At 37.8% G+C, this 239,558-nt stretch overlaps 32 protein-coding genes and 2 pseudogenes across 51 annotated transcripts; 16 read left to right on the plus strand and 18 right to left on the minus strand.

Annotated features, from left to right (window-relative positions):
• Positions 1-1,124: 1,124 nt before the first annotated feature.
• LOC119985782 lies at positions 1,125-3,486 on the minus strand. The gene is made up of 2 exons (XM_038830163.1): positions 3,268-3,486; positions 1,125-1,462 (listed from the first exon to the last, which is right to left on the minus strand). The coding sequence occupies exons 1-2, from the start codon at positions 3,388-3,390 to the stop codon at positions 1,367-1,369; spliced, it is 219 nt and encodes a 72-aa protein (XP_038686091.1). The 5' UTR covers positions 3,391-3,486; the 3' UTR covers positions 1,125-1,366.
• A 758-nt stretch (positions 3,487-4,244) lies between these two features.
• Positions 4,245-11,818, minus strand: LOC119985780. Of its 3 annotated transcripts, none has more exons than XM_038830161.1 (16): positions 11,433-11,817; positions 10,870-10,920; positions 10,547-10,777; positions 10,333-10,431; positions 10,194-10,249; positions 9,779-9,890; positions 9,296-9,475; positions 8,740-9,009; positions 6,786-6,986; positions 6,487-6,690; positions 6,261-6,386; positions 5,842-6,135; positions 5,540-5,638; positions 4,984-5,462; positions 4,865-4,897; positions 4,245-4,485 (listed from the first exon to the last, which is right to left on the minus strand). In XM_038830161.1, coding segments are annotated over exons 1-16 (2,559 nt in total). In that variant the 5' UTR covers positions 11,556-11,817; the 3' UTR covers positions 4,245-4,484. The 3 variants fall into 3 exon arrangements, with proteins under 3 accessions (XP_038686089.1, XP_038686090.1, XP_038686088.1); XM_038830160.1 differs by lacking the exon at positions 4,245-4,485 and adding an exon at positions 4,518-4,764 and having other exon boundaries at positions 11,433-11,818; XM_038830162.1 differs by lacking the exons at positions 4,245-4,485; positions 10,870-10,920 and adding an exon at positions 4,517-4,764 and having other exon boundaries at positions 11,433-11,818.
• A 1,460-nt stretch (positions 11,819-13,278) lies between these two features.
• Positions 13,279-19,015, plus strand: LOC119985654 (CDPK-related kinase 4-like). 2 transcript variants are annotated; one of them, XM_038829952.1, is made up of 11 exons: positions 13,279-13,973; positions 14,901-15,031; positions 15,322-15,363; positions 15,455-15,563; positions 15,729-15,807; positions 16,369-16,665; positions 16,806-16,915; positions 17,176-17,280; positions 17,442-17,504; positions 18,106-18,273; positions 18,352-19,015. In XM_038829952.1, exons 1-11 carry the CDS (start codon positions 13,446-13,448, stop codon positions 18,487-18,489), a joined length of 1,770 nt encoding a protein of 589 aa, XP_038685880.1. In that variant the 5' UTR covers positions 13,279-13,445; the 3' UTR covers positions 18,490-19,015. The 2 variants fall into 2 exon arrangements, with proteins under 2 accessions (XP_038685880.1, XP_038685881.1); XM_038829953.1 differs by having other exon boundaries at positions 13,845-13,983.
• A 1,288-nt stretch (positions 19,016-20,303) lies between these two features.
• On the minus strand, positions 20,304-21,229 carry LOC119985655 (auxin-responsive protein SAUR32-like). The gene has a single exon (XM_038829954.1). It carries the CDS (start codon positions 20,870-20,872, stop codon positions 20,492-20,494), a length of 381 nt encoding a protein of 126 aa, XP_038685882.1. The 5' UTR covers positions 20,873-21,229; the 3' UTR covers positions 20,304-20,491.
• Positions 21,230-26,792: 5,563 nt separating this feature from the next.
• LOC119985630 lies at positions 26,793-30,091 on the minus strand. The gene is made up of 7 exons (XM_038829917.1): positions 29,953-30,091; positions 29,328-29,469; positions 28,810-29,175; positions 28,580-28,725; positions 28,370-28,502; positions 27,343-27,664; positions 26,793-27,217 (listed from the first exon to the last, which is right to left on the minus strand). The coding sequence occupies exons 2-7, from the start codon at positions 29,447-29,449 to the stop codon at positions 27,035-27,037; spliced, it is 1,272 nt and encodes a 423-aa protein (XP_038685845.1). The 5' UTR covers positions 29,450-29,469; positions 29,953-30,091; the 3' UTR covers positions 26,793-27,034.
• A 31,697-nt stretch (positions 30,092-61,788) lies between these two features.
• On the minus strand, positions 61,789-68,267 carry LOC119985631. 3 transcript variants are annotated; one of them, XM_038829918.1, is made up of 8 exons: positions 68,168-68,267; positions 67,982-68,054; positions 64,110-64,253; positions 63,587-63,952; positions 63,360-63,502; positions 63,152-63,284; positions 62,293-62,614; positions 61,789-62,165 (listed from the first exon to the last, which is right to left on the minus strand). In XM_038829918.1, exons 3-8 carry the CDS (start codon positions 64,244-64,246, stop codon positions 62,001-62,003), a joined length of 1,266 nt encoding a protein of 421 aa, XP_038685846.1. In that variant the 5' UTR covers positions 64,247-64,253; positions 67,982-68,054; positions 68,168-68,267; the 3' UTR covers positions 61,789-62,000. The 3 variants fall into 3 exon arrangements, with proteins under 3 accessions (XP_038685846.1, XP_038685847.1, XP_038685848.1); XM_038829919.1 differs by having other exon boundaries at positions 68,184-68,238; XM_038829920.1 differs by having other exon boundaries at positions 68,175-68,220.
• A 5,353-nt stretch (positions 68,268-73,620) lies between these two features.
• On the minus strand, positions 73,621-74,635 carry LOC119985632. The gene is made up of 2 exons (XM_038829921.1): positions 74,121-74,635; positions 73,621-73,809 (listed from the first exon to the last, which is right to left on the minus strand). The coding sequence occupies exons 1-2, from the start codon at positions 74,629-74,631 to the stop codon at positions 73,772-73,774; spliced, it is 549 nt and encodes a 182-aa protein (XP_038685849.1). The 5' UTR covers positions 74,632-74,635; the 3' UTR covers positions 73,621-73,771.
• A 5,135-nt stretch (positions 74,636-79,770) lies between these two features.
• Positions 79,771-89,966, plus strand: LOC119985634 (annotated as a pseudogene).
• A 637-nt stretch (positions 89,967-90,603) lies between these two features.
• Positions 90,604-92,358, plus strand: LOC119985612. The gene is made up of 3 exons (XM_038829899.1): positions 90,604-90,951; positions 91,189-91,413; positions 92,245-92,358. Exons 1-3 carry the CDS (start codon positions 90,604-90,606, stop codon positions 92,356-92,358), a joined length of 687 nt encoding a protein of 228 aa, XP_038685827.1.
• A 6,749-nt stretch (positions 92,359-99,107) lies between these two features.
• On the plus strand, positions 99,108-102,189 carry LOC119985629. The gene is made up of 8 exons (XM_038829916.1): positions 99,108-99,406; positions 99,560-99,640; positions 100,182-100,221; positions 100,309-100,643; positions 100,732-100,853; positions 100,952-101,117; positions 101,196-101,724; positions 101,810-102,189. The coding sequence occupies exons 3-8, from the start codon at positions 100,195-100,197 to the stop codon at positions 101,954-101,956; spliced, it is 1,326 nt and encodes a 441-aa protein (XP_038685844.1). The 5' UTR covers positions 99,108-99,406; positions 99,560-99,640; positions 100,182-100,194; the 3' UTR covers positions 101,957-102,189.
• Positions 102,190-106,687: 4,498 nt separating this feature from the next.
• LOC119985635 lies at positions 106,688-109,205 on the plus strand (annotated as a pseudogene).
• A 1,026-nt stretch (positions 109,206-110,231) lies between these two features.
• Positions 110,232-114,117, plus strand: LOC119985819 (GTPase-activating protein GYP7-like). 2 transcript variants are annotated; one of them, XM_038830230.1, is made up of 5 exons: positions 110,232-110,825; positions 111,602-111,737; positions 111,830-111,879; positions 112,228-112,281; positions 112,443-114,117. In XM_038830230.1, exons 1-5 carry the CDS (start codon positions 110,671-110,673, stop codon positions 113,707-113,709), a joined length of 1,662 nt encoding a protein of 553 aa, XP_038686158.1. In that variant the 5' UTR covers positions 110,232-110,670; the 3' UTR covers positions 113,710-114,117. The 2 variants fall into 2 exon arrangements, with proteins under 2 accessions (XP_038686158.1, XP_038686159.1); XM_038830231.1 differs by having other exon boundaries at positions 110,234-110,531.
• A 321-nt stretch (positions 114,118-114,438) lies between these two features.
• Positions 114,439-116,304, minus strand: LOC119985820 (cytochrome b5). 2 transcript variants are annotated; one of them, XM_038830232.1, is made up of 4 exons: positions 116,170-116,304; positions 115,870-115,958; positions 114,954-115,020; positions 114,439-114,849 (listed from the first exon to the last, which is right to left on the minus strand). In XM_038830232.1, the coding sequence occupies exons 2-4, from the start codon at positions 115,954-115,956 to the stop codon at positions 114,599-114,601; spliced, it is 405 nt and encodes a 134-aa protein (XP_038686160.1). In that variant the 5' UTR covers positions 115,957-115,958; positions 116,170-116,304; the 3' UTR covers positions 114,439-114,598. The 2 variants fall into 2 exon arrangements, with proteins under 2 accessions (XP_038686160.1, XP_038686161.1); XM_038830233.1 differs by having other exon boundaries at positions 115,870-115,961; positions 116,170-116,230.
• Positions 116,305-117,810: 1,506 nt separating this feature from the next.
• LOC119985818 (metal-nicotianamine transporter YSL3-like) lies at positions 117,811-121,167 on the minus strand. The gene is made up of 8 exons (XM_038830229.1): positions 121,059-121,167; positions 120,528-120,912; positions 120,249-120,421; positions 119,912-120,009; positions 119,679-119,813; positions 119,402-119,591; positions 119,152-119,287; positions 117,811-118,941 (listed from the first exon to the last, which is right to left on the minus strand). The coding sequence occupies exons 2-8, from the start codon at positions 120,895-120,897 to the stop codon at positions 118,007-118,009; spliced, it is 2,037 nt and encodes a 678-aa protein (XP_038686157.1). The 5' UTR covers positions 120,898-120,912; positions 121,059-121,167; the 3' UTR covers positions 117,811-118,006.
• A 1,709-nt stretch (positions 121,168-122,876) lies between these two features.
• Positions 122,877-126,942, plus strand: LOC119985746 (ATPase family AAA domain-containing protein 1-B). Its single transcript, XM_038830123.1, has 5 exons — positions 122,877-123,198; positions 124,350-124,650; positions 125,630-125,788; positions 125,958-126,253; positions 126,487-126,942. Exons 1-5 carry the CDS (start codon positions 123,001-123,003, stop codon positions 126,706-126,708), a joined length of 1,176 nt encoding a protein of 391 aa, XP_038686051.1. The 5' UTR covers positions 122,877-123,000; the 3' UTR covers positions 126,709-126,942.
• Positions 126,943-127,890: 948 nt separating this feature from the next.
• On the plus strand, positions 127,891-129,596 carry LOC119985745 (AAA-ATPase At2g46620-like). Its single transcript, XM_038830122.1, has one exon. The coding sequence runs from the start codon at positions 128,086-128,088 to the stop codon at positions 129,490-129,492; it is 1,407 nt and encodes a 468-aa protein (XP_038686050.1). The 5' UTR covers positions 127,891-128,085; the 3' UTR covers positions 129,493-129,596.
• A 690-nt stretch (positions 129,597-130,286) lies between these two features.
• Positions 130,287-136,060, plus strand: LOC119986311 (vacuolar protein sorting-associated protein 26A-like). The gene is made up of 12 exons (XM_038830891.1): positions 130,287-130,435; positions 130,794-130,849; positions 130,937-131,011; positions 131,143-131,217; positions 131,498-131,570; positions 132,426-132,470; positions 132,627-132,738; positions 133,580-133,646; positions 133,971-134,015; positions 134,715-134,770; positions 135,081-135,256; positions 135,682-136,060. Exons 2-12 carry the CDS (start codon positions 130,847-130,849, stop codon positions 135,858-135,860), a joined length of 906 nt encoding a protein of 301 aa, XP_038686819.1. The 5' UTR covers positions 130,287-130,435; positions 130,794-130,846; the 3' UTR covers positions 135,861-136,060.
• A 73-nt stretch (positions 136,061-136,133) lies between these two features.
• On the plus strand, positions 136,134-143,754 carry LOC119986309 (MYG1 exonuclease-like). Of its 3 annotated transcripts, XM_038830888.1 has the most exons (11): positions 136,134-136,460; positions 136,879-137,025; positions 137,619-137,717; positions 138,690-138,881; positions 139,129-139,248; positions 140,036-140,107; positions 140,414-140,664; positions 140,843-140,913; positions 142,436-142,584; positions 143,266-143,478; positions 143,585-143,754. In XM_038830888.1, the coding sequence occupies exons 1-7, from the start codon at positions 136,260-136,262 to the stop codon at positions 140,636-140,638; spliced, it is 1,056 nt and encodes a 351-aa protein (XP_038686816.1). In that variant the 5' UTR covers positions 136,134-136,259; the 3' UTR covers positions 140,639-140,664; positions 140,843-140,913; positions 142,436-142,584; positions 143,266-143,478; positions 143,585-143,754. The 3 variants fall into 3 exon arrangements, with proteins under 3 accessions (XP_038686816.1, XP_038686817.1, XP_038686818.1); XM_038830889.1 differs by lacking the exon at positions 142,436-142,584; XM_038830890.1 differs by lacking the exons at positions 142,436-142,584; positions 143,266-143,478; positions 143,585-143,754 and adding an exon at positions 140,999-141,258.
• On the minus strand, positions 141,355-143,620 carry LOC119986312 (rhodanese-like domain-containing protein 14, chloroplastic). Of its 2 annotated transcripts, none has more exons than XM_038830893.1 (6): positions 143,251-143,620; positions 143,073-143,119; positions 142,463-142,555; positions 142,151-142,289; positions 141,954-142,056; positions 141,355-141,646 (listed from the first exon to the last, which is right to left on the minus strand). In XM_038830893.1, the coding sequence occupies exons 1-6, from the start codon at positions 143,468-143,470 to the stop codon at positions 141,532-141,534; spliced, it is 717 nt and encodes a 238-aa protein (XP_038686821.1). In that variant the 5' UTR covers positions 143,471-143,620; the 3' UTR covers positions 141,355-141,531. The 2 variants fall into 2 exon arrangements, with proteins under 2 accessions (XP_038686821.1, XP_038686820.1); XM_038830892.1 differs by having other exon boundaries at positions 141,954-142,059; positions 143,251-143,598.
• Positions 143,755-144,195: 441 nt separating the features above from the next.
• Positions 144,196-148,250, plus strand: LOC119986308 (molybdate-anion transporter). Its single transcript, XM_038830887.1, has 8 exons — positions 144,196-144,493; positions 145,053-145,197; positions 145,296-145,464; positions 146,158-146,428; positions 146,593-146,858; positions 146,970-147,185; positions 147,483-147,585; positions 147,859-148,250. Exons 1-8 carry the CDS (start codon positions 144,343-144,345, stop codon positions 147,918-147,920), a joined length of 1,383 nt encoding a protein of 460 aa, XP_038686815.1. The 5' UTR covers positions 144,196-144,342; the 3' UTR covers positions 147,921-148,250.
• Positions 148,251-149,689: 1,439 nt separating this feature from the next.
• On the minus strand, positions 149,690-161,485 carry LOC119985290 (MAG2-interacting protein 2). Its single transcript, XM_038829546.1, has 12 exons — positions 161,230-161,485; positions 161,109-161,154; positions 160,548-160,721; positions 159,865-160,066; positions 159,372-159,595; positions 158,041-159,037; positions 156,539-157,515; positions 155,906-155,994; positions 154,429-154,788; positions 153,040-154,282; positions 152,617-152,882; positions 149,690-152,498 (listed from the first exon to the last, which is right to left on the minus strand). Exons 1-12 carry the CDS (start codon positions 161,329-161,331, stop codon positions 149,904-149,906), a joined length of 7,275 nt encoding a protein of 2,424 aa, XP_038685474.1. The 5' UTR covers positions 161,332-161,485; the 3' UTR covers positions 149,690-149,903.
• A 575-nt stretch (positions 161,486-162,060) lies between these two features.
• Positions 162,061-165,720, minus strand: LOC119985291 (oligopeptide transporter 9-like). Its single transcript, XM_038829547.1, has 6 exons — positions 165,238-165,720; positions 164,350-164,447; positions 163,686-164,255; positions 163,302-163,560; positions 162,996-163,178; positions 162,061-162,922 (listed from the first exon to the last, which is right to left on the minus strand). The coding sequence occupies exons 1-6, from the start codon at positions 165,718-165,720 to the stop codon at positions 162,308-162,310; spliced, it is 2,208 nt and encodes a 735-aa protein (XP_038685475.1). The 3' UTR covers positions 162,061-162,307.
• A 2,252-nt stretch (positions 165,721-167,972) lies between these two features.
• LOC119985292 (RNA-binding protein 2-like) lies at positions 167,973-173,761 on the minus strand. The gene is made up of 7 exons (XM_038829548.1): positions 173,536-173,761; positions 171,312-171,427; positions 170,988-171,225; positions 170,831-170,892; positions 170,669-170,750; positions 168,450-168,569; positions 167,973-168,328 (listed from the first exon to the last, which is right to left on the minus strand). Exons 1-6 carry the CDS (start codon positions 173,639-173,641, stop codon positions 168,466-168,468), a joined length of 708 nt encoding a protein of 235 aa, XP_038685476.1. The 5' UTR covers positions 173,642-173,761; the 3' UTR covers positions 167,973-168,328; positions 168,450-168,465.
• A 724-nt stretch (positions 173,762-174,485) lies between these two features.
• On the plus strand, positions 174,486-175,482 carry LOC119985877 (protein yippee-like At4g27740). 2 transcript variants are annotated; one of them, XM_038830327.1, is made up of 3 exons: positions 174,486-174,625; positions 174,805-174,916; positions 175,101-175,482. In XM_038830327.1, exons 2-3 carry the CDS (start codon positions 174,824-174,826, stop codon positions 175,323-175,325), a joined length of 318 nt encoding a protein of 105 aa, XP_038686255.1. In that variant the 5' UTR covers positions 174,486-174,625; positions 174,805-174,823; the 3' UTR covers positions 175,326-175,482. The 2 variants fall into 2 exon arrangements, with proteins under 2 accessions (XP_038686255.1, XP_038686254.1); XM_038830326.1 differs by lacking the exon at positions 174,486-174,625 and having other exon boundaries at positions 174,632-174,916.
• A 608-nt stretch (positions 175,483-176,090) lies between these two features.
• Positions 176,091-177,962, plus strand: LOC119986016 (protein yippee-like At4g27745). Of its 3 annotated transcripts, none has more exons than XM_038830544.1 (3): positions 176,091-176,219; positions 176,835-176,962; positions 177,522-177,962. In XM_038830544.1, exons 2-3 carry the CDS (start codon positions 176,867-176,869, stop codon positions 177,747-177,749), a joined length of 324 nt encoding a protein of 107 aa, XP_038686472.1. In that variant the 5' UTR covers positions 176,091-176,219; positions 176,835-176,866; the 3' UTR covers positions 177,750-177,962. The 3 variants fall into 3 exon arrangements, with proteins under 3 accessions (XP_038686472.1, XP_038686471.1, XP_038686473.1); XM_038830543.1 differs by lacking the exon at positions 176,091-176,219 and adding an exon at positions 176,349-176,693; XM_038830545.1 differs by lacking the exon at positions 176,091-176,219 and adding an exon at positions 176,743-176,765.
• On the minus strand, positions 177,809-181,539 carry LOC119986015 (pentatricopeptide repeat-containing protein At2g13600-like). The gene has a single exon (XM_038830542.1). It carries the CDS (start codon positions 181,418-181,420, stop codon positions 178,856-178,858), a length of 2,565 nt encoding a protein of 854 aa, XP_038686470.1. The 5' UTR covers positions 181,421-181,539; the 3' UTR covers positions 177,809-178,855.
• A 975-nt stretch (positions 181,540-182,514) lies between these two features.
• On the minus strand, positions 182,515-184,229 carry LOC119985987 (dof zinc finger protein DOF4.6-like). The gene is made up of 2 exons (XM_038830495.1): positions 184,012-184,229; positions 182,515-183,576 (listed from the first exon to the last, which is right to left on the minus strand). The coding sequence occupies exons 1-2, from the start codon at positions 184,033-184,035 to the stop codon at positions 182,725-182,727; spliced, it is 876 nt and encodes a 291-aa protein (XP_038686423.1). The 5' UTR covers positions 184,036-184,229; the 3' UTR covers positions 182,515-182,724.
• Positions 184,230-184,981: 752 nt separating this feature from the next.
• Positions 184,982-189,655, minus strand: LOC119985985 (exonuclease mut-7 homolog). Of its 3 annotated transcripts, none has more exons than XM_038830493.1 (8): positions 189,237-189,655; positions 188,728-188,859; positions 187,846-187,969; positions 187,232-187,668; positions 186,899-186,975; positions 186,682-186,817; positions 185,698-185,901; positions 184,982-185,384 (listed from the first exon to the last, which is right to left on the minus strand). In XM_038830493.1, exons 1-8 carry the CDS (start codon positions 189,630-189,632, stop codon positions 185,325-185,327), a joined length of 1,566 nt encoding a protein of 521 aa, XP_038686421.1. In that variant the 5' UTR covers positions 189,633-189,655; the 3' UTR covers positions 184,982-185,324. The 3 variants fall into 3 exon arrangements, with proteins under 3 accessions (XP_038686421.1, XP_038686422.1, XP_038686420.1); XM_038830494.1 differs by having other exon boundaries at positions 188,752-188,859; positions 189,213-189,655; XM_038830492.1 differs by having other exon boundaries at positions 189,213-189,655.
• A 309-nt stretch (positions 189,656-189,964) lies between these two features.
• On the plus strand, positions 189,965-193,157 carry LOC119986021 (histone-lysine N-methyltransferase ATXR6). The gene is made up of 6 exons (XM_038830549.1): positions 189,965-190,211; positions 190,525-190,605; positions 190,736-190,965; positions 191,853-191,953; positions 192,075-192,290; positions 192,788-193,157. The coding sequence occupies exons 1-6, from the start codon at positions 189,965-189,967 to the stop codon at positions 192,945-192,947; spliced, it is 1,035 nt and encodes a 344-aa protein (XP_038686477.1). The 3' UTR covers positions 192,948-193,157.
• Positions 193,158-199,925: 6,768 nt separating this feature from the next.
• On the plus strand, positions 199,926-204,850 carry LOC119985808. Its single transcript, XM_038830204.1, has 8 exons — positions 199,926-200,056; positions 200,526-201,766; positions 201,913-202,003; positions 202,139-202,296; positions 202,393-202,444; positions 202,747-202,826; positions 202,960-203,053; positions 203,421-204,850. Exons 2-8 carry the CDS (start codon positions 200,633-200,635, stop codon positions 203,951-203,953), a joined length of 2,142 nt encoding a protein of 713 aa, XP_038686132.1. The 5' UTR covers positions 199,926-200,056; positions 200,526-200,632; the 3' UTR covers positions 203,954-204,850.
• Positions 204,851-208,395: 3,545 nt separating this feature from the next.
• Positions 208,396-209,389, minus strand: LOC119985613 (protein IQ-DOMAIN 14-like). The gene is made up of 3 exons (XM_038829900.1): positions 209,302-209,389; positions 209,070-209,251; positions 208,396-208,989 (listed from the first exon to the last, which is right to left on the minus strand). The coding sequence occupies exons 1-3, from the start codon at positions 209,387-209,389 to the stop codon at positions 208,396-208,398; spliced, it is 864 nt and encodes a 287-aa protein (XP_038685828.1).
• Positions 209,390-220,425: 11,036 nt separating this feature from the next.
• On the plus strand, positions 220,426-221,506 carry LOC119985909 (small heat shock protein, chloroplastic). Its single transcript, XM_038830378.1, has 2 exons — positions 220,426-220,753; positions 220,955-221,506. Exons 1-2 carry the CDS (start codon positions 220,495-220,497, stop codon positions 221,386-221,388), a joined length of 693 nt encoding a protein of 230 aa, XP_038686306.1. The 5' UTR covers positions 220,426-220,494; the 3' UTR covers positions 221,389-221,506.
• An 813-nt stretch (positions 221,507-222,319) lies between these two features.
• LOC119985908 (polyadenylate-binding protein-interacting protein 12-like) lies at positions 222,320-226,913 on the minus strand. Its single transcript, XM_038830377.1, has 11 exons — positions 226,635-226,913; positions 225,949-226,531; positions 225,558-225,668; positions 225,417-225,461; positions 225,255-225,327; positions 225,047-225,159; positions 224,838-224,897; positions 224,664-224,711; positions 224,510-224,578; positions 222,733-222,794; positions 222,320-222,649 (listed from the first exon to the last, which is right to left on the minus strand). The coding sequence occupies exons 2-11, from the start codon at positions 226,459-226,461 to the stop codon at positions 222,589-222,591; spliced, it is 1,155 nt and encodes a 384-aa protein (XP_038686305.1). The 5' UTR covers positions 226,462-226,531; positions 226,635-226,913; the 3' UTR covers positions 222,320-222,588.
• A 1,730-nt stretch (positions 226,914-228,643) lies between these two features.
• LOC119985916 (serine/arginine-rich splicing factor SR34A) lies at positions 228,644-234,691 on the minus strand. 5 transcript variants are annotated; one of them, XM_038830394.1, is made up of 14 exons: positions 234,534-234,690; positions 234,243-234,303; positions 232,315-232,425; positions 231,862-231,927; positions 231,701-231,775; positions 231,491-231,611; positions 231,289-231,335; positions 231,152-231,209; positions 230,381-230,430; positions 230,201-230,257; positions 229,877-229,947; positions 229,674-229,745; positions 229,531-229,567; positions 228,644-229,023 (listed from the first exon to the last, which is right to left on the minus strand). In XM_038830394.1, the coding sequence occupies exons 3-14, from the start codon at positions 232,399-232,401 to the stop codon at positions 229,003-229,005; spliced, it is 762 nt and encodes a 253-aa protein (XP_038686322.1). In that variant the 5' UTR covers positions 232,402-232,425; positions 234,243-234,303; positions 234,534-234,690; the 3' UTR covers positions 228,644-229,002. The 5 variants fall into 5 exon arrangements, with proteins under 5 accessions (XP_038686322.1, XP_038686324.1, XP_038686323.1 ...); XM_038830396.1 differs by lacking the exon at positions 234,243-234,303 and adding an exon at positions 232,567-232,842 and having other exon boundaries at positions 234,534-234,684; XM_038830395.1 differs by having other exon boundaries at positions 234,527-234,682.
• Between the last annotated feature and the right edge of the window lie 4,867 nt (positions 234,692-239,558).

The raw sequence follows: 239,558 nt of genomic DNA on the forward strand, positions 1-239,558 counted from the left end.
TCTCATTCATATCAATGTACAAATATATTTCGGAGGGCACAATGGGTATTTCACAACTGTACTGTGTTCTTCTAGTTTCCAACCAGGAGAGGACAAAAAGAAAAGGAGACGGCGTGAGTACCGTCGTTTGGAATATCTTCGGTTGGCGAGAAAAGGCCACTCGACGTTAGTATTCGGTTGAGTAGGGCCCGTTCCAGCCACTCGTAGGGCCCAGCTTATTATGCAATAAAGTGAATTTGATTGGAATTTGGTTTTGTTTCGGGGAGCATTAGACAATGTCTTCTTGTTTGGTCAATATTTCATCCCATTTCAAGTTCTCAAGAACGATTGAGAGAGCTAATGAAATGAAAATGAGGTGGGAGCATTGTATAGTATAGTGGGACATTGACGGAGGGAGAGTAGGCCTAGAATGTGAGAGGGAAACAGCTGGGGAGATATCTCTATCAACCAAATGTCATAATGGTCTTCACTTTGCACTTGTCTGTCACCCCACATTCAACAAATATTTCTGAATTGGGGTAGTGAGACATGTCTCTTTGTAAGGGAACAGCCTAGGGAGGAAGAAGGCATGGGTCGCTTGCATGACTCGGTGATTGCACACGTTACCACCGCCAAGGAAACACCCATTTTTTAGAATTATTAATTCATTTAATTTAATTTGTTAGTTTAAAATGGCAGATGGACGACAAGTCTCCTGGTTTCTTTTCTTGCGCATGGTGTCTGCTTATTTTTGTGGACATTGTTTCTTGATAGTGATGAGGCCCACAACTAGTGATAACTTTGATCTTGAGACGTATTGGCCTATTGGGTTGACGGGTCACATGCGCACATGTCAATGGCCAGGAGTTTCCTGCTATCCGAACAACAATTTCCAAGTCAGGGCTTTAAATCTTTCAGCCACTGGTGTCTTGAACAAATCTCTCCGCAGACTTGGCAATAATTTTGGTCTCTCTTAACCTTAGTAGGGATAATTTCACTGGTTATGTACCTAAATTGCTTGGAAACTGGGGGAAAATTGGCACAATTCTACTGAATGATACGGGTTGAAGGGTTAATCCCACCTGAGCTTTTTCAGATTTAAAGCTTGATTTGGGTGACAATTCTCTCGAAGGTAATGCTCCTCCTGAGGTAAAGCCTCTCTTCCAAGCTTGAATACCTTGGACCATACAGCAATTATTTGACTGGGTAGTGGGGAGGTCCTAAGTCAAGTTTGTCAACCTCTATAGTGTAACATACAAGAAAGTCGAGTTAATTATTTTCAGAAAAGGTGGAAAGTAAGCACCTGCACTGCATAGAAACTAATTGCTTTTAGAAAATATCATATTGGATCCACAACATCAAACTACAGTAAGGTGCCCAAAGGCCCCTACTCTGTTGCTTCCGCCGGTGGTGACACTTCAGTTTGTCTCAATTTTTCCAGAGCAGAGATTTTTCTATCAAGTGACTCATTGAAGCCTTTCATCTGGAAAACACAGACGAAAAAATTGTAAGTAGTAGAACACAAGCTTTGCAACCATGTAATCTCTTAATAGTGAAGGGGGAAACCAGAGAAAGTAGCAGTCCACTACTCAGGTAACATACTAACATGCATGTTACAAAGACAAAATGAACTCGAAAAGTACATGCTAATTACTCTTTGAACAGAATTGAATACTTTTTTCAAAGTTTCCTTTCAGACATCTTCTACAAGACTACGACTTATAACAGTGACAAAAATATAGGTCTTAGTCTCAGCAAGACAAGCCGTCAATTAATTCAGTGAAGGAGGAAAAATAATACATACTAATTGCAGTTTGGAGCATGTTCCAGGTTTGTCATCATCATTCAGAACATTAACTAGGTAAATTGCATATAAACAAGAACATTTCAAGAAAGATAAAAGGGATGCAATGGTTCCAGTTGGTTATTTAAGAAGACACGTTAAGAAGTGATTGGGCATTTCAACCACATCTATCTTGGTATAATGGCAACTAAATCAAGCTTAAACCACACTGAAAGGAAGTGACAAAGCATTGAAAAGGGTCAACAAATAATGACTCGATGCTAATGCTTACATTACGGTATATAATACATGCATGCATAGTGACCGAGCAATAGAGGAATATAAGAACAAACAATGCCTCAATTGTTACCAAGACAAAGCCAATTCAAATAAATGACACATGATCTCTCTTGTGAATTTCTTTCTAATCACCATAGGAACAACGAAATCCTCCTCACACAGTCACCAGGCACTCATCATTCTTAGTCAAAACATATAGAATTTCAAGCTCTCTAGCACATCTAAATCAACATCAACTTTATGTTGGCCTTAAGCTACAAAGTTGAGTTCAGCTGTGTGTTTAATGAGGCTGAAGAAGAAAAAGGAAGTAGATGACTAAAACCATACGAGCAAGACCTATTTCAATAAACCAAGGGGGAAGCACTCAAGCTTCCAATTTAGAAGGCAGACTCATATGCGACTGAGCCAAGTAAGAGAAGAAAGTGAAGAAGAACAAATTCAACAATTTCGGAGATTTATGAGTATAATGGCACGGGACGATTAAGTGATGGTGGTAAGACAAATTTGGTAAATCGAGGCATTCGTTTAACGTTCTAGTCCAAATCCAGTATTTTTCATCTGACAAGGATTTTCCTGCTTCCTTTTGATCAACAATGGAAGATATCTAACCAGACAGATAAGTAACTCAAACAGAAACCCAAGGCTGGGTGCATCACCCGAGAAGAATCTATCAAAATAGGATCCCTGAGTGTTTAACTCACATCCATTAATTAAAATGAAATATCTGCATCTCAATTCAGCTCTGCGTTATGCTGCCCTTGGAACAAATAGAGTAAAAAACCATCCACCAGCCACAAGGTAGCCAATCAAAGCATTATACAAACAGGTATGCACCTCCTTCCACTTTCATCTATAACGCAGAGACAAGCTAACATATTGACTCATAACTATCTAATTTCTTACCCTTCATGTAAGATTTTAAGATATGCATCACAACAAACAGCAATCCAATACGACCCAGTTTCCCAACTGACTTTCAATTTCGAGAAAAAAATCAGACAAATGAAAATTGTTTGCATCCTTTTGTACAACCATGCCCAATTTCCGCTTCCAAGCAATGCGATAGCGTGAATATTAGAAATCAATAAAAGAAAATTAAATTTTCCATATGAGAACAACTGAATCGATTCTGATAAACATGGCACACTCGGATTCGCACATATTAATATCGATTGATTAGTTCATTTTTTTGAGATTTGGAGTACCTGTTGAGAGATGGCTTCATGGGCAACCTTGTAATCCTTGTAAAGGAAATAGATTCCAGTGAATGAGGCCGTTGCGGCTCCAGCGAAGAAGGACGCGAGTCTCGCCCTCAAAACGTAACCCATCTTATTTCTTCTCCTCCTTGGTCTTCTCCGCGTCTGTTCCCCCTATGTGATTGTCAGCGTGAACTAATACAGTAATACGGTTCCTCCTTGCCCTTCAAAATTTCGATTGTGTTATCTTCTTTTTTTCTTGCTTTATGAAAAATGGTAATAAAAAACCTTTTCTTTTTTTTTTTTTCTTTTCTAATAAAGTTCTTTTAGACGGGAGGGGATTCCGACGACTCAGGGAAAAGGCCACCGGGATGTGTTTGGATGGAGCAATTTGGGGTAGGAAGGAGGAGGAAAATGGAAGGTAAAATATATTTTTTTTGTACAGATAAAATAAAATTTTAATTTGTAAATACCTTAATTAACCTCTAAAATATCGTACATATCAACTTTATCATTCTATTATAATAATTTGACTATTACTTTATGCTATTTTTTTCCTCAGGAAAATTATACTAGAAGATTTTTATGCTTCATTTTTCAAATTCTGCAAGTATACGCATACCTTTCAGTGGTCAGATTTTAAGACAATGATAATTTTAAAATTAAAAGATGTTTAATCAATAATTTCACTACCCATATGATTAAGCCAATTAAAATATGCTAATACAGTCGTTGGATTTCTCTGTCCGATAGAAAATGGGTATTGATTGGGGCATTAAGCAGTTGATGGTTGATACCATGTGAGGCCTTGTAAGCCAAAAGGATATACCTACCCATTTCTTCAACACAAAATGGGACCAAGACCCCTCAGCAAGCAAACACATGCATATTCACCCCCGTGAGTGCGGTTCAACGGGAGAATCACACAAGGGCTGAAGGGAGTAAGGTCAATGATCCAAGATTCACAAAAGCAGAGAGAGATGAGAGATGCAGAAAGTTAGTTGTACTTAACTGAAACGCATGAACATGACCAAAATAATTGTTTCCCAATGGAGTACGGGGGGTGAAAGGCAAAAGAAAAGCAAAATGGATTAACTGTTAATTCCAATCATAAAATTATATGCTCCACTGCAGGCCAATCCATTCATCCAAGAAGATATTTTCACAACCTACAGCCTCAAATATGCTCCTTCTGAACACTTGACAACATTCCTGACAACCCACCTCCTGCCATAGCAAACCACAAAAATTAATTTATTACTCGCCCAAACTGGTATGAAATAAAATTGTAGAAAATCAAGCCCCAGGTACTAACGGTACTAAACCCCTGATCAGGCCTTTTGGACTTTCTAGAACACAAAAAAAGTACATGAGTCGTAGTTAGAAACACCACAACCTTTTAGATTGAACACCTATAATATAGTAATATAAGTGGTTTGATTATCTTAGCATAACAATGAATGATTGGAGTGACCTCAGGATTACTTCAAATAGTACTGGTTTCAACTTTCGAGATGCAATCATGCAACCATAGAGGAAATAATCGTAAAACATTAGGCATACAAGTCAGAGAGGCGAGTATCATAATTGCAGTTACTATACTTACTATCTTCCGGAAGAAAACCCAGCCCCATATATCCTGCAATGGCACAAACAGCAGGCACAATTAGTTCTTCAAATCTTCATTCTAATATACAAGATTTCATGTAAGGTTTTGAACCACACCTGCTCTGCTGCTTCCCAACGAAATTAGGATTAGACCTCCCATGATTTGAACCCTTGATTTGAGTAGCAATCACACTAGATCTATCAAAATCTGGTCCATTCATCTGTAGATGATCTTTTGACTTGCTCAAAATTTTAACCTTAGACACACCTTCCGAGACACCAAAACTAACACCATTAAGATGCTGATTCTGCATGACTGAAAGTTGCGAGTGATTATCAGCGGTTGTGGTGGGAGGAGGATTGACCACATATTCCTTGAAACCAGTCTTCTCCTCATTCACATGTTTGGAATCAACGGAAGGAACTTTCTTCATTCGAGGCTGTGCCATTGGAGTAACAGCCACAGAAGGCAAATATGAAGAGTAAGGAAATGCTGCCGCAGCTGCCGCAGCTACTTTGGCTACAGCAGCCGTAGCTGCTATCATTTCTTGTGCTCCTTCCCGAAGTTGAATATAGTCGCCCTCAATAAAAAATAACTGAAGTCACTTCAGATTATCAGGTTCTACATGCACATGAATATATACACATGGAATCATAATTCCAAGAAACTTACTTCAGGGTGACTGGCCAAAAAGTCATCAAGCTTTCCATGCCTTTTCTTGTAATCATGCCAATGTAAAGGTGCGAGCATCTTCCCCAACCTATTTGGGAGCTGCACTTCGCACAGGTAGCAATTACAATCAAAATACTAATTTGAAAGATCTAAAATATCAATCCAACAACTTTTTAGAGGGCGTTAGCTTAGTCTCATGGTAATTCTTCTCAGCAACTTCTTGGTGCTTTAATATAGACTTTAGAGTAAAAAAATAAATCCAGCTAAAAGACGGCCTCGGAGGTATTTACAAACTCACTAACCGTTGAACTAATCCGGACTCTACCACCAGGTGGAATTGTGCGCACAAGGCAGGCCAGAAGAGATCTTTCATCAAGAAGAGCACTCTCCAACATCTTTCCAGCATTCAGAGTATTTGCCTGCCCTGTTAAGATAACCGCTTCAGGTGCAACTGAACCGGTGCCATCATTGACCAATGCTTCATTGAGATTCCCAGATTCAACTGAAATGTCAGATGGTGATGTACTAGCGGCAGAACTTTGTTCTACAGCTAAAACATCTGCTCCATTACTAGCTGAGTCCAAAGCATTTTGCTCCTGCAGCAGTTCAGATTCAGGGTAAAGTGCATATCTTCGAAATTTACTTTCTAATACAAAGGGTAACCAGGCCAATTTAAAGGCACCAGCCAACCAAAGAATACTGGGCATGAAAAAGATCACACCTTTGTTTCGCTATTCCGTTCACGAGAATCCAATCTTAAGGCATCACGAAATTGGGAGGAAATTTGTTGTAGGCTTTGCTCAGTCTGAGGGGCAACAAGGTAACTTCTATCAATTGACTCAAGAACCTGCAAAAGAAGAGACAATATAATGCACATATAGCACACATAAACAAATGGTTAAGTGTCAATAATGGCACAAAGCATGAAAGCAACATCATTTCAGAACCTTTGGTTCACCAGTAGATGATGAGTTGACAGGGTCGGGCTGTCCTCCTTGATTCATATGGGCATCCAGATAATCCGGACGAAGTGCTTGTCCATTGGCAGACGCTTCATATTCATACTTTACATCTGGTCTCCTATGGTTTTCATCAGCCTCAGAAAGCATAAGTTGATCCTGTGCAGATATTTGTGGACTTTCAGATCCAGCCTGGAAAAAAAAAAGGATAGGGAAAAAAACTCATTTCATTAACATGCGCAATGTATAACATTCATTGACAACAGAGGATGACTGTATAATGGCACCTGCTGGTCCTGCCATTGTTGAAGGGATACATATTGAAATTGCCCGACATGAGATTGAGGAACATTTGATGGCACAGAATGGTGAACCGCTTGTTGATGCATAACATACGGATGTAGGGCAGTCACCTGTCCAGGTGGAAGGTAGGTGGGCATTCCAAGTAGAGATGATGGTGCAATTGGAACACCAGACACATGGTCGGTCTAAGCAACGAACAGGTAAAAGTTAGTGAAAAGGATTTAAATGCTTAAGACTTCAATCTTAAGGTGATCAAAATCATGATCCCAAAGGAGGGTGATATCAAATATAAACTATCAGAAAGCAAAAGAAATACATTCATAATTGATTAATTGCTTATGAATGTAGGTGGGATTCCAAGTATAGATGATGGTGCAATTGGAACACCAGACACATGGTCGGTCTAAGCACCGAACAGCTAAGAGTTAGTGAAAAGGATTTAAATGCTTAAGACTTCAATCTTAAGGTGATCAAAATCATGATCCCCAAAGGAGGGCATGATGTAGTTTTTGAAACTACCGATGTAGAATTTGTTTAGGATTAAGCAACCAAAACCCTAACCCCCGAATTAAGCCCAAAATTAAGAACCCTAGGACATAAACTCACAATTCCAGGTCTGACTCGTCTGAATCTGGAACCAAAATTCTTGAATTTTTGAATCAAACAAAAACGACCCTGAATCTCTCAGGTAGGGTTGGATAAACTTACCTTCCCCTCTCAGTCTCTCACTAAGCGTGTCTAAGGAATCTCTCCTATAACAAATTTGTATAAAAAACTCTCATTATCATTTATTCTTGACTTGCATCCATATAAATAGACTCCTAGTAATCCTAATTACATAAGAAACTTCCGTCAAATAAAACTAGGATCCCTAAAAGTAAACTAATATGACTCCAATTATAACTAGGACTTGACTTAACAAAATAACCTAATAAAAGACTCTCAAAACAAATAACTATTACTAAATTCGAAATTCCAACATATCTGGAAATTCTGACAATACCCTTGGTATGAAAACTAAAAGAAACTTACTTAAAATTAACCCAATAATAGACTAACTTATAAAAGCCTATATTAATGGTTCTCCTGCATCAAGCCAATATCAAATATAAACTATTAGAAAGCAAAAGAAATAAATTCCTAGTTGATTAATTGCTAATCTTACATTGTTTTTTGTTCTAAGATGCTCAACTGTAAAGCAAACTAGATTAACATGGAATAGTACACAATTGAGTAATTACTCAAAGCAACAACAATATGCACCAAATAAATAAGAGGTATCATGCTATGATACTTCAAATTTTTACAATTAGTCTCTCCACTGTCATGAATTTAATATTCATTTAGCAGGTTTCTCCTTTTTCCCCCAACATTATGATCATTATCATAGTACGGCTTCCTGCTTTCTGCTTCTGAACCACTGAACTCTGACATGCAAAGCCAATCTACTTTGATCAACCACCCTGACGCCTTAACACATAAACAATCAAAAGGTCTCATGAAAGTTTGCCGGCCTCACACTACTTAGTACTCGATATCAGAGTAGTTACTATCAGTATTTGAATGTTATGTTAAAAACCCTAGGTAACAATAGCAGCTACCCTTATTACTCTCATAATGAGCAGAGTGGCACTCCTCTTATGTCTGATGGCCTAAAAAACTGCAATCCACATTCATGCTTGTTTCATAGTCAACTTAAAACTGCAATCCACATTCATGCTTGTCTCATAGTCAACTTCATGCATGTAATAAACCAATAAAGGAAATGTAACAGTTTAGAACCATAATAGGCATCATCAGCAATAGAGAGAGTTTTCAGGAAAGAGTTTTCATAGAAATGATGATATTAATGAAGCTTCCAACTAATGATCAAATTATACAATGTTTTGCAGTGAAAACGTGTTCTTAATTACTAAGGCCACTGTACAGGAAGCATACCTGAGTAGACCCATTGCCAGTTGACGCAAACGATGACATATTATCCACAATTGCATTTGGAAGAGCACCCGTATTAGCATTTGATCCCCCACCACCACCATTCACATCTAGATGGTTTATATTGTTATGACTAAATTGGGAGACATCATTTGAATTTGATTGAGATACATGTGCCTCATCATTGAAGGTTCCCCTTCTTTCTCGTGCATCAGCCAACTCAAGTTGAAGCTGTTGCACTGCATGCACATGAACTCTCTCCATCTCAGCAAACTAACATGAATACACATGTGATTAGAGGGCGGGAAGACATCAATTCATATTGAGTGCAGCAATATCCATGAAACAGCAAATATGCAAGTTGATACAAGAAATTTGAGTTCACCCCTTAAGTTATTTTACAATTACTGCGAAATCAAGAAAGCAATTTGTTTAACTTGTGAAATAGTACTTTGAGCATGGAAAATGTGGCATAATTATGAGTATCTAACGTAAGCACGTATACAAAATCAACAACTAATCAAACAATGTAAAAGTGTAAACAGAGACCAACACCAACCTGTCTTTGGCAACCTAACCAAAGCTGATTATATTGCTCTGTACGGTCTCGCAGTTCCGCTTGTAGCGAGTGGTTCGTAGTCGACTGTAAGGCATCCATCTCCTGAACACGTGCAATCCAAGCTTGAGCCTCCCTCAATTGCTCATCCTTATACATAATAGTCTCTTGAGCAACCCTATGCTGAAAGATAAGATTCCCGAATCAAGCATCAAAAGGCAAGGTAAAGCTTAACCTTGGCAGAGTAAATGTTGACTCCTAGACTAACAAAATTTGATACAAAAGTTCCAAACTGAATAAAATAATTTTCTTAATGGCCAATTCTTTCCCACATTACGTGAGCAGGGAGGTATAAGCATAACTCGCATGGATGCACTGATATAGTTCAAATTGCATTTAAAAACACCAGACAACTATTAACAAAACAAGCAATCTGAAAACTCCATATAATAGTGAGACGGCATCAGAATAATGCAATGAACAGACCTGTTCCTGCAACTCAATGAACTGCCTCTCCTTTTCTTGAATATGTTCCTGAAAGTCGTGTATTTGTTGTATATGTTGTGCTCTTTCAGCTTCAGAATGATCACGCTCTCTCCTGACATGTACGAAAATAAGTAGCTCATGTGAATTCATTGAAAAGGTACAAAACCCAAACGCTAAAGGCTTCAACACAATCAATATGTATACGTAGAACACCAATGTACAGGAATTATCCATATTAGCATTATACACCTTCACTGTGATTATATCATTCAAATAGATGTCCTTGAGGTATCGTGCTTTATATTTTTATTAAACTTTTAGGCTTTCATTCAAATAAATACATGTCCTTTTTTTGTGCTCAAAATTAAATTGGAAACAAGATGGGGAAATTTGTCTCAAAGCCAAAAATACACACCTGAATGTTGCCAATTCCTTATTTTGTTCTCTAAGAAGATCTTCTTTGGCCCAAGCCTGCAGCAGAAAGCAATAAATAGTAACTCACATATAATTCAACAAAACCTTTTTCCTTGGGCACAAAAGAAAAATCAACACACCGCATCATTGTCCAACTTAATTGCATGTAGTTCCTGGTCTTTCTCATCCATTTTCCTTTCCAAGTCATGTATCATTTGTTCACGTTCATGGAGTTGTTCCTGCACAAAAAGGCACGTAAGTAATAGGTAATCATAAACAATTTGAACTCTCAAAACTCGGTGCAAATACGAAGCTGAAAGTTTTCATAATTTCAAGGGAACTATGAGTCCAAACCTGAAGCTTTGAAGTGATATTGGCATGCTCTTTAATCTGAGCGTTGAAGTTATTTTGCATTTCTATGATCTTAGACCTTGCGATCATCTGAGCTCTAAGCTCAGCCTCCATCTTCTGGAGCTCCTGCCTCTGTCTAGTAATGCCATGAAGTTGCTGCTCCATAAGGCCACCGTCTGAACTCCCATCAATTGTGATGGAACAAAAGTCAACATCAGCTGGCTCTCTTCTACTCTGCACCATAATAAACATACAAAAATCGAGTCCATCCATCACAGGCTCACAGACCTTAAACAAAATTCCTACTCTAAAACCAAAATCCTTACTTCATATATTGTTCTCTCATCTGATTGACCTAACTTTGACCGCTCAAGATCCTGTGCATCATAGATTCTCCGATTAATAACTCACAGAGAGGAAAGAAAGCAGTGAATACAAGTTCAAAAAATTCATGAAATTGGTCAAAATTCCTAGGTTCTTGCTAAAGATATCTCAAAATTAAATCAACACGTCACACTGCCTATTGCACAAATAAAAAAACAAAATAGAACAATATCTTGGAAGTCTAGTCCATCGAGGAAATGAGTGAATTTGGGAAATACCATAAGCAATAAACACAGATAAACCACTTCTTCACAGTTTCCATGAGTGCACAAAATTATTTGCATTCGAAACCCACATTATCATAGTGTAAACAACCCTATGATAAAACCGAATAAACCCGAATACTTCTCATCTACCTCAGCCCTTATAAATTTTCTTACTGCCTAATATCCAAGACTACATAAAAACCTAGGATTCCGACACATGCAATCCCTTGACATCGGCTACATTTTTTCCGCAACCAAAAATAGACCCTAATTTAACCAAACATTATAGAAAGTTTTACCACTTCGTCCCCAGCGTTTCGAGCCGAATGGTGCTCGGAGACGGCCCGCCACTCCTTCCGCGATGATGGAATAGACACCTGAGCCCCTCGCCCGCCGGTAGCAACACCGGCCGTGGCCTCCATTGAAGAATCAAAGTCTCCGATTCTACTCCAATTCCCCAACACTAAACCCTAGTTTTCCCCCAAAAAATCCAAAACCAACCCTAGAATCGCAGAAGATTACGATATATGGCACTCCGAGTGGGTATGGAGTGAAACGAGAGTGTCAGACAAAGATTCCGACTATAAATGTAGCGGTTTTCAGGGATTGAAAGGTTTTGGGGGGGATTCGAGTGAAAAATAGTGAGAAATTGAAGGCAGAGAGATAATTGGGTGCGAGAAATCTCGATTTAGCGGAGGCTCCCGCCATTTATAGTGCAAGTACAGTGGTACTGCATGGTGGCCTCACGCGTTCTGGTGGCGCGTTTATCATACTTGAAAAGAAAATGGTTTTGTTTGATCGGGCTAGAAAAAAGACAGAGAGAGATACCCATGTTGTAGGCCCAATGGACCCTACCGGCCCATTCTATAGCAATTTGAGATTTGTAGTTTTTTTTTTAATTATTTTATAATCCCAACCACATGGGCGGATTAGATTAGATTTTTTCTTAAATTGCATGTTTGTTTTTGTTTTGAATACCAACATTAATTATGTAGACGGTGTATTCAATGGTAAAAGTATTTGGAAGTGGGAAAAATGGTATTCGCATACTATTTATTCCACGCGTTTTTTAGGCACATGCATGTTGACAAGCCTGTGACCAACTATGCTCAAAGACTTCCATCATCAACAATCAACATCAACCTAATGACCCTTCCACTTTAAAAAATGATGGATCAAGCCCCTCTATTTTGTTGTGGGCTAAACAAGTCCATGTACTTTAAGAGTATAAATATTCATTTACTTTGGATAGTTGATCAATTAAGCCCTTGAAGTTTGAACATATGAGTTAAAAACCCTACTTCTTCCGTGTATCTCCATCTCCACCTCCACTAGCCACCAACCATTACCATCAATCTTTCTCTACCCCCAGGACCCTATCTCTTTGTTTTCCTGCAAAACCCCTCTTCTCCTCCTCCTCCTTCAACTTAAGATATTAAGATAACAATGTTGGAAGAGTTTGATGATGAAAAGAGTCCAAGAATATTGTGGCAGGAAATAATGAAATCAAAGAGACAAATAAATGGTCCATGTACTTTCATCCAATCATCTAGATCTGCCCCTGCTTGTGAGCACAAATATCAAAATCTCGCAAACTCTTGAATCAACGACGACGTGTCGCGTAATCAATAGTGTATGACTAAGTTAAAGAATCATAGATAACTAAAACGACAAAAAAAAAATCACAAATCAAGCGGGTAGGTTATATGTGTCATTTTGATGTAACCATTAGAGGAGGAAAAGGAGGAGATTTTGATATACGATTTCTAATTTAAGTGAATTATATATATATATATATTTTTTTTTTCAAAGTCATATCACGTATTAGAGTACACATAAGTTAAATTTCGGCTAACAAAGACCACGAAACCTCAAAGTACATGAGCTTGTTTAGCCCTAAACAAAATAGAGGGACTTGATTGATTATTTTTCAAAAAGTACAGGGGCTATTTCGAAAGTTACCCCCTTAGAACAATTTACTATTATTTGGGTGCAAACAAATTTGCAACACCAGGCTCAAAGAAAGGGAAGGCTGAAATAATTGTCAAGAAGGAGATCAAACGGCCAGAAATCAAGGATTCAGCCATTCATTTTGCCTTGCTGTCAAATTAGCACAACTCTTCAACTTTAAAATTCATACCGGAGCTGACGACGTTTTCAACAATCTCGGAATCTCCTCGGCTTCTCTCTCGTGCCCTTTTCAACCTTCAACTCCTTTTGCCGGTGTAATTCTTTCAACTGCTCCGGCTTAGCTCTTCATCGTTCGATCATCTGATTCTGGCTGATCGACGTTCAGAAATCAATCTACAGCCATGGGCCATTGCTGCAGCAAAAACTTGTCAGCCGTCGACAATCACATAGTCGGTGCCGGCGGTGGCCACCAGAAGCAGCCCACATCACCACTTCCCTCCGCAGCGCCTCAATCCACGAACTCCAACTCTTACTCGAATTCGAATTCTAATTCATTCGCAGGAAGTCCATTCCAGAGCCCACTTCCAGCTGGAATTCCACCGTCTCCGTCGCCGGCGAGGACTCCTGGGCGGAAGTTCAGGTGGCCTTTGCCGCCTCCGTCTCCAGCAAAGCCGATCATGGCGATTATGAGGTGGAAGGGGCCTGCAAAGCCGAGCATACCCGAGGACGATCACGTCGGTGGGGAAAACGGACGAGCTGTTGAAAGGCCGTTGGATAAGAACTTTGGGTATGCGAAGAACTTAGCGGCGAAGTATGAGCTGGGGAAGGAGGTAGGACGTGGACATTTTGGTCATACTTGTTGGGCTAAGGTCAAGAAGGGAGAGCTCAAGGGACAACAAGTCGCTGTCAAGATCATCTCGAAAGCTAAGGTGCGTGATGGTATGTGTTAGTTTGTATTTCTGTGTTGTTAGTGACATCTGTTTTATTGATCTAAGCATTGCCTTGTTGATATGAATTTTCGCAACTGAAATTGAAATCAAACTTGATGATTCTGATTCCATTGGAGAGTAGTGACGAGAGAGCGAGTTTATGCTGTTAAATGATGGATGAGAAAATATTAGCTGAAATTCGATTGTTAAAAACAATGTGGCATGGGATGCTTCTGGTGGTGAATCTGTATATGCACCAGATTTGGGGGAAGTGAGATGCTATGCAAGAGTGGATAGGGCATGGGATGAGCTGTTGTTTAGAGCTTGAAAATGCAACGCTTGATTTTTTCTCTTTTAGCTTTATTTTGGACGAGGTTGGATACACTTAATTGGCAGGCATGTGCTGTAGGATCATTATCTCTGCTGAACCAGCATGTCTATGGTGAGATCAACTATAGCTGGAGATTTGAACAGTTTTGTGATCAACGAAATGAGATAAGATGGTTCACTGACTGGGATGGGAATTTATTTGGTGTATGTGCTTACCATTCTTTTTCTTAATGTCATTTAGTGCAAGTGATAATGCACGCCGTTTTGGTAGCTATTTGTGGTGTACTCGTTCAGTTGCTTACCTGAGAACAGTTGTAGACAGCCAAATTATCAGCTGAGAGTTGAGTGACCAACCATTCATTCCTGGGCCGCAATTATGGGGATTATTTCTTTCAAGCTAGTGCCTCATTGCTTTACATACTAGATGTAGGAATTCTTGACCACGGTGCTCGTATTCCTATTCGTCTTCTGCTTGTGGAGAAAGAATTGTTGTTTTACAAATTCCTTTTTCCAACTATTCATAGTTGGATCTACTCGATTCACTTAGTTTTTTTAGCTTGATGAGTATAAGTAACTAAACTACTGCTATTTTCGCAGATGACAACGGCAATATCAATTGAAGATGTTCGTCGGGAGGTAAAAATGTTGAAAGCCTTGTCTGGGCATAAGCACATGATCAAATTCCATGATGCTTTTGAGGATGCCAATAACATCTACATAGTCATGGAGTATGTATAATCTTGTCATGTTTTATTTGATTTTTATTTCCTGGTTATTGTTTGATGCCGTTTGCATGCATTTTTTTGTTTGTTTCTTCCATATGGGTGTTTAAATTTTTTCGTTTGGGAAATTTGCACTTATAGCTATTGATGTGTTGAACTCTGTCTAGTTCCAAATCTTTGCTGACAACATCCATCTGATGAGATATTTTTGTGCATGGATTAGTACTTCATAACTCACTTGTAGTCATTAAACTATATAGTTTGTTTCCATTTTCTTATGACTTTTCTGATATCAGGTTGTGTGAAGGAGGAGAATTACTTGATAAGATCTTAGCAAGGTAATAAAGGAATACCTTCCTTCTCTAATGTTGATATGTTTTGCCTTTCCACTTCTATTCTTAGCCATTCCATGTCATTTCTTCACTGCAGAGGAGGAAGATACACTGAGGAAGATGCTAAAACTATTGTCGTACAAATTCTTAGCGTAGTTGCCTATTGTCATCTTCAAGGGGTTGTCCACCGTGATCTAAAGCCAGAGGTATGGTAATGTGAACACAATGTTTTTTTCCTCCTATTTAACCCACTTTTCTCATCTGGAATATCAAGGCGGTAATTGGTTGTTAGTGTAACTGTTGATGTAGTTATATATTCTGCCATTAGCTTTGTGGTGATTAATAACCATTAATTTGCAACTGCTTGGCAGAATTTTCTTTTTACCACAAGGGATGAGAATGCTCCAATGAAGATAATTGATTTTGGTCTATCTGATTTTATTAGGCCAGGTAACACATTCCAATCCATAACCCCTCCGTTTTATGCTCCAATGGATTAGTTATTAAACAATCACTACTGGCATAATGTTCTGAAACATGTTGCATTGTTTTGTTTTCTTATACGTGAGGCCTTTAATCGGTGTTTACTTACATAGTTACATAATTGTAATTTAGGAGAAAAGCTTTATTAGCCCTGCCATTTGCTTATGGATCTTGGCGCACTTGAATTTGGATTAGCCATGTCCTAGTTTTTCTCACAATTGACTATGGTTGTGCAATCTTGTATGTGCTTTGTCCCCTTCGAGTCATTGAGATGCATCTGAGTCACTTGTTTATGTGTAGTCTGTGTACATTTACGAAAAAAATCGTGTCTAAATAGTATTATTCAAAATCATACATCTGTTGTACTAAAAATCTATTTTTTCGTACTTCTACTCTTGATAAGTCTTTTGCAGAAAGGCATTGTCAATTGTGTACATCTTAATCTTAGAAAGTCTCTCCCTAGTTAATTGTCCGCATTGCTTCAACTGTAATTTTATGCACATACGTTCAATTCTTGTATTTTTGCAGATCAACGTCTTAATGACATTGTTGGTAGTGCGTACTACGTTGCACCTGAAGTTCTCCATAGATCTTATAATGTTGAAGCGGATTTGTGGAGTATTGGTGTCATAACATATATACTGCTATGTGGAAGCAGACCCTTCTGGGCGAGGACAGAGTCAGGAATTTTTCGTTCTGTATTAAGAGCTGATCCTAATTTTGATGATTCACCTTGGCCTTCAGTTTCACCTGAAGCCAAAGATTTTGTGGAAAGGCTTCTCAACAAGGACCACAGAAAAAGAATGACAGCTGCCCAAGCACTGAGTAAGTTATTTCTAAATATTTAAGAGCTATATATAAGTTCCAAAGATATGATATTCTCTGTCTCTTTATAGGTTGTGAATATCTTTAGTCTAGATCCAACCCTGTTTTTCGCTGATGACGAATTTGTCTTTTCATTGCAGGTCACCCATGGTTACGAAATGTAAACGATGCTGTGCCGTTGGATATTTCAATCTACAAGTTAGTCAAGGCATATGTTAGAGCCACACCTTTCAAGCGTGCAGCATTGAAGGTAATAGACCTTATAGTATTTAATCCAACAAAAAAGAAAAATAAAAAAGGAGGCGAAAAAAGGAGAAAATTTTTAGTTGTGTCACACATGCTTGGAGAATAGGTAGGCTTATATTCACGACACTTATTGAGTGGTGGGTAGAATACTAGAATGTGTGGGCACCTTCTGGGGCAAGGTAGCATAACCCTTGACAGTATCTGGGTAATGGGATTTTCTCTCTTTATCTGCATTCTAATGTGCTTTCTTTGACTTTACGACAGGCACTTTCAAAAGCTATTCCAGAAGATGAACTTGTATATCTTAAGGATCAGTTTAGGCTTTTGGAACCAAAAGAGGGATGTGTCTCCTTAAATAATTTCAGATCGGTGAGCAAGGGCTTACTTCTATTACCATATTCTACCTATAATTGAAATAGAGATTATAACTATGTTTTGAAAATCTATTCAATTGTAATAATTTAGAAAAGCATTTTTTTTTGGCTGTAGTCTTTCCTCCTGACTGTTTAATTCAAATTGACCAAGTGCAGGCTCTGATGAGACATGTGACAGATGCCATGAAGGAATCAAGGGTCCTTGAAATTTTAAATATGGTGAGACTTATTCCACTTTTTGAGTTTGTATGAGTATGTTTAGAAATGTGTGCAGTTATCAGCTGTCCACCAGGCACCAGCATATATGTATGAATATTCTAAAATACATGAGAATTGTAAAAGACCTTTGTTCTTATCATCAATAATGTTTCCCTCGTTAGGATCATAGTTTCAGTTTGTTGCATCATATAATCTTTTTGCCTGTTAAGAAATGGCGAAACAATTGTTTGAAAGTGCCAGGTTATGAAGACAGGCAATCATCCTACCCTAGTTGGGACTTGGGATTATTTAATTACATGCGCATACACAGGCTCAAACCTTCACAGTTTTTCTTCAAAGTAACATCTAATGAAACTTGGAAAGTAAAGTCTTTATCTTTTTGTGTATGGGACAATGATAGACCCTTACATTAAAGTGCCTTTCTTCTTCTAGGACTTCTCCTGTTTGTGTATTTCATTCAATGGCCGCAGCATTGGTGGTCTCAAAATGGATAATTTTAATAATGCAAACTCTTGTCTTTCAGTTAATGTGTCATTTTATTAGAAAAATTACTTTCTTATTTTTGATATCTAATTCTTTTAGATCTGACCATTATGTTCAGATGGAGCCTCTTTCTCACAAAAAAATAGAGTTTGAAGAATTTTGTGCTGCTGCAATTAGTCCATATCAGCTGGAGGCTCTTGAAGGTTGGGAGAAGATTGCAACCACAGCTTTTGAGTTTTTTGAACAGGAAGGAAACCGGGTCACTTCAGTTGAGGAATTGGCACAAGTATGTGTACCTGTTTTCTCTGGAAATCTATGCGTTTTTCTCTCTGGACTGATCTGACTTTGTAAGTATTTGGTGTAGGAAATGAATCTGGGCCAATCATCTTACTCATTATTAAAAGATTGGATCAGAAAGTCGGATGGGAAACTGTGCTTCCTTGGATTTACCAAGTTTCTTCATGGTATAACAATACGTAGCTCCACCCCAAGGCGTCGATAGCATTGTGAGTAGCCAAATTGTTTACATAATTCTTCTTATCTTGGCCTTTTGCAATTCTTTTTTCCTAATCTACTGGATTTAGATAAAAGGTGTAAAGATGTATATCAGCAATCCGAAAAGGAAAATATACTGAATTCAGTGCATATGATTTTATTTATGTATTTGCATCTCGGATAGACCCATAGGGGACATTTGGACCAGAGTGCGTCCAAGCACTCGTTTAATGCCATCCCCTTTCTAGGGCACATTTCTGCCTTGTGGTTGAACTTTCCCAGATCTTAGCTTTTCCTTGATGAATGATGCCAGTGTGATTTATAACAAAAGGAAAGGTAACCAAGCAACGCCAATTTCAACGGCACAACAGAAAAGAAAATATGAGAACAGTGGCACAGGGAACAGCTTAGAGCCTTGGACAGGGCTTTTAGGTGCAAGAAAAGGGGGGACGGAAAAGTTTTACCCATTACGCTGTTGCCTGTTATGTTGATTTGACGAACTAAAATGAGAATAATAGCTTGCTTAAGATGAATTTCAGGATTTAAATTCTTGTTTCAGCATATTTTCTTTTGTGAATATCTTCAACCCTATAATTCACTGATAAATCTCACTGTTAGGGGATTATTAGGAGAAGGAGGTGCTCTCCCATTTCACCTTTCTTTGAGATCTTGTTAATTTTATGCCCTCTGGCCGTCCCAGAAAGAGAAGTGAAAGATAATCATGTAACTGATACTGATGGGTTGCTTACGGAGGTCAAATTGAATTGAGATACTATAATACCATGCATATATAGAGAGAGAGCCTTACGAGGGACGGCTCCATTCTAGATTAGACAATAATAAACCATTTGAAAGTCAGATTTCTGTAACCAATCCTGATGAGTTGCTTTCAAATTAGGGTTTAAGAACATGAATGAATTCCTAAAATATTGGAAGCAACCCGCAATTTAGCTGGAAGTGCCTGTAAACATTGTATTCCATGTATATTGCTGTTTATGTGGGGAGGGTTTAGGGTTTTGGATAATGTATAAGATTCTACTACATAGCACCATCTCTATGTCGAAAGATTACAAGGTCAAACACATCAGAGAGAGACAGGCGGAGGTGAGCTCTGCTGCTTTTGGTCAAGCAAATTCATATGGGGGAGGCTCTATCTCTTGAAAGAAGTTACCTTGACCTCATCCATGCATATTCCATACGCGTGTATAAAGAATTACAATGTCAAACATTACATATATATATATATATATATATGGCCTGCGCTAGATGTAAGCTTCAGTTTGCGTAATAGATTTTTACATGAATCCAATTGACCATTGAAGGATCAGAACAAGCCAGCCTGCCGCCTAAAGCTACATGTGTTCAAATGGAGAAGCTTTTCTTGGTTTTCAAAAACTTGAAATGATAGAACTCTTTCATACCATTAATCCCCACACAAAACTGCAAGAGTCTCCAGGAGACTAGGAAAATCATAGACAAATTGGAGAAAAACAAAAGCTGAAAAGGCTAATAGAGAAACAACTAAGGTAGATGCTGGCCTGTGGATTCCAATCCATACGTATCAACCTTACTATAGTGTATATGTATTGATAGAGAGTCACAACCCACCCACCAAGGCACCAACCTTATTATTCATATTCCATCATAAAAGGAACCCAACCATCATGAAAAAGGTAAGAACATCATTTTTATGGATCGAATATCATCAATCATAAGCTCATATAGCAATCCAATGGCTCTAAGCAAACCCTTTGGCTTATTCCATGTTCCAGCCGTGTCCCACACGATGTCTCTTCATGGACTTTGGTTTTTTATTAGCTGACACACTTTCTTGTGTTCATATCAACAACAACATTATGTAATTTATGTTTACTCAAAATAAAATTCAATAAAAATCACAAATTTATACGAACACTTCAATCTGATTCTTCATTTTTTTCGTCATAATCGTGTATCGATGGGAAATAAACAAACAAAGGGAAGCAAATTTACACAGGATAATTAATGAATCAAACCCTGAAGCACAAGCCATGAAGAAGAAGGTGGTGGTGGTGGTGGTGGTGGTGGTGGTGGTGAGATTTTTCGTTGTGAATCATGCCTTGAACAGCTTGAAACTCCTCCACATGACAAGGAATTGTAATGGGTCCTTTCTGATCAAACCCATATTCCTCCTCTGCTTCCTTCAACAATTGCTCAAACAGAGGATGATTCACATCGATTACAGGGATCACAAACCTCTTTTGCTCCTCACCTTGACCCACCATGATGGCTAGACAACCCTTCGGGACATCTTTCAACTCCTGCTCCTTCTCTTGATGATGATGATGAAAGTGAAGGTGTGGTATGTGAAGATGGAAGTGGTGGTGGTGGTGGTGAGTTTGGTTCTTCATAGCAACAAAACCCAAAAACTGAAATTGGAAGCTACCCTACCCTTTGTAGGAATCCTAGTTTTTTCTTCCTGGGGTCTTGTTTTTTTTCCTGGGGAATTTGATGTTACGAGAAAAGAATAGAGAAAGGCCAGGGATCAGAGGCAGAGATTGCGAGTTTGAAGAGTGTCAAAGAAGCGTCTGTGAGAGATCTTGGTATGTTGCTCATTCTAATACCAGTTCAAACACTACCCACATAGAGATTTCTGAGAGGACGAGAGATTGGTGTAACTACATGTATCTATATATACACACACATAAGATATATGGGTAGTGAATTGGTTGATTGGTTAGGTTCTCAGATGGTTCTAGCTGGGGTGGGGTTTGCTTAATTTACACACAAAGTGATTTTCTATATTTATTGCCGTCTAAGATATGGGTTTTTTTTTTCTTTTTAATCCTCAAATTCTGGAACTTTGTTTTGATTTACAGCTGGGAGAACAGCACTGAACACACGCTATATGTGGAGGTCAACATTTACTATTTCCACGAACATCAAGGGCATGGGGTGATATATATGGTTCTGTCTGTCTGTCGGTATGCCGTGTTTGGTTTGGTCAAACCTTTATCCGAGGGAGTTCAAAGACGAGGCGGGTAAAAACTATAACTTCGACAATTGTGGGGTCCACTGATGATGGGGGGCGAGGGGTCACATTACACGTCAGCATTCCCTCAGGGAATTTTAAAGAGCGGATTTGGGTCTTTCAATTTTGAAGGGAGAGATATGGGCCCCAAATGTTAAAACTTCAATTAGTACCGGATCTTGTGCCTGATTTCATTGCAAAATTGTTGTCAATGAAGAGATATCATGGCCCATATATATATATATATATGTACACACTCTACATAGAGATCCAATCAATTAACCGATGACTAGGATTCGAATCCCTCTCCTCATTTTCAAAAAAGAGATCCAATCAATTCATTATAAGAAAATATATATAGAAAATAAAAAAAGTAGAGTGGTAGTTTTAAAATAGAAAATGAAATATGCAAATGGAATAATAACTAAAGGGGCCAAAGAGATTGGAAAGAGCATGAAAACAACAATTGAGAGTGCTTTTGGACAAAGAAATTTAGCAAATTGAGGCGTGATAAACGGGCTTTTCCTCTTCTTTTCTCCATGTCCCCCATCTTGTCCTTTCTTTTTTCTTTCCTTTACTTTTCTTTTCTTAAATTATCATAGAGAAAACTTTCTTGTTTAGGCCCACTTCCTTAATTATAAGTTATTGGGCCTGCAAAGAAGGGACAGCCCACAACATTGTTGAAGCCCAATATGAAACCTCTAAAGCCAGGCCAGAGACAGAAGAAGAAACTACAATGGTTTTCAGTGGAGATGGAACTCTTTAGGCTCATCACAAATTGGGCTTCCACAATCCACATAAACACACTCTCTCTATCAAGTATCAACACAATTCGCCAACAATTTTTTTTTTTTAAAACGGTGGAGAGAGGATCCGAATTCTGATTATTAAAGTGATTCGCCAACAATAAGTAATAACCAGAAATGAATGTATAATTTTTCTGTCATCCTACTAATATTATACATAGTTTTTGTCAAAGAAAAGAAAAGAAAAGAAAGAAAACCAATCAAAATCACACCTACTGATTTGTAGTATATCAATTCCTTTCTTCCATCTCCTGAACCACATCTACCACAACCACCAACTGCTGCCTGCACCCGTTTTCACTTTGGGGCCCTGAATGTTCATCGGCAATCAACCATGGGCAAAACCCTCCCGCAACCAAAGAGTCCGTGATCGGTCTAATCACCAAAAACCCCTGTCCCACCGCCGCACAAATCAACGTGCTGAGAAAAATCACCAGCACAACCCCATCGTACACTGCCTGGTCCGGCGTCCACAAAACGGACAACCCAAGTAACACAGTCTGTAATGGCAGAGCTACCATGACCGTTATTGCAAGTACGTATATTCTCACCCTCAAAGCCTTGTTAATTACGAGAGATACCAATCTGAAACACGACGTCGAGAACCACATCCCATAAACGACCACGAAAGCACCAAAAACGACGGTACCCGCCAAAGGGTATGTACAGAGCACCGTCTCATCGCCCATTCTCGACCTGTAAACCATCGAACTTCGCTGAAAAATCTCCGGTAACAATTGTAGCTCCCATCCCGAGAAAAACGTAAAGAAGGTCTGTAAGAAGACAGTTGGCAAACATGTGGAGAGCACGAACAGGACAGCCCGAGAGCCTCGCGGTTTCTCCTTATTGACGGACACATTGACGAGGAATAGCAGTGAAATCAAGAAACCGGGTTCAAAGACGCCTAAAGAGAGGACAACGTGGATTTTACAGATTTGGGTTCGTTGATCTAATGTCGGAGATGGTAAGAATGGGTAGAGATACTGGAAGCGGAAGGAGGGTAATCGGAAGAGTTCATTTAGGGCCCAGAGAGTGATGAAGGAGACGAGGAGGTATCGGACGGTCCAGAGAGAATTGAAGCTCTGTAAATGGCGAGAGAAGCGGGATTTGAGGCGGAGGTGGAAGATGTAGGCGAGAGAGAGGAAACAGAGGAGGAGAATTCCGGCAATGAATGAGAGTGAAATGAGATCGCAGGCGAATGGTAATGGAGGATCAACGGAGAACATGGCACATGACGGAAATCGGCCGGAATTGCCAGAGGTGGTGGTGGTTGTGGCGGCGGCGGCGCAAATACCGGCGGCGAAACGATGAAATAATTGTTGAGGAAACTGGCATAATTGGGGGGTTAATCGGAGGGGAGACGAGATTTGAGAAGATGATGGATGTTGACCTTCTTAGTTTCTCTCTCCCCTACTCGCCCAACCAACCAACGAACCAACCAAGAAAGAAAGTCGGTTGCAGAGCTTGCAATAAAGAATTTGGTGTTTCAGAGAGAGAAGGTTGGGATGATCTGAAATGGCTTCTCTGCTTTGATTTCGGGATAAAAATTCTATGATTAGAAAATTTTGTTATAAATTTAGCTATCCTAATTAATTATATACAATATGATTTTGTTAATTAACTTGCGTACTACAATAGGAGAGCTAGAATCGCATTTTGTCTCTTTGATGGAAAACATCAGACCATAAATTTTTTATGCCAAATTTGTAATTGTAGGACTAACTTCTAAATGTTTCAACACCAGTGATTGTTTAATTATTCACATCTTCATGCATAAAAATAAAAATAAAAAAGGTCCTACAGAATCATAAGAAATGAGCACATCCCTAGAGAGTTGCCAATGTTCTTGATCTGCATCTGAGCTCCTTTTCACACTAAGCAAAGAAAGCAATGAGTAATGAAAAATCAACCGATCATTACTGACTCTCGATATCCATTAAACCTAGGACGCATCAAGCCGAACCATACATACAAAACCACATAGAACCTAAAATTGATGGCAATTGATATGCAAGATAATCAACAGAAACTTGATGATGAGAGCCAGGGGTAACGCAAGCAGCAATCAATCCAAAATTAACCAAGAACCTGGAAATATATGTTGCCGAAATTTGAAAACTATGCTATTCGCCTATTCCCTGCAATGGGGATGTGCTAGATTGGATGGCAAGTCTTGCTTTTCTTTGGTAGGGTGGAAACTGTTGTTAGTCTTGTAGTCCAGTCCTGAGTCTCCTGACTCCGTGAATCCTGATACGTTTTACTTCTAATTTTTAATAGAAAAGGACCGGTCAAGCCATGCGATTTGAGGTTCACGGGCCAGCTCAGACCGACCCAGCCCGTAAATTGTGACAAGGTGGGCCGGCATGTAGAGAAAAATTACGTGGAGTTGGTAAATTCTCTCTCACAAGTATCTTTTCTGTTCTTATTTTTGTAGTTGTTCCTTGTTCCTTGATGAGGGCTTGTGGTAGTTACAGATATAGAACAAGAGAATTCTTCAGGTAATTGGGATGGATATTGGGAAAGGACTTGATCTTCCACTCTTAAAAGAAAAAAAAACAAAAGGGCCAGGAAGAGCGTTTGTCAATGAAGCTAACTCTGTATTCTGTAATGGCTAATTTAAGTATAGCCTGTGTACCAAAAACGCTCAATTCCTGTTACTGTATGAACACAGTCCATTTTATTTAAACAGCATTCCGAATATTCATGTGTATGTTTGTATAATTGAAAAAAAAAACCTCAAAACATTTGTCCTAGTTTGAGTAAACAGGGTGTTGCAACACTAAAATTCTGGATAAGAGTCTACATGCTCAAAACAAGCAGCTGTGACTCAACTCCAGTGCTTTAAGGAAAGGAATCTACCAACCAAAAGAAGGAGATGACGCTCCAATACAAATTCCATCAAAAGAAGCCCAATACTACCTCTGGTTCAAAAGACATATTCGAAAGGCCACTTCATTGCAAATGCTCGTTCAGCTAATGCACCGACGAGGTACGGGAAGATGTAATGGATGTAATCCACAACCTGCTCAGCGTCTTGAAGTATGGGTCTGGCCCCCATATTCTGTGACAAAAAATCACTTTTAAGCAAATGAAAGAACAATATAAAGTAAAAGAAAGGGAATTATTATGTGCTTAAAGGTGATAAAATTGACAACACCAGGTGCCAGGTGGGACTAAGAAAAAGCAATCACCTCCGATAGTTGTTTCAAACGTTCAAAATTAAAGTACAAGTCCCTGATGGTTTCAATACATTTCTTCATACTGGTATCCGGCACCCCTTTTGAATCACCAAAGCTGCTTCTAGAAATATCCTCATTGAGACGAAGAAATAATGGAATATCAGGATGACTCCTCAATTTAGACTCTCAATCCTCCTCAAAAGAGCATATTTTTCCAAAAGAAAACGTTGTTATACACATCCAATGGATGACTGCAAAAGAAAAGATAAACGTTGGTGTTTATCCAACCTGAATATTTAGGAAAAGAAAAAGAAGCCCAGACAGGTTTCGAACATTAATACACAACCACTTATTTCATTTTGGGCAAAGATAGAACATACACCAAAAGGAGACACTCTTTCTGAAAGAAATAAAAAGAAAAAACATATAAAAGAAAAAATATTTTCAGTTCCAAATGAGAATAATGCAGGTAATAATCAATCGCACCTAATATTTGAGTTCCAAATGACCATCGCAGTTCACCATACAATGATATAATCGACAACATTAATTATTCACCATTGCAGTTCACCATATAATGATATTTAATATAATTGCAGAAAAATGTTCTAAATAATATATTTTTCAACATACATAAAAGTCTTTACGTCAATAAAATTTGGCAAGCGATGAAAACTAACCTTTAATCAGACTCACTTTGACAAAAATGATTTGTTAATCAAATAAAAAAATTAAACTCTCATTGTAATCAATTAAATCTCCCGCCACATATTATCCATGGGATAACAAATCTCCTGGTCAATGCATCAATGTAATATCATAAATTAGAGACACGACTTACTCCAGAGTGAAATTCTTCAAAAAAATATCAAACTCAGCTTTTGAACCATCATCAACATTGCATTTGCTATTGATCTCCTCAAAAAGTTTCCTCAAATTTTCACGCACTTCAACTGTGTCATCAATTACATGCTCTGCGACCATATTGTTAAAATCTGTTAACAATCAATAAGAACATCAGAACCACAAAAGGTATTAGAAATATAGACCTTGCAGGTCAAATCTCAAAAACTTGGCATAAGTAGCACGATCCCTCACGATGTCGAGAATGAGTACAATGAATCAAAAACATAATTGAAGCAACAGAGTTCGAGATATCTAAGATGGCGAAATGCCGCTAGGTTTCTCTGCTCAACCCCAGAAACACAAATTATCTTCACAATCAATCTTCCAGAAAAACAAATGACCTAGTGTCAGATTATTCATTTACCGTGCACAGAGTACAAAGCATGGCTACTGAGACCAAGAAAAAAGATTATAAAACAATGTATATGAACACAAATAACTAGTCTTAAGAAAAGAACATTAATAACTTGTCTTAAGAAAAGACCATAAGTAACCATCAATGCATGTGAACAGCTCATCAACTAAGCAACCTCAAGATACATAAAGTCAACAGACAACATACACTCTCAATATTCATATGCACATATAACGGGCAAAAATGCTCTGCAGGATAAATGTTTTGACATTAAAAATCTGGGACAGTGAACATGCTCAAACAGGAAGTGGTGAGCCCTTGAGGAAAAAAAAGAGGCTCGATGATATCCATGGTCGAAAAGACGTATTCAAAGGCCACTTCATTGCAAATGCTCGTTCAGCTAATGCACCAATGAGGTACGGGAAGATGTAATCCACGACTTGCTCAGCGTCTTGAAGTTTGGGTGTGGCTCCCATATTCTGTGACAGAAAATCACTTTTAAGCAAATGAAAGATCAATATAAAGTAAAAGAAGGAATGATGTGCTTCAAGGTGATAAAATTGAGAAGAGCAGGTGCCAGATGGGACTAAGAAAAAGCAATCACCTCCGATAGTTGTTTCAAATGTTCAAAATTAAAGTACAAGTCCCTAATTGTTTCAATACATTTCTTCATACTGGTATCCGGTAGCCCTTTTGTATCATCAAAGCTGCTTGGTTTAGTAATATGCCTATTGAGCTCGAGAAATAATGGAATATCAGGATGACTCCTCAATTTAGACTCCCAATCCTCCTCAAAAGCATCTTTAGTCTCATTGCCATAGATCACAATATTTCCCGACCGAGAAAGTTCCAGTATGCAATCAATGAAATTCATGCGCTGATACTTTTTCCAAAAGATAATGTTGTTATACATGTTCAATGGATGACTGCAAAAGAAAAGATAAACTCAGTGTTTATCCAATCTGAATATTTAGAAAAAAGAAAAAGAAGTCCAGACATGTTTCCAACACTAATACACAACCAATTATTTTCTTTTGGGCAAAGACAGAAGATACCCCAAAAGGAGACACTCTTTCTGAAAGAAATAAAAAGAAAAAACAAGAAGCAAAAAAATATAAAAGAATAAATGTTTTCAGTTCCAAATGAGAATAATGCAGGAAATAATGGATCGCATCTAATATTTGAGTTCCGAATATTACACAAACATTAAAAGAAATATTTCTTTAGCTAATCATTTGCGTCACTAAAATGTGACCTAAAGAAGAAAACAAGACCACCTACATAATGCTGTCACAAGACGACAACAATTGTTCACCATTGCAGTTCACCATACAATGACCTAATATAATTGCAGAAAAATGTTGAAAATAATGTATTTTCAACAAACATAAAAGCCTTTTACAACAATGAACTTTTCGACATACATAAAAGCCTTTATGTCAATAAAATCAGGCAAGCGAATAAAACCAACCTTAATCAGACTCAATTCGACAAAAACGAATGGTAAATCAAATAAAAAAATTACACTCTCAATGTAATCAATTAAATCTCCCTCCACATATTATCCATGGTATAACAAATCTCCTGGTCAATGTATCAATGTAATATTATAAATTAGAGAGACTACTTACTCCAGAGTGAAATTCTTCAAAAAAAGGTCAAATTCAGCTTTTGAACCAGCATCAACATTGCATTTGCTATTGATCTCCTCAAAAAGTTTCTTCAATTCTTCAAGCACTTCAACTGTGTCAACAATTAGACGCTCTGCAACCATATTGTAAAAATCTATTAACAATCAATAAGAGCATCAAAAACCAACAAAAGGCATTAGAAATATAGACCTTGCAGGTCAAATCTCAAAAACTTGGCAAAAGTAGCACGATCCCGCATGCAAGTGCCATCATACTCTACTATGTAAATATTCTTCAGAGATAAGCGACAACGCAATTGTGTATCCCTCAAAAGCCAAACAGATGTAATTATGTCCCTGTATCAAGTACAAACAAATAAGAATTACTAAGATGTATAAGGAAGCAAAATAATTAATCTGAGGTAAGGCATTATTACTAACCTCAAGATGCATTTATAGGATTTAGATGGGAAAAAGACGTGTCCGTCATCGTAAAGTGTACAGGATTTATAGAGTTTTTCTCTGGATGGTTTGAAAAGAGCACCTTCCGTTGCGAAGGCGGTATACCATGAAGAATCTGCTTCCACTTGAAAGGGAGGTAGCACATAGGGTCCAAAGTGACCAAGCACTGTCAATAATATGTCACATACCATCCATGCATTGTCTTCGTCAGCAAACTTTGAAATACAGCACCCGCGAGTTTCTACAAATACTGATGCATCACGTAGCTCATGCCTTATATGACCAAGGATCTTATCCTTGACCTGATAGAGATCTTCAAAATCGAAATGAACCTCCATTTGAAACCTGTACTCCAAGATTGACAAAACCAAAAACAATTAGCATTCAAGTAAATCCCAAACTCAACATACCAGTAGGGCAGGAACCTTCAAAACATAAAGCTGTAGTTGAAGATTGAGGAAAAAGAAAAACCGATGGTAAAAGAAACAATACGGCACCATTGAAATTGTAAAGTTACTGGTAGATCACGTTGCTCATGCACCTCATCCTCGACCTGATAGAGATCTTTTTTTCTTCTTTTGACCTGATAGAGATCTTCAGAATCAAAAAGAACCTCCATTTGATACCTATACTCCAAGACTGACAAAACCAAAACCAATTAGTGTTTGAGTAAATTCCAAGCTCAACATGCCAGTAGGGCAGTAACCTTCAAATCATAAAGCTGTAGTTCAAGATTGAGAAAAAGAAACACTGATGGTAACAGAAACAATTCCTATATGCACAATTTTATAAATCATTCCTACTCTTTCACCAAAGTTTTCTGCTTCATACAATGGCAATTACAGAAACAATGATCCAAACCAAAAAACTAATTTTGATGAGATCAATCAAAATTAAGATGAGAAACCACTGAGCAATGAAAAATCAGCGGATCATTATCGACTCTCAATATCCATTAAAGTAAACTAAACCTAGGACGTATCAAGCCAAACCATGCATGCAAAACCACCCAAAACCTAAAATTGATGGCAATCAATAAATTGGTATACAAAATAATCGACAGTAACTTGATCAGAGCCAGGGGTAAAGCAGGCAGCAATCAATCCAAAATTAACCAGGAACCTGGAAATATGTTGCCGAAATTGGAAGAATTTCCAAGGCTATGATGACATCTATGCTATTCCCGCGATGGGGATGGGCTAGATTGGATGGCAAGTCTTGTTTTTCCTTGGTAGGGCGGAAATTGTTGTTAGTCTTGTAGGCCAATCCTGACTCCTGAATCGGTGAATCTTATTCCTGATACATTTTACTTCTAATTCTTTTTTATTTCGGACAATTGACAATAAGAGCACTTTAGACAACTTAATTGTAAAAAGGACATGAACATTTTTAAAATTGTAAAAAAGTACAATTTAAGGGTAATTTGGTCATCTGACTTAAGATATTTTTTAGTTTATACCTATAATACCCTCCTCTTTCTTCTTCTTCTTCTTCTCCCTCCAACTATCCAACTCTAGTGTGTACTCTCTTTCTCTCATTCTTCTCTACTAAAAGTTATCTCCTTCTTTCTCTCATTCTCCTTCTTCTTCTTCTTCTTCTTCTTCTTCTTCTTCTTCTTCTGGTTCTCGATCTGGTTCTTCGTTGTCTTCTTCTCCGTTTTTGGCCGAGTTCCTCCTCTCTTCATCTCCTTCTTCGTCGTTGCTCAATCTGGACTGCGTCGAGTTGCTCTGCTTCGTTTTTGACAGATCTGGACTATGCTTCGTTGTTCAATCTGGGTTGTGCTTTATTTTTTTACAGATCTGGACTCTGGTTCGTTTTTTGCAAAGATGTATCGTTATAGTATCACTATAGTATCACTATAGTATCACCAACACCAAAAAACCACTAAAATGATGAAACTAGTATGCATACTTCATCTTCCTAACTACTTTTCCTTTCTTGATTTTCTTTTCTTTGTTAACTCTCTTGTTCGTTTTGAAAAAACATTTACAAGTACAGAGATGTATCACTATAGTATCACGAACACAAAAAATTCATTAAAATGATACAATTGAACCAATATGCATGCTTCTTCTTCCTAATTACTTTTCCTTTCTTGGTTTTCTTTTCTTGGTTTGTACATCTCTTGCTCGTTTTGGAAAAACATTTACAGCTGCAGAGATGTATCACTATAGTATCACGAACATCAAAAATCCACTAAAATGACATAATTGAACCAGAAAGACATGTAATGCTATCAAATTTACATTCTAACATTTATATCATCATTTTATGAGCCAAAAATATAAATTGAACACTAAATTGGATCTTCTATTTAAAAGTATCACTATTGTATCACAATTCGTGGAGAGAGAAAATCAAAATTGAGGTTATTTTGGTAAAAGATGATCCCCAGTGTACTTTTTTAAAAGGATGTTTTAGTGATTGTACTTTTTTACAATTAAGTATAATCTAGTGTACCGGTCTCCAAAAGTCCCTTTTTATTTAGGTCCTAACTTGTCGAGCCATGGGATTTGAGGTTCATGGGCCAGCTCGGTCCGACCCAGCCCGTAAATTGTGATAAGGTTGGCAGCCTTTGCCCACGAAAGCTTCGGGCCACGATATTCCTTGTTCCTTGATGTGGGCTTGTGGTAATTACAGATACTGATAGGGTATTGAACAAGAGAATTCTTCAGGTAATTGGGATGTTAGTATCATAAACCTCCACTGACAATTTTTTTTTTTTTTGAGTACAAGTACAAACACAATATACGACACACCACCAGATCAAGCCTATGAAAGTACAGGTGTCAACAGGCCCCACGCAGGAGGCACAAATCAAGCCCAAGCAGGGGCCGACTATCAAGCCCACGTAGGGGCAGACGAAGCCCACACACCTCCTTGTAAATATTCAGAGGAGGTGAGACTATAACCCATGACCTCAGTCAGGGACATGCAAAGTCATTGCCACTCAACCAATGACTCATTTGCACCTCCACTGACAATTTGAGATGCACAAACAATTTCAATGGAAATAAAGTCAGCTTTGCATAAAATCCTTGCACCACCCGAGTCGGACCAATCAATGGTCTCTAAAGAAAATGAACCTCCCGCTAAGCACTGCCCTAATGGCATGGCAATGACAAACAATAAACTCATGGGAGTCTAAAAAATATTTACTGAAGAATGTAACGGCAAAACGAAAATATAATGATCCAAGGCCTGTAAAAGGGATCGAAGTTGGATCGGATGGGTATAAGAGGATCGAAGTTGGATCGGATGGGATTACGAAATACCTGTGTTCAGGATGGAATTCGTTCGACGTTTATTCCCCTTTCCTACGGATGAAAATTCTAACCCGAGCCTTGTACCGGTGTCCGACAATGAGTTCAGTGTATTTGTTGTGTAGATTGTGGATGTCCTTTCGATCGAGGTGCTGCTGTTCAAGTTGTAGCTATGGGCTGGTTGAACCCTTTGTAAACGACTTAGAGCATCCCTAATGGTGTGATATTTAACATTATTAACACCACTTTTTAGATAAATATAGTGCTATACCATCACAAGGGGTATAATGGAGTGTATTTTAAGTACTTGAAATGTTACTTTTTAATAAGTATAGCGTTACATGCACACAATGGGTGAAAAATGACACTTGAAAATTTAGTTGTGGAAAAAAGATACTTGAGAGTTGGAGTATATATATAGTTGATGAATAGTGAAGAGAGAGGTGATGAAAAGGAAGAGAGATGATAAAAAGGAAGAAAGAGAAAATAGAGAAAATGAAAATAGAGTGTTGGAATTTATAGAGTGTTGTTGAATAGTATTTATTATGAGACTCACTCATCCAATTGAATTGTGTCACACAAGAGAGAGGAGAAGAGAGATAATGATTTTGAAGTGTTGTATTATATGGTTAGCATTGTGGATGCTCTTATGGCGGTGATGCATTAATCTTTTTGATAGGGACCGGTTGGTAAACATTTCACCCTAGTTTTTCCACATTTCTTCAATTTGGTCAACCGAATCAGGATGACATAGTCAGAAAAAGACCAAACTTGTGTGTATAAGCTTGGTCGACCGAATCAATATGGTATATAAAGAGACCAAACATGTCATATAGGCATGCAAATTGGATGTGACTCGGACCAAACAGGAGTCATATGCATATGTTAATCGTCATTCGATGGTGGAGAACCCGTTCGAATGTCGTTTGACATTGACGATTTCTACTAACTGTTAAACATTGCTGCTCTTTATAAATTATTCCACATCCTTGACTATGGGATGCAATAATTATAATTGTGGGATGTCATGTGACAATGCACTAAGTCGGTCGATAATGCATTGGCATGGGGAAAGATGCACTAATAGCGACACTGCATGATGTGGAGTTTAGTACCCGCTAAAAGTATAGCGATTTCAAACCCAAATTATACTCGCAAGTGCACGAATCAATTGTAGTATAGAAGTGGCAAATACGAGTGTCGTACCCACAGGGACTGTCTATTAAATATCTGCAATTCCAACTCTTGTAATTATCAATGGAAACAAAATAAATAAGGATTAACGCAAATAAACAAACACTAGGGATCCGAATTCACCAACTCTATTGTATTTAAATTATTTAGCCGACAATTATCATTTCATTCATGCATGTCAAAGATCAAGTCCCCTAATTTATGTAATAGTCATGGGCATTTGACTTACCACGTCTATTCCCAATTGCAACCATCCATGGGCATTTGGATTGGCTAGGACAATCAAGAATGCATTAGGATTTATGGTAACTTATGTAGCGATCACAAAGATCCTAGCATATGGCATTTATGTCTAGGTAACTCCGGTATTAATTGCAAGAAGCTGGTCTCAAATTGGACATGGGCATTTGCCTCAATTTGCATCATGGTAATCAAACCTAGATGGTAGCTAAGCATCAAGATTTAATTATCAATAAAGAATAGCTAATTAACACTTGACATAGCATAAATAAACTAATAATTAATCAAACCAAATTTATTTAGATACAATAGAGTGGATCCATCATCACCCTAGTAAGAGGATTAGTTCCTCATACTAGATTTACACAACCAACAATTGATCTCATAAAATTCTAGAAAGAATATGTGAGAAAATTGTTGTAAAAGAGAAAATAAAACTCAAGAACTCACTCCTTGGTTTTTGTCCTCCTCTTGCCTCTTTCTCCCCTCCTTTAATGTTGTCTTGTATTCCTTCCTCTCCTTTCTCCCCTCTCCCTCCTTTCTCTAGCTCTCTATTTATAGGAAATTAGGAGCTATCCATCCATTGAGAATTTTCAAACCAAAAATGTTGAATGGCCAAATATGTCAAAGGAAGGGATGTCACCACCATTGAAAAATAGTGTTGCACATGACCAATTTGTACTATAAAAATGATGGTGATGCAGGGAATGATGTCAAGAGAGATATACATATATGTGTATATATGTATAGGTGGAAATGGTAATGGTTTTGACAAATCATGTGGTGGGCTTTCAAATGATAATCAAAGAAATGGGTCAAGATGGTAGTGGACACAAGTAAATGGGCTCTTCACGAAATGTGCCAGCAAATGTTGAACATGGGTTGGTATGAATTGGGCCTGAAAATATAAAAACAAATATAAAGTGAGTGAGAATGATATTTGCATTTTAATGGTGTAATACTCACTTTAAGCCTTAATTATCTAACAAATGCCTTAATAATTCATTATTAAAAGTGTACATTTTTGGCACTTATCACAACCCCCAACCAGCTTATTGCTAGCCCCTAGCAATTCAAGCGTTCAGAAGATTCATGCCATATATGCAAATAATCCAATTATCTCGTTAGTATGAATATATTCAAAAATCCACCAACCACTATCACTAGAACAAATCATTCTGACTAAATCTCATACCACCCATTCTATCTTAGCGTGATGTGTAGTGCGTAGCGAATTTAACATAAATACGTGGCTTTAATTTAATCTTAACACAAACATTGCAATATCACAAGAATCATCAGACTCAATGAATAATCAAGGGATTTTATTTATCGACTCTTCATTTTTTTTTTTTAATTAATTTATTATTATTTTATATATATATATAATATTTTTATGTGACTTGTGCAATGCTCAGTCTCATTAAGCTTTCTAAATGACCCTTGTAACAAGCGTTCAACCAATGACTCCCAATCCAGTTGGCTCAGGGCATTAGGTGTAAAGACACCCCAACGGGTTTAATAACTCGAGTCAAAAAGGCTACAAAACTTCACTTGTCACATAGGTTGATGTCTTGATTTTTCTACCTTTTTACGCGAACACTCACTGCTTACTGAGGCAAGAGGCCCGGTTACTCAACAGAAAAACTTATAGACACTACCGTTTTTTTTTTTTTTTTTAAATTTTTATAGATATATACATGTATCCCAAGATATTAATATTCAAAGAATTCCAATTCAACTCAAGAAAATCACAATATTCATAATTAATCTTAAATATCATACCCCGCAAATATGTAATTCTGTGCAATTGATTAAATTATTAAATAGAATAGGTGAGACAAAACTAAAGTCAGAAAAATCCACAAGTGATTATGGGTTTTCAACTCAAATTATTATCCACACTTTAGAGATATTCAGACCATTTCAGAAATATGGTAGAAACATGACTTCCAAATCACAAACAAATATATTTTTTAAAAATAAAAAATAAAAAAAAATACGTAACTACACAACATAGACATATCGCAAACAAACGGTTCTAAGACTCAATATTCCCAAAGCACCGTAAACAAACGGAATTTGTCTCAACACCAGGATCCTTGAGACTGGATGCTAGGTTACTATCAACCTAACTAAAGAGATGTACCCCGTAGCAAAGGGTAAAAGGCTAACAAGGCCTTACAATAGGTTGTCATTCTCTAAGAGTTTCTGGTCGGCTCAATGGAACCCAAGCCAAGGTCAACAGTCCTTTGTATCTCCACTTTGGGGCTTTACAATTATGGACATTTCGTCCAGTCCATGCTTAGGACTCCCAAATACCTTATCGGTGGTTGTTTCCTGGACAAACTACTAATTACTTAGCTGGTTGAGTTGGCATCCCTCTAAGAGATCAACTACAAGTGTTTCAAGCTTGCACCTAAGGTAGCACAACACTTGCCTCCTCTAGCTACATTTTTTTTTTTTTTTTTAAATCTAACAATCATTTCCTCCCCCACTTAAAAGTTCGCATTGTCCTCAATGGGAAAAAAAAAAAATGAAAATGAAATATGATAAACTGTGGTTCAGAGAAATACAACCTGATGCAAAAAATTTGGATCATTGGATTGCTATGTTTTCAATGCCGTATCATATCCATGAGCACGGCCAACATGCTCTCCAGTCTGTGTTGTCCATCCTCTAGTGTTTGTAGCCCCATCTCTAGCCGGGCTATCGCTGCACTCATGTGATCTGATTGTGGAGACACTGCAACTCCTGATGAGGAATCTCCAGGTGGTGATGTTGAGGGATCTTTTTGGGTCTGCTTCTGTCTAGCAGAAGTTGTTTTCAAATGGCTGATGCTCTGACGCCATGTCCATTTTTCCAGCATGGTGACCTGATAACCCAAAGATGCTTGAGGCCGAGGAGGTCGAATGCTTTTGAACAAAAGCAACCTTGTGATAAGCCGTGGGAAAAATAACTTCCCCACCTTTTTTGGCTTATTCTCAACAAAATATTTGGCTCTGCAGATCATGGCCAGATAGATCTTTCCAATATCAAACCAACACCCTTTATACATATAGTATAAAACAGACAAGAATTTTCCCCGTCGTTCTTGCTCATGGCCTATAGGATAAAGATTTTTCCTAATAGCATCATCCAACAACCACATCTTTGATGGCAAGTAGGCGCGGCGTGCAGCGTTATTGTGCTTATTCATCTTTCCACCGCACATATCATCAATCATTTCTTGCTTTGATGCATAGATTGGTTGTCGAGATCCAGTGGGCTCATCATCTGTTGGTGGATACCCTAAGCAACAACACAAATCTGCTGTTGTGAATTGAACTTTCACACCAGCAATGATAACCTGATAAACCAGTTGATCCCTAGTCCGCTCGCTTCGTGGTAACTCGATGAGAGTGTGATAGAAAGAGCGAATGATCTGAGGATACACCAGTAAGTTATTTTCTGGATCTGGATCTACGAGAAACAACAAAGAATGCTCCCTCAAGTAGTTCATCGCCCATCTGTTGATGGCTTCTCGTTGTATCGTTTTTTCAATTTGACACTCCGGAATTATTTCAGCTTTATTGAACAACGCAAGCCTGGATTGCAATTGTGATACGATGGTGCGTGGTCGTCTCGGCATGGTTTCTGATCTCTGTTAGAGAGAAAACACACTCTTGCCAGAAAATGAGTGAGATGAAGATGAAAACTGATCGAGACAATAAAGGAAAACGTACATATATTAAGAAATTTGTGGTGCTTGTCACATCAGTACTCACTTTACTGTCACGCTTTGCGGCTCATTATCACTCTCGAGGACGACTTTTTTTTTTCTTTTGTTATTTTTTTTAATCAGATAATATATAAAAAATAATAATAAAAATAAAAATGAAAAAAAAAATAAATGAAAAAGAAATACGGGTTGCCTCCCATAAGCGCTGTATTTATCGTCTGGGCAAGACGGAGTGTTCCCAACACTCAATTACCTGGATCTTGGAGAGTAATGTCTGGGCAAGACAAAGTGTTCTCACCAGCTGCATTGTAATGAAAATTCAACCTTTTTATTACCCAGAATGCTTTATGCTCGAGCTCCACAAGAAGATGGCTACCCTTGCTAAAAATCAAACGATATGGAGACATGCCAATTGGAGTTTTATATGCAGTGCGATATGCCCAAAGAGCATCATTCAATTTTATACTCCAGTCAGTTCTTTTGATATTCACAGTCTTCTCCAAAAGTCGTTTAATTTCACCATGAGAAATATCAACTAGGCAGATTGCCGAGTCAACCATTAGAGAATGATGGTGGAAAGGCCAAAATGAAATTATTTTGTTTTAATTTTAAATTTTTTTTAAATTTTTTATGCAAGGTGAACTTGCAGTTTTTTTTTTCAACAAAATTAAAAGAGTTAATATACACAAAATAAAAAATTAATATAAAAGACAGTAAAATAGGGCATAAAGGCCAACCATAAGTATTAACAGAAATAAAAAGTTATAGTAGGCGGCTTAGCCGACCATATATGTATATATGTATATATTAATATTAGTATACTACAAAATAAATAAGGATTAACACAAATAAACAAACACTAGGGATCCGAATTCACCAACTCTATTGTATTTAAATTATTTAGCCGACAATTATCATTTCATTCATGCATGTCAAAGATCAAGTCCCCTAATTTATGTAATAGTCATGGGCATTTGACTTACCACGTCTATTCCCAATTGCAACCATCCATGGGCATTTGGATTGGCTAGGACAATCAAGAATGCATTAGGATTTATGGTAACTTATGTAGCGATCACAAAGATCCTAGCATATGGCATTTATGTCTAGGTAACTCCGGTATTAATTGCAAGAAGCTGGTCTCAAATTGGACATGGGCATTTGCCTCAATTTGCATCATGGTAATCAAACCTAGATGGTAGCTAAGCATCAAGATTTAATTATCAATAAAGAATAACTAATTAACACTTGACATAGCATAAATAAACTAATAATTAATCAAACCAAATTTATTTAGATACAATAGAGTGGATCCGTCATCACCCTAGTAAGAGGATTAGTTCCTCATACTAGATTTACACAACCAACAATTGATCTCATAAAATTCTAGAAAGAATATGTGAGAAAATTGTTGTAAAAGAGAAAATAAAACTCAAGAACTCACTCCTTGGTTTTTTTGTCCTCCTCTTGCCTCTTTCTCCCCTCCTTTAATGTTGTCTTGTATTCCTTCCTCTCCTTTCTCTCCTCTCCCTCCTTTCTCTAGCTCTCTATTTATAGGAAATTAGGAGCTATCCATCCATTGAGAATTTTCAAACCAAAAATGTTGAATGGCCAAATATGTCAAAGGAAGGGATGTCACCACCATTGAAAAATAGTGTTGCACATGACCAATTTGTACTATAAAAATGATGGTGATGCAGGGAATGATGTCAAGAGAGATATACATATATGTGTATATATGTATAGGTGGAAATGGTAATGGTTTTGACAAATCATGTGGTGGGCTTTCAAATGATAATCAAAGAAATGGGTCAAGATGGTAGTGGACACAAGTAAATGGGCTCTTCACGAAATGTGCCAGCAAATGTTGAACATGGGTTGGTATGAATTGGGCCTGAAAATATAAAAACAAATATAAAGTGAGTGAGAATGATATTTGCATTTTAATGGTGTAATACTCACTTTAAGCCTTAATTATCTAACAAATGTCTTAATAATTCATTATTAAAAGTGTACATTTTTGGCACTTATCACTGCACTCATCTCTTTAATTAAGACAAGTTGGCAAAACTTATTTACCATAGTATTTTGGCATTTCCTAAGTCGATCAAATCAAGTTAGCCTAGTCAGATGAGTGCATATGTGTATCATGTGAGCGTGTATGGTGTGCACTTGTGTGCCAACTTGAGATGAGTACATGCACCAAACGTGTGGGGTGTCGACCAATGGATCTCCTACGGTCGAGTTAGAACTGAGAGTAATCAGATCACAGGAGCCATGTTTTTTACGTCAAAACTTAAACCAGGTTAAGTTTCGTACGCCATTCGAGAGTTGGCACTAGTCAATTAAGTTATAGATTGTTGTCTTGACTTTAGAAAGGGCTCGAAATCTCTCCTAATTACCTGATTTATTCTCCTTTTATAATATCTACTAGTCGATCGAACGGTGAAACGTCTGCAAATTTATCAAGGCTAGCATTTTTTTATTGGTCCATGCTCATGTTTGGAAGTACTTGGTTGAATGTATACTAGTTGTACATGTTTTGATAGTCTAGTACCTATTACATAACAAGAATATATTTTTCTTTTAATCGACCAACAAACATCTCGACGGTCGACCATTAGAAATCATGAACCATAACTCGAAATGTATTGCGGGTAAAATGAACTTAGTCGAGGGAGTGCTAGGACCTAGAAGTGTCATACAGAGTGAAAATGGCCGAGGGAGAAATATAAGCATCGTGTAGATCGAACGTGGTCAAGCGAGTTGTATAAGCATTACGTAGACTCAACATGGTCGAGAGATTATAAGGAACGTCGTGTAGACCGAATACGGTCGAGTGACTAGTGGTAGCATCGTATAGATTGAACATGGGCATTTTGCATCGCGTAGACCGAACGTGGGTGTGGGGAACCGAGTAGATCGGACATGGTCGGTCGTTGCTTAGACTAAGCTAGATGTCAAAGTTTGTAAGTAGTCGGTAGTTTACCTGTTGAGCGGACAACGTAGTCTACTTACCGATGTTGAACTGACTAGCGTCAATTTAGCTCAAAGATGATTGTCGAGGCATGCTTTATGTGTCATCATGTTAGACCGGGGAGGTAGGATAGTTATGTTTCGCCGACTTCCATGATTCGATCGACTCCAACATTTCACATGATGAAGTGAGGAGTCGATCGAAGCAACGTGATCTAGCCAAATGATTGTCAAGGCCCCATGGTGGGCGCCAAATTGTTGATCCAAAAATCAACAATCAATTTGTTATCGTCGATCGAGGCCTATGACAACCCTGTAAGATCACAGTAGAGGTCGACCGTTAGGCTTGACACTGGTGTGGTGTCGGCCAGGGAAGCTCCGACAGTCAAGTCAGTTGACGGTGAAGAGAGTATGTAGTGAGAGAAGTGAAGTTTTTAGAGAGAGAGGGAGAGCAAGAGATACCTCAGGTGGGAGAGCCCTCTAATGAGGAGAGATCCTCCCATATTTATAGTGCTCTGGTCATATGACTAGCATGTGTCAATAGTACAAATGGGCCTTGGGCTTTGATTGGGCCCAAGGACTTAGATAAGATCTCTTAGTTGTATGGGCATTGAGCCTTTGTAGAATAGATGGACCCTTTTGTGGGCTCATATGGCTGGACTCTCGTGAGCCATTATGTTGACCGGGCTTCAGTGGACCTCTTGGTCGACTGAGCTTCAATGGGCCAATATGTCGATCGGGCTTCAATGGGCCCATTTGGTTGACCGGGGTCAGTGGGCCCTTTTCGTGCATATTTTCATGTAGATGATTTTTGGTCATACACAATGTATTTTTTAGATTTTGGAGATAGGGATTGACTTTTATTAATTTTTATATTCCTTGTCATACTAATTGCAATCTTATGACAACCACATGAAATTCCAAGTTATCCCATCAATGTCAACTATTGCATCACTCACGATATTCAAGATCCATTTTCTCACAAAGCATATATTGACAAACTTATCATAACAAGTATTGTGAAAACAAATTTCGAGCTAAATGACATTAAACTTCCAATATATGACAGATGAATGTCATTTTAATTTGAAGAAAACTTATGTGTTGTATTCAAACTTGTTTATTTTAATATAGACCTCGCAGGTGAAATCTCAAAAACTTGGCAAAAATAGCACGATCCCTCAATGTAAATATTCTCCAGAGATAAGTGACAACGCAAATTGTGTTATCACTCAAAAGCCAAACAGATGTAATTATATCCTTGTATCAAGTACAAACAAATAAGAATTACTAAGATGTATAAGGAAGCAAAATAATTAATCTGAGCTACGACATTATTACTAACCTTAATATGCATTTATAGGATTTAGATGGGAAAAAGACATGTCCTTCATCGTAAAGTGTACAGGATTTATAGAGTTTTTCCCTGGATGGTTTGAAAAGAACACTTTCCGTTATGAAGGAAATATACCAAAAAAGTGCTTGTTGGGTCTAAATTAACCTTACTAGCAAGTGTACTAGTAGGTGCTTACAACACAATGATAAGCAAGGGTCGAATCCACAGGGACGGAGCTATGTCTAATCCAAATGTATACTTGCAAGTATGTATGGACAATGCAAAAGAGTAAAGTTTCACTCAAGTTTGTTTGGTTTAGTAATTAAACTAAAGACAAGCAAATAGTGAAGTGTTGTTGGTATTTTCTGGGAATAAGGATGCAAATTACTAATGCAAACTATCAATAATGCAACTAATATGAATGAGATGAGTTAATGAATATGATATGAACACCAAGGCTTTGGAATCCCTCTTGGGAAATGACTTGCAAAGAGACAAATTCACACACATATTTGCTAATTCGGGCATAACGAATCCGTACCTAAGTCGGTTTTAGCGCACTTAAACCATATCTCCCTAAAATCGAATACTAGCCATCTTATTGGTCTAGGTCGGATGTTCTTAAATACATTCTAGCCATCTTATTGGTCCAAACATGCATAGAAATTCACGAAGTTCCATGGAGATTAGGATTCATACAAATTGTCACCTAATTAAAGGGAAACACATTAATAATCAAGAGTTTCAAGAAGCATAATCTACTTGATATATTACCGTCTAAGCAAATTCTTTAGACAATTTCATCCAAAAACCTAAAGTGTTGGCCAAACACAACAAACATGAAGAAATTGCAATCAAACATAGAAACACAAGATTTATACCCAAATCAACTCATATATATGTCAATCAAGTCATACACAAAGTCATTAAACCCAAGGCTTCATCCTAGCCTTGGCAAAAGTGGTTTAGTTACACATACAGAGAGAAAAACACAAGAAGATGGATGAGAAAAGCATGAATAAACTCAATGAGTTGAGAAGATCCAAGTTGGGCTGAAGAATCTCTCCTCCTAGCTCCAAGAATCACCTTTCCCCTCTGTTTTCGCTCTCTAGAAAGTCTGTTTGAAGTGTCAAAAGTGTTGTGCGGCTAGGGTAAATAGCGAATTAAAACTGGTCCAAAAGCTATTTTGTGCGTCTAGGCGTTGATAGCAATTTTCGATTACTTAAAATAAGCAAACAAAAATCCCAAATTAAAATACTCGCAAGCGCACAAGACCGTAGTAGAATAGGTTATGCAAGAACGAGGTCGAACCACAAGGATTGGACAAACAATACGATTAACTACTATACTAAACTTAGCAAAAGAAACAATTCTTGAGAGATGGTTGATTGTAGATAGCAAGCGATGAAATCAAAGTAACGAAGTAAAAAAAATACAAAATTGTTGATTTTGATTGTGAAAGCAAATTTATGAAAGCACCAGGACAATGAATCCATCTTAATAATCCTCTCTAGTTGTTGATTACCTCACCTTTAATCCACTCAATCGATGTTGTTGGCGAATCCACTAAGACGTGAATTACCTATGGTATCTAGGCTAATTCCTTTATCTTAACATGCAATTTGGTTATGGTATCTAACTCAACTATAAACATGAAAGATGTCCTTAAGTTCAAGAATTCATTAACATGCCATGTAAACCCTAGGAGTATGGTATCTACCCTAGGCGTTCCCAATTCCTAATCACAAGAAGCTGGTCCCAAACCCCGTATGGTATCTACGTGAGCTTGCATCAAATTACTTAGTTGAAAACTTAGTTGGTGGCCAATCATCCAAGCAATCAAACAAGTATATATAGCACAGTGATTAGAAATCCAACATCAAAAGAGCAATCAAAGATAATAACAATAAACAAACTAGAGAATCATATTAAGATTTCATCACGCCCTAGCAAAAGTGTTTAGTTACACATAGTTATGAATGAAAACCACAAGAAAGGTTGGAGAATACCCTAGAAAAGTCGGCTGAATATCTGAGTGTTTGAACCCCCGAACGTCCTATGAAGTCCTCCTTTTATAACCTCTTTCAAACCCTAAACTTCCTCTAAAACAAATACTAAAACTCCAAGGAAACCTCACGGCAACCCCTGGTTTCCAAAACAATAAACCCAACAAAAAGGAAAGAGGTTGACTTCTTCTTTGATTAGGAAACTGGATTGCTGAATGTCTCAGATGTTTTTCCTATGTTCCACCCTTCAGAAAAATCTCCAAAAAAATATGCAAATTGAAGCTTGATGTCTTAGCTTTTTAGGGCTATCTCACACGTCTCTAGAAAAATTATGTGGAATCTTCTAGACCCACTTCTTCACAGATAGCACAGTTCTGTCGAGATCATATTTTAGGTCAACTTGTCTTCAAATTCTGGATCAATTGGCTTCACCGAAAATTCCCAAAATATTCTCCAACATTCTTCAAGGTCTTGGCTTTATTCTCCAATTGACGGTTCTTCAAAATACTCAAAATAGACCCTTTTCCATCAAAAACCATTCAAGTACTCGAGAAAACTGAAAATGAGAAAAACAAAGTAATAAGTTCTTTTTAAAGCCAATCCTCTAACAAAAACCAAGTTTAGAGAGTACTAAATTGAAAGAATATATGAGCTTATCAGGCGTGTTGAATTCATGCCTAGGCACAATATCATATTTTAAGTTTCCTTCAACTCAATGCTCCCTGGACTGGGAAAATGAAATTGTCCTGGGCGTGCATAAATGGTTCGCCTAGGCACAACTCGCCTAGGCACACTCCTTCATCAAAATCTTCGGATCTGCCCTATGAAAGCTTGAGATGTCTAGTTTCCAATGCCTTTTGTTTCACTCGATTCCAACACCTTGACAGAAAGTTATGACTATTTGAACACATAAAGGTCGGTGGACATTTTCTTCAATTCAGCCCCTTTTCCGCCTCTTTTCATCCAAACTGCAATCAACCTATCAAAATACAAATCAACACATAAATACACTCATTATTTATCAAAAGGAAGCTTAAGAGGGGGAGATTTCTACCAAAAATAATAGGTATTAGCATACCTATCAGTGTTTGCTTCTAATTTGAGAGAAAAGGACATGGTTAATAACATGTCATTAGTATCTGATAAATCTTGCCCTAAACACAGGTAGAGAACAAGAGAGTTTGAGAAGAAATCTCAGAGTTTTTTGGTTTATTAATTGATATCTCTTGCTACGTTACAAGCTGGCTTATATAACCATAACCATGCAACCTAATATGACTAGAAATAGGAATACTAAACTAAGAAGGAATTTCCTTCAAAACCAACCTAATTAATAGGTAATACTTATTGAACTCAATTACATAAAACTTATAATGGAAAGTAACGACTAACTCCCAAATATGCGGCCACTCCATATCACGCCTGATATGTTTCCTTTGCAACAAAGTCTTTCTGCACATGCATGGCCTGCAAACCCCCCTCTACTTGACTACTTTGCATAACACGTTTCTCCTTCATCTTCAATCTTCGAGCTCGATTATAAGCATTCTTTAATAGTCTACCTTGGTCCTCATCATTCCCCCCTCCTTTAAGATTACTCTTGTCCTCAAGAAGAAAATCAGGAAACTGCAGTTTAAGCATAGCAAGATCTTCCTAGGTTGCTTCCTCATCTCCCAATGAATCCCACTGTATCAAAACCTCCCACCTATTACGATTTCCCCTTTTTATTTTCCTATACTCTAGAGCCCGACCAGGCCTCAATAGTATTTGCCCATCTGGATTCATGGGTGGCAAAGTCGAACTGCTCACCACGTCACCTCCAATACAACGCTTAAGTTGAGAAACATGAAATACAGGATGAATTTGTGCGTCCACCGGCAAGTCCAATTTGTACGCCACCTCCCCTACTTTCTGCACCACTCTGTAAGGCCCATAAAATCGGCTACTTAACTTGTATAACGCCTTTTGCGAGAGAGACTTCTGACGATGGGGTTGGATTTTAAGATAAACCAAATCACCGGGGCTAAAATTCTCCTCACGCCGGTGCTGATCAGCATATGTCTTCATTCGATTGTTGGCCCTTTCTAAATTGCTTTTGAGTTGTCGAAGCAACTCATCTCTTTCAAGCAACTCCCTATCTACCTCATCATTTGGAGAAGAACCTTCTGCATAACTCACCAAAGCAGGAGGAGCACGACCGTAAAGATACTCAAAAGGTGACCTTTTGGTGGATGCGTGGTATGTCGTATTATACCAATATTCGGCCCAAGCAAGATAGTCCTCCCACTTACGAGGATTTTGGTGAGTCAATGCTCAGAGGTATTGTTCAAGGGAGCGATTGGTTACTTCAGATTGACCATCTGTCTGGGGATGATAAGCAGAACTCATGGACAACTGTGATCCTTGTAACCTAAATATTTCACCCCAAAAATTACTAAGGAAGATCCGATCCCTATCCGAAACAATTGTCCATGGAATTCCATGGAGTTTGACAATATTAGTAACGAATAAGTGAGCCACAGACTTCGCAGTATATGGATGAACCATCGCTACAAAATGAGCATACTTGGTCAAATGATCCACCACAACCATTATCCCATCGTACCCATTGGACCTAGGCAGTCCGACTATAAAATCCATAGCAATATCTTCCCATACCTGATCAGGAATTGGTAAAGGTTGTAACAACCCGCCTGGCCTACGCGAATCACTCTTGATCCGTTGACACAACTCACAAGCCGCCACATACCGTTGAATTTCTCTTTTCATGCCGGGCCAATAGAAGACTTGTGCCACTCGCATGCCCGTACGATAAACTCCTGAATGTCCCCCTACCACAGAATCATGAAAGTGGTGCATGATCTTTTTCTTTAATTCTTCTACCGCTGGTACCACAACCCGTCCACAGAACTGGATTAATCCCCGCCTCTCCTCATAATCCGGCATAGATTCCGGTTGGCTGTGGAGTTTTTGCACTATTTCTTGGCACCCAAGGCAGTCCTTAGTGCTCGCACGAAGCTCATCCCAAATAGGCCAATTGGGTCCCAAAATTGCACTTAAAATCGGGTTGTCTTCTCTTCGAGATAATGCATCCGCGACGTTATTGTCTCTCCCTGGTCGGTAATGTATTTCAAATTCATAGCCTAACAATTTGGCCACAAATTTCTGCTGTTCCGGGGTGATTATACGTTGCTCTAAAAGATGTTTCAATGGACGTTGATCCGTGAAAATTTTGAACTTTCTCCCAATTAAATAGGGTCGCCATAATCGGACTGCTTCAATTATGGCCAACATTTCTTTGGCATAAACCGACCAACCTTTTTTCTTAGGTCCTAGAACCTTGCTGAGAAACGCCAATGGTCTTCCTAATTGGGACAGAACCGCTCCAATCCCGATATCACTAGCATCAGTATGTACCTCAAACTCGACTTCAAAGTCCGGCATGGCCAATATGGGGGTACGGGTAATCGCTACTTTAAGTTGTTGGAAGGCTTGCTCTCCTGTTTCGGTCCAGCGAAAGCCCCCTTTTTTCAACATGTCCGTTAATGGCTTGGCAATTATATCATAATGCTCCACAAATTTGCGATAGTACCCCGTCAAACCGAAAAACCCCCGCAATCCTGACACAGAGCTCGGCTTAGGAGAAGAAACCATGGCCTCAATCTTCTTTTCATCCACTTGCACCCCTTTGTTGGATATTATGTGGCACAGATATTCCGTTTCCACTTGTGCGAATGAACACTTAGACGGTTTAATATGAAACTGGTGTTGATCCAGGATCCCCAACACTATACGAAGGTGTGAGATATGCTCATCCCAGGTCTTCGAATAAACGAGAATGTCGTCAAAAAATACCAGTATGAATTTTCTAAGGTGCATGCTGAATATTGAGTTCATAGCAAATTGGAATGTAGATGGAGCATTGCATAATCCAAAAGGCATTACCAAATATTCATAGTGGCCATGGTGAGTCCTAAACGCTATTTTGTAGATGTCATCCTGGTATACTCGAATCTGGTGGTACCCAGCTCTCAAATCTAGTTTTGAAAAAAATTGTGCACCACCCAATTCATCGAGCATGTCATCAATTGTAGGGATTGGGAATCGATCCTTAATGGTTGCTTCGTTAAGAGCTCGATAATCATTACAGAATCGCCATGTCCCATCCTTCTTTTTTACCAAAAGCACCGGTGAAGAGAAAGGACTATTGCTTGGTCGAATGAGACCGTTGTGAAGCATCTCCTTAACCTGCTTTTCAATTTCGTTTTTCTGAAAGTGAGCATATCGGTAAAGAGCGACATTGACGGGCCGTGCGTCCTCTTTGAGTGAAATCCGATGATCAAAGGACCTACTTGGCGGTAGTGCCCGAGGCTCCTCTAGAACTGAGGTGAACTCCTTTAGTAAAGCTTGAACTTCTTCATGTAATGGACCCTCAGCCTTACCGCTGGCCTCCCAACTAGTTGTTTCATGTATAGAAAATAATTGTTCTCCATTCATATATAATTTCTCAAGGGATCGGGCATGTATAGATTCTGGTTTCTTTGGTGGCTGCATAGTTAACTTGACCCATCCATCTCCCCAAGTAAACTCCATTGTCATATGATGATAATCGGACACTACCCTTCCCAGACTTTCCAACCATTGTACCCCCAAAATGATATCTAGCCCAACCAAGGTTAATACAAAAAGGTCCACACATAAGTGTATGCCTTGTATTTTTAGAGAAACCTTGCTACACATCTCACGGCAACATAGTTGCTCCCCATTAGCCACACGTACTTCAAAGGCTTTTATTGATTGTACGGGTAACTGTAATTTTCTGGTCGTTGTGCTACTGATGAAATTTAAAGATGACCCATTATCAATGAGCACGGAGACCGCATGGTTTTGAATCATAGCTTGGAACCTCATTTTTTTGGGTCCGTTTACTCCAGCTAGCGCGTGCATTGATATTACTGGTTCTGGTTCTTCAGTACCGTCTTCTATGACTTCCTCTTGCTCCAATCCTTGTTGTTCTTCGCTGACATTCTCAATCACGAAGACTTGAGGAACCTTGCACGTATGCCCGGGTGTGAATTTTTCATTACAGTCAAAACACAACCCCTTCTCCCATCGTTTTTGCATCTCGTCCCACGTCAATCGCTTGGTCCCAGGTGGAATAGGCTTTACCGTGGCATGAGAAGGTACCGTGGTACTAGGCGTTTTAGAGCCAGACAGAACTGGTTTGGACCATCCTGTAGGCGTTTCATTGTTGCGCCGAGGCTCGACTTTACCCCCCTTCTATGCCTCCTTCAAGTAATCGTTCTCCAAGCGAGCCCATTCAATCGCTTTCCTCACTGTTCGAGGTCTATGCGCCTTAACTTCCCGTGCTAGATCTGGTTTCAGGCCCCCAACAAGCGTTCCAACTAAGGTGTTTTCCGGCCACCCATGTACCTGGTTGGATAATCGCTCACATTCCTCCAAAAATTCTTGTAGGTCACCGTTTTGTTTGATGTGGGAAAATGCCTCATCATGATCGATGTATCTTGTTGGTCTGAACCTAGTCAATACTTCTTGTTCAAAGTCCCTCCAACGAATTGGTTTCTTTTTCTTCTTATAGATTTGCTCAATCCACTGCCACCAAAGATTGGCCTTTCCTTCTAAATAGAAAGCAGCAAAGTTAACTTTTGCGGAGTTTTCAATATCGTGAAACTTGAAAAATTGTTTTGCTCGACTGAGCCATGCCACCGGGTCCTCTCCGGAAAAAGTAGGAAAATTCATTCTGGGCTTATTGATGAGAGGATTTTTTTCTTGTTTCTTTTCGGCAACCTCTTCCTCATCTGAGAATGTCTCTTCTTCAATTTCGGAGGTGGTTTCCGAACTATTACTAGAGCTATCAGATAGCACTTTCTGATATGATTTTTTTCCCCGCTACTTCTTTTCTCGCTTTTTCACGAGTAAGTCTTCAATTCGTGACATCTGTCTGCATATCTTGAATTCCTGCTTGCACCTCAGCGTGACCAGCCTCAAGTGCTTCGATCCGTTCCTTATGAGTGTTCGCCATTGAGAAGGAAGCCTCTCAATGAAAGCACCACTGATAAATCTTGCCCTAAACACATGTAGAGAACAAGAGAGTTTGAGAAGAAATCTCAGAGTTTTTTGGTTTATTAATTGATATCTCTTGCTACGTTACAAGCTGGCTTATATAGCCATAACCATGCAACCTAATATGACTAGAAATAGGAATACTAAACTAAGAAGGAATTTCCTTCAAAACCAACCTAATTAATAGGTAATACTTATTGAACTCAATTACATAAAACTTATAATGGAAAGTAATGACTAACTCCCAAATATGCGGCCACTCCATATCACGCCTGATATGTTTCCTTTGCAACAAAGTCTTCCTGCACATGCATGGCCTGCAAACCCCCCTCTACTTGACTACTTTGCATAACACGTTTCTCCTTCATCTTCAATCTTCGAGCTCGATTATAAGCATTCTTTAATAGTCTACCTTGGTCTTCATCAGTATCATAAACCTCCACTGACAATTTGAGATGGACAAACAATTTCATTTGAAATAAACTCAGCTTTATATAAAACACTTGCACCAGTCGAGTTGGACCAATCAATGGTCTCTAAAGAAAATGAACCTCCCGCTAAACACAGCTTTAATGGCATGGCAATGATAAACTGATGGGAGTCTAAAAAATATTTACTGAAGAATGTAACGGCAAAAGGAAAATATAATGATGCAAGGCCTGTAAAGGGGATCCAAGTTGGATCGGATGGGTATAAGAGGACCCAAATCCAATAAGGCTAAATATTAAAAACTTCTAGAAGATTTCCCATGGATTCTTAAATGAATTGCATCATCAACCACAACTCCACCTTCAGATCTTTGTGCTTCCTGGAGTGATTATTGTGCTAATTATATACATATAATTACACACCCTTTACATTGTATTTCATGGTTCTTTGAGTAAATTGAGGATCAATATTACCTAAGAATTGTATATTTACACATTGCAGGTGCCTAGGAGCATATCAGACGAAAAGGAGTCAAATCGGATCAAAGACTAAAGAAAGGAGAAAATAATAGCAGAGGCAAATCCCGATCGATCGGACCTGCCAAAATACCCCAAAATTCGTGGAGACAGAAACCATTTTCGATCGATCGGAAATATTCCTGATCGATCAGATTACTATTCACAACACAGTAAATTTCGTGAAAAAACTCTGAATTTAAGTGGGTCCGAACCAAAACGACCCCAACTTGTATGAGAAACGACATAGGAGTTTAGGGAAGTATAAATGGTAGTTTTTAGGGTTTTACAGGGTCATACACATTCTCACACATTCTACCACCATTGGAGAGCTTGGAGGCACCATTGGAGCTTGGAGAAGAAGATGGTCTACAAGAGGGTTTTCTCTCTCCATTTCTATCCTAGTTTCTATGGTTGATTTCCTTTGTTTAATAATGTATTTTGCTTCCATGAGTGGCTAGATTTCTTACTAGGGTCTTAATGTAACCAAACCTTGAAGATTCAATAAACTTGGTTTCCTTATTTCTTGATTTCTCTCTCTCTTTTGATTGTCTATGGGTGTGATTAATGCTTTTGAATTTGGTCATCATTCAATTGATTTGTTGCCTAGATTGAGACCGGAAGGAGATATCTAGGGTTTGCCTCAAGCCATAGATGACATAGGGTGCATGAACCATAGGAATATAGGTTTGTGACTTATGTAATCGTTAAATGATTTTCATAGTTCTTAATGGGTTTTTGATATATTAATCCGATTGTTAGGAATAACAGAGATTTATATTGAAAATATGTTTGATGTGTCTAGGAATAGAACATTGAATAGGTTGGGAAATCGATTGTCAATATTGAAAGATAAATTAGGGATTAAGGGACCAAGGGAATTGAATTGGATAGGTGATGTGAAGTTAAGTACCCTAGTGCTTTCCTTCTTTGATTACATACTTGTGTTTGATTTGTCTTTGTTCTTTTTAATTAGTTTAGTTAAAATCAAAACAAACCACGAAACCTTTCCCCAATTTGCGTAGTTGTTACTAGTTTGACATTAATTTTGATTGCCAAAATATCCTCGTTGGGAACGATAATTTACTCATCTCTTTAGTACTTATGCGATTTGTGCGCTTACAATTAAATCCATATCAAGTTTTTGGCGCCGTTACCGGGGGTTGAGGCAATTGTTTTTGTGTCAAATTAGGTATTCAATTGTGTTAATTGATTTTTATTTTTCTGCAGAAATTCTTTCTCTTGTATGAGGTTGGGAAGACGTTCTATTAATCCAGAATTAATTGCTATTGATTTGGAGATTGAAAGGACTCTTCACAATCTTAGACGGGAGCTTATTAATAATCAAATGGAAGGCATGAGAGACAATCAAAGAAGGGGGAATGTTGGTGATCTTGGTGGAGCTTTGAATGTGAATGATGGTAATGGTAATGGTGGAGGTGCTAATGGAAGAAATGGTGGTGAAGAAGTTGAAAACCCTCCTAGGCAATTTGATCCTCGCTCTCTTGAGGATTGTGTTAGGCCTACTTGGGATACAAATCCTTCAAGCATCCGCTATCCTCCTATCAATGCCAATAATTTTGAGATCAAGCCGGCTATCATCAACATTATCTCTAACTCGGTGAATTTCTATGGTCTTCCTAATGAAGAGCCCAATGTTCATCTTCGTTTTTTCTTGCATGTGTGCACTACTTTTGGGATTAACGGAGCTTCTAAGGATGCTATCTTGTTGAGGTTATTCCCATTTTCTTTGAGGGACAAGGCTAAGGGATAGTTGATGTCCTTGCCTCCCAATTCTATCACCACTTGGGATGAGATGGCGGAGCAATTCTTGACAAAATTCTTTCCTCAGGGCAAGGCGGTGCAAATTAGGGCGAATATCATGTCCTTTGCCCAAAAGGATCTTGAATCATTTTATGAGGCTTGGGAGCCCTTTAAATGAATTATTCGAAGTTGTCCAAATCATGGCCTTCCGGAATGGGTGGTGTACCAAGCTTTCTATAATAGGTTGACAATGCATACTAAGGAGACTATGGATGCGGCTGCGGGAGGTTCTTTTATGACCAAAAATCAAGAGGAGGCTCGGGAATTACTTGATAAAGTGGCCAAGACCACTAACTCTTGGTCCTTGGTGAGGGGGAATCCAAAGCAAGGGGGAAGTTGTAGAGATGATGAAGTTATATCTACCTTGGCTATTATGGCAAAGAAGATTGATGCATTGACACTAAATCAAGCTCAAGGAGTGCATGCTATGCAAACCACACCTTCCTACATGTCTTGCAATTATTGTAGTGGAAGTCATCCTAATGGGGAATGTATTAGTGCTTCTTCTTCTAACGCTAGTGAGCAAGTGAATGCCATTGGTAGAGGTAATTTCAATCAACCCCGAAATGATCCTTATTCCAACTTCTACAATCCGGGATTTAGGAATCACCCCAACTTCTCTTGGAGCAATACTCAAAATGTGCAAAATCCTCAACATCTAATGCAGCCCCAAAAGAAGAAGAGGGATATTGATGAAATGTTCTCAAAGCTAGCCGGAGGATTAGATACACTTACAACTCATACCTCCCAATTTATGACAAGGACGGAGCAATACATGAGCAAAACCGATGCCACTCTACAAGCTCAAGCAAATTTGATGCAAAACTATGGAGCTTCCGTCCGGAATCTTGAGGTACAAATGGGGTAAATAGTTAACACTTTGTCATATAGAGAACGAGGTACATTGCCAAGCCAATTGGAGGTGAATCCAAAAGGGAAGGATAAGGAGCAATGCATGGCAATCACTCTCCGAACTGGTAAGGTGGTTAAAAATGCTTCTGATCTAGATGTCGAAAAGACGAAAATTTTACAGGAGGAGGAGAAGTGCAGAAAAGAGGCTGAAAATTGTCCAGGGAACATTTTCGATAGATCGGACCCCATCCCGATCGATCGGCTAGTTGTAGAACAGGGAGAAAGATGTAGAAATGAGAAAGATATGCAGACTCAGTATGCTGTGGAGTTGGATTGGCCCAATAGTTCACTTCCTGCACCTCCAATCAAGGTTTATGTGCCTCCAATTCTATTTCCTCAAAGATTGAAGAGCACTAAGAAGAATGATGATCAATTCTCTAAATTTTTGGAGGTATTCAAGAAGCTTCAAGTGAACATCCCATTTGCCGAAGCTTTAGAGCAAATTCCTTGCTATGTCAAATTCATGAAGGAGATCTTATCCAAAAAGAGGAGATTGAAGGAGCATGAAAAGATACAACTAACCGAAGAGTGTAGTGCCATTGTGCAAAGGAAACTCCCAATTAAACAAGAAGATACGGGAAGTTTCACAATCCCGTGCACTATAGGTAACACCTTGATTGAGAGATCCTTGCGTGATCTTGGAGCTAGTATCAATTTGATGTCATTCTCGGTTGCGAAGCAAATTGGGGTGAAAGAGATTAGTCCAACCACGGTGTCATTGCAAATGGCGGATAGATCAATCAAATACCCGCTTGGCATAGTGGAGGATGTCTTAGTGAAGGTGGGTGATCTTATCCCAGTGGATTTTCTTATCTTAGATATGGAGGCCAACCCCACTACTCCCATAATCTTGGGAAGGCCATTCTTGAGCACTGGGAGAGCCTTGCTTGATGTTGAAAAAGGGAAGCTTACTTTGAGAGGTTCGGGAGGTGACCAAATCACTTTTAAAGTGTTTGGAACTAGGAGACAAGAAGAGATTTCTCAACAATGTCTCCAAGTGGAGCGTATTGACATGGTCATCCCCGACACTCTTGAAAAGGAAGCTTCATACATTCCGGTAGAAGTTTTCCTATGCCAAGATTCAAAAATTGAATATGAAGTTCCCAAGGCAGCCTCCCAAGCTGAAATTGAAGTTCAAAAGTCTCAAATTGAAGATCCCATAGAGAAGAAAAAGAAGAGCAAGAAAAAGAAGAAGAGGAAGACCAATAAAATGAAGAAAAATGTCTTTCCTAAGGAAACGGTGGTGATGAAGGCTTGTGCTCCTTGCATGGCACCTAAGCAATCCAACGTTAATCCTAAGAATCCATTAAGGGGAGTCTACACCACAACCCTCAAGGATCCCGGTTGAATTCACAAAGGGAAGTCGGGCTTAAGACTTTAAACCAAGCGCTTGTGGGAGGCAACCTAGGTTTTATTGTTCTGTCTCTATCTTTTTATTTCTATTTTCACCTATTCCATGCATTGAGGACATTGCATATTTTAATTGTGGGGGTGGGAATATAGGTTTTTCTAGTTTTTACTTGAAAGAAAAAATTTTGACTTCAAATGTGTTATGCCATGTCATTCTTGAGTGTATTTGGATGAATTTTGTGATCTTTGAAGCATTGATGGATCTTGCTAAGGACATTCTTTCCAATTGAATTTTCCTATCTTGAAAATTGTTCTGTCTATTGTGCTTTTGTGAATATGGTACACTTGATTGTGGGATATGAAATATGACTTGACTTTGGCATTTGTGGTTGTTTGAGATCAATTTGATTCTAAGTAGCACTACTTTGAGCAATGAAAAAGAAAAAAAAAATATAGAAAAGAGAGAAAAAATTGCGTTTATGAATAAATGGTTTCTTTCATAAGTTTTCTGCTGAGTAACCGGACCTCTTGCCTAGCAAGCAATGAGTTTCGCGTAAAAAGGTAGGGAATGAATGTTAGAGTACCTTGATGAGTAGTTTAACCTCGTAGCCTTTTTGACTCGGGTAATTAGATCCGTTGGGGTGTCTTAACACCTAGTTCCCTAAGCCAACTGGATTGGGAGTCATTGATCGAAAGCTCGTTACATGGGTCATTTAGAAAGCTTAAAGAGTTTGAGCATTGCACAAGTCACCTTTGAGAAGAAAAAGAAAGAAAAACAATGTGAATAAGAATGAAGTTTGAATAAATGCTCATTGTATTTGCTCTTTGATTCCTATTGTTCTTGGAAGACTACATGGTCATTGTTTATGTCACTTTGAAGTCAAATATCAAGTGAAATCCATTATGTGCATTAGTTCTTGAATTTATAAGCAAAGTGGATGAGATAGGATTCTTGGGGGTGGGAAAACCAATTATGGTGGTGGAAAAACCAATTAAGGGTGGGAATCTAATGTCAAATCGCACGTAAATCAAATGAATTAAATATCAAATCAAGACATAAAAAATATTAAAAAATTAAACCAATTATTTGGGGTGAGATTACTAGAAAGGGGGGGGTGAGGATACCACTACTCTTAACATAAACACAATTGACACGAAACGTTGGGAAAGAGGAGACAACAAGGGATGGGGGCTGAAATGACTTTGCATGCGATTTGACATTTGATTCTCATTTCAAAAATTAGTTTCCTCACCCCATCAATTAATTAAAGTAAATTTATTACATCACATCAATGTAGATTTAGCGGTACATTTAATGTATGATGCAAATTGTTCTCTGTACGAAGTAATCCCCTCGTTTGCACAATCATACCTATATCTAAATCATTGAATCATAATAGGAGGCATCGGGTAACCATCTGTCAATGTCAATTGAACGAAGTGATTACCATTCATAAATCCTATTGTGTTAGTAATACGTTCATGTTGAAGTGGAGGTATAGAACGTAAAAGCAAAAATGTCAAGCACTGTTTATAACTAAGAACGTGTAAAACCACATTGTACTTAGAAGCAATCAAGTGACTCACATCTGGAATTGACATCCAGTTCTCAAACGGTGCTGGTCTATCTATTTCAAAAAATGTCAGTGAGTTGTGGATAGACGATACACGCTCATAACCACCAAATAGGACAACATATTCACCCCAAAATGTTCCCAGCTCGCCAATCAAGTATTATCGAACGTTGGCCCATACATTATTACCAAACCCTAATGACCCAGCAATAGCCCTAAATCCACAATTTCCTTATGCTTTTACATCTGTCACGGAACTAGATGTCAACATGAACGTATTACTATCACAATAGGATTTGTGAATTGTAATCACTTTGTTCAATTAGCATTGACAGATGGTTACCCAATACCTCTTATTATGATTTAGATATATGTATGATTCCGCAAATGAATTGGTCACTTCATATAGAGAACAACTTGCAACATGCATTAACGTACCCACCACTATGTGTTGATGTGATGTAATACGTTTAGTTTAATTAATTGATGGGGTGGGAAAAACTAATTTTTGGAATGAGAATCAAATGTCAAATCACATGCAAATCGAAAGAACCAAATATCGAATCATATTACAAATAATATTAAAAAATAAAATTCAATCAGTTGGGGGTTAGGATTACCAATTTGAGGGGTGAGATTACCATTTCTCTTGATGAAATTATATGAAATGTTTTAATTTTTCACCGTCCATTGCATTTAATGGATAATATTTAATATAATTAAATAATCATTTATCCCAAAAAGTCACTCATTCCATTGAGAGAAGTAGAGAACCCTTAGAGTTTGTTTAGAGTATGTTTGATTGCTGTTTTGAAAACAAAAATGACTGTGAAAATTTGTTTGACACATATTTTTACTAACTTGTTTTGAAAATATTGGAAATTACTTTTTTGTTTTCAAAAAGTAAAAAATCAAAACAACAAAATCAAGTTTTGTAAAATTTTGGGTCAATATCTCAAAGATCGATGGTAATTTTGTAAACAAAATGATGTTCCTCATCTCTACTGTCTCCCTGTGCACCATCACCTTCGCACACCACATCTTCATTCGGTCATCGATCTAGGGCACCACACCATCGAAATGAAGCTCTAGACTTCCAACATTCATTTTTGACCAAGCTTAACCGTTAAAAGTGATCATGCTCGCCAAAAATTCATTCGCAAGGCCAAGACTACCGTAGCTTCATACGTCCGATCCGAATGTTATATGAGTCATCAATGGTCGCCACTACACCATAAAGATTGCTCGGTCAGAGCACTACACATCCCATGTCTTGATTGGCCAGAATCACCATCGGAGGTCGGAGATCTGACATTGGCTTGAGCCGGGTCAAAATGACCCAGATTTTTGTATTTTGATTTTGTGGTTTCAACAAGAATGAGACCGAATCTTTCTTAGCAACAATGGGCCTTGGTCACAACGACGGCGACGGCGACGGCGACAACTGTCACCAACTTTGACGACGCCGACGGTGAACCTCTGATTCTCTGGTCCTCTCCGTTTTGTTTTGCTTCTTCTGATATGGCAAACCTCTGATTCGAGGTTGCGATTGCCGATGATCCACTCTCCAAGCGACGACCACTCCTCATGGACCACGACGCACCTTCCACCAGCAAGCAGATCGAGGACGACCCACTCTCAGGTCCTCTGATTCGACCAATAAACTTATTAAAATTGATTGTTCGTGGATCGGCGAAAAGCAAGCAGATCGACGACAAATAGACTTGTTGGAATTGTTTTTTTGGTGATCGACGAAGTGCAAGCATATCAACACGACAAGTTATTTTTTGTGAAAGTTCTTTAAAATTTTGCTAACTCCGTTTCACATCATATTACAAAAGGGGAGAGGTAGAGAGGTAGCCTGGTTCCCCTAGTTGGGTTGTCTAAGTCTGTTTCTTCATCTCTAGTTGGGTAGGTCTTTTTGCGTCCTGGTATGTCTTGATCTTGGCTGTGCTTTGATAAGGCTTAGCCTTTCCCTTGTTTATCTGCTTTTCCCTCAGCTTTAAAGCCTGTATTAATAAGATCTGATTTATCAAAAAGAAAAGAAAAAGAGGGGAGCAGAGTTGAAGAAGGAAGGAGAAAAAGAGAGCTGATTTCTAATTTGATGATGTGATTAGATATCATCCATTAGATGCAATGGATGGTGAAGATTTAAAACATTTCACATAATTCCGCAAAAGACCGCGAAGCGATGGGATTACCAAATACATGTGTTCGGGATGAAATTTCGAATTTTCTAGGTTTAATCGCGTATCACTGTGCTTCTCACAAAAAAATCACGTATCATCGTACCCATGGGCCCCGGTACGAACCCAGTGATATGGACTGATAAAAGCTCAAATCCAAATGCAATTATTGGGCCCAAACACATCAATTAACAGAAGAAGCCCAAATCAATAATTTCCAACCATAAGACGAAAGTGTATGGTTACCATTAGTAAATACTGAATACTGTTATCATACCGATCCCTTCGGTAACTCAAAAAATGTTATCGTTATCGAAAGAGTCGTTCGATAATAGTAAGTCAGTAATTGCTAAATTTATCAATAAAAGTGCTCAATTAAAAATCATCAAATTAAGATTTTAAAAGTAATCAACAGATAACCCAAAAAATAAATAAATAAATATTTTACTGAAATCCTGCATCCATTAGTCAAATCAATTAAGCTGACAAATAACACAACTACTAAAAATTGAAATAATTTTGATTTTCATAATTTAGGTGATATGAAGAGAAGTGTGTGGACATGTAATGCTTCCGATATCAATATTTATAAATTTTCCAAAATTGGGCAAGAAATCCTTCTCCTTGACAAACCCATAAACACTGCCAACAAAGCCTCACTCATCTGCATTCAAGCGCGCGTCCAAAACCTCCCAATCCCTCTCTGTTCCACCTTAGAGCCCCAGCTTGCCAAGTCGAATCTTATTTGACGAGGTTCCATCAACTCAACTGGATCATCTCCTCTCATGATGAGAAGACGAGATGAGAGTCGAGTTGGAGAGGCGAAGAGGAGGTGAGATTCGTGATTCGAGTTTCTGAGATGAGACTCGATGGGAGAGGTGGAGGTCGAGCTTTCAGCGTCGTGAGAGAGTTATTGGTCTGAATACATTAATGATAATCCTAAAAATAATCAATGGTCTAAATTAAATTAGATAAATACACGAATCCTGATTAAATAAAATTAAATCTAAAAACAATATTAATATATATGTTAATAATCGGTAAATTTATCGATTTTGAACTTTATTCATCATTATCGATACCGAATTCAATGGTAAATTTATCATACCGAAGTATTGGTAACAGTATATCAGTATTATGTCATTCTCAATAACCAATGTCTTAGTAACGATATACCAATTGATAATTCATTGCTACCATAACAACCCTAAGCAAAAGCATCATCTTGTGGATCAATGGGTACAAAAAAGGGTGTGTCGGTGATTAATTGCTCTTTGTTCAGATTTGGTAGTCTGGCTTGTGTTTTTCCTTCTGTTTTGTTTTGAAAGATATCAATTCCTTGCCAGGTAGTAAAGGAGTTTGAACTTTGAAGAGTGCAGTTTCATCAAACATTATAGGGAATTACAGATTACAGGATCACATATATGCAAAGACGAGCAACGGCTATAGGCTGAGATGACATGCATAATTCTGACACAACAGTGTCCTAGTCTCTGAGACACTAGCCGCTGAAGCTATTCAAACATATAACTCAAACCAACTCAAATATAAATATAGGCTAAACCATATTTTATATCCTTGAAGTTTCACCGCATTATCGTTTATCTCCTTAAAATTTAAATTTTATCTAGTCTGTCCTTAATATTTGAAAAACCTATTTATTCTTATCCAGACTTCAAGATTCCGATGGGATACTGCTGGTTTTTGCTTACATGGTAACCGGAGTGGGTATATGACTTATACACGTCATTTTCAGCTTTATAATATGTGTCACGCCAGAAATTAAAAGCTTTAAAATATCAAAAACCCTTACTAATTTAGAAATAAAAAATCACAATTTTTCTCATCTTTCTCCAGAACGCGGAGTAGCTAGCTTCATCTCCGCCAGATCGGAACCACAAATTCGCCCCCAATTTCACCAAGATGAACCACTTGATTTTCCCATCGATTTCGACTCTCACGAAAGACTTATTTAAAGACTTATTTAAAGGAGGTGCATGGTCCACTCTTTTTATAAGAGTGGACCTTAGTAATTTCCCTAGAGCAGAAGTCAGAAAAGCTAAGGTTATAAATTAGGGCTTTATTTTGGGTAAATTTTTTGTTTATTTTTTAAAAGAAAAATGACATGTAAAATGTTATAATTATAATAATGAGATGTAATTGTCAGATTTCCAGTTGCCAGCTAATCAAATTCCGACCGGAAAATTGATTTCAAGACAGAAAAGACTAGCTTTTTGAAACTTCAAAGATATTTGGGGTAAATTTTAAACTTTAAGGACAGAAACGAGAAACACGTGTAACATCGAAGGCATAAAATATGGTTTTGCCTATAAATATCTAACCTATGGACTGAACTTACTTTGAAGAACAGCTGGGCTTTCATTTGGGCTTCACATGTTCTTCACGAATATTGATGGAGATCTCCTTAGTTAGAATTGATGAATTTATTCTAATGCCCATTCACGCAGAAAGTTTTTACTGTTTAATTAGTTGAAAGTACCCAGTAACACAACATATAATATTGGGCCTGGTTTACTGAAACCTTCATCATATTCTCTTCTTTCAAGCAATGAATACACGGTCCAAGATACTACACTCGTCATCTGGTTCTACCATTTTTTGCTCTTCTGAAAAGAAAGAGGTTACCCCCATGAGCAATATTTTTCACGCCTTGCCTCTTTTTTGACTCGAGGCTCTACAGATGCCTAATGACATATTGGACAAATGCCCAATACACCGAAACACTAGTAGATTAACATACAGAATTGACACTAAATGTCGAGAATGAGTATAAGAAACCAAAAACATAATTGAAGCAACAGAGTTCGAGATATCTAAGATAGCGAAATACTGCTAGGTTTCTCTCCCCTCAACCCCAGAAACACAAATTATGTCCACCATCAATATTCCAGAAAAACAAATGACCTTGTGTCAGATTATTCATTTACCGTGCACAGAGGCACCCCGCTAGAGTTGAGGTAATTATTTATCATTAGGACCTGCTCTCCAATTGTTCCCCGAATCACTTGGATTAATTTCTAAAGTCCTATTCAATTGCCAATCACCTAAGACTCTTAAGAGCATACTCAGGGAATCACACTTGGTCCACGCGGCCTATCCCATACCAGGCTCAAATTCTACAAATTGAATAACCATTGCCTCACTTAGCTACAAGGAAATAAAAAAAACAAGCACCCAATTATAGTCCACAGCATGACTAGTGAGACCAAGAAAAAGATTATAAAACAACGTATATGAACACAAATAACTAGTCTTACAAAAGAACACAAGTAACTAGCAAGTGCGTGTGAACAGCTCATCTACTAAGCAACCTCAAGATAAAGAAAGTGAAGACAACATACACATTCCCATTATTCATGTGTATATATTATATATAACTGGCAAAAAAGATCGCAGTGAACAGAGAGGACAAATGTTTTAACATTAAATTTGGGACTACATGCTCAAACAAGAAGCTGTGAGTCCGTACTCAACTCCCAGTGCATTAAGGAAAGGAATCTACCAACCAAAAGAAGGATGATACTCCAAGACAAATTCAATCAAAATAAGCCCAATACTAACTTTGGTTCAAATGACATATTCAAAGGCCACTCCATTGCAAATGCTCGTTCAGCTAATGCACCAATGAGGTACGGAAAGATGTAATGGATGTAATCCACAACTTGCTCAGCATCTTGAAGAAGTTTGGGTTTGACCCCCATATCCTGTGACAGAAAATCACTTTTAAGCAAATGAACGAACAATATAAAGTAAAAGAAAGGGAATTATGTGCTTAAAGGTGATAAAATTGACAACACCAGGATCCAGGTGGGACTAAGAAAAAGCAATCACCTCCAACTGTTGTTTCAAACATTCAAAATTAAAGTACAAGTCCCTGATGGTTTCAATACATTTCTTCATACTGGCGTCTGGCGCCCCTCTTGTATCATCAAAGCTGCTTGGTTTAGTAAAACGTCTATTCAGCTCGAGAAATAATGGAATATCAGGATGACTCCTCAATTTAGACTCCCAATCCTCCTCAAAAGCATCTTTAGTCTCATCCCCATAGATCACAATATTTCCCGACCGAGAGAGTTCAAGTATGCGATCAATGAAATTCATACGCTGATACTTTTTCCAAAAGAAAACGTTGTCATACACATCCAATGGATGACTGCAAAAGAAAAGATAAACATCGGTGTTAATCCAACCTGAATATTTAGGAAAAGAAAAGAAGCCCAGACAACTTTCGAATACTGATACACAACCACTTAAAAAGAAAAAACAAGAAGCAAAAACATATAAAAGATAAACTGTTTTCAGTTCCAAATGAGAATAATGAATATTCGATCACCTAATAATTGAGTTCCATATGACCATTGCAGTTCACCATCCAATGATATCATCGACAACATTAATTATTCACCATTGCAGTACACCATACAATGACATTTAATATAATTGCAGAAAAAAGTTCTAAATAATATTTTTTTCAACATACATAAAAGCCTTTACGTCAATAAAATTTGGCAAGCAACGAAAACCAACCTTTAATCAGACTCACTTCGACAAAAATTATTTGTCAATCAAACAAAAAAAAATTAAACTCTCATTGTAATAAATTAAATCTCCCTCCACATATTATCCATGGGATAACAAATCTCCTGATCAATGCATGAATGTAATAACATAAATTAGAGAAACTACTTACTCCAGAGAGAAATTCTTCAAAAAAAGATCAAACTCAGCTTTTGAACCATCATCAACATTGCATTTGCTATTGATCTCCTCAAAAAGTTTCCTCAATTTTTCACGCACTTCAACTTTGTCATCCATTATATGCTCTGCAACCATATTGTTAAAACATGTTAACAATCAATAAGAACATCAAAACCACAAAAGGCATTAGAAATATAGACCTTGCAGGTCAAATCTCAAAAACTTGGCATAAGTAGCACGATTCCACACGATGCCATCATGCTTCACTATGTAAATATTCTCCAGAGATATGCGACAACGCAATTGTGTACCACTCAAGCGCCAAACAGATGCAATTATCTCCCTGTATCAAGTAAAAACAAATAAGAATTACAAAGATGTATAAGGAAGCAATACAATTAATCTGAGGTAAGGCATTATTACTAACCTTAAGATGCTTTTATAGGAGTTAGATGGGAAAAAGACGTGTCCGTCATCGTAAAGTGTAAATGATTTATAGAGTTTTTCCCTGGATGGTTTGAAAAGAACACCTTCCGTTATGAAGGAAATATACCATGAAGAATCTGCTTCCACTTGAAATGGAGGTGGCACGTATGGTCCAAAGTGACCAAGCATTGTCAATAATATGTCACGGACCATCCATGCTTTGTCTTCATCATCAAACTTTGAAATACGGCACCCTCGAACTTCTACACCTGCTGGTAGATCACCTAGCTCATGCCTTAAATGAGCAAGAATCTTATCCTTGACCCGATGGAGATCTTCAATGTCAAAATGTACCTCCATTTGACACCTGTACTCCAAGATTGACAAACCCAAAAACAATTAGTATTTAAGAAAATCCCATGCACAACATGCCAGTAGGGCAGTAACTTTCAAAACATAAAGCTGTAGTTGAAGATTGAGAAAAAGAAAAACTGACGGTAAAAGAAACAATACAGCACCATCACCATTGAAATTGTAAAGTTACTGGTAGATCACATTGCTCATGCCTTACATGAGCAACGACCTTATCCTCGACCTGATAGTGATCTTTTTTTCTTTTTTTTACCAGATTAAGATCTTCAGAATCAAAATGATCCTCCATTTGATACCTGTACTCCAAGATTGATAAAACCAAAACCGATTAGTGTTTGAGTAAATTGCAAGCTCAACATGCCAGTAGGGCAGTAGCCTCCAAACCACAAAGCTGTAGTTGAAGATTAAGAAAAAGAAAAACTGATGGTAACAGAAACAGTTCCTAGATGCACAAAACCGTTCCCTTTAGGACTACTCTTTCAAGAAAGCTTTTATGCTTAAGACAATGGCAATTAACAGACGCAATAATCCCAACCAACAAATAATGATGAAATCAAAATTGAAGAGCACATAATGTTGATAAAAACAACTTAAAAGAGAGAAACCGTCAAAGCACTCAAAACCCTAAAACTAAATTGATGGCATGAAAAATTAGCCTATCACTAACTCTCAATATCCATTAAAACCAGGAAGTATTGAGCCCAACCAGTGTTGTCAATGCGCAAAACGCACTTCAAGCGCAAAGGCATCACATTGCTTCAAAGCACGAAGCGCATTTTAAGCGCACGCTTTAAGTATTTGAAGCGCAATATTCATAAAATATTTAATAAATTTAATAATAATAACAATTTATATGTATTTCATCACAAAAACAAATATCAAGTTCATATATAATAATGAACAGCACTACCGTGAATATAAAATAATGTTCTTGATCACTGTTAGACAACACTAGTGTGATATAAAATAACAATTCATGAGTCACTACAGCACTGCGAATCTGTGATATAAAAAAATGTAACAAATATATTTATATTTGATAAGAAATTGAATATATACACACTGACTGAATCTGTGATATGTAAAAATATAGAACAAAAAAGAAAAAAGGAAAAAAAGCTTCACGAACAGACAAACAGGAAGCACAACACGAGCACAGGCCACGAGGCACAGAGTCTTCTTGCAGTCGCAATCGACTGAAGCTTGAGTCGCACAGAGTCGACTTGCAATCGATCCACAAAGTCGCACACTCTCCAGTGGAGTCGGAAGAGAGAGAAGGGATTGAAGATGAATCGTGTCATACAAAGTCGTAAGAGGTAGTTCAAGAAACCACGGCGGGAATGACTTGGGGCTAGGGCTACAAAGGTGGGTTCGAGATTTCCTAACAATCTAGCCTATATCATGCCCAAAAAGTCCTTTTAAACCAAAGTGAGAGAGGCGGATGCTTCTTTGCACCTTGCGCTTTGACAGAAGCGCGCGCTTCTCCTCGCTTATGTAATTTAGGCGAAGCGAGTCGAGCGAGGAGCAAGACGTGCGCTCCGCCTCGCTTCTAGCTTTAAGTGTGCAGTGCGCACGCTTTTGACAACATTGAGCCCAACATGCATGTGAAACCACCAAAAACCTGAAATTGATGGAATTCAATGACTACCAATCCAAAATAATCAACACAAAATTGAAGACAACTAGGCGCAACGCAAGCAACAACCAGTCCAAAACCAACCAAGAACCAGGAACATTTCCTGAGTTTTGAAGAAGTTCAAGGCTATGAGGAAAACTTAGTACAGGGTCAAGAAATGGAATCAAAAGCCCAATAACATGTTGGTTGGAAAGATTTTTCCTATTTACCCCTGCTTAGGAGTTGGAGAGAGGGAAATAGGGGTTAATGGCTAGGGTTAAATGAAAGTGAACTCCAAACCAACAACCTTCCAAACAAAATTTCAAGCCCCTAAAGAAGAATCTTAAATAACGATGGATTGCAAACCTATGACTCATAAAAAGAATTTTTCAAAATGTCCATTTAAAGAAAAAATTTAAATCCCAACTTTAATCATGCCTTAAATGGCAACCATCTCAGTGCAACCTAAAATAGAACTTGTGTCGATCAGAATAGCACAAATAAATTTACTCATCATCAAGAAACTTTCGACAACTTAACTAAACCTGTCAAGTGTCAACTCCTTCCCACTGCAATATTTTCACAAGTCAATACTTTTAACATATAATAATATCGTTTGCATGGAGCCAGCACCATTATATTCCTCCTTTACCATTAGAGAGAGAAAAAAAAGGGCTTGGGTCATAAATATAGAGGAATATCTTTTGGAATTCAAGTGCAAGAGAAAGATTCATAAACGAAGCTATCTCAAGGAGTTCAAAATCTTCCCAATTAATTCATTTGCAATAAATCCACAAAGCAATATAGAATTTCTAAGCACAAGCAATAACATATATATCCCTTCATTTTTGCACATGAATACAATGGCAGGACTAAACTTGCTTATCACTTAAGATAGCCTTTACTCTTCTACCATCTCTTTGTTTCTCTTTTCATATTTGTAGTTATTCTCCTGAATACAAGGTGCCCACCCATGCTCCAAGGAAAGTAATATCAGAAATGATTCAAAACTTCTCCTCAATGATATTGCCTATGTTACTATAAAGAAACAGATATCTTCATTAATTAGTCATTAAAAAGTCTCTGCTTCGAATTTGAGAGAAAAAATAACATGACATTAGTATCATAAACCTCCCTTGAAAATTTGAGATGCAAAATCAATTGCAATTAAAATATAATCAGCTCTAAAGCTATGCATAGAATACTTGCACCAGCCGAGTCTAACCAATCAATTGCATCTAAAGAGAAGGAGCCGCCCGCTAAACACATCCTTAATGCCATGGCAATGACAAATAATAAACTCATGGAAGCATAAAAAATATTTACTGAAGATTACAACGGTAAAAGGAAAATATAATATGATAAAAGCTAGAAACAGGGTCTAACTTGGATCGGATTGGTATAACCGTATAAGAGGACCCAAATACAATAAGGTAGACTATTGGATTCTGGATCTGTAGCATTTTCTGGAGACTACAAAATTATTTTTCTGTGGAAAAATCAACAACCAGAGGTCCTAAACATATTGAACAGTTTTAGCTCAGTCTTGCAAGAATATACATACTAATCGAAAAAAGCAAATAGAGATACTTCTTGGAACATCACCTTTACTCGTGAGGCCCAAGATTGGGAAGTGGAAATGTTTACTAGGTTCTGGCAGTTGGTTTATGGTGCAAAAACCTATCCCACTAAAGAAGACAAAATCTGCTGGAAGTTGGAAAACAGTGAGTTGTTCACGGTGAGCTCCTTTTATAAAGAGCTTCTAAAGGACCACATGCACCTTGGTAACAATCGTTTCCCATGGCTCTGGTTATGGAAGTCTAAGGCTCCTCCTAGAGTTATCTTCTTTAGCTGGGAGGTTGTTTGGCAGAGAATCTTAACTCAAGACAAGCTGCAAAGGAGGGGCTTCTCTCTTGTGAATAGATGCTATTTGTGTAAAGCAGATTCGGAGTCTATTAATCACCTGTTCCTGCGATGCCACTGGTCCAGAAAGGTCTGGGAAAATGTTTGGAAGATGTTGGGGCTATGGTGGGTCTCTCACAATACTGTAGAAAAAGAGCTACTTGCGTGGGCTTCTATTGGAAAAGACAAGCACCAAAAGAATTTCTTTCAACTCATTCCTATGTCAGTTATGTGGCTGATTTGGAAAGAAAGGAACAACAGAATCTTCGAAAATAAGGAATCCTCCCTAGACTTGTTTATTGTAAATTGGTTTGCTTGTCTAAAATTCTGGAGTCTGTCTTTCCCTAGAAATGTTTTTGATCTTATTAACTACTCGTCCTTGTTGTAGTTGTGGGTTGCACCCCTTTGGTGTTTGAATAAATTTTTCTATTCAAAAAAAAAAAAAAAAAAGCAATAACAATCAACAGCTCATGGAAGACAGGACGACGATAATTATTGAAGACTCACAGAGTTTCAAATAGCCCGGTTTCAACTGAAGAGAAGTGATTCGCAACGCAAGTTTTCGTACGAGCTGAAACACCTGACAAAACAGAAAGCAAAGTGAGTGCACACAGATAGAACAACAGAATTGACACGAAACGTTGGGAAAGAGCAGAAGAGACAATAAACAGATCTGAAAAGTTATGGGATTACGAAATACTTCACGCACGCCGCTAGGGTTTTCGTCCTCTCAATTTGCGTTCGGGCTGGAATTCCAAACTTTCTCGGTTCAAGCGTGTATATAGAGGCACCTACGCGTGGGCCCCGACACCCTGTGAAGGGATGTACCGAAAAAAACTCAAATTCAAATGGCAAATGCAATGCAAAGGCAATCTTCATCAGTTGTTGGGCCATAAACAAAAGCCCTACTTTATAATTTCGAAACAATTCAATGGGCTTTTGCAAGCCCAAATTTATAATTTGAAAATAAATAAATAAGCAAAAGCATTTTTAGAAATAAATCAATAAACAAAAGCATTTGCCAAGAATTAGGGATGACATAACTCTTTCTGGTCTGGATGATCGAATTTGTCTGACCCATATTAAATCAAGTTTGGACAAAAGTTATATGTCCAAAATTTGGGTCCAAACACAAAATTTTTTTTCGGTTTAAAATAGGGTTAGGGTCCAAATACATATATCTTGTTCGATTTACTTGTCCGGAACCTAACCCGGATTAGATTATTGTCCAATTTAGTTGTCCGTATTTAAATCAATATGGGTTTGATCAATTAAATACATCTGAAATCCATTACGAGTTAGGGTCCGAACATATAAATATTTTGTAAACACGCATTCTTATCCTACCCATAATCAAATTTTTGCTACCCTACGGCCCTACCAATAATAACCCGCCCAAAATCAAAAAACGGTAAAACAGAGTCTTTCTCCTTTCTCCTTCTATTCTTGACTTTGGTGCAGAGCAGCCTTTGGTGGAAGACCTTCTCACAGCTCAGGTATAGCTCTGAGCTCTCCATCTCCTTTCTTTCCATTCTCTTTGGTTTTTTAGGAATACAGAGCTTCTTTAGTACTAATGACCTTTTGCTCTTCAAAGGTGAAAACTTTTGTGTTTTGAGGTTAAATGGGTGTGTCCTTGAAGGATGAGCGTGATTTCTCTCAAGTTTCTTTGCTTGAGAATGCATATTTTTTGATCCTAACGTTTTTCATTTTCTATTTCAGATTTGAGAGAATACAATGGCAAGCAGTTCTCAATCAGTCCACGATCCCATTGTTAAGGTTTGTTTCTTAACTAGTTGGTGTTGTAACCGTGATTTTGTTGTCAGTGATTAGTAACCAATTAAATTTCTGTGATTGGGCTGTGATATCATGGGCATTCTAAACTACATTTTTAAAGGTACTTACTTAGGACTTAGAGGTTGTGAGTTATTTTATTGTTTTCACTAAGTATGTAATTAGACTAACCTATTTTTATTATGATTTGAATAGCACGTCAAGGATCATAAAATTATTTAGAGCTTCCTTCACATCCACACTCCGTACCTGTGAAGAAGAAATAGTAATTTTCTTGATATTAATAAATGTCTTTGCACATTATGGGCATTCTGGACGGTTATGGTTAGTTAAACTAGTATTGGTAGATTTTCAAGTATCGATTCTCATGTTTTCTTGGAGACTAGCATTGATTTGAATGTTTCTACTGTAAGGTGAATATTTACAGTTCATGTTCTTTTAAAGTATCATGCAAATAAAGTTGTTAAGGTAGTTTTTTGGATTGTTTTTGCTCCTTCACTGGTCTGAAAATAATTGAAATGATAGATGGAATTTTAGACTTTGATATAGCAAACACAGTTTATGCTTTGTTGAAGTGTATTGCAAATAAAGTTGTTGAGGTAGTTTTTTGGATTGTTCTTTTGCTACTTCACTTATCCGAAAACGATTGAAATGATCGATGGAATTTAAGACTTTGATATAGCAAACACATATCAAAATCTACTGAGCTTCTAGTCAAACTACGTGTCTTTATTTTAGGCCTCTACTGAATTTGGAGACTTTGGCCATCAGATGAGAACCTTGGATGAGTATAGAGACTAATGATAAAAATACCCTTACGAAGGTGGACTCAGAAGTCTTATGGCGCCTTTTGTTTTGGGTATTTGTGTTGTCTAGTGGCTTGGTGTTGGATCTGGAATGTAGGTCCTAGTCACAATCATATTTTTAATGAGTTCTTGATCTCTATGGTAGAAAATGTTGACCGATTTGCCTTTGTGTAAGAATTAATGTATGACATGTTAAGAATGCTTGGCTGTTTTTTTCTTTCTCAATGAGTATCACTCTTGCTCTATTTCCAGTGCATAATATGGATTTTTTTTTGGTTTTGAAGCATATCTTCTATGAAGATGAAATATCTATCACAAACGATATCAATATGCAACTTGAGACTCACATACGTGGATGCCGATCATACAAAGTACATGAACACTATCATGTTCAGAGATTTAAAACCAGACAAGAGGCTGTGATGGTATGCGATGAGGTGACAAAGATGCTTGGTAGCTTGGCACCTATCATTCTTCCTCCCTTACAAATTCAAGGAGATTGGTATGTTACTTCAGTGGCATTTGGTGAAAAGAAAACAGAGAAAGAGAATTGTGTATGGTGTTGAGAAAATTGTATATACATTTACATCTATGTTAGTGATATATATAGGAGAAGAAAGCACTAAGTCAAGCCTAAACAATGGCAAACAACTAGAAACATTGCCTAATTTATGCATGCATTTAAGGTAATTGAATCAATAATATATTCTCCTTGATATCCTCCTTGATATCCTCCTTAACATGTTCCTTGATATCCTCCTTAATATCCTCCTTAACATCCTCCTTAATTTCCTCTTTAATACTCCCCCTCAAGTTGGAATAGATGTTGACTATGCCCAACTTGCTAAGTAAGATGGAAAATTGTGGGACACCTACAGCCTTCGTGAAAATGTCTGCCGGTTGCTTCGAGGTTGAGATGTGAAATGTCTTGAGTAAACCGGCCTGAATTTTTTCTCTTACAAGATGACAGTCAATCTCTATGTGTTTCGTTCGTTCGTGAAATACTGGATTTGACGCTATATGTAATGCTGCTTGATTGTCACAATACAACCTAGCTGGTTGTGGATGCTTGATTCCAAGATCACATAGAATGTACTTTAACCAAGTTATTTCACAACATGCCGAAGCCATGGAACGATACTCTGCTTCCGCGCTTGAGCGGGACACTGTGTTTTGTTTCTTAGTTTTCCAAGAGATCAGTGATTGTCCGAGGAACATGCAATATCCTGTGGTGGAACGACGTGTGTCTCGACATCTAGCCCAATCCGCATCGCAAAAAGCATTCAGCTGTATCGGACTAGTGGCAGAGAATAAAATACCTTGTCCGGGGGCTTGCTTGATGTACCGCAATACTCGGTAAGCTGCTTCCAGATGTGGAGTACGGGGCTTATCCATGTATTGGCTAAGAATATGGACAGCATACACTAAGTCTGGGCGAGTAAGTGTCAAGTATATCAACCTTCCAACAAGTCTTCGATAAGAAAAGGGATCACTGATGCACTCTCCATCAGTCTTGTTGAGGGATAAATTTTGTTCCATAGGAGTGTTGACTGACCTAACAGCAAGGTAGCCTGCATCCTCCAGTATTTCAAGGGCATATTTACGTTGTGAAATAGCAATCCCCTTGCTAGAACGTGCAATCTCTATACCCAAGAAATATTTCAACTCACCGAGATCCTTCAACTTAAATTGTCTCATGAGACCATTTGTAACTTCCTCAATGTCTTGCAGACTATTCCCTGTGAGGATGACATCATCAACATAAACAAGAAGTGCAGTGAAGATGCTACCTCGGGTTCGGATGAAGAGTGAATAGTCCGACTTAGATTGATGAAAACCAGCAAGTTTGAGTGCTGTAGACAATTTTATGAACCATTGGCGAGAGGCTTGTTTGAGCCCGTACAGAGATTTGTGCAACTTGCATACACGAGTCTCCCCCTTTCGTCCGAAACCCTGAGGTAGGGACATATATACTTCTTCCTCAAGATCGCCATGGAGAAACGCGTTATTGACGTCAAGCTGACGAAGATGCCAATGTTGGGTGGCAGCCACGGCAAGCAGGAGACGGACGGTAACAAGCTTGGCAACTGGGGCAAAAGTCTCCCTGTAATCAAAACCTTCAATCTGACTGTAACCTTTGGCAACCAACCGTGCCTTGTAACGTTCAACCGTGCCATCAGGATTGAATTTGATTTTGTAAACCCATTTGCAGCCAACAGGTTTCTTGTGCGGTGGCAGTGGTTGGAGGGACCACGTACCATTTTCTTGGAGAGCCTGAAGCTCTTGGTCCATAGCATGGCGCCATTGGGGGTCCTTGACAGCTTGGGAAAAGGTGGTGGGTGTTTTGATGGCTGAGATGGATGTGGCAAAGGCCCTGTGGGAAGGAGACAAGTTATCATAGGATATAACATGAGATAAAGGGTGAGAAGTACCTGTATGTCCAGCCAATGATGGAGGCGATGACGGTGGATCCCGAGTGGGCAATGAAACCTCCACATGGTAGTGTTGAAGATAACTGGGAGCATGGGTTGTGCGGCATAGCCGAGGTGCGGGTGTGGAGGTGGGAGTAGGGTGTGGCGGAGACATAATGGGGTCAAGTGTGGTAGTGGTGTCACTATGGAATGATGTGTTTGGTGGAATGTTAGGTGTGTCTGAAGGAATGGGCATGGCACTCGGTGCAGGTGTCGGTAATGGGTCAATAGAGACCATTGGAGTGGGAAACAACGTGGAATTGGGGGGAGGGGAAAGAGTGGCAGCGGAAGTAGTGTAGGGAAATAATTGTTCATGAAAAACAACGTCCCGAGAGATGAATATTTGACCAGTTTCGAGATTGTAAACGCGGTATCCCTTGGTACCATATGGGTATCCAAGGAATAGGCAACGGATAGAACGGGCATCAAATTTAGTAGGACGAGTATGGTGGGTGGAGGCAAAACACAAACAACCAAACACACGTAAATGTGCATAAGAAGGTGTTTTGTGAAAGAGAATTTCGTATGGAGTTTTACCTTTAAGAACAGGAGTGGGAGTACGATTGATGAGATAAGCAGCGGTAAGGATGGAATCTCCCCAAAAAAATTTAGAAAGGTTGGCTTGAAAAAGTAAGGAGCAGGCAACATTTAGAAGGTGACGGTACTTGCGTTCGGCTACTCCATTCTGTTGTGGGGTGGAAACACAAGTGGTTTGATGCATAATCCCTTTTTCAGAGTAGAAATTATGCATGGAGAATTCAGGACCATTGTCACTCCTAATGACTTTGACGCGAGTAGAAAACTGTGTTTCAACATAGTTTATGAAGGAAAGAAGAGATCCACGTGCATCGGATTTGCTATGTAATAGATAAATCCAAGTACAACGAGAAAAATCATCAACAATTGTAAGAAAGTATTTTGCCCCATTGAGTGATTGGATATGGTATCCTCCCCAAATGTCAACATGAATTAATTCAAATGGAACTTTCGTAGTAATAGAACTCAATGGAAAAGAGTTACGAGTTTGTTTGGCAAGAGGACAAATGGCACAATCATAAACTGAACAAAAATGGATATTTTTGGTAGACAAAGATATGGCCCGTAGGCTTTTGTTAGATAAATGACCTAAACGTTGGTGCCATAAATGGGATGAGTTGGAAGGTGTAATTGTTGAGGCGGAATAACACCCAGATATCCTCGCAACGTCCAAGTAATAAAGCCCATTGCGCTCAGTTCCCATCCCAATCATCTCCCCCGATCGTTGGTCCTGAACAATGCAAGACACATCAGTAAAAATTGCAGAACATAGGGATGTTTTGGCTAATTTGGCTACTGAAATTAAGTTTAATCGGAATGATGGAACACATAAAACATTATAGAGCACAAGATTATCAGAAAACCGTATGGTGCCTATATGTGTTATGGGAGCAATGGCATGATTGGGCAGGTATACATGACGATTACGAATTGGTGTCTTGGTGGTCATAAGAGTGGATGAGCAGACCATGTGATCTGTAGCACCTGTATCAAAAATCCATTCCTTATGTGGAATAAGAGAGTTTGCACAAACTGTGTTACCTGAAACGTTGCTCATTGTAGTTGCCGCATTCACTTGACTAGCCATGTTTCCTACTTTGTTTTGATCAATAAGAGCAAGGAGATCATGATATTGATCTGCCGTGAGGTTGTAGGAAGGTGGTGTGCTATCAGTATTGTCTGGTTGAAAACTTACATGATAAGCCTTTGAACGAGAATGAGAGTTTGTGTTCAAATGATTACTCTTATCACCGTGAGAGTTGGCCCTCTTAAGCTTGCGGCAAATATCGATTGTGTGACCTTTGTGTCCGCAGTAGTCACATTTTAAGTGTGCCCGACAGTTTTCAGTGGAGTGACCAGTAAGGTGGCAACGATGGCAACGGATAGTGGAGAGGTGGGACAAAGGAGCTTTCCCTGTATGATTGAACCTTTCTCTAGCGGTGAAAGCTGCTGCCTCTGGTGCTTTACCCAGACCTTGTGAGGAGATGACTCGTTGTTTTTCGTCTTGATTGACAAGAGAGAACACTTTGTTAGCAGGAGGTAGTGGATCCATGAGAAGAATTTGACCACATGCTGCTGCATAAACCTCATTGAGTCCCATAAGGAACTTGATGGTACGTTGTGTCTGTTGGTATTGATGTAGAGTCTTGGCAATATCCCCACTACAAGGTGGTAGAGGACAAAGTGCATCTCGTTTGTCCCAGAGACTTTTGAGCTTGGTGTAGTATTCACCAATGGTCATGTTGCCTTGCAAGCAATCATGGATTTCCTGCTCAATGTGAAAAAGGTACACACTGTTGGTGGTAGAGAGTAGTTCCTTTAGTTCATTCCAGACGGCAAGAGCACTATCATTGTACATGACGCTTTGTCCGATTGCAGGGGTTACTGTGTTGAGGATCCATCCTTTGACAAGAAGATCACAACGAGTCCATTGCTTTACCTCTGCCGTGGATCCTGTGACAGGTTTGGTCACGGTTCCATCGATGAAACCGTCTTTGTTCTTGGCAATAAGGGCCATGAGCATGGCATGACATGACTCCAAAGAGGATAGTTCTCTTGATTCAGCGATTGGGTCACCAGGATAAGACCAGGTTGGTCCGAGTGGTGAAGATAGAGAGGATCACTTGGATCATCGTGCCAATGGTTTTGCATCTTGGTTATCTCGGATTTTTCTGGGTCATTGTTGTCGGTCTTTGCCATGAGTGCGGAGGCAAGGTGGAATAATGATTTGCAGTTGATGTTGTTTTACAGGAAGGGTGAAAGCCTAAGCTCCGATACCATGAAAAGAAAACAGAGAAAGAGAATTGTGTATGGTGTTGAGAAAATTGTATATACATTTACATCTATGTTAGTGATATATATAGGAGAAGAAAGCACTAAGTCAAGCCTAAACAATGGCAAACAACTAGAAACATTGCCTAATTTATGCATGCATTTAAGGTAATGGAATCAATAATATATTCTCCTTGATATCCTCCTTGATATCCTCCTTAACATGTTCCTTGATATCCTCCTTAATATTCTCCTTAACATCCTCCTTAATTTCCTCTTTAATATTTGGGGCGATTCAAGTAAGGGTTCACAACTTACCTCTATATGAAAGACGTCGGTTTGGTAAAGAAGAAAATAAGATTCTATTCATAACCGACTCGTATAAAGAAATCATAAAGTAAGTCATGCATTCATTAATTTTATTGATTTTTTTTTCTATTTTTTTAATATTGACAAATTTCTCTGCTTTAAATATTCAAGGGATATAATTACAGCCGTCTCTCTGTTAAGAAAATCGGAGCAAGTACGATGTCGTGTAAAGTTGGAGTGCATTGAAATGTGCGGGAATACAGCCAAGTTCATGGCATTTGACGTGCTAGGTATACAACTATTGACATGTAAACACTTTGCAATATTTTTATCTTTGTATGACTAATTTTTTAGACAATTATTATTGCAGAAAGTAGTCGAAATCAAGGACTAGTTAAACTGCGTGAAGACCTGAAACAACTCTTTAGGAATATCAATTTAAAATCCAAGATTGGGGGTGTTCCGGAACTTGAATTAGTTCTAAATAAATGACTATAAAACTATTGCTAACTTAGATATTGTATGATAAACGATCTAAAGTTGGATGCATTTTTTGTTTTTTTTTTTTTTTAATTCTCAATTTGCAGGCATCTTGAGCAAAATCCAAAGAATATTATATTTTGGTCTAAAGCTAGACGACGGAATTTTGTGACTGCACTTTATGAAGTTTGGCGACCTGACTCTTTTATTATACCTGATTGTGTTCGCGTTATTAAAGAAGCTTTTGGAGATGATTGGGAGGAAATATTGATGAACAAGCATCATGATCTGAGATTATTACTCCAGGAAAACAAAGATTTTAATGAACAAAACGGATTTGATTAGTATGGTACTCGAGGTTATGTGCCTGTGAATTCACAGAATGTCAATCTGAAGAGATGCATAACACGAATCAGAGACTTGTATGAGCATTTTTTAAGGATAAAATCAAAAGCCCGACCACCAATTAAGGTATTATTAGTTCCTTTTATGACTTCCTGTAATGTTCTTTTTTGGTTAAAAAAACTTGATGATATTTTTCTTTTCTTTTCTTACTACTATGGTTGCAGCTAAAAGAAATTGACTTTTATAATGATAATGATCTTGTGGAAGTAATACACTTTTACTTCCCAAGCCATATCACTTTTTTGGTCAGATGGTTAGATCAGCAGTATCGATCGAGGCATAATCCACATGATTATTTTCCAATGGAGTCATTTCGACTTCCATAATTTCAAGGTGAGAGTACTCTTGTATGTGAAACTGCTATTGTTTTTGGATGTGTATTATGAAGATTTTTTTGACATCTAGAGTTTATCATTTGAATTGGCTTGTTCCTAGTTTTGCCTGCATCACTTGACTGGTGAGTGACTAATTGCTCTTTGCTCAGATTTGGTACTCTGACTTTGTTTTGTTTAGTTTTGGATATGCTGGTTGGTGTAGGGTTTTGGGGCCTAGCCACTTTAGTTGTGATTTAAAGATTGTTACTGATGTTTAGGATCAGGAATGTTAATATGAAATCATCATCCGCTGTTTTGGTCTCAGTTAAGATACTAAGCTATTTCTATTGTCTACGCAGCATTAGCTGTTGATAAGGAGATGAGGCTTCGTTGTTCTAAAACCAGCATTTGGTTTGCTATCTCTGTTTTAAGTTTTAACTAATTATATACTCATTCCATTCAATTTCTAAATGCAGTTGCAACCAGATAAGGTGAAGAGGCAAATGGCTGTTTCTGACTGGAAGCTGTTAGCTGTCAGTCTCTTTATTGTGGCAATTGTTGGTTGGCATGTTTTCAAATCTTCTTTCATCTATAAAATCAACATGTGTTCATCAGAAAGAAAAATGAAGTAATACACCTTATTGAAATGATAATTCATTCTGTACTCTCATTGCCATATTCAGCTATTCTTTCTATCCATCTCTGCAATATTTTTGTCCTTTACATTTTCGAGGAGTCTTGGGGCATTTTAGTTTTTGTATGAGGTCAAGGAATCTTAGAGCATTTTAGTTTATGAATGAGGTGACCAAGTATGCAGTTTTATGGTCTCTCTGCTTTGAATTAACAAGATCTTTGTTTCCTTGTTCTTAGTCACTTTGAGGCAGTGGAGGCAAGGTTTCTTTGTGCATCGTTTTCAGCTTTCGTTGACGCTTGCTACAAAACTATTCGTGTAACCTACCTTTGCTACAAAAACTATGGTTTTCTGTTTTGAATTAACAAAATCCTTACGCTTGCTACAAAAACTATTGAAGAATTTGGCCAGAAAATGGCATATCATGATGAACAATTATTTCCTAACTAATCAATGGCTCTCTTATTGTGAAATGATCTGTAGTTCAAGCTCTCTTTGAAGTTAGTAAGATGAAATGGTGCATAAGCAATTTCATTCCATGGTAGTGGTATATTGCATCCTTGAGCCTTTACATTCAGTCTAACTCCATTTGATGTGTTTTTTTTTTTTGGAACACCCAGGGGAGGAGCTTCCCAATGAACTTACAAATGCACCGTCCATAGTCTCGAAAGTTCTGTTGGCTGATGTGCCAATATTAAGAATTTTGTTTTGTCTGAGATTGGATTCGAGGATGCTAGTGTAAGCCTGTTGCTTTTATGCTGTTCTTTTTTAGGATGGAAAGAGGTGTTGTTGGGGGTATTTGTTGACCTCTTCTTTTGTTTGCTGCTTTTATGTTGTTCTTTTTTAGGATGGAATGAGGTGTTGTTGGGGGTATTTGTTGACCTCTTCTTTTGTTTGCTGTTTTGGGATTACATTGTTGGATTATTATCGGTGCTAATTTTGTAACCTTCTCTGGAATCCATGATCTTCTTTGGTTTTCAATTTTGTAACCTACTCTGCTCTCTCTGACAAAAAGAGAGGATGTGATTGATGAATGTGTTTTGTTAGTAATTTAGTTTCTCCCTTTGTCCTAGAATGTGTTTTTGCCTATTTAGTTGGTTTCTAATAGATGGGTATTGAATGAGAGGAGGTTTGCTGGCCTGGGTGTTCCCTCTTTTCCTTGAGTGTAATCAATTTTAGAGAAACAGTATGGGATACTGTTTATGAAAACAGTATCAGATACGGTTAATTAAACAATATCAGTTCAAAAGGTTCTGTTTAATATGTTTATTTCTTTAACAATGCTTTGTGATTGAACATGTTAATAAGAAACTAATCTTTTTGGTCCACGATATTCAATATAAAATACCAATTCTAATGTTAAACATTATCATTATTGAAAATCAAGAATTAGAAACCCAAATTTAGTGAGATACTGTTTCCATAAACAGTATCAAATACTGTTAATTAATATGTTTTTTTCTTTAACAATGCTATGTGATTGAACATGTTAATAAGAAACTAATCTCTTTGGTCCACGATATTCAATATAAAATACCAATTCTAATGTTAAACATTATCATTATTGAAAATCAAGAATTAGAAGCCCAATTTTAATGAAACAGTATCGGATACTCTTTCCATAAATAGTATCCAATACTGTTAATTAATATGTTTATTTCTTTAACAATGCTTTGTGATTGAACATGTTAATAAGAAACTAATCTCTTTGGTCCACGATATTCAATATAAAATACCAATTCTAATTTTAACATTATCATTAATGAAAAACAAAGAATTAGAAACCCAATATCGATACTGTTAATTAAACAATATCAGTTCTTAAACCTTGACTTTTTCCCAATTTCCCCTTTAATTTGTATCAGTCCGGGGCAGCCGCTCAAGCACTAATCGCCGCTCAGTCTCCACACGATATAGCTCCTGCAACAGGGGCTGCATCAGTCACCGATCGAGCTCCCATGGGAGCTCGGGGAGCATGGGAGATCGAGCGTCCAGGTCAAGCAGAGGACCGCTCGAGCGGCCACAGGAGATCTAGCGGATTATAATAAGGCCGCGGAGACAGAAGCTGCATCCTCCGAGGATTGAGCGGCCATTTACGCTCGAACGGTTCTGGACGGGAGAGTTTTCCGAGATTGATTAAAATTAGGTTTTTCTTTTGATTCCTAGTTGGATATAAAGGGGGGCGGGGCCATGAGTTTAGGGTTGGACACACTTTTTCTGGGGGTATAAAGTCCCGAATTTTGTTCTGTCGAATAATCTCTCTCTGTGACTTTCAAACTGAACATTTGATTCAGACTTTTCGGGAGAGTTGGAGATGGACAAGGAAGAGTTCTTGAAGGAGTATGGGGAATATTACGGCTACCCGAACGGACCCAAGTCTATCGATGAAATACGAGCAACCGAGTTCAAGCGATTGCAAAATGGTCCGTTAGCTCTTAATGTTTCTCTGATTCCAGTCGTAATTTTTAATCCTTGTTCGTTTACCGAGAAAGTTTGAGAAAGAATTTAGTTGCGGTTTCAATCTAATCTGAATTTTAATTCATCAAATCGTTGTTGAGCCTTATCTTTCTCCTTCTAATTATTTGTGCTTTGCTGTCTTGTTTGAAATTCAGAAATGGAATATTGAGCTGCTTGTGGTTTCACATGGGTTTTGTTTGGTTAATGAGAAAATTAATTAAGAAGATAGTAAGGGGCAATGTGAATGATTAGTTGATGCAGCCAGCTATGGATTTGCACCCAAATCATTGATTTCATTGATCACAGTAAACTTTACATACTGTAGTAAGAACTAACTACATACACTAAGACAATTAACGTTTCTTAATTTTCGTCGATTGGAGTAGTATTTGTTTTTATGTTGTGTTGATTTAAATGAAGAATATGGGAAATTTTACTTATTGTCGAATGCGGTGGATGAGTCAGGGATTACAATACATCATCTTGGATTCTGCTTCAAATTCTTGAACTTTATAGTAGAAACTCATCATGCTCGGTTCGAGATATTAGTTTTTTCCTAGTTTGTTTCAGTCGGTTGCCTAGCGGAGGGCATAATGATTTTCTTTTGACTGTTTCCATTGTATTTACAAATTGTAGGTACTGTGTACTTGGACCATGCTGGAGCAACATTGTACTCTGAATTGCAGATGGAGGCAATTTTAAAAGACCTCACGTCTAGTGTTTGCGGAAATCCTCGTATCCTCTATATGCTATATCTTTTCATGTTATGTTTGGATAAACTAAATTTTTGGGACCTTGGTAGTATGTTGCTCAGTGAACATTGTTTGAAGGAAGTTTTGAAAACACCCTTTTAAAATTCATTGGTGGAAAGGTAGAAGTTTTCATCTTGGGACTATTCTCAATTATGTGCTATCAAGTGCTATCTTAATTTAAGATAGACAGCCAAAGCGACTCGAGTTTGGCCACTTCTGACATTGTTTTATGTTTTGTTGCTCTGTTACTACAAGGATATGCGGATATCTTTCTTTTTTGATGCAGGTACTTGAGTTCTTCAATGCATCTCCAAGAGACTACAAATGCATATTTACCTCTGGGGCAGCAGCGGCACTGAAGCTGGTGGGGGAGGCCTTTCCATGGGATCATATAAAAGCTGTTTTATGTACACCATGGAGAATCATAGCAGCGTATTAGGAATAAGAGAGTATCCTTCCATCGTAGACTACGTGTTTATCAGCCTAAATTAAGTGTAGAAAGGCAGTTTCTGGTGTCTTTTTTCTTGTTTTTATCTTTCTTTCTTTATGATGTGTTTCCTTCCTGCCATTCTAGACTCTTATCTTTCTTAGAATATTCCTCATCCTAATTTACCCTTTTATAAATATTGTCTTCAAAGTCCACTAGATAGGTGCAGTACCCATATGTCAATGCACAAATGATATGAGTCGAGGTTTACATGTTTTTCAGTAGATTATCTTTGCTGTGAGACACTGTAAATTGAGCTAAATGATTTCAGCAAAGTGTTCGTTTATTTTTTCTCCTGGTCCTTGCATACATATTCATAGGTTCTTTCAGCCTTGATAGATTCTAGATATGCTCTTAGTCAAGGAGCTGCCGCCTTTGCCATTGATATTGAAGAGGAATTGCATCATAGTGGAATATGCGACGCACACTCTGTCAAGATGTCTCAGCACCTGGTGCAAAGGAGGAAGGATGCTAGATCTCTTGAAAGAGATCCAACAGGTACCTGTTGACTGTTGCCTACGTATAAGTTGTAATGTGCTATCATCCCTGGTTAGAGTGGTTAAAACATGAATGCAAAGGACGGAAGATAAAAAGCTTCCCAAAGTAGAGCTTGTAATGGCTTGGTTCTTCTCTTGATGATGAGCTTGAATGGTAAAAAGCTGTGGTTCAGCTTGAAGCTGGTCTTAGGTTCAAATTTTATTAAAAAGATTATGGTAGTTGTTTTTCCCTGTTGGAGGTATGACTTTAAGGACCCTTCTCTCTCGTGTTTCCATCTGACCTTTATCCTTCTTCTGAGTGTACCTTGATGTTCTCTTTCGTTTTTCATGTGTCATGTTTACTGAAATTAAATGAACAGTTGTTACCTCTTTTGATACCTCATGGCCTCTTGACAACAATATTCTAAGGCACCATTTCTAAACGCCCCAATAGCAGTTGCCTTGTCCTTCTTTTTAGAAGACTAAATCAAACCTCATTTTCCAAAGATTTATGAGATATGGTTATGCCGGACAATAGTCAGGATCTCGGTTCATACTGCATTTAATTTGACGTATGGTCACTGGACTTTTACATTTTATCTTCTTTTTTTTCCACTAGATAGGAGTTAATCTTATGCTTTTAGTTGGGAGTGGGAACTTAATTGTGGTGGTTGTTTGCTAGTTTGAAATACATTAGGTTGCTAGAATTTGTGGCATATGCAGACTTTGTGTAGAATGGGATATCGACAGATGTTATATTGATATTACTGCCACTCATCATTATCATGCGAGCCTTTATTCCAAAAGTTTGGGGTTACTGCCACTGAAAGGAAAATTTTCTCTTGATGTTAATTGCCTTCTTAAATTTACTGTTGTACTGATTTTCAGAACTATTTATTTGCCTTAGGCCCACCATGTTGTTTGCTTGCTGCAGGTACTTCTTTTAACTTATTTGCCTTTCCCTTGGAGTGCAATTTCTCAGGTTTGAGATTCAAACTTGAATTGGTGAAGATTATTAAGGAAGACTCGAAGAAGCTGTTGGAAAGTTCTGCATTTAGCAGGTATATGCCAGATGTCTGTTGAGTATGTTGCTATGCAATCGTTGATTTGATTGGTTAACCAGTGTTACTTCCACTTCCTCGCTGGGAAATAATGTAAACAAGCATACTCAATTAATTGTGTTGTATTTGAAGATATTCAATTTGAGTCCTGCGATTTGTTAAGTCGCAGGGAGATTGAATTCTTCTTCTTTCTCTTAAGTGAGGTTAACACTCGGGTTTTTGCCCCATTCAGACTAGTCAGTAGTGATAGTTTATCAAATTTTAATATGGTACTGGTCTTCCATGATACTTAACTCAGCTGAATAAGTTTTGAACCAAACTTGACTATCTGTCAGGTGTATTATCATGGTAAGTTACAATTCGCTTTCTTCTAGGGCAATGCTCTTGCAAGTTGCAACAGTGATCTGCTTGACTAAAATAGCTCATGTTCTTTGGTGATGTGGACCAATTTTGGTCAATGATAGAATTTCCTTTCGGGCTATGAATTGATAAGGAGTTAGCTGAAGTTGCCTATGAAGAAAAATGACTGCAAAATGAGTTGTACACTTGTACTGATTAATGCTGTCGCTGTACTTTTGCTAGCAACATAGGTTTTTTGCTGTAGCCTTAGTTATTTATCATAAACTATACAACTTATTATTTTGTCTGGATAGTACGTAATAACATTGCTTTGCTGGTTATGTGGTTTGTATTTGAAAATTACTGGTACAACATCAACCACTTTCCTCTGTTTTTCTCATACAGGGGATGCTGGATGATCTTGATAGATGGTGCCAAAGGATGTGCCACAAAACCATTGGATTTGTCGAGGTGTCCTGCAGATTTTGTAGTCATCTCGTTCTATAAGGTAAAATCTCGTTTTCTTTTATTTTGGAAAAGCTAAAACAAATAGCAAATCTAAACAACTGATTTTGCACAATGTCACTTTTCTTTTCTCTTGTACTTGCTTAGTTATTTGGCTATCCAACTGGACTTGGGGCCCTCATTGTTCGCAATGGTAAGTGAGTAATCCTACAAGGATTATAATTTCTCTAGCTTAAGGAATAAGATGTGCTATTCGTTCGTTCTTTGAGAATTAATGAGCATACAAACTACTATTGTTGGATGATAGCTCATCAATTCTATCCTTTATGAATTTAAACAAAAGGTGGTTGTTGAAGATTCCAGTGAGCCCGTCATTTAAATATGTAGGTTTGCCTTGAAATTCCTATGGGTGAGCTAAGTCCTCTCAGTTTTTTGGGTCATGAATTCTCTTTATCCAAATTAACGAAGTAGGTTAGCATGAGAATAATTAAACCTTAAGAAGAGTGGTAGACATCTTCTTTCCCCTACAAGGTATGAGGCCTTCTCTTGGGGGATCGGTTTGGTTTACTTAATTACTTCACACAGTTTTGGTGAAGTTAAAGAGGTTAGTGAATTTGTGCATAAATTGATGTTGATGTTATTTTGCACTTGGGTTGGCAACCCTTGGTGCCCTATGTGAGAGTTTTCTTTGTACTGATACTGACAGAATTACTGTGTTACAGATGTTTCCAAGTTGCTGAAGAAGAAGTACTTCGGCGGAGGTTTGTGCCTAGACATTTTTATCGAAGCATACCGCTTATGTAGTTGCTAAGTTGGTTAACCATTAAAACGTTTCCAGGCACAGCTGCTGCGGCATTTGCTGACAATGGACTGTTAAAAGAAGAGAAGGTGTTGGGGAGTGCTTTGAGGATGGTACCATTTCTTTCTTGAACATAGCATCAATCCGATATGGGTTCAAGATACTCAATTCCTTGACTATATCTGCCATAACACGGTATGTTAACTTAGTTTTTATATCTGTTTGTGTGATACCATGGGTATGAGTAACAGAAGATCATGATATTTGTATAATGGAATATCATAATTTGTTCTTATATGTTTCTGAATATATGCAATAGAATATTAATTTGAATAACCGAGGATGACTGTGTATGAGAAAAAAGAGTGAGCCTCAGTTTTGATATGTTAGAATTTATAAAAGCAAACTAATTTTTATGGAGGAGAACTACACCTTCAAGATAGCATCCAGCCATCCGTTGTGGGTTTTCAGCTAAAAGCTTAATATCTGACTAACATTTTCTCCCGATATTTAGATCATATGAGTTACTGGCTAAATAAATACTAAGAGTCTAAAATATTAAATTGCATTCTGGAAGTTTGAATTCTTTTCTTTATTTCCTTCATGTCATAGAAAATGTGAACGTCGGTTAAGTGTTTTAATTACTTTTGGTTCCACTGTTTGGTAATGGGTCTTAGTTTGTTTTCCTTTTCCCGTTTGCTTGGTACTCTAAACAACTCCTACTCACAAGGTTCCCGCAGTGGGCGAGGTCGGGCCATCGGGGACATGCGGGATGTACACAAAGCTTACCCCACATAATATTTTTAGAGGTATTTTATGGGAATTGAACTTGTAACCTCTAAGTTTTACCCCTGCAACTCTACCACTAGGCCACATGTTCACATGTTTCTTGTTTGCTTGTTGATTGAGTAAATCTTGTGCTTCTCTGACAGGTACCTCTATTTTTTTTCCTTGCACTGACATATTTTCGACTTTAATGGGATATAGCGAATTAGAGATGCACTTCTTGCTATTAAAGAAACATTTGCATATTATAATGCATTGTCAATACTCAATAGTTCTCCTTTATATAGTTTTTTGTTGGTCATTTTTGGTATTGTTGTGCTGAACGTGTTTAAGGGTGAAACTTTTCTTACTGGGTAAAGTTGCTTCATTACAAGCTAGGTGTCATAGGTTCAAACAACATAATCATCCCCCTTTGCATGGGGGGTGAGGCCACAAATATTTATCTTTCCATATCCTCGTGCTTTGACTGTGACCTTTTCTTTAATATTTACCTTTTCATACCCTCATGCCTTGAGTGTGACCTTTTCTTTCGTATGCAAAATTTTGTATCTTTCATGTTAGAATTGTTTATTAAGCTCGCATAGAAAGCGTATGGGTAATGTCACTTTCTTCTTTTCATATATTATTTTTTCAATGCTATTTCTAAATAATGTTTTCTTCATCATCATAGCTTGTGTATTCAGATGAAACGATAATAAATATCACTTGCATTCTGTTTGCAGTACTCAACAAACCTCACTTTTGAATTAGTTTAGTTAGTCTTCAACTAGTTAGTCTTTTAATTCATAATTATTGTAACTGTTATGCTATATGTCTAGATATTATTTGTAAATGCTCATCTTTTTCCCGAACTTGCAGGCATACAGCCTCACTTATCTCTTATGTGAAGAAAACACTTTTGGCTTTAAAACATGAAAATGGAGCTAGTGTCTGCACACTTTATGGTAGTCTCCCATTGAAGGTAGTACAAATGACTATGAATTATCCAGAAGCTTAATCTTTTTTATCCTAGCAATCTAGCACTGATTTGGTAGTCTTTGATAATGAAATATGACAACAAAGAGGGATTTTTTTTGTGTATGGGAAAAAAAAAAAAACTAGCACCAATAAAATGCGCTAAAGGAGGCTAGAAAGATGGCCCCATAAAATTATTAGATATGCCAGAACACCATAATTTCAAAATACTAAAGTTTAATTCATTGATAAAATTTTACTAAGGGACTCCTTATTGTTGAAGATTCAATTGTTCCTTTCATTCCATTTCGCCTTCATTCACCATAATTTCATAATTGAGTATTTCTAACTTTGAATGAGCCACTCTGATGCTTATCCATGTACAATAATCAATTCATTCTCCCCTAGCGTTTGTCATTAGCATTTTTAAAAATTTTGATATATGTTTAATGTTATTCTTTTAGGTATTCCATGATGAATCAGGTCCTGTGGTTTCATTCAACTTGCAAAGGCCAGATATGGCTCTTGGGTTGGATATCGTGTAGTAGAAAAGTTGGCTTCCTTATCTAGAATTCACTTACGGGTAAATTTTGATAAAATTCTGATTAGAATCTACTGTTTGTTTACCTTTGTTTGAATAATTATGCAAATATCTGCTCTCTGAATAATTATTTGGTTTTTTAGTTGTCTTTTTGTTCATATTGAAACCACATGTTTTTATTTATTGAGAGTATTCGAATGGAGCTCATTCTTCGAGTAACTTTTGATTGATTTTATTCTTTTTTTTTTGGAAGAAATTTTTTTTATTAACAGCACCAAGGGGGTGCAACCCATAAAGCAAACAGATTAAGGATTAAGGTTCACAAAAATATTAGAACAAGAACCACTCAGACAAAGCTTGAGTTCAGAGAGCCAGCCATCCAAAAAGCTTTTTGATTGATTTTATTCTTGATGGTATTTATGAAAATCTACATTCACCTGGGCGGCACATGCCTCGTTTTTGCTATTGTCAACTGAAATAATTATCAAAAAGCTAACTGTGGTGCACCTAACGTACAGTGCACGTATATGAAGACATAATAAAGCAATAGCACACAATTAAGCGTGGATGCAATATAAACACAATCATTCGATGGTAAAGTCATCGTAAGGAATGAATACCTGATTTGCCTAGTTTGGGGAATTTCATCTTTCTGAAATTCCTTGCAAGTGTTTCAAGCAGTAGAAATTGATTTCCAGTGCTAGTGGGAATTTTTAAAATTCTTGGCTTTAGAATTGTATGTTGAAAAATTCGATCTAAGCTTATGCTAATCATTTCTAAGAAAGTAGCCACAATCTTCATTACCATATGGGGCATCATTAAATCCACTTTGAAAATTGAGGGAAAGAAAGGCACAAAATCTATGTAGGAGGTGAACCTTGCAAAAGAAGGTACAAGCTCTATGTATCAGAAGCCTCTTTGCTTAACCAGATTTGTGCTTTTATGGTGCCTTTGTCTGAACAGAAAGGTGTCGTGCCAGTTGCTTTGACTTCTAGATGCACAAGGAACAGTAATGTGGTTTGACAGAATAGTTGATAGAAAGATTTAAACACAGCTATTATTTTCTGAAGGCACCCTAACATGTAAAAGCTGACCCTGTCTCATCTCCCTGTAGTTTTGAGATTTTCGGCCTATTGAATCCATCTCTCAAGGGCGTTGAAAAGGTAGCTTCCATTTTAACAGTCCTCCAACCCAGTCCATAGACAAGAAAATTACTTAATAGTTGGCTCCCACTCCACATATAATGCTAAAACAGCTCTTTTGCTCTGTAGTTGCTACAAATCTGCCCGCTGCAGATTTGTTGGTTAAATTATCGAGATTTAAATATTTATAATTTTTTATTAAATCATCTTTCTAATGTATATAAGCTTGCTCTAGTGTATCCACTTCTTGGTAAGAAGCGTGCTACACCATCTTCTTGTTGTGTTTGATTTACCTGTTTATTTATTTGTTGACATTTGCGTTTAACGAACTTTGTGAACAAGCAGTTTTTTGCTCTGCTTGATTGGGAACCATTGCTGAATTAGCATTCTCACAATTTTTTTGAAGTGCTTTTAGTGGTTGGCCTAGAACTCTTACCTTATTAACGAGAAATTTAGAAAAATTGTTATTTTTTTTCCCTACTGTAAGCCTGTCGTCCTACCACTTCTTAAGATGAAATAAAATTTCAATTGCCATTGGATAGATCTGTGATAGTCTAAGACTCTAAAATGTAATGTAGATCCTATACTGTAGAATAATTTTTAAAATTAGGTCATGATTTACTTTCCAAAATTCTGACATTAGTTCCCCTTTTTCATATTATTTACAGAGTTGCATGTGTGCCTTGGAGTGTATCGAGCTTCTGGTGTAATTTCTAATTCCCCTCTTTTTGACGGGTTCTTCGCCTTTCTGCCTCATGTTTTCTTATAGACAGGTTGCTTTTGCAATCGTGGCACTTGTGCAAAGTACATTGGTTTGTCTCATTCAGAACTTCGCTCAAACATTGAGGTATGCATTATTGTTGGTGTACACTGTGCTGAGTTATGGAAGTATTGCACTGCATGCTCTTTTACCGCTTTGTTAATAACTGTGAGCTGAAGCATTTACCATTTTTCGCACATCGTAATTCATTTAGGCTGGGCATGTTTGCTGGGTTGATAATGACTTAATTCATGGAAAACCGACTGGGGCTGCTAGAATATCATTTGGTTACATGTCAACATATGAAGATGCAAAGGTACTACAGGTTCATATCTGCAATTTGGTGGATTCTCATGATATCTTCAAACTAAAATCAAACATCTTCCTTCTAAAACAAAACAAAATAATGAAAACGGAAACCAATTAGTTTTTTTCTCAGTTCTCATATCTTTCTCATGTACGTCAATGATCCCATACAATTTATTCTAGATGAATTTATTTACTTGAATTTCAAACACTAAGAAATATCATTTCTTAGACTTTAAAGAAGACTGCAGGGTTTACATATATAAATGGAGGAACAAATATTCAATTTTTTGTAAAATCTTATTGTCAACCTCTTTTAGATATGAATCTATTTGATTCAGAGGGGAAGTACTTGCATCAGTATCTCAATTCAGTTTAAACATGAGTTGATTTACACCCCAATAGATTTTTACTATCCAAAAAGAGGAAAAACGGAATCTTGAAGTCTAAAGAAATGTGTTGAGAAAGGGGCAGATGTATAGAACCTTTCAACGAGATAGTGATTTTTAATTTTTCAACTCTCTCTAATTGGAATCTATTTCAAACACAGGTACCACAAATGAAATAAAGTGATAAAGAAATTTTTTCTCCAACACATCCTTTGTGTGTGTTGGCTGTTTGGTAGCAGTTTTTTATCTGCACTTGTTAGCAGAGGTTTTTGTGAGTGCTATTTTGTGATTTACGATATGTTTATATTGATATGCAGAAATTTATTGATTTCATTACAAGTTTCTTTGTAACATTGCGGAGTACGTCTGGAAATGGGAATCTATTGAGTGCTGGGTCTATCCACTTCTCGAGCAAAGGTTATTTATTTATCCTCGGATAAAAATTTTGCAATTTGATTGTATGCAGTGAAGGTAGGCTTCTGGTCGAATATCAACCAAACATGTCAGCAACGGTTGTTCTCTTTGAATTACCTTCTGCAAACAAAAATAGTAAAATTTTTACCTTTTTATTTGATTCTTTTTCTAAGCCCTCCTCCAGCAGTTTTTTGAATGTCTTTTCGGAGGCAAATAGGTTTTGCATTTCGATGGATAGGACTACTGACATTCAACTTTTGAAGTAGAAGATACTGTATTGAATAAGAAACAAAGTTGAGTTAGTAATTTCAATATTTTAAATTTAAAATGACATGGATTTTGAATGTTATTGCTCGTCTTTTGTCAATTTTGGTGTCTGTATTGATGAGTTGTATGGCAACTTCTTCCTTGTGATTTCCCTTGGATTAAGGTAATCTTTCTTCAATTGTGATTATCTTATTTACTCTTTGTGATTATTGTTGATGATTTTAAGAGTTGCTATTGATAATTTTTATCATTTCTCATTGCTAGTCTTGCTGCAACGCCAGGGCACTTACCGAGCTAATAGGTATCTCAATTATTTGAGTTGTACGCACAAGATTTCCTTGCATCATATGGGACATGTAGATTCCCCAATTTCACTTGGATGTTGTGCGTCCAACTCAATAGTTAGGATAAGTGAGATATCAACTGCTAGAATTTTTGTTAGTTTTGGATTTTACTTGATTACTTTGAAGTTTTGGATTTTTAGTTGGAAATTGGAGTTCAAATTTGTAGAGACAAACATTATCATGTTTCAACCATTTTGTTGTCACTACTCCAATTCATAGTTAGCCTTTTTGGATTACCATAAAGGTCGACACAGAAACGCACAGTAATACTAATACATGTGAACTGGGCCCAATGACCCAACAAGTGTCATACTTATCCATAAACACGGTGGCCCAATATGTCTAAAGATAAGGCCCGTGTAATATTTATTCTTAATGGTGAAGGGTCAGAGCAGCTCCAACGGTACCCTCAAATTAGAGAAAATACCATTTTGGGGGACCACTTTTGATTTTGATTGCTCCAACCGGTCCCTCATATTCACCCGCAAAATAAGGAAACTCTCACATCTTGATCAAAGTTGGGGAGACTCCACTCTCCCTCAAAACATTAAAAATTATTATTTTCTCTTTCCTTCCTATTTTCTCTCCATCTTCGCGCGACCTTGCTCCTCTCCTGACCTAGATCGGCACCACCACTTAGATCGGCACCATCAAAGCTTTCGTAACTATCGCCTGCCTCTGCGCTTTCCTCCTCTCTCCCATCACCTTGAAGCATTTGACCAGGTATGATTTTTGGGTCTTCTCTCCATCTCCTTCTCTAAACATTTGACTAGCATTCGATTGAAAAAACAGATTACATATTAGTTTATTATGCCTATTAGTATCAGATTACATTTAATGATCACTTGAAAAAGCAGTTTAGATCACTTGGCCGATTTTTCATAGTTCTAGTTCTTGAACACCTGTAATCTTTGTTTGTAATTGAATTTTGATGGTTGCATTGGTCTCTATCACATGTAGATGGATTCGCAAAACAGTTCATACTTCACCAGCCTATTAAGTGGAGGATCAAGTACCGATGATCCCTTGTTTACCCAAGATTATGGTGACGTTAATGAGTATAGTCCCAATGTGCCTCAAGTCACCAATACCCCTTCCAATACCTCTTCCATTGCTAGGAAGAATCAACGGGGATCCAACTTTGCTATAGATGATGATATGATGCTCATTTCGGCGTATTTATTTGTATTTATTAATAATAAGTTAAACTTGAAGGTAGTTAAAAGTAGTTATATTAAAAAATAATAAAATATTTGATGTGATGTTGAAATGGGGATGTGGTTGGAGTGATATTAAAATAGGGATCCCCTAAAATAGATTTTGGATTAAAATAGGGGAGAGGTTGTCCCCCAAAATAGTATTGTGGGTTGGAGATGCTCTCAGGCCCCCGTCCCCAACAAAGCCACTGAGAAGAAGTCTAGAAACCAAGTCAAGTCTAGAGAAACCAAATCAAGTCTAGAGAGGAATAATATAAAGAAAGAGAGTTGAATGAAAAACCCCTTGAACTTATGGAATTGTGGTTGGAAGGAAGCCGCAAATCTCCGAATCTTGCAAAAGCTCGGGAAACTTTATTTTACCGCTTGGGAACCCCCAGAAAAAGTCTGTCCGACCCTAAACTCATGCCCCCCCCCCCCCCCTCCAATATCCATCTAGGAATCAAAAGAAAAACCTAATTTTAACCAATCTCGGAAAACTCTCCCAAATTTTAGTGTGTCCTTTTTGATACAAATTAAAGGGGAAATTGGGAAAAAGTCAGGGTTTTTAGAACTGATATTGTTTAATTAACAGTATCTGATACTGTTTATGGAAACAGTATCCGATACTGTTTCACTAAAATTGGGCTTCTAATTCTCGATTTTCAATAATGATAATGTTTAACATTAGAATTGGAATTTTATATTGAATATCGTGGACCAAAGAGATTAGTTTCTTATTAACATGTTCAATCACAAAGCATTGTTAAAGAAATAAACATATTAAACAGAACTTTTTGAACTGATATTGTTTAATTAACAGTATCTGACACTGTTTATGAAAACAGTATCCCATACTGTTTCACTAAAATTGATTACACTCGAGGAAAAGAGGAACCGCCTCTCATTCAATATCCATCTATTAGAAACCAACTAAACAGGCAAAAACACATTCTAGGACGAAGGGAGAAACTAAATTACTTACAAAACACATTCATCAATCACATCCTCTCTTTTTGTCAGAAAAAGCAGAGTAGGTTACAAAATTGAAAACCAAAAAAGATCATGGATTCCAGAGAAGGTTACAAAATTAGCACCTATAATAATCCAACAATGTAATCCCAAAACAGCAAACAAAAGAAGAGGTCAACAAATACCCCCAACAACACCTCGTTCCATCCTAAAAAAGAACAGCATAAAAGCAACAGGCTTACACTAGCATCCTCGAATCCAATCTCAGACAAAACAAAATTCTTAATATTGGCACATCAGCCAACAGAACTTTCGCGACTATGGACGGTGCATTTGTAAGTTCATTGGGAAGCTCCTCCCCTGGGTGTTCCAAAAAAAAAAAAAAACACATCAAATGGAGTTAGACTGAATGTAAAGGCTCGAGGATGCAATATACCACTACCATGGAATGAAATTGCTTATGCACCATTTCATCTTACTAACTTCAATCAATAAACTTGGGATTTGTAGATAGAAATTGTAGAACTCCTAATTATTGATTTAACAAACTTTCAACTAATCAATCTTGATTTATAATTTGTGTAATGATTAGGTTAATATATGTTGGAACATGTGTGTTGAATGAGTCTTGTGTTGGTTGAGTCAAACCCACATTTAGTGGGGTGGGAAGTCAACACAGACCCCTAGTTGTCCATTTTTCTTCATCACTGTACAATGTTGGCAATCCATGTCGGGTATTTAACTTCTCGAATGAATCCAGCTTCAATAAGTTTATTGACTTCATTCTCAATTTTTGGGACTAATTCCGGTCGGAATCGTCTTTGAGCTTGTTTTATGGGACGTACTCCATGTTTGATAGACAAGTGATGGACAACAATCTTTGGATCTAGTCCTGACATTTCTTTGTAAGTCCGTGCAAACACATCCATATATTCTTGCAAAAGCTGGATGTATTTTGTTTCTTCTTCTGGACTTAGAAGTGCGCTTACAAATGTTGGCTTTGTATCGGCATCAGTTCCTAGATTGATCTCCTTGAGTTCATCAACTGTAGCTTGCCCCCCATCTTCAAAGGTAGATGGTGTCGATATGGGTTCTTCATCAGAAGATGATCCAGATTTGACTTCTTTTTCAGTCACTTCCTCAATTGTGACGTGATTGACAGAAATAATCACCTTGTTTTTATCTTTATCTAGAACATTACGTCTACAACGTCTTTGTCTCCTTCGTTTCTTCATATCCTCTTTCTGGACTTTTGGCCCAAGCCTAGAAAATACAGAGACTTTTTGTACGGACTCTATTTGGTTTGATGTTGACGGATTATCACCCATCCGTTCAAATACTAAAATTCGAGTATTTTGCTCTTGTATTTGGCTCGGAGCAAGGGGCTCTACGGGCTTATCATCATTATACTCAAAAATTTGTATCATGATTGGATTGGCCGATGCTTTCTTTGCTCTAATTCGGATAGGGTGTGAGTCACGAGACTCATGTCCCAATCCGTGTTTTGGTTGTGGAATAGATATTCCTTGTTTATTTATCACCGGAGCTTTTCCACTAGACAGAACGGAATCCAGGTCGCCAAGTTTGCGTGGCTTCCCTTTTTCGTATCCAGCGTTCTCCATGAGCTTCTTTACACGTGGATCGAACCATCCATTTGAGTGGTTTCCCAAAGCTTTAGGAAGTTCAGCCTCCTCGACATTTTCTTGTGTAGAATTTAAGTCCACAACTTTCCCAATAGAAGGAATCAGAAGGATTAGGTCTTCCTTAAGAATGTCAACATCACTCTTTGATAACTCAATTTTTGATGATTCCTTTACAAAGGTTCTTGATAAGATGTCCTCAATTGAGTCATCTTTTACGTCATTTTTTAATTCTGGAATCAACACTGGAAGGGCTTCTTGAGACATATCTTCCTTTTGGTAAAATTTTGCATCCGCAAAATGAGATTCTTCACTTGCGAATGGTTTTGATTCTGCTACAATGCATTTTTCCTCGCCATCTCGACTGTACTTGAAGCATTGGTGCCATGTTGAAGGAATTACTCCATTCTCATGTAACCAGACACGTCCCAGAAGTAATTCATAGGATGTTTTGGAGTCGATTACATGAAATAAAGCTGATGATATCAAATCATTCATCTCAATCTTTAACCGGATTATGCCAATGGCACGTTGTCCTTTTTGATTAAAACCTTGGATTGTGAGTTTGCTTTTAGAAAGCTCATTCACTGAGATTCCAATCTTTCTCATTGTATGAATCGGCATAATATTTACAGCAGATCCACAGTCAATAAGGATTCGAGATATTTTGTGTTCTCGAATAATTCCACTAACATAAAGTGGCCTGTTATGAAGTCTTGTCCCAGCTGTAAGTCATCGTCCGTAAAGATAATTGTTGCCATACGATCACCAGGACTAACTTTTCTTATTTGGGAAAATATTTTCCCTTTGTATTCTTCCGGATTGAGCAGTGTTTGAACTAGCGCCAACCGAGTATCTATTGGGAGTTCAAGGACTTCTAAGATGTTCATGTCAGAGGAAATTTCTTGGAGTGAAGTAACAACTCATTTCTTCTCAATGCTTGAGGCTTCCATGTTAGAACCATCTCTTTCTTCATTTGACTCTTTAGAGTCTATTGCACTAATCACATATGATGTCATATGTTCATCTAGAAAGTAATCTTTCGGAAAGTATTCCTTAAGAGTTACTTCCTTTCGGGGCGTCGAATGAGTGTTCTCAGTCTCAACATTAACATGTGTCTTTCTTCGATTTCTTCTTAATCGATTCTTAGGCCGAGATTTCTTATTTTGTCTCATTCCGAACTCTTTATCCGGAATAGGTATTGGACTTGGAAAAGGCCAGATTGGTGATGGGTATTGTCTTTTACTTTTCACCTCTATCCAACCTTCATCTTCACTTTCAGAAGATGAATCGTACATTTCTGGTGACGAATCTCACACATCCAGATCATCCGTTATGATTTCATATAATGTTGGCCTATTTGGAGCTTGTGGCCTCGACATTCCGGGATATGCATAGACAGTGGTAGCTTCTCCATCTACAATGAACTGGACTCTTACAGCTCCTTCAGGAAGCTTAGCAGTCAGTTCTATATTTGATTCCTCGTTAGTTAGGGACGAGGGCATCGTTTGAGATTCCATTGATATTGGAATGGGATCAAATGACCTAAAAGCCACCATTCCGCAATTAACTTCAACATTATCAATAAGATCGAGATCGATCTTGTTTTCCCTATTCAACCGCATGATTATGTCTTTGAAGACAAAACATTTCTCAATCGGATGACTAATGATCCGATGATACTTGCAGTACTTAGGATTATCAGTTTGGCCAATTTCTTCCGGCCGCTTCGAAGTAGGAAGCTCTATGAGCTTTGGTTCAAGTAATTGGTCTAGAATTCCAGACACCTCGGAATCCGTAAATGGGTATTCCTTCTCTTGCATTTGTTTCAAGGTTGGTCGCTCCTTGATTTGAGTTTGATCCTTACGAGTCTTGGACTCGAATTTAGATTTAGATTTTTTTGTAGAAATCTTAACTGGATCAGTAGTAACAGCCATGGCTTCCATGCCTTGCTATTTGGATTTCCAAGTCATGAGCTCGGGTTGCAAGTTCCTCGAAGGAATGTGGCATATTAGCTTGAAGATTGTAAAGTAACCCCCAATGCATTCCTTGAACACACATATCGATGGAGGAACTTTCACTTATACGTTCCTTGCAATTTAGGACAAGGTTCCTCCAGCATTCAATATACTCAACCACAGTTTCTTCTTTATTCTGCCTCATTCTTGCGAGTTCCGGGAGACTAACTGTCCGTCGGGTGCTATAAAAGCGAGTTAGAAACTCACGCTCAAGTTGATCCCAACCTTCAATGAAGCCAGCTGGAAGGTCAGTATACCATTCAAATGCAGCTCCTTTTAGGGAACGCACGAATTGTTTCACCATGGAATCACCAAATGTACCCGCATTATTGTAGGTTTCTATGAAATGAGCAACATGTTGCTTTGGGTTGCCCTTCCCATCAAATTGTTGGAACTTAGGGGGTTGATAACCCCATGGCATACAGATTTCATCAATCCGGTGACTATATGGCTTTGCGTACACTAGAGATGATTGTGGGGCTCCACCATACTGAGCTCGGATGGTGTCTACAATCATGTTTTGGAGTTGATTCACAGAGAGTGAAGCAACAGATAAGTTCGTAGAATTGCGGAGAGCATTTTATGCTATCAAGCGATCTTGCTCTTCTTGCTTTTGTTGAGCTTTAAGAGAATTTGAACTTTCTGGAGCTTTACCTTCTCGTGAAACAAAGGTTTCACGGCTCAGTTCCGTGATTGGTCCTAGGGAATCCAATCGGTTTATGAGGGCAGCAATTTGTTTGTCCTTCTCTTCTAAGGACTTTGTCAATTGATCAATGGTGACATTCATTTGTTTCACCTGATCTTCGGAACTTGTAGTTTCGGTCATCATAACCGGTACAGGAATATCTGATTCCGACGTTGGGATGTAATTATCCCACTTCCGTGATGTGGATTCCTCATATGAGGGGTTGGAATATACATATTCCATTCCTTTTGACTTAGGAGATTTGGATTCGGATTCAGACTCTGAAGCAGAGGTGTAATCACCCCACTTCCGTGATGCCAACTTCACGGAATGAGATTTAGACTTGGATTCATCATCCGAGGAGCTGGAATATACATATTCCACCTCTTTTGTTTCAGCTTTGATTTGAAGGGATTTGAACTCAGATTCATCACCAGAGAAGCTAGAATGTACATATTCCGCCTCTTTTGATATATGAGATTTGGATTTAGATTTACTCACATGAGACTTCTTTTGACCCTTTTTTGAGAATTTCCTAAGAGGAGAAAACAATTGTGATTCTCCGGCTTTAACTCGCGTACGAGTTGCGTGAGAGACGTCATCAGTGACATCAATTTCTTTTGAAGGAATCATGGATTCCATAGTTTTGACTTAAACTGAATTTAATAAATTCAACTGAAAGATAAGAGGAGAAGAGTGTCCCACCAAGCGTACCAGAAATTTGTACACACCAAATTTCTCATTGTAAATTAAAATACACTTAAATTTGTACACCAAATTCAACTGAAAGATAAGAGGAGAAGAGTGTCCCACCAAGCGTACCAGAAATTTGTACACACCAAATTTCTCATTGTAAATTAAAATACACTTAGAACTTGGTATAAATTACAAATATTTAAATCAAAGTGAACTTGATCTCTTCTTTTGACGTATTCCACACGAATATGGAATCCTCCGATTTTTAGTTGAATGCTTCAAACAAATTCTACGAATTTGTAATAAAATCCAGTTGGATTTGAGTGTTGGACTTGAATTTGGGATTTGATTGCTGGACTTGAATTTGGGACTTGATTTGCTGGACTTGAATTTGATATTTGACTTGGATTTGAAACTTTAAAGGAATTCTAAGAATTCCAGATTTAGAGAACTTGAACTTTCACTTCCGGGACTTGACTTGGACTTGAGATTTGAAGGAATTCTAATAATTCCGGATTTAGAGAACTTGAACTTGAAGGAAATTTGAGAGAGTCTTGAGATAGTTTCTCTCTTCTTTCTCCTCATTTTCTTTTTTTTCTCTCAAATGAGTTTGGTATTTATAGGCAAAGGGAGAATTGGAATTTACTTATGTACCGTTAGCCTTAACCCTTGACATTAAGGGTATTATAGAGAAATCACTTAATCAATGATTATCTCTTTGATTTTATTTTTTTATTTTATTTGAATTTTATTTTATTTGAATTTATATTAGATTTTATCCATTTAACAATATTTTGGGCATCATAAATTATTTTAATTTAGAGCCCACAATTTTATTTAATTGGGCTGTAAATTTTTTATGTCTACACCTGCCATGATGGAAAATAAACAAGGCTAATTGAGGTTAAGTTTGATAATCAGAGGAATCTGTATTAAAAAAATAGATTCTGAACAGTTTTTTTCAAAAAAGGAAAACAATGGATTATGATATAAAACAATGAATTGAGGTTTCAACTCTGAATTTATCTCAGGTTTTTTTATTATTTCATTGATTTACAGAGTGAAATTAGCTTTAAATCAATGAAATAAAGTTATTCCTTTGAATATCGTCAAACAATACTTACCTTTTTTGAGTTTATTTTGAACACTTTACCTGAGCAAAATTAATGCTCAACCCAAGCTTTTATATTTAATTACAACAACATTTGCCCACTTGATGTAGTTCACAAAGGAATTAAACCAAATATTGAAATTGCAGGCAAGATTCCATCCTCACATACTAATCCTTTTTTAGAAGACCCAAACATTATAAACTCGTGTGTAATTTCATAAAGACAAAAGCTTGAAAAACCACATTAGAAACTCGTGTACAATTCTTTCTACAATTTTTAGTTATAAATACTAAATTATAAACTATAAACCTTAAATCCTATACTTTAAACACAAAAACTAAAAATTAAATCTTAAATCCTTAACCCAAAACTGTAAATCCTAAACTCTACCATATCATTTTTTTTTAAAAAAATCATGATTTTAGAAAAGAATTGAACTCCCTCCCATTCCAACTAAGTTTTGGGTTGTTTGTCATTTTCCTTTCCTCTCCAACAAAACGTAAGAGACTCAAAATCGTTTAGTTTTAGACTTTTAGTTTTATTTAATCCATAACCGTTAGATACTTAGATATCTTGGAAAATAGAAGATTTTGTAGGGTTTATCTGGTGGTTATTCAATCCTAACTCACAGATTATCTCTCTGCGAGCGTTCGCCTCTCCCCCTCAGTTCCGCGACTCTCTTTCTCCGTCGATCTTCCATATACACACTCTCTCCGTCTCTGCCATACCCATACACTCTCTCTGTCTCTGCTTCTTTGCGCTCAGTCCCCCTCGCGAAGATATCAAACCGACAAACCCTTTTTACCCCTTGATTTCCCTTCCGTATACAATTAGCCTTTCGCCATGGACTGACTGAGTATGGGTAATTTTCATGCCTTCCGCTGTTCTTACCAGTAATTTTATTTAAAATTTGTATCTTGTGATTGTCTACCCCTATGCTGCTGTTAATGTTTTGACAAATGAGATACCGTGGGAAATTCGATGAGTTGGATTCTTATTTGACTCTGTTCTGCAGATTTCACCTTAACCTGGTTTTGATTATTGGATTGAACAATTGGTTTCTCCGGTGGGTTCAATTTCTTCTGGTCTGAATCAGGTTCAATTACTTGCCACTTTTAAATGCAAGCTTGTATATTTCCACAGATGCTTTAGTACTGGTCAGTTTCTTCGTCTTGCTTCAACTTTGATCAACATGGCTTTTCACTTTTGTGAAGATACTTGATAAGGACGGTAAAATTATCAATTACCGACCTACCAACGGTTGCATTTCTTGAGTTACCGAAGGATGGGTAATTTCATTACCCTGGTATCTGGGGTTGACCGATGTTCAAATAGTTAATATCCTGAAAATGTCAAAATTTTGATTTCCTTTGTGTAAACTTGAATTTGTATTATTTGAGAATTTCAAAGTATAGAAGACATTTGAATCTCTAACCTAGATTGATCTGACCTTAAACTCCAACTGGCTGATTTTTCTACAATGTACTCTTGAATCCTATTATTGTTTTCCATGAATGCAGCTGAAATGTATTCCTTGGCTAGCTTAAACAACTTATATGTTCTGTTGGATCAGCTATTTTCAGCATTTATTGTTACTTTTTTTATTGTGTGTTTTTTTTTTTAAAATTTCTCCCCAGATTTATTCTGAAGATGGAGATTGGCTCGAACGATGTATTGGTTAGTAGTTTAATTTAATCCCTCTCTTATTAGTTAGTGTTTATATTCCATTATAGTCATAGTAATTTTTATTATATCTTATTACAGCCTGATGATTTTTTAAGTTATCCTAGCATTGAAGAGTACTGCGTCACTCACAATATTCAAAGTCCATATTCCGAAAAAGATTACAGTGACAGACTTATCGTAACAAGGATCATGAAAGCGAATTTAGAGCTAAAAGATGTTAGACTTCCATTATGTGGAGGGATGCCGTTTCATTGTAAAGGAGCCTTTAAAGTTGTATTCAAACCTGCTGGTCAGACTTTCGAACAGTTCCTCTCAACAAAGAGGAACAGAGATAGGTTATTTGACTTTCCTAATGTTGGATTGGAGCAAAACAAGGCATTTCGCGTGTCACAATACTTCAAAGATATCATACGGTTAGTTCTAAAAAATTTGTCGATTTTATCCTTTTCTTGTCTAAAATTAAAACTTACATGCATGACAATTGAACCTTATGTTTTTCAGGAATTTAATTGTGTTTGTTGAAGTAATGGTTAAAAATAGTCTAAGTTGTAACTTTGACCTCAATCAATGTTATATCTTTGACATGGATGGTTCTAAGGCTACTATTGATGTCGTAGATGTTGGTATGTATGTTAAATTACTTTTAATATAATACTTTTTTTTTAGTATTATAAATATCAAGATTCAATACAATTTCTATTTATATGTTTTCTATTGACAGACAAACTCAAGTGCGAGAATGATGAATTTTTTCATTCTCTGGTAAAGTTCATCCGATTAATTTGTCAAAGATGCAATGAACCTGACCAAGGAGTAAATTTTGATATGGCGAAAGACAGAGTCTTGATCAAAATTTTAAGCATTCTTGACACATTTCCTCACAGTAGGTAAGATCGTGTTCTTAAAGGCATGATTGTTCTAATAATTTCATTTTACTAACTTTTTTTTCCTGTTTTTAATTTCAGCAATACCCTACCAATTAAGAAATCCTCATTTTTCTGGCATATTGATGAGAAAATTAAGCTCATAAAGAGTTTGAGGGATGCACATGATTTTCATTCTGTGCTAACTTATGTAAAACAACAAACTGTCATAGATGCAACATGGATTTCAGCATTTGACAATGTGGAAGAGATTAAGATTTGGAAAAAACATTGTGATGGAGTGGCGGCGGTGGTTGGAGCTACGCGGGGTGGAGCAGCGATGATTGGAGCTGCGCGGGGTGGAGCAGCGATGGTTGGAGCTGCGCGGGGTGGAGCAGCGATGGTTGGAGCTGCGCGGGGTGGAGCGGCGTGGGGTGGACCTGCGAGGAGTGGAGCAGCGGCGTGGGGTGGAGCTGTGAGGGGTGGACCTGCGAGGGGTGGACCTGCAAGGGGTGGAGCAGCGGCGTGGGGTGGAGCTGCGAGGGGTGGAGCTGTGAGGGTTGGAGACTTAAGGAGTGCATGTGTTGCTTTTGTTGCGAACTCTTTGGTGCACTTTGAAAAAAATAGAAGGGTATGAATATCTAAGTTTTATTTCTTTTTTCTCATTCTCATTCACACTAATAACAATTGACATATTTTTTATTTCTCTTTTTCAGTCTTTTAATGCGGGAAAGACGGGATTTCCGGAGAGTGAAGAACAATTATTGAAAGCCTATGAATACGCTTTGCCAGAGTTTTCGGTTTACCTGTATGTTATGGTAGCTAAAATGGAAAATGTAAAATCTGTTAGAAGTTTTGGCTAAAAATTTGAGGTATGTAGGTTTGAATTGTTTTAGTTTTAGAAAAATTAGGGTAATTAAAATGTTGTGTTAATTCTGGTATTTTAAAGCACTGTTATGTCATTACCAGACTTGTATGTTGTGGGAGCTTTGGTTATTTTCAACTTAAATGTCATTATCAGATTGATTTGTATGTTGGGAGCTTTGGTTATTTGAACTTTTCAACTTATGCTAATGAGCATACTGATGGTTCCTGGGAATCTGGAAAATTCTTAAAAGCTTGGAAGAAGGTGGACTATTTATTGAGCAATTCTGAGAGAGACTTCAAATTTGTATGATGTTGTTCTCTGCTGAAAGTCTTGTTTGATTGAACAGCTCCATCTCAGGCTCAATAAGAGAGATTTTGCTTTGATTCAATTGGCTGAAAGATTAGAGCGACTTCAGAGTTGGAGACAAATTTTTAAAGGCCTTCGAGTGGCTTAATACATATTTGTTATTTTATAAAAGCTAAGTAGATTGTATGTTAATACATTGGTATGGACATGAGATTGATAGGCTTGTGCCCATAATGGGTGGTGATAGAGAAACATGTACACGAATGAAATCAAGGCTTGCTATTGTCTGTCATGGTTATACTTATCCGATACTATAAGCAAGATGTAAGAAGATGCGATTTCTAGCATGACTGTGTGAAGCATATGAACTACCACAGATGAGGGTCTTAAACATGTATATGGTTATTCCTTGCTTGTATTTAGCATCTAATATATATTTTGTCAATTAAAACGTTTGAACTTTATGACAGCTAAAGGTCTTGGCCATACGAGCCTTGTGAGTTAAGTTATGAGCGTTGCTTATTTGAACTTATCAATATATGCTAAAGAGAGTACTGAGTCATTCTCCTCCTCCTTCACTGTGTTGGTTTAATCGTGTGTACCAACATATTTCAGCTTAAATTTATCGAGTTCTGCGAAAACAATGGAAATTGTTGAGGTGGAGACATGGAGAGAAACCTCAACCAGCAAAATAAATGGCGCCAACCAGAAAGGACATAGCTAGCTCAAAAGGGGATCGCATGGTCTCAGTAGCCATGCTGTGTACTCTGTGCACGGTAAATGAATAATCTCAAGAGAGTCAGAATGATTAATGTTTCAATACTAGTTGTCGTTTTCTTCCCTAATATCACCCAAGAGCACAAGCTTGGGAATGACACTTGTTTCAAGCGATCAAATCCACCAAATTGAATGCAACACAAATTATGTCCACAACAATCTTCCAGAAAAACAAGTGACATGGTGTCAGATTATTCATTTACCGTGCACAGAGTACACAGCATGGCTACTGAGACCAAGAAAAAGATTATAAAACAACACTAGTCTTAAGAAAAGAACATTAATAACTAGCGTAAGTAACTATCAATGCATGTGAACAGCCCATCAACTAACCAACCTCAAGATACAGAAAGTCAACAGACAACATACACACTCTCAATATTCATATGCATATATAACGGCCAAAAATGCTCCACAGTAAACAGAGGATAAATGTTTTGACATTAAAAATCTGGGACAGTGTACATGCTCAAACAAGAAGCGGTGAGTCCTTGAGGAAGAAAAAGAGGCTCGGTGATATCCATGGTCGAAAAGACATATTCAAAGGCCACTTCTTTGCAAATGCTCGCTCAGCTAATGCACCAATGAGGTACGGGAAGATGTAATGGATGTAATCCACGACTTGCTCAGCGTCTTGAAATTTGGGTTCGACCCCCATATCCTGTGACAGAAAATCACTTTTAAGCAAATGAAAGAACAATATAAAGTAAAAGAAAGGGAATTATTATGTGCTTAAAGGTGATAAAATTGACAACACCAGGTGCCAGGTGGGACTAAGAAAAAGCAATCACCTCCAATTGTTGTTTCAAATGTTCAAAATTAAAGTACAAGTCCCTAATGGTCTCAATACATTTCTTCATACTGGTATCCGGCACCCCTTTTGTATCATCAAAGCGGCTTGGTTTAGTAATATGTCTATTGAGCTCGAGAAATAATGGAATATCAGGATGACTCCTCAATTTAGACTCCCAATCCTCCTCAAAAGCATCTTTAGTCTCATCGCCATAGATCACAATCTCTCCCGACCGAGAGAGTTCAAGTATGCGATCAGTGAAATTCATGCGCTGATACTTTTTCCAAAAGATAACGTTGTCATACATGTCCAATGGATGACTGCAAAAAAAGAAAAGAAAGATAAAAGTCAGAGTTTATCCAACCCGAATATTGAGCAAAGAAAAAGAAGCCCAGACAGGTTTCAAACACTGGTACACAACCACTTATTTCCTTTTGGGCAAAGATAGGACAGACACCAAAAGGAGACACTCTTTCTGAAAGAAAAAACAATAAGCAAAAAAATATAAAAGATTAAATGTTTTCAGTTCCAAATGGGAATAATGCAGGCAATAATGGATCGCATCTAATATTTGAGTTCCAAGTATTACACAACGATCAAATGAAAGATTTCTTTGGCTAATCATTTGCGTCACTAAAATGTGAGCTAAAGAAGAAAACAAGACCACCTACATAATGCTGTCACAAGACGACGTTAATTATTCACCATTGCAGTTCATCATACAATGACATCTAATATGATTGCAGAAAAATGTCGTAAATAATGTATTTTTTGACAAACATAAAAGCCTTTACGTCAATGAACTTTTCGACATAAATAAAAGACTCAATTCAACAAAAACAAATTGTAAATCAAATACTAAAATTAAACTCTCCATGTAATCAATTAAATCTCCCTCCACATCTTATCCATGGTATAACAAATCTCTTGGCCAATGTATCAATGAAATATCACAAATTAGACACACTACTTACTCCAGAGTGAAATTCTTCAAAAAAAGATCAAACTCAGCTTTTGAACCACCATCAACATTGCATTTGCTATTGATCTCCTCAAAAAGTTTCCTCAAATTTTCACGCACTTCAACTTTGTCATCAATTAGACGCTCTGCAACCATATTGTTAAAATCTATTAACAATCAATAAGAGCATCAAAAACCAACAAAAGGCATTAGAAATATAGACCTCGCAGGTCAAATCTCAAAAACTTGGCAAAAGTAGCACGATCCCGCACGCAAGTGCCATCATACTCCACTATGTAAATATTCTCCAGAGATAAGCGACAACGCAATTGTCTATCCCTCAAAAGCCAAACAGATGTAATTATGTCCCTGTATCAAGTACAAACAAATAAGAATTACCAAGATGTATTATAAGGAAGCAAAATAATTAATCTGAGGTAAGGCATTAATACTATCCTCAAGATGCATTTATAGGATTTAGATGGGAAAAGGACGTGTCCGTCATCGTATAGCGTACAGGATTTATAGAGTTTTTCTCTGGATGGTTTGAAAAGAGCACCTTCCGTTCTGAAGGCAGTATACCATGAAGAATCTGCTTCCACTTGAAAGGGAGGTAGCACATAGGGGCCAAAGTGACCAAGCACTGTCAATAATATGTCACGTACCATCCATGCAGTGTCTTCGTCAGCAAACTTTGGAATACGGCACCCCTGAAGTTGTACCTCTACTGGTAGATCATGTAGATCATGCCTTAAATGACCAACGACTTGATCCTTGACCTGACCGAGATCTTCAAAATCAAAATAAATCTCAATTTGACACCTGTACTCCAAGATTGACAAAACCAAAAAAATTAGTACTTAAGTAAGTCCCAAGCTCAACATGCCAGTAGGGCAGCAAGTCAGCAACCTTCAAACCTTAAAGTTGTAGTTGAAGATTGAGAAAAAGAAAAACTGATGGTAAAAGAAACAATACGGAACCATTGAAATTGTAAAGTTACTGGTAGATCACATTGCTCATGCACCTTATCCTCGACCTGATAGAGATCTTTTTTTCTTTTTTTGACCTGATAGAGATCTTCAGAATCAAAAAGAACCTCCATTTGACACCTGTACTCCAAGATTCACAAACCAATAACAATTAGTATTTAAGTATCCCAAGCTCAACATACCAGTACGGCAGTAACCTTCCAAGTTCCAACCATAAAGCTTTAAGTTCAAGATTAAGAAAAAGAAACACTGATGCTAAGAGAAACAATTCCTAGATGCACAATTCTATGAACCATTCCTATTCGTTCACGAAAGTTTTCCGCTTCAGACAAATGACAATGGCAATTAACAGAAACAATGACCCAAACCCAAAAAAAAACTAATGTTGATGAAATCAATCAAAATTGAAGACCACTCAGAGAGAAACCACTGAGTGACGAAAAATCAGCCCATCGTTACTGAGTCTCAATATCCATTAAACCTAGGACGTATCAAGCCAAACCATGCATGCAAAACCACCCAAAACCTAAAATTGATGGCAATCGATAAATTGATATACAAGATAATCAACGCAAGCAACAATCAATCCAAAACTAACCAAGAACCTGGAAATATGTTGCCGAAATTTGGAGAATTTCCAAGGATATGATGACAACTATGCTATTCCCTGCGATGCGGTTGGGGTGGGGTGGATTGGATGGCAAGTCTTGTTTTTCCTTGGTAGGGCGGAAACTATTGTTAGTGTTGTAGTCCAGTTCTGATACCTTTTTTTTCACCCTCCGATTAGTGACAATGATCTGACGGACAGAACGTTGCGTTTTCTCCTTAAGAGGCCAGGGGCTGCTTGGCTCATTAGTTTTCTTATGCCCATTGCCCACCCTCGTCAACAGTATGCAATTTAATTACCGTCCTCAAAAGGGCTCTCTCAGCCTAGCCGTCGTTGGACTATGCCTCATGGAATCAATCCTGCCGAGGTTTTCCTTGAACCTAACTGGTTTAATCTGTCGTCTTTAGATTCTGAGGTCATTTGTCCTTTGTAATTGGTGTCTTCGTTCTTAGATGAGGATTGCGATTCCCTGTATTCCCGTGGTTTTCGTCGCGGAGACGGCACGTCGTTTCTGTCACTCGATCGGTTTCAGTTGCCGTGAATTGAGCGCGAATCGAAGGGAATTCGGTGGTGAAGTGAGGGCATTGGGGGTCGATGGCGGCTGTGGTCGGTGAGAAGAAGAATAAGAAGGTGGAGGAGGATCTGGCGGTTTCTCTGGCGAAGTACCGCGCGGATCTGTCAGATAAGTTTACTAAAGAGGGGCTCTTTCACTGTGGCTTTGTCCGGTGGTTCTCTCCTCCAGTCGCTCAGGTGAGCTTAGCTTTATAGCTCAATCTCTTCTGTAAATGACAACTTTGATTGGTTTGCTTGTTTATTATATCGTGTTGTTAATGGCCCGTTTAATTCTTTTGTGAAATTGGTGGAACCGCCTTATAATGATTCCATAGAATGGTCGAAGTGGCATGTTTTCTGGGTGGATGAGAGGAGAGATTTGTCCCCAAGGATCACGCTGACAGTAACTATAAACTGGCATTTGATGGTTTTCTTCGTCAGGTATTACTTATATCTGTTGAAAATCTTCTTATTTTAGGGGAGTATTTTCTGTAAGATCGAGCTTTGTCCATTCACTCCATTGGATTTTTCATCACCATTTTTTGGTTCTTTTTAGTAGCCTACTACTCTATCTAGAACTGTATGGGACAAGAACATTATTTTCCCTTGCAAATTGAGTTGACCTGTGTATCTGAGTTACTTTAGGAGGAGACAGGCCCTTGTTAAGCATTGATAAATGCCTTTTTGAAACTAAAATGTGGGAAATGTGGCTGTCAGTAGTTGCATAAGCATTAAGCTTATGCCTTGGAAGCAGAATGAGTCGGTGTAGATACTTAAAATCTATCACATTGTGAGTGATGGTCAAATATGAATTCCATGATTGTTGTATTTTCAATGATGGTTCATAGTCTTCGCATAAAAATACTTGATTAAATCAATTCGTTATCAATTTATACTTGTGGTCACTGAATGTCATAGTTCTCAGTGTGTACCTTACAATTCCATTTCCATAGATTGTTAAATGACTCGGTTATTGCTGAAACCATATAATTAGTTGATTTAAACAATTTTGCCGTCAATCTCTACAAGTAGTTATTGAATGTCGATTTAATCATTTTGAGTCATAATTCCATAGATGTGAAACTTGGTTCTTGCTTCATATTCAAACTTAGTTCTTGGTGTGAATGATATTTATGTGAAGTCGATGACAAATATGAGGATCATAGTCTCGCAGTTTACATCCTGTTATTTTATGACTAGTTAGTGGCCTTGCTCTCAAAAAGTGTTTGATGTAATTCCCCATCCATCCCAGGAACCAATTCTCCCTGTCCCTGGTATTGTTTATGCCATCAATGATGCACTGTCGGCTGAAGGTGCAACTGAGGATTATGAGACCTGTCTCAAACATTTAGTTCATTGCAAGGTGCTAGACACTGCAGCTAGCGGGTTTCCAAAGTTTGATCTCATGCTTCTTGGTATGGGCCCAGATGGACATATAGCTTCTCTATTCCCAGGGCATGCTCTTATAAAGGGGAATGAGAAATGGGTCACCTTCATTAAGGACTCTCCAAAACCACCTCCATAGAGAATTAGCTTCCCATTTCCTGTGATCAATTCCTCTGTGTACATTGCACTTGTGGTGTGTGGTGCTGGTAAAGCCGAGGCAGTGCGAAAACCACTAGGACGGAGTGGCAATTCTGATAAGCTGCCGTTGAAATGGTTTCACCTGAAGGAGAGCTGACTTGGTTTTTGGACAAGGACGCAGCTTCAAAGCTGTCAGAGGTATAATAATGCCTCTGCTGAGGGTTAATCCATAGATTACATATGGTATCTATTATATGCGTATCTTTTTCAACATTGAGCGTCTATCAGTAGATAGTTTACTGCATGGTGGTTGTAAGTATCTATTTAGGATTTGAAAACTACTTGGGAAAATATCTATCAGTAGATAGTTTGTTACTTTGTAGTTGGTTGATCACATCTTCCATGAACTTTGCTATTTCTGATACCATTAATCTAAGAAACTGATATTTTCGTCGGGAAACTTGGGTAAGGGTGAGTATTGCCCTGTTCTTATGTAACACCTCAAGAGAAACATATCCGATCTTTTTTTTTTTTATTTTCACTTTGGGATTATGTCCCAATGAGTAGATGGATAACCTTAGAAGCCTACAAACAAACACGTTAAAGATCAATTCTGAGCTTGCCTCTTTCAATATCGACTTGGAGTTGTTATTTTGTAATTATATGTTTTGGTTGGGACTTGAATTTGATGTATGGGAAGAGCTTTCTCCTGAGGCCTCTTGATTTGGCGTTTAATAAAGTGTGATTACATATAGGAACTATGAATGCTGCCTAACTTTGCAATGACTCAAAGACATCCTTAGCGTGTTGTCACTATCCATCCAATACTCCTACAAGATAAAGAGTGAGCTACTTTGGAATGCATCTTCTTATTGTTATTTGTTCTCTTGGTTTCCTTACTACTACTTTTGCTTTCTCATTCTTTTTTTTTTTTTTTTAAATCTGAAAAAAAGAAACCACGCCTGATTAGTTTGACCAGTGGTTCACTGGATTCTTTTACACCTTTTTCTTTTGTTGTTTTTATGATAATCTCGAGCAGGTTATATACAAAGACAGAGTTAATTGCTTTTATCAAGACAAAATTATGATCATCTTGGTAATCAGTCCATATTTATTTGATTATGGTTGTAGCAGTCGCCTAAGGTTAGTAATGCATCTAATGACTAATCCCATGGCCTTAATCAAGGTTTTGATAATTGGTATAGTTGGAAAAAAAAATGATTCTAAAATATCTACGAGATATAGAAGATTAGAAGAAATTTTTTTTGAGTAATTGTGGTACAAAATGAGTTTTGGGATATAATTGACACAAAGCATCAATTAGTAGTTAGGTTAGGTAAATATGTATGATGAAAAATTAAGGTCCAAGTAGAGGGCACCAGTGTTGTATTAGTGTAATTAATCAGAAATGATGAAAGGTTAGGTGAGCATTTTTCATTCATATTAATTGAATTGGATATTGGGTGAATCACGAATAGCTAAGACGACATTCATATTTGTTATCTCATAGACCCCTTCCCTTGTAATCAAAACAATTTAGTCATTCAAAAAATTAGTAAATATATTTAATCTCAGATTTTGTATCCAATAATAATCACATCCAGACTTGATCAGTAAGTTTACTGCGGCGCTAAGTGAAAATATACAAGGAAAACAAAAAAGAAAGAATTAGTAAAGCAAAAGTCTTTCACACGCGCATTGGCGTGTGCAGATTCCTGGTCTTCCCCTCTTCACTTTTTCTTGTCTATCCATCTAGAGTGATGAAACAGACAACCACCAACTAAACAAGACGCCAACGACGACTTTAAAACAGAGAGAGAGAGAGAGGCAACTAGGGGTTTCAATCTGTGCCTCAGGAGGAGGAGGAGCAGGAGGTCATTCCAGTCAATTCATCGATTATCTCCTCAGTCCCCCCATGTTTGGTAGGAGCAACAACAGTCCTACCGGAATCGACGGCGCCGGATTCTGGGGGGCAATGGTGGCGCCGCCATCCAGATCAGCTTTTGCCATCACGGCGCTGGCTGGAATCGTCGTCGTTGCGGTGTTTTATGCTGCCACAAGGTACTAACTTATAGAATGGGAGGGGAATTGCCACTGTCTAACGATAACCCTAGGCCCTAGCAGATGTACAAGTAGCTTCTGATATTTATGTTGTAGTTTATAGGTAAGAAACAAAAAAAAAAAAAAAAAGTTTGAATAGATGAGAGCTCTTCGACGAAGTCACACTTCGTCATCGTCGTCGAATTCATCTCCATCGTCTTCGTCCTCGTCTTCATCGTCTTCGTGGATTCATTTGCGTTCGGTCCTTTTCGTTATCCATTCTTCCTCACCAGCTTCTTGTTCAAAATCTGATCGGTGAGTCTCTATCCCTTTGTAAATCACCCATCTTGCAATTTTCTGTGGACTATATTTAATAATGTTGATTGGAATCTGATTCAGATCTGGTATCACTGTCACTCCACATCTTTCTTTTTCACAGTCCAATCCTTTATCACTTCCAGTCCTACTTAGACATTGTTGTTTCGCCTCCATTTCTTGCATCACATTATAGTCCTGCTTTTTCTGTAGCTTGATCAAGCTGATTTTTTTAGTTTTTCATTTTTGAAACCGAAGAAAATGACATTTGCATCGTTGCTTGCTGCTCTGTTGTCATTATGTTGGTTGGAGTTCTTGAAGCTAGAAGAGAATGTTTTCCTCATGGACTCACTAATTTTGCCGATTCAAACTGATGGTTCAACTGCATTTTATTATTCTCAAAGTTTGTAATTGAGCTGGGAGGCTTTAGGTATTAGAGCCACCTTGTAAATCCATCCCATTGCATGGTGGTCCTTAAAATATTTCATCTAGATGCATTGTTGTTATTGTTATTAATAGGTTTGAGATATTTTTGTTCACATCTTACACTTTTACACTTAATATCTTTCCTAACAGATCTTCGAACATCGACTTATTTGATTAATCAATATATAGATCCTAGAGCTTGAGGAATGTATTTAAAAGTAAACTACATTCATAATTTCTATAACTGCATTGATTTCGTTATAGTTTATTTTCTATTCACAATCTATTTTTTCTATCAACATGTGTTCTTACATTTACACTCATTAATGCAACTGCTTCATCCTCCCCAGTGGCAGGCTCAAATCACCATGGTCTCAAAGGAGAAGAAAGCACACACTTTCACCTCAGCAATGGAGGAGTTTGTTTACACAAGAGGGTAAACTTCGTGATGGTGGAATAAAATTATTGAAGAAAGTTCGCAGTGGAGTGAGTTATCATTGCCATTGCATGTATGTCTTGTCATTTAGTTTTGTGATTACAGCAATTTTTTCTCACCGACTTTTTCTTCCCTGGTGCAGGGTGTTGATCCAAGCATTAGGCCAGAGGTTTGGCCATTCCTCCTTGGAGTGTGAGTGCATCATCAAACCTAACTTAAAAGATTTTTGCTTCCTTGAGTTCCTGTGATGGCCTTTTGATATGAGCTTTTGAAATTCATGTACCCTCTTCTCCTCATAGGTTTACCTTAATTGATTTAGTTGTTGATGTTCCGGGGAAAGGGCATGCTTGGTCTTTTCTTTTGCAGGCCAACAAATAATAAATTATTTTTCTCTTTGTTATTGAAGCATGCTTCATTTATATGTGCAACCTTTGATTTCTTTTTTTTTTTCCCTCTCTGTTTGTATCTGCTCATGTTTTTCCCTCAAGTTCTGAGTATCATTTTGTTCCATTAACAAACTTCTCTTTTCTCTATCAACAGCTATGACCTGGGTAGTACCAAACAAGAAAGAGAGGTTGTAAAAATTCAGAAAAGGTAAATTTCGCAAAGCTCAATTCTTAATTTGAGATTTGTCTTCTTTTGGCTACTTTTGGATTATGATACGTACACTGCTTCCCTTTCAGCTCCTGGGCTTAACATATTGTTTCTATAACATTTTCATTTTCATGTTCTCTTGTGTCAATTCATGGTTGCAGAAAGGAATACGAGAATCTTCGAAGACGCTGTCGACAGCTCCTAAAACATGGCAGTGAGAGCTTCAAGTTGAATGAAATTGGTGAAACCAGCTTCAAGGGGGAAAGCAAAAGTATTGCTCAGGACACAGATTCTCTTAGTTCTGAAGATGTGGTTAGCGCCAGGGAGTCCCTTTCTAGCGAGGAAAAGTGCCCAGATGAGAGCTCTGACCACCCCTCAAGTACTTTGGTGGACGGAGATGAGAGTTCAAGACATATTACAAATGCTGATGCCTCCGCACTAAACACCGACTCTTCTGACTCTGACTCTTCTGAGGACCCTGAAGTGATACAGGCCTACCCTCCATCAGAAGGCAAACAAGAGGATGATCTGGATGCGCCTTCCAAAGAGATTACTTCTCCTTCGAGGGCTGAAAATACTTCTACCTTGAGGGCCACTGCACAGTCAAAACTACACACCAGTGAAAGTTTTGCCACATGGCAGCGGATCATTCGTGTTGATGCGGTCCGGGCCAATGCAGAATGGATACCGTACTCTCCATCTCAGGCTTTAGTATCAGAAGGTAGGGCACGTCGTTCTGCTGAGGCTGTTGGATTGAAGGATTATGATTACCTAGAACCCTGCAGAATTTTTCATGCTGCAAGACTAGTTACTATTCTTGAAGCCTATGCGCTGTATGACCCTGAGATTGGCTATTGCCAGGGAATGAGTGATCTACTTTCGCCAATTATTGCTGTGATTACAGAGGATCATGAGGCTTTCTGGTGTTTCGTTGGTTTCATGAGGAAGGCTAGGCATAACTTTAGGCTTGATGAGGTGGGAATCAGGAGGCAGCTAAATATTGTCTCAAGGATAATCAAATCCAAAGACTCCCACCTCTATAGGCACTTGGAGAAGCTTCAGGCTGAGGATTGTTTTTTTGTTTATAGAATGGTGGTGGTACTGTTTAGGAGGGAATTAAGTTTTGAACAAACAATTTGCCTCTGGGAGGTAATGTGGGCAGACCAGGCAGCTATTAGGGCTGGTATTGGAAAGTCTGCATGGAGCAAGATAAGGCAACGAGCCCCACCAACAGATGATTTGCTTCTTTATGCAATTGCTGCATCGGTGTTACAAAGGAGGAAATTGATTATAGAAAAGTATAGTAGCATGGATGAGATTCTGAGAGAGTGCAACAGCATGGCTGGGCAACTTGATGTGTGGAAACTCCTTGATGATGCTCATAATTTGGTGGTTACGGTACACGAGAAGATAGAGACTTCCTTGTGATATGAATACTGTTTTCTGCGTATGTCTATGCTATTTATTTGCTTCGATTCCTTTCCCCAGCCATAGATGTGACTGCATGATCATACTTCAAGTCTCTTGGTGCTTCAGGTATTATGTAGATGTAGATTCTAAATTATGCTAAGCACTTACTTTTGATGTCGAAGAAAAGTGGCTATAGTACCGTTACCATTCAAAGATAAATTGATTGCTTTGAATATATGGGTTGTAGTCGCACCAATTTTTTGTGTTGTGGGTTACAACGGCATTTAAGATTAGCAAGGGCATTGCTGCGAGCCACTGTGCCTTGTGGAAGGGAGGAATACAATGTTTCCGTTATGCCCTGTTTTTTCCCCTCGGAGATATGTAACGTACGATTTGATTCAATTGGAAAATGCTCACTTTTCAGATAACGTAAAAACCCAGATGATTTAAGACTACAGAAGGCATTCGCACTCACGAATTGGTAGCAAAATTTCTTGTGACTTGTGAGCTGATTATCAAAAAGAAAAAGTCTAGCCAAACTCACTCAGTATCCCGCCGACCCCTTGTAACTCTTCAACATTTTCACGGCCAGGTGACATTGGGAAATTTGATCCCAATTCGACTCCCAGCTTGCTGGGACATCAAATTGCCTTGCACAAACTCAGCTCAGCTGCTATAACAGAATAGGCAACTGCCTACAGCAACTTCACTATGGACTCAAAACGCAAATGGATCAACAGAGTAAAATGAGAGGGGAAAAAAAAGCCACCAAGTCCCTGCTTATTATCCAATATTTTCTTCAAAAAAAAAAAGTTCACCACCATCACTGTATCTTTAATTTGGGTGAAGAAAAACACAAACGATAAACATTGCCCCTCACGGACAGAATTTTCACTCCAATCTTCATCTATTCTTTCTTGGTGAAGTGACGTACTGCAAAGGCCAAGCCCAAGATCAAGAGGGGTACCAGAAACTGTAAGACCTTGACAACAAATTCGGGCGTCTTATCCTGATTGTAAGCGGGTGTCTGTGCAGGAATGTAATTGCGTTTTTCCGGAACAGTTTTTCCATCGATCTCGCCAATGCAATATTGATCCATCATATCTCTAGCATTGTCACTGTGGCCCACATCTTCAAAATCATTTGTTGCATCCTTCCCTGGAAAGTTTCATACAAAAGTCATGAACCAATCTACCATACATGCGTACCAGAAAGAAAAGAACACGGGGGATGTAAAGCATATATAAAAGTTGTAAGATTACCAGTCGATGACAGTAGAACCTCGTCACCTCCAGGATGATCCTCCATAAATGGGGTTACATCATAAACCTGAGTTTGAAGTTTAGAATTTTAACAGGGATATCTAAACTGAGATAACAATGCAGCACTGAAGATAAACAACTATTTAGTTTAGATGTAACTTCAATTATGATAATTTAACTGTAGACTGTGCCAAATTTTCTCAACATAAACAAAAAGTTAAAAACATCATATCTGTCCAGCTTCTATATTAAGGACTTATTTTCCTTTGAAATTAGTTCAAGCTCTAAATAGATCCCTGAGCAAGTTGGCATAACCCCTTTTGGTTCTTTAAAATTTTGAAATTAATTTCGTAGAATAAGGCATACGAAGTTAAAACTTAGAAGTAGTTTCCAATCAACTATTACCCTGTCGGAAATTTGACAAAGTTTTTCAACAAGCATCAAAAGGAGCTTTAGGACCTACAGTTTGCTGTTTGATCAAATGGCATGCCTACCAAGACATAAATTACCATACTTGAATTCATCAATCCACTCCTCCGAATTCTCCGAATTGATGATAAACCTACTCTATTACAACAAGAGTAAGCTGTTTGGGGAGTTACTGTGCTAAATGAAGAAATTGGTTCCTTTCACTTTAAGGTCAATCAACAAAAATAAGAACAAACTCTCGCATAAGAAATTGGTTCCGAATTACAAGTTCATTTTCCCATTGACAATAATTCCCAATGAGAAAGTGCTCTAGACAAACAAGTAATTAGACCAAAGGATGACAAACAACAGCTCTTCCCCAATATCATAGCAATCAAAAATTTCCTCATCCTTTTCTTTTCATCTCAAAGAGCAAGGAGAGAATTAAAGATCAAAAAATACTAGAACAGAGAGATCAAAAACAAGGGGAAAAAAAAATAGATCTGACCTTGCCAGAAATAATAAGCCAGCAATCCTTGGTTTTGTTGTGCGTCTCGACCTCTTTGAACTTGTATATCTTCCGATCCGAAGCCATTTCTGCTGTCCAGAAACCACATAAAAATAAAAAATAAATCAATAAGCCACGAATTATACACAACCAAAGCCCTTAAATCCGCAAAATGAACATACACAAGCTCGATCCAAGCATTCAAAAACCTCGTTGACCACAACAAATTAGAGCAATCAAGAAGTATCACACGAGAAATCCATAAAATTGACACGTAAAAGGATCGACAAAGAGAGAAACCTGATCCGAAAAAGAGAGAATAAGCAGTCGGCGTGATCCGGATGGATCTCTGTCTGTGTCACTCTGTAGTCAGGTAAATTCCTGGAGTGGATTGTCAAGAATTTAAAGCCGGCCTGAGAGAGTGAGCACACGCGTCCAGTCGAGCGTGGTCAATTTGACGAGTCAGTATAATTACAAAACCGGTCCCTGGTATGGTGTAGCTGACGAGGGTAGTTGTGGCAAGCGGGAAGTCTCACGTGCGCACGTTTTGTGTGGCTGGCACAAGCGTGGATAATCATACTTGTGTTTTTTTATTTTTCTTTTTTTCCAAATTGAAGTGTGTAATTAATGAAATGAAATCTAAACATGGACACATGGACACATGGACAATGAAAAAAAAAAAAACAATTTATTCATAAAATGAGTAGCAATTTATTCTTATATTCAATTTGTCAAAACATAATTTGTTTTTGTTTTTAGCAAAATCACATCCATGTCATAAAATACACTCCACATCAAATTTTTTTAATGACATATTGCGTGAAGGGTTAACAGAGATCATTGTCCAAATTTCAAAATTGAGGGTTCTGTTTGGCCCAAAAAATAATAGAGAAACTCAATTGGTCCTTTTTTGACTATTTTTTGTAAGTATATGTGCTATTTCATTACTTTTCCCTCATTGTCTCCATGGTTGGTGAATTTATGTGTAGTTGGGATTGGGACTCGGAGGTGTGATGGGCTAATAATTGTCAAACTTAAACTATTAAACAAGTGTCCGATTCAAAATTTGCTTTGTGTGATTCTGACTGATGGCTGGCTCATATATATTATATACTCATACGAATAATGCGTGAGACCTTTAAAAAAGTGACGTTCAAAATACCTCTATTTAATGTGAAGTGTTGCATGTGAATTGGACCCTATATGTGTATTTTTAATCAATGGTTATTTTAATGTCACATAGATTTGGGGGACTTTTAGGAGGTGATATTTTGGAGGTTTGTAGCATTTTCCTAGTCATATATCATATATATATACACATTGACTAATACCTTTTTTTTTATTTATTTATGAAAATACATTGACTAAATACTAAAGATTGCTCACATCCATTTATAAATGATAGTTCGGAATGACTAAAAAACTAGCCAAGGTTGAAATGAAATGTCTGCATTGCCTGCCTATCAGTGCCAGCGCCAGATATCTAATTACACATATTCTTTGAATCTGTATCATCCTTTCTTTCTTTCTTTTTTCTAAACAAGGAACAAGATTGCATATTTTTCTAAAGTCATAGGATTAACAATATTCTAAGTCTTTGTGTTGACAGTAATGCGGACGTTTAAGCAATATTATTGTCTGTCAAACATTTTCTTTTTGTTTAAACCACAACAAGACCCACAGGATCCATATAAACCAGTCTACAACTTGAGTAATATATTTAGTCTAATGTGGAAATCACAGCCACAAAAGAAATATATATATATATATATATATATATATATATATATATTTATTTATAGTCAAGCTAGGAGCATGACTCTGTGTGTTTGAATGATTTTGTTCAATATTCATCAAGATTTTGGACGCAAAGGCAATAATTCAAAACACACTGCAATGTTGCTGATATCATGAAGAAGACAATATGAGAAAGAAAGAAAGAAAAAAAAAAAGAAGCAGCTATTATTTATTGTAATTGGACTCTGTTGGCGAAGGGAAATGGACGGCAAAACTGTGATCATATAATCACTATGCGATTACCTGTCTACATTTGTGACTATCAACTTCTGATTGCCTGCAGTTTTTGTATATTAAAATTACTTCTACTTCATCAATACATCCATCTCTCTACTCTCTTCTACTTGGAGGCCAAGAAGTTCATGCATATCGGAGGGCGAACCTTGGTCAAAGCAAGAATCGACGAAGGGAGTATCCACAATCCATCTCCACATATCAACCCTGAAGCCACTGCTGGAACCATTAGTTCAGCCTTCTTCCTGTTTATCTTGTGCCATGAAAACACAATCAGGCTGCCAACGCACATATCAATCGCAAAGCTAGCCCCAACCAGAAATGGCACAGCCATAGCCATTGGAAGCGGAACCCATTTTCCAATGTTTTTAGGGGACATGTCCCTTACCAAGTTCGCTATCATGGCAAATGCGAAAAATCCATAGCAGAGCTGCAAGCAATGCTGAGGCAAGACGGAGAAGCCTTCCACTCCAATAATTGCCATGTTTCTATAGACAATGGCATATGGCGCCTTGTATTCTCCATTTGGGTCGCCCACATTGAACGCCTTGTAGAAGAGGAAGAATGTAAGGGGAGCAAGCACACAACCTATAGCTGTCCCAATGGCCTGGCTAAGAATCATTGATCGAGGGGAAGTGAGAGTGAGATGACCAGTCTTCAGATCATGCATTAAATCAGAAGAGATTGAAACCATCGATTTAATTAGACCACAACCCACAAGTCCTGCAACCACTCCATTCTCTTTTCCAGATATTGCAGCAAGCACAAAGAGGGCCACTTTTCCATAATTATAGGCCATGTTCATGTCCGTTAGACCAGCGCCATAAGCATTGCAGAAGCAAAGAGAAGGCGCAAAAATGTATGCAACGAGGACGAAGTACCATTTCAATGCAGGGAACATAAAAGGGATCACAATAATGGAGATGACGGAGAAGATCATGTACCCTGCACACGCTACCCACAATGGAATGCTCTCTCTAGCGAATAATTCATTGCGCTGCAGATCAACAACTGCCGTATTCAGATTATCTCGCTGTGAAGCTGCAATATAGCAAAAAAACAAAGAAGATATTAGTGAAGTTTTAACACTCTTAAACCTGTCAAGGATGTCAGGGTTCCAGTTGAATGAGCACCAATATTGGCACTCACCAACTGACCAGGAATCTGGGGGGGGGGGGGGGGGGGGGGGGGGAAAGAATCCCTGACGTTTCATGATAAGATGATAGCAGCGTGTGGGCAATGCCCACTTACATGTTTTGAGGTTGTTGTTCTTCACTCTGTCATCGATGTTTCTGGCTCTTTCACGAATGTTTTTGGCTGTGAAGAATAGTATCTTGAGAAAATTGTAGAGCCCATCGCCTAGGATTAGAGCAATAGAGACAAAAACCTACAGTGTCCACAATGCAAAAGTAATAATCCAACATCAATCTATTATGAGAACACACTCAATGCCATGGATTCAGTTCTAAAAGACTAGATACATAATTTCATATTCACCGACCTTGTATCCAGTTAGACTCTTCATGCTACTTTCTGAAAGATTTGTTGGGAACCATTCTCCCTTATGCCTGTGAATCAGTGGCCACATTATTCCCCAGGAGAGCACAGCACCAAGAAGCAAGGATAAATTCACAAGATGAGAACAGATCATTCCGGCTCCGACATATGTCATACTAAAATCAAAGAAAAACCTGCACAGTTTCACTTTCTTTAGTCAATACTTGTGGAAGGTAACCATTTAGACTTTAAGAAGTAAATGGAAGATGAAGATCACCCACGTATTTTTCCAAGCTTTTAAACCAAATGTAGGAAATTGAGAAAACCCACATTGATCTCCACCGGAATAGAACCACTGAAAGAAAGCCCAAAGAAAACTAAAAGAAAAGGATCTCACGAATCCAAAGACCTGCTTCCTGTAAGAACAACCACAGATTTGTTTGAGTTTTATCATTCTTGAGCATCCTAGTAAGTGTTCAATTTCCAAGAGCTAAATAAAAACATAATGTTTTACCTAGCCATTTTGTCTCCTTTGGGAGTATGGAAGCCATTAATAAGAACTGCAGTGGCAGTTCCGCTCGGATAAGTCAACTTGTAGTCAATTATCATGATCTGGGAAGATGAAAATTCATGATCAGGTTTTGCAAATGATTATTAGCTAGACATTTAGAATATTGTGACTATTATAGCACCACTAATCACCTAAACCATTGTGAAACATTAGGAAGTTTGATTTTATTTCAAAATCAGTATCTACAATCCAAGATTTCTATTGCATCCAAAGTCAACAACTCTAACCTTTATAATCAATCTGTCATATATGGAAGAAGATCAAATGCAGAGAAATATACCTTTCGAAGAGGAACTAATGCCAGCAACCCCACAAAACTAGTCACGAATAGGAATCCGGTCATCCAACCAATCCCAGGTTCTTTGGTGTTCCAAGGATTATTCCCTTCTGTATCGACCCCTACTTGCACATATGTCTTCATGTTTAAACCCAACAGATAAGACCCAAATCCTCCTGCAATCCCAAATTTGATAGATTAAGATATACAGTAGTTGAATCTGTGACAAAAACAAACAAACAAACACTATATGTGCAAATAATAGATAGATATCCAACCAACCTCCAACGGCAATGCTATAACAAGCCACAGCACAAGTCTGAATGATGGTATTCTCTTGTGGAGTGAATGGAGACGTTACAAACCCAGCTTTTTGGACCAGATTAGTCCATGTCCGGATGAAAACAAAGGCCAATAAAGCAGCAGAGACATTGAGATTGGGGACTAACCCAGTTGTGAGATTCAATTTCGTCACCACCACACTGTACATGATACCAATAACTAAGCTGGCAATGAGTCCTCTGATTGTTATCTGTTTAGTCCATGGAGCAATTCTCCCCACATGATCCTGTGATTCCTCTCTTGTCCTTTCCAGGTCCTCTCCCTCAACTCCCTCAATCTCTTTCATTTGTTCCATCTCCATGCTGAGCATTTTATTGATCAGAATCTTCGAAAATCAAAACCAAACATAAATACTTGAAAATAAAATAAAATGAGGAAGAATTTCAAAACGATTCGAGTTAATCACAGCAAAATTTTCAATTTACCATTCAGAATTAAGAATTAAACGATGCCCAATTAGGATCTACTCACCCAGAAGAAGCAAGAGGATTGTCCCAGTAAACTTCGATTAGGTTCTTCAATTCAATCTGATGAAACCAAGAAGAACCCCCCCCCCCCCCCCCCCCCTATTGAGAATTCCAATGCTGCAATCAACAGAGCCTTAAATGCCCAGACAGAGAGAAAAAAAAAAAAAGGAAAAATCTTTACATGGCAACAATCTGCTGAATAGATTCTGAATTTATAGAGTTAAGATTATCAACCAATGACGACATCATCACACCACACTGCCATTTCCTTTTATCGGCTCGGCTTCATGTACTACTCCATGGTAGTGTAGTACAAAATAAAATCAAAAGCTAGTGTAGTACACACTCCCCCGAATTCACCTGCAAACTACTATGGTTTTGACAATAAATTTGAAGATGTTGGGCCCAAATTATTGCGCTTGTCCGTTGTCTCTTTAGTTGACTCTTATCTCAATCTCTCCCTATCAATCTATCTATCTCCACTTCCACTTAACTTGGATAAGAGAGGATGGAGAAGAGGATCCGTCCTTCATCCTTCCCTTACCTTCCAAGGTCAACACTCCCTCCATTCCTCCATTCACACAAAGAGAGAGAGTTACGAGTGCCGGTTCGGTGGGGTCCCTGGAAACCGGGATGTGGTTGATGATCGAACGGTATCGGGTTGACTGTCGCTGTCTCTTTCCTATATTTTTTTAATGTTTTTTATTGAGTAATACATATCTATAACCCACTTAACATATAATATTCCACATTATTAATTGTATATATCTCAAACACGGATGATATATTTGGAAGCATGAAACCTGTCAAGAATAATAATAATAATAATAATATGTATAATATATATGTCCTAATAATCAATTAGAATCCATATCTAGTCCAATAAAGCACTCAATATCCCCCCTAACCTTCTATATTTATTGGTGTTTTCTTTTATAATAAGTTCCATACACTTTATTTCGACAAACAATTTGAAAAATAACATATATGTTGTCTAACCGGACGTGTGAATTATACCTACATGAATTCTCTTATTAAAAAGACATGGGATGAGCTCGAATCAAGAATAACTTTGAACCCTAGCTTTCACATCTTTTCTTTTGTTCAAACAGAACATTATGGAATTAAAATGTGGCTGTTTTATAGTCTCACATATTGGAGTTGGAATTTGAGAGCAGGGCCTACCTTCCATTGAACGTCTTTGTACTTCCAAGGAACAAATGGCAGTGGTGATCTCATCACTAGTTGGAATCTACCACCTTTCCCACCACTGAACCCGAAACCTAACTCATAAAAAAACAGAAAGAAAGCACATTGCCTTTCTTTTTTCTTCACCCACGTGTAAGGAATTTTGGAGGAGAAAATGAGACTAAATCATCATCTCTTTTTTTGCAATTTATAAATTATTTCTATTTAAAGAGATTGGCATCACTCTTTCATTTCTTCTTACTTCTTTTGTTTTTAATAAGCATTTCTGACTTCTTTTGAATCAGAAATTTAAATTATACATTCATTCTCAAAAAAAGTATGTGACCACAATTCTTTTTTAATTTATTTGGTTGGGTTTGGGATGGCTTTGGTATTTAATTTAATTTAATTTGTATTAATAAAGTTTTTCATTGAGAATTAACCCCATTTTTCGCTCCGATGTTTTGCAGTGATACTCACTTGTCTAAAAGGCCTGATGATGGATTGGATACCCACGACCTGGGCCTTGTTCACAAGAAAACGTCCCTGGATAAGCCCAAAGTCCAGGCCCATGATCAACGAAGTTGAAGTCACCCAAACTCGACTCTCCACTACATTCTCTCTTCTATTCTATCTCATTCCCTTCCTTACCCGCCAAGGACACTCGAAACCGAAAAGGTTTCCTTTGGACAATTTATACAGCTTTTCGCACTGAAGTCGTTAATCGAAGAAGACCATATCAGAAATAAAGGAACAAGATGGGAGGTTCTTCCGAGACGAAGTTCTTGCAGGAACTGGTGTTGTACGCGGCAAGTGCGGCGCTTAGCTGCTTGGTTTTGTTCGCGGGGCTCCGACACCTCGACCCCAACCGGGAGGCCTCCAAGAAAGCCCTCCAGCACAAGAAGGAAATCTCCAAGCGCCTCGGCCGTCCTCTCATTCAGACCAATCCTTACGAGGTACCCACTTAGAATTGTGAATCGCTTTGTGTTCGGTCCAGTCGTATAACCATAATATGGATATGGAAGTCTTAATTACGCGTCATTTTTGGATGTGAACTATGAATTTTGAACCGATTGAGGAACTTGGTTTTCAATGTATCATTGTTAATTGGCGGTCTTTCAGAATGGGCTAGGGAATGGGTTAGGGTTTTCTGCGTGAGTGGTTGATCAATGATTTTCCATGTAAAAATATTTTGATTGTTCGGAATTCTGGTAGTGCGGGATTTGAATCCTTGCGTTGTTACTTCAATTTCAGGTTTATATTTGTAGTTTTTGGTTAACTGACCAATTTAATATGAAAGAAACAGTGGAATTGGAATTGACACAATGCGATTTTCAGCGTGTTTCCATTTTTTTTCGTCTGCTTCAACTTTATAGATTTAGCCAATTCCTTTGTTTTGCCGGATGTTTTTTTTGCCCGAATTTAGGGGTTGAGATGACTCTTAGCTGCCATGCAGAGTTCCTGTAACAGTGAAGTGGTATCTAAATGGCTCTTTCACATCCTTTTGTATCCTTGAAGAACGATCTATGCCGTCATAAATTTGATCTGACAAGATATTCTGTAATTATATTGACATTTTTCCGGTATGTGATCAGTTGATGATCTTCTGAAGCATTTATTCAACATGCTACTTTCCTAAGTGTGGGTTGCTGTCTTTTCTGTGCTTCCCCCTCAGTTTATCGTGGTAAACATTTTTATGGAGGACTTCTTAGATTACCCTGGCACACCTTTAATTGACTGAAAAGAGCTATAGGTTGGAAAATGGATTTTGTTAAAAGTGACATGGTCTTGGATAGAGATTGGTCCTGGAACTTTGAAGCATGAGGACATCAGCATCGAAGCTGATAGCATATATTTGACAAAAGAAACCAACGTACTCTCATAATTGGCATGCTTGAGGTTCACATATACACCATCTTTTCAGTCACTTTTAGTTTTGTTAAACTGTTTTATATTTTCAAGTTTTGTTTCATTTGTCACGTATTTTGAAATATTATCCATGAGAGGTTTTTTCAGTTGCGTGTGTGGAGTATACCCAAGGTCTGAAGACTCTGAACGGTTGATAATTTCTTGTTTTGCCTGTCTTCTTTATTCAAAAATTTGGCAGGATGTGATAGCTTGTGATGTTATAAATCCTGATCATATTGATGTGGAATTTGATACCATTGGAGGATTAGAAACCATCAAACAAGCTTTGTATGAACTGGTTATTCTTCCACTTCGGAGACCCGAGCTGTTTTCGCATGGGAAGCTTCTCAGTCCCCAAAAAGGGGTGTTGCTATATGGGCCCCCCGGTACTGGAAAGACTATGCTTGCAAAAGCAATTGCAAAAGAGTCTGGAGCTGTTTTTATTAATGTGAGGATATCTAATTTGATGAGCAAGTGGTTTGGTGACGCACAAAAACTTGGTGAGTCTAGATTGCTAGAAATTGCTTCTTCGATGTGAGTGTCTTACCTGTGGTTTATGCCTTTATACTGTTGCATGAAATTTACTATATTCAGTGTGTGACTACCTGACTCTATGCTAATGGAACTTTTCTGCAATGGGGTCAATATGTTTTTTTTTTTTTTTTTTTTTTGGTTTAAGGCTGTATGAGGAGTAACTTTACTGTGAAGATGAGTTTCATGTGTCGTGGATACTATGTCAGGGTAGGGCTTTGAACCTCCATCCCCTTTGAACAACTAGAAAAAAATATGTTTATATATATGTTAATTCTTCGCATGGAGCAAATCATTGTGATTGTACAGATTTAGTTTTTGTATTTTTAAAATTTATGGGGTGTAATATTATGCTGAATGAGTATGAGAAAGATAGGGTTCCGTTCCTAACTTCCCTATTCATATTTGAAGTTTTGAACACCAATGTTACTCAGAACAGACACAATTATAAAATTTTAAATAAATTTTCTCATATAATAGAGGATGAACCTTGGTCCAATGGTAAAGTTACTTCATTGGATTCTGGGTATCACAGGTTCTAGCTGCACAAAGAGCTTGTCTACATTGCTAGAGTAACTTCACCTACATATGCCTCTCCCAATCTTTATAAATTGGAACTATTTCTGGAGCTTTGTTCACTGTGTCTACTGTCTGAAGTCTGAACTTACACTGAGGTCAACAAAAATGGTCCTTCAAGGAAGAAGATCGAATTTTCATTAAAATAGTTTACTATGTTGAGTGGATTCTGATGATGAAACCATCTTTTGCTACCCTTCTTCCCCTCGAGATTGAGCTTTTAAAGGATTAATTTGTTTTTGTGATCAAAAGTAGTATCAAAGCAAATTTCCAAGATTGTATATTTGCACTCCTGTTTCTTTTTTCCAAATGTAAGCTTATTTTTGGACGTTACTAACAATTGATCCTTTGCCATACTGTTGGCTGTTGCAGTGGCTGCTGTATTTACCCTGGCTTATAAACTCCAGCCTGCTATTATATTTATTGATGAGGTTGATAGTTTTTTGGGTCAGCGTCGTACTACAGATCATGAAGCATTAACAAACATGAAGACTGAGTTTATGGCTTTATGGGATGGGTTTACCACAGATCGTGAGTTTTTTCCCCCTTTCTGAAGATAAGTTTAATTAATGTTGTTTCTTGTCTAAATGGGGAGGGGTTTATCTTCAGGATGTCTTACATAGGATAAGTTTGATAAATTTATACATCGGTCTTGCATTAGGCTGGTGTATTTTTTTTGATGATTTCATTGTTCTTACAGAGAATGCGCGGGTTATGGTTCTTGCTGCAACTAATCGTCCATCGGAACTTGATGAAGCGATCCTCCGTCGTCTTCCTCAATCCTTTGAGATTGGGATGCCTGACCGGCGAGAAAGAGCTGAGATTCTGAAGGTCATTCTGAAAGGCGAGAAGGTTGAAGAAAGCGTTGACTTTGATTACGTATCCAGCATGTGTGAGGACTACACAGGTTCAGATCTCTTGGAACTATGTAAGGAAGCAGCCTACTTCCCAATCAGGGACCTACTAGATGAGGAGAAGAAGGGCAAAAGATCTTCTGTAAGTGCATTCTTATTCTTTGTTTCCATTCCATTACTGAATTTTCCATTGCAAAATACTGGGTACTCTCCTGTAGTACTGTTTGGGTAGTGGTTGTTATTATTATTTTTGGCTGGGGGGGCTTTCTCATTTAACTCTCTTCATTGCATGTGAAGTGGTAGGTTAACTTAGGTTCCTTGCCTTGAGATTTTGCATTCGACTGAGCATATTTGGTCCTTCGCTCGTGTTTTCAGGAACCAAGGCCAATGTTACAGTCAGATTTAGAGAAAGTTCTTCTTACTTCCAAAAAGACCAGGGTTGCCGCCAGCGAGTACAATAGCCTAAACTCACAATCGCCAAGATGGTCGAGATCTAGAGACACAGATGATAATCAGGTTCATTCTGCAATTAATGAGCTATCTAGGCTTGTGGTTTCCCAAATATTAAATATTCAATCAGATAACCAAGATCCTTGAAATCTTGTCTTTGCCACATTCTCCAGATACGTTCTAGTCTTTGTAAAATCATGACGTGATTTTTTAGTCTGTGGAGTGTTTTACTTTTTGGTGTTATGTGAGATTGAAGTATCTTAAGGCAGGTGTTGCACTTTGGTTTTGAAATGCCATCCAACATATTCTTAAATGTCTCGAGGATATCACATTTTGACTTAGCATTAATGCTTTTATTGTTTACCCTGCCCTGCTGCATTATTAATGAGCAAAGATGGTTAATTTCTCTTAAGGGTTTCATTTAGTTATGGTTCTTCCTTCGTCTACCTGACTGTCTTTTCATGCGCATTTTCAGCCAGCTGTGAATTCGGATGATAGGTATGACTTACTCTTTTTATTTATAAGTTGTAGGCATTCTCTTCCGGGTATAGAATTTGATAGAAGACTGATATACCAGTTTACTTTCTTGCTGAGTAGGAACATCTCTTAGATTCATTCCTTAGACCCTTTTGCATAGATTTGTTGAGCTGTTTTGCTCCTTCATTATATTGCAGCTCTTGCATCATCCAAGCTAATTGTAGCTTTGAATCTCCATATGCAAGATGGACTGCATGACAGTTTAGATTACTTGGAATGGCTGACCAATATCCATGAGAATAGTGGTTGTGATTTTTGAATTGTCTTCTTTGTGGGGTTGGTTGAATATAGTAAAGGATTGTGATATGATCGTAATCAGTAGTGTTTATGCACTTTGTAGTTTTTAATTGGAATTCTCTCTCTTTTGCGTTTGTTTATTTTGATGACTTATTTATTACCAATATGATGTATCGATGCCTGCATCCGCATGTTCGCCAATCTTATCCCTTCTTCTATCCAGTCTTGTCTGTAAGGAGGATGTTGTTAGGATTGTTGATTGACGAGGCTTTTACAATATTTTGGAGCTGTGACAATAATGGAGGCTCGTAAAAGTGTTTCTGGTTACTTGTTCAAACCTAACATATTTCAATGTTGAAAGATGGATAGAGACAGACTAGTACTATCTTTGACGTTTGAATGGGTAGTGTCTGTAATTCTAATTTTCAGTCTTTCCACATTTCATTTATTTATTACTCCTAATTAACTAGGCATTGCATGACAAAGACAGATAGCTACGATCCCCGATTTGTGTTATATCACAAACAAATAGTTTTATCATAATACGAGATAATTAGTTTTGTCTACTCATATGGTAATACTAGTCCATGTTCAGTTGGTCATAAAAAGACGGCCAAACACGCCTTCCATTTCAGCGTTATTCCTTCTGCCCCTCTCTCGTGGCCTTTGTTTGACCCATTAGTGCCGGCTTTGGCCAGACACCCCTCCCATTAAAATCATCAAACCATTTTGCCTGCTTCTGTATCAGCAATGGCTCCTGCAATAGCCTTGGCGTTTGCCATGCTGGTTTTGTTCATGATTCTTCGGTTCTTGTCAACGACATCGTCATTAAGCATACTTGGACGACTCTGGCGATCTTTCGAGGACTTGTTTCACGTCCACCAACTCTACCGGGTACCACAGACGGACCATGAACATCTCCAGCAGAACCAACTCTACCGCAAAGTCTCCACTTACCTCAACTCCCTGCCTTCCCACCACGAAGACGCCGATGTCACCAACCTATTCACGGGTCCAAAACCAAACGACATCATCCTCCGCTTCGACCCGGAAAAACATTCCATACCCGACACCTTCCTCGGTGCCAAAATGTCTTGGACACATGTAGAGAGGACATTCGTGTTGAAGCTGAGAAAGAAAGACAAGCGTCGGGTTTTGCGTCCTTACTTGCAACACATTCTGTCCGTTGCCGAGGAGAACGAGCTAAGCAATAGGGAGATAAGGATGTATATGAATTTCCCGGCGGTGGAGGGTATGCATGGACGGTGGAGATGGGTTCAATTCAACCATCCGGCAACTTTTGATACGGTGGTCATGGACGGTGATGTGAAGAACAAGGTGAAGTCGGATCTCGAGTCATTTTTGAAGTCTAAGCAGTATTACAACAAGTTGGGTCGGGTTTGGAAACGGAGTTATCTTCTATACGGTGCGTCTGGTACGGGAAAGTCAAGTTTCATCGCCGCCATGGCTAAGTTCCTCTGTTTTGACGTGTATGATGTTGACCTGTCCAGAGTTTCCGACGACGCTGATTTAAAGATGCTTCTGCTGGAAACCACTGCCAGGTCAGTGATCGTGATTGAGGGGCTCGATCGGTTCTTGACGGAGAAATCAACGACGGTGAGCTTGTCCGGTATATTGAATTTCATGGACGGGATCATATCGTGTTGTGGCAAGGAACGTGTGATGGTGTTCACGATGAACAGTAAGGATCAGATTGATCAAGCGGTGATGAGGCCTGGACGGATTGATGTTCACATTCATTTTCCACCGTGTGATTTCTCCGCCTTCAAGGGCTTGGCGAACAGCTATTTGGGAGTGAAGGAGCACAAGCTTTTCAGCCAAGTGGAGGAAATGATCCAATACGGGTCGAGCTTGAGTCCGGCGGAGATCGGTGAGATTATGATCTCGAACCGGAGTTCTCCGAGTCGGGCCATTAAATACGTGATCACTGCTTTACAAGCCAACAGAAAGATCGGGCAAAGATTGAGCGAAGACGGGTCGGGTCACGGTGTGGAAAATAAGGGTGATCGAGAGCCGGGAAGCTTGTTTGATCGGGAGAACTCGGTGAAAGATTTTCGAAAGTTGTACGGACTATTGAGAATGGGAAGCAAGAGAAAAGATGAGCCATACGATTTAGGATCTATTGACAAACAATGATCAGGATTTGATTAGTAATAGTGCCCAGTAAAATTTGAAGGGCTTCCTTACGATATACCTACAATATTTTTTAAATGTTATTTATTTTTTTTGTTTTATGTAAACAACAAAGTAGGTGCGTCGGGACAGATAGAGAATATACATAAAATTCACCTCTACATAATATGTTATCAGTTACAAATTATTTACGCACTCGTTACAAAATCATATGAAACCCATCCATCCTATATGCTAGAGAAGCAAAGAATGTTGTAGTTCAAATATAAGTACTTACGAATTATTAATTTTAAATGTCTTTTTTGTGGACCTCCTTATAAAATAAAGAAATAAGTTAAATAAGATTTTATTCAAGTTTCATAAAATTTGTTTTTCTCCAATAATATATATTATGTTACAATTTGAATTTTTAAATTTTTTTCAATATAATATATACTTGAAAAGATAATTGAGTACTTGAAAAACACCAATCTAAATTAGAATGTAGGTGTAAAAATATGTGCACTTTAAGCTAGGATTCTAGGTCCATATACTAAATTTTAAGTGTTTAATTACTCAAAGAGACAACACAAATTGAAAGAAATTATTTATACATTATGAGCACTACAAATTTTATTTCAGGATTTTAATTATTTATATAAAATTTTCCATGAAATTTTTTATAATTATGTGTGTTTTGCCCTAATTCATCCCAAATGATCACATTAACCTATTATAGTCTTTGTACTCAAATTACGATAGCCTCCCTCACCACCACGTGGAAAACACGTGAGTTGAGCTTGGCGCTGGCAACTGCTAGTCCGGTAGTCTGGTACTATTGTTACTATGCTCAACTGTCAAATTTTCCTGATCAAACTTCGTTCTCTCGCTCTGACTTAGTTCGATCTCAGTTCTTCCTGCGCGGCTTATTGAAGCAAAATCATATTGAATCAGTTCGATATCAGAGGTGCGTCAATTTTTTTTTTTTTTTTATCTCTAATCAAAGCTTTCTCATCCCTAATTTGCCGGCCCTGCATTTTTTCAAAATCGATCCTGATTTTGCTGCAGTTCATTCAATTCACTGGGATTTCTCACGCTTTTAAGGTGGTTATTACAGTGTTGCATCTAAGTATTTGCGTGAGTGAGAAATTGTAATGTTGTGGCATTAGTATGATATTAAGTCAGGGTTTAGGGAATTTAACGGAATTTTGTGTTTTTGTGTTCCTGGTTGCTTTGTCGCCTTGTATGTAGTTTTTCTTGAAATGGAAGTTAAGGTGTTTTTACCTGTGTATTGATTATGAATGAATTGACATTGGGTTCATCAGGTATCCGGTCGTGTTGATCCAGGCTTAGGGATTGAGACTAGACTTTGAACAACATGGTAATGTATCTTGCTGATGGTTATGAACTTATATTTCTTCTACTTTTTAGTATTTTATTGATTAGCGACCCAAAATTAATTTTCCAGAATTACCTTATTGGCGCCTTCAAGCCATCATGTAGTATTTCAATCACATTTGCTGATGGGAAAACTCGCAAGCAGGTAAACCTATGATTTCTGCTGTGTATCCTCATCTATTTGTCCTGTGTTTTGATTGTAGCTTTTATTTTTATTCATTTATTCGCAAGTTAGACTTACATGATATTAGTTTTTGATATGCTGGTTTTTGTTAGGTTCCTATAAAGAAGGAAAATGGTCAATCAGTTATGGCCCCACTTTTTCAAAGCCAAGAAAATATTGCCGGGAAGGTATTTTGTTGCGTAATTGTGAATAATAATCACAGGCGAGCATGTGACTCGGTGGTAGAGTTGTAGGGGTGCAACCTAAAAGGTGACAAGTTCAATTGGTGAAAACAACCTCTTCACATGTTATGTGGGGGCAAGGGCTGTGTCCATCTTGCCTATCCCTAACACCACTCATTGCGGCAGCCTTGTGTATGATGAATATGATGTGCACATTATATAGTGTATCATATTACGTTAACTTCAAGTTTTTATTTTCTAGTTTTTCATTTGTTGGCATATCTAGATTTCTGTGGAACCAGTTCAAGGAAAGAAGGTCGAACACAATGGTGTGAAAATAGAGCTCCTCGGTCAAATAGGTGAGTGCTTGATCTGATGTTATTTTACAGTACATTTTGCTTGACAGGATAGGATTGGAGAACTAGCATTACGTGCTTCACTTTGGTAATCTAAACCTCAATCCTGTCTTAGATCAGTTCTCTGGACCTCATAATTTGTGAGGTGGTATTTTTTTGCACCTAGTTTCTTGTAAGGAAAGCCCGTCAGATAGCTGTTGTTCTAGCTTGGGCTTCCTTACCCAGACAATGTGGGAATGATCAAGACCTGAATCTTGACTACAGTGCTCATAGGAAAAACAAAATGAGAGCGAAAAATAACTTTTGAAAGGCTGTTTATAGAATGCACATTGTCCAAGATATAAGGTTGTCACCTCTGTTTCTAATCAGCTCTTTCCTACTCATTTGGATTTTCTCCTATGATATACCTTTGGTTGTGAGGATACCTACTGCTGTCTTCTAGTTCTAGATTTATCGCTCTCTGCTGACCCTCTCCTTTTTATATTAAAGCTGCTTTCTCATTGAGTTTATGTGAATCTGATTTTGTACTTCAGACTGCTATATATAGTTGGATGAAAAAACTTTCCTGAAGGTTATCAAGTTTCCTTCGTAATTCTCATTCTACCCTCTTCTTCTTATGGTGAAGAGGGCTCTGTATGAATGACTGCAACTAGTTTGATATATTATTGGGTCAAGTTGCTTCCTTGTAAGATATGTGCCAATAGCTTACTCTAATAGAATGGAAGGATGCCTAATTTCTTTGTTGATACTGCCATTGGATTTTTTTTTTCATTTGCATGATGAAGGCGTCTCTTAATAGTGTTGCCCCTTCCTATATTTTGAAATGAAATTTATGATATATTTTCTGTCTATTTGCAGAGATGTACTTCGACAGAGGAAACTTTTATGACTTCACTTCTCTCGGTGAGTAATGTTTATATAGTTTCTTTGGTACAGAAAAGCGGATATATGCATCTGAGTGATGGATATGTTTTTGTCCTTGATCTTAAATTTGCAAAAAGTGGTGGAATCTATACTTCTCTACTTAACTTTTTGTGATCTGCGTTCTGTTGCCTGCAGTTCGTGAATTGGAAGTTCCTGGAGAAATATATGAAAGGAAAACATATCCTTTCGAATTTTCTACCGTTGAAATGCCATATGAGACATACAATGGGGTGAATGTGAGGCTCAGGTATGCTATGTACTCATTCTTAAAATCCTAGAGGCAGACCCCTTTTTGTCTCTTGTTTGATTGTAATATTCAGTAGTGTTTCATTAATACTTACAGTTTGGTTGTCATAAGTATTTATAAATATCCTATAGCTCTCAAATCTATATAGATTTATTAGAGCTGCTATTTTTTAGTCATTTGTTTGAGCGTTTTGCACCTTAGAGCTTGGCTTTAGTACTTATTTCATTTCATAATGTTCAATGTAAACTATTAAGTTATGCTGGGGACTGAATGGTTTTTATGACTCAAAATATTGAGATTACTCGCATAGTCGCATCTGTATAGGGTTAAATTCTGAAATTATTTGATAGAACTATCATGGTTGTTTATTGTGTTTTTGTCATTATATTCATGGGTAGGGATATGTACTCATATCTGCGGTTGAATTCCTAAGTATATTTCAATCATAAGCCACAATCCGCTGGTACGTAGTGAAAAGTATAGTTGTTGTTTGTTCAGTTCTTTGTGAAACGATAGTGCAAGTAAACTTAATAGCAGCACTTCTCCGTTATCTCCTCTGTGTATTGATATGCCTTCATGATTTATTAACACTAATAGATGGTCAACAGGGGCGCACTCACTCTACTAATAACCTACAGGTTATAAGTGTGCTTAACTGAATGTGGAGAAGCAAAAGTTGGGAGTTCCAAACGAAGTGCCCTAATTGGAGGTGTATGGGAATTTTATGGGATATATAGAATCCTAATATATGCAAGTTTGGCTAGTGATAAGATGAAAGTTTTGTAATAGTGTAATGGTTGACAACTCAACTGACAATAATTTGCTTATTTGCTATTTCCAGATATGTCCTGAAAGTGACTGTAAGTCGTGGTTATGCTGGAAGCATAATTGAATACCAGGACTTTGTGGTAATATTTTTTACTGGGTTTGTGTGTTATTTGTGGGTCATCATTGTCATCAATTTTCAAAAATACTAAATCTTTTTGTATCTTTCACAATTTTAGTTGTTCAATTTTTTTGGCATGAAATATCATTTCTGAGCATGGTAATTCTGGAAATTATCTCACATGCAAAACCATCTTTTCATGTACCTATTATATTGCAGAAGGATAGTAAAAGTACTCTCATTATTCAGCCCATATCTATTGAATGGTTAAGTCGGTTCCGTTAAAATTATCATTCTGGCACTACTTAAATTGTTACTTACAAAGTATCTCTAATTTGTATTTTAGGTTTGTAACTATTCCCCACTTCCACCAATCAACAACGGCATCAAGGTGAGAACAGAATTTGAAATTTTGTAGAATGAAGATGTAGTGTAGTTTTCACTGCTAACAAAGTCAAACATCACCATTTTAATGTTTGTGGCAATTTCTGTGACCAGTATACTAGTTTGAGATAACAATTACAGTTAAGTGGGCCCTGCAGATACTCATTGAATGGAGTGAAGTTTTTTCTTTAAGTTATCCTTTTTTTTTCTTTATATATATATATATCAATATCTATATGTATATGTTGGAACGCACACAAAGTCCCACATTGAAAAATTAGAAGGAAGTGGTGTGGTTTATAAGGCATGGGGGAGGCCAAACTCATTGGTTTAAGTTTTTGAGTTAGATGAGCTTGCTTCCATTGCCAAGTAAACCCACATGTGTTAGGCCCATGTAACGTGGGCTCACCTTGTGTTGGAACCCACACAAAGTCTCACATTGGAAAATTAGAAGGAAGTGTGGTTTATAAGGCATGAGGGAGGCCAAACTCATTGGCTTAAGCTTTTGAGTTAGATGGGCTTTCCTCCATTGCCAAGTAAACCCACATTTGTTAAGCCCATGTATCGTGGGCTCACCCTCGATCCAAATTTCTAACAGTATAGTGTATATATATTTGTGAATGTTGATTTGCATATTTCTTGCACTGGACAAGTGCTGATCTCTATTAATCCGTAGACTTTATTGCAATCTTACTGTCTCGTGCAGATGGAAGTTGGAATTGAAGATTGCCTACACATTGAGTTTGAGTATAATAAAAGCAAGTGAGTTGAGCATATGTTGTAAATAGGGTCACTGGCCAATTTGTTTGGTTCATTATGCTCGTGATTACCCAATCAGTATGATGAGTGTTGGTTGAAAGATTAAGAGTTTGTTGTTTCATCTGGTTGTGTTTTTGCTAATTCAGCAAAAGAGCTTTTCTAATCACAGTCTGATTCTGATCTGAAATGATTCTAGCTCAACCTGGATATATGGGGTGGCTTTATATGCTTTGCCTTATCATTTAGGCATGCAAATTGATTTGTTGGCTGTTTTCTGAGGTGAATGTCATGCTTTGTGCTGATTGGAATGCAGGTATCATCTAAAAGATATAATCATTGGGAAGATATATTTCCTTCTTGTAAGAATCAAGATAAAAAATATGGACCTTGAAATCAGACGTCGAGAATCTACAGGATCAGGGGCCAATACTCATGTTGAGACGGAGACACTCGCTAAATATGAGTTGATGGATGGTGCTCCAGTAAGGGGTATGTTAAAATATTGATTTTCCTGCAAGTTTCGTTTATGCATCACCAACCAAACGCAGTGGTTATCATTTTCTACCAACATGTCATATGCACGGATATGCCACTGCATGCATCAGGTTGGCATTATCTATTTAATTCATTTACATGACCAGCCCAAGTTACTGCCATATGTACTAATATGCCATTGCGGGCCAGGCACCCAGTTTTGGCCTCGTCTTTTCATATTATTTAGATGGCTTAAGTTCTTAACATATGTACAATGTGCCAATGCAAGCATTAAGTTCAGGGTTTATCTGTTTAATTTATTTAGACAGCCTAAGTTCCTTGGCAGATTTCGTTTCTTTTGAATTTAGGTGCAACACACTTTTTTCTGCTGTCACTGCCAAAAGTTGTAATGTCTTACCAGCGCTTGCTTGCTGATTCAGGCGAATCAATACCAATCAGGCTGTTTCTAAGTCCTTATGAACTGACACCAACACATGGCAACATCAACAATAAGTTCAGTGTAAAGTATTATTTAAACCTGGTTCTGGTTGATGAGGAGGACCGCCGGTATTTTAAGCAGCAGGAGATTACAATATACAGGCAGCAAGAAACTTGTTGATTTGAGCATTGTATATGATGTCATTACTACAAGACATTTGGATGATACAAGATTAACTGCCTGTCTGCCTTATGACACCTTGTAAAGCTTTGAAGTTTTTGGGAATTTCTGGAGCTCTCATATAGAGGGCTGAAACTTTATTGTATACTTGCTTGGTCACATCTTTGATCAAGGTCAATTTAGTTTGTGATAATTTGGTATGAACTATGAACGAAAAAATAGTCTCCGAAATTGTTTTCTAACTGTTGTCATAGCCCACTGGGCTCGTTCTAGTCCAATGGGCTTGTCTATAATGCCAGTCCAGTCTAATCATACAAAGAGATTTACGCTGAGAGACGACGTTGGTTCATTTCGCTGTCACGCACCCGGGAAATTAAAATTGGAGGAAAGGTTTTTCAAATGTTCGCGCTGAGGCTGCGGCCGCGATGGTGGAGGCGGAAGCTTGTACACACTAACAGGACTTGTAATTTCTCAACCGAGGCGAAGCGAGTGGGAACTCACGATGGAAGCTTTCACTGCGACGAAGCTCTCGCCTGCTTCATGATTCGTCTCACTAATAAATTCTCAAATGCTCAAATCATCCGTACCAGAGACCCTCAGGTTCCCCTTCTCCAACTATTTTAACCTTGTTTGCTTGCCAAGTAGTTAGTGAGAGTCGATTGGAGATAGTCTCTGAAGTCTTATGATTCACAAATCTTATTTCTCTAATTAGTGGTCGGTTGCTAGAAAATGTGCACAAAAAGGAAGCAACTACCTAAAATCTCTTTCTCAGCATTCTTCGGTCCGTGTTTCGTTGCTAAATAGGGTCAGGATGCATTAAGAAACTATCGTCTTTGTATGAAGTATCGCGCGAAACTTAACAAAACGCAATTAAAACTTCTACCCTGTTCAGTGAAGAAGTAAATCGAAAATGTCTCCATATTTTGTAGCCTCAGATACTTTTAGAACTTAAACAACTTGAGTTTCTCTTTGTTATTGTTTTGATGAATTTCTTTGGTTTCGATGAGTGTTGTTTTAGGTATTGGACACACTTGACGCAGTGCTTGACGTTGGAGGTGTGTATGATCAGAGCCGAGATCGTTATGACCATCACCAGAAAGGATTTCAGGAAGCCCTTGGGTATGGCTTCACCACTAAACTTAGTAGTGCTGGACTTGTCTATAAGGTACCTTCTCTGTAATTATTACTATTGGCAAAAACATGCATGTATACTCTGTTTTTCTACTGATCTATGGCTACCATTTGTCATTCACTTTCCATAAGCATGGCTTGTAAGAGTATGCAAAAAGGTTAGTTGTTATTCTTTCTTTTATGAAAAAAAAAACTTTAGAATGCAAATTTATTGCTAATGGCCATTGTAATTCACCTTATAGTTTCATTTTGTGTGGTTTCACTGCATTTCGTTTGTAAAGGGAGATGGCAGAGCGCCCAAAAAGAAGAAATTTTGTATGCTCCCCTTGCGGTTCGTAATAATTTGATTCCTCTTATTATCTAATTGCCAAGAACATGTTCCTCAAGGTCAGAGCGAAGTTTCTTCAGTTTAAATGATTGCTGTGTTGTGAAAGGAAGATGTTACGACCTTTGCATAGTGTGGAATTAGCAACTTGATTACCTCTCGCTTGTTTATTCTTTTATTTTATTCTTTTTATTTTATGGAGTGAGTTGGTTGTCTTTTTTCCCCTTCTAATTAGACAGATTAAGTTAACTTTATCTCATGTTGTTGGTAACTTGAATATGATGGCAAAATTTCACCCATAGCACTATGGAAGAGAGATCATTGGAAAGGAGCTTCAGCTTGGTGAGGGAGACTCGGATTTGCATCACTTATTTATTGTCGTTTATAAGGACTTTATGGAGGTAACATATACTGCATATTGTTGATCCTTATAGGTTTGGAAAACCATGATTTTGTAATTTCCTTAAGTTTTGATCAATAGTTCATTAATCATTATATGTTTGTCAAGCGGCATGCTGATTTGGTAGTCTTATATACGTACGGGAAATTGAAATTCTGGATGTTTTAAATCATATAGTCAGAAATGTGATTCTATCTAAATTGGGATTTGATCAGTTACTGATATGGACAATATTGTGTGAACCTCAATACATGTTTGTCATGTTATACAAACTTGACAAATTGCTTGTCGATGATGACCTTGTTGGAGATGCATGATGGAACCTGAATCATTATGGCCTAATAATTTTTCTGAGTGGTGGCATGTGTGATGACTTCTTACCTTCTGCTAATGCCACATTAAAAACTTCCTGGTAGCATAAGCTGTCTTCTTAGTCTTGTGGTTCTCTTATGTTGCTGCCTTGCTTGCCTGTCATGTTTGTGGTCCTTCTCTAGGTGTTAATGTTTGCGTGGGTAGTGGTGGCACTCTCTTCAGTCCTGTTATTCTAGGGGAGGCTGGTAATCATTGTTTTTTTGGCATTCATTGACTCAATAACAAAAGTGTCAAAATGCAAAAGGTCCTTGGTTTGCCAAATTATGCTAGTGGACAAGCTTCCTTGTACCATTGCCAACAGAGGTGGGTGTTGCCCTTTTCAATAGCTGCCAAGGTCCTACTTGCAAGTATGCGAGATATATGCAGCTTCTCAATCATGAATCTTTCATAAGCATTTGAATTAATAAATAGATGAAGAACATTCAAAACATATGATGTGTGGAACGAGTGGTAACATATTGGGAAAAGGTCTTGGTAGTTCTTTGCTGCAGTCTGTTCTATGATAAGTCTTATTCATTAGTGTCCTGATAGGCTGCCGTCATATCTGATATAGTCGTTTGAACTTGTCTATCCTTACTGATGTTATTTCTACTTTCAACAGGCTATCGATGCAGTTGATAACGGAATCAGTCAGTATGATACGGACAAGTCCCCTAAATATTTGAATAATACAAGCTTATCATCTAGGGTGGAGAGATTGAATCTAGACTGGGTTGACCATGACCTATCATCTGAGAGAGAGGATGAACTCTTTGAACGAGCAATGCAACTTTCCGGCGGAGAATTTTTGGAGGTGTGAATCGTGTTTAAAAAACAACTTCCATTCATAAGGCTCATGCAGTGGGCAGACTTTAAAATGCTCCATGTTTGAATAATGTTAAATTTTTTTTTGTTTATACACGTGCTAGTCTTTTAGAGCTCTTCTCATAACATTTATGGCTAATGTACAGTTGAGACTTGAAAGACTGATCACATAGATACAGCTTCTACTGTCATCCAAATGGAATTACTCAGTGAATTTACTGATTGCTATGTTACAGAATATTCATTACAAAGCAAATTCATGGTCACCTGCTCGACCTATTGTCATGGAGTGTCTTGCAGCAAGGAACGATATCGATTCCAGCGGTGAAATCATGATGTTGACTAAAAGTTGCCCTGTAAGTGGGCTTTAATATCTTGTTTTATATGGTACTTTTGCTGTTAAATTGATTGTTTTTTGATGTCATATACAAAAACAAGTTTCATGAGTGAATATTTTGAATTGGTAGCTTATTATTACAAGTGGTGATCTATTTTTGTTACATAACTAGGAAAAAGAAAAGAGTCTGCTGTTGGAATGGGTATAAATGACTAAATTTCAACCTTTCCAATAGCTTAAGCTATGGGAGAATCAATGACTTAATATGGTATAGGAATAACAGGTTGAGAGTTTGGATAGCAGTTTTCTCCATCCTTGTTTCCCCCATTCCAAATTAATTATCCGAAAAGAGATGTTCAGTCCCCACGTGTGGGTCTTCAAGCAAATACCCATGTGACATGTTCAATTTGTATATATGGGCTTCGAAAGTTAGTTATCCCCTGATTTGGGCCTCCTATTGTCAAGGGTACGCTGGACTATACGTGAGGGAGAGTTTTGGAATGTGTCTAAAGGATTAACTTTGCCCCTTTTCCACTTGTTTAAGCTGTTGGGGGAAAGTGATTTAACATGGTGCTAAATTATCAATTCTCTCAATAGCTTAAGCTTTTGGAATGAATGATGTTATAAGCTTTTGGGTGAATGGTGTTTGGCATCTGGGCTTTGAATCACTGAATGGTTTATTGGTAAACATTTTGCATGAAGCTAAATGTGCAGTTATTCTTTTCTTGCTAATTGAATTAGAATATTTTGGAACATATATCACTTAAAAGTTAAAACTCCAATTGCCTCTTTATTCTCTTTGGCAGTGGAAACTCCATATATATGAGCTAGAGGAGGAAATGAAGATTTGTCCATTAATCAAATATGTTATTTATCAGGTATGTACTCTCGTGTTGTGTCTGTCTCTTTTAATATTGCTTATGTTCTTATTTGGATGACGATTCTAATTGATCAAATACCAAATTGTCCCATTCACAAAATCCCCAATGGCCTTCCAGCTTATCAAAACAGCTCTCACACCAAAACAAAGTTATGGTATTCGTTATGCATGACAGAGGCTGGTGTTTTATATGTCCATGAATGCTTGTGTTGTGGTTACCAACATATTGGATCATGTGGGCCACACATTATCAACTTATATATTATAGTTCGAATACATTTTTTTCTGCTATTCCTATTTGCAGGATGACAGGAATCAAAAGTGGCAAGTGCAGGCGGTGGCGGTGTCGCCTGATAACTTTGAGAGCAGGAAACCTCTGCCACTTTCCTGGAGAGGTTTAGAAAACGACGAACTTTCTGAAGTGACGGGGATCCCTGGTTGTGTTTTTGTCCACATGAGTGGGTTTATTGGTGGAAATATAAGTTTTAAAGGTGCTTTGCATATGGCAAGAGCTTCTTTGAAGGCATAGCAAAAGACTGATGCTGATGAGTGAAGGTAATGTATCTCGCTGCAGTTCAACTGAATCTGGGATGCCCCACTGTCGTGATTTGTCACTGTATATTGTCCTCTGTTATATATGATTGGTGCGCAGTTTGGCAGGTATTAACTACAGTGATATCTATTGCATCTGTATGGTCTCGATGAATTACAGAATGTTTCCTTGAATGACTAGGTACAATGCCATACTATCTACGTTTTTGAAGAGGTATCTGTCAAACAGTTGGGCATTGTGTTTTGAATATGGTACTTTCTTCCTCTCTATCTATCTCAATTTAACTTTTTTCCATAGTGGTATGGCATGTATATTCTGCTGCATCATATGTGACAGTTTGACTTTCATCAATTACGGTCAAATCCATTCGTCTTGTTTTCAAGAAGATGTAGTGGCAAGTAACCACAGAACAATGTATTCTCTATGGAGTACGGGAGTTGGCTCTTTACAGCCAGGTGTTCAAAACCTTTCACTCCCCTTGTAGGCTTGTACGATAAGGGAAAAAAGTTTCAGTGCTCCTAGAAAATGTTTTAATTGTCAACCAGTTACAACGAATCCGTAAGGTGTTAACAGTTGAGATTTCCTCTTTATTATTGTAGCGGCCGTGTTTATCTTTGCTTTATTAATACTATGTAGTGCTAGAATATCATTAGTTTCGTTTTCTGTGTGGAAAGACGTTCAAACACTTGAGCTTCAAACTTCAAAGTCAATTTTGTCATAAGCCTGTCAAATATGTACAGCTCTTAAAGTCTTCATACAAAAAACATCTTCGACAGAATAGAGCAATCTTGATACAGATACATCAAATGTTTCATTAGGAACAAAATTTGAGTTTCCCGTCCGACTGCTCCTTTAAAACTCATGCTGCTTCACTCGTCAGAAATAGTTGGCAATTCCTCCTTAAACCATGTGTAGAGGCCTCCTTCTAAATGGAAGACATTCTTGTAACCATTGAGGACTAACAAGTAGGCTGCTATCAATGATCTGCAGGAATTTTTGGAAAGCATTTATTTCCTTTTGTAGGGTACTAACATGCAGCAGCATCTTAAGTCAACTTAGTGTCTTGAATTATTCTTGTTCATACATCATGACTCCTTGAATTTTCCTGATTAACTTTTAAGCATTTATAGTGTTGTAAAAGTTTAACATCTTATTTGACGTTTCATCAACAATGCGCCTATTAGTATTTATAAAGTATAGCATCATACATGAAAGTTATCTGATGCAGTGAAGTTCTTAGGCAATGGAAAACTATGTAGAAGGACCAGATGAAAAATAAGAGTGGACCAACCTTGATTGTTGACCCTCTGGGAGATTTTGAGATGGCTTCATGGTGCCTCCGGCTGAGCAGGCCACTATTATTTTTGCATCCTTATTTAAAGTTGATTCCACACCTGCTAGCCAGTAATAGGCATAAAATTTACTTAGTTTGTGAGTTAAATGAAAATGAAGCAAAAACAGAAGTATGGTGAGATAGGCATGTTGTACTTTGGATGAACTCGGGGTTTTCCTCTGTGCCAGCAAAGATACCAAAAAATGCAAATGCTGCACGCCTAGCAATGTCCCATGCCGTCCATTCCTTTATAAGCCTATATACTTGCACATTGATAGCACCTGGTGGATGAGCCTAAGGCCAGAAGCATGACATTTTAACATTGTGTTCATCTCTAGATGATGAAATGAGTCCACACTCCACAGACAAAATGAGTCTTTTAAAATTTAAACACTGTTTTTTAAGGTACTTATATTTGAGCTACATGTTCTTTCATCTAGGCACTGGGTAGATTTGATTAGACTGACCTCTTTGTATTCTGCTTCGGGCCGCACATCAAGGATCACAAAATTATTTTCTTGCTGAAGGCGTCGAGCTTCCTTGACATCCACACTCCTTACCTGTGAGGAAGAAATATTTTTCTGCATTAGTAAGTGTCTTTGCTTGTTTATGTTCATTCTGTAGGTTAATGTTATGTACAACTACTGCTGATAGAAATTTCAACAATCGATATTCATGTTTTGATAGAGCTAGCATTGCAATTCGGAGACTATCGTTGGTTTGAAATGTTTGTACGGCATGGTGAATCTTGACAGTTCTTGATTTGTTGAATTAGATTGTAAATAAAGTTGCTGTCTTGTTGAGGTAGTTTTTCTGATTATTTTTGCTACTTCACTGGTCTTAAATTGTTTGAAATGATTTGATGGAGCTTTAGACTTTAATATAGCAGATGCAGGGCCAAATCTACTGAGTTTCTAGTCCAACTACTTTGGGAGGCATCTCAAAATTCTCTGTTACCTTTTTTTTTCCCTCTTAAAACTTGATCCTGCTTTTCATCTTAGATTGGTGTATGTGGGAATTTTATTTTCTATGCAGTGTTTGGGGTCATGGATTGATATAGCAAGAGAAGAGTATTACCTTTTTCTGTAGAAGATACTCTCTTTTGACCTTCCAGTCTTCTTCAGCTAGTCCCTCCAAAATAGGATGGAAAAACCCAATGATTGTCAGCCTTGAAGGAAAAACTTTAAATGTTTTGCTGATGAACCAACATTATTTTGAGTTTAATCTATTGAAGTTTAAGATGAAAAGAAACTACCTGGTGATTTTGCAGGTTTTGTTGCAGCACATTGGATTTTCCAGCCCCTTTGGATAGTATGTGAAGAAGATGATCTTTGGCTTAGAGGTTTGACTGTGGAGCAGAATCTGTTGTGTAAAGTAGTTTTTGAAGAGGAAATCAGTAGTAGTGAGGTATGGAGATTGGGATGCAAGGAGAATGATGAAGATGGATGCTGTGTGATTGAAGTAAGAAGAGCCATTTTTCTGGGTGAGCTCTAATGCTTGTGCTACTTTTACTGAAAGTACAACTCTTGAAAGCTTTGTGAGAGATATTTTTGCCCAAATCTGAACGGGTGGTTGCTATTTCATCTCAGATTGGATTCCTATTGCTGTTGCTGCTTAGCGATAAACTTGATGATATATTAATGGGCCCTCTCAGTATTTGGGTTTAAGAGGCTAGCAGCCCATGAGCCATTTCTCCACGATATATATATATGCTTGTAATATTAGTGTGTGAATGCAGATAGTACACATTTGAAGTCAACAGATCTCCACAGTCATCAAAAAAGATGATTATGGAATGGTCGGTCTCCTGGCTCCCACTCGTCACGCGTAGCTTCATTTATTTCCGGATCTCTTATTTTTCTGTATTATGCGTGTTTTTCAAGACTAAATCCAAGTGTCAATTAAACCACCACCGACACCGGCTGATATTGCTACGTATAAAATTCTCAAGTTCTAGTGCGTACAGGCCAGCTCCTTGTGTTTTAATCCTTTGTATTTGTATACATAAATCTACCATAATAATAATTATTATGATCATGTAAATCTATCATAATTATTAGTTTTATTACGATATAATGCAAGTGATTTGTTAATTAAAATATTTTATTGTAAAAGAGGCAGTCGGCCACAGCGCTCAAAACCCAAGTCAAACGCAGATAACAACATGCATCAGAATGATATATTTGTTAAAATGGAATCGTAAATAGAGGATCCAAAGCTCTCTCTTCTTCACCATATAGGTATACTGGAGCTGCTCTTTCTTTCCATTACTAAGAAGGGCATGACACAATCACAATCTCACTGTAGAGACCACACAGCTTTTTAGCGCTCTCTCATTTTTCTCACGATGGAGATGTTCTTCTACTTGGTGTTCGGGGGGTTGGGGGCAGTGGTGGCCGCATTGGAGCTCAGCAAGAACAACAAGGATCGGATTACCACCTCTACGGCTTTCAATTCCTTCAAGAACAATTACCTTGTCGTTTACTGTCTAATGATGGGTAATTTCTACTTCTATATATGGAAGATCACGCTCGATCTATCTCATTCTCTATTTTAGATCTTACTATTTTACAAATTACAATGCATGTCTCCCTCCTTTCTTGCTTATTCATCTCATCTCTTTTTTCCTTCATTGTTTCTGAAGTCCAATACAAGCTAGAATTCTCTTACCGTGGGTTTAGATTGCACTTTATAAGCATCCCAAATATCAAATCTGGGTCACATGACTCGTTTTGGAAGTGAAAATAATAAAAAAAAAAGAATGATTCCTGCCTTTGTTGTTGTTTTTTTTCATTTGTTGTGATGTTTGCGGGATCTGGGTTATATGTTTATGTGGTTCATGCGTCGCGACTGTTTGGTACCAGAGAATACGGGAGACAAGAAAACTAATCAGCTTTATTGGTTTCTAATTATACTTGTTCCTCGAATTTAATTAGATTATGGAAATAGAATATGAGATCTTGCTGATACTGGACATGTTTGTTCCTGCACTCATTAGGGAAATATGAATGTGCTTGCAATTCTTTGTCTGACTCTGTACTTTTTTTGTGGCAATAGCTGGAGACTGGTTGCAGGGTCCTTATGTCTATTACCTTTACAGTACGTATGGCTATGGAAAAGGGGAGATTGGACAGCTTTTTATAGCTGGGTTTGGGTCTTCTATGTTGTTTGGGACTATTGTTGGTTCTCTTGCTGACAAACAGTAAGATTGTCCTCTAATATGTGTTCTTTTGCCCCCTTCCCTTGTTCCTCACTCTTCATGAATGGAATATATTTTATCCTTTTGTGTCTTAAATTCAGGGGCCGAAAGAGGGCTTGTGTGACATACTGCATTACTTATATACTGAGTTGCATCACGAAGCATTCTCCTCAGTATAAAATTTTGATGATAGGCCGTGTTTTGGGAGGTATCGCCACTTCTCTCCTGTTTTCAGCATTTGAATCATGGCTTGTTGCAGAACACAATAAGGTGAAGAATGATATCTCTGTCCTCACTCTTCAAGTCTTCATATGCATCACTCTTTGCTACTTGAGGAAAAAGAAAGAAAAATTTACTTGAAAAATGGAATAATCTTTTGGGTCCTATGTATTTGAATGTTGTATCAGCCAGTAGTATCTATGTTATTATATATTAGGGGAATTTAAATAGTCAGTGTTGAATTTGAATTACAGTATCTAAAATTTTAATTTTTTAAGTAATCACTTTCTACACGCTCTCCACAACTATATCTTTAGTCCTTGCAACTTGTTATAACTTTGGCCATTCTGGTTTTACACCTCAAGAGGCACGTTTTAGTTTTGCATCATTGTTCTGTTTGGCAAATAATTCCAGATATTTCTTTAGCATGACTTCTTAGAGGATTTTTTTTTCCCTTTTCATTTTGTGGATTGTAAAGAATTCAATGTCCAAAGTCCTAATGTTGGGCTATAACTGTAGAGCCAAGAATGTAAGTTTTGGTGTTTTTTTTTGTATCGAGTTCACGTTATTTTGGTTTGTTCCTTGCCATGATCATTTTTGTACTCCCCCATTTGTGTTGTTTGAAGTCTTAATCTGGTTCTCCTCTACAATGTTGCATTCAGTGCATTTTCTATCAGTTTTGTTAAAACCTGGTGAAAAGTTTTAAATCATCAACTGATGTTTGATTTCTCCCATCATTTGCAGAGGGGCTTTGACCAACAATGGCTATCACTAACTTTCTCGAAAGCAATATTTCTTGGCAACGGTCTTATTGCTATTGTGGCTGGATTACTTGGAAATTTGCTTGTCGACACAGTTGCTCTTGGTCCTGTGGCCCCCTTTGATGCTGCTGCATGCTTCCTTGCAATCGGTATGGCTATTATTTTATCATCATGGACAGAGAACTATGGTGACTCTTCAGAGAGCAAGGACTTGCTTACCCAGTTCAAGGGTGCTGCAGTGGCAATTGCTTCTGGTAAAAGATGCATTATGTATTTAAGCTGAATATTTATTTACTTAGGGCGAATTTTGGCAGAATGAGTGACTAGTTGCTATTACTATAAGTTGTCATCCTCATCGTCTACGTACTTTTCACTTTCTTTTGAATCCCTTCCTTAATTCATCATGCATGTCATTCAGATGAAAAAATTGCGTTGCTGGGTGCCATCCAGTCTTTGTTTGAAGGCTCAATGTATACCTTTGTATTCCTATGGACGCCTGCTTTGAGCCCAAATGACGAGGAAATTCCCCATGGTTTTATTTTTGCAACATTCATGTTGGCTTCCATGTTGGGAAGCTCTCTTGCATCTCGTTTGATGGCCCGCCCGTCCTCAAAAGCGGAGAGCTATATGCAGATTGTTTTTATGGTCTCTTCGGTGTCACTTCTCCTTCCCATTGTAACTAATGTATGTCGAGGGTTCCACCTTATCTTTTTTGTTTTTCATCTTTCTTTTCCGTTTCTTTTGTGATTTTGCTGTGTCCTGCTCTTATTCTTTAACTTCACTAATTTGTGCCAGTTCTTGGTGGCACCTACTAACGTGAAAGGTGGAAGCATCTCCTTTTCCGGCTGTATCCAGCTTCTTGGCTTTTGTACTTTTGAAGCTTGTGTAGGAATATTTTGGCCATCCATTATGAAGATGAGGTCCCAGTATATTCCCGAGGAGGCCAGAAGTACCATCATGAACTTCTTCCGCATCCCTCTGAATATATTTGTGTGCATTGTGCTTTACAATGTAAGTCCCTTGCTTAACGAATAGGCCTGTGATTTCTTTATTATACCAACGTTGGGAGCGGATCATTTATATGGCTTACCAATTTTGACAGTGTAACACCTTTAATTTATTTGAGCCTTGTCATGATTCATTATTGTAACATACAGATTGGTCAAAAGACTCAAAACTGACCTTGCTGGGATGTTTTGTTTAACCCACTCGAATCCCTTGAATCATTTTCGAGTGACCCAAAGCATAGCACCCAAAAGAAAACGAAAAAAGCTCTCTCCTTATCTTACTAGTTGCTTTCATGTGAAGGTTGATGCATTCCCTATCACCGTCATGTTTGGTATGTGCTCGATTTTCCTCTTTGTGGCATCTCTCTTGCAGAGGCGGCTCTTCGTCATTGCAGATAAGCCAAGTATGTTCCTTCTCACTCTTTGTATTTTATTGTTCTGTCAAGCTTTTATATAAATGGTGTACGCTTGGTTTGTTTCAAGCTTGTGGTGTTTGTATTAAATCAATTTGAAGATTTGAATCGAGATTTGAATCGTAACTGTAGTAACATTAGCTACTTGGTTTTTTTTATGGCCAATATCCTGGAAACCAAACTTCCTAGTATAAGTATATCATGAATGTCAAATTCCTGTCGTTATTTATCAATTCTAATAGTTGACATTTTCTAATGCTGCAGAGACACAAGAATGGACAGGAATAAAGGAGCATGATACTGAAGCAGATCCCCTAAACATATAATTCAAGTTGAGCTGACAGTCGAGGAAATATTGGCTGGTGGAAGGCAACCAACAAATTCATTCCGTCAACTATTACAGTTGCAATTTGATTTGATGATGTGCTAAGTTTGATATTTGAAACATACAAGTTAATAGAGGTGACAAATTGTTGGGAAAACAAAAGGGTCGCACAAGCTCTTAAAACAAAACTGTCTTTCAGTTATTCTTATATTTACACAAATACAATATGTTATGGTTGTAGGAAAGCATTCATCTGTTTCAGTAATTGTGATGTTATTTCTTTTGCAAGATGTGTTTATACTAGTAATCCATGAGTAGAATGTTTTCTGGACATCTATTATCCACTAGGAAGCACGGACACGGGACACTTCGACACGGCAATTTCAAAATTTGTAGGACACGGACACGGCAAGGTAGTGCAAATAAAAATGACATATACAAATATTTTTCTACTTTCACTTGATGTTTGAACCCTAACAAGTAATAACTATTTAAGGTAGTGCAACTCTTTTTCATTTGATTCAAATAGCAGCACTTTGAATTGTAAAAAAAGTGTTTTGAATAAAAATCATTTATGGGTTCTCTTTAAGATAACAAAAGCATGTAGTGGATTATAACTACTAACTCTGTATGATATTGAAATTAGTGTCTTAAAATTAAATCTAAGTATGTTAGTATAGTATAATTTCTATATACTTCTATTTGAGGGTGGTCTTGATAAGGAAGATTTCATACTTGTGATTCAAACCTTACAGACTCTGTGTAACTTGTATATTGTCTATTGCCGTGTCCGGGAAGTGTCCAAGCCGTGTCCATCTTCAAAAATATTAAGAAAAAACAGGACACAGCTTGGACACGTGTCGGAGGCGTGTCAGAGGAGTGTCGGTGTCCGACACAGACACGCCACCACTTTAGGAGTGTTTGTGCTTCCTAGGTTATCCATTAGCTTACCCTGTACGTGAAAGTTTCACATACTGGTCGAGTCATTTCAATGCAGAAAGGTCAGCATGAAGAATGTATTTAGATTGGAAGGTTTCTTCCAATCCACACCTCAATTAGATTGAATGTCTGACACAATATAGATTTACACTCATTCATTCATCTTTGAATCCTCATTGTTTCTATAACATGCTTATTGTCATCTCTCTCTCTCTCTCTCTCTATTTATATATATATATATATATATATATATGTATGTATGTATGTATGTATGTATCATTTGTTTCATGATACATTACTTTCCTCACAGGACTGTTAAGTTTTAAATTAAATTATGGCTTTCATTATGTTGGGATCTCTTGTCGATACTAAAGCACGATCTTGGAAATACCTCCTGCATTGTAGTAACTCAACTTAAACATTGACAAGTCCTGATTCATTCAGCCACATCGAATCCCAAATTCTCACAATTCCAATGGGTGTCTTATGTATTTTTAATTTTAGGGGAGTAAGAAGGATAAGGTTCTGAATATTGGGCCAGTGTGGGCCTTGTGGACCAATAAAAATCTAGAGATCCTTGGGCCGAAGCTCTCTCGAGCAACAACTGGGAGGCCCCGAACATTAAAATCCAGCCCAGGGTTTCAAAGCAAATGCATTCAAAACATGAAGAGTCAACTCTCATCATCAGTAAATTAGAAATATGGATTGATGAATGCCATGTGCTGCGACTAAACTGTGCATTAGGCAAGGGTATACTTTCTTTTCTTTTCTTTTCTTTTTCTATAACGCAGAAGTAGATGCATAATTATATTGCTAAACTGGCACAAAATGTTGGCGCAACTAGAAAAGCTTTGATTATATAGAGATGCACACAAGTTTAAAAATTTAAATCAGATGCGTTTTATAGATGGGTCAGGGTCACAGTTACTGACCCAGTAAAACTCCTATTTCCTCTCGGAAGAAAGGAATGTCATCTAAGTATACAAAGGTTTACCTTCTGTAATACATTTTGTACAAATCTTCAGCAGGCCAGCACTGAATTCTGTCACACTACAGTATCAGAAAACAATGACAAAGCAGATTGGATCAGATTCGGTAACTTGCCCCTCAATTTGGAAACTGTACCCTTTAATATTTCGCATAAACTCTTCACCTCAAGCCCAATGTCGCCCTCCTGAAGAACATGGAGCTGTCTTTTCAAGTACCCACAAAGACTTGCTTCTACAACATTAAGAAGACTAAGAGACTCATTTGTGTGCATGGTTTTTGAGACGAGAAATCCTGCTAAGATATGTTGATTGGCCTTCACAAGCTCTGCTATGAAGCAAGGGAAGACCAGTCTCGCAAATACGAATAATTCGTTGTCCTCAAGTTGGTTCCTTCCTCCCTGGGCGAGCCTTGATAAGTGGAGTTCCTGATACTTGCGAGAAAGATTGCCAACCAAATATGAGACATAGTAAAAAGTATTACTAAAATAAGACTTTGTGACAACAGATGAAGTGATTCCAGAAGATAACACAAGCATCAGGAGCTCATGATCACTTCCAATCATGTCAGAAACACCACCTTGTTTCAGCTTGTTTTCCACTTCATCCAAACACTGAAACTGCACTGATTCGTATGGGAGCAAAAGCACCATTTTTAGAGCCAGAAAGCAATCCTTTCCCAGTAAAATCTGACTTAAGGTCCTGGCCTCATCTTCATTGAGCAATACTCCATTAGACCTCAAAAAGGAATGGTCAATCAATTTTAATACGTCTCTGAACTGGGATACCGCGATAAGTTTCCTGAAGATCTCCGCCCAACATGTGTGTAAAGGATGAACTGAGAAACAGTTCTCCTCCTCTTTCTCAAGAGGTTCTGCTTCCTGGAAGGTTTCCCATCCTTCGTCCCAGTCATCATTGCTCCAGTTGTTTCCTGCATCAGATGATTCTGCAGAATTTATCTCCTCTTTCCCAATCACAAAGAGCCCTTCCCACTCTTCCAATATTGCAACCAAAACATCATAGTGAATATTGGCACTGGAAGCACTACACAACTTCAAGAAGCAGGCAATTGCTGTCTCAACATTTAAGAGATCATTCGGGGTAATCTCCATGCTTGGTGAGATGGCTGCCACAAGCTGAGACGACTTAAGGGCAACCAGAGTACTTGTAAACCTGCTAGAAGAATCTATATGATCTGGTAAACCCTGGTTGGAAGTTGTCTTGTGTTTTTGACTTGTACAAAGCAGTTCATCCCATTCGTCCCATGGTACAACATTTTGTGTTATCTCTGCTGAGAAACCTTTGACAGTTCTACCTGAGATGAATTGCATAAGCTCTAAGATGTAAACTCGAATGTGACTCGGTAGCTGAGGATCATCCGAGACTGTGGCCAATTTATCCCAAACTACATGCCTGACCCGCTTTAAAACTGCTATTTCACCTTCCAACTTACTCAGAGATGATAACAGATTGTACAAGTTCTGATTTTCGTTTGAACCATGAACCAACTCTTGTAAAATTGGTTCCAACATACACAGATAGAGACAGGGAAGATCCTGGATCTCAGTATCAGTTGTTGTACAGCTTGATGCTGATTCAGAAAAGACTTCAGATATGGCCACAAACTTACAACCAGTAAATACCATGGCTCTGCAGAAAATTAAAGTTTCAGTAGCAAAATCACCAATTAAACCCTGATTGACATAGCCAATAATGGAGCCCCAGCCCTGACTAGGTGCGATGATGTCCTCCATGACCAGCCTCATTAAAACCTTTAGGCAACTCATCAAGGATTGTGGTCTGAAACAGAGATTTTCAGCTTTATCAGTGGATGTAAATTCCTGCATTCCTTCTGTCAATCTGATCCAAAAGTTCAAAAGGATGATTAGGCAATCCTGCCATGTTGAGTTATCTGGTATATTCCCATAGACACCATGTAAAGGTATGATGACCTTGAAATACTGCTTCATAATTTCCAAAGCATCCAAAGGAGCCAAGAGTTTAATATAACTTTTGCATAAATCGTAGGTTTCCTCAGCTTGAGTAATTACATCCACGAAATTCTCAGGATCTCCAACTCTCGACTCTTTCTCGGCTCTGGTTACTAAAGTTGTTAACAAACTGAAAATGTAGTGTTTATATACATCCTGCCATAAGATGAGACCCTCTGTCACTGGATCAGGATAGATGCTGACCAGATTTTGTACCATTTCAGCCAGAGGTTCCAAGCTAAATTTATCAAGGTGCGTGTAGACTTCACTCTCAAAGTTTTGCAAATTCAAACCATCCAACCCAGCAATATTTTTAAAGTTCAGGTTCTTTATGAAAAGAACCTTCCTGCATTCTTGCTCGATAATCTTGTAGTAATGAGCCAATTCAAGAGTTGGTATGTGCACTGGACCTTGGTGTATCATTGGTAACTGCTCCTCAGCTCTCTCCAACTGCAAGTAGCACTCTGACAGGAGGCCATATATACAAGCAAGGCGCTGCTTGTTGCACCCATCAATTGCAGGGTATACAACCAAGGAAACAGTTTTAATTGTTTCAGCAGCATGACCAATTATTTCTCCTCTGACTTTGGAAATTTCATCCATGATATCATCATCCGTCCAAGCTCCAGAAACAAATACAGAACTCAAGTATTGTAATACAATCTGCAGAACAAAGAAAAATATGCATAACCAATAATTCCTGAACTTGCATTCTAATGTATTGTCTTCCATAAATATTTTCGTAGATAAATGCCAGTATCCAAGCACAGCAACCACATACCTCAATACGATTCAAGCCATAGGTATCAACTAAGTTCAACACATCCTTCAAAATGAGCTTCTTTTCCAACTTTATTGATTCAAGCAAGGAGAAAACAACATTTCTAATGTAGCTAGAGTCACCAGACAAAAAGCGTGTTGCTTCAACGCCAGGAATTATTCGCTCCAGCATTCTTGAATGATCTGCTATACGTTTTTTTTCTTCTAATTTCAGCTTCCATTCCCTCCAAAATGAGGACTGTGTTTCATCAATTTTGTTTATGTCGTCTGGAGAAAAAAACAAGTCAAGAAAAGAAGGGGAAAAAAAAAAACCCGTCATATCATTAGGTTAATAAATAAAACCAAAGCATTACAAGGTCAGCAACCCAAGATAATTCACGGAGTCTAAATTCTAGAAATCAATTATGAAGTTGAAGCCAATCACCAGTATTAAGTGATGCATGCTTCTCTCTGAATTTCCTCAATAACAGTTCCCTCCTCTGAGCAGGATCCTCACATTCCAATCCAGAGTTATGCAATGAACTATATGTCATTCCCACATTCATAATACTGCAAATCTCCTTGTAATTATCCCTCATTTTCAGCTGTTCCTCAATTACTTCCACTCCGTTGAAGGCATCAACAAGATTCAACAGGAAAGAGCAGCCAATAACATCTTCATCTTCAGTGACCGGCGGTTCTATTACAGATTTTGCTAAAGAGGCAATCAGACTGTCGGTGGGAGAAAAACCATTCCTTGCCAACCAGGAAAGTATAGTCACCATGGATTGTGTTCTTATGCTTACATTATGACTACCTCGAAAAACTCCAGAAATCAATTTCTTCTTACCATATTCTGCTTTTGTACTCAATTCAAGTAACCCTGGGAGTTGTAAAGCAACAAAAGACAATATTTTCTCATTTTGTCTCAAAAGGGACTCCCAGTTTGTTCCCCCATCTACAGTTGATTCCTTAACAACTCCTGAAAGAATATTTTTGATCTTATTGAAGTAAACTTCTTGATCATCACTATTGACTTCCTCCACCAGCTCAGAGCAATCTTTTAGGTCAACCATATCTTGAATACTATAGACTGGATGTGAGATGACTGAGGAACCATGAACTGAAAAATTAGGAGAATTTGTCCCATTCAACACCATCAAAGCTTCACACTGACCTTGCATGTCTAAATCCTTCCACGCATGGAGAAGCTCACCGATTGATTCCTCATCACAATGGCTCAAGGCAAAACCAAGTAGCTGCTTTCGGGAGCTTATATTCATGTTTTCCAGCGCTGGACCCCTTGCTATTGCCGCACATAAGTCCCAAATGAGACCATGCCCTTTTTTCGCCAATATAAGGCAGAGGTCAAATGCCAATTGTAGATCCCCCGCAACAGCAGCCTCTCTAGCGATAGCTTCCTGAACAGTTGATATATCACCCGACGAGTTCATCCCAAGAAGTTTAGCAACCTCAATAAGTTCATCTGTGAGTAGATAAGCTCCAGCTTGACAAGTGATTGCCATTTTGATGATTTCCATTGGATCTTTTATTTGCCTAAATTGCATGGGTAGAAGAGTTACTCCAAGATTTGGAAGCTTAACAGTTAGTGCATCGATAATATCAGCCTCAGCTTTAACATTTCTGCTACTAGGGAGAATGTTCAGACATTCCTTAGCTTTCCATATCTGAAACCAGTCAGACAATGCAATAAATAATTTTAAATTGAAATATTGGCCACATGAGTAAATGATATTTAATCATTTTACAGCAAAATAAGGCAACTGAACTGGTACATATTTCTGAAAAAGAGAAGAAAATTCCAAATACTTACTTCTGCGGAAGCAAGACTCGAAGCTGAGAAGAAATACTCCCTCGCAGCTTGAATAACAAGATTTTCAGCTTTCTCTGGTGCTAAGGCAACTGAACTTGTACCCTTCAGATAATTTCTCGCAAGCGAAAACTTTCCAGCTTTCAATAGTCCTCTACAGAATTCCATCAACATATACTCTAGGTCCAACAAAGGAAATGCCTTCTCCTGCAAGCAATGCATATCACGCCACATACTTGCCCAATCATTATCTAATCGGCCAGGCTGCCGTCGACTAAATTTCGAGAGCATGAGGCGAAGGATCTGTTTTACACCTTTTCCGTCTGCATGAGCTTCAAGGAAAAAACTCATTGGCTTTGGAACCTGACCACAAACAAGAACCATCACAACCAGACTTATTCAAACACACCACCGGAAAAATATAGAAATTCCAACTACAATCAAGAGTCTTATGGCTTCACTAACTGCCAACTGCATTTAACTCAGATTACATTTTCTGGATACTAAAGGACTTCCTAAGAGTCATTAGGATTTATTTAGCTGCCAGTTTAGATTCATTAGACATCTTTGGCTCGGTGGCTCCCATTGAATTTATTTCATCTTATCATTTTTTTTCCCTTCCCCCTTGAACCCTTTTCCCAGAGGGTTGTCTCCAAGTCCACATGCTTCCATGCCTTATACTTCTTCTGCCATTCTTTTATAGCACATTTTCATAATGTTGGGAGAGATTTTCTCAGGAAGCGGTGTTGACAGGACCAAAATGCACTTCACTGCTTGGTGAAAGATGCATCAGGTCAATCAAGAAATTCTTCAGATTACAAGAACCCAAAGCACATCAGTAAAGCAGTTTATATGTGACCAAATGACATGTGAAGTTGCCTTTCTTCTTTTGATCGAACAATCACAATATTTTGGGAGTCAGGGATCATTCTCATGACACTGATCCCCTTAATTGATGAAAAAAAGAAAATGTGTAGAGCATGCCCATAAAAGTTCTTTGTGCTTTTCCTTTTATTTTTTAAATTAAAAGAAACGATTAACAGAAAAAAGAGGCTCTAGATGGTAATGGATAATGAAAGAGAATCCACTTAATGGATTCAAACTGATTTTTTCTTATAACAAATAAAGCAGCTGACCTAAAACAGTTTGAGACCTTGGCTTTGATAATTTTGATTAATAGTGAGGATAGATAATAAGATTTCATTTCAAATAACTTAGCAGTTTCGTATTCCTGCATAAGAGCAGGCGAACATCCATGATCCAAATGGCCAGGTAATAGCTAATATATTATACTTACAGACCAAGAGCAGGTTAAGATACAGTAACTATATAACTTTTGGGGGCATAAACAAACTTAGCACCTTGCACATACTTCTGAGCTGGGATTCACCTTTAAAAAAGATCAATAACACTCACCAATTCATAACAATAATGACATACCAATATTCATAAGCACTAGCCATAGAAGAACAAGGCAAACCTGGTAAAATGCCAAAATTCTTCCAGCTTCAACATGTGCTTCTGCTTGTTTAATTCTTTTTAACAAGTCTTCATCATGTATCTCAGTATCTGTGAAGTTCAAAATATTAAATGTCACAATATATCCTCCAGCCATAAAAAAGACCTTATCAAACATAAATTTTAGATTACTCATCTCAAGATAACAATAAAAAGAACAAAAAGAGTATGTGGGTATCTTGTATTCAAAAAGGGGAAGAAAAACAAACTAGATACCGATATCAATATATAGTAGCATTTCTGCTAAAATCTACACTAGATTACATTGTCTAGATTACATTGTCTCAGTTTGCATCTGCTGTAAGTTACCCGGAGAGGAGGGTGATGAGGAGCAAGCCACTGAACCATGGGTGCTCTTCATTCAGTCGGAATATTAAATGCAACAATATCAACATTTCTTAAAAAAAAACACTTCATAGAGTAGGCCATTTTAACGATAAAAATATTGAAGACGACAGAATACATGATATTCATGAAGCAGTTCACTCCAAAACTTGTTTAAAAAAAATGAGTCCATTGTCAACTATCCAGATACAAAATCTGATAAAACCTCATGTGGCATGCTGATAATAAACTATATGATAAATAAGTTTACCTTGCTTCTGCGGAAGTTTTGACAATATGCTAGCCATGGTACTCCACCTATCTGTGGCTGTGCACAAATATATGCACTGAATAGCACAATCTATAGCTTGAACCTCATCCCTAAAAAAGCCATTACTGGGAAACTCCTTGCACCCTTCCTCAAAGACAGTTAAGCATATATCTAATTTGTTCTCTACAGCAATCTCCTTCAGCCATCTAACCAGAAATGATTCATCCTTAGGATCCACTGAAAACTGGACATCTGTTACCTGATCTTGAGTGACTGAGGTCAAATCATGAAGCCTATTTTGCATAAATGGAATTGCCTTATCATGCAACCTTCCAACCACATTTTCTTCCGTGACTCCTCTAAGTGTGACTCTGAATTTTTCATAGTCAGATAATTGTTCCCATGTGGCAAGAGTCATATTCAAGCATAATTCACCATCACTCTCATCAGAATAAATAAGTTGGTGCAAGTATGAGACATCCGCGTGAAACCTTTGGAGCTCAGAGATACCTTTAAGACAACCAAAGTCAACCAAGCATAGGCAGTTATCTAGTTGGCCACTGTAGGAATCAATATCTCTAGATCTACTCTTGTACCATGCCGAAAGCTCAATAATTGATGGCCAAGAAGTTTCCGTGCTCTGCTTGACAATGGGTTCAGTTTTGACCCGTAAACCAATCTCAAGGTTTTCGGGTAATTTATTGATAAATGTGACCATTTTGTCACATTCAACCCAATCTTCTTTCCTAATGGCGGTGCTTGTTGGAGAAGACCTCCCAGGAAGAAGCTGTCCATATGTCTGTACAGGGACCGTCTCTGGAATAGCAGCTAATATTTGCAACATGGAAGGAGTCAATGAATAGGGATGACGTTTGAAAAACAGGTTTAATGCCCCAATTTTTCCACTCTCAGCCAGTTCCAGAGCAGCTTCACTAATAGGCATGTCACGAAATTTGCTATATCCCTGCACAGAAAACCTGCACAGAACTCAGTCAGCTCCAATAGCGTAAAGCTGCCATGCGAATATCATAACATGGATACTCGACATATGATTTAAAAGAATTAAGGTAACTTTCTTCAGAAAAATGCAGAAGATAAAGCAAAGTCAATGGATTTCTACACTCTTCTCAGGGAAACTAAAAAATTAAACTCACCTTACACGTTGAAACTGCGGGCATAAGTCATCAAACATTTTGATTGACACAAAGACAATCACATTTTATAAAAGTGAAGATAAACAAGAATAAGGTCAACAAGATTATTTATACCCATCAGCAGTGCGTTCAAAAAAGGCACTTGTATTGATGAAAGATCCATATTGTTCCTATCATACAATTACAAGTTCAAAACATTTGAAATCATCAAGGTAGAGAACTTGTCCACTATAGTGCATACACACACAAGCAGAAAAGAGAGTGCCCAGGCCAAGCAACTATCAGGGTCAAACATTATTTGAAAAGTAGACATTTTAAAAACCATCAATGCAATCAACTCCGCCATACCTGCCCATGTTTATCCCAAGATATGTCTCTAGCCTATCTCCGAATTGCAATAATTGAAGTCTAGCCAGGCGGAAATCCCAAAGTTGGGGACTTTCATGATCTCCCGACTCAGAGAAACCATACTGATTAGTAAGACGCAAACCATATGCAAGTAGAGTCTTCAGAGCATCTTCAGTTGGGCCAACTCTATTTATGCATTCCGATAGCACGAAAGCTTGATCCTGAATATTTGACAGAAAAATATTTATCTCATCTACTCCTTGCCCAGAATGCAACCATTGTGACTTTAGAACCTCATCTCTATCCAATGAATGATGATCAGCAAAGTCCAAGGCAGCCTGATATTGTCTATCACTGATTAAGATATTATACATTTCAAGAACAGACCTCTGCGAAAATGATATCAAGCACCAGCACAACCGAGAAATATCAAATTGATCAAATCTGTCTTCAGCAATCTCCTCTGAACACTGTAAATCGGTAATTTTTTTATCACAATTAAATTTATTGCAACCCTCTTGAGGCAAAATACTCTCTAAAATAAATAGGTGTCCTTGAAACTGGTAAACTCTTTCTAAAACAGGCATGGAATACACAGGATCATCTTCTTGAAGTTTCACGCCGCAAAGAATGTCAAACATGGTAACAATACCACTGCGTTTTGCAAGAACAACAATACGGTCAGACCACCAAGTGAAATCCACAATATCACTCGAAATTTCTGACAACCCATTCGATGATTTATTGAATGCTTGTGAGTCTAATCTCTCTCCAAAAGCAAAGCTTGACAGCGACCAACTCTCTTTATCCAGCCTAAAGAGATGCAAGCAACCTCCCATATCTAAAGTGGCAACGAATTTGCCTAGTGGAGAGATTAGCACCTTTGGGCATGCCACCTGATCCTTTGTTGCGGAACACAAACCTTCAAATTCTATAAGCGACAATGGTTTGATTTCTAACCGCTGAGATATACGCCACATAGAAAGATAAGATGATCCTGGAAAAAATAAATAATTAATGAATGCAGAGCTTAAATGATAACATCACTACGTAGAACAATGCATCAAAAATCTTATATTCTACATTTATCGAGAGCAAGTGTAGATATAGAACAGCATGTGAACATATTTGAACAATTGAAGACTTTTACATCAGAACAACAAACACAGAACATGAATTTCCAGTGCTCATGCTTTGCTATTGGACAGAGTAAGTAGGTTTTAATATTTCAAGAGTCAGTTTGCCAAATTAAGAATAGTCTGCGTCTATAAGATCCAAAGTTTTTGCAAAGACACCATAACAAATAAAAGATATAAAATATGAGACCACACCTGAATTCCTACTAGAAGCTACTGACATATTGGCAGCACTACCAACAAAAACGAGCAAAGAAAGCTGTGGATAAAAATCGAAGCATAATATATTCAGAGGAAACTGATGCTTTATTGTTGAGCTTCTCATCGACGATTGCATGGAAGAAATAGAGGCATCCATCTGATGACTGATCTCAATTTGATGAAGTATTCCATCTGATGTGAGAATGATAAAGCTACACCTGAAAACAATTCCCTCTAATAAATCATATGCCACATTTTAGAACTTCAATACCATAAATAAACTATTTTATCACTAGTATCTTTATGCACAAGGCATGAAACAGGACCCGGAGGAAATGGATATATCTAAATGCCTGGGTTTCTGATCATAAATTCAGTACATTTGAAGAAACTGCTCCTTTTGAATATTCTTATGTGTGTGGCACTACCAGGGAAAAAAGAAGAAGCAAAACACTCTATAAAGTACTCAAATAGAGAGAGCACTTACAAGCAAGATCTCTTTAGATCATCAAAGTAATGTGCAATTAGTCCAACAATAGCTGAAGATGCTTTTAGCTGCCTCCTTGTGATTCTTGTTATCTCTTCACCATTTGCCTTGATGAAACAGAGTGTATCAGTGTCATCAGCAATGCCAAGAACATCATGAGATTCTGACCAAGCCCCGTGAATAAATGTACCAAGGTCGCTAGCTAGCACAAGACAAATATTTGGAACCAATTTTTTAGAGGAAATGAATAAAGAATCAAACACTTTACAGAACTGCAGGGATGAAACCTTTCCCTTAATTGTAATGGTGACATCATGAAAGCTGAAACTACAAAAATCCCTTCAACATACACAATCCTAGGCTTTTACATCCCCGAGAAAGGGCATTGGAGCAGCATATTGAACCATGAGATCACTAAAATTTCTTGTATGTCTTCAATATGAAGTATTGGCGATGTATTTCATATATATGAGATATAAACCGCAACATTACAACTATATGAGATATGTGCAACTCTATCAAGTTCACTCAATCTGCTATGAACAAAAAAGTTTGCCCTTCTGTATCTACAGTCCAAATTATCATAGACGAGGTCATGTCCTAAACTTTGGAAAAAAAAAAGGCTCTGTATATAATTCCAATATGCAGGACAGCCGTTTCATTAAGGAGCAAGTTAATCTTACCGATGAAAATGCCACAAGGTTCCCTATAGTCATCTTCCTTCTGCAAGATCGTAATCTGATTTCCAGCTGCCACAGCCACATGTTCACCCCTTGGGGAGATAACCAAGGACACCCGTCTCTTCAACTTTCTTGGATGCCAGTAACTGCTCCATTTCTCTTTAAGTTGACTTACACCTTCAAGGTATCAAGGAATTAAGAGTTTAAAGGACAAAGAAAAAAGTACCCATATACTAATGTCTCACAACCTCAGTATGTGAAAGAACATATTGTTGCATTGCGCATACTCAACAAAATGTGGAGATTCAACCTCAGCTAAGAGGCTCATATGCACCACAAAAATAAACTAATAATAGTGGAAGAATTACACAGATATCAACAAGAGAAGACGTTGATGTAATTGACTTCCTCTACCATTACTACGAGGACATTACCGGAACCAACAATTAAACAAAAACACATCTAAAAACAAATAACTAAAAAAAATATCCGATCACGGACTACAATTTCTCCAGTTCATACTGCACGATCAAGCATTAAAACCCAACTATAAAATTAACGTACCTCGAACAGAAAGAAGCGAAAATAACCCGTCTTTCCCTTCACTTTTCTGAATTCAGAAGAAAACTACGTCAACTTTAAACGATTATTAAGAATCAGATAAACAGAAAACAAGAGTCGAGACCTGTGAGCCCTGTCGAGGAGGGTAATTGGAAGTGTAAGGCCTGGAGGAGTGTCGACGGGTCTCGTATAGAACCTCTAGTACGGTCTTCTCCTCGTCCTCCATTGCCGAAACAAAATTGCATCACTTGTCTTTCCACAGATCTCACTCTTCGATAATCTCTCAGAAAGAGTTTAGTTAGGGAACAGACGCTACCACGGAATGAAAGCGGCGTTCGTCGAGTTCGGGTCTGGATCCCGGTCCAGGCAGGCTGTAAGGCCGTAGGTCCCAGGCTTGTTTGTGCAGTTTATAACTGTAGGCCCATATGATAATGTTAACATGTTTAGTCCGGTCCAATAGTGTAGCCAAAAGGCCCAAAACAAACTGGCCGTTGGCAGCCATGAATAATTTCTTCCTTTTTTTCCTTCGGCAAGAAGAACACAAACAAACAGCAAAAACACAAACTGCCTGCAAAAAGCATCGCGGAGGCTTGAAACTTATCAACACAGAGAATCTAAAAGAAAAAGGGTAATGCCTGGCTGGCACACTTAGTCATTTCATGGACTGGGATAGAGGATGCCTGTAACTGTAAGCAGCAGCAGCCAGTTAAAAGGTTCCTTGGAGAAGTAGACATGGCGTGATATTGATCTGGCTCATCTCACCTTATCTTTATAGCAACCTCATAGAGACACACAGTGACGAGCCGAATCAATATCACTCTTGTGTGCTTCTTCTTTATTTCTTTAGCTTCTGCATTTCTTCATTACTATTATCGACTGGTTCACCAACAGGTATGCCTTTTCTCTCTATAAATGTTTCTTTCTTGAGTTCATCGTTAGAAGTAAAGGCCTTGGCTTTAACAAGATCTCTATTTATTTTCAACAATTCTATGAACAATTACAGCTACATGTTTGTTTTTTAAGGGGAAGGAAAAGGGGCATCTTATATATGGTATTAGAGTTTTACTTACATTCGTACCAAATCCCATCCATCAAATCTCCCTTCATAGAGTATCTTACCACTAAAATAGACAATGATCATCATATGAAATAACCCATAACCAATATTTACAAGAAATGAAACATCCAAACTGGGAAATCGATCAGACTACTGGGCAGCCATCCTTTACAACTCCTTTAGCTGTAGGACAAGCAGCCAAGGGGCATCCATCGAGGTTGTTGCCCCACCAGTCAAGGCCTATGCCCTTTGTTCCAAGAGTCAGAAATATCAAAATAGTCATGAAGGCAGTCCCCGCATCAAGACCACCCGAGAGCACATAATTGTAGCGTTTCCACCATTCTTGTCGGTACCTGAAAAAAATGAAACCAAAAAGAAACCCCATAATGAGCCAAGCGATGAAGTTCACAGCCGTAGCAGGGGGCATCATTGAAGTTGAGCCTAACAGGACAGGCATGTGGATATAGGCAATCCACTTCTTGTCCGGGAATGCTTTGTGTGCTAGCCATACTAGCAAGGGAGCTATTGCACCTCCAAGAAAGAACCAATTCACGTTCCCATATTCACCGAGATCTCCAAAGATTCTACGTGGCCCAACAAGCCCCCATATGACAGAGGCATCAAAGAAAACACGATCCATAGGGCAAGTCCAGGGACTGTCTGCTGGCAGTAAATCTGTATCACAAAGATTGGCAATGTCTTCCATTAGCCACCATGCAGTTACCTGGTATACCAGAACTGCCAGAACCGTCCCTACCACCTGAAAAGTCACCTGGTTTAGATTTTCATGTCGAGATTTTTGTATGTGAGAGAAAAATATAGACAGAACTGACCTGTGCCATAAACATTGCTCTGGGTGGTATCTTCATGTAGTGGCCAAGCTTAAAGTCCATCAGGAAGGTTAGAGCTTGTGCCATGCTTATGTATCCATAAACTTTGAAGCACATATTAGCAACGGGACGCTCAGGGTACATATACCCAATAATGTACTCTGTAATAATGTTCAAACCTGGTTGCTGTTCATCCAGAAGAGAGACATAACTCAATAACACAACTCCCGAGAATCTAACAAAATACTCGAAAGAGAATGCAAATTACTTTGATTAAGCTTTCAAATTAAGAATTTTGTATCTTCTCACCTGATTTGTAGTGGCAGAGATAATACCAATTGGAAGGGTGAAGAATAAGGCAAGGCCACAAGCCAGTAAGACACCCCACCAAGGCAATTGAAGCGACTCATTGTAATACTCACAAGCAAAGAGTATGACAGCAATATTCACTACAAGGATGCCCACAAACCACCAGGTCGGCACCGTCTTATACTTCTTCATAAGCCTTGTGTGTATATCTATTTTCTTATTTCCTCCAAAGGCCTTCCTGGTTTGACTCCATAACTCACTGCAGGAGATGGATCAAAGGAAAACATCACAAAAAGGTTTTTTACACAACTATTCTATTTTCCCTTATCATTATTCTTTTTTGGAAATTATTCGAGCACAAAGTAACAAAATGCGGTAGCTTACCTTCCATTAAAGAGGAAGACATGGACAACTGTAGCGGACAATGTGGCAAAACCAAGACCATAGGTCATAGCAAAGAAGGTGCTGAGATGCAGAGGCCCAGACTTTGCATAAGCATTCCTATCAAGATGAAACTTGGAATCTATGATGCTCAAGATGTCATACTTTTCGCCATTCCAAGCAAAAAGTCTGCTTGAGAAAATAGGGAAGGTCTTTGCCTTGTAAACATCAAGCCAGTACATGATGGGTGTCATCACATACATTATTAGGAAAAATCCAACAGCAACATTGGCAGTGGCAAACCAAGGGCTAGCAAGCGGACTCCCAAGGTACGATGAAATTGTAGACCAGTCAAGTGCGAAGGAACCAAGACCAAGACCTTGCATGCCTGAACCCAATTGCTGGACCAGAACAGACTTGGGAGCAAGCCAACATACCCAAGAGAAAGAAGTTAACATGGCAAATAGATAGCCAGGGAAGACATAGTAAGCAAAGCTGGAGGCTAAGACGATAAGGAAGAACTGCATACGAGTACTTCCCCCTTTTGGTCTTTTATCTTTGTCATGTAAAGCCCTGCAGTGGTTACAAAGACTCCATTTTAGAGAACAAACGAAGGTCTCCCACAGCACTTTGCCAATAAAAATACACCTAAAGAAGACAGAAATACCTGAACAATGAGACCTGAACCAGAATATAAGGCCACCACATCTCCCCTGGCTCAACGAGGTACTTCCGGAAAATCCCTGCCCAACCAAACCCTAACACCTGCATTTTTTATAGAACCCAATCATATATCTAAAAGCCAGAACAAGACCAGCATTTCTGATTCAACAGAATTTAGATAATCAAACTGCTATTCAAAGCAATAGACAGCTCTGTTTTCTCCATTGGTGACATAAATTATGTGACTAAATATTCAACAAGATAATGCATTTCGCAATCCCCAACCTTTTTTTCTTCAAGCAAATGCATAAGGTAAATTCAAATTTAGTTAGATATTTTTTTATTGGCAAATAGTTGTCCAAATCAAAGTAGGGTACCCAAAATTTTCTGAAATGCACAATAAGAAATCAAGTGCAGTAAGTTTTGAACTTTCCAACTAAGAAACGGCACAATTAACTCCTGTATTTGATCCTAAATGTATTGCTTTGCCATTATATGTGTTATTTAAGAATTGGAAATCAATGAATTTCAAGTAGTGAAATTCGTCTCATCGTCGTCCGAGCCTTTATCCCAAAAGTTTGGGGCCGGCTACATAATCTATGAGAAAATCCTGAGAAAATCCCGGAAATCCACTAGGTGTGTCAAGTAGTGAAAGTATGCTTCAAGATAATGTTAAGCATAAAACTATGTTCAATTCAGGAGACAACTCAAGTTTCTGTGTTTTTCTTCCGCAATCCCTTGAACTTGTAACTCCAAAAGAACTAATTCCCCCAAACTTATCATTAAACATGTGATCATAACTTCAGTTTATGAGAACTCAAAACATAAATTAATAGCAAAAGTCAATACGATTCTGGCCAAAACAAAATAGAAGAAAACAGGGGAAACAAACCTGAGTAGTAATCATAACAAGGAACGCAGGGAAAAAAGTGAGCTTCCTCTTATACAAGAGCTTTACAGCAGTCAAAATATGAGTGGCATAGACGGTTCCAGCACCGGAGTTGGCAAAGATAGTTATTAAAACATGTTCCTTAACATTAAAAGGACCAGGATTCATTGAAAATTGCCAGCGTGTACCCTGAAGGAATACTCGTTTAGGTAACAGCCTTGCCATCAAGTGTCCGAGTGGCACGACAGCAATCTGAGCAGAAATGGCAGAAACAGTCAATGGCTGAGTTCTGTACCAGAAGAATTGGTTGACAAAGGAGAGTATGACACATGAAGAAAGACCCAGAACCCACATTCTGAAGGTAACGCAAGGCAACGTGGGATCGTCAGTTTTGGGAACTGTCAAGTCCACTTGCTTCACTAGCGAGGTGTCCTCCTCAACCTCCACCTCCACCTCCATTGCCCGAACCTCAGATATCTCAGCCATTGACTATGCAAAGCCTTAATTTCTCAATACCACACAATCCAGTAAAACACCACCAAACGTGGAAGCAATTTTATTCAGAGAAGCATATAGGTGAAATGAGACTGGTATAAAAAGAAAAGAGAAGGGGAGATGTATTTTAGATCATGCATATAAAAAGAGAGATGCAATAGAGACGTAGTGTATGGAGAATGAATCTCTGGATTTAAGGAAATTAAGGGAAGAATTTGCGGTTGGTTAGGATTCTAAAGGTCAGTTAGGATGCTAAAGTTGGCAGAATTCCATAACTGAGAAAAGATCGGATCTTTGAGTACGTTTTTTCTTTTTATTTTTAAAAGAAAAAAAAAAGAAGCTTTTGAGGATTTCTTGAGACTACGAACTGCAGCAGCACAAATTGGAGGTTGGAACTGCTTTTAATTAATGAGCTTGCCAATGGGAGCACCTTTACCGACAAGAGAAGAAGCCAGAAAAAGAGGGTGGCAGCATGTGAAAATTTTATGTTTTTCTAAGTTGAGGTCTCCTGGCAGCATGTGATACAGATAAATTCCAGTCTTTCCACAAGTATCATGGCATGCAGTATGCGTACGTTCTGGGTCGCTACTTAACAGTGCTATAAGATAAGATATAATTCATGGTTCAAGATCATTTGCCCTTCTGATTTTCTAAATATATCAAAGTAACCAGAAACCATGGAGTATATTTTTGGTTGACAAAAAAGTCCCAAATCTAATCGGGTGGGGTGGAATTTTGGAAGAGGGGACAAGGGACCTATCAACCTCAACCCTGACTAATCAAGGCATAAAAAAGACAGATTATTATTTTCTTTAGTTGCTGTACATGAAAATGTTTTCTTATGGAGTAATCAAATTGTATCTACCACCACCATTACTGATTATTGCTAGAATCATTCACTCTCACAGTCAAAGGTAGACTAGACTAAAAAAAAAAAACCCAAAGTCCACCAACAATTAAAAAAGAGTGTCCCATCCCACCCATAAACCCATTACAAGAGGCGTGTCCATCTTTTTGGAAGATTTTTATCCAAACTCCCTCCCGGACTTGGCGATCTCGCCTTCTCTGTGACAAAAGTCTCCTCCAACGATTGTCAAATCACTTTGCGGCAATAATAATAAATTAATAATACCGACAAATTTGACCAAAGAGACAGTTACGTCGTTGTCTCCAGCATATGCAGCCTAGTGAGCCACGCCCAAGGCCCAGAGGGAGGACTGAAGGCCGCATGCCCATACCAAGAATTTTTCCTTCGTCCAATTGGCGTATGAATTCTCAACCGCCACAAAATCCCAAAAATTCTTTTTCTACTGCCAGTATTTAATAGTTAGTAGAAACTAGAAAAGCAAAGGTTTCAAACAACGCAGGAGAGATAAAACCACATCTCTCTCTCTCACTCACTCAAATTACATATAAATCACAAGACTATTCATGGTTATGGCCATCCCACAATCCTTCAACAACAAAACCTACAAAATACCCTACAAACACCACTTGTGAACCGCAAGTTCATAATGTATCACAATTCCATAGCTTCAGAGGCAATCGAAAAAACCACCAATATCTTTTCACAAAAAAAAAAAAATTTCCAGCAACAGTTATCCAACCAAAGCAGTTCTGGTGAGTATGTCTTGATGCCACAACTATCAAAATGAGATTTCGAAAGAAAATACCAAAGATGAAACAAACATGCAGTCAAATTTGTGCACTTCGCACATCTCAAACTAGGCGCCTATTAAGAATTAAGACTATCAATCCATAAAAACAAGAAACACAGCAGTCTCAGAAACTCAGTCAATCAACACAGTGGGAAAATGGTCCAGTCTTTAAAATAGAGAGCTTATCCTAGTCAAAACACACATAAATAAAAGAAAATTATTGGTCAAAACACACCTAAGTTATGACTTGATGAACTGCGGTCGCCGGTCAGGATACCTCGGTATTTACTATTTACAAGAAATGAACAGTTCAGATCCCTAACTACACAGTGGGCTGTGGATAGAGCTGCAATATTGATACCGATGGCGATACTACCTGGTTCAACCTTTGAAGCCTAATCATAGTTTGATTCCAAGAAAATGGAAAATAACAATACTCCGTCACATCATTCGTTGAAGAATCATGTCATAATGGACAATCTAAGAACTGCAATCTTAATAAGCAAAGCGAAAATCAAGATTTATGAAAAGTTATTGAATGAAAAATGAAGACATGCAAAAAGAAACCACATTACTTCACACAGATGGTACCTAATTCCCAGCTTTAAGCACTTCAATAGGTAAAAATATTTCTCAGGACCTATTCCCAGTAGCAGAGCACTGACAAATACAAAAAAGTCTACACTATCCTCAACGAGAAATAAGCAACTTCTTATAAGATGCATTAAGACAGTATAAATAATTTTAAAGAAAAAATACATAACTTTAAGTTTTCTAAAGAAGAACACACGCTTTGATCTCTGGTGATGGGTGCACAATTATACGGAACTACAGATTTAACTTTGTGCTAACGAAAATGTCGAATTATAAAAATATGTAATTCTCGAAATGGCGATGCTGTATTGTTCCTCGTTACCATAAACTCCTGATTCGCGCAAATCCTACAGAGAAATGTCGTTCCATGATTTAGAGAGCGCATCGTTTCATAAAAAAAAATCCCCGACAACACCTATGCCCAATCATAAAAAGAGCTCGTACGGTTAATGAGAGAGCCTTAATCACCTGAAAATAACATAATTCAACGTTTGCCCCGATGCCCGCCACCTGACCTTGCACCAGGATAGCGAGCAAATTGCAACCTTAGGTGGACCGAGTCACGATCATGCTCATCAAATTTGTAACCTGCAAAATCAAGCTTAGCTATTTCCGCAGCACAATTTACCACTCGTACAATGGCGAATCAGGGATCAGCGGATAGATGATACAAGGCGTGCAATGATCACCCCAAATGCAAAAACTTGAAAGACACAAGAAAAATGCCTAGAATCACTCTCCAGGGCACCGAAGTTGACAAGTGTACACGGACACTTATTTTGTAAGCTCATAACAGAGCTTGCTGAAAGACGAATGAAAGAATAGTGTCTACTCCTTCCGAAAATATGGCTTACCACAAGGTTTTTCTTTTTTACCTTATATAGTTATATGTACTGTTAAGAGGACAGCCATTTAGATGAGAAGAGAAGGGGAACAGAAGGCAAGAAACACGATTATGATTTTGAACAGTTCTCATGGGATTCCAGAGATTGGAGTTACCAAAACAGATAAGGCATTCATCTACACAGTATCTTGACTCTTGACTGGTGGCCCGATATATGCCAAGACCTACTGAAGCAAAGTAGGTTTCGGATAGTAAGTCATGTTAGAGAGTCAAGGAAAAGTATATTCAAGTTGATCAAAATTGCAGACGCGAATAGGTTACCCGACGTTATAAACCATTAACTTGGAAGTTCGCGTATTTGAAAATAACGGTGAAATCAACGTCAACCCTTCCACTAAGAAGCCCCTTGAAACATTTAAACATAACACGGGATACTAGAAACACCAAAGATAGCAACCCTATTAACCGCATCAACTGTCAACAGAAGGAACTCTTGGAGAATATTGGCATTAGGAAACCTGTTTATTCTTCTACAGCAATCAGAAGGTTTTGATTGTTCTGTTTAAAAAAAGTTATTTTAATACTCATTTTCAAGGCTATAGCCAATTCAAACAAGGATTAGATATTTGAAAACTGAGAATGCAACGGAACCTCTAAAAGTTAGAATCTGTACGCCAGTAAGTAAATAGTTTAATGATCTATGTGGAATATCTAAGCTGCCTCTGTCTACCTAGTTATAATATGTTACGGTAATTGACAATTGAAAGCTACTTCCTTTCTTTGATGAATATGAAAGCTACTTTCTTTAACGTGAAACAATAAGAGAATTACTCAATAGCATGAAAATCCTACAGAATGCCAATTGCACAGCAATCCACACCTTTTTAACACCTTTAGATAATATCCTTACACCGCCGTTGTTGTATTGCAACCTACAGGGATGGCTGCTCGGTAATTGAGAGGCAAAACTTCATACATCCATCCTTTCTGATCCCACCTTCACTATGAAAGCCTTGCACATAACGTGTTGTTTCTTTTCTTATTATTGTTATTTGTATATCACTGTACTCGCTTGGGCACAAATGTACAACAAACGAATACCAGATGGAAACTATCTCAATATTTGACGGACCCTATTATTTTTTGAAATTTCCATAACGGACTGACTCGTTTGGACTTGCATGAAATTAACACTAATCATGATACTTATTTTTTAAAAATGACAATCAACAGCCCCGTACTGCGATCAACTTGCCAACCTAGCCCCACCCACCCAAGATCCCAAAGAACAGGGGGTGGGGAGGGTGGGGTGTTTGGAAGGGGAGGAAAATGCCACAAGATTGGAAATGAAATACAAAATTCTTCAGGGACAATGTAAAGCGCAATTAAAAGCCAAAGGTCCTGTCAGTTAGGAAACAACATCCTTATCACTACGTCCCATTATTTAACCCAAAACATTGTGATCCACTGATCCTTAAACAGTTTGCCTAAAACAGTATGATCCTTAAACAGTTTGACACCCCAAACATACTGCTCTCAGTAAATGGCTCATTTTTCAATGGAAAAACCATCCCTTTTTAACAGCACGCCAATTCAGTATAAGCAAGAATGCGCACGAAGTCATTATGGTCAACAACTCTTGTGAACAAGGCTTTGCAGTAGGCGAGGTAGGGGACAAGCAGAATGTGCACACGAAGTTATGAGGCCTTTAAAAAATTTTAACAATAGCAACCCAAAAGGCAAATAAAAAATAGAGGACATGAAATCATATGGTAGTAGGATTCGACAAGCACAGCTGAAAGACTATGAAACCAACTGTCAAAGGAAAATGTGTCAAGCAAACCTTGCAAGGCATCCATGGCAGTGGCTGCATGAGCTGGACTCAAGAAATCTACAAAGCAAAGTACTAGTGGCTCTCCCCCGGGCTGCGTAGAATAATAAAAATGAATCCATCAACGTACAAATATTAATTGTGCACTTCACAATATGCATAGGAAAAACATACATGTCTTGATTCCTTGTTTACAAGTCTCACTTCCTTGTAGCCAACAAAAGGCCGAAATATATCTGTTTACTGAAGTGAAGGGAAAATCCTAGAAGGGGAAGAATGCAAGAAATAACAGGATTAACTATTAAGTATGGAAAATTCAGAGGAAGGATACGAGATACTTCTCTCCGGGTACAGTCAGAAGGCAATCCCTCCACAAAGAGTGTACTTGAGGCATCAGGTGGAAGGGAGACCTCAGACCTTCCACTTCCAAATCCCAGGCTCCTGTCCTTTACAGCAGGCCCACGGTCAATAGGCTCAACAACCATCATACGTCGATCATCAATGGGGCGGCCAGCTACCCCTCCACTTATGGGTCTGGCAGATTGTCCCCCACCATATGATTGAACAGGCTGGTACATTTGATTAACAAATTACTTATGATAAATATATAGTGACAAAAAAAAATTGGCAAGGCAGTTAAAGATTGCTTGAGTACCGCGCTGCGAAGATAACGGTCATAGGATGCTCCAATGGATTCAGTATCTCTACTTAGAGCCCCCCTATCATCATTATGGGGAAAATAGTTGGGCAGCTCGTGACCACTGGGGACGTCTACAAAATTAAACATGTGACTCAATAATATGACAGCAAAGTAGGGAGAACAAGAGGAAAGTGACAAGTTGAACAGGTAAACTAATGAATAGCAAACAAGTATAAAAGGGAAACCAGACTATGACAGTCTAAATCTACCACAAGAACATTAATTTGTTTATCATGACTATCCCAGTAAATCACTCAACTCTTCAGATATATACTAGCCACATTCATTGTAGAGTGCAGACTCCAAATGACACTAATAAGGTTAGGTGATACATATCTCACTGCACTACCAGTTATGCAGAGAATATAACATGTTTATTGCTTGACAACATAATTTGAGGTCCTAGTCCATGTTTCAAGTACAATGAAAAAAAAGTAATTGATGAAGGTAACTGCCATGCAAAGGCTTCCACAGTAGAGGAGGATCAGGAAAGAGCAAGATGTACACTGCCATATCCCAAAATAGAGGTGTTTCCAGGAATTGAAAGCATGACCTCTAGGTTGTGGTGAAGCAACTTTATCACTAGATCAAAAAAAAAATTAATTTAAAACAATTATTAGATGGTGAATATTAATTAGTATCAACGTTCACAGTGCATATCCAAAGAGGAAAATAGTTTTGTACAGCATTCCTGTTAAAACTCAGCAAAGATGCACTGAATCCGTTACTTTCATCATGGCAAGGATGCAGGAAAGACAATGACTCAGGCCCAACATAACATGAACATATAAAAATCTTCTAATCTCTTAGAATTATTGTTAAAAAAAAACACTAAGTGACATGACTCATTATCAACGTGCAATCCCTTGTCCTAGTGGTGAGGTTGCTTCTCCGCAACCTGGAGGTCCAATGTTCAAATCCTGAAACAGCCTCTCTCACTGCAAAAGTAACAATGCGTACATCATGCCTTTCCCTATTTTCGCCTCCATTGTGAAGACTGGAGGAGTTGTTGCCATAGCTGCCTAATCAACTATCCATTAATAACTATTAACTAATAATAATGACCCCAAAATTGAAAAGCATGCCTATAATGGACTCAAAGAACAAAATAAACTGAGACCCACTTCATAGATTAGGAACTAATAGTGCGATTAACTTTGAACATCATTGGACATATATGGATAACTTGATTTGCTTTTAAAATTAACCATCACTGGTGAACTTAATGGTCAGTACCTTAATCCCGTAATTTATTAATCCACGCTAGTAACAACTTTTGCACAATCATATACATGAGGAATCAAGGTTATACACACAGACGCACACAAATTAATGAGTCCAATCAACAAAAGAAGCCACACAGGTAGGAATATATTTCGTTTCATAATATACTCATCCGATGACTGATCTAAAAAAATAAACTAAAGCCAATTCTCCTAGTGTTATTTACTTCCAGAAAAGTAGAACTAATAACGTGTCTGTCATCAACTAGCATACCAATTACGCATACATTCAAGTGATTTAAGTTACTATATGTCAAAAAGATCAAGCTGACACGTATCAAACAGGTGAAATAACACTTCAATAAACTAATAAATATCACTTCTTCAGTAAGAACTAAGAAGAGACAGTTTCTTAGAAAGATACAGAAATGAGTTCTAAATAATATTTCTCACCAGATAAAAACATAGATACACTCAGTAGAATTTAAAGAAAAACGAACACGTCTCTCAATTTCCCACGGTTTTCCCTTTGGCTGCTAAAACAATGTAGGAAAAGAGGAGAACAAAAATAAGACATATCAAAACGAGCTCGCCAACAACTGCTTAAGCAATTTAACCGAAGGCCAAAAAAAAACCAAACAAACCCTAATCAGATTTAAAAAAAAAAAAAAAAAAAAGCACAACCGTTCTTACTGATGAAGCACTTGAGTTTTGAAGATAGGGACGGTTGATCTTAAAAATTAGAGCCGGAAAGGAAAAAAAACTGTAAGTTATCCAACTGAAAATTTGGTTTCGCTCCCTATCAGTTCCTCGTCAATCTAATCAATCTAAACAGCAAACAGACGAAATAACAAGCAGCAAACCTAATTTTCACTACAAAGGAGCAAAAGGGTGCAGCCAATTGAGGCCAAAATGGTGAGAGAGGAAATATGAGGAAGTGAAAGTGTGAAACCTACCATAATCGGTCCGAGGGCGTTTCCCGACGAGAGTAGCGATGGACTGCGGAGGAGGCGGCTGCTGGTGTTGGCGTGCGTCATTGTACCTCCAATACGCATCCGCCATATCTAGAAAGACGGTGGAAGAGAGATGCTGGAGGGCTTTTGTCTCCTCGAGAACTGCGAGATTGAAGAAGAAACTAGTCACTTGAGATTCGAGGGAAAGGGCAGCCTCCGGATTTTGTCTGCACTGTTTACCATATTTTGTTATTTTAACTTTTTTTTCTTTAATCCATTGTTAAAAACATTATACAAAAGCATATAAATAAAAAATTATGATTCTTTCTTTTTATATAATTCTTTTTTGAAAGAAATGTCAATGACATTAATTAGATTAGAGAAATCTAATACAAATCCATATATTGTGGTCACTATCTCTACCCGAATCGAAGGTTGACGAAACAACACTTCAAGAGAAGTACCAACGAAAAAGCCAAACGAAATACTTACACCTAAGACAATAAACACTCCAAATAACACCTATAAAGTAGCAAAAGAACCTAAAATAACAAAACACTCATTCAAGTTCAATATGTTTTTCCCTTTGTCACAGAGGGAAATTTAGGGTTTAGGGCAAATAAAATGTAATGCAATGTATTACTACTTGGATAATATTTTTTAGAGTTAAGTAGGAATAGTTTTTTAAAAGGCCAAAGAAAAGGTTATCAAAATTGATGTATATCAACAATTTTCTTGTATGCGACTTTCGCAGTGAACGAACGAGATCGGGATAGGCAAGATGAACACACAAATAAGACGAACAAAATTGATGTGACAAATAAATTATTAACATGGCCAAATTCTTTGATCCCTAATTGTTTGAGGCTTTGATAATTACAAAAAGGCAGGCAAATAGTAAACTTTCCATGTTTTTTTTAACTCTTTTAATTTTGATACCCAAACAGAACATTGAAAAGAAAACAAATGAGTGAGAAAGGGAGAAGTCAACTTCCTGATGGGGCCAAAAGATAACTTGTTAAAGAAAGTTTCTCTCTTCTCTGGTTACAATAATTCTGCAGTAGGCAACAAGGTCCTTTTAGTCTAAGTCTTGGTACAATACTTTAATACTTTTAATCTAGTTTTGTTATCTTGATCTTGAACCTTATCTATGCTTCAACTCTCAAACATCTGTCTACGATGAGCTTGAACAATACTTAGATATTACTGGTCTGGATGTTTCAATTTTTTACGACTTGTTCAAAGATTTCTGTTTGTTTCTGTGTTGATCAGCAACTTAGCTTTCAGTTCCATGGAAGAAACGAGTGGTTCTCCCTTGTTCAGCTGCAAGACTTGCAGCAATCCTCTGGCTTTTCCAACTGATCTTCTCTCCAAGAATTTCCTTGTATCTCTCCCCTCTCTATACGTATATCTGTAATGTTTTGTTTTACATATAATGACTGATCCAGTTGAAATCAGTCATTATATGTAGTGATTAATCGTTTTTGTATCAGATTATTATTCTGTTTGAGAAAATCCTAGGAAATATATTAGTAACTTTGTTTTCTTCTCTGTGTGATTGTAATCAGGCAAAATCAGGGCAAGCCTATATGTTCTCTCATGTGATGAACGTAGTGTTGGGGCCAAAGGAAGACAGGCAACTCTTGACTGGGCGTTTCACCATTTCCACCGCATACTGCGGCATCTGTAAGCAAGAACTGGGCTGGATGTATGTTCAAGCTTACGACATCAAAAACAGGTTCAAGGAAGGCAGATTTGTGGTCGAGAAATCCAAGATCACTTTGGACTATTGAATGATCTCTCTATCATAACTATAAATAATCCTGTTTCAGGACAATTATAGACTTTATGGGTGTTGTTGATCATATGCTATGCAGGGACTCAATTTGATGTTTGCTTCCTTTTGCTGCAACAAATAAGAAAGATTGCGTCTGTTATCTTTTAATTACATTTGAAACTACAAGGAACCCTTCCTTTGTGTATTATTCAATCAGAACTCAGAAGGGTTAAATCTAAAATCCTTAAATAGTTTTTCCCAAGCAAGTTTACTGAACTAGAAATCTGCAGAATGAATAATGGCTTCTCACAACTATAATTGGAGTCAACTGACAAAGTCCAGGAAAAACCATCTGATCAGAAATTCAAACTTTGCAATTCAGATGAGATCAAAATCTGATATAGACCAATACTTTCCTAAAATGGATCCAATCACTTCAATGCTTATCAGCTCAACAAGGGTTTACTTTGCCTATAAACAAATCTAGACAGAGTCAAATTTCTCTCTTTCTTTTTTTTTCCCCTGAATTATTATTAAAGTCTTGAATTGAAAAGTTCTATTTTTTAATCAAAATCATCTGATGATTTCCTTCACTTCTCTGCCATATGATAAATAGTATTAATTTTGCTAAATGGGCTTCACCAGTGAAGTGCCATGGGGCCCAATACTTGGCGGTGCAGCTGAGAGTCACAGGCAAATGCGCGCGGGTATCCCGTCGTTTTCACTTGTTGGACTGATCTGAGATGAAGCCAGTGAAAACCAAAACACAGAGTAAAACCATCAAATTCGCCAGCTGAATCATCTTAACACCCTCTCTCTCTCTCTCTCTCTCGCTCTCGCTCTCGCTCTCTCTCTCTCGGGCTTTCTCTAGACTGTCACTCGGTCTAGATTGCATGCTATAAACATCAAGGTTAGTCAAGATTTCATGATTCTGATATCTTTTCCTTTTTTCTTCATTCCCAACTCAAGCAAGGAATAATGACGTTCTCATCCATAAACTAGTGGTTTAGTTTTTAATTTATAATCCAATTTACGCTGCATTACCCATTTGCCTTTACGTGATGAAGATCAAAGTCCAAAGATTCCATCTAATTTTTTTAGTGGGTTTTTATTTTTTATTAGTTTTTTTTAATAGAAGATCATTTGTTATTGTTTTCAATACTTAATTGAGTATCGCAATGATCTTCTTGTTCACTGTTTTCGCCAATTAATTCTGTCTCCATCACTCTCTTTTCTTTACTCAATATTCATTTTTCTATCATTATTTTGGCAAACTTCACTCGATCCTGTGATGATCCACTTTGGTCTAATCTTACACGCCAACACTCTTTTGCTTCCTTATCTTTCCTAGTAGACTTTTGGGTCAGCATTGATTCTTTTGCAGGTAAACTCTTCTTGATTTGATCGCCTTCTAAATCGCGTTTCTGTTTTATCTGTGAAAACTTCTAGAGTTGTGGTGAGCGTGTTTTTGTGTTGCCTGTTTTATCTTTCTTCGCCTGTAATGTGTGCGTTTCTTGGTAAGCAGAGAACTGGGTTAGGCCTGAAATTGTCGATTTGATGGCGGCGGAAGTGGTGGGTCCTCGATTGTACAGCTGCTGCAATTGTCGAAATCATGTTGCACTCCATGATGATATAATTTCCAAGGCTTTTCAGGTGAACAACCATATTCTCTGATTTTTTTGTTGAACGCTCAAACGGAAATTGTTTTATGTGATGGTTCAAGTAAAAACCAAATTATGAAAAGCCCTATAGAAAGAAAAACTCTTTAAGGAAAAGATGAATTGTGTCGTGGTTGCCTGCTTTATGATAATTGGCAGTGCCCTTTGTTTTTGTGTTGAATTGTTCTTTGGTTTAAATGGAAAATTCCATGTTGGCCTCCAACACATTTGTCAATTTTTCAAGGTACGATGTTTACACTGAAAAAGAATCATTGGTGAGGAAAACCATTCCAGAAACAAGTTGTCAATGAAAAGAAAAGTGGGTTTAAAGATAATCGAAGACACATGGATGGATGATAATAGCCAGGAATTAGTAAAAGGTTTTGTGAACTGTGAATGTTGGAAGATGTAAGTTTTGTCTAATGTTATTCTCTAGAGGAGTTATCTTCATGCCCTCTCTGATAACTTAGAAAATTTAGTTGTTGTATCTGATAATGATGAAATGTTCTGTGCAAATATTTGTTCAAAACTTTTTCCCCTACTCGGGTTTTCAGGGAAGAAATGGCAGGGCCTTCCTATTCTCTCATGCCATGAATATCGTGGTGGGGCCTAAGGAAGACAGGAATCTCTTGACTGGCCTCCACACTGTTGCTGATATATATTGTGCTGATTGTCGTGAAGCGTTGGGCTGGAAGTATGAAAGAGCTTATGAAGCATCACAAAAGTACAAGGAAGGGAAATTCATTTTCGAGAAGGTGAAGATTGTTAAGGAGAACTGGTAGCAACACCCCAATGAAGTCCCTATATCCATTCATTCCATTGGTGATGTAAGTCTTTCAGCATATTCATGTCCTTCATTTCCTCTTTGTACAGAAAATTCTCTATTAATTGGAAATATGTGAATTTTCTCAATGTTCATTGTTTCCATTTCCTGTCTTGAAAATTTCAGTTGGATCTTCAACTTCTTTGTAAAATAAAATTATGTTGTTCCTCAAGTGCTTTGTTTCTTTGTGTGTCAAGGATTTTCAGGGATAAGACTAATGTTTGTTGTTGGTTCAAAGAATGGAAACAAAATGAAAATTCAATATCCAAGAAATATTTCATGATGTGCTTGAAAATCTGCAAAATTTTGAGTCGTGTACTACGTTCTTAAGGCAAATTGCGCTTGGGGACTTGCTAATTGAAACCATGTAATGATCCTCAATTCCTGATTTTATTTTAAACGTGCGCTGATTGAATCGGGAGCCTTGGAGAAAAGCATGGTATGGTAGAGAGTTTCTTGGTTGTTTTAAGTTTAACTTCTTTTGGTTTTGGATATGCATTGTCTGCTCATTATTCAGCAATGTGTGGAGAAAATTTCAAATTGCAGTGCCAGCATAGCTATTCTTGGCACTAGATTTCAGAACCATAATGAATAATCATCGTTTCTTCTGCTCTGATCACGGTGGAAGGTGTATCGCAGTGTAGCTGATATGAAAGTTAGGCTTTGCTTTCAGGTTTAGTCCATCTATCCTATTTGTCAATTGGGCAGCTTAGTTATGCTTAGTGAATCCAGTTGTTTCATGTTGTTAATGAATGGAATAGCAACAATGGCATGCCGTTTGGGACATCTTAGTGATCAATTTTTTGCTTGATTAGTGGAACATTCGCATTTTGTGAAGATTGTTTGCGGATTGCTAGATCTGGTTTGCACAGCAGGCGATGAAGAAGCCTTGCTAGTTTTCAATCACCGCTGGATCTCAAATCCTTGTGATACACAATTCTCTCTTGCAGAGAAGTTCTGTCTTCTTGAGTATAGGAATGCATGAATGAGCAGGGCATAGTATTACGGTAATGGACTGTGCAAAATTACAAAAAGCAGGTAATCAGAAGATACAGGATGATTATGTCACTGAGAAATTACAGGATCTCTTTTCATGTGAAGGTTTAAAGTGTTCAAAGTAGCGTAAATTTCATCTGTTCTCATGTGACTCCTGTCTGAAGCAAGAAAAGCATGAATTTCATCTTTGTCCTCAATCCAGCTGCAACCCGGGCTCTTCTGTATTCCTCCATCCTTCATCAGCTGCCTTGTTCTTGCTAAATCAGACCATCTTCCTGCAAAAGCGTATAGATTTGCCAACAGGACGTGGTTGCCAGAATCACTGGGCTCCAACTCCATAAGTCTTTTAGCTGCAATTTCTCCTAATCCAACATTACCATGAATAACACAGCCTCCTAGCAGCGCACCCCACAATACTGAATCAGGTTCCATGGGCATGTTCTTAATGAACTCGTAGGCTTTGTGAAGCTGGCCGGCACGACTTAGGAGATCTACCATACATGTATAGTGCTTCAGAGTGGGTTTCAAACCATAATAGCCCATCAAGTCAAAGAATTCGTGACCTTTCTCCACTGATCCAGCATGAACACAAGCAGAGAGAACAGATAGGAAAGTAACATGGTCTGGTCTAACGCCCATGGCCAGCATTCTCTGGAAGAAATCCACTCCCTCCTCTCCAAGTCCGTGTGTGGCGTATGCAGTGAGCATGGCATTTTGGGACACCAAATTAGGGTTCGCAATCCTATTATATGCAAATGTTGCATACTTTATACTTCCACACTTTGAATACATATCTACAAGTGCTGCTCCGATATGGACATGTGAGTCATAACCACATCTGACTGAAACTGCATGGATCTGCTTCCCTCGCTCCAATGTGATCAACCGTGAGCAAGTAGGCAAGATTATTCCGATAGTGTAGATATCAGGCTTCATGTCTGAAGCCTGCAATTCAGAGAACAGCTGCATAGCCATGTCATGGTGTCCATTCTCTACATGACCGGCAATAATCCCATTCCATGTGTATATGTTTGGCTCATAACCGTCTCTTTTCATCTTTTGAAGAAGGTCTTGCATACTTTCAATCTGGTTGCAACGAGCATAGCCAGAGACCAAAGCATTCCAAGTTGCAGTATCATTTTCAGTTATCTCATCAAAAGCCATTTGAGCAGCTTCTAAGTCTTGGCACTTGCAGTACATTTCAACCAGAGCCCCCCCTACAAAGGTATTGCAGTGCAAACCTTTGGCAATGGCATAGGAGTGTATCTCCTTGCCCTGCCTCAAAGAAGCCATATCAGCACATGCAGTCAAAACACTCCCCAAGGTAAAAGAATCAGACTCAAGCTCTTCCACCATTAGCAGATCTGAAAACATGCTCAAGGCTTCTTCATACATGAAGTTATCAACAAAACCCGAAAGCATAGAGTTCCACGAAATTATATCTTTCTTGATTCCTGCAGCATCCATCTGATCAAAAAACTCCCTAGCCCTTGAGATCTCACCATTCTCGCAGTAACCCACAATCATTGTATTATAAGAGACTGTATTTTTCTCTGAGAACCATGAAAATATCTTGAGTGCAGTTCTCATATCACCACACCTTCTATACAGATCAACCAATCCGTTTACAACGAAAGAGTTAGACATAAATCCGTATCTCATTATATAGCCATGTAATTCTCTTCCCAGGTCTAGCTTGTGCAATTTAGCACAAGCAGGAAGAACGCTGGCCAGAGTCCGTGCATTTGGTTTCTGCCCCTCTGCTTGCATTCTTGCTAGCATTTCAATAGCTTCCTTGTCATAACCATTTTGAGCAAAACCTCCAATAACAGCACTCCAAGAAACAAGATTTGGACTAAAACTATCTACCAATGACATTCTCTCCAAAAACTCTAATGCCTCATAAACCATCCCATTGGCAGCACAAGCTGTAAGCATGGAATTCCACGAGACACGATCCCTCTCGTGCATATTTTGTAGAACTTTCTTAGCATCCCCTAGGTATCCGCATTTACCATACATATCAATCAAAGCATTTCCTACATAGATATTTGAAACAAACTGATATTTGATCGCCATCCCATGTAACTGCTCGCCTAATTCCACCATGCCAATTCCACTACAAACCTTAAACACTACTGGAAACAGGAAAAAATCCAACCCAATATCGTCAAAAAGTAATTGTTGAAAGATTGAGACAGCATCATCAAATAGGCCACGGTCCAGATGCACATTCAAAATGGCAGTCCAAGAATACAAGTTTCTAAGCGGCATTGCATCAAACAACAAGCTTGCATTGTTCACACAGCCACACCTACCATACATTTGGAGCAATTTCGTCTCCACAAACTCGTGTCCATGAAAACCAGATTTGATGGTGTGGGCATGAAGTTGTTCTCCTAGATTTGGGCATGTGCAAGAATCGAGAATGGAAGCGTACGTAGTTGAATTGATTGGTTTGTCAAGGATGCATAGATGGGTGTCGGTGTTTATTGGTTGAGAGGTGATGGTAGGTTGGTGAATTTTTCTTGGGCTTTGAAAAGAAAGCGCGATGGGTTTATGAGGAGAAATAGAAGCAGCGTGAGATGGCGGAGGTGGGAAGTGAGCCATGGTTTCCGATACTTGGGCAACCATTTTGGCGCGCTAAGTGAAGCGACAATAGGGAAAGAAGATGAAGAAGTAAGCGTGAGAGATTATTAGCAAAAGCTCCGTTTGGATATGCAAGAAACCTTATCCCAATGATGGACGGTATTGTCATTCCATGTGTTACTATATAACCTTTTTTTTTTTTTAATGAGTCGAGCCTGAGCTCAATTTTCAAGCCCAATAAAGCTTGAGCACGGAGGAAAAAAAAAAGGCGAGCTCAGTTCGAGCATTCTAAAGGCCGACTCAACTCAGTCCATTTACACCCCTTCATGCGGCATAGTTACAAAAAAAAAAAAAAAAAAAAAATACATAACAGTTACGTTGCATTTGAAAATATTGCCTAATGGATGGCCATAGGTAGTGCAATTATGGTTTCATACTCTCCCATAAGTAATGCCACAGGCCCCTAAAAGATTATCATTCATTTTAATCTCTAATTAATGTGGCACGTGAGATATTCATTGATTATAAACACAATTGTATGACTCTCTAAATATCTAATATTTCAAATGGCGTGGATAAAATGGGGATAAAAAATTTAGAGACGAAGCATTTTTTTCTTCTTCCAATATGGACTGTAGGAGGAATGGTGCACCAAAATATATTTAAAAATTTTGGAGTGATTTAAATTCATATTAAAAATTATAAAAAAATAAAAAAAGTTGTTACTTAAATTTCATCCCACGATTCATATTTGACAATATTAAAATATATCCATTTATGATTTTTCAAAAATTATTTCGGTGCACCTACCCTCAATCAATCCCTTCCAATCCAATAGATGCTAATTGCCAAATGAAAGTCGAGAATCTCGAACGAAGGTGTTGAAAGGACCTGACAATTCTGACTTGTTGTCAAAGCAGGAAAGGCAGGAAAAATCCCAGTCAATTTGTTCATCAAACTTCTCACATACCTGAGCTAACATATCTCTCTAACTACATACCTAACACATGGTGCAGGCATTAGAGCGATCGACTGTTTCTCTCTTTCATTTTAAACATGGATCCTCATTTCTTTTGCAACACCCATTTGAAGAAGCCAACCTAAGATAAGCTTCTGCCTTTAAGTTCAAGAACACAACATTGATCATCAGAGAGTAATATTTAAAATATCACAAGACTAAAAAACACAAAGAAATTAATTAAGTAGGCTAGGCTAGGAAAAGAAACCAATTTACCCCCATCACTTAGCTTTAATTAGCCAATCAAACTCCAAACAAAAGAGAGAACCAAAATATTTTTAAAATAAAAAACCCAATTAATCTCAACTCTTCTTGTATCCACTCTCTTTTGTTACCATCCACCACCCAACATTCCTTGCCAGTACCCAGTTGAATCTCCTTGCCCTCTATTCTGCTCAAATTGAGTACTGCTGCTAGAACTAGTAGTAGTAGGGTTTGGAATCTGCTTCATATCCTCCATTGGAAACAAAAGCCTTGCAGCACTAGTACTGCTAGTCTCTTGAAGAGCAGTGTTAGCACTAGTGCCATTATACCCACTACTTTGAAAAGCTTCCAATGAGAAATTAAGGGTTGTTGGTTTGTAGTCATCCGCTGGCAAGGAAAACCCAGCTGAAACAGGCATGGACAAGAAGGAACTCATCAATCCTCTTGAATTAGCAATTCCTGTGTTGAGAAGCTCCATGGCTGAGAGATGTTGCTGGTCATGGTGTTGAGATGTTCTACTAGTCGAACTAGGGTTTTGAGGTACGTCATCAAGTAGTAGTGGTGGGTAAGCTAGGTTAAGATCTTGGGCATGATGATGAATCTTATCATTAGGGTTTTGATGAGGAAAGCCAACAGGTGATGATGAGGTGATATTCATCATCAGATCATGATGATCAGGAACCTTATTCTTTGATGAAGAAGAAGAATAAGAAGAAGAAGATGAGGATCTCTTATTCTTTCTAGAACCACCTCCCACAGGAACATTTCTAAGAGATCCACCTTCAGTCCAATACCTTCTACAAGTCTTGCAGAAGTATCTTGGTTGAGAGAGACTGTAATTGTTGTAGTAGCAGAACTTGGTGTTGGTTGAATTACACCTTGGACAATTCACAGCTTGATCCTTTTGAGGTCTTGCTCTTCTCTCTGCTGCTGCCGCTGCCCCCCTTGAACCTTCCATGGATTTAACCACTCCAATGCACTAAAATAAAGACAATAACAAAAGCCCCATAAAAACTTCAACGATCAATCATCATCAAAACAAAAGTAGATAAAAGCAAGAAAGTAGAAGGGGAAACAAACAGAGAGACACACAAAAAGTAATCAAAACAAAGTTACATCAACTACTTTTTTTTTCCTATCTTCTTTCTCATCAGATGGTGGAAAAAGGAAAAGGAGAAAAGTCCAGTACTTTCAAGACATAAAATGAAATTAAGACAGCAACATAAACTGATAAAAGTTCAAATATGAGTGGGTGCTAGACAACAAGCAAAAAAACCAAACCTTTTTAGGGTTAATATCAATCAATAAGAGAGAAACCCATAGAAATTAATTAAAGCTAATAATTAGCCTGGGATTTCCCAAGAAAAGTGAGTAGAAAAAAGAACTAAGAGAACATGGGTGTCTTTTAACTTACCTGCGTCCACTGAGCAGTATCCATTGATTATGATTTAAGAGAGAGAGCGAGAGAGGGAGAGCCTTCTAGGTAGTAGAGGAAATAGCAACTACTTTTCTTGGTTTAAAGCCAAGAGATGGTGCACTTTGAACTTCGGAGGGTTAAGGCGGTCTTTCTGACAATCGTTCATTGTATTATTACCTGCAAACACTTTTATTTGTGTATCTGCTGAATGTCTTGTGCATGCAAAAAAAAAGATGAGTTTTTTTTTTTTATATCAGTACTCAATAGTCAAATCTGCTTTGCTTTTGGTTTGAGAGGTTGTCATTGTTGTGGGTATGCACTGCGGACTTTGGAGGATTCTTTTTCTGACCAGAGAATGAGGAATGATTCTTCTTCATCTCACATTTTTTTTTTTTGTTATTTATGTTCTTTTTCCCAGTGCTTTGTATATTTTTTTTCTTTGGCACTAGAGATATAGTTTAGGTGGGTACTGTGCATAGGTTTGCTTTAAACATAATCCATGGACATGAAAAAGCATTAATTAAAACACAATCCCATGAACTGTTTAATGTTCATAAGAAGAAGAACAATTCTTACTGGAAAGTTTGGGAATAAAATAGCTCCCAAGTGGCGGCGGCTGGAGGGTCCAAAGCCAGCTCGAGAGAGTAGGCACATTGTCAGGAAGTGAACAATCAACCGCGAAATGTCGAGTTAGATAGCGAAACGTGTCCCTGACGTGACTAGCTGGAGAAGGAGAGAGGGAATATTTAGGACATCCTAGAGATAAGTCACGCACGTGCTTGATGCTTCAGTGACTAAAGCCCCGTCATCTCAAAACTCAATCAGAGCAGAGGACTCATTCTACCGTCCATTACCACTACTCAATACATGTATGTACACGTAAAACACAAAACAGAGATGTCCCACAATCAACAATTACTTGCCAACTATTTGGAAAGTGCACATTTTTTACGTTTACTCCACGATAAAAGCAGCCAATGTTTTTTGTATATTGATGATAAATTTAGGAACATACAATAAATTTGCATATATATATATATATATATATAAATTTAACTAACATTTAGCTTCAATAAAAGCTTACATTTTGAGCCAAGCATCAAGTTCCGTCTCCCAACTCTTCTTCTGTGCTCTTTAAAACCTAGTACCACTTTTATTCCAATGTCTGCATTTTCATCATGGGCACTCATAGTGTAAAAGTACTCTGCTGATAACTTCATTAAATTGAGAACGGAGTTGGTGCCTTTCATTCCAATTCAAGTCAAAGGAGACATTACTCAGAATGAAACGCTATATTGCTAATCCTCAAGTCATTCGTTCAACTTGCAGACATCTATGAATTTCTGAACTGCATTGTGGTACTGGGTTCCCTGCAACATAGTCACACGCACAACTAATCAGACCAACTGATGCAGCATTTTGAGTAGTTGTTTAAGGAGCAAATGACCCTTCATCACAAACTGGTCTTATTCTTCTCCAATCCTGTTCATGAGATTCGATAACTTTGCAATCATTAAAGCCCTATAGAATTTAAACTGTCTGCACTCCCACAATATACAATTAAAAAAAAATGGTTCCAAGATCGATCATCTAGCTCTTGTTGATAAGAAGAAGACGAGAAACAACAAAATCATGTTCATAGATATGATCAAATGATAAGATGTATGAGGAAAAACACATTACCTCCCAATATAGTTGGTTGCAGTCCATGCACTGCCAAAACTCAAGGTTCTTATTGAACAAACAGTTGGGAATTTTTTGGAAACCCTTTGCAGCTTCAACAGCCTCTTCAGTTGTAAGAGGCTTTTGAATAAACCTCCCATTGCATTTGGTGCACCTCGACATCAGCTGATCCTCGCTAATTTTCAAGTGGAAAGTTTCAATGACCTGCAAAAGTTCAAAAAGATTGAGCTTAACTTTGAGAAGTTCTCAATACTCTTCAGCAAGACAAAATCATAATTTGATGCCCCACAATGTTTTATGTTTCTGGTAATCATCTCTATCAGGAACCAGACCATTGTGCCATATAAATAAAAATTAAACGCCTAGAGTCAAAAAAGACATTATATTGGATGGTCAATTCCAGCATGCCGCAAAGATGTCCCATTCAAAAGCACGAAGTAAGTGCTCACGTGATCCATTTATGACACATGCTTGCTGTTATTAGATTAGAATCCCAATGTCTCGATGCCAAATTGCCAAGAGTTAACTTATTTAATTCCCAATATTCATTTATGATGCATGCCAACACCATAAATCTTGTAAACTACCGCTACCCTCTATCCAGTACAGATAAAAATGCCACAAGACATCTTTTCTCTAACATGGAAAAATGGCAAGACTATGAGCCTTTTAAAGTTATAGCCGCGAGCTCCTTGTTTGACCTATAACCATAAAAAAACATACACTATCAGAAAATGAAATTATTGCTCAGAGAAAAGATACCAATATCAATCACAATACCAGCCTGTTTATTCAATTAATGTAACTTGATTTTTGCTGGCAATTCTATTCAGAATTAAGTCCTCACTCCCCAATGAGTTTTATCCACAATACTCACTATTAAAGACATCAGTAGGATTCAACGCATCCAAATTCTCAGATACCAATGATATTGCAAAAACAACTGTTTTTACTGATCCTGCACACTAGAAACAACTCATGTACCTCATTTAGTTGTTCATTCTTCAGAAGACTTTTCACCCTATATATTTGATTCTTTATCACATACTGGTGCTTCAATAGCTTGGCATCTCGGGTCAAGAGCACTCTATTCTCTCTGTATGCTTGATCTATTAACTCCCTATATGCAACAGTGGTCTGTATATTAGTATCTGCGATGGTTTCCATAGCAAAACCAAGTCAAACCATATTAGAAAGATACCTTGAATCTGGCTTTTTTGACGGTGGAATTGCAGCATCTATTCCCACGCACCTTAGATGTTTTGCCAAGCCTTCAACCTGAGTAAATATTTGCTTAGTCTTTCACTTGTAAAATGAACATTGTAGTACTAATTTTACATCGCATTGGAGAGAATTTTCAAGGAATATTCCTTGTAAACAGAGGAAGAAACAAGAAAATTTTATCTTGGACTACAATGAACATGAGAATGGCATGTTTGAAAAACTATTTTTAGGCAATCAGTCATGTTCTAAAAGCCTTATTTTTGAAAATATTTTTTAACAACTAAACACGACAAATTTAAAAAAAAATTACCATCACATCACAAAGAAACATAGGATTTCCATCATCCCCTAAGGACAACTCCCATGGTGGAGGGCCTTGCCAGTCACCTGCAATGTCTAACTGCTTTTCTCTGCAACTTGCAGCAATGGAAGACCTTTTCTTTCCCCTCCTTTTGGAAGTTCTTGGTTTTCTATCAGATTCTCTAAAAAAAAAAATTTCACCATATTTTCTCACAATCGTCAAGAGGGATTCATTCATGGGCATTGTATTGATGCAAGATGTCCTCAAAAATCTCTCTCCAATAGCTATTCTTTGAGAATATTCAGAAGAAACAGTGGCCTGGAAAATATCCTGAGCTTTAATCATTCTAAGACTAACAAGTCCACTAGCAACATCAGGCTCCACAAGAATGTCTTTCAATCCAAGGTTAGAGGTATGTAATCCATTAATATCTTTGAAATGATTCCCTGCAATATATAAAGACAAAGCATCTCTTTAAGCTGTTTTTCAAGCAAAGGAAGTTATTTTAACAAGAATATTTACCAAGCACCAGGGAATCAACTTCTGAAAGATAGCATCAAGTGGTCACACAGGTTTTAGAATTCAAATGTTGAATATATAATTTTCTTTTAAGGACCACATACCTTCTCTTGCAACCTTTGCCTGGAAGACGCCAAATATCTCGAGCAAGCAGTAGGCATCTGTAGCAGCATACGTTTTCTGCTCTTCCGTAAGAGGACGATGCGACCAATCACTGCATTGAAGCTCCTAAAGAAGATATAAACTACATTAATAAATATGGAATCTGGCATTAGTACATTCCAATTCCCCAGGAGCATCAGAATCTGACTTTGTCCTCCTTTGTGAATAGATTCAGGATAAATAAGTAAAATGTTTTACACCATCAACATCAAATTTGAGAACGCAAGCCCCTTCGGCACAAAAAGGGAAATGAGCCAACAGAAGTACAATGTAACAAGTTAACCATAGGTGAGGTAGACTTTCAATATAGAATAAGTGTAAGTAATACTTTGAGAGCAATTTATTTGCCCCACAAGCAGTCTAGAAGAAATTATGAAGGTTCCCATAAATGACAGGTTATTCATCAATCATTTTCACTCTCAATCGAGGCAACACTTGCTTGATAATCCAAGCCCAACAAGTGAGCAATTAAGCTACGCCTGAGATTAACAGCCTAGCCAAGTTAATCCTCCTCAGCCTAGCCAAGTTAATCCTCTTGAGGACACTCCAAGTCTCGTGCTACAGAAAAAAAGAAGCGTAAAAGGTCATATTTTCCTATCTGTTTGATTATTATTTAACCGCAGCCATTTAAGAGCCTATATAATTTCTTTCCAGCTTAAGCTACATTGATTGCTAAATTGATGAAACCTTGCATGAAATTCCCAAATCATTAGCAGATGAAAATACTCCAATGAATTGGAAAGAGACAACAGCAAACTGACTTCTCAAGTAAACATATCTGGATGTTCATACACATGAAAAGCCAGGCATCTAAATGACCATACTTTTGATAGAGAAATGTCCAGAACCTCTCTGCAGATTGTAGCCAAACTCTTAACTTCCTTCTGTATCTTCCTTCCCGGTTGCTTATGTTGTAGAAAGTAATATACGTTCGAGATGTCCAAATAGGGCTCCACCTATACACCATTGTTTTAGTAAGTATAACTGGTTTAAAACATAAATTAATTAATAATCAACACACCTCATGATAATTTACTGTAATCGTATGGGAGATACAAAGGAAAACAAAGAACATTTGAAAATATCTTCTCTTTCAAACTCAAATAGTGCGCCTCACTTAATTTCTAAGTTTTGCAACTTGATTTCCATTGTTTTTTGAAAGGTTTCCAAGGTTTGTTTGCAAAAAAGACACTTCTTTAAGGAAATTCAAAGCTCTGATTTCCACAATATGAAAAACAAATGAATTCGCCTTCATTTACTTTCATTCATCCGGAAAAAGAAAACAGCAACTTTAAATTCAAAACCTTACCCTGTCGAACCCAGGATCACATCCATGAGAGCAGAAAGTGGAGGACAAATACACCAAGTCCTGCTTGAATCGAAACCCCAATTTCAATATATCCGGTGAAACAAAAACGTCCCTCAGCAATTCATATACAGAAGATGGAGAGATAGCGACCAGGTCGAGCAAGAAAACCACTGGCTCGGCGACCTCGTCGCAATCGACCAGGTCCGACTCGAGTCGTGAACGTAGCTGACATGCGATTTGGAGGAGGGTGACCGTGGGGAAAGAGGAGCATTGGTTGGTGCGGATGGGTTTCCACTCGGCGTCGAGCCCTATGACCGTCGAAAGACTCAGTGCCCGAGTCAGGTGAGTGAACTCGGTAGACTCGGTGGAGGTGACTAGGTGGATTTTGAGGGGGCTTTGTTCTTTAAGTTTAGAATCCATCGGATGGCTAAAGAGCGTTCCGATCACCATGCAGAGTGGGAGTCTTATGGGAAGCTTGTAGTGGGCCTAATTCATAAACTTCTGCGGGCTTCCATGGGCTCTTCTTAAATTATTGAATGAGCCCATACTAAATGGATAGAAGCATTCATCTTGGGCCTATAATTCTCCATATCCGGAAAGACACGTGGGCCGAGACGAGAAGAAGTAAAACTTGGCGCCAACATCCCTACACCCGCCAAACGAAAAGCCGAAAGAACCCGCGAGAGCGGCTGTTTCGCTCCACTATTAAATCTTCTGCCGCCCATTCTCCTTCAGGCTTTGAAGATCTGGCAATGGCAGTGAGTCGCAGAACTCGAGCTCCCAAGCCTTCCTCACGCCCTCCATTTGAAGAAGAGGACACGTTCGATCACGATGATACGTGCTGCAAGGAATGCGAATCTGGGGAGTCTCCGGAGGAGATGCTTCTCTGCGACAAATGTGACATAGGGTATCACCTGTTTTGCCTTAGACCCATTCTCGTTTCCGTGCCAAAAGGATCTTGGTTTTGCCCTGATTGCGCAAAGAATAAGAAACCCAAGTGTAAGCTCATTGGCTTTCCTTGATTTCCACCCCTAAATTTGATGCGGAATTGGTCGTTTATATTAAATTTGTTCAGTTAATACATTGCATCTCATGTGTTGATGATGGTTTTGTCATTTCTGGGTTTGGTGCCAATCCCATAACATAGACTCCTTTTTTGCCCTTATTGGTCCTAATTCGATTCAATGTTTTCTGTTTGGGATTTGTCAAATTGGAGTAAAATCTGTTTAATTTGTAAAGTCAATACCAAAAGTAAATAGATAATTTACTACTTCTTCAATTGAAATCGGATATTGTTTTTTGATATGTGCAGCTTTCCCTCTTGTGCAAACAAAAATCGTTGATTTCTTTCGGATTCAAAGGTCCTTAGATTCCATTCCACAACCAAGTCAAGGTAAAGAGCAATTCAATTTCCTTTTCGATTCTTGTTTTTTTTTTTTTGTAATTCTATTCATATTCATAGTCATATCCATGTGACCATGTACTTTAAAAGGCTTAAATTTGTTTACTTTTTATATTTCCAGAGAACCAGAGAAAAAGAAAGCGGGGAGTTAGGTTGGTGGTAACCAAGAAGAAGAGGAAATTGTTGCCATTCAATCCGTGTGAGGATCCTAACAGAAGGTTGCAACAAATGGCATCACTAGCAACTGCATTGACAGCGTCAGGAGCAGACTTCAGTAATGAGCTAACTTACAGACCTGGTATGGCACCGAGATCAGCGAATCATCCAGCTCTTGAGAAGAATGGAATGCAGGTAAATTGGAATACGAATTTTACTTCTGGATATGTTGGGGTATAAAATCAAAGAGAAAAAAAATTAGGGCTGCTGTATTGGATGTTTGAGTCAATGAACTTCAATTTCTTCTGGTAGTAGCTATGTCAGTGGCATTGAGACTTGGTCATTGCATGTCCTATTTGTAAGTGAAATGTTAGGTTGCTTTACTGCAACGATTATTGTTTCAAGTTACAGAAAATTTGGCAATTGTGCATTGTGAGTTTAGAGGATGGAATTGTCGAAACAATCTTTCTATGATGTAGGGTATCGTACTGTACATTTGACATTTTACAAACACATCTTCTAATATGAATTTATGAGATACAGTAATGTTCTGTTAAACAAATCTTTAAAGCATGTTTCATAATGATTCTTCATCATATTAAGTTTTAGATCAACTCCTCTTCCATTGAAATCAAGTAATTTATTACAAACCACTTATGACAAATTCGTCCCAGTGTAACTACTGGAAGAGTGTTGAGCTTTTTCATGTCTCAGCTTAACTTGTCCAAGATTGACATGCTCGTTGTCTAATTTGATTTGAATTTGGATTTTGAGCTTGAAATTGCTTGAATAAACACTTTTTGAAGTTCTAATTCAGCTATGTTGATATTGCCAGTATTTTTTTGTCTATTACGAGCCTTATTAAATGTATAGTGCTACCTTTAATTTTGTGTCCATTGGTATTAGGAGCTTCAAAAGTGTTTTTGAGCTTGAGCTTGCTTGAATAAACACTTTTGAAGTTATAATCTAGCCATGTTGATATTGTCAGTAGATTTTATGTCTATTAGGAGCTTCATTGAGTGCATAGTACTACATTTAACTTTGTGATTCATTAGTAATATCCAGCGCAAAATACATTGCAGGCTTTGCCAAAGGATGACTTAGACACCTTAAATTTGTGCAAAAACATGATGGAGAGAGGGGAATGTCCACCATTGATGGTTGTCTTTGATCCACTGGAAGGGTATGACAGAACATCTTTCTTATCAGTACTTTTTTTTGCTTTCAAGGCAAGATTTGGTAAGTGAAGATTGAACCCTTGGCCTTCCCAAGAATAATAATAATACTTTTTTTTACTCAAATAGGTTTACAGTAGAGGCAGACAGATTTATCAAGGATTTGACAATAATAACGGAATATGTTGGAGATGTTGATTACTTGAGGAATCGCGAACATGACTATGATGGGGACAGCATGATGACGCTCCTTACAGCTGCTAATCCTTTGCAAAGCCTTGTTATTTGTCCTGAAAAGCGTAGTAACATTGCTCGGTTCATTAATGGCATCAACAATCACACTCCGTAAGTCCTTACTCTGCTGTGAACTTATATTTTCAGCATAGACAAATTGTCAGTGCCAAATAATTACCTCAGTGAAAGACATGAAAAATAATTTTGAATTGAAGATTGCTTTTTGGATGCGTTTGCTAGTTTATGCATGATTGACTGGAGATTTGCATGGTGTTTATTGTTTTAGAATGGTTTTTGGCCGGCTTATTCTTTGGGTGTTTATAGTGTTCTTTTGTTAGAACTTAAAAGATAGTTTTTCCTCCCTTCCATATCTGGATGAAGCCACATTGGTGAACTAGGTAGAATTTATATGTGTTGTTACTTGTGTGAGATTGTTTTGTTGCATTTGATGTTAATTTTTAGTTTTCTTTAGTGTGCAGTTAACGGCTTGACATAAGCCGTTAAAATGCATAAAGAATTGGTCATATGGATGGTGTTTCACTATTGTCAATCGTATCTTTGAGAAACCAATCTGATAAAAGGAATGGTGTCGTTGAATGTTGACGCAGGGAAGGAAAGAAGAAGCAAAACCTAAAATGTGTGAGATACAATGTAGATGGGGAGTGCCGGGTGTTGCTGATTGCTAACAGAAATATAGGGACGGGGGAGAGATTATACTATGACTACAATGGATATGAACATGAATATCCGACTGAGCACTTTGTGTAAAGGCTCAAAGTGCAAGGTAAAGTCAGTGTGTCATCCCAAAACACAAAATGATGAAGACATGCAGTTGGTAACTAACAAGCTAATCATACAAATGTGATTACTTTATCTTTGTTATGATATTATCATTATGGACCTGGTCCTGGTCCTGGTGTAGGTTGGGCTGTTGAAATTCCGAAGGCCTCTTGATTTGGATCACCCATTTCTTGTTCAGTTTGATCCACTCCACACACATACATAGTGTAATGGATTTTTCTCAAACCAAGCTAGTCATCCCATATTCCCATATAAGCTTGGTTTGAGTGGCAACTGTAATGGGATTTTCTCAATGTGTTCATAACTTTAATTGGACAGAAGTAATTTAAGACAGGCAAACAAACAGATAGAGATTACAGAGATTGTGTTGACTGTATATATGTTTCATGAAACGTAGGACCACACTATCACTATGGTTCAGAAAGAAAAGAAAAAAAAAAAGGATTAAACAAGAGGGTGGTCCCGAAATTTGGATTTGTATTTTATATCATCAACATATAAACAAGGGGCAGAGGCAGAGGCAATGGCAATGGCAATGGCTGGTGTGGTCAGATTTCGATCAGACGCATCCCTGCAAAAGTGGTCCCACATGGCTACCACCAGATGTACATCACAGTCCTAGCTGGCAAAAGCATTCACAATGCCCCAACCCCCACCCCCACCCCCGCGGTACTATCAAGTATCGAGTATATGGATCGATCTTTTCAAGCCCAGGCATCACAGGAGTATCAATATCTACGTATGACTAAATATATATATATATCATCATTCTTTTTTACCCTTTCTCACCACTCGTGGTTTGCCCCAATTGCCCTTCAATTCCATTATTTATAGTTTTATACTTCCAAACCAAACCAAAACAAGCCAAGGCTTCATCATATAATCAAACAGTATTCATACATGCTACAGCCCCCATAGTGGTAACTGGTAAGGCCACTACATGATTGATGCCCTAAATTGGGTCATATATCCTATATGTAAAATCAATTTGAGACATACAGATATGCTGCCTGTCTTCAATGTATCCAACTGCATATATATTATATACAAATTGTGTGTGCATGCATACAAGACAAGACTCATACACTGTATCTGGTGAAAATATGTACAAGTCTTCTTTTTTTTCCTTTTTTTTTTTATTTCTTTAGCCCTGAATTCATGTGCTTTACTAAAAAGTCAGCGTGTTCTTCGGTTTGACCAAATATGCTCTACCTAAGTATAATTAGGGATAATGCATCTTTTAGTCACTGAAAATGTTTATTATGTTTAACTCAGTCATTGAATGTTCAAACGTTCCAACTTGATAACCTCAATTTGAAAAATGTTCTAATATACACACTCTAATAGATTTTCGACTTTTCGAACATTCAAACCACTGATGATAATTTGTTTTGTTGTTGGTGTGGATTGACGTATGATTACGTGAAAAGTAAAGAAACTATTTAAAAAAAAATTAACATATGATAAAAATCATCTCTTTCCATGAAAAGTTGATGATGGAGTTGAATTTGATCAACTCTTTTAAAGTGTATTACCCCTTAATTAGGGCGATTTGACTATGTGTTAGCAATAAATTGTCAAATCATTTAATTTCACATTACTTAATTCAATTATTATTAAATATGATACAACTTTTATGTACGGAATCGGATCCCTTAAATACTTATTTTGTGTATTACCAACCAACCAACAAACCAACTTGAAGATTGATTAGGATCGGATCCCTCAATTAATTGTTCTTCAATCCAATAAATCAGAATTAATTTAATCTCGATCCGTTAACTGCTGGCATTTAGAAATTTTGATTGTAAATTTTAATGGCCATGCCAATATATAATATACCAAACCCCCACAATTGACAAGTTTGATGATTGTCGGCAAGAGCAAGAGCAAGAGCATATCAGTTAATTATTACTACTAATTCTTAGTCACTTTCAAATTTACATAATTATATATATATATATATATATATACACGTACATTAGATAATTAGTTTCCAATGAATTAATCACATGATTAAATAGTCTTATTCAATCATGCATGTCGGCTGCTACCTCAAATATTCATTATATATCCTCGCTTGATTTATTATATTAAAAGTGAGAAAATTCATATATGTGGCCTGCAATTCACGTATATATATAAGTGACACTTTCATAATTGAGGAAGCTGTACACATACATGCACACATATTGGCATATCACATATATGATATAGTAAGGTAGATTTTTCCATACACCAACCAACCTTCATATATCATATATATTTCAATAGGCACCAAATGGATATATATAATTATAAAGGGACCCTGTGTCTCAAAACCTGTGATAGGGTAATGCAATATGTCAAATCCAATAATATTATAAGAGGAAAATGAAACAATAATATTATAGTAAATGTCAAAGCATTAGAAGAATGAATTAATGTGGATGTGGTGTTGTTTCAAGACAAGAAGAACAAAACCATCTACATATATACATTACATACGATCAACTTAATTAATTATGTGCATCATCATATCATTCTACATATTATTGCATTGAGGGGCTACAATCTTGGGGTGGGCGTCCACATGGACAACCCCCCTTCAACATTGTTAATTATGTCTTCTTTTTTTTTGTATTTTACAACTCATCTACAAATCACTACATCATATCCCCTCTTTAATAGTATGGAGTAAAACCCAACTACAATAACTTGATAAATCAAATTTCTATGATTTCTGATTAGAGAGATCGAGAATCGATATATATTTACTTGTTTATTTGTTCTTTTCGTCTTCCCATATACATACACACACATTGTATATATAATATGCAAGATTAATTAATTTCAATACAAATTAATGGGTCTCTTCTTTTAAGAATATTAGTCATACACTCTGCTCGCACACCCTGATTTAATTAAAATGTGTTGGAACCGTCTTTTGCCTGCCCCTGCCTTTGTGGTAGATAAACAAGTGTAACCCCTTCATGCATGCCACACGTCACTCATGTGCCTTAAACCATTAAGAAAAAAGCACGCAGTCTCTCTTCTTGAATAATATTATATATGGGAACTACTGTTCAAAGTTCAAACAACCTCATCATCTTTCATTTGAATTTTGGTTAATGTAGAAGCCAATTTGATCATCAGCTCATGCGTGACCACACTTTACAGTATCAGCTGGGATGATCTCATGCATGACCTCTTCTTTCCCATATTCAAACCATTAATGATGCTTATATTACCATTTTATATTCTGACCTGATAACACCAATTTAAGCGACAATATTATAGAGATCTCAACAGCTGGTTGGTGTCTCAGTCATCGATCTCAATTGTTGAATTGTATGCACATGATTTCATGTGTATCATATAATACATGTAAAGTTCACGAATTTAATTGAATTCTATACATTCAACTCAACTGATGAAATATTTTATCACTTCTCATTTAATAAACAATGTTGGATCACTCGTTCAATCTCTTGAGTTACTAACTGCATGCATGTGATTTGAAAATAATTATATATATATATATATATATATATATATATATATATATATTACAAAGATATGTGTAAACTTTTATGACTTTTTATATCTAACACAAATGTCAAATGGTGTTTCATTAATTGCTGCTGATCATTATTCATGAGTACGCGAGTTATGCATCCACCACTGTCAGACCATCACGTACACAGAAAGTTGATAAAGACGTAAAACATTAGTGAATGATTAGTGTCTACCTGTCTTCATTTTGTGGGGTTAAATCATGTAGTTGCCTTTGTCTTGGTTCATAATATTTTAACCCCTTTTCCCCCTTTCTGTCACTTTAATGTTTGGCATATATAAGTCCCTTTTTAAGTTTTAACTAAATAATTAACTCACATTCACAGACCTCTATTGTAGATTAAGACTGCTACCAAACACTTTCAATACCATAATTATGATGTCGGTAATTTTTCTTACTTTAAAGACATACTTGCCTTAATTTGGGGCTAACTGGTGTGCTTAGCAACTCCACATTTTTTACTTTCTAGGGTTTTGATGCCTCTAATGGAGACATAATCAAACTTACTAAAAGTTTGACCTAACTTTAATACCTAATGTTTTAGTTGTTGTCGTAATAGTATAAAGTAGCAGAAAATAAATGCTTTAGCTGTTGTCGTAATAATAAAAAGTAGTAGAAAATAAAAGACACAAAGCAAGAACAATTTGAAGTGAGGTATGGGTATCTTGGTATTTGTCTATAGATTATAAAAGCAAAGAACTAGAAACAGATCATGATATCTGTTTCACAAATCTACTTAAGATAATAGCTCCTGCCTATCGGGTGCTTTACAAATTAATGAGCTTCACCTCCTAAGGTACAACACCTTAACCTGAACTCGGCAGCACTCAAGAACGAAAACAAATGAAAAAGAAACTATTTGAGAGATAATATTTTCGGTGTGTTTTGGAAGTCGTCCACCACGAGGTATTTTATAATAGAATTAGAACTATTTTACTTTTATGGGTAGAAATTTGACACGAAATCGAATTCCATCTTAGTATGAGAATAAACACTAATGGAAGTCCATCTCATTTCAATAGTGTTTAATCACCTAATCAATTGTAATTGAATTAAGACCTCTAATAAAACTTTTGACCAAAAAGTATAATAATTTTTTTCCCAAACCAACGACAGCAATGGTACATGCTCGTGGTGGTTTGGCCTAATGGGTCATGGTATGGAGAGTCTCTATCCCACAAAACCTTTGGTGCCCTTGGGCTCAAATGAGAAGTCCAATACTTCCACCTATAAACTAGCAATCAAGTGTTAAGTTTTCAATGTGATATTTTTGTACATACACAACGCACACTTTTCTTCGGGAGTCATTCACACATCGCATTTTTCAACATTATCATATTGTCATTTGATCTTAATGACCTAATACACGAATCAAAGTGTCCATATATAGATGATAATTCATAAGACGGTCCATTATTAGTCTTAATTATTAACAGGAAAACAATATTAATAGTCATAAAAACACCACAGACATGCACACAATTATTGTAAGGATCAAACATTAATCAAAATTTGTTGGTCTGAATCTGATTAATTATTGTAAGGATTAAAGATTTTAAAATTTTTGAATATGCAAGTACATACAGGTACATGCATTAGAGTCTAGAGATTCCTCAAAAGGAGTGGCGTGGCTTGATCTTAACCGTCAAATCAGTTGCAGAGGATCCTAATCCCGTTGATGATGAACAGAAAATAATTGGAGGACAGTCACACATTGATGGGGGCATATCCACAACCCATGCGATATACTATATAAAGACAGCTTTGACCTGTCAGGTGTGTCGTAAATGTTTGGAAATTGGAGGATTTATAGGGAGTAAAATGGTAAAGAAAATAACACCCATAGTCCCATACCATGCTAATAAGGGTTAAAAAAATTAATTTTTTTTTTATGGCAAATACAAGGTGAAATTTACTTATGCTAAAACTCTTAAAAGGGGTGGTGGAATGTGACATTTAGACCACATAAATGATCAATTATTTCAATATAGAATACAAACAATAAAGGGTTAAGGGGTGGTCGGCCTCCAACGTTTTTATATATGTATATTTGACCACTCCATCATCGGACGGTCATCAAGCTTTCAAAATAAATATGATTATGACATGACACCGGCCATTTGCATTTAAGGGAAAGAAATGTGATTGAATAATTGATATTATTATAAATAAGGGTGTGAGAGCCAGCAATTGATTTGAGTGATTGAAATTCATAAATCTAATGACATGTCCGTATATACATACATACTACTTTAATTAGCCTTAATACCAAAATTCTAAGTCAAAAATTGACTTTCTATGAGTGGAAAGTGGAAAGCAACCTAACCCCAACTACTAATGAAGGAAATAAAAATAATATTCATTCTCGATGAGTTTTATTGGGTGAACCTTAATTTCATAATTTTTTCAATAGAATTTCAACAACAATTGATTCAGAATTACGCAAATGAATTATAAACTATGCTTTAAAAAATAATTGAATCTATATTAAAATAATAAATTTTGGATAATGAATTATGAGATAAAATAATGAAATAAATTTATTCCATTGATTTATACTATCAAATTGTTGAGCTACATGTCATTTTCGATAACATAATATTAATATGCCTAGAAAGCTCTCCTCTTACACAATATAAGCAAGGCCCATTTCACCTACAAAAGGCCTACATATATCCTCTACATATGTGAGGTACTAACCAATATTAATTGTCGTCTTTAATAAGTGAACATGACATAATCGCTACATAATCATTTTAATAACATGATATTTTATTATTTAGTACCACTAATTATCACACATTGGAAACTCCAAGTTTAAAAAGAGACAAAAATTTACAAATAACAACATATATTGCACTCCAAATCCCAAAGATGCAGGCCATAATAATTTTCTCCAAATCAAAAACAGCAATGCTACACCTCCTTACAAAAATTAAGAAATTAATTTCTAATTTAATGGAGAGCATCCCATATCATCTAATATAATCTAATAATATCATTAAAATGAATTACACTGACTTGGTTCTTCACATACAAAAACAAACATAAATAAATAAATAAATATATATATATATATATATATATGTTTTACTATAGAATTGAATTAGAAATTTAGTAGGGAGAGGAAGTGCAGAATCCCAAACACTCCCTAGTCCGGAAATCTCGTTGATCGGGCCATCCCTTCACGAATATCAAGGCAATTTTGTTTATTTTCCCGTTTCACCCCTTTTTCATTACACACAATCACGCATTTTACATTTTTACCCTTATTATTATCTTGTAATTTATTTATTTATTTAATGTAATACTTTATTCATTATTGTTTTTGCTGGATGATTTTGTTTTATGCGGCATTTATTTATTTATGTTCTTCTCTGTTCCAGTGTTCCGTTTGCTTCCCCGAGAGAGAGAGAGAGAGAGAGAGAGAGAGCGACTCCTAAGAGCTCCAATTTCTCCATGGATGCTTCGATCTGTACCCTCCTTCTCTCCCAAAGAAATCTCGTAGAAATAAACCCATGTAAGCAAATACGTTGTTATCTTTACTACACAGGTTTAAATAATTACATCGTTGCTTATTCAATCCTTCATATATTTCGATACAATTTTCTGGATTTCTTTCTTCAAATGCAAGCTTGTGATCTTCCATACCCGTCAGTGACTTTTTAATCTCTGTGTGCCGGAAACTGTTTTCAACCCTTAATTTGTGGCAAAGCCGTCGGATTATATTATCTTAATTCGCTGTTTCTCAATTCTTTTTCTTCGTTTTTTCCGTCTTTTGGGTATTCTTATGAATATAAAATTTTGGTTTTTGTTTAAATGGAGGACCAGATTCAATGAGTATGGATTGGGATCCATGTTGGATCTCTTGGATTTTTCTTCTCTAATTTTTAATGTCTTTATTTATCATTTGATTTAATTTAAGTTTTATTTGTTAGACTGATCTCGGAGTTTGTGCTTCTTTGTTGTGCTTTTTTGTTTTGTTTTAGTTCCTGGACGGGTTGCTTGTCTTGAGGAAATTTAGATTTCAGCACATTGCCTAGGGCTTTAAAAGTTCGTTACTTGAGGTGGGATTTCATGGGCTAAAGACAGAATAATGGGTAGCTTAAGTGAGGACGAAGAATGGCGATTTTTTGATGCCCAAGAAGATATTGCATCTGTTTCTGATGCAAATTCAGAAGGCACTGATACATCTATTGCAGTTCGTAGTTCCAGCGACCTAGTTTCAAGTAGTTTTGTATATGATGTATGGTTACAATGCCCAGGGAGTGTTAAGGAACGGCGGGATAAATTCTTCAATTGGATGGAAAGGAACCTAGATCCGATAGCCCATGGGGATTCGTTGGGGGAATTTGGTTTTGAAAGGGAAGTAGACAGGCTTAGGGAGAGCAGTGGGGCTGTGTTGAGAACATTCGTTTTTGAAGATGAGTTTTGTTCCAGTCGATCTTCCATGTCTTGTTGGTCTAGTGGTGATCCAGAGAGTTTTATCTATAGAGATGAGAATCCACATGGTGGAATGGCTTATAATGTGGAGGAAACAGGGGATGCTGGGAAGGCAATTGACAGTTGTCAGGTGGGTTCTGAGACAATTTCAGAGGAGTACATGCCTGGTTCAACTTCCTCATTTCAACGGCTCTCAGCGAAAGAATTTGAGCATCAGAATAGTGTCAAAACATCAAAGGGAGTTAAGAATGGCTGGTTGAAGAGATTACGTTCTATAGCATGTGCTGTGGATAAGCAACGGGAAGCTGAGAAATTAAGACCCAATGAGAATGATGATATTTTGGGTTATCGAATACAGAGAGCTAAGGTTCGCCAATATGGGAAGCGATCCAAGGAACTATCTGCACTTTATAAGGGGCAAGATATCCAGGCTCATGAGGGTTCAATATTAACTATGAAATTCAGTCCTGATGGACAGTACCTTGCAAGTGCCGGTGAAGATGGGATTGTGAGATTGTGGCAAGTAGTGGAGGATGATAGGCGTAATGAACTTGACATTCCAGAAATAGACCCATCCTGCATATACTTCACTGTCAATCGCCTGTCTGAGCTGAAACCCCTCTTCATGGATAAGGAGAAGATTAGTAAGTTAAGGAGCCTGCGGAGAACATCAGACTCTGCCTGTGTCATTTTCCCGCCAAAAGTTTTCCGGATATTAGAGAAGCCATTACACGAATTTTATGGACATTGTGGTGACATCCTTGATCTCTCGTGGTCAAAGAATAATGTAAGTATTGATATGGTTATTTTCTTTAGTCTGTGAGAAAAAGAAATATTTTTTTCACTCTCTTTTAGGAAATTAATGTGCAGATATTTCTTGAACTAAGAAAAAGGGTAGATGTTTAATTGTTTATTTATCTGTTTACATTGCAGTATCTGCTGTCATGTTCCGTGGATAAAACTGTTCGTCTATGGCAAGTGGGGTGTGACAACTGTCTTGGAGTTTTTTCGCATAGTAATTATGGTGTGTTGCTGATTGTTTATGTTCCCTTTTAATTAGTTTTGGGTTAAAGTATCGGTCAATTTTGACTGTATTTATGGCATGATCTCCACCCTTTCTCTGCCTCATGGGCTTTTCTTATCTTGTGATGTGCTGCAGTAACCTGTGTTCAGTTTAACCCTGTGGATGATAATTACTTTATGACGGGCTCAATTGATGGAAAAGTACGGATTTGGGCAATTTCTGATCGTCAAGTTATTGATTGGACCGATATTAGAGATATCGTCACTGCACTATGTTATCGTCCAGATGGGCAGGTTTGGAGAATTTCATGCTCTCTCTTTCTTAGAAATATGGCTTTCTGGTGTCTGCTTTCATGGCTAAATGACTAATGTAATTTGTCCTTCATGCAGGGGGGAATTGTTGGCTCTATGACAGGAAATTGTCGCTTTTACAATATGTCAGGTAGGTGAAATGGGCCAGTAACTCATTTGTTGAACTTGTTGCATGCATTTTTTTCCCAGTTTGCAATGGGGGATTGATTTTAAAGGAAAATGGAAACAATTGTCAACTTTGGGTATGTCCGCTCTGGCAATTAAAGGAAAGTGAACAGCCAAATATAGATAGTAAATATCTGTTTAATTTGCTTTGAAAGCGATATTCTTCGTATGGGCTATTCCATTGTTCGATATAATGATTTGGGTTGGATGTATTTTGAAAATGCCATTAAAGTTTAATGTAGTTTTTTTTTTTCCTTCTTGTTTCAGACAATCACTTGCAACTGGATGCTCAGATATGCTTGCACAATAAAAAGAAGTCACCCTGCAAAAGAATAACAGGCTTCCAGGTAGTTCTTCCCCCCCCCCCCCCCCCCTCTCTATTAGATGTCAATTTTACTGATTTAAGTCATAATTGATGCATTCTTTCTATGTCTCTCTCCTTTGTGCACTACTGATCTCATAAAATGTTACCATGTCCAGTATTTCCCTCAAGATTCAAGCAAAGTGATGGTTGGCTGTACTGATTCACAAGTCAGAATTCTCCATGGGCTTAATGTAATTGGAAAATACAAGGGTATGTACCTATGTTTGAATTGGGTCTTTCGAATTTATTTTATTCCTTTGGTTTTCAGATGCAGAGCCTTTGGTCTAGGAATGGTTTCTTCAAAAAAAAAAAAAAGATAGAAAAAGATTTAAAAAAAAACAATAAGAAGAAAAGTTAACCTAGCCACCTAGGAATGAGCCATTGCTTATGATTGCAAAGTTGACTTCTAAATTTCTAACATTATCGTGTCTGATATACTGACTGAGTGAACATATTTTAACATGAAACTACGTTATCTCCTCCCCTTCTATTTATGTCAGATGTAAACTTAATGTTCTTGCTTATTTAGTTTTAATTAAAACTAAGTTTCTAAAATATATTTTTTTCATCTCCTTAGGCCATCGTAGTGCCGGAAACCAGATGTCTGCATGTTTCACTTCAGATGGGAAACATATTGTCTCTGCTTCTGAGGATTCTAATGTATATATGTGGAATTGCGTTGATGAAGAGGGCGCCATTTCTCAAGCAAAAAATGTTAAGTCTTGTGAGCGGTTCTCCACCAATGCATCCGTTGCAATACCTTGGCATGGCTTGAAATATGGAAACTCTGAGAATGGGTACCATTTTAGTGTCTCAAGCGATAAGTCATTGGAACCTCTGCCATTTACTTCACCTGCTTGTTTCTCTCTAAGCCAAGAGTTCTTCTTAGAATCTTTTCCCAAGGGACATGCGACTTGGCCTGAGGAGAAGCTTCCTGCAGCAAGCCGATTGCCTTCATCGTCAGGATTGCATAAATCACACTACAAGTTTCTTAAATCTTCATGCCAGGGAACATCTAGTTCTCATGCTTGGGGTTTGGTTATTGTGACTGCTGGATTGGATGGGCGAATTAGATCGTTTCACAATTATGGGTTACCGGTAGCTGTTTGAAATGTTAGTGTTTTGGCAGAGCTTTCAGTGAACCTGGATTCTTCAGTTTGATTGGGCAGTTTTCATGCTTATTGTTCGTTTGGTCGATGAAGTTGTGCAATCCAGTATTGGATGGGCTAATGAGCAAAAAAAATGTTGGAAGCGTAAGCAGCCATGATGCACAAGGTTGGAAAGCCAATGAGAGCTTGTGCTCCGTAGATTGATAGGGTGGGGGGTCATGGAAGATATTGGGGGTCTACTGCGACAGAACTGGGTCGTGACATATTGCTGTTTTTATGTGGTTGCAATGCAAATGCTTGGGATAAGCAGGAGGCATCTGAAAATAATTTGTCGAACGGCCTTAAAAAAGATATGCAAATCATGTGTTAAGAGGGGCCATGATTTTAATTTTATCTTGTTATAATTAAAGTGGCAGTGGGGCCTTTGAAGAGCAAAGTCCTCTATGGAAAGGGAAGGCCGAGAATCAAGGCTACTAGTGGTCTCAAGTTAATTTGGGAAGAAAAATAGAAAATGGTGGGGAACCCTGCCATTACACCATATCTGTTGGTCTGAATAATTGAGTTGTTGTCTGCCATTTCTGGCTGCTCCATGGTAGGGCCAGTTTCTCCAGCAGTTCAAGCTGTGGAGGGATGCTTAGCAAGTTGCGTTTTCTGCAAAACCGTGGCGTTTTACTCAAAACTCCCATATTTTGACAACATTTATGGTAGAATCCTCAAATCTTTTCGCGGCGGCTTTCGTTCGTGGGTGCGATAGCGTGTCTACTAACTTTGATCATACATGGTGATGACAACCCCTTTTTTGTTTTGCTAACACAAATTGTATATGTTATTCAATTAGACTATATGCTCTACATCCAGTAAATGCGTATATAAATTATTATTTTTTTGGTCTCAAAATAATGAAATGTCTCGTCTTGCCGTTGAGAATTTATGCAAGTGGGAGTTTACTGATCATTTAGAGTTGTTCTCTCTTGGTTTGCCCGATTCGCGTACAAGAAAAGCATACTGCCACTGGCATTGATGAGTCTAGAGTATAAAATTCAAAGGTGAATTATTGTAGGAAGGTGAGAGACTCTGTTCTGTTGTGGCATATTCTTTTCTTACGTTAATATAGCACTGTCAATAGCGAACTTGGAATTGTTCCAAACACATTAATACTATAGTGGCGTCAAGAGTAGGTGAATCCAATGCTTTCTAAACAAGACTTATGCATGTAAGCGACAGGATGAATTGAATCAGAAGCATTAAGAGGCAAATAATTTCATATGTACCAATGTAGCTCTATTAGAGAACAACGGAACAATACGAGATTGGTTCTTGAGGTACACAACATCAACAGCTTAAGGATTAGCTGCAATCCGAATGCAGAGCCCAACTCAGTCATTTTCATCGCCAAGTACCAACAACCCAAAGCATAACCAGCGAAACAAAGCCGCGGACCAAATTTTATTGGGGTTGCACTATGGGACCCCGATCAGCTCGTTACATAATATTTGCAGCACATACTAATTCAAGGAAATTAGAGGGCGAGGGCCTATATTAGCATGGGAAAATAATCAAGTGTCAATTACCCAAATAAACAGAGATTCATACATGTATTTTGGCCTGGGTTCACTTTGGGCTTATGTAGTCACAATTGATGAACATAGCAGGGAAGGCCCTTAGAGATCAGGTTTGCTTTGCAAAGCTATGCAGTTTCAATAGTTTATGGGTCCTGATCATGATGGTTAGAACTAAGAGATCAAAACTTAACACTTCCAACATTCCCTTTCACTTCATGAAAACATCAGTATAGGTGAAAACAGGAGTTGACTCCAAAGATGGCATACCCATATTTTGATGCTATGCCCAATTATTAGGTTCACCAAAAGCAATATCAACAAATAACATTCACAGATTCTTGCACATGCACATCAAACTACATAAGAATATTCCGAAATTCTAAATTTCTAATCACCAACTCAGACAACAAGAAACAAACACAAACACAAACAGAAAAATACAAGACTGGATGCATAACTCAATATTGCAAAGAAGTTCAAGACGAATAACTGAAAATTCAAGTGAGCTAGAGAAAGGTTCCATCAGAAATCAGTATCAAGCACGTCATTGGTTGATTCATGGACATTAAATAGATAAAAAGAACACCATATATCATATATCAAGGAGAACAAGAAATCACAAAGACGAAAGAAAAATCAAACCCCTAGCATCAAGAGATTCAACCCTTGTTCCTTCTCTTGTTGATATCCGCATACTTTCTTCATAGAAGAAAGTGCAGAATTAATCATTCACCGTCTATTGGCAAGCACTATATTAGTTCGATACAAAACCATTCAAAAGTTTGTCATAGCAATTCATAAAGCCCGTATGCTTCCCAAATCTAATAGTTTTTTTTTTCCTATAAAAATCAATCTCAGAACAAGTTTTTAGAAAAGGGCACAAATATGGATTATTACTCTACCTTTCTTCACACTCTTAACATAAGAACTCAAAGAAAATACAAAAATTTTAAAGCCTTATGGCAACAGAAAACCACCAAATATCAGTTGCAAATTCTAACAAATGACCCATTAAAAAATACAAGCTACTTTGCGTCCTCTGCAATTATAATTCAGAAAAGAGGCACACTTTCACTAAATCAGAACATCTGCTAACACGCCCACCATTTCTGGGTTTGCTTTTGGTCCGTTGGTCGTTGGTTGATTGTCCCACCAATCTTCCAAAAGACAAGTTTAAGAAACCTTAAAAATTATTGCACTCCATGTTCTAAATTTGATTTGGCAGTTCTTGCATTTTGGGGTCATATTCCATTTCACATTAAGATGAACCTCCACCAATGCTTAGCTAACTTAACCAACTAGATACAAAGCTCATCACTAGTACAATGATATCATGTGACATGTTTTGCTCATTTGCTGTATAAAATAAATCCGATGATTCCACAAACAGAGCACTCATTCCGCAGATGATACAACCACAAATTGTTAAACATGAACAAGATAGCAATTTTGTGCCCAGCAGAATAGGCAACAAGCGGAAATAATTACAGGAGGATTGAGGATCTCACGGCCTGATTGTAATGCGTAACAGAAGACTATTTAGCCTCACCTCAACTTACAATGGCGGGTGGCTTTCACCGGAATATAAGAGTAGCTATCACATCATTACTCATAAAGTTAAGAATAAGAAACTATTTAGCCTCACCCTGTCATAGGAACTATATATATTAAGTTTCATGAGGCAAATTCTGGTTCTTGGAAGATAATTTAGCAGCAGAAAACCAACCAATAGCCTACGGCCCTACAGTGAATTCATATGTCCAGAAATCCACAAAAGCAGCTCAAAACATTGATCTTTCAACCACCAACCACCAATTCGGTGAAGGAAACATACACATATATCACAAGCATTCTTCAATATTCCAAAGAAGACAGATATATTATGACACACACGAGTTATGACATAAAAAACTCAAAATTCAAGAAACCTAAGTTCCGTATGTTTTGATTTGCATGGAATTTGATTGAAAAGAGAGCAACGTACACTAACAAGCCCCAAGAATTGCAATCTTGGGTCTGGCTCTGTCAGACAGGGAGACCGACGACGTCTTTCTGGCTTACACTACGGTCGCTGAAAATGAAGGAATAGGTGGTGAACATGAGAGGGCGGTCGTGGGCATCTTCGGCGTCGTCGGCGGTGGAGAGGTTGATGCAGGAACACCGTTCGAGGGACGAGAAGAAGGCGGAAGCCACGCTGGTCCCCACCCACGTCGCCATTCCGTTCAGTTTCTCATACGACAGACACGTGGTCAGATTGTCCATGCTCCTACGCTTCGATTTAGAGGATCCTGCGATGGTGACGATGATATGGGAAAATGAGACATTACAAAGCTCTTGTAATGGAAGCCCGGGGCCTGCTGTAATTTTATTACAGCAGGCCCCACTGTAATATATTTTTTTGACATTAAAAATTTTTATTTTTATTTTTAAAAATTATAAATATGTAATGTTAATCGCAACGAACACAACGATATATTTTTTGTTAGAAACAAAAATCAAATTCAACATGAAAAAGACACAACAATTCTAGACCATCAGATATAAACTCAAAATATTCAATGTTTTGATCATGATGAATTTGATTTTTGTTTTAAATAAAAAATATACCGTTGGATTCGTTATGAAAAATACTACATATTTATGATTTTTAAAAATAAAAATAAAATTTTTTACTACCTATAAAATACATTACAGCGGGACCTGCTGTAATAAAATTACAGCAGGTCCCGGGCACCCCTTGCAATATGGTCTCAGCCCACAACATGAAGGCCCATTTACCATAACTTTGACGAAGTTCTTTTAAAATGGGCCACTGGCCCAGTTGCTGCATCCGGTCCGAAGAAACTCATAGAGCTTTGAATTTCAGATTAAACTCCGCAGATCATTCCCCGAACGTCGAACGACGAGTCTCATTGTCGTTGGAACACGAGGATGACGGAGTCAACCTCTGTTCATGGACGCTCTTGTTGACCTCCTCGGGAACTGGAAAATGCAGGCGTTTCCTCACTCTTCTCATGATCTTCTCCCTCTCCGGGGTGGACGACCTTTGCCTTGGTGCACTTTCTAACCTCGAACGAGCATTAGCAGATGCAGTGGCCACCATGTAGTTCCGCATAGAAGAGTCACCGCTGCTGCTTACTTGATCATCTCCATTAATATTCTTTTCTTGATATTTTAGGCAACGAGGAGTGGTTGAATGCACTTGCGTTGATCTTATTCTTGATATAGTTGGAGAGTTGACTGGGAAGTTGCTGTGGCTTCTTTGGACAGGGGAGGCAACGGAGCACGAGGTCGGCCTCTGTTTTTGGCATTGCGATTTCTGTGCATTCTGGTTTGAGTAAGGTTGAAAGGTATCGATTTTAACTGTTTTGATGTGTTCTTTTTGATCATATGAATTTCTTCTGGAGCCATTCCATCTGGGTTTTTCTTCTAGCTCATTCTCACTTGCGTATGTGTCTCTACTAGGCCTCCATATCTATGTCAGAGAACAAAAGTAGGGTCCATAACGACAAGGTATTTGATGAAATGACTAAGTGGAGTTCAAAGAAAGCAAACCTGCCGAGAAAATGCGAAAGCAAGTGCTCTTTCGCGTTTTAAAGCGAGATCCTTTGTTTTCTGCAACATGGCTTGTAACTTATCACGTGTTTGTGAGTGGCCATGCATCCCAATCAACCCAGTCCCCAGAGCTCCTTGGTCCGTATGTAGACTACATTTCTTAGCAGTTAGGAACACATATTCTTCACATATATAGTAAGACAATTCAGGCTAAGATAATAAACTATAATACTTACGATGGAACTCCAACTGGATTTTCTACTCCCTTCAAAAGAAAGCCTGTTGCGCTGTTCACATACCCTAGCTTGAACTCTCACCATTGCCTGCATGCACCTAAGAGTGTGTTTGGATTGAGGGATTTGGGGGGAAGAGAAGGGAAGGGAAGGGAGGGGAGGGGAGAGAAGGGAAGGGAGGGGAGGGGGAAATATTTTTCTCTCATGTTTGAATAGATAAAAAAAAAGAAGGAAAGAAAATTTATTTAATTTACTAATTTATCCTTATTTTTACGTTAAAATATTATGTATAAGGGTAAAATAGATATTTAACTTATAAATGACTTAATTAGTAATCTATTTCCTCCAAATGACTCCATTTTGGGGGAAGAATTTTGACAAAAATTTAATGAAATCTTCCCTCCAATTCCCTCATCTTAATTTTTTTTAAACTATTCAAACAAAAGAATTGGAAGGAACTTATTGACGTAATTGACATTATATCCTCAAATTATGGAACCAGATTTGTTATAAATTGCTGTAAATATTAGCTGTATATGACATTATCTCCTAACTATTAGCTGTATCAATTTGTTGCTAAACTTTAGGAAGTGATAGCTGTATTATCTCCTAAATTCTAGTTTGTCTGATGTAACAGTCCCTCCATATATGAGGTTGTCACTTTTGATCATCAATATACACATGAAATATTGCTTATGTTTTTCTACATGGTATCGAAGCAGTTTTTTTTTGTCTTGTCTTGTTTGCTCATCAATTATGGCAAACAGACGAATCTATCTTTTCTGGTGCAAAGTCGTCTTCTACAGGTGCTTCAAGTGATCCTGAATTAGAGTCCATTCCAAATCAACGGTTGTGCTCTGTGCTTCTTAATGAGTTTAATTATCTTCCATGGTCCAGAGCTATTACACTTGCTCTTGGTGGAAGATCTAAACTCAATTTCATTGATGAAAAGATTCCTTCTCCTGATGAAAAATCTCCAGATTATGGAGCGTGGTTATCAAAAGACCAATTGGTGCGGTCATGGATTCTTAATTCCATGGATTCTTCTCTTGAAGAGATCTTTAGCTACTCAGAGTCTGCTTCTATCTTGTGGTCAGCAATTCGTGATATGTATGGCCAACAAAATAACTCTGCTAGAATTTTTGAACTTCAACGAGATATTGTCAATCTTCAAGAAGCTGGAAAACTTTTTGTCCAATTGCTTTGCTGCCTTAAAAAGATGTGGAATGAACTTGAGTTGTATCGTCCTCACACAGTTGATGCCACGATTCTTCGTAATCGTGTCATGGAGGACAAAATATTCTAGTTGTTAGCAAGTCTTGGACCTGAATATGAAGATCTCCGCAGCCGCGTTCTCATGTCTCCAGAACTTCCATCGCTTGCTTCTGTCATCTCCATGATTCAGAGAGAAGAATTAAGAAGGAAAGTTATGAATGTGGAAGCTAGGCCTAACCTCTCTGAGTCTCGTGCTTATGCATCCTACAAAGGCAAGCATGTGGAAGCTAAGCCTAACCTCTCTGAGTCTCGTGCTTATGCATCCTACAAAGGCAAGCATGTGGAAGCTAAGCCTAACCTCTCTGAGTCTCATGCTTATGCATCCTACAAAGGCAAGCGCCCGGATTTAAAATGCCAACATTGTCATCATCTGGGACATCTAGTTGAACGGTGTTGGTTTCTCCATCCAGAATTGAAACCAAAGTTTGCTAAGGATAAGGGACTTTTTCTAAACCAAAAGCTCTTGTTGCAGAAACAATACAGGGAGATGTGGTAAATTACACCTCAAATCCAATTTCCCTTATAAATGAGTTTGCAACCTATCTTTAGGAGAAGGGAGGACATGGAGCTTCTGGTACAGGACACTCTAATTCCACAGCCCTCCTCGGTAAGTTTGTTGGGTTCTTATCAAACTCGGGACATCAATCCAATGACAACTTTGAAGGTATTTCCAGTGCACTCTCTACTGCTATAGAATTTAATGCTGTGCATGATTTTTGGATTGTTGATTCTGGTGCCACCGATCGTATGACAAATAAATTAACCAATTTGTCTGACTTAAAAAAAATTTCTACTCCATCTCATGTGTCAATTGTCAATGGGAATGGTGTTCCTGTTCTTGGTGAAGGTAAACTTAAATTGTTGTCTAAAGATGTGACTTCAATAGCTTTATATGTTCCATCTTTTCCAGTCAAGTTACTTTCCGTTAGCAAACTCACTCAGGCTCTAAATTGCTGTGCTATATTTCTTCCTCATGCAGTACTTTTTCAGGACCTTGTCACCAAGAAGATCATTGGTAGAGGATTTTTTCTACAAGGCCTCTACTACATCTCCGGAAATTTTCAACCTAGCAAAAGTACTCAAGTCTCGGTTTTTCCTTCTTCCTCAGCAGATCATGTTCTCTGGCATCAACATTTAGCACACCCTTCAAATAATATTCTCACTAAATTGTTGCCAAATGTTGATACCAATTATTCTTCTTGTGGTACTTGCCATTTGTCAAAGTCTACTAGATTACCTTTTATGCCTTCTTCATCTAGAACTACTAGAATGTTTGAACTTGTTTATTCCGATGTTTGGGGACATACTCTTGAATCAATTGATGGTTTTAAATATTTTGTTACGTTTATTGACGATTTCTCACTTGTTACTTGGGTGTACTTGTTAAGATCAAAAAGTGAAGTTATGAATATCTTCGAAGATTTTCATATGCTTGTTCAGACTCAATTTTCCTCTCAAATTCAAACACTTCGTTCTGATAATGGCACATAATTCATGTCTAAAAATATGACGCAGTATTTATATTCTCATGGCATCGTGCATCAGACTAGTTGTGTTGGTACTCCTCAACAGAACGGAGTAGCTAAACGCAAAAATAGAGACTCATTGGAAAAAACTTGTGCTTTAATGCTTCACATGCATGTTCCCAAAGTTTTTTCGTCTCATGGAGTATTAGCAGCAGTTTATATCATTAATCGACTTCCGAGCTGAGTGTTGTCTTTTAAATCTCCCCTTGAAGTTTTGCAGGACAAAAAAATTGATGTGTCTCACTTGAAAATATTTGGTTGCACTTGCTTTGTGCATATACAAGCAGCTCATAGTGATAAGCTTGATGCCCGAGCTGCTAAGTGTATTTTTTTGGGGTATTCTTCGACCCAGAAGGGGTATAAATATTATCATCTTGATTCTCGAAGATTATTTGTGTTGAAATGAGTCAAGTATAGAAACAGTTTTTTATTGTACTGTGTTGACTAGGTTGGTTTGATTAGTTTAGTAAAATACTTTTCTGGTTGTGCCATATGATGTAATCCTTGAAAGGCTGTGATATAGCCACGTGGATGGCTTGATTATTGTATCTAGAAGTGTCTAGGTGTCTCAGTTCTCATTTTACAAAAACTCTCTACTTGTACTGTCAAGAGAACGAACCTCTCTGTAGAAGAAAAAGAAGATCTTTTTTGCTGAGTTTTATCTTGTCTTTGGCTGAGTGTCTGCAAGTTGAGTTCCTTACAGTTTTTATTCTACTTGGTTGCTGGTGGTTGCTGGTCTTGAAGTTGTTACAGTAAAGCTGTTACAGCAGGTTAGCTTGTAGTTTGTTCAACATTGGTAGTGTTTCTTGTCAGTAAACTCAAGTGCAGACCTTGCTATTTGTTGATCTCAGTTCTACTACTTGTCTTCATATTACAACATTGGTATCGAAGCTTTTGTTTCTTAACGGCCTGTGGTTAGTTGTTGATTAAAATTAAGGCTTCTGTGAAAGTTCATGGCAACCAACAAGGTTAATCTACCACCACCACCTGTTTTCTCAGGTGAAAATTATGATTTTTGGGCTGTGAGAATGAGGGCTTACCCCATGGCTCAAGATCTGTGGAAAATTGTTGAAGAGAGGCATGAATTGGAGCCACCAGATAATGCTACAGTTGCTCAGATGAAGCAGTTTACTGAAAGTCAGATTAAAAACTTTCAAGCTCTCACCTTTATACACACTGCAGTCCATGAGAGTATTTTTCCAAGGATTGTAGGTGCATCAACAGCCAAGGCTGCTTGGGATACTTTGCAAGAGGAGTTTCAGGGTAGTGTAAGATTGAGGCAACAGAGATTGCTCACTTTGAAGAGAGAGTTTGAAATGTTAAAAATGAGGGATGATGAGGCTGTAAAGGAGTATTCCTCAAAGCTGCAGGAATTAGTTAACCAATTGAAGATCTATGGTAAAGATGTGAAGGATCAGAAAGTGGTTGAGAAAATTCTCATTAGCCTGCCTGAAAGATTTGAAGCCAAAATATCAGCAATAGAGGAGTCTTGTGATCTCTCTAAACTCACAATTTCTGAGTTGTGTAGCAAGTTACAGGCTCATGAACAAATAACTCATTTCAGAAATGAAGGCACTGTGGAAGGGGCTTTTCATGCCAAACAGAAAGGAAAGCCAACTTTCTCTTCTGGAAAAGATGGTAAGAAGCAGATTACTTGGAAGGGAAGTAAGAGCAAGCAAGGTGACAGTTCATCCAAACCAAGTGAGCCTGACAAAAGAATTACTTATCCTCCATGTCCTCATTGTAAAAAAACTAATCACTCAGAAAGCAAGTGTTGGGTTAAGTATGGAAAGCCATAGATTCAGTGCAGAAACTGTAAGAGGATGGGGCATGTAGAGAGGATTTGTAAATTCAAGCAAAATCAGAATCAGTCATCAAATTGTTCTACACAACAGGTTCAATTTTCAAATGAACAGAAGGAAGCTGATAATCATCTGTTTATGGCATCAGATGCTTCTCAGCAGCAAGAAAAGAATGTTTGGCTAGTGGACAGTGGCTGCACTTCACATATGACAAAGGATGTTGGTTTATTTACAGCATTGGACAGGAATGTCAGAACCAAAGTGAAGCTTGGAAATGGAGAGATAGTGCAGGCAGAGGGCAAAGGCACAATTTCAGTAAACACAAAGAAAGGTATGAAGACAATATCATATGTGCTCTATATTCCTGTTTTGAAACAAAATTTGCTTAGTGTCCCTCAATTGATGAAGAAAGGTTATAGTTTGAATTTCAAAGGAGAGATATGTGCAATTTTTAATTCTTCTGGCTGTGAGATTGCAAGAGTGAAGATGGTGGAGAATTCCTTTCCTTTGAATTTCAATGTAGTCAATCATTGTGCATTCAGCTTGAAGGAGGATTACACTTGGCTTTGGCACTGGAGGTTTGGCCATTACAACTTGAACTCTCTGAAATTTATGAAAGATAAAGATATGGTGAGAGATATGCCTGAAATTCAGTTAAGTGATGATATATGTGAAGCATGTCAGTATGGGAAGATGCATATGCAGTCATTCCCTTCTATTTCATCTTGGAGAGCAAAAGAGAAGTTAGAGTTGATCCACACTGATTTGTGTGGACCAATGAGTCTTCCATCCTTGTCACAGAATAAGTATTTTGTGTTGTTCATAGATGATTTCACACGGATGACTTGGGTCTATTTCCTCAGTGAAAAGTCTCAGGTGTTTTCAGTGTTTAAGAAGTTCAAAGTTATGGTGGAGTCTCAATGTGGGATGTAAATCAAGACCATTAGGTCAGATAATGGCAAAGAGTATACTTCCAAGGCCTTTGAAGCATTCTGTGAAGAGATGGGGATTGATCATCATTTGACTGTTCCTTATTCACCCCAGCAGAATGGGGTTTCAGAGAGAAAGAATAGAACAGTAGTTGAGATGGCCAAGTGTATGTTAGCAGAAAAGAAGCTTCCAAAGAAGTTCTGGGCAGAAGCTGTGTATACAGCTGTTTACCTGCTCAATAGACTGCCAACAAGGTCACTTGAATGGAAAACTCCCATTGAAGCATGGCTAGGAGTCAAGCCAACTGCCAAGCACTTGAAAGTGTTTGGTTCTGTTTGTTATATGCATGTACCAGAAGTCAAAAGAACTAAATTGGATCAGAAGGCAGAGTTGGGAATTCTTCTTTGCTATGCTGCAAAATCTAAAGGCTATAGGGTTTATAGTCTTCAGTCTAATCAGATTTCTGTAAGCAGAGATTTGATAGTGGATGAAGCTGCATATTGGAATTGGGAAGAGAAAAGAGTTGAAAAAGCTATCTTGAATTTTCAGCAGCAAGCAGATGTTGGCAGGTCTAATGAAATGAAAAATTCAGTTGTGGCAGATCATGATGAGTCTCTTCCAAGGAAAACAAAGTCCCTGGCAGAAGTCTATGAAAAGTGTAATGCAGCATTGGAAGAGCCTTCAAATTTCTCTAAGGCAGTTCAACATGAAGAATGGAGACTTGCAATGCAGGAGGAGCTTGAGGCAATCAACAGAAATAATACTTGGGAACTTGTGGCAAAGCCAGAGAATAGGAAGGTGATTGGGGTCAAATGGATATTCAGAACAAAACTGAATCCAGATGGCTCAGTATACAAGTATAAAGCAAGGCTTGTGGTGAAGGGATATTCTCAGCAAGCTGGAGTTGATTATGCTGATACATTTGCTCCAGTTGCAAGATTTGATACTGTTAGAATGTTGATTGCATTGGCAGCTTAGTTTGGCTGGAAAATATACCATTTGGATGTCAAATCTGCATTTCTAAATGGTGTATTGGAAGAAGAGATATTTGTTGATCAACCTGAAGGTTTTCAGATTGCTGAGAAAGAAAATATGGTTTACAGACTCAAGAAAGCCTTGTATGGCCTAAAGCAGGCTCCAAGGGCCTGGTATGGGAGAATTGATTCATTTCTTCTCCAGCAAGGGTTCAGAAGAAGTGAGAATGAACCTACTCTCTATTTGAAGTCTGGTAGTGAGTTCTTAATGGTGTCTCTCTATGTAGATGATTTTTTAGTGACTGGAAGCAATCTAAAATCTGTTGAGGAGTTTAAAAGTCAGATGGAGTATGAATTTGAAATGTCTGATCTTGGCTTGATGAATTACTTTCTTGGAATGGAAGTGCATCAGAGTGAGAAAGGCATTTTCCTTTCTCAAAGGAAATATGCCCTTGATTTGTTGAAAAAGTTCAAAATGGAGAAGTGTAAGTTAGTTGTGACTCCTCTGGTGTTAAATGAGAAATTATCTGTTGATGATGGAGAAGCCAGGGCAAATGCAAGTTCTTATAGGAGTTTGGTGGGTAGTTTGTTGTATTTAACAGCAACTAGACCTGATCTCATGTTTTCTACAAGTTTGCTTTCCAGATTTATGAGCAATCCAAGTCAGAAACACTATGGAGTTGCAAAAAGAGTGTTGAGATATTTGAGAGGCACATTTGATCATGGCATCTGGTATCTAAGAAGTGTAGGAGGAGTTCTAGAAGGTTATGTTGATAGTGATTGGGCTGGTAGCCTACCTGACTTCAAGAGCACTACTGGGTTTGTGTTTTCTTTTGGTTCAGGTGTTGTATCATGGAACTCCAAGAAGCAAGATGTGGTAGGACAGTCCACAACAGAAGCAGAATATGTGGCTACTGCAGCTGCTTCAAATCATTGTATATGGCTTAGGAAAACTCTTATTGATTTGGGGTTCTTATTGGAAGGAGCTACTGTCATTGGTTGTGATAACCAGTCTGCTATAGCCATAGCAAACAATCCTGTTCATTATGGCAGGACAAAGCATATGAATGTAAAGTTCCATTCTGTGAGAGAAGCGTAGAAAAATGGAGAGGTGAAGCTGGAATTCTGTAGGTCTGATGAAAATCTGGCAGACATATTTACTAAAGCCTTACCAAGGAGCAAATTTGAAGTGTTCAGATCAAAGCTGGGAATTTCTACACTTGAGCTCAAGGAGGAGAATGTTGAAATGAGTCAAGTATAGAAACAGTTTTTTATTGTACTGTGTTGACTAGGTTGGTTTGATTAGTTTAGTAAAATACTTTTCTGGTTGTGCCATATGATGTAATCCTTGAAAGGCTGTGATATAGCCACGTGTATGGCTTGATTATTGTATCTAGAAGTGTCTAGGTGTCTCAGTTCTCATTTTACAAAAACTCTCTACTTGTACTGTCAAGAGAACGAACCTCTCTGTAGAAGAAAAAGAAGATCTTTTTTGCTGAGTTTTATCTTGTCTTTGGCTGAGTGTCTGCAAGTTGAGTTCCTTACAGTTTTTATTCTACTTGGTTGCTGGTGGTTGCTGGTCTTGAAGTTGTTACAGTAAAGCTGTTACAGCAGGTTAGCTTGTAGTTTGTTCAACATTGGTAGTGTTTCTGGTCAGTAAACTCAAGTGCAGACCTTGCTATTTGTTGATCTCAGTTCTACTACTTGTCTTCATATTACAACAATTTGTCTCCGGAGATGTTATGTTTGAAGAAGCAACACCTTATTATACAAATTCTCAAGATGATTTAGAGGACATGTTTCCCTTGCCTGTATCCGAGATTATTTCTGAAGGGGTTCCTCTCAAGCCTAATACTGCTGAGTTTGTTCCACACCAGGCCAAGTATCCTCCAGATGTGCAGGCCGAAAATCCTCCAAATGGACAGGCTGAACTCCTTCCAGATGTGCAGGCTGAAAATATGGCTGAGAATCCTCCAGCTAGACAGCCCGAGAATCTCCAAGATGTGCATGTGCTTGCTTCCACTAATAATTCTGAGGTTTCACCGTCATTGGTTCGACGAATCCCACTTGAAACCGCGCGCGTTCCTCCAACAAAGCTTCAGGATTACGTCACTTTTTCTGCTTGTCATCCTCTCTCCAAGTATGTCATTTATCATCGTCTTTCCTCAGCTCATGTGGCATTTCTCACAGCTATCTCTACTGTTCATGAACCTAGGAATTTCAAGGAAGCAAATTCTCAGGAAATATGGCGACAAGCTATGAGTGAAGAGCTTCAAGCTCTGGCTGAAAATCAGACTTGGAGTGTTGTTAAACTTCCTCCTGGAAAACAACCAGTGGGGAGTTGCTGGGTATATAAAACTAAATTTCACTCGGATGGTACCATTGACAGGCATAAAGCTCGACTTGTGGCCCAGGGATTTACTCAAACCTTTGGTGTGGATTACAAAGAGACGTTTGCTCCTGTTGCTAAGATTTCATTCTCTCCCCTCCAAATCCCTCAATCCAAAGTTCCAACACACTCTAAGAGTCGTCTTGGCTCGTTTTCTGACATTGTTGCCTCTTACTAAAGCTTGCAACTTCACCAGCCCCTTCGCTCTAAGAGCTCTCCTAGCCTAAACACAACCATGCATTAGTTTCCAATCAGTCTTACTTAAACTTCAAATCAAGATCCGCAAAGGTCTATGAGGGCAACTTAAGTGTTCATACCTGATATCCTCTGAGTGCAGTCTGTATAATAATGACTGCAAAGTGTTGTTTAACAAAAGAAGAAAGCATGGCAAGCCGAGCTACTTCAGCAGCTGCTTTTGCTGTTGCAATGGCTGCCTGAGCTGCTGTTGTTGTGGCTATGGCCACTGCAATAGCATGTCTATCGTTAGCAGAAGTATCGTCAGCGTTAGATGTGCCTGGTTTGGTTGCTTCTTCGCAGTAGTGTTGTATAACTCTTTCCTGATGATTCGAAGGCTTCCTCAAAATCCATCTCCGTTTTCCTCTTTTCTGCAAAATACATGCTATGTTACTAATTTTGAGGATGAAAAAGAGAATGAAAATTTTCACCTTTTGGTCTTCTTCATGTTCATGATCTTCTCCCCTTCTGGTAACTCTTCTTCCCATTCTCCTTAGTGGGAGACCTGAAAACCCTCTTCACTGCAGTCAACCAAGAGCTTCCTCCAATCTTCCCCATGAAAGGCAGACTTAGATTAGCTACAAATATAGCAAAACACCTTTTAACAGAACAATAAGGGGGTTCATCCATGAATAAAGCCTTCTCATCTGGAGTGGTTGGTGATGAAAGCTAACAGGAAAATGATGGTGATCTGAATTAAAGTAATTGTGCAGTGCTAGTTCATGCAAGTGAGAACAGAACTTTGCTAATATATAAAGGAATTAAGAAATGGTGTTTTCTTGTGGCATGGAATTGAAGGACATAGTAGTGTAATGAATTGTTTGTGTTAGACAGTTGTTGGAGAAGGCATGAAAGAGTGAGTAGCCGTCGAAAATGCTGAAAGCTGTACATCTGAAAGAGAGAGATAATTAGTGATGCATGCTTTTACTGTTAATATTTCAGAGATCGAGTTTGAACTATGAAGTATTTTAAGGAACCATGTTTAGGTTTGGGATCTTTCAATGACAGTGGAACACGTAGGATTTTGGGTTTCTTTTTGGCAATCTGGAGCATTCTGATTGGGTTTTGAGAACTTGCACGTAATGGAAAGGAGTCAAAGCAAGTCTAGAAATTAAGACCTACAAATGCTTTGAAAGATTCGGGTTGTCCAATTTGTAGACCAGTGAACTTGTCTTTCTGCATGTATAATACCGTAACGTTTCATAGGATTCTCTCAATTTTGAAACTAGTGGTAGTGGAGAGTGGAGAGTGAATACTACTTATATAATATGCCGGATATTTAAATGAATATTTTAGGTGGAAGCATACTAGTATAGGCCTTCGGTTTCTCTAAATTCTCTCTCTCTTTTACTGTATGCGATGGATGTTTGAAGACTTCTGTTAATCTATATTTTTTTCTGATTAGTAAGATTGATTTATAAGTATGCATGTTCATGGGTTCAAAACAGAAAGGGAAGCAGGCCACGGGATCGTCAAGGTAAGCCAAAAACTTGCGCCAATTTGGCATCGTTGGTATTACAAGTTTATGTTAGAATATTGAGTCGACTGTCTATTATTTTGTATGTATCGTAGGATTCCTATAATTTGGCATTGATGATATTACAAGTTTGTGGGCTTTTGTTGATGATGTTCAAACGTGCACTCGAGACTCGAGTACGTAATTGATCATCACAATCCAAGAAGATTCGCGTTGCGGGTGATTTTGAATAGAGTTCAATAAACAGGGGCCTAATTCAGAAATCAAACAAAATGGGAGGGTTTAGTTCTAAGTATATCTACTTGAGCTTCAATAAGATGCAAAGTTTGGATGTTTCTCGAGAAAATGAGAAGTAGTACCAAACAGGAGAAGTCACTTTTGGCTCTGGGAAATTGCAAATGCCTCCAGGTGTAGCTGGGTCCAGAACTTTCATACTCAATCTCAAACCTTCAGGAGTCCTCTCCACTCTTCTCCTCTTCCCATCTGGCCATCTCTATATATAACTCACTCACTCACATTGATGCCTACAACTCAATCCACTCTAAGCTGATAGCAAACCAGCAATTGAACTACCACTCTCTAGCAATGGCTACAACAACGCTGTCATTGTCGTCCCCTTCAGCTCTTCTATCAAACAAGGCTAGTAGGACTTGGGCTAGTAAAGCCAATAATGTGCCATGCTCTGTGGCCTTCCCTTTCAGGCGGTCTCGGCTGCCGGTGGTGAGAGCTCAAGCCGGAGATGACAATAAAGACACTTCTGTGGATGTGCACGTCAAGCAAGGTAATCAAGGAACTGCTGTGGAGAGGCAGCCAGGGCGTTTGGTCGTGGACAACTCTCCCTTTGGTAAGTGTCATATTCTTGTCATATACACATGATTTTTAATAACATTTTTTTGCCCAACTGATGATTACGCACTCCGGATTTCATCAAAAATATAAAGATCCCAGCAGCTTGGTATCCCACCAGCTGCTGAGTATGGCGCATGAACTGAGCTCAGAGTTACACATTTGCATCTAAAATCTCGTACATATTGAACCGTTGTAGGCCTTCTAGACCCGATGTCTCCAATGAGGACAATGCGTCAAATGCTGCACACAATAGACCGTCTCTTCGATGACACTTTGACATTTTCTGGAAGGAGCAGAGCATCACCAGGAGGCGAAGTGCGGGCACCATGGGACATCAAGGATGAAGAGCAGGAGATCAAGATGCGATTCGACATGCCTGGACTTTCCAAGGAGGACGTGAAGGTGTCGGTGGAGGATGATGTGCTCGTAATCAAGGGAGCACACAAGAAAGAAGGAGGCAGAAATGAGGATTCATGGTCTAGTAGTTACAGCTCCTATGAGACACGCCTTAGGCTTCCGGATAACTGCGAGAAGGACAAGGTGAAAGCAGAGCTCAAGAATGGTGTCCTGTATATCTCTGTCCCCAAGACCAAAGTTGAACGCAAGGTCATTGATGTACAAATTCAGTGAAGGCGTAATGCTTCTGTCTTCTTGGTATCTGTCTTCTTTGCTTGTGTGTATGAGAAGTGTCATATTTATAATGAAGAAAGACCATCTTCTACCTTGAAATGACGCGACTATTGCTTTCTTTGTGTACTTTGTCCTTGGAATTACATTTTTCACGCATCAGGGATACAAATTAGAGACTCCCCTGCCCCTGGATTCTACATGGATTACTACCCATTCTATCCCCATAACCAGAATCGCCCTAATCACTCTCACAAAGTGACACAATACTCTTATTTCCCTTACCAAGTGCCTGCCCACCTCATCGGCCAATGTGGCCGGTGAGTCTCCAAACTTGTGTTTGATTTCCATGCTTATGTTTGTGTCGTTATTTAGTTGAAGAAGCAGACGGAGAATTATTTACACTAATCGTCAAATCAATAAAGTTTAGTTGGTCATTTAGTATGGTGATGATCTCTGATTCGTTCAGAAGATTAATTTCTTCTTTATACCAGACTGACTAGGTTTTTTTTTATGGTTACTTTTTCTTCCCATACATTTTTAGATCGATTTTGGCCTTCTCAAATTGTTTTTTTTTTTTCCTTCTAATTTCTGAGTCATAGTAGTGTCTGCAATAAATATGTACCTAACTATTTCAGTTTCCAAATATCAAAATCCAACATTTTTTACAACGAGAGTAAATCCTGATGCTCTATTCGTCTTGAAAGATTTTGCCAAACATCCATGAAATGACAGGAACTTGGGCATCGAATACAGAAAAAGAATGCTTTCAGTATACACCAACTTCGAAGAAAGAGATGATAACAAGCTCAAGAAAATTTATTTGCAAATGCTTGGAGTTATGGCTCAATTTTCTCATGAACAGCCGAACAGGGGAGGAGCCTGTAGATCTATTGGTCAGTTAACAAGAATCTATCCATGCAAGATCAAGAACGACAACAAAATCAATCGAAAAGATCTATGCAACCTGAAAACATCTTGAAAATTCAGTCATCATAGCCTCAAATTTCAATTTGCCTCTTTAAACTAAATAAACAGAGCACAATGTAACCTCCCATATGAAAAACAAGGATACTGGGCAGAGTGCAAAGACAAAGCAATGGGACATAAACGCCACAAGTACCTTTAAAAAAGTTTCTTTATCTATATATGTATAAATATATAATTCGGCAGTTGATCAGTCCAGGAGGCATGAGAGGAGATTCAGTGCATCGGAATGCGAGGAGGAGCACGAGGCCTCACTGGAGTCTTTGATGGGCTAACCCTGCATACAGATGTTACAAGTGTGTCACAGAGCTAAATACTATAAGTTCAATCGAAAAATAAATATATGAGCTGAGCACCAACCTTATGGGCAATGAACCCAGCATTGAACCACTGCAGTTAAGGGCTGCAATTGCACTTTCAGCCTGCACCAGACAAAATTCATTGTAGATTCATTTTTTTGATTGGACTTCATTGTAAATTTCGTCTCACTTATAGTACCAATTCACAACAATCAGTACATAAGACTCACAAAACAGGTATTCTAACTAGCAGAAACTTACCCAATATCATTCGCGTTTCATAAAGATTTGTTCTCTCCTAAAAAAATTCAGAGACTATATTAACATGTGAACTTGCAAGCTTTCACTGGCCAAGGAAGCCCAAGTGTTCCTTCCCTACAGCTCCCACAAGCTTCAATTTCACAGGCCAATAGGCGCCACATCAACTTTATCTAATCAGTCTTCTATCAACTACTCCACATGCCTTAATAATTGCTCAAGCAACTGGTAGTCAGACACATAATTGGTCTTGAAACTCGGACACACTGGAGTCTAAGAGAAGTGGTACCTTATGAATCTACTTGACATATGAAAGGAAGAGTCGGTTTCGTTCTAAGGACCTGACCTTTGTTAACATTCAAATTTCAAACAAAACCAAAAGACCCATCCTTTGGCAGAACACTCAATATCTACTCCTAATTTTGAATGGTCACTACATATCTCCTTTTATTCCATTATCAAATAGAAATGCTCTGCAACACCGCAACTTCTTTTTCACTATTTCAAATAATGCTCCTCTCCCTAATGGCAAATTGTATTCAATCAACTCCACCAACGAGGGACCCTACATGGTGAAATTGCGTAAAAAATCTTCCTATGCAAAATAAGAAATTGCAATTCAAAAACAAACCATGGTCTGAGGCCTCAAACTGCATATATGTAGGTACACTCACTTTCTAGTTGCTCATCTCCCATGTGTCAAGAATGTGGAAACCACAAACCATATCAAGAAATGGGAAAATGGAGAAGATGATGGGAGGAAAAAGGAAACAAAAGGGATGTCGTATACAACTGAAAGGGTTTTGAAATGGACTACTAGATATAAGTATATAACTAACAAACAAGAAGCTACGTAACATAAAGGGCCAGAAACAGTAGACAATCGAAGCAACACTTATCTTTCCGTCCTATATCACATCACTAAAGAGGTATCCACATTGAAAACAAGTTCTTCTACAATGATTCTGATTTCCCATATTCTTAACGACCAAAAGCCACTTAAAACATGCAAACACCTGTCAAGAAATGGAAATTGGCCTACTAAATTATCTAAATACAGTTAGAGAATCAATATATGTGATCATGATGACACATTTTAGAAGGGTGTTTATCGTTGAATATTTCAGAACAGTAATAATGTTGTGAGAAATGGGATATGGGTATTCATCAATGGGCTAAGACGCTAAAGAGTGCATAAAGATAATGATAAGACTCAGCATATAAGGTATACGGGTGTCAAAAACAACTGAGATATTATTGCATTGAGAACTAAAAACGAAAGTGTATTTAAGACTTAAGTTGCAAAATATTTTCCTAAAAACAAAAATCACAAGTAGCATTCTGCTTAATACTAATGTGTTGTGATTTTAACTGCAGGCAGAATTATGACGCAACAAAGTATCAACAACAAAATTTGACACAAGGCCCTTAGTAGTATAATGAGGGAATTTTCAGGTTGGAGATAGAAACACATCTGTTTCAAAAGGTTGCAAGGTTGGGTAAGAAGGTACACATCTGCACAACAAAAGATTCAAGTCTCTTAAATTCAAGACACAGATCAAGAACGAATGGACAATTACCACTACGAACTCAACAAAAGCAATACGAGTTGAATGATTATAGTCTCCAAGCAACCTCAATCGATGAACCTACAACAGGAAAAGTTGTATTTAGAAATAGTCCAAATTCAAGGACAAACGGCACAATTGGGCTTTTACACAAGCAGTCCCAAACCTCTCCACAAAGTGATTCAAAAAAGAGTTTGACATCTGCTTGTGTCACCTGCATCAATTAAAAATGTAAATCAGGAAAGACGTATCAGATGTTGCTCTTAATTGTATCCTAAATACCTTTTTTTGAACAACCAACTATTTTCAGCCAAGATATAATAAATTACTTCCAAATTACCTTCTTGTCAATATTTGCACAGTACACGGTTCTTGAGCACATCTCACGTTCATCTTCAGACTGTATACAATAAAACATTAGACACCAAAATGACAAAAGATTAAGATAAGCATGATCATGGCATTAACTCCGTTCCTAAGTACGACAAATCAGACACAGACATAGATGTTCAGCACAGCAAGGAACACCAATAAGGATATAGCCCTCACCCTTGGCAAAAATGTTGGGTTAACAGGAGCAATCGCAGTTTTGGAGGGCAGCACTCTCACTGGGTAGTATCCAAGCATGGTCCCAGACAAAGTTAAGGCAGCCCTTGCACCTTCTGGAACCACATTTTATTGCCACTCAACAGTATAAGCCACGTTCACTAATTTAATTTCATTTATATGATTAGTTTCACAACTGATCGATGTGTACCTTCATCAGTGAACTCAATGAAGGCAAAGCGAAGAACAGAATTAGGATCCCCACAGATACGACAATCAACGACCTTTGGCTCAAAACAAGGAAACACTCAGTAAACACAATACAATTGTTGGAAGAAAATGGGCATATATCAGCAGTAAAAAAATCAGATACCGGTCCACAGTTAAGGAAGAGACTTGCAAGATGCTCTTCAGTGACCTACACACGAAACACATTTAATGAATTGTCAGAACATCAACACCCAATCAACATCGGCGATAGAAAGAAACACATGAGCCAAATGTAGCTCCTTACCTGTTGATCGATGTCCGATACATATACGGTTCTCCTGATTACATCTTCCCGCTGTGCACTACTTGTTCTAGCATTCATCCTGCGCCTACCTTGACTATTGTAATTCCTCCTCTGACAAGAAATGAAAGGATACACCAAAATCAATAGCCAACACATAATGCTGTAAAGCTATAAGAAGAACAAACCTAGAGTCATAAACAGAAGCAAATAGAAAACCTATTCCCTACTAGATTTACTACTCGGTTTATGTCATCCAATTTGCAGAAACAAAGACAACAAAACATATGTCAATAATCTCAACCTCTGGATGTTAATTTTTAATCGTTTTCTCAGCAACAAAACACAGAGCATGAAAATTGCTAAAAACTTGCGAAATCAGAATCACACATACCCTTCTATTAGGGAGGCCATTGCTGCCACCAGTATTAGTCTGAACAACAAAATTGTTAGAATATCCAAAGCCAGTACCATCCGGATAGCGATGATTGTTTGCCAGCGAAGGGGGCACGAATTCTTGAGCCATGGGATTCAACTTTGACAAAATTTCAACCAAATCAGTCATACCGTCCTTAAAACTCTCGCCATCCCCATTATCCACCCCCTTCACACCATTAGCCCTCTGATTTGCAGACCCATGCCCGTTCTCCATCTGGGTCTTCTGGGTGCTGCCATTACTTGCTGTCACTGAGGCAGTGCTCTCTAGGTGATGCGAGTTCCCATTGGAATTCTGATCATTGTTTTGAGTGTGCAAGCTGGAGTCTTTGGTACTCTTGACCGAGGCATCGCTTTTGGGTCTTGGGTTTTCAAGATCGTTTGGTACATTTGAGTCCGATGATACTACAGTGTTGTCCAAATTCTGATTCGAGGACCCAATTTTGGCACCGGCATTTTCAGCAACCGCCATGATCAAACTCTCAGGAGATCGCCCTCCGCCTTCCTTCGCGCAGATTTCACCAGCCAAGTTTTTCACTTTTCTGGATTAAAAAAATTGACTAATCAAGTAATAATTTTTATAGAGAATACAAGACAGTAGAAGACCCAGATGAATAGAGTTTGTTGAATAGAAAAGGCATGTACCTCCCTTATCTTAAACTGTTTCCTCCATAAAATACAAAAGCCAAACCCAGCTCAGAATCCTCTGTGCGGGAATGCAGACAAGAGAGAAAATAAAAGATAAGAGCTGCAAATTGAGAGAAATGAGAAACAGTGGCCAAAGCGTTCTCTTCTTCTTTTCTTTTTCTTTTTCTTTCAATTAATTATGTATTTTCAGGATAAAAAGAGAGACTGGGAGTTCTTGTTTGAATCGTCCGTTTGTGGAGCAGTCCCTTTTTGGACCTTCTTCACTCACATTCTCCCAAAATGATGATACACGAAAGTAAGGCAGTAAGGCACACACCTTCCCATGACCATCCCTTATGTCATACAGTGCTTGCTTTTATTTCTTTGTAGAAATAATTAACCATGCTATCATGTGTCATCATTATACCATCTCCATCCACATCATGCATTTGTCATATGCTGCATGCCATGCTAATTAGATTTAGAGTTGAATTAAAACTAACCATATTTAAAAAAAAAAATTAAATTTTACTTTTTAAGAGTGGATCACTTGAACTGAAACCAAGCATATTAAAAAGGTTTTTTTTTGGAATTATAAAGTGTAATTTAACCTAAAATGGAGTTGCTTATAAAATTTGTTTTCTTTGTATAGATTGGTAAAAATATATATATATTTCATCCATCAATATAAATTATAATGCAATGCAACGAGATTGGTCGATCAATGAAGAAAATATAGCGGAATCAAGCTATCACATCATTATCATAGTGTAGTTTTACATTGTTTGTTGGGTGTGTTCATATTTGCTTTTTTTTTTCTCACTTATCATGAACCAATCTAGATTGAGATATGAATTTGAGTCATTAGACTAAATATTCAAAATTTAAAATAATACCAAATCTGTCATTATCTATTTTGAGAATGAAGGATATGGATTACTTATTACTTACCATGTGACATTGATTTTGAATTCAAAACCACTATATATATATATATATATATTTAGATTAATAGCGTTACTAAAGATGTTTCATAGACCAAAATCATTTATGATAATTTAAAATTAAGCATATCTATATTATTTATGCTTGAGTGCATGAGATAAACGCTAAACTATAAATTATCATTAATTCATTATTATGGAGTATTTTTCAGTGAAAATGTGAAATAGCAATGATTGATGATGCGTTAATTAAGTGATGATGAGGCATATGGGTGTTCCACGTGTACATGGGCAAATGATGAGTGGGTGTCATCATCCATCCGTAGCAGTGGACAAGACTCTCAAGATGATAAGTTGGGAGTTGGGCACTTGGACTTCCATGTGTCCTTCAGGGTTGGTGGCGAAGGGTCGCCGTGTTGCAACTTGCAAGGTGAAGCCAAGCCGTTCACTTCAAACGGCGCCGTAACATGAAATCACCGTGCTCAAAGTTGGATACTCCATTTGATTAGGATATACTATGAGAAAAAAGAAAAAAGTCAAGATGAACCATAATTAGACCGAAGAAAAGACAAACTTACATTTGAAAAAAAAATAAAATAAAATAAAAGCTCGTGTATTTCAATGAATTAATTTAGGGTGGGACCACTGGACCTGAATTTCAAGAAAAGTTGTGGGGATCAAGGGCATTGATATTGAGGTGGACCTTCCGCTTCCCACGTCTACTGGTTTTGATCATTTTAATTAACAAATGTTTAAATAATTTATAGGAGTAGCCAGCCTTTGTCCACGTAAATCACGTTTATCCTTAATTTCTCTCTTATAGGAATGGATTTGCTTGGAAAACGAATAGTAAGGTAGGCCTGGATGGAAACGAAACTAATTTTAAACCCTACCATAGGGATCAATGACAAATGATAAAAGACAAACGAGGAGGATGGTTTAGGTTACGTTAAATAAGTGCATCAATCAATCAAAGTAGTATGTATTACTATTACACAATGGACATCATTGTGCTTACTACTAAGTACTAACTACTCCCATCTCGTTTTTTCTCGAAAACTACCGACATTTGACATAAATGGGTCAGAAAACTATCCACATTTTAAACAGCTCGCCAACATTTTAAAAAAGAAAAACAAGAGGAAACAGTAACACAACACCACTCCAAATTCCAAATTCCAAATAAAAATTCTACTTTCAGAATCAGGATCAACACTCATCCTCCCTACAACGTTCACTTATAGGTCTCACATAAATTGCATGATAGATATGCTGAGTTTTCGAATCACTACTAGACCGCAAACACAACCATAAGCAACCAACAAATTCCCAACTTCGCATACAGATTATACTTCCATGGAGTACCACCCCCCTACAATTTATCCCTTCACAACTTCAATCGACCATTGTCATGAGGACTTCTGACTTTAGCTGCAAAGATATCAGCCACCACCCGATCGCACCTAAATATTGATATTAAAAATATATAATAAGTCTATATGTTAGCGAGTGAAAAAGGGGAAAGTGAAAGCAAAACCTTGTCAAACAAAGATGTTCCATCTTTTAACATAAACGTAGTTAACATATTAAACTTAAGCCCAAAAGATATAAACACTAAACTAACCTATTCCTCAAGCTTTTCATTTTTCTTCACCCTTGAATTTGTTTCAGCTTGTCTTTTTTTTTTTTTTTGCCAAGCCTCCATTTTGGGCTTTACGTTTTCACAATAATAAATATAGATTTAATTGTTAATTATCATAATGAAATACTGATCGTACATAGGGTTTTTACATCAATAATTTCCGGGAATTAAATTTTTTTATCACAAGGAAGACTGGAAGATGAAAAAAAAAAATCACATAAGACCTAACATTCTATAGATATGGTTAACTTCATATGCACAACAGTAGACAATGCAATGTTATACAGCCACGTCATATCCTCAAAATTAAACCAAGCGCGGCACTTACCTTGCGGGGAGATCCTGATATTGACCTTGTCCTTGATCTGCAAATTTAGTGCTTAAAAATATCAAACTATCATTCTTGAAGACATGGAAAATGGCAGAGAATACTTAAAAGAGAGACTAAGGGAGTGAACAAGCCTCAGTTACCTGGCTGATTTGACAGGTGAAGCAGATCTAGATTTAGAATCTGATCTAGATAAAGATCGTTCCAGAGACTTGCTGGCAAAAAAAAAAAACAATGCAATCAAATGGTTGAAAAAACATGACAAGTTGAGAACAGAGAAAAAAGGGAGGGGACCGGGGGGGGGGGGGGGGGGGGGGGGGGGGGGGGGGGGGGTTGGGGAATATACCTCCTTGGACTTCTGCTTCTGCTGCGGCTTCTACTTCTGCCTCTTAATGGACTGCTCTCATACTTCTTCACCTATCTCATTTAAAAGTAAAAACAGAGCCAAGAAGTTTTTCATGAGAACGTGAGTTGGGACGAAATATTATATCACATACAATTGTCTACATCATGTATACACACAACTTGCTCATGTTGTTCAGCAAAATCTTATTACAAAACAGGGAAAATGAAAAAGGGCACTCCAATGTGTCAAAATGCACTAGAATAGAGAACTATCCAAGATTGCAAGCAACAATATATCTACCGCAAAAGAGGAATAGATATATACTCTGATATAAGCTCTTGCCCATGGATTTTTAAATTCAGTATCATCAAGCTTCCGAATCTGTAAAAGAAAATGCCAGTCAGAGAACTGAGAATAAGGACTACAAACAGAGAATATAATCCTCCGACACCTGAGATAAGGTTTTGATTATAGCAAGATAACACTTTTCTGGAAGAAACATACAGCATATTTCATGTCGTCATAATTGGTGTAATCAACAACACCAAAGGCACCTGAAAATACAAAGCAAGGAAATGAAATTACTCGCTCAAAACTAGAATTCAAGGATAGCCAGCAGGTTTTGGTAGCATAGAAACAAAGGAATAAGTTTCACATTAAATCCACAAGCATCCTTACAGGCTATTACAATTTTCAACTAAAATAGCCAATATTTTCAGTGCAACACGAGAATAACAGGTCTCAATAATTTCCCAATTAGGAAAACAACTCCCATGCACAAGGCTCCCGTAGTGCGCGGAGTTAGGGGCATACAGGATGTACGTAGACCTTACTCCTCCGCATAATATGTGGAATTACAATTTTAAGGAATTCAACCTATGACCTCTAGATTGCACTCTTGCAACTCTACGACTTACCCAAGCCTGGATATTTCAATAATAAATTCAACTCATCCTGGTAAGACGGCCAGTCCCAAGCCCAACAATATCCGGGCTATAGTATTTGATGACAATGAACAACAAATTCTTTTATCAACTGCATTTGCAGCATCTTCACAATAACAAGAACAAAATTAACAACCTACCGTGTCAGGCTTAATAAACCTTTTTGGCACACCTCTCTGAGCAGTTCATAAACAAAAGCAGCAAACAAAAAGGCACAGCACATGCACTCATTCTTAGAATATCACCTTTTTAAGATTTGTTAACAAGAGGTTACAACTTACAAGTGATCATAAGAATTCTACACATTAAAACTCAAACAAATCGAACATACCATCACCATCACGGGAAATTTCAGCAAAACATACATCCCCTGCTTTTCGCATATGATCCTGAAATCCACGTCATATGGTTCAATAAAGAAAGGAAGACAAAATCTACTGGTTGTTTGCAATCAAAAAGTTTCCAAACCTTCAAATCCTGCCATGACGCAGAAGAAGGGAGCCCACGAACAACAACTGCCAGCGAAATTAAAATGTGTAACAATGTTCGAGATCATCCCAGGGGAAAAAAATAAAAAGAAAAAATTTCGGAGAAGGGTATATAATTCCACAAATAACATGTGAAATATCCTCATCTTCTTATTTATAACAAACACATGCACTAGACACACCTCGATATTCAGAATGACGAGAGATGCCAAACCGACCCCCACCCCCACCACCACCGCTGCTACTATAGCCTCCTCGACGATCACTAGAAGATTGGCCCCTGCCACCGTGGGCAAGTTCAACCTGCTCTAAGGATGAATATAGAAGAACGTTTAAACAAAAGCAACCAAATAACAGTCATACATATATATGATATGGAAACAACCAATTACCCTTAAACGACAGCCATCAAAGTCATAGCCATCACGACCCCTAATTGCATCCTCAGCATCCCGAGCATTCTCAAACTAGCAACCATACACAAAATTAGGACAGAGCAATGGTAGGAATTTCCATAATCTTAAGCTTGAAATGAGATGAAAAAAGTATGCACCTCTACAAAACAATAACATGGTGGACGAGGTGGAATCTTCAATTCAATATCCAAGATGCGGCCATACTAGAAAGAAAAAAATAATCATAAGAAAACATTCAGATACATTCACAGAAAAGATGATGCGGCAACTAAGCTATGCACATCCGTACTAAAAAAATTCATCACTGATAAATATATTTCGTGTCATTAACTGGATGCTATGAGCTCAGCTAGAATGAAATGCTAATAACAAAAAACAACATAACTTGTGAAGGGTCAACCACAGACCACAAAAAGGTGAAGATTAAATAGCAATAAAATTTTTGAAAACGTGAACATTTGTATCTTATACAAACAATGTGTATGAGCTTCAGCTTAAGGAAAGTATTAAAATACAGAACCATTTATCCAGAAAACTGTAAATTCAATCATAGATGAACATTGGCAGCACAAGAACATTTGAACCCACACCTTGTAGAACAGATCTTCAACTTCCCTCTCTCTAATATCCAAAGGCAGGTTGCCAACATAGATCGTGCGAGAAAAACGGCCACTCATCTTTTATGTCTGACAACAGTTTCACTGCATTGTAGGAAGAAATAAATACATAGGTATCAGGAGAATTTTTTCTTCTTTCAAATTAAACTAGCTCTATCCACCATGGATATCCAATTATCATCAGCATGTACTATATTGGTAACAAAAGCATGGCGAGACCAAAACCATGAAGCAAACCAAATGAGCAATCCTCCATGTGAGCTGTGCTCCACAAGCTCCATAGCTCATTTGCTCCAGGTTGTTCCAAAGCTATAATAAATTTGAAATTTAATTTGATCTCCTCATTCTTCTCAGAATTTGCAGACGTATAGATCTTCTGTGAATGAGCAAGAATCTCCATTTATAAAAAATAATACCCATAACTCCACCCTGTTTCTCCCACTCCCACTCTAAATCCCTATGTATGATTGCAAAGCTCATATTGATCCAAGCGCTTGTCATCTATAATAAAGAAAGCATTCATGTTATGAGATCAGTAAGATCGGCATATATTTACATTTACCTTATCAGCTCTCTCTTTAACAGAAATGAAGAAAAGAATCCTGGAAAATACATAATATATTCCCCAAACCCCCTGACTTTTTTATATAATGAAACTTCCTGTAAAGTCATCTCCAAGTAAAGAAAGGGCTACATATGCTTTAGACTTTCTTACTACACTAACTATTTATAAAAGAATCTTGATTATGTTAACATAAGTTGACTATTAGTCAAATAATCTTAATTGAAACTCCACTTTAAGTTTCTTTGTCTTAGTTTAGTTGGTTGATAAGGGTAAAAATCAAACCCACAAAAATAACCAAAATATGAGCTCCATCACTTTATAACATAAGCATATAACAGTTTTTGCTTCAATTGCTCAACTTTTATTCCTTTACTCATTTATTGAGATGGAGGATTTGAAGTTCAAACCTGCACTTAGTGCAAAGCGGTGAGTATCAATGCATAAGTGCTATTGATATTTAAGTTTCTCAACCTCGCAATAACGGACAACAACTCGAATCTTATTACAAGCAGATGGTAAAGAACAGCAAAGACATTAAAGCCTTAAAGGCTTTTGTGAACGAGCTTAAGAAATAATGCAACTTAATATAATATCCCTCCCCCACCCTGCCTATATCCATCCTAATCCAACTATAAGTGCAAAATTTTAATTATTTCCTCTTAGTTCATGGTCTAGTAGTAAATGGAAGGTGTGTATCCATCCCCACACAAAACCATACAAGTATCTAACAGCTGGTAATCCAACTGGTTATAGCTTACAAGTCAACAAATTAAAAATTGAGTTGAAAACCAATCTTTCTTCAAGTAAAATTCAAAAGGCTCAAAACTATGCATCCAACATAATATTCTTGTAAATTGTAATGTCTCAATTGGTCAAATACAAAGACGTAATCCCAACCCACTTTTATTCAGAAGGCAAGGCCAATAAAGAAGATAAAAGGCAGTAATGGTCAATATACCATGAACAGATCACAACAGCACAGCAAAAAATCACTGCAGGAAAGCAAAGAAATTTGCTCCTACGTCTGATTCACAGTTAAAGTATAATTCCTATGAGCGAAAGTATTAGGGAATTCTATTAATTAGATCAAATCCCCATTCCATCAAAAAATAGGTTATCTGCACGGGAAATTTGTGTTCTCTCAGATGACGGAAGCATTTCAAATCCATGAGTGATTTCACCGTGTAAAAACACAAAAGGCTCGGCAATTATATTTGGTTCACTCAATCCAGTGCAGACCCTTCCTGGCTGTCAACAATCATGGATCTCTGAGCCCTGTACCAGTAGTTTCACTACAATCTGGAAAAATCAAGATTTGTCAAGGGTGTCGTCTCACGTTTGCTTACTCTTGACAGGTAAAATAAACTTCAATCTGAAAGCCAATCTTCGCAGAACCTCTAGGAAACAAGATTAAAAAGAAGAAGAAAAAGGAATGTGAACATCTAAACTCAAGCCCCTTTCAAGCCTATCTAAACATTTGAAGGTAAAAATAGTACTTCAAAATATTCGTTCAGTTGGATTTTTCGGTATCAAATATAAGCGTAAGGTGCAGAACTCAATCAAGACCGATAAATAAAGATTCGATCAAGAAAGATAAGATCAGAGAGTTATTTTGGTTACATTGTACCGTATAGGGAGATAAAGCAGCGGCGGCGGCTGAGAAGTCCGTGCAGCTCGTGAGCGAAGACTGTCAGTCGGTGCCGGCGAGAATTCTAGGGTTTGTTTTCGTGTTGATACTGGGGATATTTAAGACTCGTGCGGGATTATGGCGTCGAGGGAAACTAAAAAGTTGGATAGTGGCATTGATTTTTAATGCCGTATGAAAAAAAAAAAAAAGGTTAATTATATTTTTCCTCACTAAAATATGTGCATCTTCACTTTTAATATTGAAATATTTTTTGTTACAAAGTGGTCATCCATAGATTTAAAATGAGATATTTAAGGGATTCAATCAGAGTTCCATAAATGTGACATTAAATTCGGTCAGGGGTTCCACTGACGTGGCATTAAGTTAAAGTTCATTGGTCAATACATTCTTGTGTGGAAAAAAAAATAAAAATAAATCATTACATATTGCTACAATAAATTTCTAAAATTCCCAACATACCGCTCCCCTTTTGTCATCTTCTTCCTCAGCGGACACCACTCCCTTCTTCAAAACCCCAACTCCCCCATCTCACCATTTTTGTTGTTTTGATTCCTATATTTTTACTTTTCTATTATATCTGTTCAAGAGCCTTAAAGACCCAATATTCAAGATTTTTCTATACGAGCCTCCATTGATGGGAATTTCACGATCTATTCAAGAGCTCTCCATTGATGGTTTTCAAATGTTCTTGGAATACACCACACAGCGTAGAGGCAAGATTTCAACAAATTGTCGAAGTTCCAACTCGATTTCAACAAGAATCAGTTGGTGGAATTGGAGAGTAGTTGAACCCCTCCAATCTTACATGGAACCGTAGCACAATCTGAGTTTAATTCATATTCTATTTGAGTCCTAGGCTTTAGCTAGCACAATACGATAATATGAGTGCTTTATTTTCATAGAGATTTGGCCGGATAAGATGGAGATATGCCCGGAGTAGGTGTTGAATGGTGGCAAGGAGAGAGAAATTGCAGATAAGGAGAGAGAGAGAGAGAGAGAGGAGAGCTCGCAGAGAGTGTAGCATGTTAGGATTTTTTAAAGTTCATTTTAATGACATGTCTTAAGCTAGATGTCAAATAAGCATACACATCAACACTTCTAATGTTACAATACTTGACCATATGCCAAATCAGCTTTGACCCTACCCGTTACTGTAGCAAATATGATGAAATCCCTTATATGTCTCATTTTGAATTAATGGGTGACGACTTTGTAACAAAAAATATTTCGGTGCTAAAAGTGAACAACGCTTATCTTCGGTGACGAAAAGTATAATTAAAAAAAAAAACTATAATAAAAATTGTCAAATAATATGTTTAGTGAGATTTTTAAAGGATAGTCACTCCCATTTACCGCCTGTTTGACAGGGTTACTAAAGCGAGGCGCTGGCGTTGACCGCCTTGTCCAATGGCATACGAAACTGTTGAATCGCTGTGGGGTCATGAATGATGTAAAGTTCAGAACCTGGATTCACTTTTGTTTCCTTTTATTCTTGCGCGAAATATTTTTATTTTATACTTTTAATTTATTAACATATAAAAAAATTTATTTTAGTACTTAAAATATACTTATTTTTACCTTTAATACGTAGTAATAATATATATTTACTACTTCAATAATAATATACATTGTTCTGTAATTTTACATTCAACATTTTATATCATTACTAATTCAGTAATAATATACAATTTTTTTGATGGAAAGAAGCATTAATTGTATAAAACTATAAAGGAAGAGATACAATTATTATATATTTCATGACAGAACTAAAAAGAAACGCAGGGCATTCCCCAAGCCAAGACATAGAGCTAGAGTAAGTTACAGACTTCCTTACAAGAGTATGTGCCACACTATTGCAACTCCGTCTAGCAAAACTGAAAGTCACCGAGCCAAAGAACTTGACAAGATGCTTAATAACTTCTACGATATGCCCAAAGCATAATCATCCGACGAAAACGCATCAACAACAATCTTCGAGTCCAATTCAACAATGATATGATTAACGCCTGAAGAAAAGGAGAACTGAAGGCCCTTCAAGATAGCCAAAGCTTCTGCAATTTGAGGGCCATAAGAGCCCAGCACTCGCACAGAAAATACAGCCTGAACATGTCCAGTATGGTCCCGGATAATAGCCCCCCACTCCAATGGATTGGGCCTCACTAAACGCAGCTCCATCGACATTTAATTTAAGCAATTATATGATACGAATCATACGATTGCACTAAGAATAGTAACGATGGGTTATAATATAACATTTGGTAGACCAACAAAATTATTAAAAAAATTATTTCTCGACCAAGCAACAAAAGATTATCAATGGATTTTAAATTAGCCTTGCACAAAATACACCGATTGATCATATGATATCCTTCTTTCTTTTCTTTTTTTTTTAGATTACGTCAAGTAAAAAACTTTCCCCAAACCACTTTCCAACAATATTAAACCACTTTTGGAGGACCTTGGCTTCCAAACACAAGACCAAGGAAAAAAACTTTAGTTCCCAAAATGGTGATTTGATGAGATAAGATGCTTGTAATAAGAATTGACAATGAAACATTTGTATTTAGTAAGCTGCCAGGTGCCAACACATTTTATCTTCAACCCTAATATTAACTCTAAAGTTGTAAATCAAGTACCAAAAATTTAGTATCGTCTCCACTTTTTAGTCTTGAACATTCCTGATAAAATTGATATATATTCCAATTAAAATCAGAATTAGATAAGATGATCGACTCCCTAAGGGTTGCTTCCTTGTTAGTTGTGTAGTTGTAAATGCCACGTAACAACAATTTTAAAGAAAAGTTCGCAATCTATCGATCCTCCTAGTAGCTAATAGAACATAATTTCCTGCTTCGAAATAGGTAGGAGCAAACTAGTTAGACCAACCATTCATGATGTTCTTCCAAAACCTATTGCCATGAGAGTCTCTTGGCATATTAGTGATCCAACCCTACTAAGAATGTCAAAGAAATATTTATGTTTGGGATCTATATTCGTGAATCCATGACATAAATAATTTTTTTTTTTTGTGTTATTATTTTGAAGTATTATTATTGTGTTTTTGTGTTTGCGGTCTATATTTGTGAATTATGAACTCATTTTGTAAAGAACCCCAATTTTTCTTTTTCTTTTTTGTATTCTTATGTTATTGTTTTGAAGTATTTTTAATGTGAATTTTCTGACTTTCCTCCATTTGGATTAAAAACTCAGACAAATTAATAAGTCATCTTATCTTCATTTTTCTCATTTCTATATACCTTACGTAACGTAGTGAGTTATATGGATTGAGGAGAGGTTCGGTACACCAAGTACCGGACTAAAGAAGTCCTGTGCTGGTTATAAGTCGTTGGATTGATCCAACAAACCATTTTTTTTCTCAAATTTCACTCATTTTCTCTCTCCACCAAAACAAACATGTCTCTAAAATTGTTCTCTCCATCTTCTTCTTCCCCTCAATTTTTCACCACTTCGACGATGTCTGCCCATACCCCTGCTACCCACCACGCACTTGATCAGCACACCAATGACCTCCTTACCCCGAATAGGTCCTTCTTCAACACCACAGTGACAATAGAAACAGTTTTTGCTCTCTTTATTTTCATATACTCAACAACAATAACAACATCAAACTCGTAATCAAGATCATTCAACAAAATTTCAGTGCTTAAAACAACGACGCTTGAGTTTTTGGGGGTTTTTAAAAGGTTAAGACCCAAGCGGCCAAGTCAATGGCAAGAGCCCCTGCACTGCATCCATACCAGAAAAGACTGTAGCTCTTTATATTCTCTCACATGGAGTATTTGTTGATGAGAATGGAGCATAGAGGAGATGTGGGAGAAGTCGCTGCAATTCACAAGGGGAAGATGAAAGGGTGGGTGGAGGATTGAATTTGTGGTTATTTGAGACGAAACGAGCAACGTAGGGGAGACAGAGGGAGTTTGACAGATGAGAAAAAATTTAATAAAAAATTGAAACCGTTGGATTTGCTTTTTACAATCCAACGGCTTATAACCTGCACAAGACTTTAGTTCGATACTTGGTGTAACGGACCTCCCTCCCCTCAATCCGAGTTGTTATTATATGGAGTATATGTTTTTGCTTAGCTTGAAAGTAATGAACGGCTGCATATATATATAGGGAGAAGTTTTGAGATAGCCCCTGAACTTTGATGAAAGGATCAATTTACCCCATGAACTTCATTTCGGATCAATTGAGTCCCTCAACTTTCACATATGTATTTCGTTAGCTCCTACGCACAATTTTCATCCATTTTCACTGACGTGACACTTTTTTCCCATTAGTTAATTTTCAAGCTTTCTGACATGGATTGCAGGTGATGGAGACTAATAAAAATTTGACACTTCGTCTCCTCCATCTTTTTCTCTGCTTCATCTCTCTACCAATCCGACATCCAAGCCCTCCTCAAACTCAAAAAACCCTACTCGTTGATGATTCATCAAGCCTAAAACTAAGAAATCAAAACAAATAAAACCAGAAATTAGATAGAGAGACATGCGTGTGTGTGTCTCAATTACAGCTAGCTAGATTTGTGTGTATATATACACATAAAACACACATCCTCCCTTCACCAACTCGGAAAAACGACACACAAACACACTCGCACAGAGAGAAGAAGAATGGCGAAATCACCAGAAGTAGAGCACCCACAATAGGCTTTTGGCTATGCTACTAGAGATGGCTCTGGAATCCAAGCCCTTCCATTTTTCTCTAAGGTTTCCTCTCGATCTCTGAGTTAAGGTAAAGATTGATGGATTTTAGGGTTTCTTCGAAATCAAATCTAGTTTAATCAATTTTCCCGTGCAATGCCCTTCGAAATCAGATGGATGGATGCAATTTTCTGAGAAGAGAATCGGAAGAGGCGTTGGGGGTGGGGAGAGAAGATTGATTTTAGGGTTTGGTCAAAATCAAACACGGGTCAAATATTTGATTTTCCATGTAATTTTTGTTTAATTTATTTACGGTGCCATGTTTGAAAAAACTATC

Source organism: Tripterygium wilfordii, chromosome 19 (assembly GCF_013401445.1).
Source record: "Tripterygium wilfordii isolate XIE 37 chromosome 19, ASM1340144v1, whole genome shotgun sequence".
Taxonomy (NCBI): domain Eukaryota; kingdom Viridiplantae; phylum Streptophyta; class Magnoliopsida; order Celastrales; family Celastraceae; genus Tripterygium; species Tripterygium wilfordii.

Bases quoted from the DNA above. Each gene is read 5' to 3' on its own strand.
- LOC119985782 (XM_038830163.1), bottom strand. From the start codon at position 3,390: ATGGGTTACGTTTTGAGGGCGAGACTCGCGTCCTTCTTCGCTGGAGCC. The intron at 1,463-3,267 runs GTACTCCAAATC...TGTGTTTTCCAG, and splicing joins ATGAAGCCATCTCTCAACAG to ATGAAAGGCTTCAATGAGTC.
- LOC119985808 (XM_038830204.1), top strand. From the start codon at position 200,633: ATGGGTAGCTTAAGTGAGGACGAAGAATGGCGATTTTTTGATGCCCAA. The intron at 202,827-202,959 runs GTAGTTCTTCCC...TACCATGTCCAG, and splicing joins AAAGAATAACAGGCTTCCAG to TATTTCCCTCAAGATTCAAG. The intron at 203,054-203,420 runs GTATGTACCTAT...TCATCTCCTTAG, and splicing joins TGTAATTGGAAAATACAAGG to GCCATCGTAGTGCCGGAAAC.
- LOC119985987 (XM_038830495.1), bottom strand. From the start codon at position 184,035: ATGGATACTGCTCAGTGGACGCAG. The intron at 183,577-184,011 runs GTAAGTTAAAAG...TCTTTATTTTAG, and splicing joins ATACTGCTCAGTGGACGCAG to TGCATTGGAGTGGTTAAATC.
- LOC119985818 (XM_038830229.1), bottom strand. From the start codon at position 120,897: ATGCTCAGCATGGAGATGGAACAAATGAAAGAGATTGAGGGAGTTGAG. The intron at 119,592-119,678 runs GTGGGTGATCTT...GAAACTGTGCAG, and splicing joins TTAAAAGCTTGGAAAAATAC to GTTTTTCTTTGATTTTAGTA. The intron at 118,942-119,151 runs GTAAGTGGGCAT...GCTATATTGCAG, and splicing joins GAACAACAACCTCAAAACAT to CTTCACAGCGAGATAATCTG.
- LOC119985746 (XM_038830123.1), top strand. From the start codon at position 123,001: ATGGGAGGTTCTTCCGAGACGAAGTTCTTGCAGGAACTGGTGTTGTAC. The intron at 125,789-125,957 runs GTGAGTTTTTTC...TTGTTCTTACAG, and splicing joins GGATGGGTTTACCACAGATC to AGAATGCGCGGGTTATGGTT. The intron at 126,254-126,486 runs GTAAGTGCATTC...TCGTGTTTTCAG, and splicing joins AGAAGGGCAAAAGATCTTCT to GAACCAAGGCCAATGTTACA.
- LOC119985745 (XM_038830122.1), top strand. From the start codon at position 128,086: ATGGCTCCTGCAATAGCCTTGGCGTTTGCCATGCTGGTTTTGTTCATG.
- LOC119985612 (XM_038829899.1), top strand. From the start codon at position 90,604: ATGGTGAAGGGTCAGAGCAGCTCCAACGGTACCCTCAAATTAGAGAAA. The intron at 90,952-91,188 runs GTATGATTTTTG...TATCACATGTAG, and splicing joins ACCTTGAAGCATTTGACCAG to ATGGATTCGCAAAACAGTTC. The intron at 91,414-92,244 runs GTATTTATTAAT...TTTAATTAACAG, and splicing joins TCATTTCGGCGTATTTATTT to TATCTGACACTGTTTATGAA.
- LOC119985292 (XM_038829548.1), bottom strand. From the start codon at position 173,641: ATGGCGGATGCGTATTGGAGGTACAATGACGCACGCCAACACCAGCAG. The intron at 170,751-170,830 runs GTATGTTTTTCC...TATTCTACGCAG, and splicing joins TAAACAAGGAATCAAGACAT to CCCGGGGGAGAGCCACTAGT. The intron at 168,570-170,668 runs GTTTGCTTGACA...TTGATTTTGCAG, and splicing joins TGCCATGGATGCCTTGCAAG to GTTACAAATTTGATGAGCAT.
- LOC119985877 (XM_038830327.1), top strand. From the start codon at position 174,824: ATGGAAGAAACGAGTGGTTCTCCCTTGTTCAGCTGCAAGACTTGCAGC. The intron at 174,917-175,100 runs GTATCTCTCCCC...GATTGTAATCAG, and splicing joins TTCTCTCCAAGAATTTCCTT to GCAAAATCAGGGCAAGCCTA.
- LOC119985916 (XM_038830392.1), bottom strand. From the start codon at position 232,401: ATGAGTGGCCGTTTTTCTCGCACGATCTATGTTGGCAACCTGCCTTTG. The intron at 231,776-231,861 runs GTGCATACTTTT...TATGGTTGCTAG, and splicing joins CATGTTATTGTTTTGTAGAG to TTTGAGAATGCTCGGGATGC. The intron at 231,210-231,288 runs GTTTGGAAACTT...CGTGGATTTCAG, and splicing joins CGTCATGGCAGGATTTGAAG to GATCATATGCGAAAAGCAGG.
- LOC119985613 (XM_038829900.1), bottom strand. From the start codon at position 209,389: ATGGTGAGAGTTCAAGCTAGGGTATGTGAACAGCGCAACAGGCTTTCT. The intron at 209,252-209,301 runs GTATTATAGTTT...ATATATGTGAAG, and splicing joins CAGTTGGAGTTCCATCGTAA to AATATGTGTTCCTAACTGCT. The intron at 208,990-209,069 runs GTTTGCTTTCTT...TCTCTGACATAG, and splicing joins CTTTCGCATTTTCTCGGCAG to ATATGGAGGCCTAGTAGAGA.
- LOC119985629 (XM_038829916.1), top strand. From the start codon at position 100,195: ATGGAGATTGGCTCGAACGATGTATTG. The intron at 100,222-100,308 runs GTTAGTAGTTTA...ATCTTATTACAG, and splicing joins TTGGCTCGAACGATGTATTG to CCTGATGATTTTTTAAGTTA. The intron at 100,644-100,731 runs GTTAGTTCTAAA...TATGTTTTTCAG, and splicing joins TACTTCAAAGATATCATACG to GAATTTAATTGTGTTTGTTG.
- LOC119986309 (XM_038830888.1), top strand. From the start codon at position 136,260: ATGTTCGCGCTGAGGCTGCGGCCGCGATGGTGGAGGCGGAAGCTTGTA. The intron at 136,461-136,878 runs GTTCCCCTTCTC...GTGTTGTTTTAG, and splicing joins TCCGTACCAGAGACCCTCAG to GTATTGGACACACTTGACGC. The intron at 139,249-140,035 runs GTAAGTGGGCTT...TCTCTTTGGCAG, and splicing joins TGTTGACTAAAAGTTGCCCT to TGGAAACTCCATATATATGA.
- LOC119985908 (XM_038830377.1), bottom strand. From the start codon at position 226,461: ATGGCGGTTGCTGAAAATGCCGGTGCCAAAATTGGGTCCTCGAATCAG. The intron at 225,669-225,948 runs GTATGTGTGATT...ATTTCTTGTCAG, and splicing joins ATGGCCTCCCTAATAGAAGG to AGGAGGAATTACAATAGTCA. The intron at 224,712-224,837 runs GTAATTTGGAAG...TAATTGATGCAG, and splicing joins GTGCAAATATTGACAAGAAG to GTGACACAAGCAGATGTCAA.
- LOC119985631 (XM_038829918.1), bottom strand. From the start codon at position 64,246: ATGGAGGATCATTTTGATTCTGAAGATCTTAATCTGGTAAAAAAAAGA. The intron at 63,503-63,586 runs GTTAGTAATAAT...TACTTGATACAG, and splicing joins TCCTATAAAAGCATCTTAAG to GGAGATAATTGCATCTGTTT. The intron at 62,615-63,151 runs GTAAGTAGTTTC...TTTCTTTTGCAG, and splicing joins TTGAAGAATTTCTCTCTGGA to TCATCCATTGGATGTGTATG.
- LOC119985780 (XM_038830160.1), bottom strand. From the start codon at position 11,555: ATGGAGGCCACGGCCGGTGTTGCTACCGGCGGGCGAGGGGCTCAGGTG. The intron at 10,921-11,432 runs GTAAAACTTTCT...TATGATGCACAG, and splicing joins GAAACGCTGGGGACGAAGTG to GATCTTGAGCGGTCAAAGTT. The intron at 5,639-5,841 runs GTTAGTGAGTTT...TGCGAAGTGCAG, and splicing joins GAGTCCGGATTAGTTCAACG to CTCCCAAATAGGTTGGGGAA.
- LOC119985985 (XM_038830492.1), bottom strand. From the start codon at position 189,632: ATGGATTCTAAACTTAAAGAACAAAGCCCCCTCAAAATCCACCTAGTC. The intron at 186,976-187,231 runs GTAATTTTTTTT...ATATTTACTCAG, and splicing joins TGTTTCTTTGTGATGTGATG to GTTGAAGGCTTGGCAAAACA. The intron at 185,385-185,697 runs GTAATGTGTTTT...ACTATGTTGCAG, and splicing joins GCAACCAACTATATTGGGAG to GGAACCCAGTACCACAATGC.
- LOC119985291 (XM_038829547.1), bottom strand. From the start codon at position 165,720: ATGGCTGAGATATCTGAGGTTCGGGCAATGGAGGTGGAGGTGGAGGTT. The intron at 163,561-163,685 runs GTAAGCTACCGC...CATCTCCTGCAG, and splicing joins GTCTTCCTCTTTAATGGAAG to TGAGTTATGGAGTCAAACCA. The intron at 163,179-163,301 runs GTGAGAAGATAC...CTGGATGAACAG, and splicing joins TCTCTGCCACTACAAATCAG to CAACCAGGTTTGAACATTAT.
- LOC119986015 (XM_038830542.1), bottom strand. From the start codon at position 181,420: ATGGTTGCCCAAGTATCGGAAACCATGGCTCACTTCCCACCTCCGCCA.
- LOC119986312 (XM_038830892.1), bottom strand. From the start codon at position 143,470: ATGGCTCTTCTTACTTCAATCACACAGCATCCATCTTCATCATTCTCC. The intron at 143,120-143,250 runs GTAGTTTCTTTT...TGGAGGGACTAG, and splicing joins AAAACCTGCAAAATCACCAG to CTGAAGAAGACTGGAAGGTC. The intron at 141,647-141,953 runs GTTGGTCCACTC...AAATTCCTGCAG, and splicing joins CCAGAGGGTCAACAATCAAG to ATCATTGATAGCAGCCTACT.
- LOC119985819 (XM_038830230.1), top strand. From the start codon at position 110,671: ATGAGAGCTCTTCGACGAAGTCACACTTCGTCATCGTCGTCGAATTCA. The intron at 111,738-111,829 runs GTGAGTTATCAT...TCCCTGGTGCAG, and splicing joins TGAAGAAAGTTCGCAGTGGA to GGTGTTGATCCAAGCATTAG. The intron at 112,282-112,442 runs GTAAATTTCGCA...TCATGGTTGCAG, and splicing joins GTTGTAAAAATTCAGAAAAG to AAAGGAATACGAGAATCTTC.
- LOC119986308 (XM_038830887.1), top strand. From the start codon at position 144,343: ATGGAGATGTTCTTCTACTTGGTGTTCGGGGGGTTGGGGGCAGTGGTG. The intron at 144,494-145,052 runs GTAATTTCTACT...TTGTGGCAATAG, and splicing joins CGTTTACTGTCTAATGATGG to CTGGAGACTGGTTGCAGGGT. The intron at 147,186-147,482 runs GTAAGTCCCTTG...TTTCATGTGAAG, and splicing joins TGTGCATTGTGCTTTACAAT to GTTGATGCATTCCCTATCAC.
- LOC119985820 (XM_038830232.1), bottom strand. From the start codon at position 115,956: ATGGCTTCGGATCGGAAGATATACAAGTTCAAAGAGGTCGAGACGCAC. The intron at 115,021-115,869 runs GTCAGATCTATT...CTTCAAACTCAG, and splicing joins GGCTTATTATTTCTGGCAAG to GTTTATGATGTAACCCCATT. The intron at 114,850-114,953 runs GTAATCTTACAA...GAAACTTTCCAG, and splicing joins GGTTCTACTGTCATCGACTG to GGAAGGATGCAACAAATGAT.
- LOC119986016 (XM_038830544.1), top strand. From the start codon at position 176,867: ATGGCGGCGGAAGTGGTGGGTCCTCGATTGTACAGCTGCTGCAATTGT. The intron at 176,963-177,521 runs GTGAACAACCAT...TCGGGTTTTCAG, and splicing joins TAATTTCCAAGGCTTTTCAG to GGAAGAAATGGCAGGGCCTT.
- LOC119986311 (XM_038830891.1), top strand. The intron at 133,647-133,970 runs GTAATATTTTTT...TTTGTATTTTAG, and splicing joins TTGAATACCAGGACTTTGTG to GTTTGTAACTATTCCCCACT. The intron at 134,771-135,080 runs GTGAGTTGAGCA...ATTGGAATGCAG, and splicing joins TTTGAGTATAATAAAAGCAA to GTATCATCTAAAAGATATAA.
- LOC119985909 (XM_038830378.1), top strand. From the start codon at position 220,495: ATGGCTACAACAACGCTGTCATTGTCGTCCCCTTCAGCTCTTCTATCA. The intron at 220,754-220,954 runs GTAAGTGTCATA...GAACCGTTGTAG, and splicing joins CGTGGACAACTCTCCCTTTG to GCCTTCTAGACCCGATGTCT.
- LOC119985632 (XM_038829921.1), bottom strand. From the start codon at position 74,631: ATGGATCCACTACCTCCTGCTAACAAAGTGTTCTCTCTTGTCAATCAA. The intron at 73,810-74,120 runs GTAACACAGTTT...TGCATTGTTCAG, and splicing joins TACAATGAGCAACGTTTCAG to GACCAACGATCGGGGGAGAT.
- LOC119985654 (XM_038829952.1), top strand. From the start codon at position 13,446: ATGGGCCATTGCTGCAGCAAAAACTTGTCAGCCGTCGACAATCACATA. The intron at 16,666-16,805 runs GTAAGTTATTTC...TTTTCATTGCAG, and splicing joins GACAGCTGCCCAAGCACTGA to GTCACCCATGGTTACGAAAT. The intron at 18,274-18,351 runs GTATGTGTACCT...TATTTGGTGTAG, and splicing joins CAGTTGAGGAATTGGCACAA to GAAATGAATCTGGGCCAATC.
- LOC119985630 (XM_038829917.1), bottom strand. From the start codon at position 29,449: ATGGAGGTTCTTTTTGATTCTGAAGATCTCTATCAGGTCAAAAGAAGA. The intron at 27,665-28,369 runs GTAAGTAGTCTC...TTTCTTTTGCAG, and splicing joins TTGAAGAATTTCACTCTGGA to TCATCCATTGAACATGTATA. The intron at 27,218-27,342 runs GTGATTGCTTTT...TTTCTGTCACAG, and splicing joins ATTTGAAACAACTATCGGAG to AATATGGGAGCCACACCCAA.
- LOC119985655 (XM_038829954.1), bottom strand. From the start codon at position 20,872: ATGAAGAACCAAACTCACCACCACCACCACCACTTCCATCTTCACATA.
- LOC119986021 (XM_038830549.1), top strand. From the start codon at position 189,965: ATGGCAGTGAGTCGCAGAACTCGAGCTCCCAAGCCTTCCTCACGCCCT. The intron at 190,966-191,852 runs GTAAATTGGAAT...AATACATTGCAG, and splicing joins TTGAGAAGAATGGAATGCAG to GCTTTGCCAAAGGATGACTT. The intron at 191,954-192,074 runs GTATGACAGAAC...TTACTCAAATAG, and splicing joins GTCTTTGATCCACTGGAAGG to GTTTACAGTAGAGGCAGACA.
- LOC119985290 (XM_038829546.1), bottom strand. From the start codon at position 161,331: ATGGAGGACGAGGAGAAGACCGTACTAGAGGTTCTATACGAGACCCGT. The intron at 159,596-159,864 runs GTAAGTGCTCTC...AATTGTTTTCAG, and splicing joins GATCTAAAGAGATCTTGCTT to GTGTAGCTTTATCATTCTCA. The intron at 152,499-152,616 runs GTATGTGGTTGC...TTTGTTCTGCAG, and splicing joins ATGGCTTGAATCGTATTGAG to ATTGTATTACAATACTTGAG.